The sequence below is a fragment of the Epinephelus fuscoguttatus genome, linkage group LG11, assembly GCF_011397635.1.
Source record: "Epinephelus fuscoguttatus linkage group LG11, E.fuscoguttatus.final_Chr_v1".
NCBI classification, from domain to species: Eukaryota; Metazoa; Chordata; class Actinopteri; order Perciformes; family Serranidae; genus Epinephelus; species Epinephelus fuscoguttatus.
This window is the reverse complement of record NC_064762.1, coordinates 16274267-16561435: the sequence shown is the minus strand read 5'-3', so window position 1 is coordinate 16561435 and position 287169 is coordinate 16274267. Positions and strand designations below refer to the sequence as shown.

Here is a 287169-nt window from a genome sequence, read left to right as displayed (position 1 = left end):
TAAAAGCATTTCATTGATGATATTTGTAGACTTCAGGTTCATTCTTGTTACAGTGACAATGACTAATCCACTGGTATGTTTCTGACAGGAAAATGGAATTTTGTGATGATATAAAACACATGTGAATCTGGCTCACTAGTCTGTAATACTCACAGATATTTTATTGCTAAATTAGTCAATCCCAGCTTTAAAGTGCCGACTGATAAATGTTAGAGTCATAGAGAGAAAAAATTACCCTTAATCACCTGATAAAAGAAGTTGTCAGATACCTCCTTGGTGTAAATTAGAGACATAATCTGGCTCCAGTCAATCCATTAGAACCAAGTGATGGAGATCTAGTCATAAAATCTATACTTTGCTATTTTGAGTAATGCTTTGCTGAGTCATGGTATGAAACACACAGGTCGTGGGAAAATCCTGGACCCAGACAGACTAAGACATTCATAACATGAGATTAGAGGGTGTTGTGTTGTACAGCATTCTTTCTGTACTGGGATGTGAGCTCGTGCCTTAACGTTTATGGAAAAATCTAACTGAGGAAGAGGCTCAGTGATTGTTGTGTGATGTTGATGTAGATTTAATGTATGCACAGAGACAGAGCTGTCAGCGGATGGTTAGAGAGAGAAACCAGACCAACACCCCTTTTAGGTTACAGTGTCGTAGTGCAGCTGCACCGGTCCCTCTGTTTGCTTCCTGTAACTAATTAACTCAGCACTCTTCTCAGCCAGTGATGGGGACTACTTGTTATCAGAACCAACATAGAAGAGATGGCAGCCAGTGTCATGATACAAAAGGTTCACTAAAGAATGTAAGCTCATTGAGCATGTACTGTCTGACATGCTGATTTAAAGCATAAAGTATTCAGTAAATTACTAGTTAACTTGCTGTTTGTTTTTCTTCAACCTGTGTTGCATGTGTTCTGTGTGTTGCAGAGATTTGAGAGTATGATTTTAGAAAGAATGAAGAAAAAAACAATGAGATGCAGATGATCGAAATGTTGGTCATTAAAAGGAAGTTACATACAAACATATTCTCTTTTTATTCTTTTACATTTTTCAACTTCATTGGCCAGTTTAAAACATTTGTTAGAAATAATAAAATGTAATCAAATTTCATAAGTTACATTAATAGCAATGTAACCTTCCCACACTGTCACAGTGTGGAAGCAGTGCTGATCTGGGTACTCTTCTGGCCTCTTGTGACACTGGGCAACTCCTATAGGAATGAATTGGGCCATGAACTTTGACCCTCTTACTTTTATATCCCTTACCTTGAAGATAAAACAAACACCAATCACCAAGTTCGCCAAAGATGAAGATCAACCTGTAGAGGTCAGAATAGCCAGAAAAGCATGCTGGTTTGCATACTGTCAAATTTGACCCTATGTAGTCGAACATCCTTGTATTTCTGGCATACTGCACTTGACTTACTACATATTGGGACATACTAAATCTTCTCGCGTACTATACAGTATGGTAGTATGGGTATTGGAACGCACAGTTTGTGTCCATGGTGGTGGGCATTCGAAAATGAGGAAGTACGATCTGTAGGTCTGGCAACAGCCTTAGGATGCATTCACACTGGCACTATTTGGTCCGCTTTAAACGAACCCTGGTCTGCTTCCATGGATAGTTCAGTTCGTTTGGAGTGTTGTGAACGCTCATTCGAATTCTGGTATGGACCAAACGAGAGAACCCTGGTCCACTTGAAAACTGGGGGTCTCGGTTCACTTGCAGGTGAACCCTGGTGCGGTTCGCTTACAGTGGGAAAGGCAAACGGACTATCCAGCCAACCAAAGAGAGCAAGTGACATAGATAGATTTTGAGTAGATAAAAAACACAAGCCAACAGTGTGACCCGTGAGAAGCAGAGGTAAAAAAAGAAAAAGTTGGATAATGTCTCATGGGCAAACGTAGAGTAGTGAGGAGGTGCAAGCGCTTACCCAAAAACTGCATAAATTTGGTGTTGCTCCATTGTTTTTGTGGTGACCAAGCCTGCTGAAGGGAATGGATTTCCATTTTCGGTCCTGGCCAATCAGTGAGCCGGGTTTTCTTCTTCCTCGAGCTTTTTTTCTTCCTGGCCAGTGGTTGTTTCGGGCAATACCACCCCCAGATGAGCAGCTATTGTAACTGCGTTATGTTGTCCAGGCGGTGTGGTCTGCATTAAAAAGTGCAGTGTGAAAGTGAACCAAATGAAGGTGTGAAATTTTTTGGCATTCCCCGCCCAATTGAAGAGAGTCCCCGGGACTGTCCTGGTGTGAATGCACCCTGAGAGCGAGCAAATGACGCAAAATGAATCATCTGGTGGATCTGAGCTGGGAGATGAGCAGAACAGTCAAAAAAAGACAAAAGAAAACTCCATTAAATCAGAATACTCTATTGTCTGTATTTGTTTTCTATAAACATGTTACCGAAAAGAAAACAACAATACTAAAGTAAGCTGAGCTGTTTTGCAAAGAATGGTTTCATTGTTTTTTATTGGCTGTCTGTCTGTTCTTAAAGAGTGCTTTAATAATGGAAAAATGTTTCAAATTGACTGACAAAACCAGGAAACAACAGTTTTCCATTACCGGCCATGACCACTCATTAGCAAGTCCAGATCCTCAAAAGCTTTGATGCACTTTGCACATCAGTTCTATGTGGGCAAAAACATGAATGTATTTCCTCGGAGTGAAACCAAGTGGAATGAGTTAACATGATCATCCATGCAAGCTTATTCTCTCACATAATCAGTCTCCACCTTTCCTGTGCACATCTGCAGCATGCTAAAAACATCTGCACGTCCTTTGCCAAACTGTTACATCTATGGTCAAAACCTCACATATGTAAAAACTTAAAGTGAAATTTGAGGTCTCCTCTTCTGTGTTAGGAAATATAAACTATACTGATACTCGCGCTGTACAATACAGTTGCAACAGCACCACAAACTACATCCCCCAGAATGATAATATAGAATCAGCACCTCTCTAAAACAATTGTAATAAACCTTCGTGAAGGTCACAGGACCAGATGGCATTAGTTTTAGCTAGATGTGCCTAACAGAGGTGGGGGACTCGAGTCACATGACTTGACTCATGTCCAATTCGAGTCGTAAATTTGAGGACTCAAGACGAACATTGCTGGACAAACATTGATGAAAGACACAGTTTTGAGACTTGACTTAGACTTGAGACTGATGACTTGAAAGGACTTGACTTTGGGTTGGGAAGTCATTGTCCAAAGTATTAAAACAACTATCAGAAATAATGAATAACTATTCAAATGATTATTAATTGTGTAATTTAATTTACATTTAATCACCTTGTGGGGCACCGTTCACAAAGAGGGGAAAATTACAAAATACGCTAAGCCCCTGGTAGGGTTGCCCAAGGCAAAGTGGTCCCAGGGGACGGGCCAGACTAAGAACGGTTCAAGACGACCTCGATGAAATGGCACATTTGGGGAATCAGTACCTTGCCCGGTATGGGGACACCAGGGCCCCACTCTGGAGCCAGACCTTAGGGCTGGCTCAGACTTGCCCTGTACCAGCCCCTAGTTAGGCTGACTTAGGCCTAGTCTGCCGGAGGACCCCCCTATAATACACCGGGCACCTTCTCTCTCTCTCTCTCTCTCTCTCTCTCTCTCTCTCTCTCGTATCCCATTACTGCATCTTGCTAACTCAGCCATTCTGGATGTCACTAACTCGGCTTCTTCTCCGGAGCCTTTGTGCTCCACTGTCTCTCAGATTAACTCATATCACAGCGGTGCCTGGACAGCGTGACATGTGTGGTTGTGCTGCTGCCGTGGTCCTGCCAGATGCCTCCTGATGCTGCTGCCATCATTAGTCATTAGTCATACTTCTACTGTTATTGTACACATATGATTATTGTCACACATGTATACTGCCAGATATTAATATATACTTTCAACATATTGTACCGCAGTAGCCAGAATTATAACTATAATATTATTACTTTCATTAATGTTGCTGTAAGCTACTGTCATTACCATCTGTCCTGCATCTCTCTCTGTCTCTCTCTGTCTCTCTTTCTGTCCCATTGTGTCATACAGATGACTGTTAATTTATTATGCTGATCTGTTCTGTACAACATCTATTGCACGTCTGTCCGTCGTGGAACAGGGATCCCTCCTCAGTTGCTCTTCCGGAGGTTTCTACTGTTTTTTTCCCCCGTTAAAGGGTTTTTTTGGGGAGTTTTTCCTTATCCACTGTGAGGGTCCAAAGGACAGAGGGATGTTGTATGCTGTAAAGCCCTGTGAGGCAAATTGTGATTTGTGATATTGGGCTTTATAAATAAAATTGATTGATTGATTGATTGATTGATTTATTGATTGATTGATTGACCTGGGGACACCGGGGCGAGGGCAGGTTGCTAGCGAGCATCTGGTAGTCATGACATGGAGCCGCCACCCACTGGCATCAGGGCCAGGTGCATTGTGTGCCGGCGGCAGGTAGCGTTTGAAAGTGTTCTAGGCACATCCCACTGGCAGGAGGCCCTGGGGCAGACCCAGAACACGCTGGAGGGATTACACATCTTGTCTAGCCTGGAAATGCTAGGAAGAGCTGGAAAGCATTGCTGGGGTGAGGGATGTCTGGAATACTTTGTTCAGCCTGCTTTGGATAAGTGGTTGAAAATGGATGGATATAACTGAGATAACAAAAGATAGAAGGATTCTGGAGTTCTTTATGTAGCAGGGGATGGCTACGTATTCACTCTTGTGCAATATTTCACAGACAGCCAGTATGATTGACAATAAAGCAAGCAAACCAAAACACAATATATCCTAACTAGTAACTATATACAAGTGTTTGTGTGTATGCATGCATGTGTGTTTACATGTGAGTGTGAACAGCATGGGTCGGGGTTGTCCACAGGAACAGTAGAAACATGTGAAGCAGGAACTCAGAGTTTCCTCTCTGAGTGTGGTTATGTTGAAAGTGAAATTCATTGTCATGTACCACTTAAGAGACTGTTGCTGCCTGAGCAGAATAGAGGAAGACCAAGCCAAGAAGCTGAGGTTTGTTGGCCTGGTGACATCACAAGGTCACATGCTATGGAGACCAATCATGTTTGAAGAATGGCTCCATCGGCAGCTGCTCACATATAGATGTAAAAGTCAAATAATGTTTTTTACATCTATGTAAAAAATAACATGAAGAAGTGGTACTCCTAAGGCCAGGACATGTGGTCTCAGACACCATTTCCAAAGGGCTGAACTTAGAGGAAAAGCCTTCACATGTCCAGTTTAAAGCTGTGCAAGTCCAGTTGTTGTGTGAGAAGTTGCATTTTGTGTAAGTTGTATGAGTCCAATGGCTGATATTCATGCCTGCTTTATGAGAGCACTGTCCTCCTATGCATCTCTCCTGGAAGGAATGACCATGGAAGAAGTATAGCATGGGCTTCACTGCAAATCCTTGAGTCTGGTCTCACCCTGAAGTCGTCGAAATCCGGTGCTTGGGCAGTGACTTGCAGTGTCAGAAACCAATGAAAAAAGGCGTCCTTTAACGTCTGCATGATACACAACCAGTTGCTGTTATAGTTTAATGGCACCCGACAGAGTCAGTGGGAAACGTGGCGGGACAAGGGCCAAAGTTAAAGGGAAATTTTGGTTTATTTCAACCTGTCTCTTATCGTCCTAAATTTGTTTCAAGTGACTAGTAACATAAAAATAATAGTTAGCATGTTAGCCGTTAGCCTAGATACAGTCGGGGCACATAGTAGTGTCAGACCTGTTAAAACGTAAGTGAACAGGCAACCTTCAAGTGCAAAGTTAGTCCATTAAACAAGCTTTTTTACCACAAAGACCGCCTCATATCGTTAGGATAAATGTCAGAGAACATATAGAAAACAACATGTAAACGTGTTGTTGCCCGTTCACTTAGGTTTTAACAGGTCTGATGCTACTATGCGCCCCAGCTGTATCTAGGCTAACGGCTAACATGCTAACTATTATTTTTATGCCACTAGTCACTTGAAACAAATTTAGGACGATAAGAGACAGGTAGAAATAAACCGAAATTTACCTTTAAGGCGACGAAAGTCCAACTGGGGCGGTTGGGAGTTGTGGTGGATGGGTCCAACAAACATTGATTTTCGCCTGAGAGAGGCGTGTTGGCATCCCGGAAGATTCTAAAGCCAAACCCTGTTCATTTTTTCCTAAACCCAACCATGTGTGTTTGTTGTTGAGGGAAAAAAAATGTCAATCTGGGTGTCGAATTGATGTAGTGCATTTATTTTGAAAGACACAGTATGTAAACGTTAAATTTCACATGAAAACGGAAGTGTATTTTCAAAGAAGACAATGCATGTAACAGGCAGTACTTGACACGGCGTCCCAGAACATCAACAACCAACGCACCCAGGGTACCTTTCATGTAGTATGTGGACATGGAAAGTCCATGACCAAACGTCGATATGTGACAAGGTTAGAGTGAAAATGTGTTGAATCCTTTTATTCGGTTCTATCTGCATGGTACATGTGAGTTTTCTGTATCTTATCCAATACTGACATGGACTTGGCAACCAGTGACTATCTGTCAGCTGTTGAGCACAGACAGTCTCTCACTCTCAACAAGAGCTGACTGTGCGTGAGTGTGTGTAAGTGCGCTTTCTGTGTGCACCTGTGCACCATGTGATATTTTCCTCCAGCACCACTGCAGCTCAGTGAGTTAAGTAAAAGTTTGTAAGTATGTAAAAGAAAAATGTTCCCTTTGAGTGTTTTAGTCTGGTATTATATGATATGATCTCAGATTATTATGACTCAGGCATTAATGTAAAAACAGAGCAGCCGCCACCACCACCACCACCACCAGTGTCAGGACTCCATGGGAGAGATTTATCCTGCTGCCACTCAGATGTCCCTCGATCACAAAACATCTCCCTCTGGTGTCCAAGTGCCAAAGACTTCTATTAGGTCTTAATAAGCACAAATCATCTGTCAGTCTTTACTCTCATACTCTGTTTTAAATATTATCTTTACTTCATTCTTCTGTCTGTTCTGATTGAACTAAAGCTGTCAGATAAATGTAGTGACGTAGACACAGAAAGAGGCATGAGAAGAAAAAACTTAGATTTGTACTGATAGTGCCTAAGTAAATGTATATAGTTACGTTCAACCACTGGGCGCACCTAACATTATTTTATCCATATGAGTTTGTGAGTATAACTTGACTTGTGACTTGCTTGACCTGAACACTTGACTCAGCTTGACTTCACGTAAGGACTCGTTTGCGTTTGCATTTCATCTGCTTAACATTATGATGCATTCAAGGGATGCACGTTACAGATGGTCTTCGACGAAAGCTTTCCATCTCCCTATGAGTGTACTATTTAATTTAATGTCACTTTATATTAACAGGGCTGTCAGGGAATCTGTGTCTGTCGCTAATGCTGGCATTTTTAACAGCAATGGTTCAGAAATGTTGTTGTCTTGTTTGTAACAAAAAGACATGAATCAGAATCAGAATCATTTGTTTCTTCTCATATGGCATTCATTACTTTTACAGCTTTGACCTGGCAATTTAAATTTACTGGTCCATTTCCATGATGTGTTACAGTTTTTCAAAGAGAGTCCCCTCTGTGTGACTGCTTGTTACTGTGGAACTGGTTTACATATGACGCACTAGGTAATCTCCTGCATCTGTTGTTGACATCAATTTATGCTTGTTATATGCTTTTCAAAATACACTTACGTTTTTCAGAGGAAATGTACAAATTTAAAAATAAGATGCATACAGTATTTTTCAAAATAAACTTGCAACATTGCTGAAACACCTCATTTATATAGTTATTTCCTCATGCAACAAAAGCACACAGTTAGGTTTAGAAAAAACATCATGGTTTGGCTCAACATTCACATAGAAAGCGCACAGCGGGCTCCTGGCTGAAAGTCCATCCACCTCCCCTCCCACCCTATAGAGATCTTTCAACTCCACATACTATGTTGTTACTAGGGATGTTTCAAATTGACGCTATCAGGCAGCATTACAAACTGTCCAGCAGTGCGTCATACAACAGCCAAAGGTGCCTTTTTGCATTGGCGTCTGACAAGTACACATATGCAAATGACTGCAGACAAGTGACGAGTAACCGCAGAGTGGGTGGATGAAAGGGGAGATAATTACATGTGGCAGCCTCTGTGGGTGAAAAATGAAGCCAATGCCTGAAACTGCTGTTTCTCAAATGGCCACTTGAGGCTGGCTCCAAAAGGAAGTCAGTCCCCATGGACCCCCATGTTAAAATGCCCAGTGCAGTCAGGAACATTTTTAGTCAAAGAAAACTTTATTTCCATTTGCCGTATATTTGGCGATACGGCTCTGTTCTGTGGCCTCTCTGCCACTTCTTCTCACACTTCTCTGCCCTTCCACGTACAAACGTAGAAAGCCTGAGTCAGAGAGAGCAAACCTCCCTGCCCTTCCATGCGCCTACATGGAAAGCCTTTATGCAGAAAGAGCACACTTTTCTGCCTTTCCACGTGCAAACGTAGAAAGCCTTAATGCAGAGAGAGCACACCTCTCTGCCCTTCCATGCGCCTACATGGAAAGCCTTAATGCAGAGAGAGCACACCTCTCTGCCCTTCCATGCGCCTACATGGAAAGCCTAAGACAGGGAGAGCAGCAGCAAAGACCCCTGGGAACAGAACAGAGCAGCATCAATGACAAACAGAGATGACATTGATAAATCAGACACAGCATGAAAAGGAGGAGCTGGGGTGGAGGCGGGTTGCAAAGCAGCTTGCAGAAGAAGCAGCAACAGTAGGCAGGTCAGAGCAGTTCAAATCGGGCGCCCTGAATGAGATTCAATAATTGGTTGCATAGAAAGGAATCATGTGATCTCCCTTCTATTAATCAGCTGCTCCATCAGTTGATTGGCTGAGCTTGACATCGTGTTCTGCCTGAACCAATGCTATGATCAATTTGTACAACAGAAATTAACACATTTACAGCCTGCTGCAAAAAAGGGTTTTGGTCTCTATAGCTAAGTGAACTTTTATATAACTTTAAATTTTAAGAAGGCTTAACTTTATGCATAATTAGGGGCGTGGTCACTTTAAGTGACAGGTCACCTCATGCTCTCAGTCAGATACACCCTCTTGTCTAAATATGGTTGACTCAGGTCCACAAACCAATGTGTGAAGTCACAGTAGCTACATTCATTATTTTCACACAGTCCATGATGCAAACACATCCTCTGATAACCTGACTGACATATTAAAAACCTTTTAAGCTGACATGATGAACCTGTTGAGTAACAGAGAACACCACTACTTCAGTCATGTTCCCGTCCAACTGGTGAATGTTAGTCCAATATTTTTTCTCACTTTTGCTCTGTCTGGGTCTCTACTAACTCATGAGGGAAATATTTGGCTCTTCAGCTGCTGCATTGTGTTCACCAGCTGGCCGCTAACTTTGTCTGTCTGCTGTTTCATTCTGGGCAGGTAGTGCGCAACAAGTTTTTCACAGCTTTCTTACCAAAAAAAAAAAAAAAAAAAAAAAAGCTTCCCGCTGCAGCCAAAAACCAAAACAATGAGCTGACATACGCCCAAAAGCTGAGTATAGCCAAGAGAAACTGCAGGGTAGTGTGATGTTTTTCACCACAGGCAACAGCTGACATTCATTTGATCTTTCTTAAATGGAAAAACTCATATGAGAAGAGCTATAAATTTCAGCAGCTTTGGATGTGTTTTCCGAGTCTGTGAATAAAATGTATTTTTCTCACCACGTTGGATGTAACTGGAGTTTGTAACTGTCCTCAGGCCAAATGGAAAATGTTAAATAAAAGGAAATTAAAACCACCAATGTACCATGAAAGAACATGGCAGCAGTAAACAGTTGTTTTCTGCAATACAGTAAGATGAGCTTGTGATAAATAGACACTGGCTAATTGAGTGGGAGGTGACTTCATATCGTGGTAATTAGCGCTGCATGCATAATTACCAATTATCACTTACTTTACATAACAGTCAAACAATAACTGCAAGCAAACGATGCCTGCAGCAATTACATCTCATAATTTGCGAGCCGTTTTTTAATTGAGTCAGCCAGTTTCATTCACGTCTCAAGGATGGATGGTAATTATTGTGAATGACTCAAGGAAAACACAATTAGCGGATGATGCAGTGTCACATTAACGTGCGGAATATGTTTTTCCAACAAGCGGCATAAGTTACGAATTCAATAAAAGTGAGAGGGCTCAGGGGAAAAGTGACTAATGGTGACAGTGTTCGTGTTTACTCAGCTCCCCTCCATGCCTCCCGGAGTCTGCTCCCTCTTTCTATTTCCCAATTAAGCAGAAACAGATTTCACCAATCGGTCAAATGACTTGCTAAATGATTGTAAACGGTGTCACTGCACTTAGTTTCAACTCTAACATTTCAAAAGATGTGACAAAGGAGTTTTTGAAGTCGTGTTTACTCCTGCACCCCTGTGCCAAAGGTCAGATAGGGAGGTGTGTGTGCATATATGTGTCTGTGTGTTTAACAGATATATTACATATAAAACTTTATTGCCTGTTAAAACCACGATATATTTGGTTTGCGCACAAACTCAATGCCAAGACGAACTGGTGATAATTATGTAACAGAGAGACACTTAATCCATTCATTATCTGTAACCGCTTGTCCTCTTAAAGGTCACAGGGGAGCTGGAGCCTATCCCAGCTGACAGTGGCTAAGAGGCAGGGTGCACCATGGGCAGGTCGTAAGACTATCATCAGGCTTAACATAGAGAAATAATCATTCACAGTCCCATCCACACCGACGGGCAATTTAGAGTCACCAGTTAACCTAACCGAACTGTGGGAGAACCCTGGGAATACCCAGAAAATGTCCAACTCCTCACATCCACTAAATTATCACTGCACCACCGTGCAGCCCCAGACAGACACTTATCTATGAGAATTGATATTTTCATAGCTTGTTTTTGGTTGCTCAATTTTATTAGTCACACAAGGGCATGGCTCCAAGGGATTTCTGTCAGCCAGTTCTTCAGTGAAATATCTCCACAACTACTTGATGGATTGCCAATAAATTTTATGCAGACATTTATGGTCCTCTCAGGATAAATTTTAAGTACTCGTGGTCATTCCTTACCTTCTCATCTGGTTCCATTATCAGGTTATTTGCCGCTGCTCTTCCTGCCTCAGGCTTTCCACGTAGGCGCATGAAATGGCAGGGAGGTGTGCTCTCCTCACCTTAGGCTTTCCCCGTAGGCGCATGGAAGGGCAGGGAGGTGTGCTCTCCTTGCCTTAGGCTTTCCACGTAGGCGCATGGAAGAGGCTTTCTGTGATGGCCCGAGGAAAGGCAGAGAGGCCCCAGAACAGAGCCATACTGCCAAATATAATACTGCAAACGGAAATACAGTTTTCTTTGACTGAAGAATTTCTGACTGAAATAAACTTTGTTAAACATCAGCATGTTAGCATTGTTGCTGCAAGCATGTTAGCATGCTGATGTTAGCATTTAGCTCAAAGCATGTAGCCCATGCAGCCTATAGCTGCAGCCACATTGCATGGTTCAGAGCCTACAAGACACTCCCCTAAAAACCGTGCTTACCACCAGTACAAGACAAACCCACCGATGCAATGTGAATAAAGTGAATAAATATACGTAACATAGTATTAGTAACATAATGTAACCTTTACCCTTACCCTAACATCAACCACCCCTATTTTGACATAACATTGCATAGCTAAATGCTAAATGCTAACATAGCAATTTTTTCCTTCCACTTCCAGACCCAAGGGGCAAGGAAGCGAATCGTGTAGGTATGGTGGGTGACCGCACCTACTCAGGTGATCCAGTTGTCAGTTGTAGTTCGGTAGAAAGAAAATAGTTCAGACATGAAACTGCTTACAACAAGGCCTGTGGATTATTATTTATTTATTTTTATTTTTTTAATTCATTTTTGGGCATTTTTGGCTTTAATTTATAAGACAGTGTAGTGTGAAGGGGCGGGGGAGAGAGAGGGGATGACACACAGCAAAGGGCTGCAGGCTGGAGTCGAACCCCAGCCGCTGCAGCAATGACAGACCGTTATATACATGGGGCGCCTGATCTAACCACACCGACACCCTGGCTGTGGATTATTTTGAGTAACCAGGTCATGATTTTTGCAAAGAGACATTGCTGTTGAGTTTTTCAAATGTATTTTTTTGGCGCTTTAAGCACCACAAGCCGAGTGCCATCCAGTTCCATAATATTGGAGATAAGGCAGACATCTCTATGGCCAATATCACCAACACTTGGCAACTCACACTAAAACAATCTTTAGCAGTACACATAAGAGGAAAAATATGTATTTTTGATTTTGGTGTGAACTGTCCCTTTTTAAGTTCCAAAACTCAAAATCTTAGAACTTAGCTATCTCACGGAGATCATGATTATTTTGAAGTCCAGGTCAAGGAAGGACAAAGTACAAATAAACAGTGCAGAATCCCCAAGTGAGCTGTTCAGTTTGATTTAAGGGAAGCCAATCAAAAGAAATCAAACAACCAAGTGAACACAATTACCATGAAAAACAGATGTGGTATGATAATTATCTATAAATATTGTAAAATATGAGTATGCCTCAGTGATTTAAGAGGAATCAATCAAAACGTCAGAAGTTCACTGGTTTCTGTTAGCGCTGTCTGTCTGCCCCGTTGAAATGAAAAGCAGAAAGACAGTGATGTTTGATAAATGTACTTGATATGAAGTTTTTTGGGTTTTTTTTTTTTTTTTAAAGGAGAGGAATGACTGATTCGGACACTCTTTGCCATTGTAAATGCAAGACTTTATTCTAATGGCTTTCAAACTATGAATTCACATGCTGCCCTCTGCCTTTTGAACAAATACACCTGGAGATCTGATATCTTCATGGTTGAATTTGTACACAGATGTTTCAGATTCTAGTTCAGTGAATGTTTTCAACAATACAAAGAGGCAGAGAACAGGGAGTCAGTTGTTACTTCCTATTTTTTTGCTGGGATTTGCAATTCAAACAATGGTCGTATGGCATTCATAAGCCAAAAGGATTTCAGCACTCTTTATAATATTCATTTCAAACTGTAGAAAAATCTCAAATGCAACACTGGTACAACAGTATTCAGCAAAACATATACATAACACATACATTATGCTGTCCAATATGCTGCTTTCTCCCATCTGTGCATCTCCTGTGACTGATACAGCCAGAACATATTTTAAACCCATTATGGGGGAAAGGGGGTGATGTAAATGCGACCTGACCAAATATTCACTGTCATTCATTCCTGTAACATTGGTCCAGTTTGTTTTCAGGAGCTGCATTGCATAAAGAGACCACAAATAAGGATCTATGTGCTTTGTGTTGTTTTGTTTTTCTGCTATAAACCCCCAGCTGAGCCTGTGGTAAAGCTGTGGAAAGTTGCCAAAATGTCGTCACTCACTCCCTCAGCAATACTTAGCGGCATGGATGGATTACGGAATGGACCTATCGGACACAGGTCCAGCGGCCCCTCTGGCCTTCACCTGCAGAATGTAACTGAAATTAACATGTATCAACCAGGAAGAGACCCAAAAAGACAATAAAGTGATGCAAAGGAACTGCAAAGAGCCACAAAATAACTACAGAAGGGACAAAATAACTACAAAGACACACAAAAAAACAAAAAAAACCCCACAAAATTACCTCAGAGACACATAAAAAGACAGAAAAGAACACAAAATTACCTGAAAGTTACACAAAATGACAACAGAGATGCAAAAAGAGACACGGAATAACTACAAAAAGGGGCAAAACAACCACATAGAGACACAAAGGACTACAAAGAGACACAGAACAACCAAAAAAGACACAAAATTGCCTGAAAAAGACACAAAACTACCATATAGACACACAAAATTGCCTGAAAGAGACACAAAATAACCACAAAAAGGGACATAACAACCACAAAGAGACACAAATAGACTACAAAGAGACACAAGACGAACAAAAAAGGCACTAAGTTACCTCAAAGATACACAAAAAGACAGAAAAGAACACAAAATTACCAGTAAGTTACACAAAATGACCACAAAGAAATGCAGAGGAACTGCAAAGAGGCACAAAATAGTGGGCAAAACAACCAAACATAAAGTCTTCAAAGAGACAAAAAACAACCAAATAAGACACAAAACTGCCTGAAAGAGACAAAAAAATGACCATACAGACACACAAAAGAATGCAAAGAGACACAAAACAACCAAATAAGACACAAAATTAGGGACAAAAAGGGACAAAACAACCACAAAGAGACACAAAATAACTACAAAAATGGAAAAAACAACCACAAAGACACAAAAAAAGAGCAAAAAAACACACAAAATTACCAGGAAGAGGGCAAAAAAGGGGCAAAACAACCACAAAGACATTTAAAAGAGACATAAAACAACCAAAAAAGACACAAAATTACTTTAAAGAGACACAGCATAACTACAAAAATAAGCAAAACAACCAAAAAGAGACATAATATGACTACAAAGAGACACAAAACAACAACAACAACAAAAGAGGCAAAACCAAGAGTTTTGCTCCTCAGTAGGAGAGGTGGCGGGGCCTCTTGCATGTCTTCCTGGCCCTTTGCCTCATAATCTGCCCATGCTTGTTGGAAAGTGTTTAAAAATGCTGTGTACAACTGAGGCGCACAGCGTTTCCTCTGTTGCTGCAACCTCTCATGATTGTCATCAGCTGCAACTCTTTCTTTACACACATGTTGCATGTCAGTGGGCTGTGCACATTTGTTTGATCGGCTGCTCCTGCTTTCCTTCAAAACACCACTATGTGAGTCCATGCAAGCAAATGTTTACCATGTTCACACACAATTAGACAGGTATGTTGCTGTTATCACCAGGGATTCCACTGTTTTAATAAACATTTATTTATTTATTTATTTATTCAGGTATTTATATGCACACATGAAAGAATGCCAGGGTAGTCTGGTTGTGCAGACCACCAGGGCATTAAGTGCAAGCAGAGGCAGAGTTATAAAGTACAGAACTGCCTTTTCTACCATTTATTCTTCTTCGTGGAGTCGTATTATTTTAACAAGCATGTGGGAGAGTAGGAATCTGTCAGGGCTTTTGTTTGACCCCAGTTAATACTGGTATTGCTTGGGCATAACATGCCAAAGTACTGCTGGATGATTACACAGTTGTCAAGTGTGTAACTTTTAGCAGTCAATAAAACCTCAAAGTAAAGTTAGTGTTACTTTGCACACGTTTCAAAGGACCGGTGAATTAAGATACAGTAACTGAGCAAGTACAAAACCAAAACCCTGAAGTAACCACAATGGCACTCAGAGAGCGAAGACTTCTGCCAAGTCTTCTATGATATGCACATCTGCAGGTGCAACCACTTTACTACATGTCGGGATATATTTCCAACAGTATTGGAAGGATGTCAGAATGTGGTTGTGTCTGGCTCGGCCTCATCGTCTCAGCTGTGCATTTATCATGTACTTCAAATCTGGAAATATTCCTTAATATCTCGGGTGGAGTTTATTGCAGACAGTTCACATTTGGATGTGAGTAAGGGTATTATTAGTTGCATTATATGTATGTATTTACATTTCCATAGCCATATGCAGACTTGTCTCCTAGAAATTGCATTTATTATAACAGCAAATACGTTTTTGAGGGAAATGTAATGCAGAGCAAATCACACTTTTCATTAACATGATGAGGAAAGGTTGCTAATTAGTGTACCTTGCAAATCGCAAAGGGCCCTGACTCACCAAGCTGATGGTCCATCATCACTAAATGTAGAGCTGTCCTTGAGCATCTGTCGCCTAGTTTTGTAGTGTGTCTTGCACCATTGGTACTAGTCGGCCTTTGTCGTATATTTGTTTGTTTTTTGGCTGTTTTCAGCATATTGAATTGGCCTTGGAGATATCGTAGTCCATTGGTGAATGAAATCACTCTGATTGGCAACACAACTTAGTGCATGAGAAGAGAAATGGAAGTGAGGAAAGCAAACAAATGGCTAAACTCACAGGGGTAAGATTATGTTTTTAATCATAAACTCTTTAGCAAAAATGGTTCGTAACTGTTTGTGTTACTGCTCACTAACACGATAAATATCATTTGCTCTTTCAACATCAGGTGGTGTTGCTCATGTGCTAACTGGCTAATTAGCATCTTGAATCTGCTCTGTTGGTCTTCCAGTTTCCCTTTTGTAATGACAAATGCAGACTACAGCCATCTGCTGGTATGGAGAGTTATTTCCTCTCATGCAGGCACAGAACATATGCGCTCGTTGGCCTTTAGCTGTAATCTGCGATTTGTTCAACTGCAACTTTTTGGCTGAGACACTGGTGATGTGAGGAAGAGCAACAGTCGGCCTTCATTGCCACTAGTCCTTTAATGTTGTTGTAATGTTGTTGTTAATCACAGGCCATCCCTAACTGTAAGCAAAGCGCTTTTGGTGCCTAAGCATAAGACCGGAGTCTGGGTGCAAACTAGAGATCCGCGGATGGTGTTTGAACGCACCTGAATCCTCATGCACTCATCAATCATCCACCCGCCACCCATCCGACGTAATTATCTTCTAAAATTTAGAGACCCGCACCTGCACCCAACCCGCGCCAAACATTAAGTTATTGTATTTACATTTAAATTATGTCCAGCCGTTCGTGCTCATTCGCTTTTCATATAGGCGCAGATTATAGGCTACTTTCAAATGTGGTCACATTTCTAATGTAAAAATTACTCTGTCCTAATACTGTTTGCTCTGTTGCAATAATAAAAGTCTTTGAAGTGAGTCATGTCCTCTTGTGCCCCGTTTTACGGAGTGTGCAGTCCCCTCCCATTTATATAAATAAAGGTCGTTAAATACGAATATAACTGACAAATCCACCCACAATCCACCCGAAATTAATTACAATATTAATTTTTATTGGCCCACCCACCCGCGGATGTCGCGGATATATCCGCAAGATCTGCATCTCTAGCGCAAACACAAGGTTCTGGTGTCAAGGTCCTGCACTTTGCACATCGCTGTCCTTGGGCCACATAGTACATACAGTAAACACTCTTAACATAATCCAGGCAGCAATTAAGTTGCCATAACAACATAATTAATAAAGCAGTTCAGCAACATACAAATGTAATTTCTAGGAGACAGGATTGCCACACCATAGGTTGAGGAAAAAGTGAAACCAATTTACCCTAAGTGCTCCATAACAGCTGCTTTCTGTTTGAAGTTTGAGCCACTACATGAACAGGCTACTCCAGAGGATTAATGGAACAAATCAACGCGCACTGTGATATTGAGTCATCGTATGTCTACAGTTGGCTGCTTGTCCTATCTCACGGTGTTTACCAGAGTTAAAATTACTCAGTTCTTCTTGGCACATGCTACACTCTTCCACCAAGTTTCATGAGAATTGTGTCAGTAGTTTTTCCATGATCCTGCTGATAACAAACAAACCAAACCAAAAACATTACCTTATCTTGGCGGAGGTAATAATAACCTGATTGTCTTTCCTCTGTGAGTCTTTAGAATTGCACAACACTGTTTTGATGGCACCGATGGCGTTGGCATCCTGTTAATGACTACAATCTGCCTGCCTACAGTCACAGTGGGCAACATCAAACACACTGCTCTTCAGTCAAGGATGAATAAGCTGGGGAAGCATTTATTGCACAATTATATTTGCATGGTAGTCTGCAATGAGCTTCCTTGATGAGTCAGAGTCAGGTACTGTAAATAAGTGGATAAACGGTAAGTGGAGAGTTCATTGTAAAGGTAGAAACCAGTTTAAGTCGAAGGGAATCGTGTCAGATTTTGTCCTGTATTGAGCAACAACCATAAAGGCCCACGTTTCTTCCAGGACAAGAGAAAAAAATCGCCAGCAGTGTCAGCTTTCAGTGTTCCCACTTGTGATGGTATCAGGTGTACTTTGAACAGGCTTGTGTTTGGTTAAAACTAGCAGGATGGGTGGGGTAATGTGATGTGGGTTTGTACAGACAAGGTGAAGGCTCCTGTTGTAATACATGCTCAGGCAGAGAACGGGCTTGAATGGAATCTGTTACCTCTAACACTGGACAGACTGTACCTTAAAGGATTAACTACTCTTTGGAAATAACTGTTTGAATGTTGATAAAACTACAATGGATGCGAGCAGCGATACCTCAAAAATCCTGGAGAAGGGTCCGGAGTACCTTCGAAAGCAAATGGAGCTGGAGAGTGAGACAAAAGGAGGCATGAGTGCTGTGGAGAGGCTCGCTGCAAGTAAACTGAAATATGTCAAAAGCCAACAGGTGGTCAACTCGACCCAGGAGCCAGCAATCAGTCTTGGATCGGCCTCTGTGAGCAGCATTGCGTCTTCTCACCAGAGCTCAAACCGTGGTGGGGATCTTGTCCCAGGGAGTGACTCAAAAGAGGCTGAATGTGGTGCACAAATCCCCAGATCGCCAGTAGAGGTACGTCGGTCCAGCTCCAAAAAACGACCAGACTCTCTTCTGCTCTACAGACAGAAATGTGATTTACTGCGAGTGTCAGCGAGTGACCGGAGACGCCATTTTAAACGTAAGCTGCTGTCCAGCTCTGTGAATAAAAATGTTTCGTTACCTGAGGCAACAGATAAGGAGTGTGAGAGCAGCGAGGAAAAAATCACCACACCTGAGGGAACGGCAAAGGAATGCAGCCCGTGTGTGGCGACCTCTCAGTCAGAGAGGAATGGAGTAGCAGAGCAGCACAGCAAAGAAAACAGGGATTCTGGGACAAAGGTGAAAGCTGGTGCTGGGAAGAAATCTGCTGGTCTCCTGACGGTCCCTGAGATTGAAAAACGGTCTGGCAAAGGGGTCAGCCGTTCCCACTCTGACATCAGCTCCAGGTACTCCAAAAACTTTGCAGACTTTGATGCTTTTTTCAGGTACTGTGGGCTGGAAGGTGAGGTTATCGAGTCTCTGGGGAGGGAGAACTTCTCCGCACGCTCAGATGACACTGCGATATTCATCAGGAGTGTCAGCATCTCTACATCAGACGACGGCTTCTCCAGGACCAGTGGTGACAGCGACGGACTGATGGAGGAGAAGTTGAATAAGAAGAAAAGTCAAGGGACATCAGTTATCGAGCGCAATGCGAGGATTATCAAATGGCTGTACAGCTGCAAAAATGCTACAGAGACTGGAAAAAAGCTACGAGACCTCGACTGAGATATGTTTTGTATAGACGATACCGACTCCTGGCTTTCGTTTGTGAAAAACCCCAACTTTTGGCCTCACTTTTTTACCGTATTGCGTCCAGTGTTTGTGTGTCTACATGCCCATCATCGTTTCTTTCAGTTTCTGCACATACTGCCTGTGTGTGCCAATTTCAGCTGATACTTCAGAGGACATGAAGATTTGGCGTGTTTGCTTCTGTTCAAACTTGCATAAAGATACATGTTGGGGCCACATGAAAAATTCCCCAGAAACACAAAAGCAGTTCTTTTACTAACATTTTTGCCTAAAAAAAAATTATATTTACTTGTAATTTTATTTGATTAAACTGTGCATGCTACATTTATCACACAGCTGCAATTTAGAATACAATCCTGTGTTAAAGGTCAAAACTATGTTTACAGTTGAAGACACACAAATCTAGAGGAGAACATAAGCACACATTTTGGGTTGCCAGGTTGTAAAAGAAATAATTTGGCTTGTGTTTTTACCCCACTATTTGGTGATAATGCTGTCACAAATGTTGTCAATCCATTAATTCATGCTTGTTACACAGCTCTGTTTAATACTTAATACAATGCTTCAAAAGCAGACTGCTGCTACTGATGCATTTTCAATCAAAGACACTTAGTGAAAGATATAAAATCAGTGTTAAGGTCCAGTGTGTAGGATTTAGGGGGATATATTGGCAGAAATGGAACATAATATAATATGTTTTCTTTGGTACATAATCACCTGAACATAAGAATGTTTTCATTACCTTAGTTTATAGCTACATAGGAAGCCGGACCTGGTTCACAAGGATCGCCATGTCGCACTGCTGTGTTTCTACAGTCGAATAGAACAGACAAACCAAACTCTGAACAAACACGTTTGTTTTGGAGAGGAGGAGACCTTTGGCTGTTTTGGAGAGGAGGAGACCTTTGGCTCCTGGTAAAAACCTCCTGAACTCCTGGATCTGAAGTTCGCAAGAGGTTGGCAACCCTTCTCCAACATACCAAACAGTGTAGAAGAAACACTGATTTGTAACGTGAAACTGCTTTATTCAGTTTTTTAATCAGCTTGTCTGGTTGTTTGAAGAGGAAGAGACCTCTGCAGATAATTCGGTAAGAACCTCCTGAACAGTGGGGGAGAAGTTTCATCTGCAATCCTCGCCACTAGATGCCACTAAGCGCCCCTAAATCTTACACACTGGACCTTTAAATCAATATTTTCTTACAAATGATTGATTAGTTTTGTAAGTAGCTGTGTAATAAGCAGGATAATGTACAGCGAGTGAATCTCTACTGCAAAATGAACTCCTTCAGGGTGTTTCAAGACCCCTCCGCTTGGTGCCAGGGTATTGCATCACCCTGACAGGGCTCCTTTCGCAATACTGACCTGCTTGCTGTACCCTTACAGCAACCCTTAGTTGAAAAATCCTTTACAAGGTGAGCACAGGTCATCGCTTAAAGACAATTACACTGTATATTACCCATTATAAAGACTGTTGGTTAAGTTATGGAGCATTTATAAACGGTATTAGAAAGTGGTACCAGCAATTTCACATAGAGCACATTTACTTTACCCTCTACTGGGTCATTGCTAGTTTGACCCAGTGCTGAGCGCCTTGTCTGACTTAAAATGGGTTAGAATTCATCCAGTATGTTTTAGTGTGTGACTGCGTATGAAACATGTAAGGGTGTCCACTACTTATTCACATAAACTGTGTTCCTCAGCAGGGTCTCTAGATCAGGACAGGCATGAAAGTGGTCTTAAATAATAATTTATGTAACCTGCTTCTTAAGGTCATAATCCAATGAGTGCATGCCATTTCCCTCCAGGTGGAAGGTGTACATTTCATTACACACACACACACACAGACACACACACACCAGTAAGAGAGATCTGCTTCTCACATTGTTGTGGTCTGGTCGAGTTTGCCTTGTTTACAGTAATAAAATTTAACGGCAGCCAGACAAAAAAGGCGTGTAGCATATGTAGGACGTGTTTATTTTCTAGCCGAAGAGTCTGTTTGTTGTTGAGAGCTGTGTGAGAAGAATGTAGCTGATAATCTGATAGGCTTAAGTCCAGTGACCCGATGTAACTGTATCTCCACTTCCCTCCCAATCTCTGCCTGCTGTTTCTCTTCACCACTTTGTCTCTCTTTCTGTCCTTGAGCCAACTTTCTGATCGGAGGCTGTAACATGAGAAAAAAGGAAAGGACACACTATTGTTGACTCAAACGGAATAACCACCCACTCTGTCTCTTTCTCACACACTCATAAAACAAACAATATTGATGTACAGTGTATGTGAGTAGATGCTTTATTATTATTATTATTGTTCAGCTGCGCCCATGTTGTAGACACGCCTTTCACTTTTACCAGAAGCCTGGCTGATAATTTTGTATCGACAAGTCATGTCATGCCCTCTCCTCTTGTTTACTGCCAGAACTTAAAGCTACATCTTAGAACTCAGTTGATGATTAAATGAGAAAAAGGGCCACTTAACGTTTCATATGTGGTTCAACCTGTATCAGTAATGTGATTATTGACCAAGTGTTTTCATTGTTGTGGGTTTGCAAATGTCTTCTTTATTGGGATTTTTATAGAGTGAAAGTGTTACTATTAGGAATTTACCACTCAAGACTTAAAGTTTCACCGCTGCCTGTTTGACATAGTTTTATACTGAAGTACAATAAATGTTTGTACACAAATAAAGTTATTATTTTTCTGATTTTTCTCATTTTCTTGCCAATGTAAATGTATTCATGGTAACGTATTGTGTGATAAAACGAGACGAGACGAGACAAAAAAAGATAAGATTAAAAAAATGCATTTTAATGTGTTTTGATTGGCTGCTACCTCGGCCAGGTCTCTCATATAAAAGAGATTTTCAATCTCAATGGGACTTCCAGGTTAAATGAAGGATAAATAAAATAAGATAAAATAAGATAAGGTAAGATTATAGCTGCTGCGCAGCAATAGTCGGGGCCAGGCAATTTTAGGCAATTTTAAGCAAATTTAGGCAATTCTGAGCAACAAGAGGCAGAATAGGAAGACAACAAGAATGTTGCCATTACAATATACATTTTGCATCAGTTGTGGCTTGACCCCTGACACCAAGGAGCACTTTCTATCTGACTGAGATACTTATCAAGGGATAAGTTTTAGCTGTGGTTTCACAAATTGACTAAGCCAGCCACCAGGATGACAGCAGCTGTCAAGGCAGATTTCAAACTGCCATCATAAATTCAGTTATCAAGACAAAAATCTGAAAATACACATGTTGCATCTAGACAGCATGGAGATGTTGTAATTTGTTTTGTAACAGTGATTGTTTTACTCTATAAGTGAAAAACTGATGTTTAAAAATGCCATTCTTGCACTGACTCCAGTTGTTCACATGAGAGCAAAATTCAAAATGCTGTCAAAAATGCAGTTTTTGATATAAAATTCTGATATATGCCAAACGTCATCTACCATGACTCCAAAATTCTGTAAATTTTTTTCATGAACTTTGAAAATTTATTTAGCAAGAATTTGCAAGTATATGTTTACAGTACTGTTTACAGTCAAACATCTTGATGCACTGTAGGCTCAATTTTTGACAAATCAAAAATCTGTGAGGACAATTTGTGGAGGACAGTATGAAGATGCTCTGTAGCATGTTTGGCGTCAATTGAGTAAAAATTGTGGGAGGAGATACGTTCAAGATGTTTTACAGTTTTTGAAAAAAACAGAGTGATGAACGTCATAATTTGCAATAGGTTTAAATGTACAAAAGTTTCTTCAGTATTGGGGCTACATTTTGGTAAAAGTTGCGAAGTTGTAGCACATACGGTCGATTTGTTGTATATTTCAAAGTTTTGAACTTTAGATGCTTGCTGTAGCGCCACCATCAGGACTATTGACTTGTCTTTGCAGCTGAGCACATCTGGCATAGGACTGGACCTTTGCGCAAAGTTTGGTGATTTTTCGCACACTGGAAGTATGATTTCCTCAGAAGAAGAAGAGGAAAGAATGAGCAGGAAAACTAGAGGGTCCTGGCAGGACTGCCTGCCCGGCCCCTGATAAGATAAGATAAGATAAGATAAAAAATTGAACAAGATAAAATACAAAACATGACAGAAATACAATAAAAATAGAATACATAAATTAATCTAAAGCTATATACACTATATACACCTTCCACTTATACAAATACAGATAGTTATAAGACTCACTTGCTCAAGGACACTTCGACATGCAGACTGGATTAGTGGATGCCACACATGTAATGTAGAATTATCTATACATAATATAATATACTATGTATAGTATATATGAAATGAATAAATATGAAAAAGTGGGCTACATATATAACCTGAGGTAAGAGGTACAAAATAGCTGTAAAGTTTTGAGTAGTGGGTGATGGAGACTGAGAAAACAGCAGTGTTGCATTGTGTTATGCAAATGCATGTGTGCACATCTCCTCCTACAATCCTATATGTTATTTAAATATGTACAGACTTGCCTGTATAGATATGTATCAACTATTGCACTGAATATATGTATCTGAATATATGTATATCAATAAGGCCCAGAGTGGGAATACAGTACACAGCATGCTGCATGCTGTGGTTGGAAACTGTTTGACTTTACTGTATGGGGCCTAAAGGGGGCAGTATCTAACAACATGACGGAACCTTATTACTTCCTTAACATCTCAAGAACTCTGTAAGCAGTCCACTCTGACTTTGATATGTTGATGCTTTATTATATTATTATTGCCATGCAACATAGTTGTTGGTAATTGTTTTGGTGCAGCGTGACAGCTCAGTTTCAGTGCAAAGTAAAAGAGGAGTGGAAAAGAATTAAGACTGGATTGTAATTACATAAAACAAGGCACAGAGGAAAAACAAGCACACATAAACCAGGCTGGATGGAAGCCTGATATGTCATTTTAAGTTCATCTGAAGAACACAATGAAACTGGTTCTGCATCAGTGTTTTGCCAACAAAGCATAATATTATTTAATGGCAGCAGCTATTCAGACCCTGCCCTCCTGTTTTTCAGATGAACATGCACAATAACCACAGCTGTAGACTTGAGCCTCTTTACTTAAATCGGACTTATGTTACAAGACATGTTATTGACTTACTTGAGACTTCAATCCCTGAAGACTTGATCTGCAACCTGAAAGCAGAAGTTTTTTTTAAAGTGTATTATTGTCTTACAGTAATATTGTACCCTACATACAGACCTTAACACACATATACACACACACGCGTTAAATAATGAAACACAATAACACATACACAACAATAATGATGTAAAATAACATGCAATATATAAATAAAAACTAGGAAAAGGTGGTAATATAGAAAAATAATATAAACTGGATTATAAAGTGACATAATAGTCTACTATTTTTGATATGCCATATATTCTGTCAAAAGCATATTCACTATAGATTTACATATGGAAAATGTGCCGTCTATATAATTTTCTATTCTAGTCTGAAAATCCATCCAACATTACAAAAGGCACATTGCGTTACAGGCTTTATAGTTGTGTGTAACAACCTTCATCTCCCTGAAAGCAGACGTTTTAACCATAAAATGCAGGAACAATAACAAGTACACAAGACGGTGCCAGGCAGGCCAAGCATTGCCTCAAACTCTGAATATTTAAAAATCCCCTCCACGTGTTAGATTTAGACTCTGTTTAAAGTAATGATTTGTGTCTGTTTTTTAAACCAAAAAAAAAGTTCAATAACCTCATTAAACTACCTTTTCTCCCTCATTACAGTACCCAGAATCAATGTCAAATATTTTTCCAATCAAAAGTTACCACAGGATTCAAGATGTCTCCTGCGTCACTGAAAGTTTCAGTCTTACAAGAGGTTTCAAGTTTCCAGTCACACTTGTGTAAGTTGTTATTGGATCATGCCTGACCTCTGAAGTATGTTGCTTGTACGTAGACGTCTTAAACTCAGATTTAAGTTGAGCATCTTTCCACGTTTAACAAAGGAACACAAAAACAGCCTCTAGTGTTCAGACTCTGACTTAATTATTAGGCTTAACACAGCTTTGAAAGAACAGTGTTCTTGTTCTGTATCATTGTGGCACTCAGACACCTGGAATACCTGCGTCATGACTTCAAGAGCATAGCTTTGCAAGCTTTCAATTACTTCACCCTGGAAGAAGTTGAACTACAGCAAAGCTACCCTAAGTAGAAATCTAGTTTGGTTAACTAAAGCTACTTAGAAGAAGTAGTTCTTAAACCAAGAAAAAAATACATTAAAAATACTAAAAGAAATTATAAATGAATAACAGTCAATTTTTTCACATTTATTATTGCTTTATTTATTGCTGCAGGCCAAACATGATCCTGACAATCTCCATTTGTAAATATGTGTCGCCTTTACACAGAATTTTTTTTTTAAAAACATTTTGTCAACTACAATGTGTGTCACACGTCACACGGCCTGGGGCTTTTCCTCTAAATTTTGCTGAACCTTAATAGCTGTGGTTAGTCTTGAGTCTTGATTCCAAATCCAAAAACAGAAACGTCTTGGAGGAAAATAGAGACATTAATAGGTCTTTGACAACTTTGTTTGCTGTCACGACCAACACTGCAAAGTTAAAGTACCAGATTATCAGAAATAGCCCACTGCAGAGCCACCATGTGGTAAAACATAGTGATGAATGTTCTTTAGTGACCTATCAGTAATGTTGACAGGCTCATTAAGACTTAATAGGCTGTACTGTCTTCATTATAAGGGTCAAATATGTTGCAGATTCAGACAGATTTATTAAAATTTGTATTTATTTACTTTTTTTTTTTGCCAAAAATGGCTCTTCTGATAGCGAAGGTTGCCGACCCCTGAACTATACAGTGTCCTTAAGTTAGATGGCTGCCTTCATTAACTGGAGTCCAGGTGGGGGGATTACACCAAGCAGGATTCTTAAACAGCATGCATCAACCTCCCTGAACATTTGTTAATACATACACTGACTCAACTTCAAAAAAAAAAAAAAAAAAAAAAAAAAAAAAGGGCATAATTTGCATGTGGGCGGCACGGTGGTGTGGTGGTTAGCACTCTCGCCTCACAGCAAGAGGGTTGCCGGTTCAATCCCAGGCATGGGAGCCCTTCTGTGCTGAGTTTGCATGTTCTCCCCGTGTCAGCGTGGGTTCTCTCCGGGCACTCCGGCTTCCTCCCACAGTCCAAAGACATGCAGATTGGGGACTAGGTTAATTGATAACTCTAAATTGTCCGTAAGTGTGAATGTGAGCATGAATGGTTGTCTGTCTCTATGTGTCAGCCCTGCGATAGTCTGGCGACCTGTCCAGGGTGTACCCTGCCTCTCGCCTGATGTCAGCTGGGATAGGCTCCAGCCCCCCCGCGACCCTCAAGAGGATGAAGCGGTTAGAAGATGAATGAATGAATGAATGAATGAATTTGCATGCATCTTTTTAAGTAATTCTAACTCTGAGTCAATCCTACGAGTTTTTGGTAATCTGACAAACTCAATTAGTTTAGTATAACCAACATGATTTGCTTTGACCTCGAAAAACATAATTAAGTTGCCAAACTATTTTATTTAAGATATTCTAACTTATTTGTTTGAATTCCATCCCACTCAAAAATGTAAAACATATTTTGGATTGTGACCAAACTCTTAAAATAGATTGTCGACTGACTACAACACGTTAATGAAACAAACATAACTTTTTAATACTGAAAAACTTCTTATCCGCTGACTCCAAGAATCCTTTTGTAGAGTGTAGCAATAATCAGGACTAAAAAGTACCATTAATTTACTAGTTGTTACCACTAATTTAGTAGTTGACCACACAAAAAATGGCAAGTAGTTAAAGTTAGTATACAAAATGTATAAATTTGCAGTAACTTGCTAGTAGTAAGCTACTGGTTTAATTACTTGCAGTTCACTACTCCCCAACTCTGTGAATTTGCATATGAAGACTTGTGACATGACTTAATCTGTCTCTAAAGGACTTTTGATTTTAATAAGACTTACTCTGAAAGGCTCGAGATATGACAAAAGACTGTGGTTGAAAAATGTGACAATAAAACATAAATATCCTCCTGAGACCTCGTGTCCTCATACTAGGACCCTACATTTTGCGTTACCTTGACCTTATACTTCATTCTGCTTAACTTGGGCCTGTTGTGCTCGTTCATGGACACTTCTGTGTGCCATCTAGTGGCAGTAAGAGCACTATACACATGTCCATGTAAAAACAAGATGGCAGCCATCTCTGCCAAGTCAGTCTGCAGCTGACCCCGACACAAATATGGACAAGATACAAAACCTGATCACATTTGATGGTTGAAACTTGTTATTTATGATTAATAACATTTGCAGTTTGATATGACAGCAGATTTAATCAATTTTAGCAACAGTAACAAACTAAGACACTGTTAATTAGAAAGTAGCCTACTTGTTTAAAGACACTAGGAATTTATCATCACCTCATTTAAGGACATTGGGACTTTCTGAGACTTCATTATTGCCATGTTTGAGCATATAGGGACTATTGTTGACACTGTTTCATTTTTATACTTATGAGGTCCTACTAATCCCAAACAAAAGTCATAGGTCACAATAAAGTAAACTATGACACTACCAACTATGCAACGTAAGAGTAGGAAGCTCCTTTAACAGTGTAAGAGTGACCTAGATAAAACACCTTTAACTACAAGGTCTGAACTTCAGGGTTGTGGTTGATTAAGTGATTTATTAAAACTTTATGATTCTATCTGTTTTAAAAATGTTCCTTATTAACCACATCATCATCATCATCATCATCATTACTCACACAGCTGTCCACTGCCCTGTCCCCATCCCCCATCTCAAAATCAAAACACAAGTACATGTGCGCAGTCCTCTGTCACGTGTAGAAGAAAGCCCCAACAAAACACAAGCGATAAAAAAAGAGAATGACTGACAGCCGCAGCCAGCCAATCAGCGGCGCGACTCTGGGTAGCAACAATATAAATACTGCCGTTTCGTCCAATCAGAGAGCGGCAGGGGGCGGGCGCGTATTCCAGTGTCCGCACTGTGTTTACTTCCGTCAATATCTCCAGCACGGGAGGCAGAGGAGGCAGGAGACAGAGGCAGAGACAGACGATACAAACAAAGGAGTCGCTTAAAGGTTTGTTTGGCCTTTTTATAGAAACCCTGAACTGTGTTATATCGCAGTTTAGATTCTTTACCTCCTTCCGGTCGTGACTAAATGCGTTGAAGCGACTGACAGCTTGTGTTATCTTTATTTTTGCCCGTTATATCGCCTGCTAACGCTTTTATATTTCTAAATGCTCAAATTAAATGCGTCATATTCGTTATTATATGTGTTATTAAAGCAATTTGGCTCCGTATGCCATTCTGCATCCCTGTGTTTACCTGTAATATCGCGACAGCATGCTTAATGTTAACAACGTTTACAAAGCTAATGGCCCTCTTGTGTATTTGGCAACTGTTGACAGACGAAATGAACATGTTAGCCGCAGACTACAGGCTGGATCAATGGCAGCAAGAAGGCCATATGATTTGATTGTTTTTTGCTAATTTACCCTGAGCTACTGGACTCTTATTGGTATTAATCTCACTGTATTTATGGCACTGAAATGTATTGAAAATCTGAATTTATGTGTTTGGATTCTTCTCTTTGAAATGCCCAGACAATCATTTCAACTGGAGCAGTTTTAAAAACTCAGACAAATGTGTCCCTGCTTATTTGAACTTCTCTGATCAAATGACTGAGACAATTTAACCTCATGGGCAGAGGTTTTTATCGATTGATTATCCTCAGTAATATTAGCTCAAATGTTCAAGTTTGAATCTTGAATTTGTACGTCTTAATATCACCAATCCAATTGCAGCAACCACATTTTCACTTCCCTTGAATTTAAAAATGGGAAAATGAATTTGAGCAACTTGAGTATAATATTTATAAGTACTGACAAACCTTCTCAGTCAGGTATTCACTTCCTCATCCTGCTTCCTGTCCTGTTCACCCACCAGGTGTCCTGTCTGCTCACAGTCCCCTCCCCCAGCTAACATGCCTTTCTTGGGCAAAGACTGGAGGTCGCCAGGGTGGAGCTGGAAGAAGACAGAGCATGGCTGGAAGAGGGTCATCTTCTATGGACATGAGTTGGAAGATAACAACAGAGAGCTAGACTTGAAAGAGTAAGATCATATCTTGTTCACCTTTAATAACACTCAGTACGTTCACATGCACAGTTTAATTCCACTTTTAATCGGAATGAAAGGCCATTCCAATTAAAAGTGGTCATGTAAACGGTCATTCCGATTGAAAAATGGTCATTCCGATTGAAAATTAAATCTGATTAAAGGGGGTGGTTTAATCCGTTTGTCATTCCGAACGAAAGAATTTTGCGTGCATGTATACACTCATTCCTCTTTAAATTCATTCCGGTCTTTCTGCGCATGCTCGTTTCCTTGCCCTTCTGGCGCGATGACGTATATAGCGCGCATAGCAACGGGCTGCATAGCACCAGGCTGAGATAGAGCAGTCGGACTTGTTGCACTCACCGGTTTCCATTCGCCACAGCACGGTCTTCTACCTCCCTTCTTCGACCTTCTACCTCCCTTCTCCTCCTCAACAGATGAAGCACTAGCAGAACAAGATTGTTGTCGTACTGCTGCTTTAAGAATATAAGCAAAACGCGCCCGAAAAACGCACTAAGAACGGCATCGTCAAACATCTTGTTATCCGGAGCGAGGACTACAGTGTTTTCTTCCGGTAAATGTAAACACGTAACATCCGCCCGACCCCCTATCCAATCAGAAACCTTCCCTGCCCCAAACCTTGCGCAGACCTGAATAAAGGCAATTGAACTGATCTCCCATGTAAACCCTCATTCGGAATGAATATTTCCCATGTAAACTACCTGGAAAAACTTTAATTCCGAATGATTTCATTCAGATTTATTTCATTGAGAAGCTATCATGTAACCGTAGCTACTGTGACACCAGTGTCAGACTTGATATGGTTAAAGAGTCGATGCGTTATCAGGCTTAACTTGCTGCACACACAAATTTAAAATGTGTAAGATCATCAGTGCACTATTGCCAAATGACATTAGAGGAATACTTCATCCATAAAATGATCATTTGTGTATGAGTAACCCCGTGTTACGAAGAATTCGTGAAGAAAGCTTGGTTTTTCTTGCCTGCCTCCGGTGAACGAAGAATCCAAAAACAAAAAAATATCGATGTATTGAAGTCATAGCAAACCTATATCCAAACATCTGTTTACAATCTCTCACACAACTCCAGCAGTTTAGCCAAATCCAAGTCTCACTTCCCTGTTTTTAACTTATCAATTCTCTTTTTAAAGCCAGACCTAGTTGTAGCTAGTCCTCAGTAGCTTGCTGTCTCATATACAGTGCAGCATAGTATAACCTGGGAACTACAATTTAATATCAAGATATATTGACTTCTAGTGCTGTTATATCTTGATTACATTACTTTAGTGTGACGTTTTCTGCTCTCCAAAGTAATGATTTTAAGTAAAAACGAATAACATGAGTTACTGGACATGTCTGTGAAGATTCTATTTCATCCGAGTCATTGTAATCCCAAGTGTTACATTGTAGGTAACTGGACTTGCTTGTTTTCTTGAAGACATTTCACCTCTTATCCAAGAGGCTTCTTCAACCGAACCGAACTGAACTGAACTGAACTGAACTGAAGAAGCCTCTTGGATGAGAGGTGAAACGTCTTCAAGAAACTCAAGCTAGTCCAGTTGCCTACGATATAGCACTTAAGATGAGTTAGTGGAGTTTTTGCATCACGCATAAAAGTTTTGTGTGATTCAGTTAAAAGTAGAACACAGGTAAATACACTGGAAACCAAGAGATATGTCTGATTAACTATATCGTCCAGCTCTCTACTTTACAGTCATATATATCGTGCCTTCACATTTGGCTTCATTGAATGAATGCAAGGACTACTATACTGTGAACAGAACTGACTTCTATTCAGAGCTCAGCACAAGATCAGTGAGCCCATCAGAAGCTGAGTTTGCCCAGACTCTAGCCAAGAGTAGATTAGATCTTATTAGCCCTGCAACTCATGTTTAAAATTGAACACTAATGATTGATTGCAGCTGCCAAGGCTCACTTGGAGAGTTGACTAGGTCTTCCAACTTCCACAAAACCCCTCGAAACTGTTTCAAAAGGAGGATTTTTCCGCTTATTAAACAGAGGATAGTGGAAAGCCAACAGGAAATGAAGCGAGAGAGTCGGGTTATGATGACATGCAGCAGAGGCAGTGTGTTGTGATTATATGGTCTGTGTCTTAAACCTCTAAACTATCAAGTCACCCGGACTGTTGTGTTTTAGCAGTGACTTGAAAAGGTGTTTCTTTACAATGGATGGTTGTTGTTTGCTATTGATGTATATATGTGAGCTGCAGTTTGTGTTAATGTCTGGCTGCAAACCAAATTTCCTTTTTGGCAGAAATGCTTCATAGATCAGAGGAAAATAAAAAGGGTGGCAGAAAGTCAGTAGATAATAACAGTAGTGTATGTGCACTGATAAGGCCATAGCTACTCAGCGGCAGAAAGAAAAATCATAGAGCCAACTCTTATCAAGGCTGTAGCAGAGAGTCTTTGATGAGGTGATTTGCATCCCACAATTGCAGCCTGTTATTGCCAAAGGGGCGTCATGGCAACAGACAGAGTTGAGCATAGGGTTCGGGTTTAGACACTCAGGAGGGTAATTTACACTAGACCAACTTGTCCGTGTTAGAGAAAAGCTAGGCATTCAAAATAATTGGATTGGAAGTTCACAGCATCACAGAGGAAGATGGCTTTAAGTTGATGTGTTTAACATGTCAGATTTTTTACCTGGTGTGGATCAGAATCTGAAGTATTGAGGTCGGGTTAATTTCTTCTGCAAACCATCCCCTCGAGGCAATACACACATTCATGTTGTTCATGAACACACTTTCAAAACAAGTCATGCAACTTTGTTGTTATATATAACCTGTGTAACATAATACTCGCTCAACCTCATTACTGGAAACCAAAGAGTCCCTGGTTTTGGTTAATTGTTCGTGTTTTGATTTTATGATTAATCAACTGACAAACCATGAGCGGTGTTACATTGTGCAGCCGGAACAAAATGTTTGCATTTAACACACTCCCAAATGATATCCTACGAATTAACGACCCATGAATGACGTTCTGTCCTTGATGTACAGTTATGTAATTAACGTAAAGTTACGTAGGTTAGGTTTAGGGAAAGAAACATGGTGAGGACACCCTTTATAATTACTCAACAGTAAAGTCCTGGGGGAAATTCTAGGTTTTTGTGACCTATCCACCACCCCAACCTACCTCCTTACAAGGCCGCTCAGGACTGCGTCCTTGTTTACTCCCGTCAGTGCACTGATCACATGATGGCAGCCTTTCAAAATACATGGGATATGTACGAATTTGGACTTTTCATTGGAAAACATATGAGCAGTTTCTGAGATCAGCCTCTGGCATTAGATGTAGGAGATGGTGGATGGCGTGACACCTAGGTGAGATGGCTGCTGAGCTGCAGGCCATTTTCGAGACGAACAAGTAACAAAACATTATTATTATTTTTTTAGCAAGACATCAGTGGCATTTCCAGCCGTTATTGTGCCACCAAAACTGGTGTATTTTATTGAGACATCAGTGGCATTTCCAGCTGTGATTATGCCATCAAAAGTAGGTGTTCGAGCGAAAACATGACCTTTTCTTACCCATAACCAAGTGTTTTCTGTGCCTAAACATAACTACACGTTAAGCACAACTATGTTAAAACATAAAGAAGCACGGAGTTTCAACATATTCCCAACATAACAACATACAAATGTTACGTATCTGTGGTTTGCAGAACATTCAGTGCTAACATTTAGGCTGGTATTGTTGTGATAGAGTAATTTGAACATCAATTTAGGCTTTAGTCAAGCCAAGTAAAGCCTCAAGAAACAGGATTACATCTGGTGTCTCACTTCTTCATTTACTCAATATCTAATGAACAAAATGCTCAGCTCTGTTGTTCATCAGTGGAGTAAGCCGTAAGATAAAACTAAATTTTTGGTGTATGAGGCATGTTTTCAGATGCCCTGAAATCCTTTATTGTGCTTGACCAGTGCAGAAAGTGAATACTGGACGTCTTGTTCAGTGTCCATCTCCTGGAGTTGCCTTCGAATGTTAGCAACTGGTGCAACATGTAAATCCTGTCACGGGGGTTTGTTGCTTGGAGTTGTGTGATGAATGTTAACGTACCAGTTCTCCTGACAGGAGCACACAAGAATAACCTAAAGATCAAACAATACCTGTTGCTTGCTCTTATAATACTATCCCTCCCAAAGGCGTTCTGTGGGTTGAGAGACTTTAAAGACCACTGTTTGTTGAAAAGCAGCTGAGCTAAAAGCAAGTTATTTCAGTCTTTCTGGTCTGTGTTACATGTGCCCCCGTGGGCAGTCTGGGTTGCCTCCCGGCAGGAGAGCTCACCTCGTTATCTGCAGGAAACATGTACTGTTTTGACGCATGTCAACTGGCAGTGAGTGGGTCACATAAAGGGAGCGAAAATGAGGTGGATCCCGCTCCTATTCATCCTTTTCATTGTATTTGTTTACTCCTGCTTTATATAGTATGTGTGTCAGGGGGTTGTGCAGTGCAGTGAGGGTTACTATTTTTATCATTAGTTTGTTTATACTGCACCTGGCTCAGCATTTCTTTGTGCTGCTTGCATTTATCTGATCCTCAAAGAATATTGCTCGCTAAAAATAAATATGTATTCCACATTTTCTTTGTTTCACCAGGGGTATTTGAAAATTAAAAAAAAAACTGATTTGAATAATTGCATTCAAATGTACAGTAGACATTATTTACTGTTCGCAGACTTTATGTTCAATGAGAACATTTCGATTACCAGATGCATTTTATTGGAATTCTGAATGTGTCTGATATGAAAGCTCATTACAGAACAGCAATCCAACATAATCACTGTAATCTCTGAGGTGAGACTGGCAGCAACTGTAGGGGCTTACAGTAGCATCATAACCCATAAACAAGATGGACAAATTTTAAAGAGCAATCACAAACATTTACTCAGAGTAGAGTCACAAACTGGCTCAGTGAACGTGACAAGTAGGCATCCACACAACTAAAATTAACTTAGATAACCAATGGAGTGTGTCAGTCAGCAAAGTCAGTAATGAAAGCCATGCATGGGCGTGTGTGTGTCAGGTGTGCTGTGGAGGTGTTGAAGGTACAAACCAAAAGCACTGATGGCCAGGTGGATTGCTGCTGAGCTTCATAAAGGTAACGGCTCTGCCATGTCAGCCAACTGCAGACAGCGGGAGGAGCATCACAGTAGTTTTTACTCTTGTTCTTACAAGTCACATCATGTCACTAACCTGTCTGACTTCATGGGAGTCAAAGGTCAAAACCTAGAATGTGAAGCGTTCAGTGAACTCCCTTCAGCCATTTCCCTGTGAAGGAGAATCACCAGAGGCTTCATGACACAATATTATTGCAATTTTAGATAGGTTGTGGTAAAATAAATTGCGTTATGTTGCGATTTATTACCAACTATATATTATGTCCCCAAATGAAAACGTGTTTGTAGTCGTCAAGTTTTTAGTCTGTTCATCTCACTTCCGCCATTTTTTGTGGCACCAAAATGCATCTAGTGGACTGAAAAAGCAACTGATTATATTATTATAGTAGACTACCTAAAGTTTGATTTATATTTGTCATATTAGGATTTTATAAAACAAAAAAACAACACTTGATACGATATATCCCCACACAAAAATATCACGATACTGTGGTGTATCGATTTTCTCCCGCACCCCTACCAGAGCCAAACATTGATGTTGCTCAGACTCAGTCGTAACATCATGTAAGCTGGGGTAACAATCAAAAATAACAGTTCATTTTGCTTGTATAAGAACAAGAGCAATTGATATGTTGACTGCAAGGTATGAGAAGAGATGAAACAATATGAAAATATCATACCACGATTATAGTGAGCAAAAACAGCAGTTATCAGTATTATGGCGGTGTTGTTAAAATGTGCTAAAAATTCTCAAAAAGTACTAAAACACACACTGAAATCAATTCACCAAGTTTTATTTTATGTTGGTGCATAAGCAGCCTGTCTTTGAAATATTTGCTCGAGTGTTTGTGTCACTGTAGATGAGGACAAAGGACTAGTAGCGTCACTGGGTTTGCCTGCTGCATGCCCTATCTGCAAACAATAAGGCTGACAAATCTCCAGAGCGCTGTCACTGCCTTCTGTCATGTTTTCATTGACACAGAAGGAACCCACGTTGCATGTTGTGCCTGCGTGTCGGAGACTGTGACTAATATTGGATGATGCTGGAAGAATTTTGATAATTAAAATAGAAGGAAAAAAATGGCAACAGGAATAGTGCCATTAGCAGCGGCGTATAATTCACAAGTTTGTGTTGAAGTATGTGTGCGACCTACGTATGTTAGCGTAAGGAGGGGGGTTGTCACATTTTTGTGTGAGTTGCAGTGTTCAGCAGAGTTAACATGACACACCAGTTCATGAGCACGTCTCAGATAAACAGTAAGTAGGACGCTGGTGTCCTGCTGGTGCTGATGGGGTTAAAGGTTGGAAGCTCAGCACCAGTTGGTGATGTCTCCCTCAGGCCACTGTGTCGCCTCTTCTGTTGATCAACTGACTAACAGTACCTCACAGTGCAACACTGGCTTGTCAGCAGTTTTTTTCATGGAAAAAAAAAGGCAGAGGACACAACATCAAACAATAACTAATGACATCATCTGTTCAAATTGGCCCCTGTCCAAATGCAGCCTGAGTCAGAAAGGCCAGTGACTTCATGCAGCAAGAGCACATTTGGCACACCAACACCAGAAAGAAAGAGGAGCATTATGATGACCACTGGCCTGGCACACTGTGTCACAGAAGTAGTTTAGATCAGATGTTTTATTAGCTGCAAACACTCAAATGCCACGTGGGGGCTAGAAAGTTGAGTGTCCACTAAGTATTTGACCCTCACTTACTTCACTGTCAGTCATGATGGATAATTTATCTGACAGTGTCTGAGTTGCCTCATCTTTCTCTAGACAAAGCATGTCATAAATGCTCCTTGAACGCATCTATCAGTGAGTAAGCAGCAGCTAAATGTCAGCCACATACTGCATTTGTCTTCCTCTTGTTCACGTTGACTTCCTACATAACTCTCGTCCTTTTAGCCCATGTATTTCAGGATATTGTTTAAATATCCTTCTGACCATTCCTGCGGCTGTGTGATGTCTTTTATTGGCTCTGTGGAGGCCGGTGCTCCGCATGCAACCTGTGTTAGAAAGCCAAGCTATTGCATTCCTCACTTGTAATTCACTGTGATAGATTACTGTGCTCGCATGTGTGTGTGCGTGTTTGTGTGTATGCCAGTGCAATTGGATAAATGGATAGAGACGAGGGATTACCGTAGAACCCATTCACCCTGATCTGTTGATTTCACAGTCAGACAAGCAAAGCTCATGCCTTCACTTATGCTGAAGGAAAAAGTAAATTGGTTTCATTTATCCAAAGGAAAGCATGTGTGTTATGTCGCCCAGATCCCCATCATTTTGGTGAAGTATATATTTCCTCCAGCTGCTCTGTTTGATCACAAACAGAGCGTAGCCCTTGTATTTTTCATCACTGTTGCATGCACTCTGTGGTCTGTGTTAGTGTTGCACGGTATACCGGTACTAAAATAGTACCGCGGTACTAGAGTATTCCAAACGGTACTATACTGCATTTGGAAAATACCGGTACTTTGAAACTGATTCAATTCATTAATTTAGTTAATTTATTTTACTCATTTATGCACACAAACACCTTTCTTGTTCCTATTGGAGCACAGATTGCGCAAGTGGTGTGTATGACAACACCTGTATCAACATCCGCAGCTGGCACACGTGAAAAAAGACAAGAGAAAGTCTGCCTCGCAAAGGGAGACAACACGAGACAACACAAACTTGGTGGAACATTTGAGTTACCAAACCATGACGTCCGTACCGAGGTACTTACCGAACCATGATTTTTTTTGGTACCGTTACACCCCTACTATTTATTGTTCTAAAGGTTTGTATCCAAAAGGACTTTTCCTTAGGAAAAGTACCAAAGAGTATCAGAAAGTATCGAAATTCATATTGGTATTGGTACCGAAAAAAAGATTTTGGTATCGTGACAACACTAGTCTGTGTTATGGGCCAGAACAATCCTATTTGGTGTTTCTTGCAACCATTTTAGTAGTTGTTCTCTAAAGCAACTTAAACCTTACAATAATATATTTTAAATTTAAATGGTATTAAACTATTTGAGATCCAGAGACTCTACCAGTCATGGTGACTGTATCATGGACCCTCTGCTTAAAGCAGGAATGTCGTGCAGTTTATCCAGCTCATTGTTGTGTATTAAAGGTAGGATTTGTGGAATGGGAGAGCAGGGGTGTCTTGACTTTGAGGCGGCAGTGGGTATAGTAAGAGTGCCGAATCAATGTCTGTATAAAAGGGACACCTGGCAGGATGGGACAGGTGGGATGTTTTATGCGACCCACCGCAGGGAGGTTTAAAAAGCAGCTAAAAGCAGTTAGCAGCTAACTCAAAGAAGAACAGCAACCAAAAATGTCTGTAAATTAGGGAGACAATGTGGTGTGGGAGCTCCTTAACCCTAACTCTAACCCTAGTAGTTGGTTGGGGCCCTTGTGTCGTTAGGGATTGGATGGCTCTATGACTTTAACTAATGTTTATCGATTTATCTCCCAAGTATGTTCTTGATTAATCTTGTCTGTAAAGTATCAAAAATAGTGATATGCCTATTATGTCAAAATTATTTTGGCCAAAAGTTTGGGTACTCAATTGCTTGTTTCCACTCCTAAACTGATTTTTTTTTTTGTTGTTTTTTTTTTTGTTTTTTTTCCCACCAAATTCTCACATTTGAGGAGCGGGAATGAGCAGATGTTTGCAATTTCTGCTTGGAAACTAAATCCTTCAAAGAATCACTGTATTACCAAAATTAATGCCAATGAATTTTTCTCAGACGAATTATAAGAGCTATCTGTCATCTGGTTAACACTCCTCACAGGATGTGGCTGTCTACACCCTTCCCTGGACAAATGATGGTTTATAATGAGGACCACAGTGCAGTAGGGATGTCCCGATCCGAATATCGGATCAGGACATCCCTACAGTGCAGGACAAAAGGTTAATTTGAATTTGCGGAGAAAGAAGACCGAAAGCTCTTATTTTGAAGGGTGTAAAATGAATCAGTGTAACATTGCATATTTATATTCTCAGATGGACATTGCCCAGCTCCAGCACCAGAACCACAAATAAAGACAAATAGTCTGCTTTGCTTCAACTAAATTAAATCAGACACTTCAGCACATCAACAGGAAATTATTCTCATATCAAAACATGTGAGGAAGTGGGAATCATTTTGATATCAGTCCCAATACTAAAAACATATTTTCACAGTATTATTTCCCAGTACAATCAGCTGACCCATATATTGTGCTCCCCGACTTGGTAGTGTTGCCAGTTGGGTGCTCAGCTTCAGCCAGTGGATTATTAATGCATGGAGAATCAATAACCAGTCCAGCCCTTTCATGTGTTAAAGGTCATTAGAGTATGTCAAGGTGCGGAGGAATGAATCACAGTTTCAGCTTTTCAGTTATTTTATGTAATTGATTTTATTTGCATTAAAAGAAAATATCCTATTGCAGCCGCATATCTTTTAGGCACCTATCAGGCTTGTTTATGACTGCTTCTGCATATAATTATATCACAAAAGGAACAGTAAGTGAAAGGTAGAAAGGACTACAGTCTTTGGCTTTGTAGTTGTAGCGCTGAGAGAACAAAGACATACAAACTGCAAACACAGGAGTTTGTATTCAGTTCAGTTCAATTCAATTTTATTTATAAAGCCCAATATCACAAATCACAATTTGCCTCAGAGGGCTTTACAGCATATGACATCCCTCTGTCCTTGGACCCTCGCAGCGGATAAGGAAAAACTTCCCCAAAAAACATACATACATACATACATAGTTATTGTGTGTAGAAGGACAGGACTATTATTTCATTTTTGAGACTTTTGAGAGCAAATGTGAAAAGAAAATTAAGTCATAGGGCTGCTGTGATACTGCACCTAATTAGGACAACAAAAAGGTTTGTCTTGGGTGCATCGGTACAATAAACAAATTAGAAAGGATGGCAGAGGAGATACACTCACACCAATGTAACTGGACTATAAGCCACGAAAAGGTCCACAGGCTGAGATCAGTGCAGAAATAGTCTATTTATTTAAGTCATCTGTGCACAAAAACGGTGCTCAAAGTACAAAAAAGATGTGAGTTAAAACAGCAGCAAACGTTTCAGTCCTTGACTAACATCATTTAACACTAAGAAAAATTAAGACATTTATAATACTCACATACATACAATGATTTCCTAAACTGACAGCTTCATTTTGTATGACTGGATAAATAGAGCTGAGAATGTATCCTGCACACTTATAAAGCATTTATATTAGGGGTGCATTCATTTTCCATAAACTCGTATCCTGTTGGGGGTCGCCCCAGGTTGCCAAACTATCACAGGGCTGACACATAGAGACAAACAACCATTCACGCTGTGGACTGTGGGAGGAAGCCGGAGTAGTCGGAGTTAGTACAAACTATATTTTAACTTTCAAAGCACACAAACATTTATCATCCTGGTGATCGGCACATCTGGGTGATGCTGTCAGATGTGCATTAGCACGTTGGATGTGTTTCTATTCACATACCCTACAAATGTGGACGCCTACACACCGTCCTCGTCTTCCACACAACATGCTTTGTTGCTGTTGTAGCTGATCGGGTAGCTTACTTGCCCAGCAATGCACTTGTTGTGCTAATGTCAGCACATGCTGCATTTCTAAACATTTGTTCCATGTAAAGTGCACCAGTCTTCATTCAATGTATTCTGCATTCAGCTGTCTGTGCCAAACTGTGACGTTTGATACTAATACATGAACTGTTACAGCCCTAAATTATATGCAGTATAAATGGCAAGAAATGTGCACAGACCCTCACAAACACACTCCCATGGATAATCTGTACCCAGTTTATGCTTTTATTTGGGTTTCACTTGGTGTTGCGCCAAATCAAGCCTCCCATTTCAACATATGTCAAGTCGAGGTCAGCTGCCAAAAATGTTAAGATCTATCTTATCAGTAATAACAAGGCCACTTATCAACCAAGAACACAGAGAACGGCTGCCAGAAATAACAGAGATCAGATGGAGATCTCAAAATGTTTTGCCTGTTCTCTGAGAAAAGACTGTCTGAGTCACATTTGTGATTCTGTCTCTCAGACTCTGATATGTGTCTGCCATCTGCAGTGTTTCCTCCAACATAACAGACACTGTGAATCATTAAAGCCACATCTTGACCCCTCTGACTCTTGCTACATCTGTCTTTGCCTGCTTATTATTCCAATTCATCCAAAATGAAGCAGCTAGATTTTTGATTAGATGAATTTATGGGCATTTGCTTTCTGTTTAGTTTCTTTTATGCTGGTAAGGAGGGATTATCATTCTTAACTTGCATATGTGCTGGCCCTTTGAACCCCAAAATACTGTAGCACTTAAACTGCCTTGGATCTGACATGCCATTACAACAAAGTTATACGGGACATCAATAAAAAGTCACTGACTTGCTACAGGCCTCTTTAGAGTGGCTTGCACATTGTATTTCAGGTGGTCACGCTCACATGCAATGCTGTTAACAAATTCCTCCTTTCTCTGTCTCAGCAGGCTCTGCAGTGACAACAAAGAGAATCTGTTTGTCGGGGATGTGTGTGAGCTCGCCACCACAAAGAGGAAAAAGGACCTCTACAACAATAACACCAAATCCCAATGTGAGTTTCAGCGACACATAATCACTATTTTGACGTTAACAAGAGTTTGTGGTATGAAAATTAAAGGCCCTTTGTGCAGAAAGAGCAGAACAGAAATACTGGGAAGCACAAGTCATAAATGCAGCGAAGTGGCCACCACCTGTTGGAAGCTTTGTAGCATTAAGATCATTCAGTTATCACTTGAGGTCGTCATATTGAAGCCAACTACTGCATGCCACTGCTTACTGTATAACACTGTATACAATGTAAACACTGGAGAGTCACCAATGACCAACTTGAAAATACTGACTGTTGGTGACGGGTGACTGTTGAAGACCATATATGCTGTGTAGCAGTCAAAAGTCACTCCTGTTTGTCAACAGGACCTAAACTTAGCTCGGCTTCAAACTAGTCTGACATGTTAAATTGCGTTTGACATTTCAGGTTGTTTGCTTTGTCCATTTCTTCCTCTCAGACTAAGGCTATTGTGTGCTGTCTCCTCTAAGTCTTCTCATCAAATTTACACCATCCAGTTCATGGCACGTTTATGTTTAAAGTCCCCCTCCACTCAAAATGTGTTTTTCCTCTGTATATGTCCCCAAAAATGTCTGTCCTTGACTATACTGACTTGTATCTGTGCAAAGTTTGTCACTAGAGAGGTGTTTTCAAATTTCCCTACTGAAGCGGCGATCAATGTGACCTCCCTTAAAGCTAGATTAGGTACGTCACTATTCCAAAAAGCCAGTCGCTGTTAAGGGGAACAGATTTCAACACAACATCGGCAAAGAAACCTGAAAATTCCAGCACAGAGCGGACTTGTCAATACACACAGTGAGACTTAGGATGTCAGCCGGCCCCTGGGGCTTCTTTCCACCATCTACAAAACCCCTTTGCAGCAGATATTATTGCATGTTTGTTTCACAACCACTGCTTGTTAAAAACTTTATTTGGACTCTCTTTTACAAGAACACCCTGATTGCAGTACATGTAAGACACAGAACAGGACATAAGGTCCGATATCAATTCACAGAACACACGTGCATTCAAATGAGTCAGACGGGATTTAAATTCATTAAAAGGGATTAGCTGCCTAATTTCACAAGCTTCTGCAGATTGTTCCTCTTGTGTGGTGCACGCTATTTGAGAGCCATTTTCCCAGCCTCAGTATTAACATGATGATAGTCGAGGACCAAATTGTCTTGGGGCCTAGTGCAGTGTGAATTCGATGTGTAAGATTCTCTATTGCTGTGTCAACCACTGCCAGTTACGAGCTAACAAACAACATAAACAAATGAAACACGATAACTACACTTACCATCCTGGTACATCTGCTAGTCGCCAATTTTGGTGCACAACAGACTCCTCATCTGAGTCTGACTGAGGCTCAAACATGTATGGCTGAATCTCTCTTATGTTTCCTGTTAATGCTAACAGTCGCCATCTTGATGCACAGTCAGACTTATCTTCACACTCAGAAGACTTTCTGCAATTTTTTTTAACGTTTAATTTAGGTAAATCATATTAAAGAAAACATTAATCATAAGTGCAGTATTTTTAACTTTAAAACATGTCTGGAGGGGGAGTTTAATATAGGCTGCATGTTGAGCAGCAAAACAAAAAGCAGCATAGTTTCTTATCTTATTTCTAATGTCACTGCTGTAGCTTGTTTTCAGGACTGATTTATACAGTAGAAGGCAGGTACAAAACAACAATGCTACCCACCTGGATGTCCTGAAGCTGAACCTCGTCATTCATATATTACTGTGACCAGTCATTATCCTATAACGTGGTTCCCAGTTGTTCATTTAAAAAGTTTGACCTTGCAACCACGTCCCAATTATTCGTGTTAACATCATGAATAGTTTTAGTGTCCTAAGATTACTGTCATCAAATCCAGTTGTTTTCTGCAATGCATGCCAAAAGCAAATACAGAGGATCATCACAATATTATTAACGGTCTTTTGCAATTTAATACCACACCCCTGCAGCACGTTCTTAATCTGGGGAGGTTATGATGTCCAGTGTTTGTTGAAACTGTTGCAGAGAGGTTATGAGTCAACTATGACTCTTTTTTTACTACACAGCTATTATTGTAGTGGATTGCATTAAATTAAACAGTTCCTCATCATGTTGTGTGGTGTACCTGACATATTGTATGTACATTTACAGCAAAACACTTAAACTCTAACGACTAGTGTGCATATTTTTTTTCTTGTCCAGTTGTTTTCACAGATAAATGGATCTACGTGCAGAAAGGGAGCACGAAAGAAGTGAGTTCTGCAGGTGTTACCAGAATTTTCACATTAAGTGTTTATTTGGAGTTGATTGAAACAGCACAGTGTATTTGTATTCACAGCGACACGGATACTGCACGCTTGGTGAAGCCCTCAACCGTCTAGACTTTTCCAGTGCCATTCAGGACTTGAGAAGATTCAACTATGTTGCGAAAGTGAGTGATAATGATGATTGCCCATTAAAAACTTTTGCACAAGCAGTTCTTCATCTAACAGTCTGACTCTGTCTCTCTCTCTCTCCCGTCATAGCTTTTCCAGCTAATAGCCCGGTCTCAGCTGACCTCTTTGAGTGGAGCTGCCCAGAAAAACTATTTCAATATACTGGAGAAGATTGTACGAAAGGGTAAGGAGACCTGAGGCGGAGATTTTGAGCGGGCAGACATTTCTCATTTCTCATTTTCTCTGTCTGGTGTCAGAGCTTGTTGTTGCACCCTGGACTCTAATTTAGGCTCTAATTTTGGTTGTAAAAGCAGCGACTGCTGTTTAGTCACGGCAGTGTTATTTTACTAAATGCCTAAAACCACAAAACCAGTAGGACCAGTGCGCTCCGTCATTACGGGGTTGTGTTGCCCTGTGGAGCAAAGAACAGTTCTAGTTTGCCACATGTATGTAGTCAATGGGGGAATGTAACTAAGTACATTTACTCAAGTGCTGTACTTAAAGGGTAACTGTAGTTTTGTTTTACACCTGGACACCTTTAAGATGAAAAAAAAATTTTTTTTGTTGTGTTGCGTTACATTTTGGCTGCTAATGTTTTCTTTTTCTCTTGTGTTTTTCATTTGTCTTTAAAATTTTGTCACTAGTTCTAGACGACCACTACAACCCGCGCCTTGTCAAGGACCTCCTGCAGGACCTGAGCTCGACACTACACAACTTGACCATCCATGTCGGCAGGTGTGTCCTCGTGGGCAACATCAACATCTGGCTGTGTCGACTAGAGATCATTCACAAATGGCAGCAGCAGGTCAACAACCTGCAGATCCCCAAGGTAACAAGAGTGCTGGTGTTTGTGTGTGTGGGTCTGTGTGTACGTATTTAATTCCAGCTTTCTTAAATATGCTCTGGGCCTCAACACGCCTCCAGGTCAAATCTGAGCCGCGTGTATGTAAATGTGACTTTTAAAAAGGGAGCAAGTGCAGTAGGTTTGTGTCTATTGACCTCTGTGCTGCTGAGGAGGCACCACTGCTCGCTTGTCATGCTACTGAATATAATGAGTGAGGAACATGAAATATGGAAGGAGAAGTACTGGCAGCTTCTCTGTCCAAACGGGTCATTTAACTCTTAATTGTTTATAAAATTGTAACACATTGTCTTCAAAAAAACAAGACAAGGTCCAAAACTAGTATATGACTTGACCATGTGTGTAATGCCCGAGGGGTTTTAATTTGAAACAGGAAGTGGCACCATTCACTCAGTCACTAACATTTGTTCTTACAGTCCTGCAATCCAACCAAAATTATCATGTAAACGCATCTTAAAATGAGGGGTGAAAGCAGATTAAAGTTCTTGCTGGCACTACTACCCCAAGCCTCACGACTTCATATAGTTCCCCTCCGGCCTGCATCTTCATGCCCCCCTAAACACACACATTTAATTTTGTAATACCCGAATGGTGTAGAAAGAGATCAGAAACACTTAACGTATAGCAAAAGATTGATTTAAATGGTGAAAGTGCCACTGAATAATTGTTTTAAAATTACAACTAAATTAATCGGCAACAGTTGAACAGTTTACAAGTCTCTGTTTTTGAATCTTCAGCACATTGGGCACATTAAAAAAAAAGATTTTCTAAGGGCTCATTTATGCTCAGTGTCAGACATGGAGAAGGATTGAGCCTTCTATCCGTACTCTGCATTCATTTTGTCTGTATTTGCTCTTATTGTCTCCCCAGCAAATGTGCAACGGCATGTCATTCAACGACTTGCCGCTACACATGCAGAACAAGATCCTCTGCAAGTTATCTGATGCCTATGACATCATTAACCTGGGACAGGCCACGCCCACTCTGCACTGCCTCAGTGAGAACAGGGTACTGTGGAAGAAACTCTGCCACTTTCACTTCGCGGACAAACAGGTGAGAGAACAACAGATTTTGCTTAATCAGACGTGGACAAGAGGAATTTGTAGCAGGCTAAATATGTGATGTTAGCAATTATTTTAAAAGGGATATTACAACAGTAGTTCATCGTCAAGCCTCCCAAGAGATAGTTGCTATGTAGTTCACCTGTTGACCACTAGAGGGCAGAATTGCCACATTTTCCTCACAATGATCTGTCTCACCCTCTTCCTCTGTTTCTCTCTCTTGTTTACAACCACACACACACACACACACTGTCTCACACACACCATATAAACATCCACCCACAGGATCGGTGTTAATGAGAACTTGTCCTCAATTATATCTAATTACACTTTGTTCCACTTTTAATTATGTTCCTGTCCCCTGTGTTTTTAAATGTTTTTTTGAATTCTGTGTTTTCCCCCCATCCACGTGCAGTTCTGTAGGAATCTGGTCCTATCCAAGAGTGATAACGTGGACTGGAAGCTGATGTACTTCACCCTGAAGAAACACTATCCAATGAGGGAGCAGTACGGCGACACCTTGCACTTCTGCAAACACTGTAGCATCCTCTTCTGGAAGGTAAATGAGAGAATAAACACACGCCTGCAACCACATTCATGTCATGTTTGGAAACACCATATGACTAACCAGCGCTGTTAAATGAAAGTAACAGTAAGTTAAACAGATTGGTCAAGCTTTCAGTTTTATTGCCTTTTAGTGTTGTGGACTGTAGCTTAGTAGAGGCAGAGTGTATGGACAGTAAATGTGAGACCTGCACTGTTCAAAGAGACCTGATATCTCTTAAAGTCTATGTAGATCAGACATGAGAGACTTTCAGATCAAGTATCGAGTTGTACCAAAGCACACTGTAGGAGACAAAACATTCACTATCGTTTGGTACACTCAGGAGAAGGTCACAGAGACCCTTTGGTCCAATTACACTGTCTGTCACACACTGATATCTGACTCTAGTATAACATGAGAAAGGTGTCTGATAGTAAGTAGTAATGAAATCCCATTTATTCAGTAAATATTTCTTTCTGAGGTTTATATTTATATATATGGCATTCTTGGGGGAAAAAAGTAAAAGCCCTGACATATGGTAATGCAAGGACATCTTTTTGTAGGCCAACCCAGAAGTTAGCATCGCCCTGGTTACCTCGACAAAACGCTGATGAGATTTTTTCGTTGGAGTTTGGATTCAAGCAGGAAATAAACTTTGTGGCAAAAACAAAAACTTTATGATACTTAAAGCCTGTGTCCACATTGCGTTTTTCTTTGGCAGAGAAGCTTCATCCCAGCGCTTAATAATAAAAGTGCTCCCAACACTTTTCATGATGCACTAGACGTGGGTTTGTTTCTATGACAACAATATCTTGACGCTGAGCTAATGTAACACTACATTAACGTAGGGTTACAAGGTTGATCTGCTCCTACAAATTGTTTTTTCTGTCTTTCTTGTGATAGTTTCCAACTGACATATCTCACACCTTGGGATAGACAGTAGCTAAAGGAGCGACACTAGTGTCTTTCCGAAAACTGCTTAAAGCAGTTGCACAAAAATGCCAAAGCACACTGAAAAAAGACACTGGGCGCGGCACCTTTACTCTAGGCCATTTACACTCTCTACTGGTTGGGAGTAGGGCTGCAATGATTAGTCGACTAATTGATGACTAATTGACTATTAATCTGTGACTATTTTAGTAGTCGACTAATCGGATCCAGTCATTTTTCATAGAAAAGTACTATAAAAGTACCCCAAAATACTCTAACTGCAGCTTCTTATGTTCAAATATTGGCAGCGTTACACACTCTCCCGTGACAGTGAACTAAAACCCTTTGGCGCGAGTACGAAACAAGACATTAGATGACACAATTTCAGGGTTTGGGAGAGACAGACCGACATTTTTCAACATTTTAACACATTTTTTGATGAAATGATTAGTCGACTAATCGAAGAAATAATCGACAGATTAGTCGACAATGAAAATAATCTTTAGTTGCAGCCCTAATTAGAGGTAAATATCTTACATTAGGCTATAAATGAACTGCAGCATGGGCGCGTGACTTCAACATCACCACCACATCAAGGCTGTAAAGTTGTATTTGGTGTGATGACGTGTATGTGCTCGACAACCTCTGTGTTATAAACCACCTTTATTGGGACACGTAAGATCATCATCTTTGTTATAAACCACCTTCATTGGGACACGTGAGATCATCAGAATTCACAAGAGGGGGGGCATCGGTAGCGTAGTGGGTAGTGCCGCCGCCCCATGTACAGAGGCATCGCCTCGCTGCAGCCGCTGCGGGTTCAAATCCGGCTCGCGGTCCTTTGCTGCATGTCAGTCTCCACTCTCTCTCTCTCTGTCTCCCCATTTCAATCTCTGTCCTGTCAATAAAGGCAATAAGCCCATAAAAATAATCTTTAAAAAAAAAAAAAAAAAAAAGATTTCACGAGAGGGGTAATTATTGACGTATTATGTCATAGAACAAAATGTGAAAATAGGTTAAGCTTTTGTTACCGCAGACCTTATTTCAGGCATTTAACCAAAAACCCATTGACTTAAAGACGAGGGAACCAGAAGTGTAAAAATGCTAACTCATTTCCAGGTTTCAGAACTCATGCACCCCTGTGTTGCATTTCTACTTTGACTAATTAGATAATTTACTGTTAAAACTTGAGGTCAGTGTAGAAAATTGCTTCACTCTCAGAACAACGCTCTGCTTATTCAACAGGAACACATGAGTAACACATACACGCACACATCATCACTCATATTAATGGTAATCCTTGTTGTCCACCAGTGTAATTGATTATGTAAACTCGTGCTCCTATGTGTCTACGTAGGAGTCAGAGGTCAAGTTGGGTGCAAACAAATGACTTCTTTGTGCTCAGCGACACATGATGTGTGACCTTAGACCATGCGTCAGACAAAAGTTGAGTCAGTGACTTTCCAGGGAATTTTTTATCGACACAAACTAACAGTGCTTGGATGAAAAGTGCAGCTTCTTCTAGTATCTGCTCACCCCTCTTGATTATTTCCTACCCACAGCCTTGTTATCTTCCATGACCGGGTCCTTGTACTTTTTAACCTGCCTCCTCTTTGCGTCCCTCTCCTTGCTTGTCTCCTTTCCTTCCCGCCTCCTCTCCTTGGTACCCCTTCTCCCTGATTCCTTAAGGATCGCCACCTGGCTTTGTTACTCAAGGTACTTCCTGTCCCTGTGCGCCTTTCTGTTCTTCGTCAGTTGCTAGTTTGTCTCGTGTTTTCCTGGTGACCTGATTTATAACATATCTTTTTTTGTCATGTGTGAAGTGTGTGTTGTGTGCTGTCCTCTGTTTAACTTGATGTCATCATGTTTTGCACAAGGCGTGTTTAGTAAACAGTGCCGCTCTTTCCGCTGACTTTTTCATGGCCTCTAGCCGCGTTCCTAAAGTTCATATATTCCTCTGAATGTTGAGTTCATGTGTCTGAAAGAAAACTGTCATTTAGTTTAGCATACATGTGTCTCTCTGTGTATACTAATGTACAGGGTCAGGTTGCACCAGTTAGTTGTAAATCCATCACTAAAGCTGTGTTGAAGTCCTTCCATGTTCTTAGTAACTACTGGTTGCTGTGTCTGAACTGTAAGCACAGCTACTCCATTAGTTTCCTAGTCTCCATTTTCTCTCTAACCATATGGTTGTTGACTGTGTTCCAGGACTGTGGCCATCCATGCACAGCCACCGATCCAGACAGCTGCCTCATGCCCATTTCTCCGCAGCACTTTATCGACCTCTTCAAGTTCTGAACCCTCCACGCTGTTCTTCAAGAGAAGCATCCGTTTACTCTCACTCCCGAACCGAGAGTGTGTACGAGACCTTGATGTCGTTACAAATACAAAGGGCTTCAACTGAAAGAGATGACTTTTTTTATGTCTCCATTCTTACGCACAAGTGTTTCCATAAGACATAGGAAAGATTAAAGGTATAGTATGCAGGATTGTTGTTTACTGTTTGTGAACACAGTGGAAGTAAAAGCCAACCGCAGATTTGCCCTTGTTTGATTCTTTGCCTCGCTGCTTTGGTGTCTTTTTCTGATCTGTGTCTCTTTGATACCTGCTGCTTATGGTCTTCTACCTGGTGGCTAACTTTTTATAAAGCCCAGACCTTACCTGAGTGCTGTGGGGTTACACCGCCATAATCACCAAGCACAGGAAATAAGAAGAAATAAGGAAATACAGGCATAGGGCAGAGTCTGCAGATAAATACACTGACTGTGGGTCATAAGTGATGATTGAGAGAAATGATTTCTGTATAAGTCTATACATTGTTTTAAATGAAAATCCTGCATAGTATACCTTCAAATGCCTATGTTTGGAGTTTAAAGTATTATTTAACCCTTTAATGATCACTTTTATGTCAATTACTCACCCATGTTACATCGAATTTGGAAAGAAAACTGTTTTTCTTGCATGCCTTCACAGTAGCACAGAGTTATCGATACATATCGATTCTGAATACATTTCAGTACTCATTCTCCACAGTATTAATACACCTTTTAGTATAACCTTTTTCCCTATGGTATTGAAAATGGCACCAAATATTGATGATTTTCAAGGTATTGTATTGAAGTTAGAAACTACAGTATTGTGACAATACTTCACACTGAACGAAGAACCAAAAAAAGAGGACGTTCTAGATGTATTTAAGTCATAGGGGTCTGTGTTTAAAACAGCAAAACTATATCAAAACATCTGTTTACTAACTTTCACACAATTCGCGCATTATAATCCAGTCCTTATTTTTCCAGTTGTATGTTCAGTTCTTCCCAAACACATGTATTTTTGCCAAAACTCCTTACGTCTCGTTTTCACTTGCGTATGTCTACAGAGACAAGGCATCCAGAAGCCCATTCATTCCTATGGGAATCTTTGTGATAGCCGATGTGCCTACGAAACTCCTCCCCTTGGTAATATTGCGGTCCGGAAATTGCCTTAGATACCTTAAAAAAAGATGGAATTTTGCGTTGGATTTCGGAGAGACGGTACGACAGTGTGCTAGCTTAGCTAACAGGCTGCTAACTGGCTAACGGACTATTTCCTTCAATTGAGCTGCCTGATGTTGGTTGTCCAGTGAGTTTGTTTGATTAAAAAGAAGTTGTTTATCTAGTTTTAACACATTGTGAATCTGAGTAATGTTTTTCTGCTAAAATATGGTTATACATTATATACAGTCAGATTGTCATTATGACTCGTTCAGCCATTCATTCGTCTTTTTAATTAAATATTTCACAAAACATGCTGTATACCTGGCAGGTCCTGTTTTTATCTCAGCGATGTTCCAAGCAAATATTCTAAACGACTGGATGGCGAAAAACTGACAAAATTAGCCTCTCCCCCACGGCTACAGGTAGTTTCTATCAGGTTTCTATCCATTCGTAAAGAAATGCACTTTCTTGCGTTGGACACTAGAGGTATCATACGTATATTAATGCATGTACGGACACCAGTCACGAACGTAAGTGAAAACGAGGCTTAGAGAATGTTTATGTTTAAGTGTTTTACACAGTAAGGTTTTAGCAGATATGGATGTGTTTGGGCAAACTGATAGGACTGAGACTTGGATTATACTGCACGTTGCATGTTGATATAGTGTTGTTAAATGCTGTCCCACTTTAACCTCAATTAATCAAGAATGTTTGCCTTTTTTGGAGTCTTCGTTCACTGTGGAGGCATGAAAGAAAAACAAAGATTTCGTCACATTGTCACAGGGTGAGTTATTGATACACAAGTGATCATTTTGGGGCTGAAGTATTCCGTTAAGAATGTCATGTGATGGGTAATTTATAAAGAACTTTTATGTTTTTCCCCGGCCGCACAAACGTTTGTCTTCTTGACAAAATATTCCTGACAGAGGAAAGACATAAATAATACGTAAATGTTATATGAATATGTGAAAAGATTTATATGTAGGAGTTGTAGCATGTTTATAGTAGGTAAGTGGTGATAGGTAATGTTTAAGAGGTGCAACACGTGCAGTGTGGCAGAATACGATGACTCGTGTTAACTGTTTATTTAATGGGGTTAAACTCTTCTCTGCTTTTTGCTCTGTTCCGTTTCGGTGGTATTTTTCTGCAATAACTGAATGCATGTCATGTTTGACTCTGTTTACATACTGTATGTTGTCCTATGTGAATTCTTGCTGTGCTCTGTGTACATCGGAAGCGTCAACACTAAGAGAAAATAATGTAAAGCTCCGTTAGCCGTACAAGTTTTTACAATCTGCTTTTGTCAGACAGGAAATGGTAAACGTTATTTAAAGGAGAAAAAAAAAGTTTTGTATCCTTTCTCTCGACTTTTGTAATATTCCTGTGCCGTCCCAGTACTCCTGATGATACTATCATGAATTTTATGGGACAGGAACTAGCTCTAAAGAATTAAATATTTCTAAAAACCTGTTTCTGTTCTTCATTTGAACTCAGAAATATTTGTATTTTGTTAACTGTTATCATATTTTACCAGATTTGGCACCAACGTCCCTTAGTGGTCAAAGGTCAAAGCCACTGTGACCTCACAAAACATGTTTTTGGCCATAACTCAAAAATTAATTCACCGATTATGACAAAATTTCACACACGTCTAACGGTTGTTGTTCTTCCAGTACACTTTTTTTTCTGGCTGTTATTTAACACCATAAGTCAGGAACAGAAGGGGAGACATTTGGTCAGATGCTGAATTGGTAACACTGATCTTGGGGTGTCAGTTTTAATTATTTATTTTTATTCTTCGCAGCAACATCCATATTCGAAGCATCGTCTACAGTCATGGCTACATATGAGTCTGGACAGACATGGATGTAGTCTGTATCTTGACTGGTTAGCAGAGGCATACAACCGCAAGACTGTAATTTTAGTTTGGACTTGACCTAATTGTAGTTTCCACACTTGGATTAACGTCTTCTCTTTGAAATGGCAAGGAAAAATAGTTTGTCAGTCATCACAGGAGCAGAGTTTCATGATTAATATTCCTTCTATCATGCCCCAGTCTCAGTTTATCTAAAGGCAGTTTAATTGGAAGCAACAAGAAATGGAGACTAACTACAGTATGCAAATTTAAAGGTTTGGAAATTGAGGCAAAGTGTTATTTTACAGAACAATTTCTATGGTTTCCCATTTTTTAAATTACTTTACAGTATGTTTATAGGCCTAGATTTGGGGGGATGGGGGTTGGGGGACGTCCCCTTCAATATGAAAGTAGCAAAGGACTTTTTTATTTTGACCATATTTAAGACATTTACGCCATAAACAATAATAAGCACTGATGCATTCAACTTTACCCGAATGCAGGAAATTAAGTAATTGATTCTCAAAATTTATTGGGGTAGGACCCCCAACCCCCCATTTAGTATTTGTCTCCCCCAGTGTTTAAACAAAACCTACACCCTTCAGTGTTTTTTACAAGTGTCTGACCAGACACTGGTGATAAAAATAAACTTGGGAAGAATGTTTCTGTTTTGACCACAGTATCATTGGAAACCATCTGGGTGGTGAAAGCAAAGCCCAGTAAATTAAGGCGTAGATTTACTCCAGACTGCAATGTGTTGAATAAACGTAGAGCCAGACAGTCAGACTAGATCTTTATTCCACTTAAGAAAATGTGACCCAGGCATTCAGTGAATAAATACAGGATACAGACATTCCTGAAAGTGGACCTGTGTCTGTGTACACTTCTGGCTGCAATGAAGCAGACTGCAGTATCAAACAAATTCAGTAAACAGATTAAAACAGAAGATAAGAGAGAAGCAAAGACAGATAGTGTGGAAAGAAAAATCATTAACAAACAGCATTAAAGAACTGAGCAGGTTTTTATAATGTAGCACAAACACTTCTGCTGTACCTGCTGGTGAAGTTAATGGCATCCAGGGATTATAACTGGAAACCAGTAAGTGTTTCAATGGCTGATGCTGGGCTGACCCACGTGCTCCTGCATAGATTATAATGAGCTCAGCAGATTTGTGCTCAGAGGATGGTGTCTTTCAAACTTATGGCAAACACATGATGTCACTCTATAGATAGAAGGCACTTCACAGGTGCAGGGAGTCGCTGCTTTTTTGTCACAGGTAAACACAGTCATCATTACAAATTTTATTAACTTCATTCAACGTCAGATTTAAGTGTGTATTAATCTATGATACTGTGGGGGCTGCTTAGATTCATTAGATTTAGTTTTAGCACAACAGATATTCAAGTCTCCGTAACAATGCCGACTGTGATTCACCACAAAAAATTGTGCATGCATGTCCATCTACAAACACACACACACAGATATTCCAGATCCAAAGTGTTTCATAAACTGTTTCATGATTACACAGATTTTGTAAGGAGTACTTCACGGCCCAAACAGTTATTTGTATATCAGTTCCTGGACCCTTGTTACGCTAAATTCATGAAGAAAACTAATTCAGTCACGTTTTAAATGTTTATTTCAACAGCAGAGCATAGAGTTTGGCGTCTAGACTCCGGCCTCATCACTCCCCGCAGATATGTTTACATATAATATTGGGGAATGATGATTAAATATGCCTCTCTAGCCGGAGCCTACAGGTGGATGCTGTGTTGGAGGTGGGGCTGAAAGGGCAAGAAGCAGCACTGATGAGGCAAAGGGAGAGCTGGGAAGATTTTGCAGCTTAAATAGGCCGCCAAATTGGGAGGGTGTGTGTTTGTAGATGTCATATGTAGAGTGACATATGACGTGTGTGTATCAATCAGTGCAGCTTGAGTTGACTCGCAGGTGTCACTCCATGAATCCAAAAATGGAGAAAATATATGCTCTCTCCAAACCAGACCCCATTGACAAAAACAGTCATTTTACTTCGCTATACACAGGAGCTGCTGGTCGACCGCTGCCTCGTTTAGTCAGTTTAATGGTGTCATTGTGTGACTTTGGCATTTAAGACCATTAGTTTGCAGTCAAAAAAGTAACGCAATTACACATCAAACTAACTGATTGAGGCAGCACTAGACCAGCAGCTCCTGTGTTCAGTGAGATAAAATAACTGTTTTTGTCAAAGGAGTCTGGCTTTGAGGAGAGTATAGGTAAGTTTCACTTTTAGTTCAGTTCCCTGTCAGAAAGGGCTGCCTGTTTGGGAAGTGTTGAGAATACGACTAGATAAATGAGACTTGGATTATACTGCACGAGTTGTGTGAAAGCTTGTCGGCAGGTTTTTTGATATAGTTTTGCTGTTGTGAGACGTGGACCCCTGTGAATTCATTAAGAACATTCTCTGCTTTTGGATTATTTGTTCACTAAGGTATGCAAGAGTTTCCTTCAAGAATTCAACACAACTTGGGGTAAGTAATTGATACACAAATGAAGTGGTGAAGTATTCTTTTAAGCCCAATTTTGATGTATAAGTTAAGGCTCCAGACTCAGATGCTGCATAGACAGAAAGGAAGTGAAAGCTAACAAGTCTTCAGTAGCAGATTTGCATATTCTTCATTGATTCTCTACCACTGACAGCGACAATAATTACATAAAAAAAATCACTCCTCTTATTTCTTGACAATATAAAATGTCTAAATGCCAGGCCAGTGGATCACAGTTAAAATGGTACAGTAGTTTAAGGCTTTTATTTGTTGTAATTTACAGTTTACGTCAGTGATTCAAAAGTGGCAAAAAGAGCCCAGTGATAAAACTGACTGATATTGTCTTTAAGGACTTTCAAAGCTAAAACAGTAAGGACAAACTTCATGTGTTATGGTCAGGGCTTTATAATAGCATCTCAAAACCAGTTAACACTGGTGTCGTCCAGAACTAGACTACAGAGACGAGCAGATATTTGGTTCAGGTCTTCATCCTCTTCATCGATGGTACACAAGTGAGGAGGGAGGGGTATCCAAGGTAACAATGGCTCCTATTTAAACCCCTCCCAAGCGCTCTCTGACACAATCCCTCTGCTCATCCTGCTGATGCCGGCCAGCTTGACTTTGGCGCGGGCTGTCCACCTGTCGGCAGCTGTTGAATCCTTGGAGTCCGAGAGATTAGCATAGCGGGAGGAGTCCTCCTCAAAACCACGGCCCGCCCAGGAGGCCAGCTCCAACGGGAGGCCGAAAGTGTCGGGGAGGGACACTGGCGAGTCCCCTTTCTGGCTCTTGTCCTCCGGGGCTTCGTCAGTCACAGTCTCAGGTAAGTTCTCCAGGTGAGGCGGCTCCCAGCCCTCCATCTTCTCCAGTTTTTTGGTGGGGGAGATCTGCCTCATCGTCATGGTGACGCTATCCCAGAAACAGTGGCCCTTCTCTGGCTTGTCCTTCTTTTCCTTCTCCTTCTCATCGTCCTTGATTTTCTTGTGAGACCTTGAGAGAAAGAAACAGGAAGCACTGTAGGTAAGATGAAAAATGTGTGTTTTGGATTTTGGGGTGCACTGTCCCTTTAAAAAGCAGCCATTGGACAACATTTTAGCACATAAAATAACCAGCTGACCGCTCACATCTTAACTATAAATAGGACTGACTGGATAAGGTATGAGATAAATTTACACTGGAGACTTTAACGTTCCCCCATACAGCAAACCATTATATAGGAATTCCCGGTTGTTTGTCCCAGAGGGGTGATTAACTCAGGTTTTCCTCTTCATACATGTTCCACTTCCTCAAAGGGTCTGAAAGTTAAAAAATGCTGGCAAACGAAGCTCTGAATTACATATAAACAAATACAAGTGCTTGGACCTGACTCCATTATTTCTAATCAAGTTTCTAAATACTTTTGCGACACACACTTGACCAGTAATGACCACTGTGTATATCCCATTTACACTGATGTGAACCAGGAACGATCTGGGTCTGACATACATTTAACATGTCCGAGTGACACCAGTATTTTTAGCCCAAAGTTACAAAACATATAGCTGGTATTGTTGAGGAGTAATTACCTAAACAATGCAATCTAGCACAACAGCCCTACCACAGATGCTTCCTTCTCACAGGACCCATCGATGGAATTTTGCAATCCTAAAAGCATTGTGCTCTTTTACAATGAGGGTTTGACTGACACCTTACCCCCCCTTCATTTGTGGGTTTGACCTATCTCTGTAAAATCTGACAAGTCGAAATCGTGTATTTGAATATTTACTGGTGCAGTGTTGGAAAGGTTACTTTTATGTAATAGGTTACAAATTACAAGTTACCCTCTTAAAAATTCAGTCAAAAAAAACTTAATGTCCATTTGCAGTATTATATTTGGTGATATGGCTCTGTTCTGGGGCCTCTCTGCCTTTCCTCAGGCCTATGCAGAAAGCCTAAGGTGGACAGAGCACACCTCTCTGCCCTTCCACGCGTATATGAGAGAGAGCAAACCTCCCTGCCCTTCTATGTGCCTACATGGAAAGCCTAAAGGGCCGTCCACACCAAGAACTATAACTATAAATATAACTATAAATATACAGTTTTAAAAATCGTTCTAAACTCAAGTGGAAGGCAGCGTCCACACTACAACTATAACGACAACGATAGCGGTGGACGATATCGTTCGGATCACTTTCAGAGCGATTTGACAAACGACAGAAACACTGACAGCCAATCAAAATCCATCCGAAATGACAGGTCGAGACTTTCATCACGTCACTATGTCACGCACAGACTCATTCAACATGGCGGACGACGTAGGAGAGAGGCTAATCACCGAGGTACAAAAAAATCCACCCCTCTATGATAAGAGTGAGCGACTTTATAAAGATGCGACCAAGAAGAGGGACATCTGGGACGCAATCGGGTGCACCTTTGGCATAAGTGGTGAGTGTTTTTGTTCACGGAGATAAGACGTTTTTGAATAGCCAACGCTAGCTGTTATGCTAACTAGCATTACCTCACGCAGCTAAACATGAATGACAACAACTGTCTCGCCTCCTTATGATTATTATCACCACCGTTCACGGACCAAAATTAGCACCATTTAACGTTACCAGCTGAATGCTGGTGAAATATGCAAGTGGCTGGTAGATTTGCTGCACTCATCCCTCCCCTGCCGACCGCACCGAGCAGTGTGTGTTTGGCGTAACCTAGCAACACAACGATATCGTTCATTGGTGTGGATGCTGCCATTGTTATCGTTATAGTTAACGTTACAGTTATCTTTCTTGGTGTGGACGGCCCTTAAGGCAGGGTGAGCAAACCTCTCTGCCCTTCCACGTGCAAATGAGGAAAGCCGCAGGCAGATAGAGTAAACCTCCCTGCCCTTCCATGTGCCTACATTCAAAGCCTAAGGCAGGGACAGCAGCAGCAAAGTCCCCCCCGGGAACAGAACAGAGCAGCATCGATGACAAACAGAAATGACACTGATAAGTCAACATGAAAAGGAGGAGCTGGGATGGAGGCAGGTTGCAGAGGAAGCAGCAACAGTAGGCAGGCCAAAGCAGTTTAAACAGAGTGTCCTGAATGAGATTTGCCAATTGGTTGCATAGAAAGGAATCATGTGATCTATCAGCTGACTCCCTTCCATCAGTTGATTGGGCTGTTTGAGATCAGCTGATGTAGCTGGGATGTGAGCTGAGCTTGACATTGAGTCCTGCCTGAACACTATGCTTAATTCATATTCTACAAATAAACTTTTTTATGAAAGTCATATAGTCGAATGAAACCCCTTTGTAATCACCAACATCTCGATTAGGAACTGTAATTTAATTACTCTAACTAGTTACATGTTAGACCCCAACATTGTACTGGGGTCCCTAAACAGTCTTGGAATTGCATAGAGTAACGCATCATAAACGCTGGATTTGGAAATGGTAATACATAAAAATTCATTTTTTTTATTCATTCATGATTTGATGTTGTGATTTAATGCCTTGCAATTATTTCTTCAATCAGTGTTTGATTTGACTTTCCTCTCTTCGTTTTCTTTTCGGGTTAACTGAGGAATATGTCTGTCCCACTTTTATATGCGAGAAAATCTTGTCTGTGTTTTGAAATGACTGACTGTTGTGTTGTATAATCATGTTGAGTATATGTACGCAAAACAAAGCTTGGTTGGGTCTATGACACTGGATTTGGAAATGGCTGTCGACACTCCATCTCTGTCACTACAAGGGCAATGACTAAGAGCTTATTTGAAACTGCCTGCATTGGCATTAGAGCAAAAGGTGGATGGTGGATTGTAATGCTGGCAATGCAGTGGGTGTAGATGAGGGTCCCTATTTGGATAATTTCATCCCCACTGTCCATACTTCCCAATGGCTGACATGGTGTAACCATATCTAAAAGGCTGATGTCAGTGTGAAGGGTGTGACATTTTGTACTTAAAGTAAGTTCGAAGACATACATTCTGATGGTTATTGTGTGTGTAACCTCACCCTCTGCGGTCAGCCAGCTTGACTCCGGTCAACAAGAAGTGCTCGTCATCTTTAGAGGAGAACATCTTCTTCTCCCTCCTCTCTTTCTTCAACATGATCTTCTTCACCTTGGGCTCCTGACAGAAAACAGCAGACAAGGGAGCATTTGATTCTTGAACTGCAGAGGCTGGAAAGATTATCCCCATCTGTTGCACGTTAGCTTCTTATCTCTGATGCCTTTTTGTGAGTGATTTATTCTCTACGAAAAGAGTTCGATTTCATAAAGTCAACAGGAATTCAGAAAAGCAGCCTCATACTCAGATTGATGGATGTGCATTTTTTGAAATTTTGTTTTGGGCTTCATTGGCTCTGAACTGATGAAATGTGCTCTCCATCAAACCTAAACTCATACACATCCATCATCCAAGTTTAGGCCCATCTTTTTAAGTTAATGTAATCACACAGGTAGATAGAAAAAGTATTCTGCAGCATCAATCATGCTTAGAGGAACAGCTGGGCATTTTGGGACATGTTTGCAGAAAGTTGGATGATAAAATCGACACCACTCTTAGGTTGGTAAACATAAAGTCACTACCAGGAGCTGATCGTCTTAGCTCAATATAAAATCTGCCAATCAGCACCTTACACTCATTAATCAACACGCTCTTCTCTTGCTTGTATAATCAGCAGAAAAAACAAAGTGTAAAAACATCACGTAATAGTTCAACACTGTGTTATGTGTTGGACTATTTCTTGTCCAGAAGTTACCCCACTAATAGGCAGATTCTGTTACCTGTGGCTAGAGCTAAGCTAGCGGTTTCCCCCATTTCCAGTCTTTGTGCTAAGCTAAGCTAACCAGCTGTAGCTTTTAATCTACTGTATAGACATAAAAGTGATATTGATCTTTCCATCTAATTCTCAGGAAGAAAGTGAATAAGTTTATTCGCCAATATGTTGAACAAGTCCTTTAAGGTAAACTTCAACCCAGTCGTCAGAATAAATATCGGCATTGTACTTTTCTGCAAACCACAGTTTAGTTACATTTGTATTTTCATATCTAGCGGATATGCTAAAACTTTATTTTTTTTTATATATTTCAGTTTCTAGTTTTATTTTGTGACAACACTATTGTTAATGTGTGGTTCGTTTTATGCACAAAAAACGCGTAGGTAAGGGTTAGGAGGACATGTTTTTGCTTAAAAAACCTGGTTTGGTCGCTACTAACACATCTGGACATGTCCCGAACTCTCATTGGAAAACACCTGCTTTTGTTTTGGTTGTCTGCTGCTCGGCTTTATACTTGAATAGGTGTCACAGCATCCACAGCTCATACACATGTAATCTGAGCCATATGTCATATCCCAGCCTATCCCAGCTGACTTTTGGCGAGAGGCGGGGTACACCCTGGACTGTGGGAGGAAGAAAAACTAGAATTACTGATATCTATAATTAGATTAAATATATTTGTAACATCTTAAATTAACATTTTAACTTGTCAAAATGACATTTAGACATGTTGAAATATCATTTCCATTACTGAAAACTAAATAGCTTCTTGGCAGCCCTACTGTTGATGTTAAAAACACTTATACCATACATTTTATATATATGACAAATGTAACATATCTGTGGTTTGCAGGAACATATGTCAACATTTTATTCTGGCGACTGGGCTGTAAACTTACTACCAACTTTACTAGACACCTTTATTTATTGCTGTTAGACAGGAACCTTACAACTACAGGTTCAGTGTCACTGATAGATAAATACGGAGAGAGGGAGCCTGTGTGGCATCGACTTGGCATTCACGCAAGACACATTCCAGTGGAAGACCCTCCACTCCCTCTGAAACTCCCCTGGTCTCCCCCGTCACATCAGAATCCCTCCCTGCCCTCCCTGCTTTCCACCCAGCGCAGATACCACTCTCCTCAGCGATCATGGAACAAACTTTTGGCTCCGTTTCTCTCCGTGCCTGGGAAGAATTCCCAATGTCAACTGTCAAGGCCATAACGTTCACTCCTACTCACATCCGTGCCTGCCCTCGCTCTACCGTTGTTAAAACATTCTCAGAGCTCACAACACTATTTGATGAATGCACCTGACCTTGGCGACCCCTCGACTGCTTCTTTTGTTCTGTGTTTTACCTATCCAGGAGGTCCTCATTTCAAAGTGCTGCATGCATACAGAACACAAACACACGCTACACATCTCTCCTGTGTCTCTCCTGGAGGATGTGGCAGCAGCTACAATAAGCAAACAACTAGCTGGATATGAAAGCTCTCAAACTAAACAGGAACATGTACAATAAGATCTGTCACCAAGTCTGAGATCAAGCATCACAATGTCACAGTTTAGATAACATAAACTAAATGAGAACGGTTTGTTCTACAGGCTACACAAGCTCTACTTCTCCTGTAACACACACACAGGAGAACACTCACGATCCCACTCTTCTCACTTTTAAAGCTATGTGATGGATTTGTAAACACTTTGCTCACTGTGTTATCTCATAAGGAGACCGGCACTGCTGCTGATAAATGAAAAGCCAAATCCTCCTCGTCTCACCTCTCACCATCACGAACGTGCCTGGAGGCAAGAACGCTGCCAGTTTCTTGGCGTTTATTATCATCAAGAAATATTTACAAAAATGTTATCTCAGCTATTTCAACACCCTGTCTCTACTTTCTCTGTCTCCCTCCTCACTCTGCTTCTTGTTTCCTGTGTGCCATCAAGTGTAAACCGTGGGTCAGATTTGCTGTAGTTCGAGCTTTGCAGATACAGAAACCAGAGATGCCAAAACAGATTGAGTGTATCACTGTGTATATATATGTGTGTGTGTGTGCAATGCATGAGCTGTAGCTGAATTCCAGCAGTGTATGTGTGCAAATACAGAGGCCTGCCTATTCGCCATTCTCTTCAGCATTAACCTCCAGGGCCTCTGGATCCAAAGCAGCTCAGCGCCCGGTAATCTCTCCGGCCAAAAACGTAGGTGAACCAAGCGGCTCACTGAGGCTCGCTGTGTGGGGGAGCTTTACCTACAGCTCCACGCCTGGCAGAACAATAGAGCTCTTATTGGACCGAATTCCTCCATCCATACCCCAGAGATGGAGGCTGGGAGATTAAAGTGGAATTTAGGAATATTGCTAATTGTGGTTATCAAACACAACACAGCTTTTTGATATTGCTTTTAGAGGTTAAAGGGAAAGCTCAAACATATTTTCCCACTTGCCTGTAGTGCTATTTATCAGTCTAGATTGTTTTGGTGTGAGCTGCCAAGTGTTGGAGTTATCAGCCGTAGAGATGTCTGCCTTCTCTCAAATATAATGAAACTTCATGGCGCTTGGCTTGTGGTGCTCAAAGCCCCAGTTATATGAGAATTGGTCAGAGGTGCATAAAGCCAAATAAGCTTGATTTGCGTTGTATGAAATCACCTGGATATTCCACATTATACAGCCCATAGAGCAAGTGCACTAGACTTATGGCGAGACATGGCAGGCAAAAACATTTTTCATGCAGTGGTCAATTTTGAGATTTCTTTCAAACTGCTATAAAGAAAACATTCAAATTATACATTTAGTATATTTTATTACATTTTGTGTACTTGCGGCAGTAAGTTTTTCCCGAATTTACCAAAAAGTTAGCATTGTGCAGTGTAGGCCAATATGTTCATTAGCTGGGTTACTACAGTTGTAGGCCTTATATGCCTGTCATGTTATTAAATAATCAATTTTCATGAGCTTGAAATATCTTACTATATAATGACAAAAACTCTGTGTGTCTGTGTGTCTGTTCCACGTTTTTCTCCTGACTGACTTGGTCAATCCATGTGAAATTTGGCACAGTGGTAGAGGGTCATGGGAGGATGTGAATGAAGCAATATTACATCAATTGGCCAAAGGGGGGCGCTATAGCAACCGATTGAAATGGCAAACTGAATGGACATATCTCATGCCCCGTATGTCGTAGAGACATGAAACTTTGCACATAGATGCCTCTCCTCATGAGGAACAAATTGGCCTCAAGAACCCATGACTTCCGGTTATAGAGATTTTCCGCCATTTTGAATTTTTTGAAAAACACTTAAAATCGATCTCTTCCTAGGAAGTTTGACCGATCTGCATGAAACTCGGCGAACATAATCTAGGGACCAATATCTAAAGTTCCCTCTTGGCAAAAGTTGGAAAACTTACTAAAACTGAGCTTCTACAAGGCAATGACTATTGCGGAGGGCGTGGCTCATCACATAAAGGTGTATAACATCTCAAGGGTTTCACCCATCACCACGCAACTTTGTAGGCATATGACCACACATAATCTGAGGGGACCCCTCCATTATTGACCCCATCAAACAAAATGGGGGCGCTAGAGAGCTAATTTCTTATCTAGGCCTAACCACCAAATCAATTTTTACTAGACATGGTAGATATGTAGAACAGGAAGCCTCAAGGTGACTGGAGAATTTTAACTCTAATTGGCAACTGGGTGGCGCTATAACAACAGAAAAATGCTTAAAAATGGCTAAAATGCGATCGATCGCTGTGGCTCGATCGCAGTCGTACTATCAAACTCACAAAAACTCTGTCTGAATACACTGCTCTTTTTAATGGGCTCAGTTGACTATTTAATCTGCAATTTCCTATGACCTGTATCCCAAACACACACCATGTGAAACTGTGTGTGAGCAACTGTGCACTCAATGGGTATGGACTAGTACTATATTATTATTACCTTGCCTGAACATTTATTCTGTTTATGAGCAATTGTTTCCAATAGAAATGTATTAAATTCCCCTATGTAAATCTTTGAATGCCATTTTCTCAAAATGAGTTTTTTGTCATACTCCAAGTCGAACATCTCAGCCTCTGTAGCACCTATGTACACCAAATTTTCCAGTTATACACCTAGCTATATTCTGAAGATATCTAAAGAGGGATTTGTTAATAAATCATACCTAGTCTGAATTATGTGACATTTTAAAAAAAAAAAAAAGATTTTTTTAAAGGCTATGGACAGTATATTTGATTTTCTAGGTAAATAAAGCAGATATCCTTAAATCCATCTTATATGTAAACAAAATGAAAAAAGAATTTTGCACCTGGCTTCATCAGATGTTCAGATTTATCTTCCTAAAATAAGTGCAAATTAGCGCATATGTAATGAGATAATGCATAATTTGCATAATTAAAAATGTTTAAAACTTGTAATACATTTTTTTCATACTACTGTAAGTAATCAGCTGAGGAAGTTTCATGATGATATCTATTATTCTAAAATTTTACCCTGTTCCCCTGTAGTGTCTCGAGCACGGGCTTCTCGCCTTTTGAAATGTTATCAGACAGAATGGATCAAATCCCGATAGAGAAGGGAGTCATTTCGCCGGGGTTGTGATGCTAAAAATTAAACTGTCAGACGTCTCTTTGTGTCTTTCATGTGATGGGGACCAAAAAGACTTTTTTCCCATAGACTTTGCCATGTAAGTCTATGGGAAAAAGTCTTTTTGGTCCCCATCACATGACAGACACAGATGGTAACAACTGGTGAACCCGGTGAGAGTGGACTCGAACAGAGATTTCCTCTGCTCATATTAAGCTATAAAAAAAAAAGAAAAGGACACAGGGAAACAAAATGCTGCAACACTAGACACACAAGGAGCTAAGACGAAGTGGCAGTGAGGGAAAACAAGACACACACTAAATACTCTGGTGAGGGGAAGGATAACAAGACACAGGTGAGGCTAATCAGGGCGGGACAGACAATCAGACACAGGTGAGGTCATCAACAGGTAGGGAAAACACACAGGGACAGGAAGTGAAGTGATCTGAAACCAGAGATGTGAGTTTTAAAGTAAATCAGGAAACAACATGAATGAATGAAATTGAAAACATAACCTAAGACACTTGAGCTGTGACACGGGTGTTGCTGATCTGCTTTCATGTTGGACAATGGTTATACAGCACTGTAGAATGAAAATGAACTACAGTGGACCTCCACTTCCAGGCCTACATGCCTACTTTGCGTGTCCTAATATGAGCATAAAACAGTGGACGGTGGAGGAATTGTAGCCTTCCACGGTGTCAGAGCAGTCTGTGGCTATTTTCAGCCTTGTTTTTCTTCCACAGCGATTGTTCCCGTCCAAAAGGCCCAGCTCCTCGAAAGAATGCTGCGTTTCCTTCCCTTCTCAAGCCCAGCTAGCCCTATCCTCACAAACAGGACAGGTCGTGAAATATGTCCTGTGAACTAAGTCATCTACAGTCGCTATACATACAGCAGGAAGGCAGGCGGAGTTCAGAGACAATACAGCGTGAGTGTTTGAGGTTTTACACGGTCAGTGGAGTTCAGACACGACCACACCTTCGAGTAAAGACTTGTTGTCAGTACAGATCAGGAGATGTGACATATCTCTCATGAACAAAGACACGGCGCATAATCTTGCTCACACACACACACACACTGTTTGGAGTGGGCACAGCTGCAGATAAAGTTTCCTGCACACAAACAGGCCACTTGACAAACCCGCATCATAGAACCAGTATTTACAAATTCTTACACAAAGACATTTTCTCCTTAAACTCACTTTGACCTTAAGTCTAATTCATAATGTTATAACTGTTCACCTAAAGTTTTACCTAACCTAAAAGATGTACTCCTTAGCTATTAAAATCTATACCTCCGTCAAATCGAGAGCAACCGACTATGTAAAGTGAAAGTCACTGCAGCATCATACAACATAAATGCCAAGGTGAGCAGGTTGGGAGCCAAATTACATATTAAACTAAAAGACTATGTTTGGTATTTTTCAACTTGGGCCCTATTTCCCCATGTTTTTATGTTTAAGTGACTAATGGGAACAGTTTTTACCAAACTTTTGATAGGTTCAGTATTGAGCTAAAGGGCTGTAACCAGCTGCCACAAAACAGGCTGCACTGTAAATATTCGAGGCATATGCACCCACACTGTAGCCTACATCTCTGAAAGTGTTTCTTTTTGCCACTGACAGGCTCAGATTGTTGCTCCAAGTGTCTGACATCATTATGTAAAGGACCCTACAGAGATAGACCTTTTTAGAGAGTAAGATCCTTTGTGTTTAAATCATTGCTTTCACATCTAACTGGGTGAACTAAGGGTTTATTACTTATAACAGTGCAAACACAAACCAAGATGTTTTATTTTGTTTCTCGCGGCTTGAGATGAAGTGTGTTTTACGATTTAAATATCTGATTATGTTAAGCTAACCACAGAGGCAGGGGTGTAAATATAGACAGTGCAGGCAGTGCAGTTTTACTGGGGCCTGTGAGGTGGGGGGCCCAAAGAGAAAGTGCCACCTTGGAAATATGCCTGTGTTCAACTCTCAGTGCCATTTGCTATATTTGCTATATATGCCCTTGAAAAGGCAAACTCATTTCCCTCATGTTATTTTTTCTTTTTTTTGTAAAATAGTCGGTGGAATCGATAACAAATTTATATGCTTATTCCAAATTAACTATAATAAACTATTAAAATTGTTAAACTGAACTAATAATTTCTCATTTTCTTTAGTAGTATTTTTTGTGATATACAGACATGCATTGATGATTGCTGGCTAATATGTATGTTAATGTTATCCAATGTCAAGTCATGGATCATGTGACAAGACGATATGTGCACGATAACATACACTATTGGGCCAGTCATAACTACTTTACACCACGGCACGGAGGTGAATGGTGGTCATAACCAGAGGTAGAATGTACAGTACATTTACTCAAGTACTGTACTTACAAATTTGAGATACTTGTAATTAGGGCTGCAGCTCCTCCCGTGACCCTAATTTTCATTGTCGACTAATCTGTCGATTATTTCTTCAATTAGTCGACTAATCATTTTATCGAAAAATGTGTTAAAATGTTTAAAAATGTCGGCCTGTCTCTCATAAAACCCCAAATTATGTCATCTAATGCCTTGTTTCGTACTCAAGCCAAAGGGTTTTATTTCACCGTCATGGGAGAGTGTGTAAAGCTGCCAATATCTGAACGTAAGAAGCTGCAATGACTCAAACCGATTAGTCGACTAATAAAAATGGTCACCGATTATTTTAATAGTCGATTAGTCATCGATTAGTCGACTAATCGATGCAGCCCTACTTGTAATTGAGAATTTTTTTTCAGGCCACTTTATACCTCTACTTCATTACATTTCATAAGGATATATTGTACTTTTTACTTCACTGCATGTATCAGAAAGACAGCATGAAGGTTTTTAAAATATGATGTCTGTTATAAATTAAACTACCTGACAGTTTATGTAAGACATGTAACACAGGAAACAATAAGTCTACTGACATAAAAAATTAATTGGCAACTATTTTAATAATCGTTCATGTAGCTTCACAAATGTGACGATTTGCTGCTTTTCCTTCAAAATCTTTAATGGTTTTGATTTATTTGTTTTGTTGGTTGGACAAAGCAAACTTTGTTAAATTATCCCCCTCGGCTCTCATTCTGACTATTTTTACTATTTTTCCCAAACCAAACAATCAATAAAATAATGAAAACAATCTTCAGTTCATAGCTCAAACCTAGCGTCCCCTCAAGCAACAACAGTTAAATCCTGCTTTTGCGTCAATGCATGAGTCAGTGGCATACGGTAGTTACGACGGGTCCTAGTGCACGCTTTCATGCAAATAACAACTCTCTCCATGGGCCCCCCACTTCATGGGCCCCAGTGCAACCACACTGCCTGTACTGTCTATATTTACACCCCTGGCATGAGTAATAAAACTGTAACGATACAATAAATAATAGTATAACAGTCACAGGGAACCTTTTTCTACACAAAGTAGTTCTACTTTTAATATTTTGAGTACATTTTACTGACTATACCTTCATACTTTTACTTATATAACATTTTAATGCAAGACTTTTACTTGTAACAGAGTAATTTCACAGTGTAGTATCAGTAGTTTTGTTTAAATAAAGGATCTGAACACTTCTTCCACCTCTGGTCAAAACAAATAAAGCCCCAAGCTGTAAAAACCTTTACCCTAAACTGCAGTGACCTCACTCCACAGTTCCAGACAGTGTGTTTTAGGATAAGGATAACTGTACAAGTACACACACACACACACACACACACACAACAACAACAAACAAGACAGTTTTCTAGTGATAAGGCTGAGGATAAAGCATGGGTTGACAGCTGTTTACAGATAAACACAGCAGTCCTCTGACCCTGTTGCTTCACCTCAGGTGCACCATGAAACACTTTGTGGTCATCTGACAAACACAAACCGTCTGTGCATGTGAGGGCGTTGAGGCCATTGAGTTTTTGGTGACATTAGATTCTTTTAGGGTTACACAAGTGTGATGTCAGAATGTGCAATATTGTGTGCTGGTGCCCGTGTGATAAGAGATAAGAGCGTGTCGAATGAGTACATATCTTTAGGGGGTGTCACTGTGTAAACTGAGTTTAAGTTAAGAAGCAAACTGTGTGTTTGTGTCTGTGTTACATCCAAATAGATGTAAAGTTGCGCTGTTTACCTTGGACACTGCAGTGACAGCTTCCTCCTCCTCTTCCTCTCCTTCTATGTCTTTGTCCTGCAACACACACACATACACAAGCGGTGAGTTAACACAAATAGCAACCCCCAAAACACAAACACACACACACACACCAGTGCTCCACACTTTGCAGCAGGGATGTGTGTGTGCAGAGTGTGTGCAGGCTCTTCCTGTAAAATCGAGGGCAACCTTTTTCAGAGGTATAACATAAACAGGCGAGATGGAGGGATGGGTGGATGGAGGACTGGAGAGGATGAGGGGAAGCCACCGAGTTCAGACGGCAGATTAAAACAAAAGGGAGAGAAAATAAATTCATGACCTGTTGACTCGACAGTACATGACTCTATTTGAGTGTTGAAGTGGAGCTATTTTGGCTCCATTGTGCATCAGTCTTCCATTTTCATATATCCTTTGTATAATATTTGTGTCAAGTTTCATAGTTTCATTGTTTTATGTGAAACACTTTGTGACTTAGTTTTAAGTGCTATAATCTAATAAAATAGTGATAATGACTAATGAATACAGACCTGTAGACATGTGAGCAAGACTTGCAGTTAGATCACAAAAATTGGGCTTTAACTTGACTTTGACTTAACTGCTGTGAGACTTAACTCGTACAGGAAGTTTACAGTGCAAACAATAGTTGTAATCATCCTGCCTTTTAAATGAACTTTCACTGTCATTTAGATACTTGTTATTACAACCACCTTCTTTTTTTCTTTAGTTTTGCACCAGTATGATGACAATAAAGTTGTACCTAATTGAATTATGGTGACTTGACTCCCTTAAGACACTTGAGAGCAAAAGAATCAACTCCCATATTTAGCCCTTATAAAATCCCTGAACAAAGAGAAAGTAAATATAACTTCAGTAGGCCTGTCATAGCCCAAACAGGAAGTGAACAGTCTTTACGCGCATAGTCACGTAAATATCAAAAACAAAATTAAAATAAAAACAAATCAGTATTGAACAATCTGTTATTTATTTTACAGATTATTTTTGGGGTATTTCTGTTTTTTTTTTTTGTTTGTTTGTTTGTTTTATAAGGGGAGGACAGAAAAGGAAAGGCACAGGAGAGAGAGGGGGCCGGGGCCAGACTCCAACCATCGACACTGTGGTAATCAGTGGCCTTAATGATACACGCTCTATTTGGTTATTAGCCGGGACGCTGCAGTCTTAAACAATTTATAACACTGAAAGTTATGACAACCCTAAACATGCCACTCCTGAAGATCCAGCAGATCCTTGAGTATTAAAATAAAAAAAAGATTTAAAATATCAGTAATACTACTACTACTACTACTACTACTACTACTAATAATAATAATAATAATAATGAATACAGTGAAAAAGGACTAAATGGAAGAGTAAAAGCTTAACTAATACAAGCTTAAATACCCAGTTTCATTGTAATAGGAGCAACTTCATCAGTAACACTGAAATAATGCCATTGGAGTTTAGATTATAAATAAAGAGAGAAAGATGAAGAAAACAAATACTGGTAAAATAAAATAAAATACAATAAAACAAAATAAAATAAAATAAAATAAAAAAAATAGATATTAAATTAAATTAAATTTAGGAGAGACTATCCTGATTCTCAGAGTCTATCGGAGCAGGATATCTAACCAATACCTTTATCCTACTCATATTCACACTAAAGGTCCAGACACGTCAAACAAACATCAAAGAACTGATAGCGATGAAGGCTGACTACTGTGTTGCCTCACTTCACCTGCGTCACCTGTTGCACCTGTTGCACTTAAACACACCACACAGCCAACAAGCATGTATGTTCTGCACCTGCTTGAGAGGGAACAGCTCTTCATACCAGCAGGTGGTGGTAGTCTGTATTTGTCAATCAAAAAAAAAACTTACTTTACTTACTTCATACAACAAGTTTGTTTTGATCTCACATCCTGTTGACTTTAGCAGTTCGTTTTCCTCCCTTCCGGTTCTCTTCTCATGCACTCAGCTTAAGTGCCAGCCTGTTGGTGATTTCATTACACCGCCATCTCCAACACTGATTAAACATGCTGAGTTGATTGAAAAAGAGCTGACAAAGACCCACAAGGGCCGCCATGGCCTGATGAGGGCCACCAGTGCAAGACTAGGGCAACCGACGCTAACCAACAGCCCAGCATTGACCAACAGCCAACCATGGGGTCTGTCAAGGCCTTAAGGGAAGCTCCTCTTCTATGTCAGAAAGGGTCACCGAATCTCACCTAATATAATATAACATGTCCCTGATCCATTGCACACGAGATCGAGGAATTGCGTCCTCACGTTTCAGTAGGATTAGAAAACGAGCAAGCAGAGTACAGAACGGCAAGAAGTCACATTGGAACTGGAGCTGAAAGATAGACATCAGAGGGTACTTGAAAAAGCACTATAACAGGGCAGGGGTCTGTCGTCTTTTCAAGGGCCTCTTAAACACAGACGTCCTTTTAAGAATGTTTTTAACCTTAGAAATCCATTTTGTCAGATATTTAACATTGTCATTGACATGTGTTTTGCCTGTTAAGACTTCGGACCTGACTTGGCCTGACTCCAAATGCATTAAAAACATTAAATCATGAGAAGAGGGCAGCAGCAAGAAGTCATCAGACACGCAGCTGAGCCTGAGATTAAGGAAGTGGAGCCAGAATTCCTGTAAAATGATCAAAGCTGTAAGAACTTCTAACATCTAACAACTCCACCAGAGAGAAAGAGAGAGGGGAGGAGAAACGGCGGTTGGACATGTCTGAGCAAAGTCTGCTGGGTCTCCGCCACCTGAGCCGATCAAAGACACACACTCACACACACACACACACACACACACACACACACTCACACATACTGATTGCTGACTACCGTTAGAGCGTAAAAGCATTAACAACTTGGAACAGAGGGAGAGAGTGAGGGGAGGGAAGAGAGAGTGGTGTTACGGGGGGAAAGAAACACTCCTAACAACAGAAAGCAAGAGCTCTGCCTCTGCACCTCAGGGGGCCATTTTTTCTGTTTGCCACTCTCCCCTCTCTGACTGAGTCTGTGTGCAAGTGTGTAAATTTTACCACAGTGTTGTGTCTAAAAAAGCCAGATTACTAGGCAATAAAGACGCACAGTGAATTTTAATACCAAAGTACAAACAGAAGTGCCCAACAGCCATTGCACACCAACAATAATACATTCTCCAAGCTCATGGACTCAAAACATGCTTTTTTCCCTGTAGCACTTGTATGTTTCACCAAACATTAGACCAAATATATTGAAAGGAACTGTACAGCATTTTGACAAATATGCTTTTTCGCTTTCTTTTAAAGAGTTAGGGCCTTTTCATAGTCGACGCAAAAGCACGCAGACGCGAATGTATCAGGACGCATCGAGACGCATTGGCCGCCATGATGCGTGCTTGCATCTCAAAATGTGCATGTAATACCATGCGCTGCCAGCGGGGGTGATAATGCAAGCAACGTACTTGAAATTAACCACTTTTTGTTATTCACAGAAGAAGCAGGTATGAAATATGGCGGGCGAAGAGGAAAAACTTTGCGAACTTGTACGGGCACCCCCATTTATATGACAGTTCTAGTGCCCTGCACTAATAAAATAGCAGTACTAGCTAGCCGTAATGTACCGGTGACTCTGCTACCCCCTACTGCATGAGCGATGTATTGCATTTCAAGTGTCGCCCGCGTCGCTTACATTTAATTTGTTGACTATGAAAGAAAGTGCGTCGCTTGTGCGCTTTCTCGCGTTGCGTACGTTGACTATGAAATGGCCCTTAGACGTAAAGATTGACACCACTCTCATATCTGTACGCTTAATATGAAGCTACGCAGCCATGAGGTGGTTAGCTCAGCTTAGCAAAAATACTGGAAATTAGGAAACAGCTAGCCTGCAGCATTCATGGCTGGGGGTCAGAGATAGAGCAGGTCATCCATCAATTGGAAGATTGGCGGATCAATCCCCAGCTCCTCCAGTCTGCATGTCTAAGTATCCTTGGGCAAGATGCTAAAACCCCAAACCGGCTGTTCCATCGGGGTGAGAGACTTTGTGAATAGATACTGAGTAGCAAGTGGCACCATGTATGGTAGCCTTGGCCACCAGTGTGTGAATGTGTGTGTGTGAATGAGACATGTAACGTAAAAGCACTTTGAGTGGTCAGAGGACTAAAATATACAAGTGAAGACATTTACCATTTTGACATTTTTATTATTCCAGGATGTTAGCCTCACACAGCCTCACTTATGTAGTCTTTTTTTTTTACTTTTATTTACTGTATTTTTGGAGTTCTTACAAGTGAAACCAGATATTAAAATCTGTGTCAATATCGACCCTTTACAGCCAGCGTCATCAAAAATATGCACACGTGTGTTGGCAACAGAAATGGCATCTTGCCTCAGCCATCTAGATAAATTAGCAAACTAACATTGAGATTAAATTGTTGTCTGTATCAAAATGGCTGTTGCTTATTCAGTTGTCAGAATTGATATTGCAACAGCCCACTCAAGTTCTACTGAATTCCATAACAATCACAACCAATTCCCAGGAACAGGTGTTTCTGTTTAACATGTTTCACTTAAGCATCTGTGGCTGCAAGCTATCAAAAGTGTTGACTACCACTGGACTGTGGACTTGATCAAAAATTCTCATGCTACAGTGAAACAGAAGCAGAATTTATGTTTGCATAACGACTACAGCCCATCATCGAGCTCTGGGCTCGCTAGCAAGTCGACGACACACCCTGACTGTTAGGATGTAGGTTTCTGGTTTGAGAATTATGACCGAACCCTCATACATAGTGGTCTTGTGTCCTTGTCCTTGGCTTGGGAGGATTCATTATTACAAGACACAAAACTCTGAATCTATGTTGTGATATCTGACATTCTCTACATGACCATAGATAACTTAGTCGTAACTTGTATGCTTAAAATTTCTCGCTGTTGTACATGCTAACATTAGGTTTCTCCACCAAACACATGTATATATCAGGCCACATGCTAAAGTCTTCTACACACTCATTGACTGCACACAGGTGTATGTCAGTCATCATTTGTCAATGTCAGTTTGTTACAGCAGCATTCACGATCTTTGGTGATTGATGCCCTCGTATAGCTTGAAAAGCTGTTGCACCCAGCCCTACTTTCGTTGCCAAACTGTGTGCGGACACTTGTGTCATCTCTAAGGCTCACAAATTAACTGTATTTCATTTATCGCTGTAAGAATTACAAATTGTGCTTTACATGAGGAGTCTCTGGACAGAGCCAGGCTCGCTGTTCATTGTGCAGATATGAGAGTCATATCAACCATCTGGTCTGACTCATGGTAAGAAAGCAAATAATCATATTTTTGCAGAGGGTTGGACTATTTCTTTAAATCTAAAGATGCTTCAAACGAGCCCTATTTTGGTTTGAACTTGTACAACAAAACTTACAGACGTTTGATATCCATAACTTTTAACCCTAACCCCTTCAACATATAATCCACCCAGCTTTACCTTTCTTCTCCTCACCACTAATGATTTAGATGTGAGGCCTTCTGAAGATTTTGCTCAGACCTGATCTGTCCTCTCATGATCCCACTTTACAAAGAGGGCTGGAATTAAAGTGGTGTTATTGAAGTATTCAGGTGTGTTAGCGCTTTAAGCCATAGACAAACAGGCACACGCACTGCCTGCAAGCCCACAGCTGCCTCTTATAGTCTGCTGAACTTCAATAGAGAGTGAGTGGTGAGAAAGCAAGCAACAGCACAGGGCCTACACTACAGTCACCCTCGAGCACTGTGGAGGGAGAGCAGATATTAATTTCCCCCTTTACACTCTCTGTCTTTTATTCCTCTGTGTGTTTGTGGATGTATTATCCCTTTGTCTGGCTCTGTCTGTCTGCCTGCTGGCCTCTGTCTGTCTGTCTGTCTGTCTGTCTGTCTGTATAAGTGACGCTACAGTTTCAACTCACTGAACTGGCGCCACATGGAAATCATCTGTTCTGTCATAAAACAAAAATAACAGAGCAAACAAATGCAGAGGAAAGATACCAACTGTATCTTGTTTATATTAACCAAGTAAGAAAACACTACTTTGTACAAGAGTCAGACATGTTAATAGACTTGTTTCCATCCCTTTAGGGAGGCCTCTGGACCCTGACTGCTGCTGCCCCACCAGTAAGTCCCAGTATAACCAGCAAATAAGTTGTCCTGAGCACTTTCCAGGTGAGACAGAGCCACTGAAACCTCTCTGGACAAATAAATGTTACTTAAAAAAGGCAGACCTTGTAGTTTATTTCATTGTCTTGCACCTTAAGTTTGCTCCTTAAGTATGACACTTTAGGCTTGCATAAAATACCTCACCAGTAACTGACAGGAAAGATCCTGTTGCATAAAACCGCAGAGCAATCATTAATTGTAAAGGGGCTGGGAGAGTGCAGCTTTGGAAAGTCACAATCATAAACCGACCTCTGGTCAAATTTTAAGTGCAAGATCAGTTACTCATCATTAAGCGTGTCCATCGGGTTCTCCACTCTTCTCGGGATGCCCTGATTTTTTTGATTTATCTCCATAAACTCAACCTTAAGCAATTCCTTAAGTATGACACCAAGATAAGGAGAAAAACATAAAGCCTTAAGTAAACATTTTAAGGAAAGCTTAGGGGAAAGACCTGAGGATGTTTTGTGTCTGACTTTTTTTCAAGGAAACCTTAACCTAGACTTTAAGGAAAATCTTAACTTAGGGTGCTTTGTGCAACTGGCCCCACATGTTACTGTTATTTTAATGATTACATGTATGCACATACATTATGCATTGGTGTCACATTGTTAAGTTGTTTTTGTCTTTCTTACTGTTTTTGCAGTCAACACTTGCTCTATCTTATTACAGTCCTCTGTGAAGCACTCTGAACTGCACTAGCAGCCATGAACATATACAAATAAAGTTTGATTGATTTATTGATGTACTGTTTCTATGTGACCAGTGGACTCGAGTGTTGTCTGCGTTGTGTTGATATGAAGAGGCCCAGACTGTGGATATCTTTGGAGGCGATATCCATTTATTCCTGACAACTGACAGCAAGAGGTAAAAACAAAATCCTCCGCCAATTACGACCATATAACTCAACCCCCTACACAAATGAAGTGACACAGGAATATGTTAACATAATATACAATAAGTTTAGGCTGAAAAATGAACTTATAAACATGCTTAAAAATTCTAAAGGTGGGAGACGCCCCTTCATAGGTGAACATAGGGGTACAGAAACAGAGACTCAAATATTTAATATTGCATATGTACATTTGACTTTGTTACACGTATTACTGCTGTATAACTGACTGTGTTACACACATGGTGTATTTCTCAGACAGCCTACCCATGGTGCTCTTGTACTTCCCAGAAGAAGAAAAGAGGCTTCATTTCAGTATTCCATAGATATTATGTCTGAATCTGTCTCAGTTCACACTTAAAAGACCACTTAATGTTATAACTGTAAATACTGGCATGTAAAATCTTAATTTAAAAGTGCCAAAAAAAACTTTTTGACTTAAAGTAAATGAAACAAATAGTTGATTAATTCATTAGTCAGCTGTCAGAAAGTTAATTGGTAACAATTTTAATCACTTAAAGGGATACTTTTCCAATTTTTAACCAGCTTTGTATCATATTAGTGAGTGCAGTATGTGTAAATGTTACCAGTGCCCAGATCTCCCTGTTCATCTCTCAGCTTATTTCCACTGGCTCTCAGGGCTGCTGCTCAAACTACAGATTGTATTTCTGCATTTTAGTGTGCCTGCCACCGTGAAAACAAAGAGTACAGGAGAAGATCAAGAGAGAGTCAACCCTCTTTCTCTTAAACTCCAACCAAACTCAGATTAAACAGTAAAACTAGGCAGTGCCGATCAAATATAAACCATGAGCCTGTTACTGTAGTGCCTATTTCTCGAGTAAAATGTTTTCAGAAATACATTTTAGTGCACTGTTTAGCTGTAATATGAGAATTTGTGAACAGGAAGTTGGCGCCATACTGTTGCCTGTATTGTAAAAAAGAGAAAAAGTTGCGATCAAACAGTAAACTCAGCAGCACTGATCAGATATGAACTGGAATTCTGCTACTGTTTTGCCTGTTCAAATGTTTCCAGGATCATATTTTAGCATACCATTTAACTGTAACTCAAGATCTTTTGTTACCAGACACAGTTACTTTCTGTGTCAAAATGGCCAAGCTCACATTACATCACCCACCAGCAGACATGTTAATTGGTCCGATGCAGTGCAGTGCATTCTTGCAGTTGTAGGTTTTCTACCTCTTGAGAAAAAGTGAAAGCCACAGCCCTTTTTCTCTATGTTTCTTTGGTCATGTCGCACCAATTTTAAAATAATTAATATCTTAATTAAGCCTAATTTTATGAAAAGACCATCTTTCAGCAGTGAAATATGTCTTTAAGTCATTCTTTAAACAAAAATGACGGCGTTACAGCTTCTCAAACGCTTCCAAGATTGTAAACTGCATATGGTTTTAAAATGTTGGTCAGACAAAGCAAATAATATGAATATGTCAGCTTGCCTTCTGGGATATTTGATTCTGTGCACTATATTCTGACATGTTACAGACATGGGTGGATTATCAAACAGGCCTACTGGGCCCAAAGGCTGAGAGGGCCCCTAAGCTAGAGCCTCTGCATGAAATGGCTGTTATTAACTTTGCATTTCTTGTTGCATAGTCAAAGGGTTTAGTCATATATTTCAATAACAGAGCCCCAAAAGAATTATGTTTTCATAAAGTCTGAGGGAATAGCCTGAATTCACTTTAGGGAAGTCATAAGAAAGAAACCAGCATTATACATTTTAAGTGAGTGTTTACCTCCTCAGTTAATCTATAGGACTTTAGAGGGGCCTTTCAACTATGTGGGGACAAAATACAATAAGCAGGTGCAGATAAGATGCAGGTGAATGCATGTCTGAGTTAATATGCAGCTGAGGTACAGGTAAAAGTTAGTATAGCTGCCCATTTGTTACAGATCAAAAGGTTAATCGATTAGTCAAGAAAATAATGGGAAAGTACTGAAGATAACTGCTATCAATAACCCTATTTTGAACCTTGTCTTTCCCCTATAATTCCCCTTTTTGTGGCTTTAAGGCTGATTAAACATTTTTCTAATTCAGTCTGACAGTCTGATTATCTTTGATGACTCTGAGGGAGTTTTTTTTAAGACAAATATTAATGCAATGTGATTATGACACTGAAACACTCCAGATATCTCTCAGCCTACCAGCTTCCCTCTCTCTGTGTGAGGTGGGTCACACAGTGGGTTGAATAAGGGGAAGGAAAAGCCTGCATGTCCAGACTGTGTTATCTTTATCCTCGCTCCATCCTGCATCACTGCTGGGCTGGAGCTGGCTCTTCACTGTGTTGACGACATTTTATGATCCGACCTCTGACCCCTGCATGTACTTAATCGCCATGGCGACTTGAGGAGACCTCCCTGATGACTTTCCCAGGAATTCTGAGGCAAAGTCGCTGCTCTGATCTCAGATCAGCTCTTATCGTCCAAAGTACATGGTGACCACTGGAGACAGAGTCGCAGACTGAAGTCAGAGCAGCTCTTCGGACATAAGGGCCACATACGTTGGTTCCCAGGATGGAAGTTAAGAGCAGCCAATAAAACCCAGCCAAGGGTCACACATCTTGACATTATCACAACAACAAATGAAAAATGCTGGGAAGTGGTGTTGGCTGATCTACCCAATTGCCCACTTAATGACACATTTATACATCCAGTGAATGCTGATGGTGAAATCTGACATTCACAAGTTTACAATGTTTTGAAATGAATTTTAAAAATGATTTTCTTCTTCACGTGTGTTAAAAATTATCCTTTTTTGTTCAGCTGCTCTGCGTCTCATCTTCTAATATCTGTCCTTATTATCTTATTTGTTATGTGTAGTTTTACTAATTCAAGCACTACAACACATGTCCAACTGATGCATTAGTGTGCCTCTGACAGCTTAAATATTCTCTCAATAAAAGCTCAAGTCGCTACACAGTTTAAAGAACTTTTTATCACGCGTACAGTAAGACAAGTAAATACCACAAACATGATGACAGCACATTATTTTGACTCCATCATGGTGATAATCTTTATGGAGGAAAAACATGGTATGTCTATCGAGAGATTCTGGCATCTTGCTGTATATCAACCAAATCATTCTTACGTCTCCTTTTACTAGAACTTTACGATTAAACTCGAAGTCAGCATCTAACTCGTCCCATATATACTCTACTGGAAACCTAATATATGTTCCACAGGTTGTAAAACACTCATTGGAGAGGGTTTCACTGCAAAATGCTGAAGAAATAAACATGTCAGCTTGCCACTTGTTATGAGACAGACTGCTAGATGCCTTTAGTCTTTTCTTGTGTGCATGTGTGTGTCTTATCATCTCCATTGCCCCCCAGCACTTTGACAGAGCCCAGCTGCTTGCAACTGCTGATACAGAGTCTCTTAAACCTCACACAACATAGCTCACCTGAGAAATGTGTGTGTGTGTAAGTGTGTGTATCAGGGGTGTCTGGACATACCAGTATTGTTTTCTTGTACTACTGACTACTGTCTGTATCTCAAATTGCCCCTTGGGTACATTAAAGTTTTACCTTACATTACCTTATTTTTTAAAGAATAATATAGTGATATCATGTTAGTAATACATGTGATAATATTGTGTAAATAATCCAACCGCTCTTAAATCATTTCCGTTTTTTTTGTTTTGTTCTTATTTTGTCTCCCTTTTCACCGCACTAAACTCATATTTTGAGTGCAATTCATTTCCCCAAAAAAGAGAGAAAATGCACAATAAACAAAGTTAAGGATGAACTTTACTGATAGCATTATTATTTTCAAATTTTCTTTAATATTGCGATGTTTCCAGCTCAAGCCAAACTGATCTTTCTGCTTTATAGGATACAAATAGATTCATATTTGAACACATTTAGTTTTAAGAGTCTTTCTACTCGACTTGAAAGTCTCTATACATACCTGTTTGTACCGATATTTATTTATGTTTAGAATTTTTTCTTTCTCCTGTTGCATCACAGTTATATTCATTTAATATCCCCATGAAGAGCACAGGGGTCTGGGGAGACAATGAGATACCTCTTTGACCTCTCAGCATTTTCTGTCACTGTCCTCCTCAGCTGACATGACAGGAGTTTAAGCACTTCTCCTCCTCCTCCTCCTCCTCCTCCTCCTTCTGCTCCACAATCTCACTTTAACAACATGAGGTGTATTTTGGTCACTTTTTGGGAGGTTTGGCAGCTTCAAATGAAATAAATGTGGTTGAAAACCAGTCAAATTATGATCAGTTGTGCTTTTAATGGATTTATTTTTCATTTACTTTATAATAATATGTGTGTTAAACCATTTCCAGCTACACAACTCATTTGAGGTGTTTTAGAAATAAAGCTCTTTAGTGTTCAGCCCTTCAGCCTCATATTGACACTTGTTTCCAAAACACTGTAGTTGTATATCATCATTTTGCCATCTGTAACCCTGTTGTTTGTGGAGAGAAACTGGGCATAAGTGACTGTCACTGTTTGCGGTGATGTGTTTGAGTTTCCATCGGTCTCTTTACCTTGTAGGAGTGATGATAGTGCCAGGACATGTCGTCTTCCTCTGACGCATAATCCACCAGCACTTTACTCTTGCTTTTTTTGAACATATCTCCACTTGTCGCTGAAACAAGCCGTCTTGCTCGCTGTTTAAAAAAAGTTGCCTTCTTTGGCCAAAAACCTAAAGTTCACCCTGAACAGTCTGATCCCGTTTTCTGTGCAGATCGCAGCGACGCACCACCACCCAGCGCGTTCCGCTCTTGAGGTTATTTCTCCAGCAGCAAATCCAGAAGGCTTTCTCTGAAAACAGCTTATTCATTCATACAAGTGCCAGGAGCTGCAAGGATCGAGCTGCTTTTTTTTATGACGCTCACTATTTCGTAAGAGTTTGGCGTGGGTTTGGTGCGTTTTTACGCAGGCTCGACCACCTGGACTTCAAAACGTCGCTCCTCCCATTGCCCCCCCTCCTTCTCCGGTTCCTTGAAGTTGCCATGGCAGAAGGAGGAAGGGGTCATACGTCTCATCTCTGGCCAATGCAAGCATCGGGCTACGCATTCATGCAAAATAATGTCACTTTTTTCATATTCTGAATGACTTAAGGCTGGGAAAACACGGAAACGGATATTTGGAAATTATTATGTGACACCAAGGAGTCAAATTTTATAAATAGATGGATTTGTTTTTTGTTTGAATTTCATACTGTGACCTGTTCCGTAGTGGTGGAGGAAGTACACGGATCCTTTACTTGAGAACAGGCACCAACTAAACAATGTAAACTAAAAATCTTATGTAAGCAGAGGCACTGTCAGCAAAATCTACTCAAAGTATCAAAAATAAAAGCACTTAAAATGCAGCAGAATGTCACCTGTCAATGTTATATTATTATATTGGATTATTATGACTGATGCCTAAACATGTCAGCAATATTTTAATGTACTGTTCAAGATGGAGCTAATTTTACCACTGTATGTTCTGATGTATGTATGTTCATCGTCAACAGTTCACTTGATTTTAAAAAATGTTTAAGAATATAATGTCAATCTTGCAAACTACAGCTGTCATATAAATGTAGTCCCACAAGATTATGGAAAGTACTCGAGCATTGAGGGTATGGAGATGAAACTAACAGTAGGGTCAGCGAGGCTAATGTAGGACTGACTACTGACAGTGGTATTGAGTTCGAGAGAAGATTTTGTCCTCAAATGCTATAGTCGATTAGACGTCAAAGCTGGTTCCTTCTTTCGTCGCAAAAGTGGCCAAGAGCGCTTAAAATCAAAAAGGCCACTGGTCTTGAAAGCATAGGTATTAGATTCCCTAAAAGATGCATCTGTCACAGTTGCTCAGTATATAAATCATGTTCTCAATCTTTCTCTGGATCACAGTGAACTGACTTCAAACTCACTTAGGTCTCTCCAATCTAGAAAAAGGAGAGTAAATCGGACCCATGTTTTAACAGGCCTGTCTTAGTTTTAAGCATAATATCTAAGGTTTTTGAGAAAATTTAATATTTTTAAATTTATGAACAACCATGAAACCACAATCTACTTTATTAGTTGCATAATTGTTGTGCCACAAATTATTGTGTTTTATATCCTGCAGATTTTATAAGGAGGGAAATAGATGTTGGCAAAATGCGTGGTCTTGTTCCTCTGGGCCTGCAAAAAGCCTTCGACACAGCCAATCATAGGACTTTTCTTGATGAGTTAAAGGCCCTTGGTATGGATGGCACAGTTCTAAGAGAGATGGCTTTATATTTACCAGGAAGGGATCAGCAGGTTGAGGCTGGTGGGCAGTTATTGGAGGCCATGTAAATGATTTATGGGGTGCCCCAAGGTAATGTGCTGGGTCCTCTGCTCTTTGTACTTTTTTTTTTTTTTAATGCTGTATGTAAATTCTCATCAAATTACTTAAGATAAACCCAAAAAAAATGCAGTGAAGTAAAAAGTACCACATTCACTCTGAAATGTTGTGGAATAGAAGCACTGTAGAGTAGCTAAAAATAGAAATACTACCAGTAAACTACTGGACACAGACCTTTAGGGACCCAAAGTGTCAGGTCCCCCTGGCCTTCACCTGCAAAATCTAATACAAACTAACACGCACTGAGCACAAAAAGACACAAAACACCATCAAGACATGCAAAAGAACTACAAAGAGACACAAATTAACTACAAAAAGAGGCAAAATAATTGCAAAGAGAAACAAAATGACTACAAAGAGACAGAAAGCCACAAGAAGATGTGCTGTATAACGATTACAAAAGATGCAAAACAAGAAAGAGATGCAAAATCACCACATAGTCTGTGTTTCTTGTTCCTATGCAAGAGAGGTGTTGGGGCCTTTTGCATGTCTGTACCCAGGGGCTTGTTCTCTCATTATCCGCCCATGCTTATTACCATCTATATATAATATAAAGTATATCATGTAGGCTGATAGTTATGTTGACTAATAACGTGGTTATTGGTTGTTGTTTTTTTAAAATCAATCATTAAAGTCAAACAATCAGTATAAGTATTAAGATAAGTTATTTGGTCAAAGGCCTTTACTCTTTGCTGTTATCTTTCAAATCCTTTTAGCTTGCAGTGACCAAATCAATTCATCACTCTTCTTGGAGTCCTTGACGTAAAAACAACTGGATGGTTTGTTTAAGTCTTTTTTAAAAGGCTGGTATTTACACACAGACACAGACTGTTTGTTGTATAAGATAAAACTCAGAGTTCTGCATTACAGTAAGGTCTGTGAGTCACAATGCTCTTTTCCTGTTTGTAGTAGAAATGTGAGCATAATGTAACAGACGACTTTTTAGAGTTAGTGGTTAATGTATTTCACTGAGAATGAAATCTCTCTCCCTTTCTGCCTCTCTCTGTAAGACCTCTGACGCCAGGGGAAACAAATGACACATTATGCTGGGGGGCTGACCTCTTAAAATAGCCACAGTTTAGCTCCAGTTAAGACCACTCACCTGATTCAGGGGTTCTTAAATTCCCATTTCAATGTCCACATTATACAGTAAAGTCAGCGGGGAATGTGGAGTGCTAGATGTGTAAAACTTTCAGGCAAAGGAAACACAGACACAGACGTTCTGCCCAGAAAAGGTTTAGAGAAAGTGATATTTTTTGAGTTATGCAATGTTGCACTTGATTTGTCAATAAAAGCCTATACTGAAAACTATTTTTTTTGAAGTCTTTATGATGCATTTTTGGGATGCTTTGAATGCTCCAAAAGTAATTAAAATTTGCACAATTGTCAGAAGTGCTGAAAATAGGTATCTGATATTGGTTTTAAGTTTGGGCGTGTCAAATTGGCTCAACAGCGCCCCCTAAGTGTTGTCAAAGTAAAAGCCCCCACCTTTAACTTTAACATACAGAAATGAATTTTGGTATGCCTATATAGCATACTAAGACGTACAAAAATGCCTCTGGGAGCCATTCTCTAAACCCAACAGGAAGTCCACCATTTTGAATTGATTGTGCAATTTTGGTGCATTTTTGGCCATTTCTAGGGGTCATACTTTGATGAACTCCTCCTAGAGATTTAATGTTTGTATGTAACTGTCTTTAATAATCATGTAGTCTTCATATATCACTTAGGTCATTCATATTTTTTTTTTCATGTGCTGTTATTATTTGGAAAAAAGAAGGTCCTTGTTCAGTACTGTTCATAATAAATCATTTGTTTATGGTTTGGTGTCAGCTCTTCATTAGCACCAGCTGACAAAAGCCATGACTGGCTGTTAAGACATGTCCATCATCCGTCAGCAGGCAGGTCAGTGACCTCTGACCTCTGTGGTCAGCAGTGGGTCAACTGTCTATTTGAGATCCCTTCTAGGACAAGTATTCCCGCGGTATCTCTACAGCGGTTATTTACAGTCTAAGTGGCCCTGGATGCCAAGACGTATGTCCCTAATCAATCCTCCTGATTGTTTCTGCCCTACAATGACACTGGAACTCATCTAACGTCCTTTATACTGCGTCAGGAGGATGAATTGTCCTCCAGGTTCACCGTATTTGTCTAATTGTTGGAGGCATAGCTACTGAAACACGTTTTGTTTTCAATGTACTTACAAGGACAAACAGCTTCACCCTATAATATTGTACAGAGAGCTGCCTTTGGAAACACATTTTGCCACCTTCATGTTGAGAACTGTGTGTAGACAACTCATAGACTCTGAATTTTGTTTCTTTTCTTATTTATTCGTGTATTTCTCTTTTCAGGATCCCCATTAGTTGTTACCGCAGTAGCGACTACTCTTCCTGGGGTCCACCTACTCGTCCTCGGGTTTAAAGCCTCTCTTAGGCCTTTATTGTTTCAATATAATATTGTGCTTATATAGTGAATTTTTACTGAATAATATTGTGTGTATTAGTTACCACAGAAACATTTTACTTTAACCCTACTGTTATACAAGCACCTATAAGCACAATATAATAACAGCACAATATATAACATTTATTAAATGGTTTCTAACACACTAAAATGTAATTATATGCCGATTTAAGTGATTATTAATGCACAGTATTTGTCACCAATTATAACTTCTCCTATATACAAAGACTGTTATGCGATTACAACAGCTTAGATATGTCTGTTACCACAAAGTACTGACTAATCACTCACTAAAGTTTCAGTAAAGGCCAATATCTCATTTCTGCCCTCTAGTGGGTTAACCCCGCCCTGTAGCGATTACAGCATGCCATGATGTACTGTACGTGCGTGAACATGTACTGTATGTGTACTGTTAAGGCACATGGCACTGACATCAGCTGCTCTGATCACTAGGACGCCAGGTCAGGTCTGACGGGGTCACGCAGGCACGGTGGGACACAGCTGGGATTATCCAACCTGCTTCAAATGTTTCACATGGACACAGATGTACTGTACAGCTTAGACTGGGCCTGAGCACTGTCTGGAGCAGTGTGCTTAATTGTGCTTCACCAAGATATTGGAACAACTGAGGAATATTGTTTGGCAGAAAATTCAGTGAAGGTCTAAAATTCCTGGAGATCACAGTTTGTTATGATTTTAAAGTGGTAATAATAAGTGTTTTTCATTTACTGTGGATCACAGAGAATTATTATCAGTCTGCAGCCTCTCTAAATAATTAAAGGTCCCATATCATGCTAATTTCAAATTTCATACTTGTATTTTGGATTTCCACAACAATCATGTTAAAAAAAGACATGATCTGGGCTTCCCTGCATGATCATTGCAGCTGGGGAATAACTGTAATGGCACTGTACCTGCACTTTCTCTTTTTACATAATATACTTGTGACATCACAACTTTGTGGAAGTCCTGATGGCTGTTTAAATTCACAGTTTCTGAATACGGACTGTGTGCATTTCTCTGTGAATTAAGTGTTTTGATACTTTGATCACAGTATTTAGATAGGACCTACACCTGCTACAAAACACCCATACTTGGAGCCTAAAAAGTCAATAGAAACACAAAGACGGGTCACTACAAAAAACCTATGACTGGAGCCTGAAAGCTGAAAGGAACACACAAATGGGTTGCTACAAAACACCTACCATTGGAGCCCGAAACAATACAACAACAACAAAACCCACAACTGGAGCCTAAAAAGTTGATGGAAACACACAGACAGGTTGCTACAAAACCCACAACTGGAGCCTAAAAAGCTGAAAGAAACACACCAACTGGTCACAACAAAACACCCACAACTGGAGCCTAAAAAGTCGATGGAAACACACAGACAGATTGCTACAAAACACCCACAATTGCAGCCTAAAAGGGTCAAAAGAAACACACAGACAGGTAGCTACAAAACACCCACAACTGCAGCCTAAAAAGCTGAAAGAAACACAACAATGGGTCACAACAAAACACACACAACTGGAGCCTAAAAAGTCCATGGAGACACACAGACAGGTCACTACAAAACACCAACAACTGCAGTCTAAAACATCAATGGAAACACACAGACAGGTAGCTACAAAAACACCCTACGACTGGAGTTTAGAATAAATAAAAGACCTGGATTTTTTTTTTAATGATATGGGACCTTTAAATGAAAGTACTTTAAAAACAAATAATCCAAAGTCTCTTAATTTTTATAATTAGGTTAGAGATTTCTTGATATTATTTGGCAAACCAAAACTGAAGGCGACAAAGAGGTCTTATCACATTACATTACACTTTACATATGTAGTTCATCAATATTTTAACTTATGAATATAAAGAATGGTTAAAAATAACCCTCACAGAGGTCTTCTTAAAACATTCAGTCTTGTCATGGTTACAAACGGAAGGAACCAGCTGAGTTAAACCCTGACTCAATAACTATCTGATGAGATTCACAGGTCACGGGGTTCTCCTGTACAAACCCACGGGACCACATCACAACTTGTTAGCCAGGAACGGAGATTAAAGCTTTAATTATGTTCACAGGCCAACTCTCAAAGATGTTCCTCGGAGACTCCGCTGGCTGTAGCTTTAATGAACAGTTGGTATCTGAAGAGCGACTTAATGCCGCTCTATAGAATTTAAATTACTGTCTACAATTCCGGTGTGCATGCACAGTTCCTTAAAGAGTTTGATGTGTGAGCATTGTAGCATATTTTGTATGTGTGAGTTTTAAATATACAAAATCTACAGTAAGATCAGGCAAGAGAGGTCAGAGTAACTCACTGAGGAGGTAGAACATTAGTAGGAGGAAGCTTGTTTCAACAGGAGATGTTGCCTGCAATTATAGATTGCCCTTAAACCTTTTAACATGTTTGCACATCATTTTAAGGAAACATTAAAGGTTGAAATACCAAACTTACAAGCCTATGAGTGCTTTTCTCCCTTCGAATATCTTGTTGTTTTAAAAAAACTACTTCTTTTTTATCATACTAAATTAAAATTAGTCCTGGGTAATTTTGAAATGGCTCATCTCTCTCTCTTTTCTTGCCAACAACAATGGCCTGTTTTTGGGGGGAGAATTATCACTGACCACCCCATTAAACCTCATCTCTCTGTCGGGAAAGGTACAGAGAGAAACAGAATGTGAGGCTAAGAGTCTTCGCCAGGAAATGTCAAAGGTCAGAGATAGAAACGGCGGGGGTGAGGCGGTGGGAACGTAAAACATCTTGGGGGGTCCTGAAGCTGCAGAGCAGGTAGTCTGAGTGTCGGACACCTGTGAAGTGGAAGTGCTGAGTCATTAGTGCGGCTTTAGGACAGGAACTAGAGGAAAGTACGTGCTCTTTTACCCGTGTAGTTGAGCTTTGAAGTAAATATAACTTTCTTTCCATTGTACCCTCAGGCAATTTACATAACAGTTAGTACTATATGTCTGTTGTACATTTGTTGACACATATCTCTGTATTTGTAATGAGCTCATCTTCAGGTTTATGCCTGGGAGAAGACATTTTTTCAAATCATTATCAAAGACTTGTAATTTGGGTCCTTGAGTTCATTTACACAAGGTAATTTTCACACCTCATCAGTTCTGCACAGCAGACCTAAAATAGATTGGATGTGTCTTGGCATACACGCCTCATGTGTTTGGTAACAAGCTGCCAGGTAACATCACGCATCCTGCAGCTGCTATTTCCTCTGACAGACCCTGAGTTAGCGAGAACACAATGTACACCTGATCACATACGTACAATAGCTAAAGCAGGTGGTTGTGCGGTTATATGCATGTATCTGCTAATATGTGTTTGCGTTTTTGTGTTTGTATTTGTGCATGACAGCACGGAAGGAGACAGAAAAAAATAATGAGCTCCTGAACACGAGAGGTGTTTTAATGAGCTCAAGGTAGAGAACACATTTAAACAAGGCTAAGCTTTTCCGCTGTTTAAGAAGAGCCATTTAAAAGGAGGAAGAATGTGCTGCTTCACAGAGGACACACACACACACACACACACACACACACAAGACAAATCCACCAGGCTAAAAAAGGAATTGTGCTTTATCATGCCAAAACATGTGTGCGCAAGTGTGTTTCTGTTTGTGTGTGAAAAAAGAGTGAAGAGACAAAATTTATACAGCTATGAAAATAAACACAAACCTATTAAAACTATTGTAAAATGATCTGAAATCCACTAATCAGATACTTACACCTGCAATAAGAGCTATGAAGCTCCTTACAGCTGAGAGGAACTGCAGATTCAGATGATATTCATCACTGCAAGCGACTCCTTTGTGACATTGTCTCCACATTGTCATTATAAAAATATCTGGCTTCAGTATTGTGACATATTTCCGAGTGAAACATAATGGGCAGGTGAGATATAACATTTGGGGGCAATTTTATATTATTGTTAAAAGCAAGCATAGTATCTGTCAGAGAGAAAGAGAGACGCCCATTATGTGCTCCATAGTTGCAGTCCACTGTAAAATACCTTGCTCATAATCTAGAACTGTCTCAGATGCCACTTTCCTCAAAGCGTGGCCTGTAACCATGGTATTTTGGTAAAATGGGACTTAAGGTGTGAGGTGGCAAGCACCTGACGACACCAACAATGCTGTTGTCAACTGTCAAACTGATGAATTTTAGCTCTGCGTGGCTAAAAGTTGCAGATTGATTAATGGGTGGATGTCATGATATATTATAGGTTGAAACTGGTTGGTAGTAGCGTATGTAAGCACACGTCATATTTTGTATTACAGTTACAGTGATTGGATTTTGATATAAAACTACTAAGAAATTGTTTTTTTGTAAGTTTTTTTGTCCAAAATAAATGCACAATATGACAAGGGATGTGATCTAAAGGGGTTAAAAAGCATTTATAATTTGATCCCAACTTCTCAGTAAAAAGAAGCACCTTTTTGAAGACACTGTAATACATTCTGCTGCTGATTAGCAGTAACTGTGACATATCAAGATGTGCTTTTTGACACAATTGAGAGAATCCCTCAGGGCCCATGGGGTCCCATGGAATTGGCCACTGGATCAGGATCCCTTCCATAAACTCATCACAAGCAGAGGCACTTCCAGAGGCTTTGTCTCTACCTTTTATGCCCTTCTATTAAAGTCATCTTACAAGGACCTCCCCCTGAACAGGATATGGAGGAGCAATGTGCCAGAACTGAACCAAGATGTGGACTGGGACTCAGTATGGTCCAACATCCTGCTGACCTCACATAACCCCAGTCACCAACAGATTCATTTGAACTATGTCCACCGGACCTATCTCTCACCCCAAGAAGGCTCCACGCGATGGGTCTTGTGACCGTCTTGCATTGTACACTTTGCTCTCAAGGTGCAGTACACATCATGGATGTTGTATGCTTTAACACCCTCTGAGGCTAATTGTGAGTCGTGGTATTGAAATTGAATTGCAATTACTATTTGTACAGTCCTTTGAGGCATGCTTTGTAATTGGGCTAGAATGAACTTTGACTTGCCTAATCTGTTAAGACTTTGCCTTTGGGTATGAAATGTATTATATAAATACATTTGCCTCACTTTGTCTTATCATTTTTACTTTATAAGAGAGCTCACAGATTGCTGTGCTCTGCGAGGGAAAGTGGTTGAAGGCAGATTTAAATAATTCCTCATTCATCATCATTACTGTCAACAGCTCTGTCATTCCTGCTAAATGTAGATGAACACAATACCCCATCAAAATACAAGGACTTAGAAATAAATCATTAAATGGGTGATGTGAAAAAGCTGCAAGCACCATCTCTGAGCTCTTAAAAGTGATCTGATATGATGACATGTTGACTGTGAGAATCCCCCTCTATAAGGAGGTCAGAGTTACGATCTGCAACAGAAGAGCCACCCTGCAGCTGATAGGGATTCAGTGTCTCGCTCAAGGACACTTCACTGAGGTGTTAACTTGATATTTACCAACACTGGGGCTTGAACTTGTGACTCCACTGCCATTAATTGAGTGCTCACTGACACATAGACACAATGCATGTTCTTCTGTGTTAGCAGAGTGGCCTGGAGCTGCTCTGCCACCCTTTGACTCTGGCCTTATGACCTCAACAGCTATGTGGAGTGAACTGAGGATAGTGTGATGGCCATTTTCTGATTCACCTGAGGCAACAGTGCAGGTGCAACTGTACATCATACATAAATATGTCAGGCTACTCTTGGTATTCGCTCTCATTTGATATAGGTATCATACTGTAAGAAATATAATAATAACAACTCCTGGAGGGATTCATACACTACATGAACACACACACACACACACACACACACACACACACACACACACACACACAAGTAGAATGGACCTTTTAAATATGTAAAAGTCCTTGTGGATATGTCCCTCACTCACTCTCATCCATCTCTTTGGTCGAAAAGACATTCAGCTCTTTGTTGTTGGACGTAAGAGACGGTAACAAGAGCCTCCTGAGGAGAAGCCACTGAAACAGACACACAATGGACCTCTGTGTGTGTGTGTGTGTGTTTGTGAACACAGGAGAGAGTGAGGGAAAGGAAAGAATTATGTCTGTCCCTGACTCCTCTCCTCCCCGAGGCCAGGAACCTGATAAAAAGTCCAGACAAGCAGGTGTGTTTTGCTGCTTTATAACAACCACGGTGTTGTCTGTAACGTTTCCAACCAGTGGTTAAACTTGTGTTAATCACTGTAGGTGTTGGGAGCTCCCAGTATATTTCCACACATTTTCTCCGTAAAGCTAAACTCTAAGCTCCTGTTAAATCCAGAATGGCACAACTGTAACCCTGACTGGCTCCTAATGGGATAGATTTGGGCCTGTTTCCAAAGCAGCTTAAATCTATAACTGGGTCAGAGCTCTGCGTCTTAGCCTTGAGCATGACTTGCTAGCAGCTAACTAGCGAAACCTGAGGTGACTCTGACAGGCGGGTCGGCTCGCCTGAGTTGAGAGAGGGTGAATCAGCAGGAAACTACTTATTGATTTCCAGGTGCAGAGTGACAAACAACAAATCTCACAAGTGAGACACACGTTTTAAAACCTGTTTGGGTATCAGTGGAGCATCTCTTAGAGCAATCTTGATGCATAAATTTCCCCAAAATGCTGCAGTTTTGAAAGGATTGTTGACAGACTAAGCAGGTTTGGAATAGACTTTTATAAAGAACGAGATATAATTAATTTGCTTCTCATATATCACCTCTTGTGTAGGGGTCATTCTTTTTATTTCCTCTGGTTACATACTGCACATTGCATGCATGTTTCTTCCTCCACCTTAAAGCCTGTCGACTCAGTGTATCACAGCTAAATACATTTCTTATGCACCATTGCATCTTGTTTAAAAAGGTGGGACGATCCTCCTTAACAAACAGAAGGGAGCAACGTTGTATGTTGTGTATTAATAAGGCTCTACTGCAAATACTGCCGAGTTACCTCTGCTCTCAGGCTGTATATGCAAAACAGTAAAGTTACAGTACTACAATGTCATGTGTCAGGACATCTTAACATTAGCTGTACCTCATTTTCACACCTGGAAAACATAGCGTCTAATAATATGCTGCAGACAAATGAAACTAGCTCCAAAAAATGTTTAAGTTGCATCCTCTTACTCTATGTGAATATTTTAAAAGTACTTACTTATCTACCTGCAATCACACTTGAAGTCGCTTTTCTTAAGGGTAAATATGTAGAATGATTGTGTGTCTGTCTTTGACCTGTCTATGTTATTTTTGTACACAGCTTTCTCTTGAAAAACAGATTCCGATCTCAACATGACTACATGGGCGGCTGTGGGTCGTCCACCACTTGGAAGATCAGTGGTGCGATCCCCGGCTCCTCCAGTCTGCATGTCGAAGTATCCTTGAGCAAGATATTGAACCCCAAATTGCTCCCGATGATGCTTCCATCGGTGTGTGAGTGTGTCAAAAACTGAGTAGCAGGTGGCACCTTGTATGGAAGCCTCGGCCACCAGTGTGTGAATGTGTGTGTGAATGGGTGAATGTGACTCGTGGTGTAAAAAGAGCTTTGATTGGTCAGATGACTAGAAAGGCACTATTCAAATGCAGGTCCATTTACAGGTTTAAATAATGGATTAGAAAAATAAAATGATGCCCATTTGCACACCCTAATGCAGAGATTCTCAACTCACGGTCTTAGGCCAAATCCGGCTCGCAATAGAGTACTGGGTCGCCCACAGACCATTTTCTAATTACAAAATAAAGTGATTCACACTGGGAATGTTGTACTTTGAATGTAAATAAGGTGCCAGAGAACATTAAATAGCTTTTTTTTTTATCAAAAAAGTGCCAGGGGAGATTCCCCCAGATCCTCAGAGGTCCGAGAAGCCACCAATATCTTCATAGCCTAGAGATGCCTCCACATACACATGAGGACAGCCCATGTCAAAAGGTTGAGAACAGGCAATGCGTTGGCTGATAAATATTATATATGTTTGTTTATTAACTGGCCCTCCTGTCATTTTGCAAAAGAGGCTCCAGGGCGAAGCCAGTTGCCCCCATGAATGAAGAAGTGAAGCTCACACACAGGTTGAAAATGGCTAAAAATAATCTATGCTGACATCTAGAGCATGAAGTTAGTACTTCTTCTTTTTCTTTTTAGACAGTCACAGGAGACACACACAAAATCTGACCACATCTTTACACTCTTTGTAATTTATTGTTGCATACAGAGTGGTTAGATAATAAAAAACAATGCAATTTTAAAGGTGCTCTGTTACGCATTTGTAATGTTTCACATCACTGTGGCAAATCTAGAGAATAACCACAAACAACTAGCCAATGCCACCACAAATGATTTAACCTGATTTATTACAAAATATACATAATACTGTATATACTGTATATATACACCAATGCAAATCCTCATCAAATTGTAATACAAACTCAGATAAGATCACACTTTTGAGTGATATTTGAGACATCTTATGCCTTTGTGCCACAGTGAGGACTAACTGTCAACAAAAAAATGACAAGAAAACACACAAATAAAACAAGCAAAACTGGCTATGCAGCAACATTAAGTGATAAACAACACCAAAACAACATCTATATGAAGCCCCGTGTTAAATTAGGAGCCTAAATGACATAAATAATACGTATATCCTCCTTTGTCACACTCTTACGTGTCTCCATTTCAGGGTTACTGACCCCTCTCATATGTAAGAATAAGCTGGTCTAAAAAAGACATGTATCGTAAGAGGATCTGCGAGGGATCATTGTATCACTGCACACACCTTGTGACCTGTTAACATGCTAATCTTTCCTCATATACTCAAACTATTAACATAACCTCTTTTCTGTTAAACCAGCGCAGGACACACAGTCATCTTTACAATCACATCATAGCGTCGGTGATACATTCATATGCTGTCAAGGTCATGTATTTTCCATTACAAAGCATTACACACAGCAGATATACAGCAAAAAAAAGTCTAGCTATGTTAAGAGACCGTAGCGGTCATTCATCTACATCTTGTCAGACAGTGGTGTGCAACTGGGAGAGATCCAGGTGGATTCACATGTTGGCTCAGGTGGTACACAGGGTGGCTGTCCTGGTTCCTCGGCCTGACAACAACACAGCAGTGTGTCAATCCAGCTAGATGTCGCCCAGTCCAGCTCACAACAGAGGCTGGTAGCACCCAGTGTCACGTTCTATTAATCTCATTCAGCACCCGAGCCATACATACATGATTATGTACAGGATATGTACACAAAAAGTGCAAAGTAGCATTGTTATACATCAAAGGGTCACACATTTCTGTTTATTTTCTCTGTGCATTTTCAGGAGCTGAGTGCAGCCAAACAAATTCAGATGCAATTCCTTACTTATTCCTCTGGTATTTTGTCAAAGGAGAGAGATCAGAAAAGACCAGAACTCATACTGTCAACTCCAGAATCAAGAGTGAACGCAGACTGAAATATAGGTGCCTTGATTCTCTGAGTAGAAGCTGCTTCTGATGTGATGTCTCCCAAGAAATCCAAACAAAGCAAACATGTCATGACGTCACAATACCGGCTATCCTCTGAAACAAGAGGGAGCTCTGTGTCACATTATAGAAATTGACAAAATACCAGAGGAAATGTATTAAAAGACTTTTGGACGCGATTTCTTTGGGATCTTTGGTATCAGAAATATTTTTTAAATGGTCAATTCAGACTGAATACTCCCATGATAAGGCACGGGACATGGGGAGGGACTGTGGACTGTTCAAATATAAGCCATGAGCCATGCTCATCAGACACATCTAAAACTGCCTTTCTGTTCCACTGCATATTAGTCACAAACTACTGCACAAACGGAGCCTTAAGGCAACAATCTTTTCATCTCTTACACACCAAAATCATAATGAAATTCAGAAGAAGAACGACGCTGAACATGAACCACACAGGGGGATTATTAGTAATGATGCACAGAAAAACACAAGAACAGAAATATAGAACCTGGCAGCATCGCATCGCTTAGTCTCGATGGTCTTTCCATGTTGCTCTCAAAGAAATAGTTTGACATTTTAGGAAATATGCTTATTTTGTTTCTTGATTAGATGGATAAAGTTCCAGCCCGCAGCTGATTATCTTAGCTTAGCTTCGTTTAGCTTAGCATAAAGACTGGAACAAGATAGAAACGGCTAGCCTGGCTCCGTCAAATGGTGATAAAATCCACCTGCAAGCACCTCGAAGTTCAGTAATTAACCCATTAATATCTTTTTTTTAATCCATGCAAAAACCAAATTGTAAAAACGGCAATTGGGGATTTAGGTGGCTAGCTTACTGAAATCTCCACTGGTTGCCTGGCAACTGCTTGGAGCCAAGAAACAGTCTAAATAGGCACGTTTTCCAAGATGTCAAACTTTAACTTTCAGTATAAGTGTGTGTGTGTGTGTGTGTGTGTGTGTGTGTGTGTGTGTCTTGTACTCACTACATAATGAGAACTAAAACATGCTTTTAACAAAGTGAGGACATTTTTGCCGATCCTCACTTCTTCAAAGGCCTGTTTGAGGATTAAGACTTTATCTTAAAGTTTCAGGTTTCAGTTAGGTTCAGGTACAGGTCAGGGTTGGGATTAGGCATTGAGTTGTGACGGTCAAGGTTAGGGTGGGGTGGGGGGCTTGGGAATGTTTTATGTCAATTAGAGTCCTCACAAAGACAGAAGTACAAGATTATGTGTGTATGTGTGGGTAATTATGCTCCCGTCCTTCATCCGGCTCATCTAAACAGGTGACTCGCCGGCTTGTAGTTCAGTGTCAGTTGGCGGGAGCTGTAGCCGGACATGCCGATCCCCATGAGTCCCAGCAGGACAGCCATGCGGGGCATCGCAGGGCCCTCTCGGCTCTGCAGCACGGCCTGGGTTGCCTGAGTCTGAAAGAGAGAGCAGGGGTCACCACCCACGTAGCCATGACTACCACCACCGGGTACGATCATCGCCAGGGACGATGGCGACCAAGGCAGCGTGTCAGCAATGTTCCTCCTTGCTCTGGCCGCAGTAGAGTCCTTAAAGAGGTGACCCTGGTCGCACACCTGCCTCATCCCAGCGATGGTCTTACCATAAGGGAAGAGCCGCACTAGGGTCTCCATTTTGTCACGTTTCAATACGTATTCAACCTCATACAGTCATTGTGTCAGTCCTGTGCAGGTTTGGAGACATCTCCAAAATTTGAGCCAATCCAAGACATGTCCTAAAGTCAGATATACATTCAGTTATTTTCTAAGCTCGTCACTATTATGTTTGTCACAGCGACAGAGTGGCGTCTTCTCAGTTATGAAAGTGCACAGCAGGTACTGATCACATAATCGTCATTTATGTAATTCTGTATTTCATCACCAAGTGAGAACAACCTAACACGAACTCTGATGAGCTGAGACACAGATAATGAGGTTCGACACTGTCATTTTTAAAAACAAACATGAACCACACTGTTGCTTCCTAAAACTAGTTGCAGGTCTCTGGACCACCCACTGGGATGACTGGGAACATGAGTCTCATGCCATTCCTCTGGAGATCCAATTAGAGGGCATTTACCTGCCCCCAGGGAGCTAAGGCATCTCTGATTCAAATCCATTTAAAAACAGGCTGCTGTAATCCTCTATTCTAAATCCTGCCATGACAAACACACACAAATGGACACTTTGGGTACAGTGATGAGTCAGTGGCATTGGTTTAAAATGAGTTTTCAGCAGAGCACTGAAGCGACAGTGTCATGTCTTTTTATGTTGACCTTTTCTTCAGATATGAATAAGATGGTTTAACTCCAGTGAACATGAAAGTAGCAATATTTTGACAAAATTAAAGACATTTCCACCATAAACTGAGGCAGAAAAGGCAAAATTTGACACAGAAAATCCACCAGAATGCAGGAAATTAAGTGTTTGATGCTCAAAGTTTCTCAGTGGAGGACCCCAAACTTCCAGGTTCATATGTGCCCCCCCAACTGGTGAAACAAAACCTACACAATTGCTGTTTGCTACAATGCAACACCAAGTGTAGGCAGGGAAACGTGCAGGGCTGTGGCTCTAGATCCCAACACTTGTTTGTTATTAGAGACTCTAATGGAATTTGCTCCACTGTTGTGCCACTGCAGATGCCCCTTGATGCCCAAGACTAATCATTAATCTAAGCAGAGAAGAAAATCGCCCCAAAGCATCTTACGCACCTGCAGGAATCTAATATATCCAGGGGTCAGTCGAGGGATGCGGAAAAACATTGTTGTTGTTCTCTCCAGCGCTGCACAGCTGAGACCACAGGAAACCCCTCTGCAACCGGCCCTCAGGACTCTCTGCTTGACAACTTTATCACTGTGAAGCCCTCAGTGTCTCTCTGGCCCCAGTCTCCTCCACTAAGCTGTCAGCAGCAGCAGCTCTCCCCTGTGTCCCAAGACACACTCCCCACTCCCTCGCTCAGATATGCACCTGCACTATGATGATCTCCCTTGAGGGACACCAGTCCCTGTAGGTTGCATATAAAGCCTTGGCTTCGTTGCGTAAGCCGGTCACATGGTGTTGGACTGTGTTTGTCTTCGTGTGTAAGTGCATTTGTGTCAGTGGAGGATTAGCCGAGCAAGTGGAGATGTGGTGGACTAATATACCTGTGAGAAATGTTCTTAGTCTGTTGGACACCAATTATGTGGGGGAGAAGCACACAGCCTCATCAACAGATGACAAAGCAACGCTATAATGACGTCTGCTGGGGTCACAGAGAGGCAGTTTAACAATTAGGAACAATTAAAAGGCAAATCGCATTGCAACAGTGGATACTGGGATGGTGTCTACAGGCACAACAAAAGCAAAAACATATGTTCTGTCTACATATAGGAACCAGGCTTCTACAGTGTCTCAGCCACAAAAAAATCCATACACCTTATTATTTCTCCTGAGGGGCTGCAGCCTATCCCAGCATGCGTTGGATAACAAAACATCCTATACAGACCACTACTCCATCACTTTGTCTGAGCATTTACACTCACATTCACATAATTTAGGGTCTCTAAATAACCTGACTTTGAATTTGAAAACAGCAATAATCTATAATTATGGAAATACAATACACAACAGACATACACCTTCAAAATGTACATGAAAATGAGCTAAAATGGGTACAGCTCTGAACTGTACAGCTATGCTTTAAGCCAGCACTTAACCTTTGTTGTAAAGTATTTTGTTTCTGGAATTAATTAGATTTCGGGTGATAATTGTTCCGGAGTTGACAGCCCTTTATGGAGAAAGGTGACGGACCAAATTTAGATCAACAATGTGGCATTTTACAGTTGCCATTTTCCATGCTTCATGCTGTTTTATTTTCATTATTCCCTATTTTATCTGTCTTTTGTATAGCCAGACGACTTTCATAAATATTTATCGATATATAGACTTTTATATAGTCATCTCTTTTTAATAAAAGACTGATCTTAAAGATGCATCGGAAACATAAACAGTTCAATTAAAAAACAGTTTACACAAAAGTATATTTAGCACAATCTTAGATGACCTCAAAGACAAAGCAAAGTGACTAACAGTTACTATCTGAAGGGTTGAAGCAGAATGAATAGGCGTGTGTGTGTTAAAATTTAAAAGGCATAAAAAAATGTGTCAATGAAGTACAGTATCCTGTTAAAGTCATCTGCACCTTCTAACATTATTTTTGTCCTATAGAAGAATTACTGTCAGGAAGTAGAGCTTCAGTGCCTCCTCTAGTTATCTGCCTTGTGTCACGAAAACAGGCCATTGACATTGTTTCTCCTAAGAAGGCTTTGACAGACTCATCAATGAAGGCATGCGATGCACTGACAGCTTCGCTTCAAGCTGCATCACGAAAGCAGGAGCGTTTACTTGAAACTTAATAACCCCACAGGATCTACTGTACCTGGCTCAGCGCTCACATTTTGAAAATACGCTGAAAAGATGATTGCTTTAGCCTGTGGGAGAAAAATTATTTTCGCTCAATATGCAGACAGGCCGGAGCCACACAGGTTACACTGACATGTTTCTGTGTGACTTTTTTTTGCTTACAGGAAAGCGTAGATGCCTGTTTTCACAACCCATTGTAAAGTAGCTACCACTGGAAATAGCCTAATCATTGTTTTGAAGGACAGCTCAGGATCCCTGAACTCACTTGCCAAGAACGGCTTAGCTTAATGTAACAGACATGCAAGACTGATTAAAGGAAAATCTAATCACGTAATCGCACACACAAAAAACAATGCAATTAAAGTTTTATGTAAATGAGTCCCAACTAGTGATATTCTTAGGCACAAGAAATTCAAAACAGTCTGCACCCATAAAAATGTGAAGGTGCCTTTTTCACCTGGCACTTCTGGTATTTATCCAGGCCAACATAAATGTAAAGACAGGCAGGTTTAATCTTAGTTTTCAGCAGGGTTGTTTTAATTTTCATAACCTTCTGGGGACTGCAGAGTAGAGAGAGTGCAGAGTACAGTACTGCAGAGTAAAAACTAGGCTGCTCACCTAAAAAAGCATGTGGGGTGCCAACCAGTGACAATCTAGCTGCAGTGGAGATCTTGTTTTTCTACTGAGTAGGTAATTACATCATTTCTGTAGTCAGTGCAAAGTTGCTTGTGTGCAACTGTGTCATATCATCAAGATGAAAAATGAAGTTTTATCTCTGTCATACGCATATTCTTCTTTATTTAAACATTTCTGTCAACAACATACAGGCATAACCTTTGTTTATAATAGACCTTTGCATGTCATAGTCATTATCGAAGATAACAAGAGGTAATCAAAGCAGGGTGTCACCAAAAAAATGAATACAATCAATGAAAATTAAAAATAAATAAATAAATGTTTAGTTACTTATGTATTTGTTTGATGTTGTTCTATGTGTCCTTATGACTCCATTTTTTTATTTCAATAAAAAGATTTAAAAATGAAACAAATAATCCAAATAAAATAAAATAATATCAACAAAAACAAACAGGCACTTGCATAGACAGCCATGACGTCACGCGCATCATGACTGCGTGTCGTCAGAAGCCGAAGGACCCCAGATTTCTGTGGAAACAGCGCGGGCTAATGTAAACTGCAAAAAACAAGTGTATTTGCAACAAAAGTTTCCACGCAATTAAATATCCGAGTGAGAGAGCTCGAAACATATGCGGAAATAACGCTTTGTCGCCGCTGTGTCGCCACAGAAGAGTGAAGTGTTTCTCCTGAGCTGGTAAAAAAAACTAGCTGGCTAACTGAGCTAGCTAAAAGCTAAACGCTGCTACAGCTGCGCAGTTTCGTTTCCCAGAAAACACCGATAACACCCACCAGTCAAGTCTGCTCACTTTAGCTGTGTTTGCCTGCTGTATTATATATTGGAGTGTGGCATGGGCCGACTTTACCAAACTTTGATAGCTGACTGCTGCTAACTGCAACACTCACACACACACAGAGGTAACGGCTCGTATTTGCAGGACGTTTATTTTCAGTTTGTAACATTATAATTATCAAGTTGTTGCAACGTGGAGGTTCAAGACATCGCTTGTGTTGTGTGTGATGTCGACTAGCTATGTTACTTTAATACACAAGGGACGTTAACCGGGGGTAGATGTCCCAAGATCAACAAGCGAGCTGTTTACATGATCGTTTATGTGTACACTTGGTAGTAGCATCCATTTTTAACCTACACTTGATACCACGACAGAAATACAGTCACCTAACACCTCAACATACATTCTTCGGATTGTGTTTGCATGGGAATTTCAAAATGTTCTCCAATTACCCTTTTCAGCCCCAGAGAACTAAAGTTTGCACCCTTTTTACCTTGCTCTGTGTAGGTCAGACATGTACAAGTTCAGAGTCATTGGTGGCAGGATTCACTGTTCACTGATTAACAGTTTTTCCTGTATTGTCTTCATACATAATTATATGTGTTGAGCATGCATTTGTTTGAAAACATGCAAGTCAGTGCATATGCATTGCTAACCATGCACCAGGCAGCTGTTACACCTGCAACTAACAGTTGTTTTTCATTTTATTTCTTTATTTTGTAAAGGTCAGATATGTTAAATGCCAATTGTCTATGAAACGTAGGTGTTGCATATAAATGGACAAAGACAAATGCATCTTGAAAATTGATAATGCTGCTCTCTTTATTTGAGTGGTTGACATTTTGCAGTTTAGTTGAACAGAGTGCTGTGTTAGGGATAAGTGCACATAGTTTTTCTACCGTGTGACTGTGTAATTAAAACTTCTTTAGTAATTGTTTTAAACTAGATTAAATCTCCTGGCATTCACACCAGACTGAAGTTAATGTGCCTACTGCTCATCAGTGGGTTATTTTGATATCTAGAAGGAATGCCATTACACTGATTATACAATAATAAAATTAAGAAAATTTTTTACTTAAATAATCAGCTCTGTATGCATGCGGTATCCATCAATCAATATATTGACTAATTATTCCAGCTTCAGCACCGTCTGCCACAAAGCTTTTGGCCACCTCTCATGAATGCATCACTGCCTTACTTGCTGTTTTGGTTTAGTCTGCCTGTGTTGTTTTCTTGACATGTACATGAAGTAAGATTCTGCTGCTCTGTTTCATTTATTTTGCTCCTCCATGGTTGGGTATTCCTGTCACAGTCCTTGGTCTTCTTTTATATCCTCTCTGTGTGCTGCTGCACCTCATCCATCAGACAGATTACGATATTCTTATTGTCCCCCTCTGCTCTGTTTCAGCCAGGATGAAGAGACGAGCTGAAGCAGTGCCGGCACCACCGCAGGGGACAAAGAGGCATCGAGATGACAGCAGCTCAGATGAAGAGTCGCAGTTATCCAGACAAGGTAGACAGATCTATTTTTCACCTCCAGACACGGTCTGCCATTATTTTAATTAATATTAAAAGCCATTTAGTATAAATCATTTAAATAAATGATGTGCTTCTTCAAGCTGTGATTTAGGCAGTGGTGGAAGAAGTACTCAGATCTTTTAGTTAACTAAAAGTAGCTATACTACTGTGTAAAAAACAAGTATGGAGTCCTGCAATCAAAATTCTACCCAAGAAAAAGTATAAAGTGTTAAAGCAAAAGTACTCATGATGTGGAATGGCCCATTTCTGAATCACATATTTTGCATTATTACATTATGTAAATGCATTAATGTGTACATTGCTTTATTAATGTTGCAGCTGGAAAAGATGTAACTAATTTTAATTACTGTTTATATGTATAAGTAGCTTAACCTATAATAATGTATCATAATTCATGAGTTGAATTATATTTAGTATTAATAATCTAGATCTGCAAAGTAACTATAAACTGAAGTTGTAATGACATGTCACGTAGTAATTTAATGGAGTGGGAGTGGTGTGTGTGTGTGTGTGTGTGGGGGGGGGGGGGGCGTTGGCTGTTATTATGGAACAGGAAGTGTTGTTTTTGTAGCGTAAACTGCGTTGTGAACGTGGCCGTCGCCAATGTTAAGATACAGACTTGTTTGTGTACACTTTATTATTGGGCTAAACATAACGTTTGTCTCTTTATTGAGTAACATTGGTAGCAGAGGATGGTTAGTAACTACATAGTACCGCCGGGCTTCGACAACGGGAAGCCGTACGAAAGCTGGAAGAATGAAGTCGCTATTTGGACCAGAGTTACAGAGCTTGAAAAGAAAAAGCAAGCGCTTGCCGTGGTTTTGGCGCTGTCCGGAAGAGCGAGAGACAAGGCGATGGAAATACCGGTAGATGACTTGAATAAAGACACTGGTATGACAACTTTACTTGAGAAACTAGACACTTTGTTTCTCAAAGAAGAAAAGTACCGTGCCTATGAAGTTTACACAAACTTCGACCGGATTATGAGAGACTGCAGTGTATCCATGGCGGACTACATCATTGATTTTGAACAGTGTTATTCTCGCGTGCGTAAGTACAACATGGAACTTCCTGATGCAGTTTTGGCTATCAAACTACTGGATACTGCATGCTTGGACACAAAAGATCGTCAGTTAGCTCTTACAGCATGCGCCGATTTGAAGTTTACGTCAGTGAAGTCAGCACTGAACCGGATATTTGGAGGGAAACCACAGACTGCTTCTAGTGTGGGAATTAAACACGAAACTGTATATGTCAGAGGGGCAAGTCATGGCCTCAAAAGGGTCAACAGAAGACACCTGTGCCCCGCACAGATCCCCTGGACAGGTATGGTCGCAGATCAAAGTGTGCCATTTGTCAGTCTACATTTCACTGGGTCAGAGACTGTCCACATAAAGGTGAGCAAGTTAAGCTAACTGAAGATTGTAAAACAGATAAGGTAGAAGAGTGCAACATCACTTTGTACACAAAAGAGTTACCCATCGAAGCTGAAATGGCTCTGTGAGCGGTGGGGGGTGTGTATAACAGGCCTTTGTTGAATAACTTCAGAAGTTCTCTTCTTGTTTAGTGACATTTGTCTGTGATTTTTTTCCTGTCTAGACTCGAGCCAAAATGATTCCCTCAGTGACCAAGATGATCACAGACCGAGATTCTCCATGCCCTCCATATCGTCCTTTGATGACCAAGACAATGACCCCTCTCAGGCCTCCTCCAACTTCTCCATGTACAACAGCGTGTCACAGAAACTCATGGTAATGTTCTGAAACCTGCACTACCTTTAGATATTTTACACGACAGTCTCAGAGTCTTTGTTGTAGAATTTTGGATTGTTCATAAGCTTAGATAGATGAGGACATTTTTAGTATATTTTGCAACATATTCAAAGGAGTTTTCCAGTGTCTTTTCTTAACTCCTTGATTCTCTCTTATGTCTCACACCTTTAGGCCAAGATGGGTTTCCGTGAGGGTGAAGGTCTGGGAAAGTTTGGACAGGGACGCAAAGAGATTGTGGAGGCCTCCACCCAGCGAGGGAGAAGAGGTCTCGGTCTCACACTGCAGGGCTTTCAGGGGGAGCTAAATGTGGACTGGCGCGATGAACCAGAGGTACACAGAAGTAAATAATAGTCATATAATGTTTTCTGTAAATTAATGTGTATTGTCTGTTACCGAACTGTTCTCTCTGTTTTCTGTTTTTCATTTGTAAACATGGTAATGACCTGTCGACATGAGCCGTTTCCATCCCTGTCTCTGTCTGTCTGTCCAGCCCAGTGCCGTAGAGAAGGTAGACTGGTTCCCAGAATGCACCACAGAGAACCCAGATGCAGATGAGTTGAGGGACTGGATGAAACTGGGAGAGGTGAATACAAACACTCAGACATATACTGTTGTATCGTCCACAGTGTTCACTCAGGCACACTCTTTCGCCTCATGTGTCCACATTTTGTTTTTAAAGTCATATTTTTTTGCTTATAGAGAAAACTCAAGATTGAGGATGAGACAGAGTTTTGCACGGAAGACCTCCTGCACACTCTTCTAAGGTGCAAGGTGAGTTATAACTTGTGTGTGTGTTCTTGTTATAAACTATTGGCATCCCTCGTTCTTCACTGTATTGTGCATAATACGTATATTTATGGATTTTTCCTTGTGTAAAGCTCCGTTCATTGCCCTCTACACTGAATATACCTAAATCATAATGTTGTTATATTCCTGAGTTTAACCACTTGGTCTGTGTGATGTTCAGACAGTGTTTGATAACCTGGAGGGTGAGGAGATGAGGAGAGCACGGACACGCTCCAACCCATACGAGACAATCAGAGGAGGTATCTTCCTCAACAGGTCAGTCTTTCAGCAGTTAACAACAGGGCTGGTGAATTGTCAATGACTGTGTTTCTGTGCACACTTAAGTTCAACTATTATTCTGAATATTTTAATATACTGACTTTGATACGGGTCATGTAAACAGTGTGTTTCGTTTGGATATTCTGAAGTAAGCCTTTTACCAAATGCAGGATTTTCTGATTAAAGAGTGGAGTGTGCGAAACGTTTAAGACAGTCACAAGTTGTATTGTGTTTTTTTCTGTGTTTAGAGCAGCTATGAAAATGGCCAACATGGACCACTGCCTCGACCACATGTTCACCAACCCAAAGGATTCACAAGGGGTGAGCTGGTCACACTAACAGCTGACGTGTGCTGCACTGAACCTTTGTTCATATAAACAGATGGTGAGCCAAACCTTTTTCGTTGTGTAGAAACCTCTGACGAAGGACCGCGAGGGCGAGCTCCTATACTTCGGTGACGTCTGTGCAGGGCCTGGAGGCTTTTCAGAGTACATACTTTGGAAGAGGCGTTGGCACGCCAAGGGGTTTGGCATGACTCTGAAAGGACCCTGTGATTTTAAACTGGAGGATTTCTTTGCAGCGCCGAGTGAGCTGTTTGAGCCTTACTACGGTATGCACACTTTTTTAAATTATTTTGGTCATTTTTAACTTTACGTTTTCAGTTTACATCCACTAAAAGTGCTTGTTTGTGTCACTAACAGGTTCAGATTATTATTCTAAGTGTCTGAAAACATTATGGAAAGGATCCCCACAGAGACTGACCTTTTTGTTATGGAGTTAAAGAGTTTTTGTTTAACTAGTAACAGCCCTGAAATTTCTATCGCCAAAACCACCAGACTCGTTTAAATTAACAGAAATTTTATTATCGTAAAACACACTTCATTCAAAGTCAAGAGAAACAAAGTAATACCAAAAGCTGTCTTAGTTTGTCTTTCCACTGTTCCAACAATCACACAAAACTCTGGTTTGATTAAAATAAACCCTTAATTCGCCCCGTTATATGTGAAAATGTGCTGGCTCCATACATGCTAAAATTACTGTAAATTTAAATGGAGTGCGATTCTGGTGGTGTTTCTGTTTAAACAAAAAGGATCTCACTCTTTGACAAAAAGGTCTGTCGCTGTAGGGATCCTTTCCATAAGTTGTCAGACACTTAGAATAACAATCTGAGCCTGTCAGTGATTACATTAAAGCCTGCTTCCTAGATGCTTTTTCCCCAAACCTTCACACAGTGGGTGATGTACAGAAACTGAAAAGGAGGGTACAATATATGTAATGATTTTTTTTATAGGATGCCCTTTGTTTTGTGTAACATTCTGTTGGACTTTAACATTTTTGTCTTGACATGATTTATATGTGGACACGTTCAGGGTAGAACAGAAACTGGTCACGTCTCAGGTGATGAATGATTCAGTGAAAGCTTGACCTCTGTGTGTCCCAGGTGAGGGAGGGGTGGATGGCGACGGAGACATCACTCGGCCAGAAAACATGACTGCCTTCCGAAACTTTGTCCTGGAGAATACAGAGAGAAGAGGGCTGCACGTCCTCATGGCAGATGGGGTGAGACTTTTTTAAACATCCTTACTTGCAGCATCTTCACTTTACATATCAAATAGAAGAGGAGGTTACAGATTTCTGCTCCCTGTGGGTTGAAGATTTTCAGCTTTTTGTTTACTGATTTCATCACTTTTGGTTTGATGATTGTCCCTGGTAGGGTTTCTCTGTGGAAGGCCAGGAAAACATCCAGGAGATCCTGAGCAAACAGCTGCTGCTCTGTCAGTTCCTCACTGCCCTCTCTACACTCAGGACAGGTATGTGTATACATGTGTATGAATGAATGACGAAGGAGTCACCTTGTTCATCTGCGTTCTGTCCAACAGTGGCTCCTGTCTTAATTTCTGCCAAAGTGGAAAGCTCCCGGTGTTTCTGACTTTCATAAAGAATTCTGTGAAAATAATGAAAACATCTTTCCATCTGCACGCCACTTCGTATCTCGGGGAGACACTGTCTGTATACTTTCTTCATATTTATGTTTTTATACTTGTCTGTGTGAGCACATGTGCTGTATGTTTGTTTCCATGGGTTCAGATTAACTGATAGTGGCACTTTTTATCTTCTCCAGGTGGTAACTTTGTCTGCAAGACATTTGACCTCTTCACGCCCTTCAGCGTGGGTCTGGTCTACCTGCTCTACCTCTGCTTCGACAGGATCTCACTCTTCAAACCCGTCACCAGCAGGCCTGCCAACTCTGAGAGGTGTGTGTAACCTATGCGCTGTATGTATGAGTTGGTTACTAAAGCAGTGTTAGAGGAAATGGGACAGTCTCACTGCTATTGATCCAATTTTTGATTTAGACTAAGAGGAGAGAGTGTGTTCAGACAATTTTTGTATCTGTTAAACTCTTTGCCCTCACTGCTATCTGCAGGTACATCGTGTGTCGTGGTCTTAAGCCTGGTTCAGACGCCGTCAGGGAATACATGTTCAGAGTCAACCTGAAGCTGAACCAGCTGAAGAACACAGACATGGACGTTACAGATGTGGTCCCTCTGGGCATCATCAAGGAAGACACAGACTTCTACCAGTTCATGGTCAACTCCAACGAAAGGTAGAGACACACAGTATTCACACAGGCCTTTCATTCTTTCAAACCAAGTGACTGACAAATGAACTCTCACTGTAGCCTCTGTGCAGTCCAGATCAAGGCCTTGGCTAAGATCCACGCCTTTGTCGTAGACCCGTGAGTCCCCTCTCTTGTTCTTGTCTATGTGACCCTTTTGCAGTACAGCCATGTGTGATGGTGTTTATGTATGCAGCTGACTGTGTGACATTTGTTTCTCTAGGACGCTCTCAGAGCCGAGGCAAGCAGATATCAGGAAGGAGTGTTTGAAACTTTGGGGGGTGAGTAGAGAAAATGTGATACATGCACTACATTGAAGTTGGACTATGTAGAACTAATGAAAACATTTCAATACTGCTCCACTCCTAAATACATGATATGTCCCTTTTCAGGTCCCAGACAAGGCCAGAGTCACACCTGCGTCCTCAGATCCAAAGTCAAAATTCTATGAACTAATTAAGGTCAGTTAATACATAAGTTGAGCATCTTTGCACACTTTGGTAAATCCTGAACAGTATTTACTCTTTACTTCTGTCACACCTCAGTCCTCAGATGTGGAGTCCTTCCAATGTAAGCTCACACCCCTCAACCCCGTAACTCTTGACAAGTTACGCCATATCCTGGACCACAGGTGCATTGTGGGAGGTGGAGAGCAGATCTTCCTCCTGGCACTGGGGGTGAGTCTTAAAAAGAGGAACAAAACTCAGGTCTTCAGCTCATGTTTGTCTCACTGCACTGTCCTCTTTTTGATCTTGGCAGATATAATGTGTCTATTTTAAGATTTTCAATATTTGATATCCAGTAAATGGTCCTATATGCATTATATATATGTGGGACAGCGTGGGCGGTGTCATCAAATTCAGCTATTTTCTGTGTAAGATTGATTCCTTTTCTTCTGGAAAAGATTAGAATACAGAGCTGAAACGCCAAATCCTTTCACCTCTAATGCTTTTATATTTTATTTAGATGGATAGTGGTGACCAGAGAGGCTTTACTGCTCATTTAAAAGCACAGTAGCCTGTCACTGAACCTGCTTTTTTTTTTATCTGTTCTCTATTTCCTTCCTTTTCCCCTTGGACTTTGCAGAAATCTCAGATATACACATGGGAGGGGAAGATGCCCGTGCGCTGGAGGAAACTTGAGAATTTCAAACTGGAGCTGCCAAGAGATACACTTCTGAGCGTGGAGATCGTCCAAGAGCTGAAGGGCGAGGTGAGAGAGGAGGGGCTGGAAACTTAAAACAGATGAGAGCCAGGATCCTAATCTCACGAAGCTTGGCTCCATTTCTGTTAATGCTGAAATAATAGTTCTGATGAGATGATGTGTACTTTTGTTGTGTTGTGCTTTCTTGATGATTTTTCTCTTGTTAGCAAACTAGTTATCTGCTGCTTGTGTGTATGGTTTTAAATGTATGAATACAGTGTGTTTGGTCCTCAGGGCAAAGCTCAGCGTAGGATCAATGCAGTTCATGTAATGGATGCACTAATACTGAATGGCACTGATGTAAGAGAACAGCACTTCAACCAAAGGTAGGAGAGCTTTAGCATTGATTCTTACGCTCTTACTAATTTATTCTCAAAATCATCTTTTTGTACAGCATTCATTGTTGCAAATAAATTGACATTTATCACAATACAGTGTACTTTCATACCAGTTTTCTATAGTTTACTAAGTAATGACCATCGTATGTCCAGGATCCAGATGGCTGAGAAGTTTGTGAAGGCAGTAGCCAAACCCAGCAGGCCAGACATGAACCCTATCAGGTATTGATTTATATGAATTTAACTGTTTCAAGTGCTAATTTGTAATTCATTCTCGGGGATCTTATCCTCAATGAAAGCACTGAAAGGATGAGCAGTATGAGTTGAGGAAAACTCACACTTTCATAATACTAAACACAGTATACCACGTAAAAAAAACCCCAAATCAAACACTTTTAACATTACTCTGGATGCAGACAAATATCGATGACGTACATCTGCGTTAAAGACTTGTACATACAAGCACGATTTTGTGATATCACAACTTTTTTGGAAGCAAAGCATGGCAGAGTATGCAGCTTAAACACGAGCGTTGGGGCAACTTGAAGCTTCAGTGCACATATAATAAGAAGGACATTTCAGTGAAGCAGGAGACATCTTCCGTCCAGTGGTGAAACTTTAAATTAAAAAGTTTGCGTACTTGTAGATTATATATTTTTCAACAAGGAAGAAGGATGAATAGAGAAGTTGGTATTTTTCAACCTGGAACCTATTTTACCATGTTTTTGTGTCTGAGTGACGAATGGGAGCAAGAGTATTTGAAATTTGTCCAGCATTGAGCACAAACGCTGCAGCAAGCAGCTGAGATTTAAAAGTGCTTGTTTTTGCCACTGACTCAGATTGTAGTTTTAGGTGTCTAACAACTTTATGGAAAGGATCCCTACAGAGCCAGACCTTTGTGTTAAAGAGTAAGATCCTTTTTATTTATCCAGAAACAGCCCTGAAATTGCTATCACCAAGCCCACACACTAAATAAAGAGTTATTTTCAACAGTCAACAGGAACAAAATAAAACCAACAAAAGCTGTCTTGGTTCTTCTGTCCACTGTTCTGACAGTCACACAGAACTCTGGTTTGGTTGAAATAAACCCCTAATTCACCCAGTTCAATGTGAAAATATGCTGGATCTATACATGCTGAAATTACTATGTATTTAAATAGTCTGGTGTGTTTGGTGTTGGTGATTTTGAGGGTGTTTTCAGTTAAACAAAAAGGATCTTACTCTTTAACAAAAAAAAGTCTCTTTGCAGGGTCCTATCAGACACTTAAGATATAAATCTGAGCCTGTCAGTGGCAAAAACAAGCACTTTTAGCGGACGTAAACTGACAGTGGGAACATGCCCCAAGCGGTTACGTTGCAGGCTGTTCTGGAGCTGCTGGCTACAGCACTCTCACTTAATCCTGGACCAATATCAAAAATTGTTGCAACTATTAGTCGCACAAAATCATGGGGCGATATGGTCCACTTTAGGGAAAACAATTTGATCAAATCATATCAAATTAATGTTCAAAGCAAAGTATACAGCTTAAAATGTGGATGGACCTGAAATGTCATTTCATGTCATGTCATGTCAATCTCATTTACCTCAACCAGAGTGAAGGAAGTTTACAGGCTGGAAGAAATGGAGAAAATCTTTGTCAGGTATGATCAGATGTTATTCAGGGCACAACATGATAACAAAATATCAGGCCAAGTTTAAATAATCATTCACTAAATGTGGAGGATCTTTTTTTTCTTCTTTTCCTCATCCAGACTAGAGATGAAGGTGACAAAGAGCTCAGGGGGAGTCCCACGTCTGTCCTACACTGGCAGAGATGACCGACACTTCCTTCCCACTGGCCTTTACATCATTAAGACTGTCAATGGTACGTGTTTGTGTTTGTGTTTTTGCTGTAGCTCCTTGTCAAAAGTGATACTTTAATTCTTTTGCAGCTTTAATTTGTTTTAAGCATGTCAAAGCCTCAATGATCCTGTGGCTAAAATACTTTGATTAATTACAATCCCTCTCTGTCCTTCAGAGCCGTGGACGATGGCATACAGCAAAAACTCAAAGATGAAGTTCTTCTATAACAAGACCACCAAGGAGTCCACCTATGAAATGCCTCCAAACTCCGCTGCCCCCTTCCAGTACGTAACATATTGTCCATCCACATATTAATTTCTGATTTAATCTGCCAGAAAATGTAAATGAGGAACCATCAGTTCTGTAGTGGCGGATGATAGGGGAAGTTAATGTGATGATGTCATGAATGAACATTATGCTTTATGTCTTCGTCCTCAGTGTCTGCCACTCTGAGCGTCTCTTCTGGGCCTGGGTGGACGGGGTGATAGTCCATGATTCTCAGACACGCGTGGACCCTGAGAAACTGTCCAAAGATGATGTTTTGTCCTTCGTCCACCAGAATCACCAGCCCTGAAGCGCTCGCAGGGCGCCAGAGCTTCAGCAGCTACAACCTAAAACAAAGAATGCACTAACTCGTGGAGGATATGGAGCCTTAGTGAAGGTTATCATACAATGCCTTAATTGATATTTATTTGTGACAGTAAAAGAGGGATTCATAAAATACTGCCAAATAGATTAACCCACCGATATATAGATTAAAACTATCTTAAAGTTAAAGAATTCTTCACTCGCAATTTGCCGCATTTGTATATCACATACTTCCCCATGTTATGTTCATGTAAATATTAATTAACACACTGTTTTATAATCATCAAGGCTCTCTTGATCCTCCATACAATGCCGCTTAGAGAAACTATTACCAGGTTGTAAGTGGAGTTCTGGAGCTCAAGTGATGAATTGTTTGCTGCTATTTCCAGCGGTGACATTTGGACTCTGTGTAAGCAACAGACATTTGACAAACCACTCTGTCTTTCTGCCTTTTTTCCACTGCCCTTGTCTCTGTGAAATGTAATGAATTGGACTCGCCTCATACGTCTCCTCATTGGATTGCATGACCCTGTAGATTACGTTTTTACAGTTCCATACAATGCTCGTGTGCGTGCGTGTGTGTGCATACATCACCTGAGCAATGACAAGAGAGATGCAACTGCAATATGGATAATGCTAGATAGAGTTACAGATGTTAAACTATGCATCCATGTCTGTAAACACAGTCTCGCTTGCCTTGCTCTACACCTGCTCATCTCCACGGAGACCCTGTGTCTTCACTTCTGCAAAACTGTAGCTGAAGTCTAAATACGACAAACATGTTATCCCGACCATCACATCGATGTTCAAATCAGTTTCAGATGTAGCAGCTTTCTCCCCGTTCATAACCAATCTGTCACGTGTGTGTGTGTGTGTTAAACGTTTGAAGATGTCCTGTTAGGTTTAAGGTTTTTATGCCGACTCCTCTCTGTGGTTGTGCCTCATATCGCCTGAACTGTGTGTTTCTTAAATACTGCAAATGACTTATTTTTTTCTTGTAAAGTTAGCTATCGACCCCGTGATGTAAATAATTCTAATGTAGTAAATAAATGGGAGATGATCTTCCCAGAAATAACTTTCAGTTGCTTGGTAAAAGTTGATTTAGACCAGGAGGTAGGCACCCTGCGGCTCCAGAGCTGCATGCGGCCCCTCTCCAGTGGCTCCCTGTGGCTTCGACAGAAAATTATATGGCAATTAGTGATTCTTGGATTCTTCAACTGTAAAAGTGCGTAGCCTATACACCGATTTAAAAGGTGTTTTAACATTTCATCAGCTAAAATGTGCATCATACATCTGGCTTGGTGCTATTTCCTCTAAAAACATCACAAATGATGGCTAAGGGAGTCTTGAGTCTCCTTAGCTGGGCTAGCTGTGGATTCCTAATCCAAAAAGTTATCAAAGTACCAAGTAATTAAAAAACAGTCCACTGCAGAATAGCCACTGTGTGCTAAAACATGTTAATGAATGCTCATTTAGATCTGTTAGTAATATTGATATGCTAAATTTGACTTAAAAGGCTGTGTTACCTTTATTAAGAGGCTCAAATATGTTTCAAATAGGTTTTATGGCTTTGCGGGTTTTGGCCAAAAATGGCTCTTTTGACAGTAAAGGTTGCTGACCCCTGATTTTGACTGTAGTCTAGTGATGATTGCCGTTGCTGGATGAAGCTGTTTGGAGGCACCTGTTGCCATTAGGTTCACTGCACACTATAGATAGCAACTTCAAACCAACCGGTCCTACAAAAGGAATACCACCCGCCCCAGGTTTTCTGTGTCAGTTTCTTTGTAGTAAATTAAAGAACAACTTTTATTTACTAAAATGCACCATGTCAACATAACACAATCTAAACAAATAAAGGTGTTAGAACTAGATTTTGACACAGGACCATGAGATTACTTAATAACGTAGGACCCAATTTATAATAGTGTACTTCAGTGGTTAAAATTCCCAGACAAATGTGTGAGTAATCAAATGACCAAAAAGTAACTGGCTGACACTAAATTTGTGACCTGCGGGTCAGTTTCCTGCTTTGGTATGATGACTCATTTGTACTAAAACTAAAGGGTAGACCAGTATTTTTTACCATATACACTACAACTACAAATATATACACATATTTAAATTAAGACCAAACTACTCCAGTTGTGAAGTGCTCTGTTACTGAAAGCAGTAACTTCCAGGAGTCTGCTAGTTGCATGAAAGACAGTCAGTCACACAACTAGGGATAGACCGATATGGATTTTTTAGGGCCGATGCCGATACCAGTTTTTTTTCCATCACCCTTAGCCGGTTTGATTATGGACTGCCGATTTTCTTAAGCTGATATTTGGGGCCGATACTGCTTTTGCTCCCTCAATTTACATAAAAAAAAAAAAAAATGACACAATGATAACAAATATTACAGGTGTCAAGTTTAAAATAAGAAACATTTATTGAACAGTAAAAAATAAAAAAAAAAATTGGAAAGTTGAGGTAGAACAGATAGAATATTATTATTATCATTATTATTATACATTCAAATAAAAAAAAGAGTTCAGTGCTCTTAAATCTTCCAGTAATGTCTTTATAAAATAAACAAATATTTAAGCTGAAGCATAAATAAAACAACAACTACTGTACACAGTAGGATTCAACAGCTTCGTTCAACTTAACCACATACTTTCAAATGAAAAAAAGTGCCAGGGAAAAATAAATCCGCGAACCCACCCGCGTATCGGCCGATGCCGATACAAGTAAAAAACTCAAATATCGGCCCGATATATCGGCCGGTCGATGTATCGGTCTATCCTTACACACAACCCCCACACAAATAGATAGTCTTTGAAGTTGGGTACTTGTACTAATCAAACAACCAAAAAATAACTTGTTACCCTTGATTAATCTAAGTGATCTTTAGAGGTGCTCCTAGACAGATAATGCATTTATACAGTGATTAAGGTGCTTGTCCAACCTTGCCGTACATGCAGTCGGCCAGTATATGTAAACCCTTCTATAATGCACAATCTCTGCTGCACTATCAAGTATTATATTTTGTATATATTTCACATCACGTCTAACGATCTTGGTGGATACTGAGAAGTTTAAACTTTCCTAGCAGAAACAATAGGTGCATATACATTCTTTCAGAGTGCATTTTCAACCTGACACTAGTTTCTGTGTACTTCAGATCACAGGGTTCACAAGAGTGTAGCTGCACCTTAAAAAGAACCCTCCTGTGTTAGTCTTCTCTGGTGTGGAGGACTCACACACCCAGGGCACAAGACATTCAGTCAGGAGTCTGGATTTTTAAATGTGTCTATTATATATGCCAGATTGGGGCTGTTGTTTATTAAATAGCGATGATGTGAAGGTGATGAAGGAGACTCCGCTGACACTGTCTTGCTTGTATAAAGAAAGGTTTATTACAAGAAGTCCAGCATCAAATCAAGCACCTAGGATTGCCTGAGAGAGGGTTTGAAGCCAATATGAGCTGCTCTGAATAACAGCTCCAACTACCCTGCGTATATAGGTTGGTTGTTTTTGTGAACTTTGAGACAAAATGAGACAGGTGACAGAGAGACGATCTAGATGGAATCCAACCTTTCAACCTAGCTTATCAATCCTTGACCTGGGCCATAATAAATTCTTGACCTGGGCCCCTAACTGACCATATCAGACCCAGGACATCAAATACCATGTAGAACTTCAGATACTACACTGTAAAGACAGTTGAAAACAATCTGCAGAAATGCAAACATTTCAGGCATGATGAGTCAGCCCATTTAAGGATCACTCTACAGGTGCACCCAGTCAGTCATCAGGGCTTGACTGACCACACATGACACCAGTTGCCAGCAGGTTAAGTCATTACAAACAGCACAGACATGTTCTCATACAAATTTGTCCATCCATCGTGTACACTGGGAATGGGACTCACTGGTACAGAGAGACAATAACACTTCAGATCATACCTAATAATGTTGGTGGGTATGAAGTTTAAATTTATATTTTATTAGCAAACATTATCAGGGGATTTACATTCTGTCAGACTGCATTTTCAACATATTCCTCCTGTATAATGCGCAATCTCTGCCCTGCTATTAAGTATTTTATTTTAGATACACCTCAGATCATGCCTTAGTGAATATAAAGTTTATTTTTTAAATGCATCCCCTCTCTTTTGTCTCGTTTTTAGTGTTTTAGATGTCACTTTCACTTATAAATGCTATAATTTAATTGCACCATTTGTAGCAGGAATGTTGGGGCACTCAAACACATCTAAATTTAGTCTAAATGGAGGCAAAGGTGAACTTTTCTGCCTCTTTATTCACTCAGTGGACTTTTATTTTGAAGGTCTCTCGCTCAGCCAATCAGGTGTCAGCTTTGTGTAACCGGAAGCGATGGCATGAAAACAAACGCGCCCCATCCCGCTACAGTTGCACCAGTCGCGTGACGTTACAGGTAATTACGCTTCTGTTTCTGAGAGTATTTAATTAATTTACAACTCACACGGTGATAACTTTGTTTTAACAGAAGCGTTAAGTGAGGCGGCGAAGAAATACTCAACCGGAAATGATTTATTTACTGAAAACAGAGTTGTTTTGTAAGCTAAGGTGTCGTCTCGTGACGTGATGTAACTGGTTATATACCAGGTTGTATAATGCTTAATTACACAGTATATGTTTGCCAGTTGTTGGAAAACGTCTGAGTGTGTCGATATTTTACTTTTGTTATCAGACAGTTTTGACCGCCCTCCTGCAGCCATGATGAAAGCTCTGGGACAAGTTTTGTTCTCAAGTGGACTGCAGAGCCCCAAATACTCAGAGGAGGAGAAGAAGGTAAATGTTTCCCAGGTGAACTTGCAAAACAGGACAGTAAACCTTTGGTCTGTTTGTCACACAGACATGTGACAGCAGATGTCAGTTAAGTTTGTGCTGAAATGTTAAATCAGCAGTTTACATAATCAGCAAAAGCCCAAGTTTAACTGGAATTTTCAGTTATTCCCTCTTCCCAAAAGTGGGGATTTGCTTCTGTTTTTATAGCATCATGACTGGAATATTTGGGGCCTTTGAGGTTTAATAATACGACTAAACAAGGCACTTGAACACTTGGGACTTATGATAGCTATTTTCAAAGTTCTCTGTAGAGCTAAAAAGATTAGCCCATCAAAAGAAAATTAATTGTTTCTGAAAATCAATTAACCACGTTCAAGTGCCAAATGATTGCTGACTCCAGCTCATTCATTTTAAATTGAGTGTGTTTGGACTGAGTGTCGAACAAAACAAGACGCTTTAATCTTTGAATATTGTGATTGGTGAAAATCTGTGACCAGTTAGACTCTGTTTTGCTGGAGTGATAGAATAATAAAAATAGTATTGATGTATTAAGCAAAGCGTGGGGTTGAATCATTTCTTATGTTTTTGACAGTGTCTTAAAAGAATACGTGACCATCCCCTCCTCAACACACTCGCACACAAATTATTATTTGTGCACTGTGTTTGTGACGAAAACAGTTTTTCTTCTATTCTTGATGAATGAAATTAAAGAGAGAAGCATTTAACAACAGCAAAACTATATTAAAACATCCGGTTACAAACTCTCACACAACTCGTGCAGTATTATCCAAGTCTCATTTATTATTTGAGCCTATCCCAGCTGACATTGGGCGAGAGGCCGGGTACACCCTGGACAGGTCGCCAGACTATTGCAGGGCTGACACATAGAGACAGACAACCATTCACACTCACATTCTTGAGACATAATTCTTGATCAGTTAGCAGGATATGGTGCAACATGAACATTTGAACACACCTGTATTTATATCTGTGTACAACAGGTTCTATAACATGTGTTATCACTCTTGTCATGACATAAGACAATAAAAGTAAGACAGGTAGCTTTCATGATACTGTCTACGGACATTTTTTTTTTTTTTGCTCTTTTCTTTTGGTGGTAGGTCGTCTTCACTGGTGCTTTGTTGTAATTTGCTCCGTCTATTAAAGTGATCCATTGTCCCGCTCATGGCTTTCTCCTTTTAAATGTTATCATCCCTCACACTGGCTGCCAATCAGGGCTTCTGATGTGTCATGCACAATTAGTTTTGAGTTTGCCTCTTTATTAAGAAACAGGTGCACACAACATACTGATATAGACAATTAAAAATTCATTCATAACTGATTGTGCAGGTCCAGTTGAATATCGCAGTAAAAATGTGTGGTTATCACAAAATCCCACAGCACACCTGGATTGGCATCACGGCACACCAGTGTGTTGCTACAATAATTGAGAACCACTGAATTAAATGATTCAGAGATTATTCTTAAAAAATGATCAACAGATTAATTTATTTATAGTAAGTATGTGCATATATGTGTGTGTTTTGCAGGGAGAAGACTATGAGATTCGTACCTACCATGCCACCAAATGGATGAGCACCACTCTGAGTGGGATGCAGTTGGATGCAGCCATGAACGCTGGCTTCCGCAGGCTCTTCAGCTACATTCAAGGCAACAATCACAACAGTGAGTGTCATCCATTTTGTTCTCCTCCTTTAAAAGATGGGAATTATTCATCTTCACTGTGTACCACCCTTGTTTTATATTGTGGTGCTGTATGACAAGACAGATATGGCTTCCATTTGTATGCCTTTCACTTTGCCAACCAGTAAAAAAACTTAACTCCCAGAAGGCAGAGCTTTTACCACTAGGGTTGCACACAGGTGTATTGCATACAGCCAGTGATTAGACTGAGATTGTCCATTGTTGCCTCATGTATGCTCTGATGAAGGTCAACGGCAGAAGCTCAGAAATAAAATGAGACACTGCAGACATGTAAGTGTGCGGACATCTTTTTCTACCAATCTTAAAGTGCCACATTGCTGTATGAAAGGTAAAAAGCAAAAGCAGGTCTGATGTAACTTAAGTTATAAAGGTCGTAATGTTATGTTTGTCAAGAGAGGTGTTGTGTTGCGAGGCTTTTATTTTGTGTTGTAATAAAGCCATGAACTTAACAAACCAAAATTAAACTTGATTAAACACAATCACTCAACTTAATAATGTTCAAATGCTGCAGAATAAAGTTATGGATAACGTTGGCGTGAAGACAAGGGAGCGGATGCATAAATGCAAGCGTGGATGAAAAAGTGCACTTTAGTTCTTGCTCAGCACTTTGTTACAGCGGCGCTGCCTTTTGTCTTACTCAGCAGTTCACAGCAGCATTATTTATGAGAATATATATTGTTTGTGCCGTTGACTACTGAGGTCTGCAGTGTGAGGAGAGTGTGATGTGTAAACCTGCTGTTTAATCTCCTACATCTGCCACGTATTGTGCGTATATGTCCGCCATCTGTTCAGGTGGCGTTACGGAGGGAGGCTCTGATCCACCAGCTGGAGAGTTTGTTTAGAGAGTTTAATATCTGTGTATCTTACAAAAGCTGATTACTCGGTCAGACATCATTCTTACATGATACATTTTATTTCACTTTTTTCAAGTGTTCTGCCTGTGGAAGAATGATGTTGTGTTACAGCCTTTAACCTCAGTCAGTCATGGAAATGGATGATAGTAAAAGAGGCATAGAGATCAGGCTGCTTGACCTTTGTCATGAACGCACTCCATCTTTGGTCTCCCAGTTGTGGTGGAGGGAGTACAGCTGCCCAGATAAGGGTGCCAAACTGGCTCCGTTGCCATGGCTGCCACGGTTAAAGGGAAAGGAGTCTGTCCTATGCTCCATGCTCAACAGACGAGGGTGTCTTTTAGATATGTGCATTTTGTTAGAGACAGTCGAGGGGATTGAGAGCGAGGGCTCTAGAACCCATGGTAATCAAGCGGGCAGGTGATGGGAGTTTGATTGCAGAAGAGGATCCAAGAGTACAGGAGAGTATATGATATGAAGGAGTTCAGACACGTAGGAAGGGACTTGATTATGAAGGGTCTTAAAGGTGAGAAGCAGGATTTTGAACAGGAAGCCAGTGAAGCTGTTGGAGAACAGGGGTGATATGATCTATGAAGTTTATGGAGACACTTGAGAGGGAGACCAAAGAGGACAGAACTGCATTAATCAATACGAGATGTAACCAAAGAGTGAACGAGGATAGCAGCGCTCTGAGGTGTAGGTGACGGGTGAAGATGATTAATATTTCGTAGATGACAGTATGCAGACCGAGTAACCTTATTGATGTGGGCCTCAAATGACAACGTACAGTCCAGGATGACACCCAGACTCTTTACCTGAGGGGATGGGCGGACTGTTGAGACGGAGATTGAGACAGAATAACCTTGTCTGGGAACGTGGAGTAACACGCAATACTGTTTGGGTTAAATGCAAAACACAACTTCAGAATCTCTGGATGATATTACGACATTAGTGTTCCACTGTATGTTGAGCTGGGATGCGTTGGCAGAAATAGACTATCACATAAGACGTAAGATAAGACAGACTCTGTTGTCCCGAGGGAAATTTGTCTAGGATACATGCGGTACCTGCCGTTCAAAGATATCCACACACTCAGTACGTACTGTGCATGTACACACTGCTGTCAAGGGGACAAAAGAGTTGTTAAAGTGGTTAAGCCTGCACCAGGGGAGAAGTTGGTACTCATGATGGAGGACATGGGTGGGGTCTGAGGTAATCTTCTGACCCTGTCTGATAATGGTTTGCTCAAAGAGAGACTGGAGTGTGGCGTGCTGCCTGACTCCCATGACTTTCATGGCTCTCTGCATCAGCTTGGCGATCTGGGCCTTCAGTTGTACACTGAAGTTGCCCAACCAGGCTGAGACGCCACACTGCAGGAAGCTCGCAACTATGGCATGATAGGAGAGGAGCAACACTTTGTGGTTGACTCCAAAGACCCTCAGCCTGCGGGGGGAGTGTAGGCGCTGTTGGACCCTAGTGCTGACCACTCCATGTTAGTTTATGGTTGGTGTGTATGTTTTGGTCATGGATAACCACTGGTGAGAGTTTTCGTGTTTCCGTCACCTTAAAATGAGCTGTTTATGTCTACAGAGTCTGACATGTTACATCGGCATGTTTCTACAGTAGCTCAGAGCGGGGCCTTCGAGCCAAACGGCAACAGAGAAACACTGATTTGTAACGCGAAACTACTTTATTCAGTCTGTTTACTGGTTAAAATCACCTGCTCCATTCATTTTGAAGAGGAAGAGACCTTTGCAGATAATTTGGCTCCTGGTATAAACCTCCTGAACAATGAACACTGAAGGAATTCTAACCAGGAGTTTGCGCTCGGCACACAGGAGAAGTTTCAGCTGGTTGCAATCTGCAGTCCTCACTGCTAGACGCCACTTAATCCCACACACTGTTCCTTTGAACTTAAGTATTTATTTCCTTGTTCCTCAGAGGTGAAAGTGGAGATGACGGCCCCTGTGACGTGCCGCGTGGACCCTGGAGCCGGCCCCACGTGTGAATCTCAGTTCACTGTGTCTTTCTACATCCCAGAGGAGCATCAGGAGAGTCCACCGGAGCCGAGCGACCCGGAGGTGTTTGTGGAGCACAGGAAAGAGTTCACAGCTTATGTCAGGTAGAGTGCAACCGAGGCATCCTTTGATAATATATTTAATTGCTACTTTAAGGTGACATTATGTAAAAGTGTCAAAATGCAACTTGGTCCTCTTATTACTGTACATGTCTGACTGTTTGCACACACCATAACAATCAAAAGAATAGTTAGAAGAAAGCTGATAAATGACTTTTAAATCCCAGATATGCAGAACTTAAACTGAGATTCTTCTTTGTCTTTCTTTCAGGACGTTCGGTGGGTTCGCCAACGAGAAAATGAAGCGCGAAGAGCTCCTGAAACTCATTGAAAGCCTGCAGAGGGACGGTCTCCAATATGTCGACAAGCCGTTCTACGCAGCTGGGTACGACAGTCCCTTCAAACTCACCAACCGAAGGAACGAGGTCTGGGTCCTGAAGAAGACACCAGAGTAGGAAGAGTAAAGGTCATGCAACACTCTGCGCACTCTGTCAAATAGGCACATGGTGAAAGAAAGAAATCTACATCATCATTTGATAACACTTAGCACAGCACTTCTTCTTAATGTCTAAAGGGAATATAAGTAATTGCTTTTGTAGAAACGTGATAAACAAAATGGAAGTTTTTAAAGGTCACACTGACATTTTTCCACATGTTTGACTGTGTGTTTACTTTGACTGAAAGTTACTGATTTAAACTCACTGAAGGTCTTCACCAAACAAATAATAACAGGAGCTATCAGAGGTCATTATAAACAAATAAACCTTAAGGGAAAACTGGATACAGTGGACCAATATGTCCAGCAGGTGGAGCCAAGTAGTTAAGAAACATATCTCTCATTTGGTGCATCCTGTCATGACAGAAACCACAAGTGCCTCTTTATGTTTTCATAACTGTTTTTTTTTAAATGCACTAATTTGCTGTTGCTTTTTATGCAGTAGCTCTTAAAGGGTAATTTCTGTATCTTTTTCAACCTGGACCCTATTTTCTTATGGCTTTGTGTCGAAATGACTAATGGGGACAGCAGTTTTTGAAACTGGTCCAGGACTGAGCGAGAGGGCTGCAGCAATATAACCACTCACTGTACATCCATTATAAGTGCTTGTTTTTGCCACTGACAGGCTCAGATTTTTATTCTAAGTGTCTGACAACATTATGGAGATGGACCTTTTTGTTGAAGAGTAAGATCATTTTGTTTTACCAGAAACTGACCCAGAATCACCAAACCCACGAGGCTCCATTTAAATAAACAGTCATTTTATCGCTGTTCCAACAATCACCATCTGGTTGAAATAAACCCTTAATGCATCCACTTAGATGACAAATATGCTGCCTCTATACACGCTAAAGTTAACCTTTATTTAAAGGGAGTCTGGTAGCTGTGGCGACGGCGATTTCAGGGCCGTTTCTGGTGAAACAAAACAGATCTTACCCCTTGTACTTAGAAGCCAGTTCAGCTTACCCAGGATATCTTTTCGTTATCTGGTTTGACTAACCTGTCACATTAGCTGTCTGGATAACCGGTACTACAAAGCTGGTTATCAACTAGTTCAGTCAACTCTGGGTTTTCCTATCCAGCTACGAGAAGAATGTTCATGTGAAAGAGGCGGGGGTGGTAATTACGAGTGACATCAGAACCATGAATGAAGTCGGCTGAAATGAAACGGTACCAAAAGTGTCTGCGACTATGAGACAGTAAAATGTCAGTTGTGTGGGATGTAAATGATTTTCTGTAATCTTATGACATAAAATGTAAAAATATTGAAAATACTATCTAAAAAATTCACCGTTGCCCGAGACTTAAATTACTTATTATTGCTGTGGGCCTACGTGACATTAGTACAGAGTATTTTTTGCTATGTAGTTGGATGATGATGAATCTACTCTGAATATGTCACATAAAACACTTAAACATAATGTCAGACTGTTTCTGCTACTGAAATAAAGGGTGGAAAAGTAGCCTAAAGTTAGTGACTGATGAAGTGTATCTGACCCAAATGTGGCATTTATAATAACAGGAGCCAGTTAACAGTGTGTGGATTATTGTTGTGTCCTAGTTCTCATCATGTAGGTATATAGCAATAAATGGGATATTCATTTTTTTGCCTGAGACTCTGGACTTTGGTCCTTGGATACTTTTTTCTTCAGTGATCTGATTGGTCAGAGGTCGTGGTGTTTATAGCCTGTGATCCGATACTCTGGAGCATGTTAGCTGTTAAGAATAAGTTACCTCCCTAACTTCAAATCCTGCTTCGAAGTACACGCCTAATGTCTGTCTCTGTAGGGATCCTTTCCATAATGTTGTCCGACATTTATAATAACAATGTGAGCCTGTCAGTAGCAAAAAAAGCACTTGTAGTGGACATACATTAAGGGTGTGAACATTCCTCGAGGGGTTACATCGTAGCCTGTTTCGCAGCTGCCGGCCGCAGCGCTCTCACTCAATACTGGACCCCTTTTTAAAAGTGGTTGTTCCCATTGGTTACTCAGACCCAAGATAGGGTAAAGGTTGAAAAATATCAACATTTTCCTTTAATTATTTGTGTCTTCAAGATCACATTTTTTTTTTTTTTTAGAAAAGTAAAACATACTCTCTTTTTGTTAGTGCAGCTCAGCAAGGAAACATTGTTCATGACAGAGGGGCTTTTATTTTACAAAAGGACTCATTTTAATATGGACATTCACTTTACATGTTGGACTCAGACTGTAGACTTTGTCCCCCCGTCACTGACACTGAGATCTCCTTTGGACAGGAGGAATCATTACAGCCACCGATCACGCTCTCAGTGTACAGATGGTGTTGAGATACGTGTTGAGATAAACTTGAAGGCAAAAAACGAAGCTGTCCGTTAACTCTGTAGGTCACCTGCAAACACTGACAGCAGGTTCTTCCTCCTGTCAGTCAGTGTTGCTGCTGTGAAGGTGACTCTGACGGCCTGCCTGACAAAATGTTGGTGGATCCCCCTTATCTGATCTCAGACCTTAATTCCTGTCACCGCTATCGCACTCGATACGGTGAGCAACTGAGCCATTGTAAATCTGGATCAGTCATACCTGCATTACTGCAGTCACAACAAAAAACCTTTCCCCTGGTAAACTGAGTGTGTAGTTACATGCCTGTGTGCTGTTAGGCAGAGATGTGGACTTGAGTTTCAGTGACACTGTCTTTGGATAGTCCACCTACAGATAGTTGAAATTCACCAATTCAGCCATGTCACTTTTTCCATGTGAGATTATTTTTTCAATTAATCGACCAGTTGTTTGATCTATAAAATGTCAGAGAATCGTGAATGATGCGATCAATGTTTCCCCAAGTCCTCAAATGTTTTGTTTTGTCCACAACCCAAAGACATTCAGTTTACTGTCATAGAGGAGCGATGAAACATAGACAACAACAGGAAATATTCACATTTGAGAAGCTGGAATCAGATTTGTCTTTTCCTAAATAATCACTCAAACTGATTGTTTTTTTTTAGTTTTGTTTTTTAAGATATTTTTTGGGGCATTTTTAGCCTATAATGGATAGGACAGACAAGTGTGAAAGAGGGAGAGAGAGAGAGAGGGAGTGACGTGCAGCAAAAGGTCACAGGCTGGAGTCGAACCCGGGCCGCTGCGGCAACAGCCTTGTACATGGGGCGTCTGCTCTACCACTAAGCCACCGACGCCCCACTCAAACTGATTGTTGATTACTAAATTAGTTGGGGATATATCAAACAGGTGACAACTAATCGAATTGTCATTGCAACTGTAGTCTCCAGATGTTTGATTGTAGAATATGTTAGATAATTGACTACATATTCCAGAGTAATCTAGATCAGTGGTTCCCAACTACTTGATTTGGCCATGTCTTTGAGCTAGTTTATTGTCTCTGTTCAGTAGCTGTCCATTAGTCACTCACTCCACAGCAGGAAACAGCACTATAAAATAAAAGCTCTGTGCTGGAAATTCACTGTACTTCAAATAAAGTGTGTTTTTTACAAACTTGACATGTTTGCAAGTCACTTGCAGTCCATTCAGAATGGACCTGCGACCCACTTTTGGACCGCGACCCACCAGTTGGGAACCACTGATCTAGTGGAATTTGTTTACTCAACCAATAGATCAAATTCAACTAAATAAATATAAGAACAGTTGGTGAATTGTCTCCATTTACTGTACAGATAATTTGTTAAACATCTACAGTAGAAAGTGAAACAGCTGAATTGTTGAATCTCATAAAATAAGCTTTTGAATACTCTAAATAAACTCTATAAACTATCTGTAGGTGGACTATCCAAATTAAGTGTCACCCAAGTCAGAAATTTGAAGACGTGAGACTTGACAAAATCACAACGACTTTTACCTCGACTTGGACTGTAACACCAGTAACTCGGGACTTCATTAAGACTCGAGCCATTTGACTTGAAAATACCTGACACATTCCTCTAAGCCCAAAGATTAAAGTGTGCCATAAAACGATTCATGTCCCGAATCACAATTCATCCCCACCAAGATGACTCTAAATTCTCCAGATTCACTTTGTTTGAACCAATCTGACAGCATCCAATCAAGTTGCAGGAGAGAACCATGAAGCATGTTACGTTACTGAGCGCCATTTGAAAAATGTAATAATAAAGATGATTTTGTTCGTGTACAGAAACTACGCTGTGGTCAACATAAAAAATTGCAGCATATAAAATGTGCAGGTTATAACAGGCCGAGACACAACAACTTATAATAAACTAATTTTAACAAGTACTCTGTTGTTAAAATGGCATTACATTTGATGAAGAGCATGTTATGACTCATTTAGGACTCCCAAAGTCAAAGTTTAGGACCTTGGACTTGAATGCAAAGACTTGAGACTTACTTGTGACTTGGCCCCACCTCTGTTGGTGGATGTTAGATGTTAACAAAGAGTGACACTTGTAAGCTAACATTAACACTGTGCCTTTTAAATCTGAGTTAACGTCCTTTTACACATTAAATCATATTATCATCTATCATGTTTACATTCAGAGCTCATGATAGACGTCGTGTGTTTTTAATGGTACTTAATGAGGGAATGATGACATAAGCACTGCACTGATGTATGAATCATGGGAGATATTACTTCCCTCCAAGTGATGTTTAAGAATGTAACATTTATTATCTCATCAATAATAAATACACCTATTAATTTATTACAAAATTATAAAATTATGTTTCAGTCGTCTTTATTTCCGAACAGGATTCCTTCATGTGGTGTGGATCACAAACAGCAGAGCGCCTCAGAGTGAGCTGTTTATCTGATCTGTAGTGGATACAGTTCAGTCCGTCCTCCACACTCTGATCACCGTGACCTTTTTATCCGCCGGGTGAAATCCTCGCCACAGTTCACTTCGCCCTTTATCCACTCTCACCTTGTCCTCTCATTCTCTCTCTCTCCCGCCGTCAGGTTCACATCTGCTGAGTCATTCTTTTTATTTGTGGCAGAATTGTTCCCAATATCATGTTCAGACGCTCAGCAGAAACAACTTCTTTTTTTATCCTCTGAACACACACACACTTCATCTGTTGTTCACCAGTCAGATTGATCTCATCGGCCGTGCTCAGTGAGGTGAAACATGGCAGTGGATAGGAAACCTATAATGAGGCTCACTGTTTAATTCCAGTCGTGTATTTTAATTTTATTTCCCCCTCCAGCCTGATGGAGAGATTTGGAGACCTTGAGTCAGGGTACATGTGAAAATACTTCAAAATATTTCTGCTGACACATGAGCTGGACTGGTTCAGTCAGTTTGTGGCAGTTTTAACAAGTCGTATGATTGTGATTTTTATGAAGGCCAGTATTTGTGTTAGTGGTTGTTTTCTTCGCATGTGTGTTAAATATACTTATATGTTTGTATAACCCTGCCCTTCCGTGCAGAGTTTGCATGTTCTCCCAGTGTCAGCGTGGGTTTTCTCCAGGTGCTCCGGCTTCCTCCCACAGTCCAAAGACATGCAGGTTAATTGGTGACTCTAAATTGTCCGTAGGTGTGAATGTGAGTGTGAATGGTTGTCTGTCTCTATGTGTCAGCCCTGTGATAGTCTGGTGACCTGTCCAGGGTGGTCTTTGAAGTGTCATAAAGTAGTGAAGAGCTGATACCTGAATGCAACATCTCACATCGGCTAACCCCCTTTTTATAACTGCTTTGTCGTGCAAAGATAAGATTTAAGTTTGACAAAACAAATGTGACTAAATATGTCTTGTGACAAAAATACTTATTTAGTCAGTGTTGAGTCTCTGGCACAAACGAAGGAAATAAGTATAAGATGCCTCAGAAATGGGTTATGATGAGTCATGTTAATTCACTCATCCAGTGTTAGGTTGGATTTGTGAAGAAAGCTTTGTTTTTCTCACATGCCTCCGGTGAATGAAGAGTCCAAAAGTAGAGGAATTTTTTGATGAATTGAAGTCATGGGGGTTTGTTTACAGCAAAACTATATCAAAACAATTGTTCACAAACTCTCACACAACTTGCGCAGTATAATCCAAGTCTCATTCATCCAGGCGTATGCTCAGTACTTCTCCAACAGACAGCCCTTTCCAACAGGGAATTGAACTGAAAGTGAAACTTATCTATGCTCTCTTCAAAGCCAGACTCCACTGCCAAAAACAGTAATTTTACCTCGCTGATTTTGTTTTAAATGTAGATGTTAACAATGCAGCTAAGTTGAATTAAAAGAAGTTCTTTTGTGAGAGATAAGATAATCCTTTATTTATCCCACAGTGGGGAAAGTTGCAGCATTACAGCAGTAAAGGGAGAGTGCAAACAGGAAGCAACAAAGCAGCATAATAAGTACGTATTGGTAAAAAGAAACAGATCTGTATGAGTAAACTCTAAACATAGAACAATTTAAGTAAGCAGCAACATTTTTCTTAGGGCCCCCATAAACAAATACAAACAGCCCTGCTAGCCTGTGTGTCTACTGGACAAGATGCAGCTGTCATTGAGAGGAGCAGCATGTTGCCAAGGACAAAATGTGATGTGTGTGTGTGTGTGTGTGTGTGTGTGTGTGTGTGTGTGTGTGTGTGTGTGTGTGTGTGTGTGTGCGCAGTCAGTTTCATTTTCAATTCTGTTCACTGTAACATTAGCAGGGTGTTTTTCTGTTACTCTCCAGGCTGCTGTAGCTTAAAAACATCTTAATAATACATTAAAAAAAATTCCCCAATGCTTAGAGCAGGCGGGCCGCCTGGCTTGCAGTGCAGTGCTGAAAACTGTGTAATAACAATCGATGCAGCGGTAGACCAGCAGCTCTCATGTTCAGCAAGGCAAAATTTAGGGATGCACGATGTTGGATTTTGATATGCAGTATAACAATTCATTTGGCCGATAAGAGATACTGATCCATATGTTACGGAAGATTAGGCAACCTCTGACTGAATATACCTCTTTATCTTGCTTGTAACCCAGATTATCTTTATTTTTTATATATATTTTCATTTATGTAGACTTACTTATGTAACACCCTGGTTTAAGACCATGTTTTTGTGTTTGCTTTGTGTAGTACTATTATTTCATTGTCTGATTTATAAGCATTTAGACAGAATGTTTCCTTTCAAAATTTGAAAAATTGGTGGTTTAAGAACTTTGTAAAACAGATGTATAAAGTCATTTTTAAGGCACAGTCGAAGACCTGCAGCGGTCGATACATGTTGGCTCCTTTAGTGATTTAGCCACCAACATTAACGCTTTTTCGTACTTCCTTCCTGGTTTTATATATATATATATATATATATTTCTATATATTTGTGGAGTGCTTTCCTGTGTATCCTGTTACCTGTTCTCTGTGAGCGCAAGGTTTTGATCTGCGCTTGATTATACAGAGCAACCAGTCGTCTCTTTATCTAAAAAATATATATATGTATATTTGGCTGTGTTCATTTTATAAAGCTTTGATACAGATGCTTCCACCCTGTATTTAATCCCTTTTAACTCTGACCTCACATAACCTCGGTACTTGCTCACAGGATAGCTCACACATCATTTTCTTACAGTGCACCTTTATAATCTGCAAAAGACCTTAACCCTGGACACTCTGCCACCCGTATGGCTGTTTAAATGCCTTATTTCAGATCTTGTTTTGAGGGTAAATGCTTTCTACTTTTAGCGATCATGTAGCTTATTGTTGTTTTGTATGGTTTGGTTTAATTTCTGTTTTAATTGATATGCATGATGGTTCTACGTGTGCTTACATGCCCGGCATCACTGAAAATGGGGGTCTCTCTCAATTGATTCCCTACGTCTTAAAGGTTTAAATGTATAAATGAATTTTAAAGCCAACATCGGCCGATACAGATGACGTTCTTATGTTAATTGTCTTTGTCAGTGGAGTCTGGCTTTGAAGAGAGTATAGTTACAGTAGGTGTCAATTTCAGTTCAGTTCAGGAGTTTGAGGACTGATGTTTTGATCGAGTTTTGCTGTTTTAAATGAGGTTATGGAAGACTTTGTTCAGTTTTTAGATTCTCCATTTACTGTCAAGACATGCGAGAAACATTTTTTAACAAATTAAATATAATTGATTACCACAGTTTATATACAAATTGTCATTTCGGTGGTGAAGTATTCCTTTTATGGCTGAGTAATTGCAGCAGAAGACTTGTGAACACCAAAAGCACAGGTGATAACTACCCCTGGACTTTTCACTGTGTTCAGTCAATACAGTCGTTCTGTCTCAATGGTCACATCCTACTGCACGGAGGGTCTTGGATATGAGAGGAGAAGGGAAGCATTGAGGTGTCAATAGTGTGATTATGGCTGGGAGGAGCTTGTATTGATCCCTGTCTGACAGCCAGATGGACACAGCGTCACGGAGCAGGTGACTCTGCTGAAGTGTTGGTGGAGGGAACATATTGTAAATACTGAGTGTTTCTGTACCCTTGAGGACGAGCACTCGACGTGCCGAGGCGTTGAAGAGGCAGCGAGGAGGTGCGGGTAATGTTGAGAGGTTTCAGTGGTGGGTTACGAAGTCTAAGTCAGACAGTCGAGGTGGTTCAACAGTGGAGAGGTCTATTGTGGGCTGAGCCTGTGATTCAGTGTGTGTCCTAATAGGATGTCCAGAAGGAGACATAACTGATGACCCTGCGGGTGGAGGGAGGGGTAAACGATGGTCTCTGGAGCTTTCCAGATGACAGACGAGTGTGGCTGCCATGGCAACGGCACTAATGAGGCTGTGATTTGGGGTGCTGGGTTGGCAGATGGCTGTGAATCACTCACGCACACACACATGCACACACAGAGATGACACAGAAACCCACTCTTTAAATATCACCTTGTTTTTATTACACAGACATACACAAGAGCGTTAGCAGCTCCACTCCCACTACGTCTTCTGTCCTCCCTCGTCTTTTCACACGCTCTCTGCGATTGAGACGTTTTCCTGTCATGACACAAGCCCGGACCCCAAGTGCTCGATCACGGCCGGGCGGGAGCTGGGAGACACACTTTGGTCACAGGTGATTAAACCACAGGGTGTTATGGCTGTTAGGAGGTTATCAAGTCTCACGCCTGTCGCCTCAGTTTATGACTCTTAAGAGACCACATTTACTCAGCTGCGAGCACCAGCGTGCGCTTTGCATGACTCGAGATTAAGGGCAGTAGAAGGCTTTAGCATAAATATTGACATTATTGCATTTCCGTTACTCTGAAGCACCTTTTAAAAAAGAAAGAGATGGCCTGGTGGGGTCAGCTCAGTAAATGTGGCCCTCCTAACCCTTCCCCGTGCCTCCATCACCTCACTGGTTGACTCCGATCGTGACACCTGTTGCAGCCCTGCTATGTGAAAATAAATAATCTACAAAAAAGGAAACCACTCCCTTCCAGCAAACACAGGGCTCTACACATGTACAGTCTGAAAATAAGTCCAAATGTTACTTAAAACTCCTTTTTCTCTATGTATTTACATACAGAATCATATAAAACTGCAAAAGGATAAACTTAGCAGAAAGGTCAACGGCGTTATAGAAATCATTTAAGCCCTAAAAGCTTCTAGCAGGTCTCGGCAAACTTAGTGACGACTGTGTGTCAGACACTCTCAGACTGTGTTCACTTCCAGATTAACGGCCAGCAGTTAATGTTCAAGCTCTTTGGTAACCAACATGTTCGCTAGTAGACCCGGACTGTAAATAAGCTCTTATTCTTTCTGTCTTTACATTTATAGATTCATACTTAACTCCCAAACACAAGTCATGACATCACCTGTTTATTAAAACAATCTTTAAAACATAGTTTTTAAGTCACAAACAAAGAAAAAGACCTATGCACAGTGCAAAATCTACAAACTAAAATTCAATTAATAAAGGTTTTATGAGCCTTTTTTATAGAGTAAATTTGCTGTTTTGGTTGAGTCTTTTTACACTCAGTTGTTTATTTCCTGCCCGTCACTAGGTGACAGCACTGAGCCCTCTGCACTTCCTGTGGACCATTGAACATACCAGCTCTGCAAACTAAACCTCTGACCAAAGAGCAGAAAGCAAAACCTGGCGGTAACCGTAGCTGAAGTTGTACCGTGGAGCTGTCTGTTGTACCACGTCTTCCTCGGGTTCTTTCCACAACGGTACAGGCTGTTTGAAGCCGACGCTTGCAAACCGTGGTGCTCTCGAACACTTTCCAGAGCCAACAGAAGAGAAGCCGAGAAGATTCACAAGGCGAGCGTCCGTCCGGCCAGCACGCCTCTACATTCCACTCTTTTCAACTGCCTAGCTACGTAGCACCACAGCAGCAAAGTTACAACTTGTGACTTTTCAAATCCTTCAATTCACCTTTAGTTTTCCACCTGAACGTTGTCCTTCAAAGAAACTAGAAGATTCCAGCGTGTTAAGGACGATAAAAGAAAACAGCAAAACAAATGGAAAACAAACTAAGAACACAAAGGGTGAGTCACCAAACGAAGGACAGAGTGAAAATCATGAAAAGCTGCAGCAGAACCAGTTCTCCACTTCAGACTAAGTCCAGCCCGGTCCATGACGGGGCGACCTCTGACTTCACAACAGGACCCGACATGTCCAGTCCCTCAGAGGCAGCACCGAGGGGGTGGGGCTCAGGAAGGTGTCTCTATCGGCTCCTTTTCCTGCCCCCTACCTGGTTATGACGAGTGAGTTCAGCTCCCTGTATCTAAGGGGCGGTCGTTGCTGTTTAACTTCTGCTCTCTTCAGATAAAGTGCCATTGGAGTTATTGAGTACAGGAAGAGTCTGAGCCGTGGGTCCGGTCGGACTCTCTGCAGTGTCCCCGTACTCGCTCTCAGCCAGCTCCCCCTCACGCTCACAGATTACAGTCATTGGGCTGCTGAGGATTCGGCTGCGTGCGTTGTACTTGCTGCTGGCAGCAGATGGTGGTGTACGTGAGCGCCCGTACTTAAACCCGCTCATTGAAAAGGAGGATGAAGTCGGCGAGGACAGAGCCAAGGCCTCGTAGCGGCTCCACTCATCTGTTGCCCTCTTACCACGGCCGGGGGAGGTGCAGGGGCTGTGTGGCGCCGACAGTGAGGAGGGTGAAGCAGCAGGGGAGTCCAACGCCGACTCGGAGTGCGTTCTCTGGAAGCGAGGGTCCGTGGAGCGAAGCATCTCAGTGGCCGACATCCTGAAGCTGGTCTCTGAGCGGCTGCCCTTCTTCAGGAGAAGGGCCTTGAAGGTGTCGCTGCTGGTGGAGGACTTGCGGAGGTTGCGCTGGATAGAGCCTGCCTGGCGGGGCAAGGAGGACACCGTTCCTGGGGAACCACCTGTGGGGGTGATGGGCGGAGAGTGTGGTTGGCTCGTAGCCCGGGACTTGTCCTCCTCAGACTCCTTGCGACCCAGGACCTTGCGCTTTGACCTAGGAAAGGATGTGGATAACTGGATTAATGACATGCTCGTGGTTATTCTGCAGAGTCAATGAAAGCAAGCAGGATTAATGAATTTGTAAAAAGTGGAATAATTTAAAGGCGATTAAATGCTGGAAGAGCAAGAAGAAGAAATGCAAGAGATGGGGGCAGTTTTGTCAGGAAACAATCCTCCAATCTAATCATTCAAATTGAGGCTGCAGCATGCAGGGTTTCATATAACTGAGCATGAAGCAGCCTTTGGTCGTCTGCCCGACCCAGCTCTGAGAGCGTTTCCATGTTGTTGTAGCTAAAAAAAAAAGAAAAAAAAAGACTGCACTTAAAATACTTGGCCTGCACGCCTCAAATCTTTGTCCCAAATTTGCCATATGTCAGCACTGCCCCCAGCAATCAAGCGTCACAGCACGCATCTTAAAAAAAGTAAAACAATGAGGAGCACTGAGTGGCATGGATGCTCAAAAAAAGGAAAAGGAAGGCAATTAGAAGGACAGTTACACATTTTCGTTAAGGAAATCCAATGAGTTTTTACAAGTAAAGCTGCAGACGCTGCAACTCTGCAGGAAAGCTCAGACGTGGCACAATGAAATTAATCAAAAACACAAACTGGGAAAAGTGCCCAAAGCAGTTTTAATCACACAAGGACGATTCAGCCTCCGCTCAGCAGGGGGTATTAGAGTGGTTGACTGCGCCACTCAGCCTACACTGTCTATAACTCCTGCACCAAAGCATAGCAATAAAGCTGCAACTGGCAGAATACAGGGGATTAGGGCTAGCAGGGAAACAGCCTTATTAATCTGTGGTCCGGGGGGTTGCACTGCGGGATTACTGTTGCTAATCCAAAGGTAGCATCACCGTGATGGCAGCAACAAGGCTTGCTAATTACAGGGAAGGGGCTACCTGCCACTTCGCACCTCTCTAGAAAGGATGCACCCACCCACTGCGTGCCCCCTCTGCACAAGGAGGGAGAGAGGAGGAGAGGGGAGACAGAGATGATTAAAGGCATGAGAAATACAGATTGTGTGATAAGGGGGAGCCATTTGATGCTAAAGGCAGCAGTGGAGGGCGCACTGAGACAAAATTCTTAATCCTCAGATTAGATCTACAGAAAGAAATTCCTCCAAAACAGATAAAATAACCTGTCTAGAATATACTTGTGAAGGTCAAATGAGAGGAGAGCTAGAGGGTGTGAATGGTTAAGGAGGGAATCTGCTGTCTGTTTCAGAACGATTGCAAAATATGTGTCTGTGCCCTAAATTCAACCTCCATCTAGCGTCGTCCCCCTGCGAGCTCCCTCGCCACATTAGCCCATCAGCATTACATAACACTTCCCTCACACACATTCACACGTGCGTACACTCACACACCTGAACTCAGTCAGCCAGGACGGCTCCACACTGAACTCACGGTTAGTTAAATTCACAAATATACGGCCGCACAGGAGAGCCAATCTCATTTATAGACGTAAACAAGGCTGCAATTTAAGAGGCATCTCGGAGCACAGGATCGATATTTTTTTTTCTTTTCTCTCTCTCTCTTGGCTGTATTACATTTGGTTTGGAGGTTCTCCCTCCAGACAGGTTGTATTTTATGCTGTGGCTGTAAAGGCATTTCATTCAGGGTTTTCATCACTTCTTTTGCAGTGAGAGAGGGAGAGAAGACAGTGAATTTGGAGGTGAAATGACAGAGTGGAAAACAAAGGTACTGGACAGGTGAGAAGGGGAAAGGAAATGTATCAGAGGGGTGAAGAAGGGACACTTAGCTAGACGATGAGACAGTCACCATCAAGAACACGAGGTATATATAATTTTTAAGGCGTACATTTTGAAGTACAACATATAAATTTATCTTGATGCTTTAAAATATAATCTTAAAATTTCTCAAATTGATTTTAATTTAATGATAGATATAATGTAAAACTTTTTGCATATTAAAGGAGCAGTGTGTAGGATTTAGTGGCATCTAGTAGTAAGATCCAGATGTTTAGGAGGGTTTTACCAGGAGCTGAATTATCCACAGAGGTCTCCTCCTCTCCAAACAAACGAATCTGATGATTTAAACTGGTAAAAGCGCTGACTAAAGCAGTTTTACATAAAAAAAACCCCCAAAAACAAACAGTTTTTCCCAAGCTGCTCTTCACGGAGGCTGACGTGAAAGCACGAATAGCCCCATCTAGAGCCAGTGTTTGAATGTCAATTCTCGGCTACTGTAGAAACATGGCGGTGCAACATGGCTGACTCCACAGACGAGAACCCACTTCCTATGTAGGTATAAACATCTAATTCTAACGAAAACATGCGATTCTTAGATTCAGGATATTACGATAATGAAAACACTTCCATTTCTACCAGTATGTCCCCCTAAATCCTACACACTGGACCTTTAACTTAATAAGTTGTTCATGTGATTGTGTGAGCTGAATTCATTATTCCCTGCGACTGTTGATTCCTCTCATTCTGACAGCACCGCCAGGAGTCTGTCATCACTTCCCACTTATCAAAAAAAATCTGTAAAACGTTTCTATATGCTCCATACTGAGGAGGTGCAACAGAGAAGCAGAGCAGTAAAGTGAGTGGTAAACAAACACAGTTCCAGTGTGAGGTTTGCGCATACATGCTTACACAATCCTCACGTCCAATTAAACTGCACAATAAATCGCACTTGCCCACGTGACGTGTGCGCCATAAATACATTGACAATCTGTCGCCGGCAGAAATAAAATCCCGTGAAATGAAATCCTGTGATGCTCAAGAGAACTCCAACTGCCGCTGCACGTGACCGTGAAACACAAACTGGCGGGCTGCATGAGAAATTTATGTGCGTGCTGCCTTTGAAGCACGTATGCAATCTATGTCAGAGCGGAGTGTGTACAAGAAAGAGGGGAAGATAGAAACAGAGAGAGGAAGAAAGACAAATCTCTCCGGTGGCCTCTAACCTAGATTAGGACCCGAGGGTGTCGAGTAGTTAAATAATGGATGAAGCAGACGCCTTTTTTCTCCTGCTGAGAATGAGCAACGCTAATGTGACTTCACTAGCACAGATGCCTCGACAAACATGTGACTACTGACTCATTTTGCTTCTTGAATCAGTCAGTGACCAGGAACAGAGAAAGCCACTCTGGGCTGAGAGACTCCAGAGACCTGCTATTTGACAGATGTGCACACTTGCAGATGGGACGGCGCTGGGTAAAGTTATGACTGAGAGGTGGAGGGCAGAGGAAGAGGAGGAGGAGGAGGAGGAGGAGGGGGATAGAAATGGAAAGAGAGAAATCATAGGTTGATGGGGGAGAGGGAGATCAGGGTGATGTGGTTTATGAAGGGATGAGAGAGAGGGGATGAGATGCTGACAGAAAGAGGGGGAAGGTAGAAACAAACAAAAACAGAGTGGGATAAATTATATATCAGGAGTAGAAGCAGGTCAGGAGAGAAGAAGTTGGAGTAGATGAAGAAGTGACAGGAGGCGTTGAAGAGAGAGATGCATTGTTGTACCTGTGAATGGCGGCAAAAAGGTCCTCAGTGGTTCGGGGCCGCGAAGGAGTTGGGGTCACCATTTTCTCCTCGGAGGCCCCGTTGGCTGACGGGGCCAGAGACGATTCAGCCGTACTGGAGTAGAACACCTCACCTGAGAAACATACACATGGTTACAACAGCGTTAATGCACATACTTGAGGTTTACTCAGCACAGCACACACTCATGAATCCACCATCCTGTCGCATTAACCTGGCTGCCTATGAAATCTGAAGTGGTACGGAGGAGGTGTCGGACTGTCTTCTTACATTCTCTTTCTGTCTCTGGATGTCTTCTCTTTTCTTCTCCTCTAGTTCAGCCTCTTGCCGCCTCCTCCTTCCCTCAACCTCCGTGCTCACGTCTGCGCTTCGACTGCCTGAGCCGCTGCAGGCAGTCTCACTTTACGCTCTCCCCATCCTCCCCAGATCTGTTCCCCTCCCCTCCGATACGATGGAGCCCCTCCCCCCTCTCCCTACAACCACGAAAAGCATCTCCCCTGGGACATTTGCCCCCTCCCTTACCTCACAGAGAGAAGAAGGGATAGATAGATAGGGAGCAGGACAGAAAGGGAGAGAAGGAGGGGGTGAGTAGGACAGAGAGAGGATGAGAGATTAACAGGAAAGAAGAGAGAGGCAAAAATGGATATTTGGAAATAAGGATGGATGGTAGAGAGAAGTCGAGTAGACAGTGGAGGCTGAGGTGTGTAGAGTTTTGGGGGGGGCAGAGAGAAAAAGAGCAATGCGGGAAAAACGAAGGGACAGTGGCCACAAGAGATCTCTGCATTGGAAATGTGGAAGAGAGAGAGAGAGGATGAAATTCAGGAGGCTGCAGCAGTGCTGTCCCAGTGATAAGCTGTCTATCCTGCGCTAGTTTCACAGTTTTCAAACCTTTAAAAGCTTTCGGTTTCAAGTTTGGATCCTTTGCTTTCGCGGGGCAAAGTGAATTTCACGGCTGCCTGAGGAGCTGGACGCACAGCCAGCAGGCAGCAGCATCACTGTTAACCATATAGGATGATGGTAATGAGCTTCACTAATCAGTAAATGACTGAAACCATTTTAAATTAGTCTTCTAACTTCTATTTGATGATTAAAAAACATGATTAAATAAAAATCAGACTCACCACTGTCCTCCTCCTTGGAGCTGATGGATCCAGTCGTGCTACTTGCTCCATCTCCCTCCTCATCTTCCTCGTCATGAGCCTCTCCATTGGTGCACACTCCATGGTGTGGACTTGTCTCCTGGCTGACAGACTCGTCCTGGGTCACCGTGGATGTTTCACAGCTCTCTTCCTCTTCCTCCTGTTGCTCACTTTTACTCTCTTTCTCTTCTTTCTTCACTTGTTTTAGCGGTGCATCTACTTGATCCTCTGCTTGTGACAGGCTGGTTGTATCATCCTGCTGAGGTGGAACCTGTTCACTGATTGGTTGAGGGCTAAATGGTGGGAGAAAAGAGATTTGGGGTTTCTTCGAGACTGCGGGGGGCTTCTGTTTGACAGGAGAGCTCTGGGAGCTCTGTGGGGGACTCGGGAATGACTCCTGCCCTTCAGCTATTTCTTTTCCATTTAAAAGAAAGTGATCTTCAGCTTTCCCGTTTATGACAGCACTATCTAGCTTGTCATCTGTGATACTGCAGTCGAAAGACAACTCTTCTAAGAGCTTTGACACAGGCGATGGTGAGGAGTTACGTGAATCTTCTTCTGGGGAGCAGTTTGACAGGTGCGTCACAGTGGGATGCTCCAGGCTCTGGGGCTTCAGACCCTGAAGGAGGTCTACCCCTGTGTCCTGAGCTTTGGTGTCGTTGTCTGATTGGCCGTTAATCTCCTTTTCTGGCCGTTTAACAGAGCGAAGCTGAACACTTTGCAGCGCAAACGGGGTGATGAGGGGTTTAGGTGATTTTGTGGGGCTGTTGGGAAGAGCTGGTTTGGGAGCATCTTTCACTGGCTTCACAAAAGATGGGGAGGAGGATGGTGGGACAAAAGCAGGCAGTGGAGGAGGTGGAGGTGGAGGGGGCCCCATAGAGGGGACGGGAGGGGGAGGTGGAGGGGGAGGACTGAAGCTCCCATTGAAGGATGAACTGGGGGGGATTAGCATTTCAGGGGATGGAGGAGGAGGGAATTCAGGGGAGGTGGAGCAAGCAGGGGGTGGGATGAGAGTTGGACCCTGTGGAGTGGTTGGTAACGGGGGAGCTGGTGGAGGAGTGCCTGCACTGGAGCATGGCAGCAGAGGGGGAGGGAAGGGTGGAGGTGGGCTGAGAGGGGTGGTAGGAGCTGAGGAGGAGAGGGGCAAGGGTGGGGGTGGTGGAGGAGGAGGCCCGGAGCTTTTAAGTGAGTCTGAGGTGTTGGAGGAAAGGGAGGTGGACGAGGAGGACATGGATACAGAGGAGAGGAGAGAGGACTTTCTCTCGGGCACTTTGGGCTTGGGCCGGCTGCCTGAGGGTGACATGGACCTGACGAATGAGGGCACTGGCGTTCCAGCTGTGGGGGTGTTGGACTGACTGGAGTATCCGCTGGATGGTGAGGTCAGCCTGTGCACCCTGTCCGGTGAGGAGGTGGACATTTTGGGCTTCACTGCCACCCCCTCCTCCTGACCTGGAGCTCCAGGGGCCTGGCTGTTGTTGAGAATCTCACTTCCATTCTGAAGCTCTCCTGGGTGAGCACCAGCCGACATGTTATCTGTGGCATGGACCGGAGGGGACTGTGCCCTCTGGTCTCCGTGGTTACGAGGGTAGTCCATATAGTAGCCCCAGGAATCAGCATAGTCCGAGCGCAAGCTGCTGGTGTCGCTGTGAGCGGGCGTCACATGACATAGCGAGTATACGTTAGACACACCGCCACAGTTGGCGTTAGCTGCTAGTGATGCTGCAGAACTACCTGCACTGACGCTACTCTGACTGCGTGGCCGTAGCACCCACGGGTCATCATAGTCGCTGCTTGGGCTGTGAGAGGGTGAAGAAGGTGAAGCTCCTTTTCCTTTCCCTCCTCTCAGCCCCATCTGTAGGCTTTGCTGCAAGCTGGCAATTAGAGTCTCATTAAGCATGGCTCCGTTTGGCTCATTAGCACCGCTGATGGCGCTAACGCCTCCAAGGGGCTTTTTTGGGCCAGACTTGCGTCTGAGAGAGTCTGTACGGGCTGGGGGCAGTGGCGGCTTCTTGGCCTTGCGGAGGGAAATGCTGCGGGACAGAGAGCGATCGCTGTACAAGCTTCCAGAGTCTTCCTGATTGGCCATCTCACGGCACTCGTACATGCTGTGCCTGGTGGCCCTTCCAGGTGCTGCGCCATGCCCGCTGCCATGGCTGCGAGAGCGCAGGCCTGAGTCCAGGTGCATGGAGGTGTAGTATCCATCGTTGTCCTGGGAATAGAGGGAGCTGGAGTCAGTAGTGGTCCTGGAGGAGAGGTCCAGGCTGCTATACAGCTGGTTTATAGGAGTGGAGCAGCTGGAGGTCAGAGTGCGGTGTGGAACCACCACATTTTCTGGCGTGTCGTAGACCCACTGCTCCTCTGGCAGACTGGATGGCGGCGTTGGGGCCAAGGTGCTGTGGCTGTGTATACTGCTGTCCGATTGCCCTGACTCGCTAGCAGGTGCTGTGATGACCAGACCGCCATCCTTTGGTGTATGAGTGGGGGTAGAAGTAGCCAAGGCTGGGCAGGTGGAGCTGTGGGAAAAGCCTGCTGGACTGGAGTCAGCGTTGATGGAGGAAGCCATACTGAGGGGTCGAGCTGTGGGGTAAGCTGAGGCTGGAGAGTGGGGGAGCTGACCCGAGGTGTTGAGGGTAATGACCTCAGTGGAGCAAGACAGGGTGGCGTTGGGGATGAGTGAGGTGGAATAGGCAGCATGTGGTGAGACCACACATGCCGGACCACCACCCCAATCACTGGCCTGTGTCCCCCTCACCTCCTGAGACTTGGGCCTTGGCAGGGTGCCTGTCCTTGGGGCGTTTCTCATGTGCACCACAGTGTCGTCAACCTGAAGCTTTCCAATCTGCCTCTGAGGTGTAGTTTGCTCCCCTGCCTTGATCGGGGTGCTGCTACAGATGGGGTCAGCACTGAGGGACACCCTGGCACCCTGTCGGGGCAGACTGTGAAAACGGGAAGGATCTCTATTGTACTGCGGCAGCATCAGGATCCCAGAGCTGTCGCTACTCGAGATGGATATACTTCCTGTTGAGGAGGAGGTGGAGAGGCCGGCCATTTGAGCCGCAATTCCCTGCCCTCTCTGAGCCCGGATTCTTCTCATGGACGGGGGAACAATTTTCACTTCTTCCGTCTGGCAGCCGGAGTCTCTAGTGTCTGAACGTCGGAGCGTTGAGTTAACACTCCCAACTCTGCCCAAGGTGGAGTACTGTCCTGGGATGAACATGGAATGCGGCCGGAGCTCTCCGCCGTGTCCTTTTGCTGCTGTCAAGGCAAGAAAGAAAATAAGACAAACATGATCAATCTCTCTTGTTTTTTTTCTGTCTCCACAACGCTTCTGTAACTACTTCAGCCACAATGCCGTCTGCTTTTCTGGCTTGACTGTTCGGTAAACTGTGGTCACATGGACGCTAATTAATTAGATTTGCTGTAACCCTCTCATGCGTTAATAACTTCTGGTTTTCTTCATTAAGGAGGAAAGGATATGAGGGGAAGACAGACAGAGAGATTCCCTACTATGCTTCCTCTCCTATTCTGGCTCTGGCTCAGTCCGACAGAAAAGCGAATAATACCCCAAGGTCCAGGACAGGCAGCTGGTCAGGTACGAGCCAGCCAACAACACATACATGGAGACAAACACACACAGTGTTGACACGGTCATGCACTGTCATACAGGACAGAACATACAGAATATGCAGGTAGACACAGAGACAAGGACACACAGAAACGCAGACATCACAAAGACACACACACACACACTGAACATACCAGCTAGTAAACAAACAAATTGAAGAATGAGTTGTAAAACGGGAGAGGATGTCTAGTGTGTCTCCCATCTGTGGTCCCTCTCCTGTTGATGCTCGTATCCCAAAACATACACACACTCTTGCGTCCTTTCTTCTCTCTCTCCCCCCCTCGTCTCGCTCTCTCTCTAAACCACACATACACTCTCTTCCTCCTTTGCTAAAAGCTGGAGTGACAGCTTGGCTGCTGCTGCTGCTGCGATAGATTAAGCTGCAGGTCTACTTCGCAGGCAGCTCTTGTGCAGGGGAGAGGGAGGGATGAAGCACTGGGACAATTACCCCGGCCCAGTAATCATGACATTCAGAGGCTGTCGTCAGCTGGTCACTAACCAGACTTTAAAACCCCCTTTCCTATCAGCCTCGGTGATCTTATCGCACAGAGAAATGAAATTCTCCTTAAACGCTGCTGCTGTCCCACAGCTCAGAGATGTGTAAATAAACATCAGCCATGCGGTGCCGTCAGCACAGCGTCAGCTTAGTAAGCTTAGTGCTCGCTTAACACCCAGCTCAGCTGAGTAACTAAGGGCAGAGGACCTCCAAACTTCATATTTGTTATTTATCCCTCATCTGTTTGGAGGGTTTGAGGATCATATGTTCTGAAAAGCACATTGTGGGGCCTTTTTAGGTGTCCCTGATCAGGGGCCCATTCTCTCATGATCAGTACATGTTGGTAAGTAAGACACACATGCTAAGATTATCAGTATGGATTAACGCACAGACACACAATTAACACACACAAGTCACAGAAAAGGGACCGCAGAAAGTTAAGCTGAAAGATTATGGCACAATGAGAATGGCAAACGCTGCACTTAGCTTCTCCTGTGTGACATGATGCTCCAACAGGCAGAGTATAAAATGAGATTATCTGAGTGCAAAAGTTTCAAGAGGAGGAAAAATGGCTAAATGAAAACCACAAAACTACTGAAAAAGGATTTCACAACTGGTTCCTGCTGGTGCAGAGAAACAGGGTGGAGGAGAGCAAATGAGGACACTTGGTATGAAGAACTGAAACAGGGACAGATTGAACATCTGCAGGGCCTTGATCCAACACTGTGGACTTGCATGTGTCTCAGTATGACAGAACAATACTGGTGAGTCCTAGTATTGTTAGTCCTTTTTCACTTCATGTACACAGTAATGGATTTATGCGTAACTCTATGAGAATGAAGTTATAGGATGTAGTGACAGCAGGAGGGATGCTCGTCCATAGTGTTGGATCAGGTCAGTGGACAGTAGAGAGCAACATATTGGCCCACAGCGTTCCATACCTAGCTCGTGGTTGAAGTTGTCAGGCAGCCCTGATATAGTCTTTCTGCGTTTGACCTTCTTGGGACGGCGGGACACGGTGTCAGTGTTAATGAGGGAGCGCCGGATGCTCGCCTGTCGGTCAAACACTGCCCCTGGTAGCCGGGAGGGCGAGAGCAAGGCAGGCGGACACACAGGCAAACAGCAGTTGGTTAGTTGTTAGGCACAAACTCAACAACATGCAGAAGGTTGTTTTTTCTTTTTAATTATTATCAAGTTGAACATGCAACATCAACAGGGCAAGAAACTGTAAGTGTCAGGTCAGCCAAATTATGAAAAACATTTCCTCGTCTCCCTTGGGTGGGATCTATTTTGCCATACAGATAGTTTTTGTTTTACTTGCCCAGGTGTTAAGATATCAGTCCTTTACTTGGCCCGACTCCACCCCAATAAAACGTAGGTGATTGGAAACCTGTTTGTGTTTGTTTGCCCAAAGTACTGAAAAAATCAGCAACATCTTTGACTGAAAAAGTAGCTCTGGTACAGGACATGCTGTGAATGGTTTTCCGAATGCAACAGTAGTTCACTGAGAATTAACTATAGGAAATTTATAGCTCAGTGATACCTGATTTACAGCCCTGCGCTCGGGTGCTGGGTGTTTCGCCAAGTATTTTAAATTCCAATGAAAATAAATTGATTTACACTGGGATTTTTTCTGCATTTTGAATGTAAATACGGTGCTAGAGTGTATGAAAAATGTCAAAATAGAGTTTGTATCTAGAAAAACAGTGCCAGGGTGGCTCCCCAGACCCCTGACAGAGGTCCGAGCTAAGCACCCCTGCGTACACCTGACCTGTGCTGGGCTGCTGCCATTGGATTTGCATCTGTGCAAAAATGAGTGAGGACAGCAAGTGTTGAAAGGTTAAAAGTAGTCCTTGGGCAAAGCATACTGGGTATCCCTACTAAAGACTAGGGATGCCCGCGATTAGTCGTCTGAGTTAAACATCAGTCCCCTCGCTAGTCGGCACCATATTAGTCGGTTAACCAATTAGTGTTTTATTCATGTACAAGGCTGCTTAACTGTCATGCGGCCGCCCGCCACTAGTGGGTGCTACAGAGCTGTCAGACAGCAGTCGCCCTCACTGCAGTAATGCTTGTCCTCTCGCAAAACCAGTGCGATTTGGCAGCACTTTGATCTAGAAAATGAAAACAAGGTAGCATGTAGGCTGTGCCAGAAAAAACTGAGCTCGACTGGAGCAATGTGCAACCACATTCAGCATGTGCATCTGGATGTTAACCTGCACAGAGCAACGGTTGCTGCTGCTAGCGGTGCTAGCCAAGTTGACATCGTTCACCCGGATACGCTGTGATCCCACCCGGTCTGAGAAGGTAACGCAGCTCATCACGACAATGACCTTGCAAGATATGCTCCCACTTAACTTTGTTGAAGGTAAAAGCTTCAGGAAGTTAATGGTATATGTTGAGCCTGAATACACCGTGACAGGACCTTCTTCTTCTTCTTTTTTTTTTTTTTTTAAGATTCATCGACTAGTCTTAATTAAAATTTTCATTAAGTCAACAGGGAAACTAGTCGCCAGGAACGTCCCTACTATAGACCAACCCACACATGTTTTTAAGGCAGTTCAATGCCATGCGCGTACAATAAAATTCCATTAACCTAAATTTATTGGAGTGGAGGTAGAAATCTAAATATCTGAATATGGGCAAATAAAAACAAAAGTATCTGTACTGCATTAAACCACTAGAGGAAAGCGACAAAATGTTTTTCTGTAATTTGGGCGAGCTGACCCTTTAACTTTATCATCCACCAGCCAAAGTCCCTAAAAATTCAGTCTTAATCAGCCATTTTCACACATTTACTCATTAAAAACAGAAAATAACTGAAGCAGTGGCTGACTAAACGAGAGCTGGCAAAGAAAACTTGAAATTTTTGGCTGATGGTTTTTTTTGTTTTTTTTTTGATGTATTAAATTCCAACCCTGAATATCAGTGACTCAGGTGTAAACATACATGTAAGATATGTGAGATATAGAGTGCATGCTCTTATCACGGAAACACACATGCACAGGACAGGTAAAAGGTGAAGCATGCACACACACATCTTTCATTCTTCTCAATATCCTTCTCACTCTCTGTCCAGCTTCCCTGAAGGAAGAGCAATATCTTACTAGGACCTGCCCTTCTTTCTGCTGTTTGGCTAGCTGGTGACAGCCTGCAGGCGTTAGGGAAATAGAAATTGATATGAGGGCAGATAGTGTCCATCATATCCCCCCTCAAAGTGACAGTAAAGTCCCTGATCTCTCTCTGTCTGTATGTGTCTGTATGTGTGTGTGTGTTTCCCCTCTCTTTCTCAGTAATGTAAAGCGACAGGAGATGCAGTCAACAGTGATTTGTGTCGAGTGGGACCACATTAAGCACTCATTAGTGTCTGAAAGACGGCAGGATCGCAGTTATATTGGCTGTGACAACAGCAAAAATCAGATGTTGACACTGAGGCATGATTTTTGAGTCTTTGTGCATCTCTTTTACGCCTCATAAAAATATCCAGCTGATGTGAGATGAGTGAAACATCATACAAACAATATACTATTAATCAGAACTGGCAGAATAAGATGTTATATATGTATGTGTGTGGCACTGAGAAATGTGACATGCTAACTAGGGAATTGTATCAACACGTTTTGCTGTGTTCATCTGTCAAATGCCCTGTGATCTGACACACAAAGTCGGTGAAAAGCCTTGACCCTCGGATAAGCTGTCAAACGATTGTCACACCCAGACGCTCGCTCACACACGCATAAAGGAAGGTGAAGGTCAGTCTGCAAGAAGCATGATGGGGGGGGGAATATACACAGAGGTACAGGAGGAGAGGCAAACATCCATGACTGACACATACAGTTTCTTCCTCTGTGGATGACTGGATACAGTAATTGATTAGTTTATATCCACTCAGCCACAGAGGGTTGATTAAAGAACAGTCTGACATTTGCTTTTTTTTTTTTGCTGCTTATGTAAGAGTTAGATGAGAAGACCAATAAAATTATATGACATGTTAATAAGGCAGTTTTTAAGGCTACTCCACTGGCTGCAAAAGGGCGTCTGATTGTGTGTAAGTCAAAGAGAAAATGACCCTATTTCTGACTTGATTTATTACCTCAGTAAAAATTTTCCTAATGAGTTTATGAGCTCAATCACTCATGTCAAGTCTTCCTCAAATGCAGATGTTAGTGAGTTTGTTCTGTTAAGTGGAAAGGGGGCTTTAGTTTAAAACAGACAATAAAGCAGGGTATGCTTTAGGGCGTGACTACCTCGTGATTGACAAGTTGCTACCACAGCAACCTGTCAGTCATGATAGCAGCTTAGCAATGCGTATTAATGGCACTGCGTATATTTAAACAGCCGTGAACTTGTTTTGGGTGTGTTGGAAGCAAACTTTGTTAGCCTTGCACAGTGTAGCCAAGAGCCAGAAGCAGTCAAGTTGCAGGTAGAGGTGGATAGCGTCCTTGGGTTCTCAGTCAGATCCACCCCTTGCTTCTCCACAGCTCCACCTTCTAGTCCCAATAGGGACTATTAAACTCACACATGAACTTGATATTGATCTTCTCATCTAACTCTGTAAAATAGTAGTCACGCTTAAATGTCAGAAAATTCCTTTGAGACAAACAAAATGTGATTGATGGTGAGAGTATAATGTTACAGACACCAGGGACGAATGAGACCAGATCAAACTCAAAGTGGTTTGATCGTGTGGAACTAGAGGACCAGGAGATTTGTTGTCCACTACCAACACCGATGGGAACAGGTCGCTACTCACTAGTGATTGAGAGATGGACTAAGTTGTTGAATGATGAAGGTTTGCTAAGACGTCCTACCTGTGACGTTGATGGGAACTATGGCTGTGGGCACGGCCTGAGCCGCCAGCCTCATCTTCTCCTCCGGGGTGGGGAGGGGTGTGTTCTTGTTCCATACAACCTGCCCATCCACCTCATACCCCTCCCCTCCCTGCGGGGTCTGGGGCCTCATGGAGAGCTGGGATTTCTCGTCCTCCGCTGATGAAGCCGTGGACTAGATGAGAAAAAGGAAAAGGGGGTTAACAGGATGAAGTGAGGAGAAAGGGAGTGACAGAGGTGAGGGAGATGAAACATGATGTGGGGTAATGAAAGGCAATGGAAAACAAATATTTGTGATGGAGTGATGGATGAAGAAAAATGTCAAGAGTGGGAATAGAATATTATAGAACAGAACAGAGCCTAATTGTCCCAAACTGTAACTGACAGACTGCACGGACTTTACTGGCACACACAAACAGACTTTAATATATTACATCACTGTGACCTTTAGAGGCTTGTGGTGCTGTAAACATGTTTCACGATCAATCAAACCCAAATGGAAACACACAAACACACACTCTTGCACACACTAACATCTATCAGTGTAAACCGACAGAGCGTTTTAAAAGATGTCAGGATAAAAGCAAGAGTGCAACGGCGAGGAGAAAGACAGAGAATCACTCATGCATTAAACTGTGTTGTTCACACACTAACAGTTCTCAATCCTGGGGTACGATTTACTGCGCAGAGGCAACAGACAGCAGCTCTTTACTGCAGCGGCCAGGCTTGAAATTGAGCTGTTAGTCAACAGAAAACCAGCTATTTTTTCCAGTTTGCTGTCGATGTCAGTGTCCACTGGAGATTTTGAAATTGTTGTTTTGAATCACGAGCAAACACAGGTAGAAATTCAAAGCAGTGAGCTCTTCTGATTATATCGACTCCAGGGACAAAAATCATTAGTCACCACTTTCACTGCACCACCCAAATTTTGCCTGGCTGCATCTGCAACAGTATAAGCCTTGCCACCATGGCAAAAAAAAAATCCTCTGTGTGGTTTTGTTGGTCAGAGATTGAAAATTGCAGGAATAAAGTTGTCCAGAATCTGCCACATACATCCAGCAATCATTTCCTGTGTCCATTATGGTTCCTCCTCTCTAACATCAGACTGGCTAGGAAAGATAGCTATTAGAGCTTTCACACAAACCCTGCATGGTCGGATGGATAAATGGGGGAGGCAACGGAGGGGAGGGAGTTTGGTGGCAGGCATGGCGTGGTACTTTGCATTGTGGCTCAACCTGCAGCTTCGTTTCTCCTTTAGAAGCTGCTGTCAGGCAAAGTTAGGCTCACTGGCCTCAGGACAACAGGAAGTGACGGCGGAGAGTAAAAAGACAGGTCACGAGAGATGGGAGAAAGACAACAGTGTGTTATGAAGGTCAAGGGTCGGGGCAGGCATGAAACGAGGGGCTCTGTGGGAGACAAAGGAGACCCTGATAATAACAGTTAAAGACCCTCTGGGGACCCCGCATATCATAGCGTGTGTGAGAAATAAAAATGCAGAGAGGAAAGCAGAGGCAGCAGATTAGACTGTCTAACCATTTACACTTCACTTCACACTAATGGTCTGTCAGCAAAAAGAGTGATAATAATAGTTTTTGTCTCTGTTTTTGTTTTGTTTTTATCTCTGTCTTCTCATCTCTGCCTCTTTATCTCCCTCCATCTATCACCCTTCTGTGAAATTACAATGGTGTGACATGAGACGAACGACAGCCCCACCAAGTGTAGAGGAAAAACAAGTGTAATGGGAAAACAACAAAAGCTTGTAAGTGTTTATTCTCTCCGTACATCTGGGTCTGACTGTGGTGTTATGACAGACCAGAGAAGGAGACACGATTAAAACAGGGAGTTGAACATTCAGTTTAACTTTTCATGATGCCTGCTGACAGTCATGATGAAACGTGAGTGTTAGCTTAGTGCTGGTTCTCTATGGCATCATTAATCCTGATAGACTACCACCAAATCTGATGTCACTGATTAGCACAATGAGGAAGTGCAGAACTTTTTTATTAAGCTAGACTTATGGCTACTTGTGTTTCAGGTTATTTCTGTGTAAGTCGAGTAAATTTAAAGATGTTAATTCTCTTTGTAGAAAATAAATTAGAAAGTTAAGTCAGGGAGGGAGGCAGAGAAGCAACTCCTGTTCACTGAGACAAACATGCATTCTCATTTCTGGCCACTAGAGGGCAGACTGACACTATTTAAATCACAAGAGGTGAGTTGCCATGCTCCACTTACAGCTCTTGCATGCACACATGTAACTGCACTTGTATGTACTCAACTTTGAGTGACCGTTACACTTAGTGTGTCTATTTGTGAGTGTGTGTACCTTCTTGTCATTGTCATCCTCCTCCTCATCCTGCAGGCTGCTGGTGGACTGTAAGGGGTCAGAAAAGGTGGGACCCTGAGAGTAGTACTGAGAGCTCCGGAAACCATCTTTCCTCAACTTGTCACATTCTGCAGGACAAATTGAAAAAGACAGACGTGTTATAGACACAAACAAATATATTTAGATATTGCATAAGAACAAGAAACGTTCTTGTACGCATGATAAAAGATCTTGCACCTATTAAAAAAACTAGAAATGCATGACTTTAGATCCTTTAAACATCCCATATTGGTTACACTGTTCCAACAGGAAGAGAGCAACTTCTAGCCGGTCAGACTGGACTTTCGGCCTGATCAGCATGAACAACCTGACATGGCTGCACAGTGCTGACATAAGCATATTAACACCATCCACATTAAATGTTCCCAGTGCCTCATATTGAGATGGAAGAGCAGGTTAAATGTTTCATTGTCTAATCTCGTAGCCTAGGTTAGCGACAACTGACGCTAGGATTTCTCATAACTTTGAAATCCTAGTCTCGTAATTATGAGATCTTGTAATCACGAGATTAGGTGTCTAATCTTTTCTTTTGTGAGTTTCTTTTGTGTCCCTCGGGAATTGTTTGAACTTTTTCTGTAGGAACCAGATACTAACGGTTATCACAAGTTTCTATTTGAGACCTCTCTCCCTTTTCTGAGTGTGATACAGGTCGCATCTTTTGCCAATGTTAGATACGTTTATGTACCACAAGTCTGACTTTTATCAATTTAACTTTGACTTACTACATATTGATCTATTGGGAATACTTTGTGTGTATTCTACAAGCTAATTTGTGCATACAGCATACAAATATGTCACACTATAGCAGGAGGGATGTGTGAAATATCTATAGGACACAAGCACACATGCGAAGCTGTGTAACACTCAAATGTGTCTGTGTGTCAGTCACATGACTGCAGTCCCTGTCGGACGCTGCCAAGCGTTGCTCACACCTCCTCTTGTCACCACCTGCTGCGACGGGGTTGTGATGTATGTGTGCGAGTGTGTGTGTACACCGATGTGTGATAGGCACAGAGTTTATAAATGAATGTGTGTGTGTTAGTAGAGGAGGGGGGTATCAGTTTCAGTCTGTCACACACAGATGGCAGAACTGTCCCCCTCTCTCCTCCATCCCCCCTCTTTCTCTGAGGGGGCGTTTAGCACGTCGTCTTCCTCCTTTTCCCTCTGCAAATATCTACCAGAGCATCCTTTGTCTGGTCTTGTAAGTATAGTTAGTTATATTTACGTAGTGCTGCTACAGCTAAAACACACACCCGAGGGTTTTGTGTTTGCTTGCCTGAAGGATAAAGAAATCCCAACTGTTTGATGGCACACTGTACACATTTGTGTTTCAATAACTTGATGTATCGTATCAAATGACAAGTACATGAGTCGTATTTGTCTTTTGTGCACGTTATCCCTGATCCATACAACTGTAAAAAACCTCACTGCTCTTTTATCTTGCATCTTTGGGAATTATTAAGTGTGTGATGCTCAATCAAAATCCCTTTTGGTGCCTGACACACATGTTCCAAAGCACATGCACATCACTCCCAGCCTGGCACCTCAGAGATGCTGCCTTTGATCCCTTTCATGTGTTGTCTATCTCCGTGGCTAATTACAGCCCGTCTCTGTGGAGAGACACGCTGGTGCATGTATAATACTGTCAGCTAATGGATCCTAATGGGGTTGGCAAAGGTAGCAACTGTAACAACACGCTGATGTGGTAGTGGTGTGGAAGAAGGGATTCAGAGAGCATGATGATAATGAGGATGATGACGGGGAGTGGAGCTGGGGCGATGATTGGTGTTGCGTGATTGGGGAAGGTTGATAAAATAAGTAAGTCTTGATGAGCTGCTTGTTGCTAGGCAGATTTGAAGGGAGGGGACTGGTAAGTGACAATAGAGAAGACAAGCACAATGACTGAAGGATACAGAGGACAAATACAATATAATAATATGAACAGGGTGTGTCTGTATATATTTTACGGTGGCATGTTAATCAAATTTGCAAATAGTAATCAACCTGAGCAGTGTTGTGCCGATTTAGGGCAACAGAAAGAGACCAAAAGACACATAAAGGACAGTCAGGCAGTGTAATGTAATACGTGGAAAACTACACGTATTCTGAGCCTGCGTAAGGTGCAATAATTATATTTTCAAATGTGATTTGACCCTGGTTAGATGTCTACCACTTAGGACCCGGTGACCTTCACTGTGACCTCTTTGGTGCTTCAAGCCAACATTGTATAGGTAGTTATGAACCTGCGATGACTGGTGTTTGTTGGCCATTTGAGGGCAGCAGAAACAAGTTGTGTCTGAGTTGAAATGGCAAATTTTCTGGCAAACAGTTGCTAATATATCTCTTAATTAAGACACAATATTATCAATCATTTGGAGTCATACTTTAAGACACCTGAATAATGTAAGTCCAATATTCTCTGTCTTTTGGCTCCGTTTAGCTATACGCTCCACTTTGTTCATCAGCTCGTTGCTAACTTTGTCTGCTCTTTGGTGTTAAGCTGGTAGTATACAGTTGGATTTTAGAGCTTGTAAGTTTTAAAACAGCTGTCTCCTGCTGCCAAAAACAACACTATGAGAGCAATAAGAGTTGACCAAAATAATAAGTTGCTGGCGGACAGCTGAAAGTTACTTTAAGCTCTGTAAAGCCAAGGGGAGCTGATTCAGAAAGATCCATCACTCCGAATGACTTTAAAGTTATTCAGGTTAATTGTCAACACAACATGTGAAGCTGATTATGATGATGATAAGAATGGATGATGATTATGGGCAACGTGGAGCTTGAAAGCAATATTTTTTTTTAATTAAATTGACCCGAGCTTTTACATAAACACTGTAAACAAACTAGGGCAGAAGACATGTCTTTGGTCAGCCTGTTAGAGGAGCAAGACTCAGGACATGGATCTGCCCTGAATGAGTTTTCTAACCGGTGTGACGCATCATATCTCAATCTGAATACACCCAATTCCAAAGAGCTGATCTTTAATTTTAGGTGTGACCCCTCTCCACCCACTCTAGCTAAGATCAGAGGGCATGAGATCGAGGTGGTGACAGAGTACCTGGCGCTTATTGTAGACCACAAGCTTTTCTTGGATCAATGTGCTGATGGGATTTTCAAAAAATGCCAATGCTGCATGTATTATCTTAGAAAACTCAACCTCTTTAATACTGATTATAAAGTAAAGTATTTCATTAAGAGCATCCTTTGTCAGTGTAACAAACTAGGAAAACATTTCAACAACTGTAGAAAGGGGGTGCAGCAGTCTGATGCTACCGTCTACTTTCAGTTGAATTCCAGTTTTAATTGTGTTTACATTATGTTTACTGTGCTGAACCACAAATTGCCCCTTGGAGGACATTAAAGTCTTCTAAGTCTCGTCCCCTTTGTTATCACTGAATGACATCATTCATGAAACTAATGCATAATTCTTGGGATATTATTGACAACAACACGACATATGACTTGTTACGTAACTACGACCTGTCTGCACGTTTTCTGCCTGCGAAAGCCTCTGCGCTAAACACAAGCTGAAACACACGTGAGTGTATGAAAGGAAAGAATAGATACACATGGCCACCTGATTGGTTATCGATTATTTGGCATTGCAGAGCAGAAAGCAGACTCGTGCAGCTTGTTGTGCTCACGCTGATGGCACTGGATTTAGTGACTGGCTGCATGTGCATGAGGGGTTGAGCCTGGTATTACGTCCTGATATAACCTCAAATACATAAAATACCTTGTAAAACATACAGTTAATACTATTACACATGTAAATTATGGGTGTTTAATTGCTACAGATTAGGTGAATTGTTGTATTTGGACACAATGCCTTAAAAAAACTGAAACTGATGACTGTAGTTACTTAAGGCTGGGCTGTAGCTGGGTGTGTAACCTCTGCTCTCAACTTCCCGGGGGTTGACAAAGTATTAAAGAGCTAAAACACACAAACAGGCAGCACAGGTGCTCTCACTGGACACCTGTTGTCTTTCAGTTAGGACCCCTGGGGCTGGGTGGTGATGACAGGACAGTGACAGGATAAAGGGGGGCTGAATTAATCCCACCTCCCATGTGGTGTCTGTGCATTCGCGTACCTAGCAACATCAATATTGCAGGAAGTAATGCGCAACAGCAACAGCACAAGGGTCAGACAATGGGGAAGACAAAAACAGCTTGCAGTGTGTGTGTGTGTGTGTGTGTGTGTGTTTTACAGCAGGTGACTAACGCTTGACACACCGTAAGCATCACGTTACAACCGGCCTCTCCCCCATTTATCTCTCTTTCTCCTTTTATCAGTGTCTTTTTTATCTGCGAGCACACAAGGCCGCCCTCATGTGTAAACAACAGGCCTTTACTGTAACACACCCACCCGTGTACACACACATACGCACACATGTACACACATCCAAGCCTTTTCTCACACCTCCCTCTCAAACTCTTATCTAAGAGAAATGAGTGGACAGCTTTCCCAGAAACTCTAAGCGAAACTGGGGCCAGCATTTACCGCTATGCCCACTTCCTGTTCGGGGAATGTTGTGAGAATATTAAGAAGTCGTCACTCTGTTGTGACTCCGCTCCCTGTGTTTGTTTGACAACAAGGATGTGTCTGATTTTATCTAAGTTTACTGGACAAACAGGAATGTGAGGATCTCACACTGACGTGTTGTTGGTTAAACTTTAGACTAAACACAAATTACAGGTTTGGACAATTTTACAATGTCGTTAACGAACACAGCTGATCTTTGCCTTGATGACAAATGTGATGACATCCAGCAACATTTCCTCCAGTGAGATTTGTGTGTATATTTTGCTAGACTTTGGTGATTTGGATGTAAATTATTTATTGGAGATAGTTAAAGGTATTAACTTAGAAATTTATTTGAACTATAATCATTTACATTAGAGCCAAAGAAATTAGTTGATTACTTTTTTTACAGTTATTTTCACAGAAAATTGATGTGCAACAGGTTTGTTAATCGCTTGATGGTTGTTGTGTCTTTTTGAGGAAAAATTACAAAAAAGTCTCTGGTTCCACCTTTCAAATGTGCAGATTGTTTTCTGTTTTAAACGATTCAGACAAAACAAGTCACCTCGACAGGTCAAGGAAGATGCAATGTTTCAACTGGTGGCTGTGGCACAAGAGGTACAGCGGTCGGCCACTAGTCAGAGGTTTGGTAGTTTGATCCCTGGCCCCCTGTAGTCTACATGTCAAAGTGTCCTTAGGCAAGATAATGAATCCAAAACTGCTCCCAGTTGCTGTACCATTGGTGTGTGTGAGATGTTTAAGTGTGGCACCTTCCATGGTAGCTTTGGCCATCAGTGTATGAATGGTGCTTGTGTTGAAAAGCACTTTGAATGGTCACTTGACCTAGCACTATATAAATGCAGTCCAATCCATGTATGATTTATTCATTGTCAAAGAATACTGCAACACTGGACTCCCTTACCATACCTGAGAATTTTCACAACACCCATCCTCCCTTGTTTCAGCAGGTTGAGACTAAAACATAGATTAAGATTCCTAAAATAACTGTTGCTTGAAGGTTGTTGTTTTTTAAACTATATGTGGCTTGTGACTTGTCAAATTGCTCAAGTGGCTCATGAATTTCAAACAGGATGACTGTGGAAGTTAAGTCTCCCTTCATAAGAAGTTAATTTTATCCATGTTTTAAAAATGTCAACATGAAACAACGGCGACAGGCGGTAATCAGGTTCTTTACATAAGCTGTAAATTGACTCCTCTAACCCTGGTCCTGCTTGTGATCACATTGGATTTCGTCAAACTCCCTAAAGTAGCCCAGTTTAAATGGTCCTTACCTCGCAGGGCGGTCTTGAGATTGACTTTGGCCTGACGGTGGAGGTCTTCTACGCAGGGCGGCCTGCTGCCTGGTAGGAAGACGTTCTCCTGCTGGTGCCACGGAGCTGTGTAATGAACCGTCCACTTGCTCTCCTCATCCAGATTAGACACCGCTGCAGAAATACACAGATAGGAGAAGAAAATTAAGTTTCTCTTCAGTTATATTTCCAGTGGTAATCACCCTAGTGGATCTCTGAGGAATCTTTTAAAACGCCCTCTTTACATTATAATTTTCAAGCCTTTGAAAACATTAAAATACAGACTAGATAATGTCCTGTACAAGCAGTAGCAGCTACTGGACGGATTTGTTTATATTTGGTGTAGAAAAGGAACGGGGAGGAAATGGAGGTGCTTTGCATCAAGGTGCCAGTCTCCACACGAACAACTTAACACCTATCTGAGACATCACACAGTAGGCCACACAAGTCAGAGGGGGGGAGGGATAAAGAGTAAGTTGGAGGGAACCCCGAACCAGATGATATCCAGCTTGGAAATTCAAACAGGCTACTGAAAACTTACGAAAGCTACAGTAAATTTTACCCTTATAGCAATGAAGCCATACAACAACACTGCATGCTTCAGCACCTAGCCACACTCATTCAGTCGGTTTAACATCTAGCTAGATCAACAGAAACAGCTGCCGTAGTCACCCAACTGTCTTTCTTTACAAGACAGGCAAACAGCCCTTTTTCCTTGTTTGCTGTATTTTATTTTATTTTCTAGAGCACCACTCTCAGTCAAACATCAAAGAAATACTAACACAGCATTATGAGGCATTTCCTTGTCTCTCTTGCAACTTGAAGCTTATTCCAATGCTGCAACTGTAAGCCACTCTAAATACAAGTGTCAGCAAACAACTGAGGTGTAAATATCAATATAACAAACACACATCCCAAAAGATAAGCTTACCAAGCGAGCGTATCCAAGCCAAAGTTGGTGATCGTGGATGCAGGACTATCTCCATTTAGACTGCTATCTGTTTGTCCCTGTGCTGACCATCACAACATGTCCATCTGACTGGGACTGATCTGATGAGTATGTTTGGAGGAACCAGGAGGAAGGGGACGGGTCATGAAAGGGGCCGGGAGTGTTTTCATTTGAGTGCTTTTTCACAGCTGCTAATGAGCCGTAGTAGGATGCATAGTGTGTGTGTTTGTGTGTGTCGGGGGAGGACAGAACGACTCCGAGGTGAAGGTATAGGGCGGAGTGCAAATTGGTCGTTGGAGAAAGTGAGACAACGTGTAACCGCTTTGATGTACAGATAATGCCTGGCCATCTTAAAGGCTCTTCTGTGGCCAGTCCAACTTTTCTTACATGTGACGATAAGAGCAGTGTGTGACTGATGAGAACAGCAGAGCAGAGTTTTATGGATTTATTTTTAAGGGACAGTGCAGTGTGCCAAGTCCTACTGCTGCCGGAGACTAATGGTACCTTAATGTCCCTATCCACAGCTTGTTGAGGAATGAACAGCTGTTAACGGCTCCTTAAAGGAATACTTTACCCCCCAAAAGATCATTTGTATATCAATTACTCTCCCTGTGTTATGTTGAGCTTGTGAACTTTGTTTGTCTCGCATGCCACTGGTGAACAAATAATCCCAAAACAGAGAGGGGGCTGCATTTAACCACAGCAACACTATCTATTATATCAGAACATCCATTTACAAAGTCATATACATACTCAGTACTTTCCAAACAGACAGTCCTTTCCAACGGGGAACTGAACAAAAGTCAAACTTGTCTATGCTTGTCAAAGCCAGACTCCATTGACAAAGACAGTATATTTACCTTGCTGTACACGGTAGCTGTTAGTCTCGTCTGGCTTCATCAAAGTTACACAATACACAAACAAACTACTGGTCCAGGGAGCAGTAGACCAGCAGCTCCCATCTTTAGCAAGGTAAAATTACTGTTTTTGTCAATGGAGTCTGGTTTTAAAGAAAGCAAAGACAAGCTTCACTTTCAGTTCAGCTTTAAATGCCAAGGTTTGAATGAAAATACATGTGTTTGGGAAGTACGGAGTGTACCAATGGATAAACGAGACTTGGATTTTACAGCACAAGTTGTGTGAGAGTTTGTAAACTGATGTTTTGCTGTAGTTTTGCAGTAGGGACACCTTTGACTTTAATTCATCAAGAATTTTCATTCGCAAATCTCTACCCCCTCTTCCCAGTTTTGCTGCTACATTCAAACCTAAAAGTCTGCTGCATGCCTGGTCATTTAAAAGTACCAATACCACATATGCACATCTGCGTATGTTTGAACCAAATGTGACAAGGGGAAAAGTCAGACAGTCGCACCACACGCCCGAGGGAGGGGGTCAAAACAAAACCTAACAACACCAACAGTTACATGTCAACACTATGTGACGGTTTGTGATGGGCGCAAACGTGAGATATTGTGTACATGTAAATGAGGTGTCACTGTGTTGTCTCCCCATGCTGTAACACATGCTGTCTCCCAGAGTGCCTGCACTGGTGAGATCAATCGATGAAATACATCACGAGGCAAAAGTCCCCTGACCACAAGTCCGGACTGGACTGTTAGACACACGCGCGCGCGCGCACACACACACACACACACACACACACACATCACAGTTCAGTGGAGTTTCAAAGGTGAAGGTCAGAGATGCCACCTAGAAGTTGGTGTTAAATCTCACAGCGCCACCCATTCTTAAATAACTGTCACTTCACACCTACGAGCAAGGCAGTGACGCCCCAGCTGTGAGAGGATGAGAGTACATCCTCAAATCAGCTCGCCTAGATAAATGACGATTTTACATCATCCATTCCCTGAGAAACCCTTTTCCTATATTTCGTGCTCTCTCTTGCACACACAGCACAGGTAGCCCTCCCCCACCCTCCTCTCTGACTGTGGGGTTTGAATAGACCTCAGTAAGGCTATAGGCAGACCAAGGACATGGGGGACTATGGACACAAAGCCTGTATTGTCCCTCTGCATCAGTCTCCACATCAGGCTTTTCAGTGCCACAATACGCCCTAGCCCCTCAACGCACACACACACAGTTTCACACACACTGGACTGTGGCGCGAAAGTCTTTCAGAAGTCTACTAATCCCTCTGTCCATTGACATCCCAGCTCTCCCTGCGTCCATTAACAACAGACTGGGAGCGAACTGGGAATCTCAGAAAGACAAACAGGCTGCAAGGTGCATCGACGCTAAAGATGCAGAGGCACCTGCACATAGTAATCCCTGGAGGATGCATTTGTATGCAAACACATGTGCACCAAAGTTATTGGCTGTTATGATCAATTATCTGTGTTAATCCTGAACTGGGTCCCGGATCACCCACCAGCCAATAGAGTATTGATTGTGTGCATGTAACAACTTTCTGTGCTTTGTAGGGGTCGTCATGGGGTTGGATCGGGTCAATTTTAGAGATTAGGAAAGGAATATATCTCCTAACAGGTCTTCTTCATAATGTAAAAAAACATTTTTTCTGGTAAAATGTCGAGGTATCCTCCATTGGAGTGTTTAACCTTTGACCCAAATTAATGTGCAGTTCTACTTTTTCCTCCTTTAGTGTCTTAAAAGTTTGTGCACTCTTGATATCATGAAAAATCTGAGGATATAAGCACTACTCAATTTGCAGCTCACTACCCTCAGGACTGCAGGGGAGGACCAATGTGCAGGCATTTGCAAGATGGCAAGATAAGACCTGCTGCGAAGTACAAAAACGCTGAGGTAATGATTAACAATATCACCTCAGCCTTGACTGTAACACAACCTATAAATACACCTGAGATTACAGTCGACACAAGCAGCTTGCCCTGCATCAACTGGGGTCTTTGTTAAACATCCTCACATGCTTAGTACGCAGCCATTAATAAAATAATAGCCTTGGAGCATGAACTAATCCTCCTATCCGTAATCTACTGTACATACATGGCACACAGACCTGGTTTCTTTTGATATCAGAATCAGATTCTGCGAAACGTTTAGGACTAAATGAACATTGAAAACTTCTAAATTGTTCCAGGATGAAGGTAAAAAGAGTAGCTGTGATTCTAAGTGCTCCCAGCTGCCACCTTTACAAACGCTGTTGGGTCATTTAGTGCTAATAGTTGTCGGCTCTGTGAAGTCTTGGCCCAGTGGTTACCTGGTAACAGGGTGCAACAGAAGGCTGTCTCCGGGCTCAGCAGAGGCAGCAGTGAGGCAATATGCCCACCAGAAACCACTAGGTTGTGATAAAATGATTTAAAAATCATTAAAGCTGGCGTGCATCCACTTTTGATACAGCACTAGACAGAACTTTTAATAGAAGGAATTTGAAATGGCTATTCAAATTAGTATTAAAAATGGACAAAATTCAGACATGTAAATAAAATTCCTGTCAAAATTATGCAAAACTGTTCTTCTGTTCCAGTTGTCGTGTGAAGTCCAAAACTACTTATATGACACATTAATAATCAAAATAGAACAGAGGAACATGTCTTACCCTTCCTTTTAAAGTATTTAATCACAGATTTTAACGAGGTCCCGATGAACACCATTATTCCAGTTGATTGTGTCTCTTCGTTAAGAAAAAAAAAAAAAAAAAAAAAAAACCTGTCCCTGTAAGGCACAAAAAAATCCAAATCCAAGGAGGGACAGAAGACGGGACGAAGGACCGCTGGTGTCAGCTCACATTCTCACAACACGGCGGCTAAGAGTGTGTGTGAGCATCTACTACGCCGACAATGAGCGTCTACCCCTATCTCCCTCTCTCTCTAACACACACTGGGTCCGACACTCCCCCCATCACCATCACCACCACCACCACTCCCCCCTCAGGCAGTCCAGTCCTCGGAGACACACACAGACACAAACACACACACAGCGGGAGGGGTGTAGGACCGGCCCCTCTGCTCCTCTGTGCTTTGGTTACCAAGGAGTTCTTGGCTGCCTCTCCCTTTATTTCTCATCATCAGTCGTTCTCTCGCGCTGTCTTTCTCTCTCTACGCTCTCTTTCTTCTTTACTCTGCGGGACTCAGGATATAGCCGAAAGTTAAATATGCCTTATTAGAACCAACAGGCACACTCGTGCTATTCTGGTGTGAATGTCAATTCTAATTTCAGTCTGTCTTTTCCCCTACTTTCTACTCTGCTCAACTCTCGCAAAAGTAATCCATGTGTTGCCGGTTTCACCGCTACGACAGACTAATCTGGGGAATATTCGTGCATCTCATTAAACTATCAGCCACCTCTACAGGAGAACCTTGTACATCCTTGAGAAACAAAACATGTTGAGCTTTTAACAAGGTATTCTCAGGAGGATGTAGCTCCCACCTGCATGCAAAGTGAAATGCAAAAAGGAAACACTATCACATGCAGTAAAACACACTAAGCCACTGACATTTATCCCATTTGATCTCATTTTATGGTATATATAACAACATAACAGCATTACTGAGAGGATTTAACAGATCATGTCCCTGTTTTCAGAGATCAAATGTGTCTAAAACCATAAAAAATCTATAATTTTCTCTCATTTTTCTCCTCTCTGGATGTTCTTCTATCAGCCCCTCTCCCTCTGTCTGATTCCTCCCAGCCTGCTGTGTGCACACATGGCCACTGAATCTGTGCCACATGAATATAGATCACATACAATCCTCCCATTGTCCAATCAGCTCACAATCTATCACACACACACATGCTCCGGCAGCCCACACATTCAAATACATGCAAACGTGTACCTACGCACACACACATACACACCCATGAGGGCAGGGCTGCCCCTCCTTCTGCGACCGCATTTCTTTTCAGCCCAAATGGCTGAAGCGGGGGGGGGGGGGTGTAAGGGAGGGAGGGATGGGGTTGCAACAAGAGCTTCAATGGGACTGCAAATGATCCTTGAATTTGTGGGTAGAAAGGTTTCCCCTCTCCTCCCTCCCCCTCTTCCCCCCCTCGACCTTGCTCATCTGAACCTTTCAGCCTGACTCTGAAGTGCTGTAGACAGCAGTTTGGATTCGTGTGTGTATATTTACACGTTTAGTAACACTGGTCGTTTCTGCATTGTCTGCTGTGCGCTGCTAAGTGTCTATTCACAGTATTTGCAGCTCCTCTTGTCCTTCAGCTTTAAAACTCTAAATGTGGGTAATATATCTTTGTAAATGTCATATTCTCTCTTTGAGAGTTCAACCTGTGTTTGACCTTTTCATAAAATACCACTGAGATGGGTGATGAGCTTATCATCAGCGTCCACACAGACAAAGAGAATATTATTTGCAGTGTATAAATAAATCTGCTACAGAGAGTTGTCAACTTAAAGTATATCAAAAGTGGCTGCTGAAGCTCCTTTTACACAGACATCGCACTATTTTATTTACACTGCCTTTGCATTTTAAGCCAAAACCAAACTTCGGCGACATCATGCTGCTCCCGTGTGTGATTTTAGAAAGCATGCCGGCATCCTGGAAGCAAAAGAGGCACGATGGGTGTGCATATAACACAACAAGAAATACATACTCGTCGGCAGCACTTTGTAATCAATTCCACTGGCATGACTGGCGATAATAATCATTTACTGTCCCTGTTATATGGCAGCTGATCTTGTCCTCTGCTCTGTGGGTAAGGAGCTCCAAGACTTCATTGTCTCCCCAGTTTGCAGATATTTTCGGCTGCTGTTCTTTTTTTCTTTTTTTTTTTTTGAGTTAGCTGCTAACTGGTACTAGCTGCTATTTAAACCTCCCAGCAGTGGGTCACACACGTTATCAGACATCACACTCATCCTGTCCTGCAGGTAGTCCTTTTTACAAAGACATTGATTCGGTGTTGTTGTTACCTCCGCAGCTGACTTAAAAGCAAGAAAACTCTGTCCCCCAATTCTGTGATCGCAGTTTAAGAATAATGGTGCAATATTCCCATCTTGAACTGGTGGGAAAAGGGGCTAGAAACACAGCAGGTGCCATGAAGAGTTGTAATTGTATAGGATTTCTTTATCTATAGGAGCAGTAGCTCAGTCTGTGGGGACTTGTCTTGGGAACCAGAGGGTCGATGGTTCGAGTCCCAGTTCATGCTACTGGGTGCTGCTGAGGTAACCTTGAGCAAGGTACCGAATCCCAGCTGCTGGGGGGTGCTTGTCAATAGGCAGCCCCCTCACTCTCTAATGCTTTCTTCTTTTTTTTTTAGAAATGTAATGTGGACCAACAATCTACATTAATGTTCTAGTCTGTCTTATCAATGTTTGGTTGAAAAGCCTACCATAAAGTTACAATAATCCTACACTAATAGCCGTATATAAACCATATATAACTATGATTCTACGGTAATATAGAAACCAGTGTTTGAGTGTTTCATATTAAAGCTGAGGAGTGTCTGGTGAACTTTAAGTAAGTGTCGAAACAACTAACCAACTAATTACTGTATCATAGGGCTGCAATGATTAGTTGACAAATCGATGGCTAATCGACTATTAAAATAATCAGTGACTATTTTAGTAGTCGACTAATCTGTTTCTAGTCATTTTTCATAGAAAAGTACTATAAAAGTACCCCAAAATACTCTTACTGCAGATTCTTACGTTCAAATATTGGCAGCTTTACACACTCTCCCATTACGGTGAACTAAAACCCTTTGGCGTGAGGACGAAACAAGACATTAGATGGCACAGTTATGGGGTTTGGGAGAGACAGACCGACATTTTTCAACATTTTAACACATTTTTCAATAAAATGATTAGTCGACTAATCGAAGAAATAATCGACAGATTAGTTGACAATGAAAATAATCGTTAGTTCCAGCCCTACTGTATCAGCATAGATTCTTTGGACTGTCAAACAGGAAGCAATAAGAAGGCTTTGAGTAATTCTGAGTCAAGTTTATCTCAGTCATAAACTGGGTCTGCATCATTGCAAGTCAAGCTAGATTGATAAAGACAGAGAACTGATGAATGTCATGTCTTACTTAAAATCATATTGTGAACATCACTGTCCACGCAGGCAATTATCTCTCAACTAGGAAAGCTATTTCTTGTAGGCCGATGGTTTAAACAGAGTCTTTCACCACGTGTCAAACTTTTTTACGCTAAACCTTTGTGAGTCCTCGTGTTCTGTCAGTAGCCTCTGTTTGGCTTGTGTCTCACACTGTTTGGCACGCGTACAGTATTAGGATCATTTATGCAGACGCGAGCCCAAGCGGCATCACTCATTAAAGGGCCTATTGTTCTCAGGACCATGTCCACACACACACACACACACACACACACACACACACACACACACACACACACACACAGTGGGACAGACAGGTCAACAACTCTATCCGCTGAAGGAGGGCTTCAAATCTAGGCCACCTCTAGGATTAGGGCTATCCATCCATTCAGCCATACGTCCATACATCCTTCCGCACATTCCCAGTGATGAATGGAAGCCCCCACCCAAACCACATCAATGTTTCATCTGTTCATACTCTAAGCAGTATATGAAGGAAGCGTGAAGGACTCAGTGGATGAAGCTTGGACCTCAGAGGAAGAGCTTATTCAGTGTGACAAACATCATCATCAGGGATTAAAATGAACGTGATTAAACAGCAATCCTACTACTACCAATTAATAAATCATGATAACCTAAGCTGAGGCAATATTTGCTTCTGTCTTTCTTCCTTATTATCCATTATTAACTAATCCTCAAAGCTAATTCTGAATGAATCGATTATTCATTTGGTAAGATGTTGCTTTGTATAACTAATCAAAAAACAGTTTTTTGAGATTGTACAACTGGTTTTCTACCCATTTCATTATTTTAATTGCTGATAGAACAAATGACACTATCGAGCAATTATTAGCATTTTAACACAAGATCTCAACACATGTTCATTAGTGTGAGGCCCCGTGGCAAGGCAATGATTATCTCTTCTTGTTAAACAACCAGCAGTGTGTTCACGTGAAAAGGTGGTGACCCTAGGAGGGAAAAAAAAAAAGAGAAACTGGGCGATGTGAATAATTAACAAGTCTTGTCGAGATGTTATAAAGATTCATGGGTGAACGTGGCAGAGTGATCATAATAAAGGAGAGATTTTAGTGATGCTCTTCTCCTTTCTTTGTCTTCACACACCATTTGGATCTCCCCGTCAACCTGGCAGAGGCAACTACAGCTACACAACTCTCTCCCGTACACACCCTAGTTTGTTTTTTAACCCAGACTGTTGAGTTTAATTCCCTCCGGCCCAAACTCTATCATTCGATCAATCCCCAAAACACACACCCCTTTCGTTCAATATCGTAGTCTATCAAGCATCCGTTCAAATTCCCAAAGAGCCTGAACCCGGCATCCAACACACAAGCTTCCCCCTTCATCTGACAGGTCTCAGCTTTTATTTTTCTAATTGGACTTAAGAAGGGAGAGCTAAGCTGGCTCCCTAAAACCCCTCAACTCTACCTGATCCGCCTAATGTCAAATCTCTCTCCCTCTTTTCTCTCCATCCCCAGGTTTCTTTCCTCTTCTTCTTCTCTCATCTCTTTCTTCCAGACATGAGTGCTTTCATGACTGCTAATGTAATCTAGCCTGTATTGATTTTACTCTCCCCTCTTACCCCCCCCATCCCTCTTTCTTTCCTTGCGCTCTCTTGTTCAGGCTCTGACCTTGCACACCTTCCCATTAGTCAGTAGAAAACCTGCGAGGTGGAGATAAGCAGGAAAATGTGAGGTGCAGAAAACTGGGCCAAGTTTTTTCCTGCACACGTGAGTGCACAGCAGCGCTTTGCATCTGTACGCGTGCGGCATCGTGGAACGCATTTCTCAGCGGAGTTGTTACAGAGTCACTAGAACTGAACATGTGAATGGATTTAGACAGAGGCAGGCTTGTCGCTGGGAGGTCACCAGTTTGAATCCATTAAGTCAAGTGAGACAAAAGCTCTCATTTTCCTTTAACAATTATGGGTGAAATGCCTAGTCTAAAAACAGCAACAAAAAAAAAACATCAAACATTTGGTTTACAGCAATTTGAAAAAGGGAAAAGAAGCAGCTCTTCAAATTTGTAAACTTGTCTGCAACAAATGGCTGTTTGGACTTGGATGACTCGAACAGGAAATGTACCAAAAGCCCTAAAAATTTAATGAATAAAAGCACTACATCATACTTCTCTTTTTCTGTGAATGAAAATCCATAATTTATGGCATGTAGAGCAACATACTCACTCTCTAATCCCTTCCCCCTTTCTTTCATCCCTACATCTCTGTGAATGAAAGCATAGCACCAGGGGTCAATGGGAACCCGATCGCTTTGGTCTCTCGGAGATATAGAGCAAGGCATGAATTATCTATCAGCGAAGAGAGCAGGGGAGGAAGTATAGCATGATGAAAATTGTTGTTCTTTACAAACTGTATCATTATTGCCATTTACCTTTCTTATATCGCATTAGTGGTTGTCAGTTTACACAAGGAATTAAACTTCTGGCATTGGTTGGTGTGTCTGAGATGTGTAATTAACTGCACATACAAAGTATTCATGGTCTGATACAGTAGTGTTTTGACGATGGCGATAAAACCCTTAAGATGGGTCAGGAAAAGGTAAACACAGATAAGAGGGAAACAACTCTCTACGGCACTCGTAAAAAGGCAGTTAAGCAAAGTTAAACTTCAAACTCACTCCTGAATAAACACAACTCTCTCTCACACATAACACACACATGCACACACAACACACACACTGAAACAAAGGTGACAGAGCAGCTAAGCTGAGTAAACAAGCTGTGATCAGTGTTTTTCTGGCACTGATGATTTTAGCATGGGGTAAAGTTCCCGCGCATGGCACACCCACACACAAACACATTAAAGGAACAGTTCACCTCAAAATCAAAAGAAAGAAAGATAGATAGATAGGTAGTTATGGTGTGAGTTGCAACTCAACAGCAATGTGTCTTTTCAGAAATCATGATCCGGTTAGTCAGGATAATCCACAGACCTCATTGTGAGCAGTTTCATGTGGGAACTATTTTCTTTCTACTGGGTTAAAAGCATGCCTTGATTCATGGATGCAAGGATCGTGCTTGTGACAGCACAAAATGCAGTCTTCTCAGCTGAGCTGTAAGGTTAGCTAGCTTAGAGGTGCTAACTGACCTTTTAATGACACCAAACTCTTGCTGTCTCCCTCTCAGCCCTGTCTGTCTCTCGCGCTCTTTTCTTTCCTCGGTTGCACTTGTGTCTGTTAAGCAGACAGAGGTTACTGGGTAACGCCAATTCCCCCCCCCCCCCCCTTGTGGTGTTTCCGTCTGACCTACTCCATTGAAGCAGCTGGGATTCCATCACACACACAAACACACACACACACAAACACACACTCTATACATTCGCACAAACAATCTCACCATCCTGTAACTGCTTTCAGTTGCTGACTGTGTGTGCATATACATGTTTAGACGGAACAGACACACACAGCTCATGCAATAAAACGCAGACAGCAGACTGCTCTATGTCCACCATCAGAAAATCAACATCGCATCAGCAGTTTATTTGCATGATTACATTCATAATATGGCGGGGGTTAAAAGAGGTCCGACTTGAGGGGACTTCAAGACTCACTTCAAGCTACTCAAGTGGCTCACAACAACATATAAATTTCGTGAGAAAGTTGTGTGTGCAGTGGTGACTTAGCATGGCACAATTCTTTATCTGTTGCTTCAGTAAATAGAGTGTGTAATTTAAATCCAGTCAAAGCTCACTATGTTTTACTTTAGTTTTACTTAAGCATAAACAGGGGAGATTTGATGTACGTTCAAGTCAGCAATGAAAACCTCTGCATTTTGTGAGTGCGTCTGTGTGTACGCTGGGTTATTCTTCTGAATGAAAGGCAGTGGGGCCTCCCTCTATAGGCTGCTCCTCCTTTGTGATCCATGAGAAAACCCTCCAAGTCCGGTTGACACCCTGCAAACTAAGCCCTGAGCGTGCACACACACCATCACTTACATATTCAGGCTCTATTCTTTGTGTGTGTTTTCTGCATCACAAGCATATGTATGTGCATATCATCGCCTTGATGTGGCGACACACGTATGTTTTCTGTTCAAACACCGTGTAGCTGTTCTCACACAGTTTGATGTGTGTGCATCAGAGAAATGTCTTTCAAAGGGGGCAGCACAATACTAATGTGGGAGATGGTATCAAAAGCAAAACTTTGCACAAAGACTTTAAAAAAAGAGGAAGAGACGGGAAGCAAAGTTAGCATCCACAAACTGTTAAAGGATTGTTTGATGTGGTGGAAGCAGAGCCATTCCGCTGAGTAGAGATGCGAGGCAGGATAGGAAGGGCAGTGTTTAGGGAGACAAAGGAAACAAGGAAGACGAGATAAAGACAGCCGGGAGAGAAAAGTCACGGATGAAGGGCAGGGAATACAGATGAAGTGAGAAGAGAGATAGATGGAGTGTGAACGCAAAACATCCAAAGGTAAAGACTCCATATAAACAGTTATTATACACACAAACATATACAAAAGCCCAGCAGGCTTGGCGGTCATGCCTAATTTTCCCTCCCCTGGCATCTGACCCTGCCGACCCCCTTTGAAATTTAAGCCAGGATAAAAGAGAAAGAAACACGGGGAGAACAGAGAATAAATGCACCTCTGTTGGAGCAAGTGGACAGATAAGACTGTGCTAAAAAACAACGTCAACATGACATTTTCTGCCTCAGCATGGTAGTGAAACAAGAAAAGCCTAAAAACAAAGGCAAGCACAAACTGACAAGGAGGCATGCAAGTGTTAAATAAGTCCTTCCTATATATTCATTCAACAGGCAAACTTTTATAGCCTAATGTTAGCACCACACAATAAAGGGCGGGTCACTCTTAAAATGTACACGCCTGTTGAGCAGGGCGTTAAAACGCTGTTCTTTTACGAGCAGGCTGATTTGTACGCCTGAGCTTTTGGTGCCTTTAGGGAGGGTGGCAGTTTTGTTGCTAACTTGAGGTGTTTTATGTCCCCGTCAGGATGGATTTGCAGCTAACCGTCCGTTCCCCCCCAGCAACACAGTTTGTAAATCTAATGCAATCCAACCCCACCGGCCTGTCACCCCCCCTGAAGTTGGCAAGACAATGAGATGAAACTGAAACAGGACCATTTGTAAGTTGTAAAGACAACATTCTGTGCATGTTTTTCCTAGTATTTGGATGGACTAAAGAATTTTAAATCAAGTTTTTGGCAAATAAAAAAAAATCATCTATTGGATGGATTGCCATGAAATTTGGTACAGATATCCGTAGTGCCCGGAGGATAAATCCTAATGGCTTTGCTAATCCCTCGAGTACTCCTCTAGTGCTACCATGAGATTAAGTTTTATAGTTGATTTTTTTTTTTTTTTTTCTTTAGAGAAATGTCTTCAACTTTTGGATGGATTGGAACTGGATTGTAATTCATGCATTTATGTTTCCCTCAGCATGAACTGTGATAAGTTCGGTGATCTCCAGTGTCTTCAGGGCCATCATCGGATCAAAATTTTAACTGGTCCAATTCTTGGTTTTATGACCAAATACTTTGCAAAACTAACGACATTCCCACTGTTTGTGTTTAGTGCTTAACCAAATATTAGCATGTCAACATCATTGTGAGTACGTTAGCTGACTTTAGCATTTCGCTCGAACTCTGCTGTTTGGAAGTACAGTTGGCAAGCATGTCCATTGACTCTTTTAGACCATGTGTTTTTACCTGGCATTAACCTGCGTCTCAGGCGATCAGATCAACTCTAAGTACAGGTGTGAATGCACCCAATGTGTCCTTAAAGGGCCAGTGTGTAAAATGGGTTGAAAACAGTGACATCAGTGGTTAAATTATTCAGTTTTTCAGGAGTAGGTCTATCTAGCGACGAGGTGAATGTTTATTTAGAAATCTAAACCATGTTACAATATTGTAATGGATCCCTCACGAGCAGGAGACCAGAGGAGCGTTCGGGAAAAAGGCCCATTTATTTGAGCACTCCAAAAACTCCGGTAACACTCCAGGTGGTAAAAGACTCCGTCCCAAACTCTGACTCTTTTAGCGTAACACACACACTTCATACACACATACTTGTTTACCATACCGAGTGGGGACCCCCTCCCCTCTCTGCTCCACCAATCTCCAGCCTGCACACTGACTGACAGCGTAGCCTGTAAACAGAGCTCAGCTGTTTATTTAGCCTAGCAATATCTCCGGACTATAGTAGCTGCAATGGATGACTTTGAACGCGATTTTGAAGAGTTTCTTGAAGCGGACACAGACCCAGAGCCATACCTGTTTGAGCCAGAGCATACAGATGAGAGCCGGAGTACACTGAGCAGGCGAGAAGAGAGGCTGAATCCTCTGCTCCCATTTTGTTGCACAGAATGGGATTCGGTGCTACCATCATTGGGGAGATATATCATCAGGAGGAAAAGCGCCGCAGAGAGTGCATCACAAGGAGTGAAGTTGCGTCTTCTTTTCCTTGCAGATGACGGTTCGGGTTCATTCTCTCCTGTTGCGTGATAAGTGTGGTCCATTCGCAAACTTTATAACTAAAAAAAATTTCACTACTCTCCACTGACGAACTACTAACACTCTCTGCTGTTTCCTCCTCCTTCTTCCTTCCTCCCGCTGTCTTCGTTGGTTTATTTATACACGCGAAACACGTTCTCTGGCTGGCTGGATTGTCCGCTCGGTCTGCCGTACATACATGGTGGCGCAAGATGGCAACCTCTCTAAAGCAAGGCCCTTACTATATATATATATATATATATATATATATACAAAAGCATAATTATAAGGCTACGAAAACCAAACAAATTTTATTTTATAGCGATTATACACTTATATAAACATATTAATGGATAGAATATTCAGATTCAGATTTGACAATAAACCATGCCAAATATTACACACTGGCCATTTAATACATCTTAAGATGCGACTGCTCAGACCACATTTGGAGGTGGTCTGGGTTCCATATGGCCACATCGTTGTAGCAATGTGTACGCATGTGTGTCCTGGGCCACACTATAGGAGTAACTACTTGGTCGAAGTTTTCTGCACAATGACATTGTTGTATTGTTGTAAAGTGCAAAAGAAGACGAAGAAACCACAAGAAGAAGAAGAAGAAGAAGAAGAAGAAGCCACAACAGGTAAAATGGATTTTTTGTGGGTGGAGGACAGCAAAACACATTGTATGATTTCTATTTGGACACAAAGAGCCAGTACAATAGAAACTGGATGCAACCTGATGATTCATGAAGGCAATTCAAAGAAGCAACACTATGCCTGCTGAAATCCAGGGCAACGACAGCAATGTTGACAGTATGCACCTAGTTTGAGAAATTAATGTAAATGGTATTAAAAGCAACAAATTTGGTCTTTGCAAAGAGAAATGATGTATGAGTTTATTTGCATGTAGAGCGAGAAACAAGATCCCATCACAAGTGATAACTCGAGACGCGTCCTAATGCCAGGTGTGAACACACAAAGAGCTGCCCGTTTGGAGCAGCAGTAGCTCAGTCTGTGAGGACTTGTCTTGTGAACCGGACGGTCACTGGTCTGGCCTCGTGCGGACAATACACTGAGTGTGCCGCCACCTCACTCTGATATCTCTCCTTCAATGCATATGTATAAGTCCTGTTTGTGTATGTGTCTGAATTTCCATTTCTTTCTTGTCCAGTCACCCAATACACGTTACTACCAGGTGTAAACAGGGCCTTAACCTTGCTTTTTCTATATGACTTTGATTAATTCTGGTCATCTTCATGTGTAACACTCCATGTTTGTTTAGTGCCACAGTTGGGCAGGTAAGTCATTCAGTGCTGTCCTTGGTTTAAGCATCACAAAACATTTTATTTCTGTCAGTTCAGCAGCATTCAATTATTCAATAAAGCTATTCCTGCTCAGAATCCTGACGATGCAACACATGTCTGACACGCTATTATAAAATAATTTCCCAGTGGAAAGATCCATTCAGCCACTGGTAGTGTAACATAAAGACGGACCCCTGGCAGCCCCCGGACTACATTAAGAGCCATTACCATCCAGTCACGCTGTCTCCACTTATATTGACTCCTGGCCCTTCTCACTCCCTGGTGGACCCTTCGAGGACCCGCCACATCAATAACCACAAGGCCTGAGTGTGTTCATGTGTCTCACTGGCGTAGGCTGACATCATTCTGCATGCTTCTATATGTATGGGTGTTCAGGTTATTGTGCATGTGTGCCTGCAGCTGTAAATACAATCTAGTGCGTTTAAACAACAGACCTGGTCACACATTACAGTCCTTTATGATTTTGGTGTCTTTGTTGCTGCTGTTGACACACATGGTCTTGCACATATAGGTTATAGGACAATACATGTGCCTATAGTCAACATGCATACAAGCATGTAACCACACTCAACTTAATATGCACACGCACGTACGCACATCCACGCAGGGACACCACATTATGGTGGTTGCCACGCTTATTTCCTGACCTACATTTCAATACCAGGGCTGTCTGCTCTTCCCTCCTGAGGGCCTGTTTGTGTGCATGTATCATTAATCCAATTTTATAATTAACTTCACACAAAAAAAATTGCCATAAATCTGACGCAAACACACAGACGGGATACACTGTGGAATGCCTGTGCAGCACCAGACGTACACATAACACACATAAACTTCAAGACCGTTGATTAAAAGTGTGATGTGAATAATGTCCAAGCTGGATGACGACAGGAATCAATAGGTAGCAGGTGGAATATTACTTTGTTTGCTTCGTCAATATGATTCATTAGCATCAATACTACACTGCACACTTTACTCTGATGGCATTTTAGCTGACGCTGCAATCAAGACACTTTCCAATCACCTGCACGACATCAGCATGGTGACAAAAACTGAGAGCAGAGGTAATAAATATTGCTTATTTATTGTATGTTGCACACATGAGCTTAGGTATACAGCAGTGTGTCGCTTCTGCTGTTACCGTGACCCTCATTCTTAGCTCATGCTGCTGACGAGAGGGTCTTGGTTTAGACACAGAGGCACAGAGACAGACTGAGCTAATTTAGGTTAAGTGCCTCCAGTAGCTCAAGGGCACCAAGCAACAAGCCACCTGGGGCTGGCCTGCATCACAGGGAGGGAAGCCGAATGTGTGCACGCATGTGTGTGTGTGTGTGTGTGTGTGTGCTGTATCGAGCAGCGGTACCAGTGGGAAGTGGGTTAAAGCCATATCAACTACAATGTGTGCATGTGTGTTTATCTACAGTTCCTCCACCGCTGGAGCAAAATTGACACTTTGCCGTTTGACCCACTTCCCACATTGCACCTCACTTCTCATCAGCAGCATCAGTAGGTCATTTGGGGAGGGGAAGGTGGGGGTTGCAACACCAAACCATCCAATCAAGAATCAGAAATATAGCCAATTGACCAATGACCACAAATTTAGGAAGTGAGCAAGACAATAAGCCTCAAGGCTGTGGGACAATCGGGGAGTTGGATGTGAATTCTGGTGGCTGGCATTGATTAATGTTATTAACCAATTCATTTACAGGGCATGATTGGATTTGGCTGTTCACCAGGGCCATAATATCGATCCAATTTAAATCTCCTCTCTGTTAGTTGGTTAGAGGATGTTCTGCACATTCTACACTGCTTTAACAAGGCACGGACACTGTGGATAAACTAAACTCTTGATTTTTGCCACAGTATAGCTCTGCAATGTCACGCTGTAGTCATATTTTTCAGGTCCCCTGATACCACAACTGACTGCTAATTTTGTTAAGTTACTGTCTGGTGATTTCAAACAGTAGGACTGTTCTTTTACTCTTTGGTAAAAGTTTTGTGAATAAAACCTGCCTACAAATCTAGCAGAAAAGGAAGCCTTAAAAAGGACTTTGGTAACGCTGATTATAGTAATAATCAAATGAGCATCTACCAAGTAGCAACCTGAGAAGCTTTAAAAATGAACTGCAGTTCCTTTAATGGCCACTTGAGGCTAGCTCCAAGGGCGAGTCAATTATCATAGACCCCCATGCTGGAATGCCCAACTTTACAACCGATATAAAAGCAGCAGAAGCAGAGAACGGGGGTGATTTTTTATATATATATATAACTCACCGATTTAACTGTTAGTAAGGCTTAAAGTTTTGCATAATCAAGGGTGTAGTCAATTAGAGTGACAGATTGGTGCCATCATTTGAAAAGTCACTAACACAATGACAACACTGATTAGGTAACATAACCATGGCCCCGGAAGTGTAGGTGTAGCCGAAGCTGTCACTATTTTTGTGTGTTTTCAGTTCATGACAGTTAATTGTAACTTTTAGGGCACCTAAAACAAAATCTTCCTCAGCATTTGGTTGTACTGAAAGACCCTTTAAGGCATCAGTTTTTCCAGAAAGTTCATTTCGTTTTATGTGTTTTAAGCCTGTTTTTTGCTAGCGAAAATTACCATTGGCTTTATCCAATTTAACCATAGCTGTACATGAACCTTCCTAACCAGGCTAGCAGCTAGCCTAAGGGTTAGCTCCACCCTCTTGTCCAAATATGGTCGCATGTGGCTCCAAAAATCCAAGATGGCAATGGCCATAATGCCAAACTCACGTTTCAAAATGGGAATCCCCAAACCAGTGGTTGACATCACGTTGGCTACGTCTATCATTTTTAAAGTCTGTGGCACCTACTCACGAACCCTTAGTATTCATTGAGTAAAATCAAGTATGATTTTTTTTTTTTTTTTTTAAATCAAGTCAAACTAAGAGGAATTATGATAAATATACAAAAACATGTAAAACCCATATCATACATTGCCACTGCATCATACATTCTGGATGCTACTGACCCATTGTTAACAAAACAGATCAGACAACAGTATAACAATCATCATTATCACCATGTGATTAAGTCAGAGGTCATGGTGAGCTACAGGTACTGCTCAGACTAAAACTATTATCTTTATGTGTACAATTTTCCCAAATATGGTTTTATAATTTCCAACAGAAGTACTATACATAAATGTCACACTGTAGTCATGCTGCCCTGTGAGTGTGTTGTAATCCAGTGGTGAGACTGAGAGGGTTAAATATGTCTCAGTACAGGCTTAAAAAAAAGTGTAAAAGACACACATGTGTACACACGGACAGACTGACACACTGTGATTGGTGGTTTCATCTGACTTATCAACCAGACTCAGGGATGCACACAGGTGTGTATGTGTGTGCACATGCATGAGCAAAGCCTAGGTTCCTCTACTGGTAATCCTACGTTGAGACCTCGTCTGGGAGAAAATGCAGGACCCAAAATCCACTTAACCCCTCCCTCCCTCTCTCTCTCCTCCTCCTCCCTCTTTCCTTCTTTATAAACCACCCCTCCCTCTCCGCCCCTCCCCCTTCTGTCCCATCTGAGCAATAATGGAGGGATGGAGGCATTAATAGAGAGAGCAGACCTCTCTTGGATGAAATGAGTGCGCCCTCCTAATGGGCCCCGGGGGAAATGAGACTAGCTCCCTGATCAAATACACCCAAAATTTAAGACCGCCGTGATTCCAAATTAAATTCCTCGTGACACCTCATGTGTCTCTTTTTGGGGTGGATAAATGGGAGCCTTCTGTCTGATGGGCAATTAATCCAACTGTAATTGTATCTGGTAATTACTACAATCCAATCAATTCAGTCTCACACAACAAAGCGTTTTTATGTGTGTGCTGTACAGTTATGTCTATATTGGTTAAAACTGATGATTCACAGATGATCAGCTCTGAAACTGGGGACTCAGAGCGCTGCAGTTTCAGCCACTGGATGAGTCCCTGTGCTTGTTTGTATTATACCGCCACCTTGTGGGGAAGAGTAGCCTCTGACACAACTGTACTTAGTTTTCCAGTAACATCCTGCATAGTTCTCTTAGGTTAACAACAGTGTAGGAATGTAGCTTCTGCTATAAACAAACAAAATTAGAGTCCAACTGTCACCAGCGCACGCTCCCCTGCAGTTTTACAAGCAAAGAAGATGGCTGTCGCTTCTCTACATTTTTTCCCCTCTTTTTTTTTGTCTTTAACTCTAATCCATCTACGCATGTGGAGTGGAAAACCCTCGAAAAAAGGGACGTTGCTATGGTGAGGACAACTCATTAACGAGACAGATTTAAAGAGGCTCTTAAAATCACTTTCTCTCCCCACCCTCCCGTCTCTCCGTCCTTTTATAATCAGCCTCTATGGGGGGACATGAGCTTTTCAGAGGCTTGGCTTTGCTTTCTGAGGCTTAATGGAACCTCCAGCTGATTGGGACATAAAGAGGCCTGTGGCTGAGGGGAAGGCTGAAAGAGTGAGACCGGTGCTGGGGTACATGGTGGAGTCGTGAGGGGGTCTGTGGTTGATGAGAGCTGAGAGTGGAAAAAAGAGAAGGGTTACAGAGAGGAACAAAGTGTACTGACCAGAGCAATCAGGTTATTCTTTCGTGGTTATTAGTGTTTGAACATTTTTAAATGTTGTGTGTTCAACCAGTTGAACAAATTTGCTTTACTGACATTTTGGATTACTTAGAAATTAGATTGTTTACTTTGGTTTTCTATTTGAATTGTTGAGTTTTATGATCATGCCAATAAAACCACCTGAGCCACTGTGCATGTTAAGTGTTTACAGGTCATTACTGGTGCCCAAATAAATGAAAGCTACCTTTTCTTTCTGCGGTTTGTGTAGTTTTCCTTGGGTTAAAGAAGACAGTGTGCACTCTATGTGAACCCGTACTGTAGAAGTAAAGAATGTAACCATGTGTGCAGACGGTGAGCAGACTGGTCAGTAGGGCAAACGGGGCCAGAAACCTCGGAGGGCCAGACTCGAAGCAGCATGAGGTGGAAAAAAGCTCCTTGTAATTGCAGCGCTCATTAAAGAAATGAGCTGTGACTGAGGTAGGCACAGCTGAGGAGTGCTTAAACACACTTATCCTGCACTACGGCACAATTAGATTTTTCAATTACTCACAACAAGACCACAGTTGAACTGACTGAGGGTAAAGAGAAGGGCAAACGCTGATGTTGGCGCAAACACGGGGTGAGATTAAATCTTGAAATCGCATTTGTTTTTCACAGCCTGTTGGCATTGTGAGAGTGTTAAAACAAACTCTTGCTTTCATAATGTGATTGTTTTTCCAGCACAGATGAGTTTCAGCTTATCATGACTTATTTTGTACGGTGGATAAAGAAACCACTTTTGCTGATGTGCATGAAAAAATGAACTTTATATTGCTGCAGGATGTTTGTGATTTGACTGCAGGCATACAGAACATACAAGAAAGCACACACAAACCTAAGTATACCTCACCATCAGTTATACACATGGTCACCCATTTAACTGTTTGTATTAAACCCTAATTATGCACATAAATACCACAAATACCCAGGAACCAGAAAGAGGAGATGAGAGACCAGGAGTGGGAGATCCTAGAGACACCCTAGCTAAAGATCTGCATGTGCCACCTTGTCAAGAGTCCTTTTTGTCTTGTTCCTCCACAATCTGGGTGACATATGGTGCAATACAGTGACCTGACCTCTAGGAGGCTCCCTTTGTCAACAGGGAGCAGGCAGCAGCAGGGTTGGAACAGCTCAATGAACACACTACAGTTCATCTAAGTTCATTGAGTGAACGAAGAAACAAGATCTGCACAACACAAAAAAGAAACAAGATCTGCCCCAAAAGAAAACAGAAGCACAATGAACAGTTGCATTATTCAGTATTATGTACTATTTATATTATTATAAAAACCAACCAATGCCCTGCTGTTTGAAAGCTCCCTAAATGTCCCTCCTGACACATTTGGTCAATGTAAAGATAAATGTCTCTGCAGATTCCAGTGATTATCCGTCCTGATGTGATAATCAAGCCATTAAGTTAAGTTAACTCAGTTGTTCACATATGGGGCCGTGAGGGTCTCTTACACCTGATCCCTCTTGAATTAAACACTGTTCTCCCTGACTCACTCCTCTCCTCTCCTCTCTCCTCCTCCATCGCTCCCAGTCTTCCAAATGAAAAGCCAGCTGAGCTCAGACTTGCACTATTAATCTCAACAGATTATCTCATTACAACAATTTGTCAGGCAAACGACACGCACACCGAAAGACAAAACCGCCTCCCTGGAAAATCCATATGCACGCTATCTTGTGTGACATTAGATCCCATTTAAATAAATAAAAAATGGGATTTGACAAATTACATGATATAAAAGGGTCAAAATAAAACCCGCAAATCTTCGATTTTTTAAAATACTTTAAAAGAAACTTACATTGCTTCGAGTTAAATGTCATCAGTGGATGGTTAAGACATCCTTAAGATATAAGCAGGAATTTACTTTTCCAAACATGTCATTTGCTTCACTTCATGAGCAGAAGGACGGAGGAAGGACAAGTTTGCTAGCTGAGCTAAAATAATAAGTTGATTGACAGAAATTTAACCTGCAACTATGTGTTTAATTGATTAATCGTTTCAGTTATTTTTTTAAGCAAAGATGCCAAACTTTCAGCTTCTAAAATATGAGAATTTGCTGTTCAGTAAACTTAAAGGGTTACTTCAGTATTTTTCAACCTGGACCCTATTCCCCCTGTTTGTTTGTTTTTGGGTCTCAATGATTAATGGGAACTGCAACTTTTGAAACTGGTCCCATATTAAGCAAGAGCACTGCAGCAGATAGCCATGATGCAATGTGCATCGTCAATTTTTGTCCACTAAAAGTTCTTGTTTTTGCCACTGACAGGCTCAGGTTGTTATTTTAAGTGTCTGACAACTTCTAGAAAGGATCCCTACAGTGATAAACCATCTGGAAAGGAGTACGATCCTTTTTGTTTAATCAGAAACAGCCCTGAAATCGTTAGCCGAACCCACCAAAATCCATTAAAATAAATAGTTATAAAAAGTCAACAGAAACAAAATAAAACTCACAAAGACCGTCTTGGTTCGTCTATCTACTGTTCCAACAATCACCAACTCTGGTTTGGTTGAAATAAACACCTAATTCACCCAGTTAGATGTCAAAATATGCTGGTTCTATTCACGCTAAAATTGCTGTTTATTCAAATACAGTCTGATGGGTTTGGTGATGGCAATGTCAAGGCTGTTTTGGGCAAAAAAAAGTCTATCTCTGTAAGATCGTTTCTATAATGTTTTCAGACACTTAAGATAAAATCTGAGCCTGTCAGTGGCATAAACAAACACTTTAAGTGGACATAAATTGACTGTGCACAAATGCCCTGAGTGGTTATACTGCAGCCTGTTTTACCATTGCTAGCTTGCTCAATACTGAATCAATTTGAAACAATGTTGTCTCCATTTGTCACTTAGATACAAAAACATGGGAAAATAGGGTCAAGGTTGAAAAATACATACATTACCCTTTAATACATTTGGGTTCTGGACTGTTTGACGTACAGAACTAGCAATTTTGCCTTGAGATCTGTGAAATTTAAAAGGTATTTTTCACTATTTCTGACAATTTTTTTTTTTAAAAAGTAATAATTAATCGACCATGCAGCCATTGACAAAGAAAAAAGTACAACCAATACAAACTCAGGCGGAGTCAATGGAGAAAACAATGTATGTGAAGCACAAAAAAATAAAACATGCTGCCTGTGTTCTATGGATGAATAAATACAAAGACACCAAGATGCGCACACACACAGACAGAACTCCACCAAACCCAATTACCTCCTAATATTTGTCAGCGATGACTTCATTAGCCCTTGGTCACACATGATTGAAGAGCACCTGTTTAGCCAATCACTAGCCAGCCATTACCTATTAGGCCTTTAACAAGCTGAGAGGTCTCCATCTGTTAGATACACAGCTAGCAATTACCCACCGATTACCCTTCACCTCCTTTATCTTCCAACCAAATGAATGTCTAAAAAGATGGTGAAGACGGTGAGGACGTGGATTTGACTGTTGTAGCTATAACATTCAGTCGATAAATGGAAAAAGACGAACAGACATGCACTCATTCATGCAGACACAAACGGGGTTAAAGACGTTATCAATGAAAGAGATGAAGAGAGAGCGGGAGAGATGGTGGCAGACAGTCTCTTTGAAGGAAAACAGAGCCTGAACCCATTTTACAGTTGAGTGACCCCAAGCAACCCCTGACCTCCGATTCCCGACAGTGTGTGAGTGTGTGTGTATGTGTGTGCGAGTGTGAAATCCCCTTCTTTTCATCATCTCATTAAGCCGTGTGTCATGCCCTCCACTCCATTGTTCTGCAACATTCAACCTGCTATTGGGGGGTTTTCATGCACATTCAGGACTAAGTGTGTGCTTATCATTACTCATCTATATTTGAGTGTGCATGAGTGCGGGTGTAAACCAAACTAACAAATGTCATTGTGTTGTTATGAATGGCGTTTCACCTCAAGCCCTAAAATCCCTGAGTAAGAGGAACGACAAGCTGCTTTTGCCTGGATGTTTTTCTGCACAGGGAGAGAAAATGTCTAATAAGCTTTCGTTGACAGTCAGTCAGCAAAACAACTTAACCTCAACCTCAAACCAGAGTTTAGGGCACTGGGTTAGAATAACTAAACTGGTTTATGAGAGGGGAAAGAAAGCATAAAGAGAGGGGAATTAAGGGCAACCATAAACAGATAGTTTGGATTTTTTTAAGGGACGTTGTACAAAGTGTTTATCCAGTGTGTTACCTACAGTAGATGCCAGTCGGCTTGCCTCCAGTTTGAAGAAGCAGACAGGAGTACCGCCACAGAAGCTAAGCAATGTACTGCTGTGGTTGGGGGCAGTAGCAAAATGTGTTTTAGCCACTTAAACAAACCACAATCAGTTTAAGTGTATGCTATACTTCAAATATTTTCACGGTTTTATCTTGCTGTCAGACAGCCCTCTCCGACGGGGAACTAAAACTGTTATATCTCTCCCTTCAAAGCCACCAGACGCCTTTGACAAAAATGGTAATTTTACCTCACAGAGGTCTAACGCTACCTCCATCTGTTAGTTTATATTACTGTGTGACTTTAGTGAGTCCAAACTAACCTTTTAAAACACCAAAGTCACACAATAACATACCTGCTTCTCCAAACTAGGAGCATACCGACCGCCGTATACTGTGGGTATAACACTGACTATGTATAAGTACCTCATACAACCCCATTGCTTTTGTTTCCCGTCTCATAATCTTTGGAGGATGAGTGTAATAGAGGCTCTTTTTCCTCCGCTTTTACTACATCCAACGTTCATTACCATGACTTCATTTTTAAATCAGGGTGGCTCTAATGGAAATTGAACCTGCAACTTTGAGCCTCAATCGACTGCCCCTGTTTTTATCATCTTGAAAACATGCTCATGTTTTTGTGAATGAATCAGTGAAGGGGAGACAATGACAAAGAGCTGAGGCCAACACCAAATCTCTCCTGATTCCTCACTAACACAATTATATTATCCTAACTGATTTTCAGCAGCGCTTCCCCCCATAAATGAAGCCAATCCATTTCATTTGGCCTCATCTTGTTACTCTACGAGCCTGGTCTCCCTCAGGTGCTCTTCCCTCGGGAGCTGTTGGCAACGATTGGTCGATAGCTGAACCTGCCTTCCCACCAAGGGATTACGGGGGATCCGGTGGAACACCTGCTCCACCACTAAACTGATATAAAATAAGAGGAGGATAAGGGGAGAGGCCGATGGAGAGAGAAGTGTTGCCGTGTCTGATCTACTGTGAGAAAATAAAGATGTATGTTAAGAACTGGGGAGTCATCACAGGCATTTTGTTATGCTCTATTTGCTGCACTGATTTTTCCAGGTCTGCTGAAAAGTTAATAAAAAGATGTGGAAAAAAGAATTGGGAAATCAGGTAGAAAAAAGATTGAGTGTGACAGCACAAGGCATGCAAGGAAGATGGGCAGAATAAGATGCATGCATATTGGAAAACAGAAACAAACGCACACAAAGGACGTATTAGTAGAACTCCCAATTTGAGCGTGTTGTGCTTATAAGGGTCGTCTGTTCAGCGGTGCATGAACACAGAGCGACTGGGAGGTTGATTGAACCTACAGAGCCCAGACAATACTGTACCCATGGCAGCGACATCTTGAGCTGTCACGGCGTGTTAGCCAAAGCAGGCGTGAGGACGGGCTGCACTCGTCTGGCGGCATATTGTTACCCTAAACACACAGGGGTAAGGGATTCGGTTTAAGATAAATATACATGCAGATTAGCATTAGAGGGTAGTTATTAAAGTGGATGGATAGGCAAAGACTTGATCTAGGATAAAAACAAAAACAGGAAACAAGTTGCAAAAGTTGCACTTAGTCCTGCTTTTGCCTTTTTGGTCGGCCACTGGCATTGGAAGCACTATCAAGTACAGTAACGTCATATCCTTGAGTAGTCTCGCTAATAAATAATGATCAAGTGACAGATCTCGTGCCATCCTTCAGCACTCTCTCGCATCTCCCTGATGGCTCCTTTATGTAGTGGCGGAGGTGAAAGTGGGTCACCTCTGTAACCCCAGCAGTGTCAGCTTCATCACCCCTTTGCTGTCAGCTCTGTTACACTTCCCTGCAGGCCTGGCCCATCACCTCCAGCTGCTAGCCATTGTGTCTGGCTCCCAGGGGTGGCCACCCAGGGGAGTTATGATGTCCTACTGTCCCACAAGAGAGTGGACGCAAGCATGCACATGGCCATACATTCATTAAGACGGACATGCACACACAACGTGACTGATGTGAATAAATGCACGACGAAACCCATGTCCAAGCACAGTAGGGAAGTCTTTAAATATGCATATAATAAACCAGATATTAATAATTCTTACACCAACACAGATTTAAGACAAATTCGAGCATGCAATATGGCAGGTCATGTATTTAAGCATTAGCAACAGTGTTCATCAAAACCGTTCTCTGATTGTCATCCAGTTATTTCCTAAAAGAGCCTGGACACCACACCAAAGGCCAAAGGTCTCCGAGGTCACAAAGCCACAATCTGTGTAGATGCCATACGGGACGCCCAGCATAACACACACACTTGCACACACACACACAGACGGCACAGATCACTCAGTTACAAGGGGATAGAAATCACCTAATAAGAAGCGACAAAGCCCAGCTTGGGAAAAGCTTCCGCCGCATGTGTCGTGACATTTTGGCACTGTGACAAACAGCGTGTAATTATTGCTCACAAACAATTGAGGTGATTTAAGTTCTCTTTGAAGCAGGAGCTGAGAAAAACACACCACAATCATTACTGTAGCAACACAGCAATGTGGTGTCACATTAAGTCTGCTAAGTCTCACTAAGAGGCTCAAAGAGACTGCTACCTGGGTAGTCCCGCTCTGAAGTTGAAGACAACAACCCCTATAATCACGGTGTGTTTGAGTTCAAATGAGAGAGGACAGAGCTACAGCCAAATTTAGATAACAGTCCGACGCATTGACAACACTTAAAATCTCTAGCAAAGTAACACCTTTACAACTTCAACCTGACAAACTCCAAATATCTTCTTCTATCTTGTCTGTACCTTTGTCATCCGGGAAGGTTAGCGTTTTCCCTGGCGAGCCTTTGACGTCTGGTCCCAGCAATGGTTTAGGTGTCCAGAGAGAGTCCGCCTTCTGATGCACCTTTGACACCGAAAGCAGGCGTTTGCGCAGGCAGCCCTCTGGCCTGGCGGGCCTGGGGCTTGGAAACGCCTGGGGCTGGAGGCTGTTCCCCATCTTGTTGGCGGGCAAGAAGGAGCACAGAGTTCGCTTCTCGCCAGAGGGGTCCTCATAGCAGGCCCTGTGCCAGCAGCTGACCACCGGCTCTGAGGAGAGGCAGCGCACGTATGTGATCATCCCCTGCTAAGACCTAAACCCCCCCAACGCCCACCCTCCCCTGTGCTATCCAGGACCAAAGCCCCCCCAACTCCTCCTCCTTCTTGCACGACACAGTCTCTCCCTGGACAAGCACTTGAGGTGGTGGGATGGAGGGGTGACTGTGGGAGACCTCCCCTCTTACTCCCAAACCCTCAATAGGCCTCCCCCTCTCTTTCTGGGAAGATAGGACGGGGGTTTGGAGGTTTCTGCAACCCACAGGGGACCAAATCCCCCCTCTGTCTCCTCCTACTGTTTTTGTCCTTCCTCTCCCTCTCAGCGGATCCTATTGACTTGCATTGATTTGCCTGACAAAGAAAGGCTGTGCACAGTGTTAGATTACAAGATTTAACTCCAGAACAAATATTTCACAGACGTATTGCAGCATAAAGCTATTAAAAATCCTGCATGATTGTCAGTCAGGCGTCTGGCAGCTTGCAAAAACAAGACTTCCGACCCTCAAAAATGACCACAAGAACTTTTCAAAACACTCCAAAGATGCAAAAATAAGAGCAGGGCAGTGCCTAATTGGAAATACCTGTGGTTAAAGCACAATTTTCTTCTAAATGCTGTGCTGTCCTTTGCAATGACTGAAAAGCATCACCACAAATTGGGTGAAAGAAGATCCACAAAAAGTCAAGAAACCAGTTTGTGACCAGAGATGGTGAGTGCCTCATTTGGCGAATTAGAGATGAGGTTACATCTTCCAACAGAGTGTACGAACAAGTTTGCAGTGTCGAGCATCCCCTGTCCTCTTTCTCCAGTCTGAGACAGAGCACCAGCATTGCTCAGCGGTGTCCACATGGCCTCTCCTCTCCGCTCCTCCTCCCTGTTTCATCTGCTCCTCAGCGCTGCTGTTCTAATCTGTAAACCCAGATTATCCAGCCTCCAGCCCGCAGCCTCCAATTGTGACCAACACACACATAAAACACAGATGGACACCAGGCTGTAGATAATTACCCACATCACCTCCAGTGCTCAAATGTGTGGAAGTTCAAGAGGACTTGGCGTGATATGTGTCAGCTGGTCAGCTTGGATGACGCAAACTCAAGTGTGATGAAAGCTGCATACGGAGCAGATATCAACCTACTGCCTCGGGTTCACCCTTATCTACCTGCTCTTAACAAGCTCAGAGATCCAGCTAAAAATATATACAACCTAGTGATTTCAAGTGGACAAAACACACACACAAGACGACGAGTTTCACAGCTTTAACAGAGTGAGGCACATATGGGTGGAGAGGTATTACCTGACAGCCTAACACAGACAGATGTAAGCACAGCAAGATAAAAAGATAAGCAGCAAACAAAGAGACACACTCAGATTAAAACACACAGGGTGAGAGCAGTCACAAGGGGTAAAACTTCAGAATAACCTGCCAGGTGAGGGTGTGTATGTGTGCGCACGATCCTTAATCAGCTTGGCTGCGAGGTTGGCTAAGCTTACTGATATGATCAGATTAATAGGCTGAAAAGCAGCAGAGGATAGGGCTGGACAAAACTGAAACCTGGATACTACAATGATGGTTCATTAACCAATGAATGGCCAGCTATCAGACACATATGCAGGCTTTCAAATGGATAAAAACAAGAGAAAAAGAAGAGAAAAATAAAAAGGGGTGCAAGATCTACTTGAGAATATTAAAGCAGATGTCTCCCTCTAGTGGTCGCTAATACCTGTGCCAAAGAGTACTGACAGAGACTAGTGTGAGTATTCACTGAGTACTTAGCAGTATCTTTTCGGTCATTTTTCAAGTTAAAAAAAAGCCAAAAAAATCTCCAACAATTTGCTCTTGCACTCTATTTCATGTAAATTGAATATACAGGGCTGTTATTTGAGCAAGACATTTATACATGTAACCTTAACTCTGGGAAACTGAAGTGGACAATTTGTGCAATTTTCTTTACATTTCATCTACTAAACAATTCATCAAAAAAACTATTTCCATTACTCAGTAACGGAAACAATCATCTGACACAGCCCAGGGTTTCCAACACATTCACTTATTTGTGGCGGCCTGTCAGGACAGCAGCATTTGCCACTGCATATTGATTTTCTGGACCGTTTATTCAGCGCACCGTCGGATCTACATACCGTTCGGTTATTCAGCCCACCACATTCTTGGAGTGCAGAGGATACTCTGTGCACAGACAAAGCAGCAGAATGTCAGGTGCAGGTTAAACGTAACCAGAACGCTCTATTTCTGAGAACAACAGCACTCTCATTTTAGTGTTGTCCATCATTTTTTCTAACCTACTTGAGATGAAACCAGCTGTGTTCTCATGGAAACTGCACACTCCCCCCAGTCCAGCGCTGAGTCTAAAAGTTTGCTTTTACTCGCCTCTGCAGCAGCTTCTCCTGTAATCCATCGATCTGATCAGCTCGGATTGATCCTACCACAAACTAAGTGACTGATCAAATCTCCAGACAAACTGCTGGTGGAGTAAAAAGAAAAAAAACTTGTGAAGACTTCTGCCTGCACTGCTTTCACAAACCTGCAATCAGAGATGGGATACAGCTACCGCCACACAGAGATTGTAATTCTGTGGGAAACTCTGCAGCCCTAGTACTCTCATAAACCTATTACAACTTTGGGGGAATAGGGAGCGACTGTGTGTGCGTATGTGTGTTTGTGCGGTTGTTTTATTGCCAAAGACTCAGCAGATAGCCAGAGGCTAAAACAGCCATTACCGATAGTTATCATTTCCACAGCATGGTGAGTCAGCCAACACACAAGCTGATTACAAAACCAAAACCACTGCACTCACACACATTGAACATAATGCACAAACCACTATACGCACGCACACATCCACACATATAAAACACTGAACGGACACACGAAGCCCACAGGGCGCGCCAAAAGATTCAGACTGTGGCCTAAATTGTAGTTAACAGTGTTGTTGCCCCAAATCCACAAACACATTGACACAGTGGGTCACACGGTTCACACAGAGAACAACATCAGGGGGTGTATAGTCGTGCAGACCTGCACGCATAATAGCATCATAATAACACCACAACAGGGGGTGTTTTTACTGTGACACACACAAACAAACATTAGTGACACTTTACAAGCAGGTACATGCATGTTTGTGGTGGTGACAAACACACACACACACACACACACACAGACACACACACATGGAGAATGAATGTCATGTGTGTCACGTTGGCTGTGAATGCTCAGGTCTTGCCCAGACCCAGCATGCACGGCGGTCAGACTCTCACAGCTCACTGCCCATGAATGGGGATTAATACTAGTCAGGACATTTGTGTGTATGTGTAAGTGTGTGCACCTAATTCTGAAAACAGTGCAACATCCACTTCTATTTAGGACAGTATATATTGATTATGTATCAGTGTGAGTGTTTACACGCTTGTGCAAATATAAACTGTTCTATGTGCCTATGAATACTCACGTGCACACACAGACTACATGTGTGTGTGTGTGTGTGTGTGTGTGTGTGTGTGTGTGTGTGTGTGTGTGTGTGAGTGGGGGAAGCCAAAGCGGAAGGCTTTAGTGAGTGGACAATGGTAACCATGGCTACACATAGGCCTGAATGGAGTGAGGAGCACCTGCACGCTGAGTTAGTCCCCTGTCTGGGGAAGTCATACACTCATCCACAGGGGGTCGGCCATTGTCTTGTCAAACTTCACCCACAACAAAACTTTTCCAGCATTGTCCCTGGAAACATCACGGCTTAACTCTCTCCCACTAAGAAAGTTTGTGGTAAACTAAAAATACACCCAATGGTGCCTCTTACTGACTACAACAGCTTTCCAAACTTCTAAACTTTCCAGAAGGCCATTGTTTCACAAACTCTTTTCAGAGGACAAAAGGTTCACTGGAGTCCTGACAGCGTCCATTCACAGGTGACTGGAAGTTCACCATCTATTGTTTCCCTATCAAGACCAGAAATCTCATCCTCTTGGGGAAGACTGTGACTTCTTTACAGAGGTCAACATCTCGTTCTGAGTTTCCTCTCAAAGTCCCATGTCAATTTAAAAGTTTGCATAATTTGCTAATGCAAACAATGTACGATACAAGGGCAACGTGATTTAATTTCCGTGGAGACTACTTTGAATAATTGATATGTGAAGATAAAGTGAAGTGATGGTGTCCTGAGCAGAGGGTAAAGTCATGCTACCTCTGCGCTGTAATCAGAGCTTCTCTGTTCTTTGTTGTAGTAGCTTGTCCGGCCACGCATGAATGTTTGAGTCAGTGCGTGTATCCCACTGGCTAGCTTATCTTGGCTGCTTTGCACCGCGTTTACCTCTGATAACACTGTCCCAACCCAAGGTAGTGAAAGGAGTTGCTTGCACTGTTACCGCTGTTAGCTGCTAGCCGCCAGCTGAGCCACTTCCATGTTGAGAGCCATATCCTCGGACTGTCAATCATAAATTCCCTCTGAATGTTGCATACAGCTCCTTTAAAGTTAAATTAGCAATCCCAAGAAAAACTACTTAAACTTAGCAGGGAAGTTAGCCAAATATGAAGTTGATTAGCTACTAATAAGCTACCGCTAATTACTTTAATATTCACCAGTTAGTTGGACTGTAGTAGCTAGCATAAGCGGGCTAAATGAATTTCCTTAAACTACGGACTTACAGTATATCTGTCCAAATCATGACATCCAAATTTCATTTTCAGAGGTAAATTTTTCACAGCTCACATTTGGTCCACAACATTAACACACAACTGCACTTGACCCTTTAGATTTAATTCAAATTAGCCATATCTGACTTTGTCTTGTCAGTCTGAGGACTCATTCACTTAGATCAAGATGTGCAAACATACTAATATCGCAATATGAATACAAGTGAAGTAAACTAAGTTCAATTACTTCTAATGCAAAGCTACAGGACCAATATTTACCCATGCTGTGGTATTTATTTCACATCAACATCATTTTAAGTGGCTTTAGAAGCAGCTACGTCACACTGGAAACACTTATTTTGCTGTCTACATTTCAACACCTCTCTCCTGTCCTCCCTGCTCCTCTCCTCCCCTGCACTGACTGGAGATTAGCAGCCTGCCACATCGAGTGTGAGAACATCCATCAACACCACTACCCACAAGGCCAGAGGGCAGGTAGTGGGTCAGCCACGGGTCAAGGGGTCAGAGTCTCTCCAGACACTCAGCACAGGTGCGGTTGAAGGAACTTTAACGAGGCTGCTAAAAAAGGTTGTCAACAACTTTGTTAGTGAAGCATGACTCCTAAAAGTCAAAAGTATCTTTGATTTTTGCAACTTCCTCCAACAGGATGAATGTTATCGAGGTGCACAGGGTGATCTTATTTAATATAAATAATGCATGCAAATGTTCTACTTGACGTAGTAAATGTAGACTGTAAGGCTGCACTTCGAAGAATAAATAATGCCAGCACTGATGAGGTAGTGCGTGTGCAAATATGGAAACAATGAAATTAACTTTGAATTATTAACTAGAACCAGCTGAAAACTGTCAAGGTTTTGAAATGAGGCGAAACAGGGCAATGATCTAATGTTTCTGCCTTAATAATAATTAAAAACAATGATTATAAGTACTCTAATTTTTGTCAATAACTGCTGCACAATCCAGAGGCAAGCTGTACCCCTCGCATCAACACAGCGTGACAGGGACAAACCCAGTGCCTCAGTAGGCTACATTAACCACATCAGGCTCGGGTCAGGTTCCAGTATTGTATAGGTGGCTAGAAAACGAAGTGAAATGCCACGAAGGATTTGAGGTTAAATATAGTTTTACACATATAGCTATGTGGGTCACTGCCCTGTGGGCCGAAATTAACGCGGCTGCCCAGGAGAAAAACCACACCAAGCTGCTGCTGCCTTCCCAAGAGTGTATGAGACACACACACATTCCTGGAGTTCACTTCACACACATGTGTAGGTCACACATACAGATGCTTGCAAGCATCTCCTTCAATTATAGACGCCTCTATAAAAGATATATTTTTAAAACATGATCCAGCACATGCCAGTGACACACAGACACACATTCATGCCATCACATAAGGCTGGAATTAGAGATGCTGTGTTCTGGACAATCGGGCAACAGCTTCTTATTTTTAGCCGGAGTAGACCGTCACTTTTAACGCTTGAAATGTCAAACATCACCGACAGCAGATTATATCAGCTGTCACTAGTAAAGACTGTTAATTCTGTTTGAGCTATAATAAAAGTGACGGCTGGTTATTGTGCTCTCTGCAAGCCAGTCTGTACTCAGCAAAGATTCATTTTTTTAAAGTTATTTATAACTTTTGTTGCTTACAAATGTTAAACGCCGGGCCTAATTAGATACAGAACTGGATACTTGGATTTGGTAAAATGCTAACATGCTGTGTTCTAGCGCCGCAACAAACAGATGTTTTCATTAGTCATTAATCTATTGAGTATTCTTTGATTAAGCAGTTAATAGTTTGGTCTATAAAATGTCAGAAAAGTTCTTAAGGTCTGCGGCAATGTTTTAAAACGTCTTGTTTTATCTCAGCAACAGTCCAAAACCCAAAGATCTTTTACATAAAATAGAAAAAAGCAGCAAAACTTCACATATGAGCAAATGGAACCAGCAATTGTATCACTTAAATGAACTTACAATTTACAGATACTGATCTATCTAAAGATCTATCTAAATCAAAATCTCAAAGATGCACCCCTCAGTCGACAACTCTTGTAACAGATGTAAAAGTTCCCCCTGCATCACTAGCTCATACATTCTGGTCTTGCCTGGGTCTCTCAGTTCACCGGTTCTCCATTTTTGAAGCCCTTTCCAAAATACTTGAAAGAACAATTGATCCAATCCTCTTCCAGCAATTTTTTGGTATTCAGTGTGAAGACAATCGTCTCCCTAAGGTACAGTCAAATTGCATTGCTTATGTCACCCTTTAGGCCAGAAGACTTATATTGCTTAAGTGGAAGCAAATGACCCCACCCTCTTTTAAACACTGGGTCAGTGTTAAAATTTTGAGAATCTGAGAATCAACTTATCAATTAATTGTTAGGTTTCCTGCGTTCAAAGTTTCAGTAGGATTAATTGTATTCAACAAAAGGTATTCAAAGTGACTTGAAAATCTGCTGTACATCATGGACCACATGATGGACGATAGAGAGTTCATCTATCACGAACAAACAAAGAATTCAGTCATTAAATGAGCCTTTGAATACCTCACATCATGACCCAATTATGACCTAAACCTACTTAAACTAAACTGCACACTTCATCAACAAAGCATCTGCGTAGGGCTGAAAGTGCATTCGGCACATCTGCACTTCCCCCTCAACTGCTGTCCGCAACCAAAACATCTGAAGCTGCTATAATGCTCACACATCCCAGTGAGCTGCAAGAGTGGTTGTGAACAAACCATGGAACACTGGACCCACTTCCACTCAGCCAGAGACATGTTCTCCCAGATTGAACATGGCCCGAGGTGCCCTTAGCCGACCTCGCGACGAGGAGGTCGGATGATTTCTCCGCAATATGTTTGCTTGACATGGCTTACATTCACTTACATGGACAGAAATGTTGCGTTTCTATACCCGCCACACTGCAGGAAACCTCCAATTTGAGCGACAACGAGGTTTCCAAAATCACTCCACTAATCCCTACTCAGTCCCATCTAATGTCTCCTTTCTGGGCTAACATATTCGACTGAAGTGGAGCTCAAGTGCAGAAATAACTTATGTAACATACCAAAAGCCACACCAAGTGGTCTGGCAGGCAGGCAGAAGGGCTTACACTAAAATGCAAGGCTTTACCACGGGAGAGGGGGGGGAGTGAGTGTGTCGTCAAAACAGATGAGAATCCACTCTGGCCACAGCTGGATGTGGAGAAACATGGACTGAAAATGTGTCACATCTGCCTCGGAGTTGGCAACCCCTACTGAGGGGACTTGTTTGAATCATAACATAAGCAGACATTCTGTAACTGGCAACCAACGTGGAGTAATCTACTGGTTGGATCAGTGTTTAACGTAATGCACGGTATTAAGGCCAGTTTGTCATATCTTTGAAAGTTGGAGAGTGGTAGCAGTGGTTTTGTCTTTGTCTGTAGCTGATGGAGGAAATGTAAACCCTGATTTGAGTGTGACAACTTTCACACATTTTACATAGTAAAGTATTAATCCTGCAGGACGATCTGAACTTGCATGAAGAAAAAGAGCTTCCTGCTACCATACAACTGGTTCGTTGGTCAGGATCAAGCACACAAAGCCAAACACACAAAGTTAAACCAGGAAATCTAGTTTAAAAATGATATATTACTTCATCTAACAAAACTGTCTTTCTTCTCTACAACACAAGTCCCACATCTGTTTCTCTCCATACACTGAATCTGACCAGAGTCACATATTGTGGAAACAGTGTAACTGACAACATAAATTACTGCGTACAGCTGATGAGCTGGGGTACTGCCACAAATAGTTGCAGTGTTCAGTTTATATTACTTCATTTCTGGAAGACATAAATCTTCAAGTCTACAGGGAGAGAAAATACTGTGGTTTCATAAGAGGGATGATCTCCTCGTGTCTGAGATAAGAGCAGTTTGGACCTTTTAGTCAGACGCTGCTGAGCACCACAGTGTGCTTCGATTTATTGCATCTGCACGCCTGGAGTTCCAACATATTTGTCAACTTAGATATTCACATGTTGTCCAAATCATGTGCTATTTCCTGCATTTGAAGACTTTGTTTTGTGCAATACAGTGTAGGCTGACTGTTGCTGGGTAACACATGTGCAAACTAGGCCAAATTACACTATCAGAGGTTCTTCTTCACAAGAACTACTACCTGAACGTGTAGAATGACAGCTGGTCAACAACTTTATTAAGTGCTGACTTATGGAAATGATCAAAGTTCGGTTTTTTCCAAGTATTTTCCAACACTTTTGTGCATTTTCTTTACATCTAAAAGGTGCAGTTGGTAACTTTTAAATATAAAGAAAATGTACTTTTGCCATTTGTTGATACGGTCACTACAATTCCCCACACTAAAAGAGACAATCTGCAAAAAAAAAGAAGAAAAAAATCATATTGCCTTGAAGCACTTCTAACGGCTTTACTGTACGTGAATGAAAACACCGAATCAGAGCAGAGGAGTCAGCTGTCAATCATGTTAATCACAGATCTTAACAGCAACTGTCAAACTAGGTAGTGCTGATCAAATATAAATCAAGATTCTGTAACTACATTGCCTATTTCTCACCTTAAATGTTTTCAGAAACACATTGTTGTGTACTGTTCAGCCGTAAAAAAAGAAAGTTGGTGACCTTGCGACCACGAAGAAAACAGTCGAACCAAGACAAAAGCAAACTTTCTCATTTTGCAGCTAAACAGTACACAAAAATATGTATCCAAAAACATCTGAGGTTAGAAACAGGGAGTACAGTAACAGAATTTTGGTTCATAATTGATCAGTGCTGCCTAGTTTGACAGTTTGACCGCAGTTCATGAGCATGACTGACACAGATGTTGAACTGCAATGAAACTAGGCAGTGCTGATGAAACATAAATCAAGATTCTGTAACTGCATCGCCTATTTCTTGACTCAAAGGTTTTCAGAAACGTATTTTAGTGTACTGTTCAGCTGTGAAATGAGAAAGCTGGTGACCTGGTGGCCATGAAGAAAACAGTCGAACCAAGACAAAAGCAAATCTTCTCATTTTACAGCTAAATAGTACACAAAAATGTGTATCCTTCAGGTGAGAAACAGGCAGTACAGTAACAAATCTGAGGTCTTATTTGATTAGCGCTGCCTAGTTTGACCCCAGTGATCAACATGACTGACAGCTGCTTTAGAGACTCTTCAGCTCTGATTGGTTGCTGTTGGTGTGCTGCAGGAGATCCTTGTGAGTGCCATTAGAAGCAATAGGCAAAGGAGGAGGGACATGCTTTTTTCATGGATAATCTGTCTCATGTACTTCTTTGAGAATGTAGTGACAGTTTCAACAAATATGGAAAAAAAAAAGTTACCAACTGCAGCTTTATATTGAAAACCACAGAAGTGACTAAGCATGCACAGATATCCATGATGTGAGACACAATGTTCTCAAATCTATGCATCAACATGCTTTTCCCAACAAAGGAGACCAACAGCACTTTAAGCAAAACTCCTGACACCCACATCAGAGCTGCTGTCACCAGCATCATATCATCTATCAAACTAATCCATGCCTTCATTACTAATACATGGCTGACAATGAAGTCAGTGTTGGTGCAAAACAAAGAGGGGAAAGAAGGAGACATTACAGACTCATGCAGTCAGAGCATATTGTAACACAGCCAAGCAATGAATCAGAGTGTGAGAGGAGACAAAAAAGCAGAACGAGGAATCAGTTTACCCCTTATCTCACTTTAACTGGTCAAGTAATAGCCAACACATGGCCGCACTCTGCAGGACAGCAGCCCAGCAACTGCTGCTTCGCCAGCTGTTACTGCCGACAACACACACTCAGACACACAAAACACACACACGCCTCTGCTAAAACACACTCCTAAGCTTGATCAAGCAAATCAAAAGCTCATATAGTGAGCCGCATATAGAGGTTTCAATACTGGGACCTCTTTATGTTTCCCTAAAGTCAAGAATAAATCAGAGAGTGACTGAGAAGAAGAGCGATCAAACAGCAAACAGACAGAGGAAAAAAAAGAAAAGGTAGGATTAAAGTCAGTGAACCTGAAAGAGTCAGAGACAGAAAAAAAGAACAAAGGAAGAAATGATTAAAGAGAGAGAAAAGGAGGGTTTCCTTCACTAAAGAAAAACACATGAGGAAGGATATTGTGTAGGAGGTAGCCGCTGTGACAGAGATTACTTTCCACACGGAGGAGAGAGATGGAGTTCAACTTTTCTTTGTCTCAGAAAGTCTGCGGGAAAAGTCCCGCACACTCAAACCGGGCAGATGCAAACATGTAACGTGCACACACACAAACACTTACCTTTCAGACAGAACATGGCTCTTCATTTATATCTCCATATATCCACGAGACACAAATACCGGTTTCTTTCCTCTTTCTTGCCCTCCTTTTCTTTCCTCTCCCCCTCTCCCTCTTCCTCTACACCGCTCGGTTAAAGCGCTCACACACAGACGCACAGATCCCGACACATACACTCCTCTCTCCCGGTGCCTCTCTCGCCATCTCCCTCCCTCTCTGTCTCCCCTCACACACACATGCATGCACACACACGCTCTGAGTGGCAGCTAGCCAACTTCTACACCGCAGGAAACTGCTTCACGACCCCCTCACTCTGCTTCCCCTCTCGCCCTCCCTGCATCTGTGAATGTCTCTGTACCACGCTGACAATCCCCCCATCTCTCCGCCCCATCAGTGTTGAGAGGTAGTGAAGCCCAGCCTTGATCTAAAACTCCTGAAGCTGCTGTCCACCCCATTATTAGTGTCCTTAACACACAAGCATACATTTAGTATGATAATAACTATAAGAAGGATCTATGCTCTTATTAGGGCAGGTAAAAATAAAAACAAAATTACACAAACACACACACAGCGCGAGTCTCGTCGTGGATTGTGATTGTAGAGAATCTGGGCAGTCAGCAGTTCAGAGTGAGGCAGGGGGCCCCGGCTTGAGGCCAAACCATTGTGCGCTGATCAAATATAATCTCTTTAATCCCCACAATTCAACTGTTTGTTATCAGGAGCAGCTACAACCTCGGTGCATCCCAAACCCTCAGGCTGGTCTCTCTGAATTACAGGCAGCGCCACACGGATTGAGAGACTGAAACACTGACTCGCTCAGAGACGGTGGAAACTTTATCAAGTTAAAAGACCATTTTGCCTTTGGGTGTTTGGTTCCTACTTCTACCTTGTTCAGCTTTAACAGTAGCAGTTCTTACTTTAGATCACCTCAACTGAGAAAAGAGTGCCAAGAGTTGACAAAAAATGATTATTTATAAAAGATGCAGAGGTCAAAAGGCACACAGGCGCTAAGAGGAACTTTCAGAAGGCAAGAAAGTTTTCTTTTTCAAACCTTAAAAGGGCAGGAAATGAGTAACCTCATCAAAAATACAGCCTATCAGCTGACATACATGGTGCACAGATGTGCAATGTGTTTGGCAGAGTGTCCGCAGTAGAGCAGGTCAATTATAATCAACATAAGCTGCTACACTGACAACAACAGCCTCTATTTTTACGTAAATGGTCTTTTATTTTTTCTCTGCCCACTGCTCTGCGGCCCTCCAGCAGGTACCCACGCTCCGCCCCTCCTATGTGACAAGTCGTATCCATGCCCCATGTATTTCTGCTGTAAGTGTCCTTCAATGGGGGCTGGGGCGTGCCAAAATCCGAACACAGTGACGATGATACAGAGTGAATGTGTCGATGTAAAGTTTGGCTAACTCCAGACTGGACAGCTGCATACAAAATGTCATTGATTTCCAATGAGGCTCTGTAATGGCTTTCTCTGACACTGCAAAAACACAGTTGGTTACTGCTTAAAGGCCTGGGGAGGCTTAAAAAGGTAAAAACCACTCAAGCTCCACTTAACAAGCTATAATGGACCAATAAACTGAGCTGGGAAACAGTTTAGCTTATTATGAGCGAGCAGGTTCCTTTCATTAATCAAACACAACATCCACTGATTACACTGATTAGTTAGTCTTAATCAGAGGGACTAACTCGGCCTGCCAGAGCACCTGGTGAGATCCTTTAATTGCAACTAATTAAGGGTAAGTGATGTAATACTTAACTTTTATCTGCATTCAACTCTGTTGTGAAACCAGTATTCATCATATATTATAGATTCCTGCATAACAAAGGCAACATGCAGAGTATATTGTGTATCAGCTGTTTTAAACTACATCTGTTATGTTTCAGCACCATCATGTTCACAACACTTGAACTTTTCATCTAAAATGATGGAGTAATTATAGCAATCATGACCAAAATTATTACATCATGTCATCATACAGCACTATAAAGGCTTACAGTGACATTTAAACTACTGTAAACATCAGGTTACACTCCTTTATATGGGTAATTATCAAATGTCATAGTCAGGGGTTTGTTAGGAAGTCTCTTAATCAGGTCTGTTAGTCAGACACTGAAACATATTGCACTGGTTGGTACAGCAAGCAGCTATTTTTGATGGGATATGGCATGTTACAACAGAACAACAAAATGAAATCCAAATATCATGTTACAAGTGCAATAAAAGCAAAGAGGCAGCAGTAAAGTATGAGTGTTGTTGTGTGCATGTCTGTGTGTGTGTGTTATGAACATGTTAATCCCACCCCAATACGGCTCACATGTTATGACACGTCTGCCTCGACCAGATGTCACCAATTACGGCCTGACTGGTGTGTGTGTGTGTGTGTGTGTGTGTGTGTGTGTGTGTGTGTGTGTGTGTGTGTGTGTGTGTTTGTTTAAGTGTGTAAGTGTGAGTGACACGGAGCCCCTCTGTAAGGCTGAGTGCATATAATGAGAAATGCCACAAAAACACAACCCTGGAAATAATCACCAATTAACTTACACACATCCCTTAACAGACCCACCTAACCCGACAATAAAACCTGACTTCATCAAACCTCCACCTTAATTGGATGCTGCATCGCCCAAATTGGCTTTTACGTTATAACCTTCACCACAATACCGTTGACTGTGAAGAAAACACTTGAGGTCTGTCTAATCACTGCTCTCACACAGCTTAAGTTGTAAAGTAAGAGAGGTGGAATTCCTTCTCTATTCTTAACAAATCACGTTGAGAACTTATTTATCATATTTGTGCAATTTTAAAAATCCCCTTTTAGCCCCCTTTTATATGAAGGCCAAGGCCGGCTACTGAATTGTGGAGTACTAATGTCTTTGGGCAATTTAGATTACAGTATATAACTAAGTGCATTTCCTTCCACTTACTTTTATGTGCGTTTTCAATTTTGGCATAAAAATACCCAAGTGGAAAAAGCGTAAATTAAGAGAAAAATAGTTTTATGCTTCACTGAGGCTGAAAAACAGATGCATCAAAGCAAAATGCAACAAAGTGCGATAATGCTGTTAAGTCTGATGTCTTAGCGATGTACACTGCTGTACAATGATCCAAAAAAGAAGCTGTCAGGAACATTTCCGCACTAGACTGCGAAGCAACTAGCGCTGACACCCTCTGGTCAGTTGGTCGATTGGCTGCTCTTGTCCAACCAAATTCTCGTTGGTTGAACAATCGCTGGTGTTATTTTCATGAGGCCATGTGTCCACAAAAGTATTTTTTTCCTGGCTGAAAACATCAGGTGCTTATCTGAAAATGCTTAGGTGCTTTGGAGGCGCAGCGTTTCTTTAGCTGAGAAACTTTGGTCTGGTTGCTATGATACAGAACATCCACGAAAGTAAAAATGTCGGCACAAGGTAGTGCCCTAGCTAATGCCCTTTCCCTGGATGACGGAAAGGCCGATCTGTGTGGCCAGCAGCATTTATTTCCCTTCCATTGCTGTTGTTAACGGTGCGTCTTTGTGTTATTCTTCTGCCCCTCCTTAACTTTGATTTGACAGCTGGATAAAAAGAGACAGTGACGGGTGCAGCGTTTTATCCAAAGCTGAACATTTTCTTAACTCTTCGCAACCAGGAAAAAAAAAAGCACCAAACGTGCACGTTCGACTGCAGAATAGACGCCCAGCGCCTCATCATGCTGCTGGCATTTATAGCATAGCATCATAACGTTGTGCTCCCATTGCAATTTAAGAAATAGGCTGGCCCTAAGCAAAAACGTGCAAGAGGACCCAATGCTACCAGGTAAGAGAACCGGGGCTGAAAAATGAGGACAATGAGGAAGTGCCAAAAACTGCAGTTCCTCAAATGGCCATTTGAAACTGGCTCCAAATGAGAGTCAATCCCCATAGACTCTCATGTTAAAATGCCCAACTTCACATAAAATTCAACTGTTTATATTGAAATATAAATATTATATACATACGGACTGTCTGCTAGGTATCACCACAGCCTATGAATCAGATCCACCCCTTGCTCCTCCACAGCGCCACCCTCTCATCCAAATACGGTCATTTCTTGCTCCAATAACCCAAGATGGCGACGCATTTATTGCTGAAGTCAAGGCTTCAAAACTGTAGTCCACAAAGCAATGGGTGACATCATGGTGGTCTCATCCATAATTTTGCTATAACCACGGTCTAGTGATAACATGAAAACTAATACAATGGTTAAAGAGAAATTAGAATTTCTGTCAACCAAGATTTTCTTTGGCTGACTCCAGCCCTAGTGGCAGCAGGTCTTCTGGGTAAATGGCAGTCTTGTACTGTAACTACAGGATATAAAGACTGCATTCAGAGACATTCCAGCTGACCACTGTTGTCTTTCTCCAGAATACAGTCTTTGTCCACGAATAAACACTATGATAAGGCCTGGACTGGGTCAGAGGCCCCGAATCAGACAATATCTTGTCTTAAACATCAGTCTGTGACTCAGTGTGCTGCACATCTTCTATCATAAAACACAACATGTTGTTACTGTCTGCCATGAGCTCTACGTTAGTGCAAGATAAAACAAAAATGACATATGCAGATAGGACCTAAGCTTGTTATAGCAAATATAATACTTATGGCAGCACGATCAGATAGACATAATGAGAGGGTACCTGGAATTTGAAAAATCTGAGCCAACCAGACCTCTCAGTTGAAACAGATTTATCAGTTATCAGTGGTAATAAAGAGTAAATCTACGTATGAGAAAAAGGACATGATTGGATTTGTACTAAAGGTGACTGAAAGAGATCATCTGCTTTCATGACATCACTACAGCTCCCGTATATGTGGATTATAATCCCTCACCTCTGGACTGCACTGAGACAACATCAGTGCATCCTATCAACGTAAGCCCTCGACCTCTATCCCCTTACAAACAGAAATCATGTTCACAACATAATCACTTGTTTTTCCTCTAACTCCCCTTCTCATCGTTGAGACAGGGCATTCCTGGATTAGATCCCATGATACAAAAGGTAATAGGATATATTCAATAGGATACAAAAAAAGGTGGGTGATGACGTGAGCCAGAGATTTGGTTTTTAGTGGGAAATAGAAGTTAATGCGATTTAACAGGCTAAAACTCGACTGCGAGATGCAGCAGGCTTTGTCGGGGTTTTCAGCATACAGTAGGTATGATCTGGGATCAGCTAACAGAGACGTAAAAAGGAGGTTATGTGGGTCAGATAAAAAAAACCCAACTATGACTTACCTGAAAATTGCCGTATCATTGTCAGCACATAGGAGAGAAAGACAAAGAAAAAGTGATTAGAAACAGTTTAAAGTTTAATTCATTTGGCACATCTGTCCTTTGAGTTTGTGTGCATGTGTGGTGTGTGTAAACGTATATTTCTGTGTACAGCAGGAGTGTGTATACGCCCTGGGCCATGAGCCACATCACCAGATTTCCATGTCTGTCTTTTAATGAGGCCTTGCTGGTTTATACATCACATCACCCCCCTAGAGCGAATTATCATCTGCTAATCTGGATTTACACATGGACTACATAATCGTGATGAGTGTGTATCGTCTGTGTGTGTATCCATCCCTTAGCTAGTTCAAACCCCTTTAAAAAAAGACTGTCTAAAGAGTTTGGTCTCTTCTGAACTCTTAAAGTCCAATACACATCTCACACAGACAGATAACACCTAATAGGTCTTTTCATGCCATTTAAATTCATCAACAGCTCATTAATGCCACTTTATAACGCGAGACCCAATTCTGGTTGTGGCCGACACACCGCTGTTGTGCCAAGGTGTGGTAAATATTTAGGTTAATATCTCCTTGCCCTACATGTGTAAATGAAGATCAAAAACCACAGTGACATAGTGTAGATATATAAAAACACATCACACACAAAATTCTGCTAAATCCCTCAATCTCCCTGCATGTTAACACGGAGCACTCCAACATGCCAACAACGGATCTCTAAATGAATCAGTCAGAGTCATCAGGTTCATTTCATATGGCGGCTTCCTGTACGCAACACATAAACAGGATACCCTGCAAGACGCAGTGAAGTAATCATGTAAAGCTCAGATCCTCAGCTGCCAGACAAGGATTCAGGCTCCCATCTATTCCATCTATTTCTTGGCATGGCCTTCCAGAGCAGCCACCACGCCTGCCCGTCGATTGATTAAGCCACACACAGCCACATAGGGGAGATCGATAGGTTTGATCAAGGAGATTGATCGAGTGTTTATCTGTGTGACAGCGCAAGAAAGACACAGAGGGAAGGAAACAGTGGGAGGAGGCTGAGATAAAGCAGCAGTGATAATACAATCACCTCTTTTTCGCCGTTACTTATCTGTTGCCACCTACAGGCTTCTGGCCTCAAGGCCCAAACACAACAAACCAACATCAAAGAACGTGCAGCAACAAAGGCTGACTGTTGCGTTGCCTTTGTCTGGTCCAAAAAGTTGCACTTAAACAAACCAGAAATACTACAGCCAACTGCCAATGAGCACGTACGTTCTACACCTGCGTGACAGGAAATAACTCTCCATACCAGCAGGTGATAGCAGGCTGTATTCGTCATTCAAAAAGGGAGACTGAAAGAGCAAAGACAGCTGATGACAACTCGCAGTTGTGTAACGTACATGAATAAAGGAGCGTTTTTCACACCACTCTTGCTCACCACTTGCTTCAGTTGCTTCATTGTAGACGGCCATGTCATTGTTAAAATATTTGTGTATTGAATGATCAGAAGAGATGAAGATGACCAATTCGAAGAGCCTTCTGTGTGTGCCCTCTTGACTTCATTTGTTTGCTTGCTTTCCTTGCTTCAGTTTCTCTTCTCGTGCACTCATTTACTTAAACAGCTGATCAGAGTGATTACTCTCGCCCTGCCAGTGATTCTACATGCTCAATCAGCTGAACAGCCGCCGACAATGGCCAACTACGTGCCAATGGTACGGGACACACCGCAAAAACTAGAGCCACAGACGTCCACCGACGGCCCGACATTGACCGACTGTTGATCTGGTGTAAGATCATGGTTTTTTTCTCTGCCTTGCATCAGAGAAGAGATGAGTCCCAGTTCTACCATACATATTTACGTAAGCAGGTTTTGAGAATGCAGTATATATTTTTGTGGGAGCTCCTGATAGGCACCGTTGTCCTACAGCTCATTGCACAAACAAAACTGAGGAGGTGCTCACAGCAGGTAAAAGTAAAATGTATGATGGGTGGTGGTGGAACAGTTCCAGGAACATCTCATAAAACAAAAAAGTGTTTAACTGTTGGAGCATCTTGATGGTCTAGAGGTTCAAAATACACGCCATATAGCTGTAACGTCCCTGGGTTACTTTGGTACATGTCACACCCCTCCCTGCCTCTCCACCCATGTTGCTAATGTAATAACGTAATAAAGGCTTACTAAGATTTATTGCTTGGAAAACAATTTGCAAATCATCATTTTCCACAAGTATAGATTGGATTTTGCATACTAACTGCACAAACAATTGACTATGAAAAACGGTTTATAGTACATACTGCAATTTTCTTACTTGAAGAATAAAAAAGTAAGTCACATAATACACCAGATATTTGGCTCTATGAAATGCTACGCAAAACAAGACAAATACATTTCGTTACTTTTGTTGTCCTGTTCATAATTTCTCTGCTCCCTTTCACAACCCAGTGTTTTTAATCCACCTTAGGTCAGGACAGCCAATAGCAGCTTGTGTACCAGACGGCTCTCTTACACATGATTGGTTCAGCCTTGTCCCAATAGCAAAGTCAAACTGAACCACACCGGGAAGCACTCAATCGCACACCCGTTCCCTTGGCAACTGAGGCAAACACCCAACCATTCAAGCTGGAGGCTGCGTCAAAATTGCAGGTTCTGGAGCCACAGGCGCTCATTTTAGGGCTATATTTACACACAGGCACGGTGCGCGGCTGCCCATGTGCCTTGTAATGGGCGCTGGCAGTCGTGAGGAAGCAAGATCCAGAGGTTATAAATATCTATGTTTCAAACTAGAGAGGTATTCTTATGAGACGTTTCCGCTGTGTGGTGTGCAGCGTGCACACGTACAGCATGTGTGTATATCTGTGTGTGAGCTATGGATGGAATAGTTTTATATTGACCTGTCTCTGACACTGTCCCTGGTCTAGAATTATCTATAAAAAGATATAGTCTGTGTATGACAGAGAGAGAGAGGAAAAAGAGGGCGTGTGAGGTAGAAAAAAAGCTCAGTAGGTAAAAGCAAGGCTCTGAAAAACAAATCCTCTGGTGCATTCACTTCCACTACAATCCCTGCTGATAGCTAATACAACAAAATCAATAAACACTCCCCTTTCCTTTCCTCTAAGACTTAACAAGTATACGGTCAATTACCATGGATTGGAATTGACCAATCTGAATCTGCTTCCTGACTCTAACAAATAATTGTTTGAGAAAATCAAATCTATCAGACTAGTAAAGTAACAATGATCACCACTGAAGAACGACACAATGAGATGTGTCAAACAATTCATGTTAGATAGAAGTGCTTTCCTAAGCACTAGAGCTAATCACCACCCCTGATTTTAAGTGTTGGGGCCTAAGTCATCTCAAGCTTGTATTTATTCAATCTCCATGGTGTTCTGTTTTTGAAGCTTTAAAAGTTTAACAACATATAAACCGGCCTGAAGAACTGAGACACGGAAAATATTTTCAAAAGATTTAAAAACATCAACGCCTATTTCACTCCAACTCTTATAATGTGGTAAACATCTAAAGCCTTGGTTTTAATGATGACATTCCAAAATGGTGAACGCAGCTTCTCCCCTTTGACTTTGAGAAAAAATGCGAGGACCTCAAACCATCCCAGCCATGTGCCGCCCTGAGCTGTTTTAGGATGGGGCAGGTTCAGAGGTGATTGAGTGACCAGCGAGGATTGAGACATGCAGTGAACGGCAACAACAGCAACGAGCTCCACATTCCTGTGAGGCTACAAAATGGCAACCTTTGCTTAAAAGGGAGAGTCCACCCCAAAATCAAAAATATACATTTCCCTCTTACCTTCAGTGAGATTTATCAGTGTAGATTATTTTGGTGTGAGTTGCTGAGTGTTTGAGATATCAGCTGTAGAGATGTCTGCCTTCTCTCTAATAAATAGAAGTAGATGGCACTCTGCTTGTGGTGCTAAGAAAGACATTTGGAAAACTCAACAGCAATGTCTCTTTCCAGAAACCAAGACTCGCTTACTCAAGATAATCCACAGACCTTGCTGTGAGCAGTTTCATGTAGGGAACAATTTTCTTCCTACTGAACTACATCCACCAAACCGCATCTCCACGCAGAAGAAAGCATACAGCTAATCATGGACGAGAGGCTTGTAACTCCTCGACTGAGCAGTGATGTTCAATTATCAGTCAATCAAGCTAGCTTAGTGGCAGCAGTAGTAGACGCTTCCGTCTGTGCGGTGATACAGTTGACTGGTGTAGTTTGGTAAAAGACAATAATTCCTGCATGAGACTGTTCACAACAAGGTCTGTGGATTATCTTGAGTAACTGGCTTATGATTTCTGAAAAGAGACATTGCTGTTGGTCTTCTGGGCACGTTAAACACCACAAGCCGAGTGCCATTTAGCTCTATAGGCCCGTTTCCACCGCAGGAACTTCGGGGTAATTTTACGGGGCTGGGGCTGTTGGTGCGTGTCTCCACCGCAGGAACCACCCCCGAAGGACAGAGTTCCGGAACTTTTACGAGGGCTAAACAAGTCCCTGCCTCGGGGTAGGTACTCAGAACGGCCCCGAAAGACTCCTGGCTGGGGCTTGGGGGTTACTTGGTGCTGATTGGATATACTCAAGGAGGGATGTGACGTCAACAGAAAGCAACAAAATAGCCGGCATTTTTAAAACTCAGCAGACGAGGGTTTGCTCGTTCATATAGCTTTCGGCGCCATGTAAAAAAAAAAAAAACTCACTAAATGGCCTGTGAAACAAATATTCTTTCCAGTGGATATCTTAGTTACAACATGGTTGAGCTAGCAAAGCAGTTTTGTGTTGATATGTGTGGTATTTGTTCAGTTTTGGGAAATCACGATGTCTAGAAAGCATCAGCTAACAGCAGCAGCAAAGCTAACATCAGGATGTCATCTGTTAAAAGCCTCCCGTTGTTGGATACGACATGAAACTACTACAGTTAGCTCAATCATGTTGTAACTAAGACATCCACTGGAAAAAATATTTTTTTCACAGGCCATTTAGTGAGTTATTACAGACACCGCTATTAGCTAACGGCATCCCTACGTCGCCCCGGTCAAAATGGTCGCACAACGATTATGTCACATCCAGAGGCAGCCTGTAACTTTACAGGAACCTTCCTCGTACTCCACTCAGTGGAGACATGGCGGTTGAGAGGGCCGAACGAGAGGACGTTCCTGTAGTAGTTCCTGTCCCCCAAATAGTACCAGGAACTTCTTCAGTGGAAACGGGCCTTATAATACCGGAGAGAAGGCAGACATCTCTATGGTTGATATCTCCAATGCTCAACAACTCTTACCAAAATAATCTAGAGTGATAAACAGCACTACAGGTAAGAGGAAAAATATGTGTGATGCACTGTGCATTGTGCATATGGACATGGACACTAGGGATGTAACGCTACACTGATCTGGATCAATATATTGATTCAATTATCAGCAATCCAATATCATTGATGCAAAGTGAAAACATCAATATATATCATCATGTTTAAGATCTGTCTTTGTTCTAAAATTGCCATGGCAAGTCTGCATCACCATTTTCGTCCAAGCAAACCTCCTTCGTAAACATTCAAACAGCGCTAGCAGCCTAGTGCCAGTCAGACAATGGTAGGCAACCAAGAAAAAGACAATGAAGATATTTACTGATATCTTTGCATATTGATTGCAGGCGCCTGCATTGAAGTGAACTGAATCAAAATAGTATGACCTTGTGATGTGAGCAAATATCTTAAAATTGTCCACGGAATTGATAAAGTATCGATGATGAAACTTGTGATTTACACCTCTTAATGGACACATGTTAACATGTAGGAGGCCATGTTATGTACCATAAGAAAACTGCTATTTAATGTGCTTTTTTTGCTCTTTTTTAATTTATCATCAGTATACTATTGTCACTTATTTCCTTATATTGTATATGCCTTTGTTTGATTATGTTCAATGCATGTATATGTATTTTTTTTTATTACTTTTTTGGGGTCTCTACATATGTTAAATAATCCTCAAAAATGCAAAAAACAATTTAAAAAAAACAAACTTTTTTGCCAGTGTCCACACGTCAATGTCTGATTTTTTTGCATTAAAAAGCAGACACCTCCTGCAGTAATTTTAAGTATGATTACAGTGACTGATGATTATGGATGTCAAACTAGCCCTCGCTGTCTTTGCTGATTTGAGTCCAGCTGAAACAGACCCGTCACTGCAGCTGGAGGTGACAGCAGTATGGGTCACAGTTAATGAATAAAGTCGTGAGACTAAAGTGCAGCATCGGTGTCTTTTTCCATTTTCAGGTAGAGGTACGGCTCCAGTTACAACTGTTGTCCCCAAAGTCTTACTGACACCACTGACTAAATACACACATACACACACACAACTAATGAACTGATAAATAAGTAATGAGCCTAATCAGGAAACATAATATCCCAGAGGTACTGAGAGAAAGACAAATGGCATTCTTACCTCAGTCAAGACAATATCCAGATATAAACTAGTGATGAAGAAAATGCATTATTCTACATAATCATCACTCAGTCCGAGTGATGAGCTCTGCAAGCCTCCACACACACACACTCCCTGGCACCGAACCCTGCACTCACATCGCCACCAGCCTGTGACATCACCCTGCCCGTGACATCACCTGCATCCGGCCAGACGCATTATTGTTTACCTATCGTGCACACAAAGTGCCCTTTGACCTCCTAACAGTCCCAGTGATCGTAGACAACTCCTGCTCGCTCTCTATAGTAACCAGGAAGTGCCAGGGAAGTGGAGACGGAGATCAAGGGGCCATAAAAAGACAGTGACCCACTTCTTGCTATGCTTGTGCAAGTAAACAAGTCATTCACTCGCTTCCTGGTTGAGTGTGAGAACAACAATCCATTCGAATGAGCTCCGAGCATTGTGACAAGCTGTGATGCAGCCAAGACAAACATACCATGTGTTTTTTTGCATCTACTGAAAGACGCACGACAAACAAACACAATATCCAACGACAAAGTTTGTGTTGTCATTGCTTTCACCTCTCTCACCTATTTTGTGTTGAGGCTGATACACCCAGTTATCATCGTCATCATCCTCGTCTCCATCCGCTGCATGCAGGTGAGTGTGCGAGTATGATTGGCGGTTGTGGACGGAGTGGAGCTCATTCTGGCTGTGGAAGATGCGTCTGCTCTGGCGCGAGAGGGTGGACACACTCAGCCAGCTGAGAGCGCGGGACAGGCCCGCAGGTTTCTCCTTGCGAAAGGAAGCTGACCTCCTTTCCCCCCTCATCCTCAATTTCGATAAAGCAAGTCCGAGATGCAAGGGTGTGTGTCTTTAAAACCACCTGGGGAAATAATCCTCAGATGTTGCGTTGGATGGCAGATATTCACTCTTAGTCCTGATCATGAGATTCCAAACATTTCTGAATGCAGCATCCAGGTCTGCACACGAAAATACTTCAAACTATTCGGATTCCATGTCAAGTATTAAATTAGTTCCAGGAGGACGTTCAGCTATAACCCAGTTTTCCTCCACTTTGGTTGCACAGTTCCACATCGTGGCTCTGACCCGGACAGCCTCAACTTCCAGCCCCTTTCTCCTTCAATTAATCTCTGTGTCATAAGCCAAAAGCCAGACTTAAATCATCTCTTTTCCTTTCTTCTTGTCCTTTGTGTTTAAAAGACTCCGGGCGTGATTCCCAAACCCAAAAGGGATAATTAGGCAATCCAGCAATCTGGAAAATCACCGCCCCTCTACAGCACACACTCAGATACACACACTTGGCTGTAATATTCCTCTGTGGTGCATGACGGGGTGGAGAGAGGTTTCCAAATTACATTTAGATACTTTTCAATCACAGCGAGTCAGCGGTTGTTGTTTACAACCGTGTGTGTCCTTGAGTATCTCCAGTTGTTAGCGCACACACCAGCTGACTCGCACCGTCTTCAGCGCCAGGTCAGACCAGGAGGTTAAGAGCTGTCAGCGTCCCTGGGTCTATTCCAAGCCTGATGAAGTTACAGGCACACACTCGCATATGAAATCCTCCCGCCACAAGTTCCAAAAGCGGATCCTCTATTATGTGTGTGTGTGTTTAGATGCCAGGGGGTAAAGACGATGCCGCCTCGGAGGGTTGCCAGAGAATTTCATGAAAACTTGTCAACACCTTCTTCTTCCTCTTCTTCTCTCTTCTGTTTTGACTGCATTCCCTGATGTATTGTCGACACTGGAGGGAGAGGCATGCTAAGAACGTTGATGTCGTTTACAAAAACAAACAAACAAAAAAAAAAGTCCAGGTGTTCAAAGTCGCCGTCTGGATCTGAATCTCAAGTCAGCTGATCGGTGATAAAGCATGAATCAGGAGGGGAAATCCACACCTGCTGAGCATGCAGCGTGACGCACAGGCAGGCTAATAAGTAGTGTGTGCTGATGAGGATTCCCCGAACTTCATTCTTGGTCAGTGTGTGACTGACTGTGAGAGTTGACTATGTGTGTTGTGAGTGTAGAGTTAGGATTACACCCAACCCTAGTAGCCACGGAGCTGAAATACGAGTCAGCCCGTCCCTTCTTCCTTTCCTTCCCTCCCTCTTTCTTTCTGTTTTCTGTGATCCCTGATCTCTGCCCCTCCCATCCGTTCATTTGCTGGCATGGCAACCACTCCTTCCTCCCTCCCCTCGCACCTTTCTTTCTCCACTTATCCTCCTGTTTATGTTCTTCGCTATCCTAGTTGGCTCTAGTCCCTCAGGTGCTTCCTTATTGGAGACAAAGACGGAGCGTTTAATCCCTCTCAGGTGCTGGTGGTGATAATTGCGAGTCGTGTTTCATCTGTGCGACATTTTAACTGCCAGTAAGAGTTAAATAAGCGACCTGAGCAGCTACAGACTACGAGAGAACGCACTGTAGATCTGCAAAGTCGGACTGATTCCTTTCTTGACGCACACTGCATGTGGAAACCTACACATTTTTAGACTGTTAAGGCACTGCGCTCTATATTCAAAGACTTTTTAAAGACATTCTTAGAGCATGAGAGTAACTAGCATTCTGCCTGAGGTCCTGGAAGCAACTGGTTACACAACAAATTTAGAGAATTCATGTTGTCAAAGATCTAAGAGAAATATGCAATTGGTGTTTTTTCTTTCGTAAAGCATAATACACACAACTCATATTTAGTTGCCCAACATATAGTTGAGGTAGGCTAAAAAAGCACACAGAGGCCCTCAGGGACAAAAACAAACTTTTTATGGGGCGCTACAAGTGTGTGAGGGAGGTGGAACGTTCCCACCCAAGTGTAACCGCAGAGGGAGTGTGACCACCAAGGTGTGACAACAAACCAGCGTTCTGCGTGTGTGTCTGCACGTTTGTGTTCAAGTGTGTGGTGCACACAGTAACCATGTACAACCCTAATCAATCCCTTTCACTTCCTTGTTCCTTCATTAAACCTGAAGACAGAAATTTACAGGAAGTAACTTATGTCTGATTTGAAGCTATAACTCCTATTTGTGGATCTCCTTCAGAGGATTCATTACACTGCTGAAAGCTGAGCCCAGATTTGTGGCTAGGATGTGGTGTAAACCTAGACTTAAACACCCATCGCTCTGTCAGGTCCCCAACCTCATTTTCTTTTTCCCTTTTGAGGGGAAATCTATCTCAGCACTTGCTGTTTACACAAAGGGACAACTGCCTGCTACTGATGCCCCAGCTTGACTTAAAACATGTAACACACACACACACACACACACACATATTTTAAGACCTTTGTCCGCATTGATGACACATAAGGCCACAGTCCTTTAATAATTAACCTGCAATGCTCTCTCCTGTGCAGCGATAAAGGGACTGTTTAAGTATGAAATGAAAACAAGTGATTAAAAAAGCAAAGAGCAAGATGTTAACTGACTTGGTGAGGAAAATACTTACACTCATAGAAGCCAAAAATGAAAGACAATCTACCATAAATACCGAGCAAAAAACAGACCAGTTCAGTGTATTGATTTCCTCTTTTCAGGAAGAAAAGCTCTTTTAGTACCGTAACCCCCCCAAAGGGAATTGGAAAGTCAAAGGTCATCATATTAGGTCAGCATCCTGGTTCACCCCCACCTCACTTCCTTTTCATAAATCATCCTGTTTTCATGCCCTTAAAGCTGCACACAGCAGTGACAGTAATCAATATGTTCAACCTGATGTCTGATGTCATTTAACAGCTTTGGTTTGGCCGCTTCTCGTCAGAAATTCATCAGATTTCTATTGCCTAATTGTGAAACTTAACAAATATGTGGACTTTAAAGGAGCAATCAGTAATTTTGGGACCTTGTAAATTAGCAGTTTGTTGTCCGTTTCTCACTGATTATGAGCCAAATTATGGACCTGTATTACTCCAAAGTTTACCATCACCACTGATTAAGTGACAGTATCAGAAAACCTTTTAATGATATATAATTTTTGCGTGGTGTTTATACTAACAGACCCTCCAATAAATTTGAGAGGGTTCAAAATTTGCTGTAAAATTTGCATTAAATCAAGCATATCTACCAATATCAGCTTTAGTCCAGTAATAAATAAATTATCCACTCATCAAAATGAGACAATAATAAAATTAGGGACTTGAGAGTGAGATGAGATAACATTAAAATAAAGAAGTATGAATTTGACGGTAGTGGATTTAGACACTAAATGTCTTCAAGAAATTCCAATATCAAGTCTGTATCAACATGATCGTACAAGTGTGTACATATATACATACAGATATATGTGTATATATATATATATATATATATATATATATATATATATATATATATATATAAACAGTATATCCGCAGATGTACTGCATCACATACTAGTCATTTTCTTCCCTAGTGATGTTACTGAGCACAAAATGCCTACACTGGTGGAAACAATCTCAGTTTACAGTTAATTTAGCAATAATTTAAATAGCATCATTTCAGCACCAGATACTGTCAGTCCCAGGCAAGATACAGTATCAAGGAAGCGATATGTAACATAAACATGCCGATACCATTAGAGGCATGTTGCAGTCATTAGCAGTGAAACGTTACAGACCCTACATAAGCTGCTGTTTAAAACAGCCTGTACAGGTCAAAGAGTCAGTTTGGGACATTCCTCTCACACATGATAAGAAAGGAGTCGGGAGACAGAGTAAACATACGACCAGACACTGACAGACTAAAGTTAAGCTACTGGCGTAATTAAAGCTAAATTACATAAAATCATAAGATTAAAGGTTATTAGATGACAAACTGGATTCACACTCTTGCATCAAAAGACACAGTGAGATATCTCAAAGAAAGCAAGTTAAAAGAAAAACGAAGAAACAGATGACAACGTGGACGGAGTGAATGAGACGGTCCTTTGAAACCGCTGATTATGAAAATGAAACATCTGAGTCCGAAAACTAAATCCTGCAATTTAACTCCAAATAAGAACGTGCTGAGCCAACCAAATTATACATCCTGCTAAATAAACAGCAGGAAAGGTGAAAAGCATACATTTCACCTTAGCGCACACACACTCGACACACTGTCACCAATAACGTGACACAGACAGGAGATGGTGACATGCGACCTGGTTGCCAAGTAACTCAATCAGACATCAGAGGCTTGACATCGATACACACTGACCAGACACTGACACACAAAGGGTAAATATAGCAGATAAGCAAGCCTACCTGGATGCAACACATGCGAGCGCACACAGCCAACACACAAACATAGCATTTAGTGAATCCATGAGTCTACAATTGTCTCCCTCTCCCCCCCTAAAAAACACAAAAGCCTTGGCTGAGTGCGTCTGCCAAATCCCAAATCCCAGTAAGTACAGTTTCGCAGAGTGTGTCTCTCAGCGGTAACACATTCACAGAGCCAGTTAAACACAGGGGTTCAGCTACACCGCAGCGGAAGGCTTTTATTACCAGACAGCACCCCACATTTACTGGGACAGTTATATGGGAGTTTATGTTTGTGTGTACGTGTGTGGGGGTGTGTTTGACAAAGGCCAGATTGGGAAACAAATATCAAGTCATTCCTGTTGAATCAGGACAGCTTGTCTCTTTGGGACACTGGTTTCCCCAAATTAGCTTCACTCCCTTCAGATCAATGGAACATTAATTAAAGTTGGTCTTCGGCGATGGTTTAAGGGTCAGAGTTAGACGTATATCACTTCTGGTTTAAATTAGAGTAAACCTCCAGGGAAGTAACAGAAGTCAAGGAAACTATGCTCAAGCAGCGGGTGTGCATGTGTGTGTGTGTGTGTGTGTGTATTGTACGTTCTATATTAGGTGCCTACAGGAGTTGTTGGAATTTTCACCCAAGGGTAAGGAGGGCCTCTTCTCCCTACTTTGACACACACACTTGTGAGATGCACCACTGCATTTGTGTAGCGTATACCAGCAAATGCTTACACACTGTACCTTTTCCACTGCATTTGCGCAGAACTGTGCTTTCATGGTACACAGAGTGTTTATAGGGTTGGTCAGACACCCACATCCTTCATTAATACATCACAATAAAACAACAGAATAAAAGCTCATTAATATAAGCTGTTAACGAACAGCTGTTAAATACGTTTCAATAGATAACAAAAATCCGTCTTTACTGAAAGATGGAGTCCTGTTATGGCTTTATTAATGCAATGAGGTTTATCATCCAGTAGGGCTCTGCCAAATCTTTACTTTTCTCCCTATGCACACATCACATATATACATTATATGTCATTGTCTGGGGAACATATTTTGCACCTATACTTCATCTGTGTGATTATAATGTGGAGTGGACAATTACTATTATTTTCTGTGTTTTTCTATTTAAGAATTGCTTCTTTTAACCAATGGGTTAAGATGTCAGAGTGGATTTCTACGCCATTTGCTTTTTATGTTTAAGTAATTTCTGAATATGTATAAATGTGCTGGGGAAAAAAGGAAATGTATACACTACCTTTTTGTTCATGAAAAACAAAATAAAAGTTCTAAATAACTGATATCTACAAGCTGTTTTTTCTTGGAAAGATGCCAAGATTCCATAGTAGTTCACACTGCATGACTTTAGCCCTGACTCACTGTTTTTGGAGCTCCCTGACAAAAGCCCGACAGAAATCGGCGCTGGCTTGGCACTTAGAATTGCCGTTTGAGCGCTGTGTTAACTGTTTGAAGAAGACACCAGCTGAGAGAACTCACCAAGATATCTAGCATGCTAAATATCTGGACCTGTGTGGGGCTTTGTCAGCAAGATACAGCCAGTAAGAGCACAAGACAAGGGTTGAGGACAGAGACATGCAGTGCTGTGGCACTTTCCAAGGTGTGTGTAGGTTTGAGAGGGAGAGAGAGGAAGTAACAGAGAGAAGGAAATGAAGGTGGAAGGTGGACTATTGCACACAATGTTTCTATGAGTTATTATCCGAATAACATATGCCAAACGTTGCTTTGTCACCTTTTTACTTTGATATATTCTAGTGAGCAACCCACTGACCCCAGATTCTAGTTAGGTTCGCACATCACATGACATACTCTTTGGGGATTCCTCCTGATGTAAGGTCTTGTAGTGTGGGACATCCTGTCGCCGGTAAGGCATGTAGTGTGAAAACCATAACAACTTCAAGACTCCCGATACAAGACAGCAAGTTCTGTGGTGTGAACAGTGATCAGCGATTTAACAAATTTGAAAGTCATATAGTGTGAACTTAGCTTAACGTAGTAGTATATACAAGCTGCGTATGTCTGGTTTCAACATTTGGACACACACACACACACATGAAACAGGGGGTATAGGGGTCCTCCGCTAGAAAATGTCAAGCGTTAGACACCCAATTTCCTGCATTCAGGAAATTCTATGCACATATTTTTGCTTTTTCTGCATTAATTTATGGTGTAAAAGTCTTTAATTTTGTCAAAATACAAGTCATCTGCTACTGTCATGTTATTATTAGAGAGAAAAAAGGCAGATGATCTAAAAATTAAGGTGTCCCCTGCATTACCCCCCAACATCTATGCCTGTGAGTGTATACTGTATGGAAATGCAGACAGTATCAAGAACTGAGGGCAGTGAGGTTAACAAACAAAGACAAAAGTGATTCTGACTTTCATTGTTTTGTTTTCATTGATTAGATGTAATATCACATCCTTAAACTTCCTTCCTTCCTGAGTGTGTGCCCTGCATCCTATTCTTATCTTCACACAACACTGAAGACACAATTATCTGCCGTCACGTCCTGACTACTGTTTGACCTGTAAGGCTGCAAACTCTGAACCCTGACCTCTCTTTGAACCTAAGAGCTCAGCCTTCACCTCCACTGGCAGCAAGTCTGACTGCCTCATTCATCTTTCTTTATCTTAATCTCTTTGACATGCTGTTGCCTAAAGTATCTTTAATGATTACTTAATCCTCCATGTTTATCATCTGTTTTTATCACCACCTTTTGTGTTTTTAAAAACACACATTATGCTTGTGAGATAAAAATGCTACAGATAAACATGGAAAAGTAAAGTGATGTTGAGTTTTACTGAATGTTTTTCATTCCAAACTGCTTTCAAGCAGGAAATCTGAAACCTTACATTTTCTCTGAAGTTGTCCTACAGTCGTCCTTCACTGTCAGCCCTTCAGCAGACACATTCATTAACAGGATTAATAAAGAGCACCGGTGCTGACCTGTGACCAAAAAGCAACATTAAATTGTGTTTTGGTATCTTGAGTGCATGTAGCAAGAGAGTGTAGAGCAGGCAACCTCTTCAGACTCCCATGAGGCTTTGCAAAGAGGTGATGCGTCATTCACACTGACAGTAATACACAGGAGACTGTGTTTATGTGGTGTGTCATAGAAACCGCATGATTTGTGTGTGGGGGGATGAGATTAATGTATAGTGCTTGCATATGTTGTGTGGTGTGTGTGGCCAGAGAGGGGAAAATTTACCACAAATATCCATATGCATATACTGTGGTGTGACTGTGTGTGTGTGTGTGTGTGTGTGTGTGTGTGTGTGTGTGGGACAACTCACTCAGTTAGCCATCTGCGCCCCAAAAGGGTCACCAGAGTCCATAGACTAACCTCATATGGTGGTATGATGCACTTAAGGTGCCACTAAGAGTGATGGGAGGTTAGGTGTCAGTATAGATTGTATGAAAGAGCAGACGCACATTCATAAGCAAGATACACATCTCCACACACACAAGCTATCAGTACAAAAAGCCTTTTTTTAATGTAACTCAACCTTGACTAAACCACAGTGTGGGGAGGAAGGAGATGACAGAGAATAACAGTGACTAATCCACATGATAATAGATCAGAGGATGAGGAAACTGTGAGTCAGACTGTATGAAATGTCCCTCTATCAGGTTAGCTGCCTAGCAACTTCAGACCTCCAGGGGGGCGAAGGGTGGACCAGGGCAGGGCTGGTGGCCCAGCAACAGCCCTCTGGTGGTGGGGGATAGTGCTCCTGATGGCCCTTCATTCCCTCTGGAGCTCTGCAAACTGTTGAGTCTGAGTCATTTGTAGATACTTCTAAACACAAGATAAGTGTTGCCACAGGAAATAATCTAGAATTGATTCTATCATCCCTTCAAATTATTTATATTCCAATATTTATCTCTTTGTCTATAATATGTATAATGTTTTGGATCAGGGTTACAAATTCAATTGGGCCAGATTTTACAACTAGGATATTTTAGCAGCCAATTTCAAAGCTTTTAGCAATGCTGAATTTTAAACAAATGCAAATGGATGGAGCAAAAACAAATATCAGTATTTATTGTTCCACTTTTGCAATAAAGAATATACTATCTATTCATTCATTTTCTAGAACTGCTTATCCTGTTGAGGTTTGTGGGGGGCTGGAGCCTATCCCAGCTGACATTAGGTGAGAGGCAGGGTACACCCTGGACAGGTCACCAGACTATCGCAGCGCTGACACATAGAGACAGACAACCATTCACACTCACATTCACACCTACGGACAATTTAGAGTCACCAGTTAACCTGCATGTCCTTGGACTGTGGGAGCTAGCAGCTGACACGGGGAGAACATGCAAACTCTGCACAAAGGGGCTCCCCCACCTCAGGGTTCAAACTAGGGACCCTCTTGCTGTGATATATTGTAGATATTTTTGGTCACATCACAGACCCAGGCACATCACGAAGTACAGAAACAGAATAAAAAAGAGCTATGGATGCAAGGAACCACAACAAGTGGCAAGTAACCAAGTAACCAATAACACACCATCTCTCTCTCTACCAGTATCTCCCTCCTTCTCTCCCCATCTCCCACACACTCAAACCCACCTCACCTCATGAAACGTACACTGAGGTCAAGGAAAGGTGTTTAGGAAAAGCCACAGGAGGTCATTTTTTGACTATCTGACCACAGCGCAGATTGTTTGACAAGCTACTTAGCATGGTCAGAACTGTGTCATATGAGAAAAACGTTGATTTGTGAAAAATACAATGGGTGGTGACATTACCTGATCCGTACAACCTGCCTGAACCACGAAGCGCGAAAGCAATTCTCAACAGAAGTGAGAAGGAGACTAGGGGGCTCACTCGTTAGTTATTTCCATACTCTGTATATGTATGTATATTTTGTCATATATCAGATTTATACATGCTGGGCCACTTGGAGGTTGCCTCTGGGCCGAATGTGGCCTGCCAGCTGCCAACAGAATAGGTAGGTTTTAGAGGACGAATGATCAGTCAATGAATATATCCACAAAAACGTATTAAACAACCATTTGATTATGATTTTGGGACATTATAAACGCCATTTTTCAACATTTTCTACTTTAACTGAGAAAAAAAAAAAAATCAACAGATTAATCAACATTAAAGTCATCGACAGCTGCAGTACTAATATGTTTCTTTGAAACTGTTGTGCTCTTTATCTTCTTTTCCTAATCTTTACTTTATTTGTCACATTTTGCAAACAAGATGGTGATGAGACATAATTGGTTTTAATGTTTTTTAAAGGCAACTCTTTAAAAAGATATGCAACTAGTGCTCCACATTTTTAACAATTTGAAAATGATGTTCAGTACTGCAATAAATATACATTTTCCACATGCTTGTTGAAGTGCAATTACTACTTCTGACCACATGGGGTCACCATCAGACTGAAATTCCTTTCATGAGTAAAGTCCTGTCTCCTCTGCTGGTCAGTGTCGCCTTAGGTCTTCATTGAAAGGTTAAATCGGCCAGAAAATTGGGCGTCCATGTGTCTGTATGTTTGTACGCATATGCCTAACACTTAACTGTCAGACTAGAATCAGTAAACAACATTATCTCATGGCCTGAAGGGAATAAAGCATATTTGTGTATTTATGGGTGTGTGTGTGAATCAAGATAGCAATCTCTAGTCAGGGATAACACTGCTATTTCAAACACTCAAGGCCAATATTTGGCCTCTCTGGGACAGCCCTTTGGAGGACGCACACTCAGGGTCCTGTGTGGAGTTGTTAGACAGCGGCTAAGCTGGTCCAAACCCCTGGAGTCAACTCTTGTCAATTCACTCTGGTTTGAAGACAAATCTCCTCATTCCTGTGGCCACGTGCTCCATTATTCCAACATCTATTATTCTACTGTGTGTGTGTGTGTGTGTGTGTGTGTGTGTGTGTGTGTGTGTCACTTCTATTATTCTCTAGTAAAAGCTGCCGGCTTAGCTGGGAACACCACTCTCAGACACCCCTTCCTGCGTGTATGCAATTAAAAGTATGTGTGTGAATGTGTGTGTGTGCATGTGTGTGTCCAAGAGTCATGTGTGAGTGCGGTTTATCCACAGAGACAAAGGGAAAAAGTGAAGCAGGTATTGACCTTTGACCCCTCACCTCTCACCCCAAAGCAGCAGCTGACTCAAGCTTAAGTATGGCTCTAAGTCAGCCACATTTGTTCGTTTGTATTTCAGCACCAAAGCAGAGAACATCGGGTTTATTTCCTACACACACACTTTATATAGCTTTTCTACTGACACTTTTGGCGGTGCCGAATAGAGATGTTCCTCATGTCTAACTTCCCTGACACTTAAACAGAAGTTTAAACTTAACTAGTCAACTTGTCCGAGAATAAGAGAACACTCAACAAACTGTCAAAACCGAGCACAAACTAATCTATACAGTTAAACAATGTCTGAAAAAAATATTGCATACATCACAGGAGCCATTAGAAATTGTTAACCACCTTTTCCCACTACTCTCTCATGCAAGAGTGTGCATGCAAATTGACACACACATACATCCAGGCTTGTAGGGATCTACTGTGCACCCAAGTACCTCTCTCAGCACAGCAAGAAGACGTCTTGCCAGTGTGAGTGTACGTGTGGCTCAGACATACTTTTCCCAATGAACGTCTGCAAACAGCTGCAGACTTGTGCCAGTCGCATGCATGCAGTTCCAGCCATCGAATCTGAGAGCACATGTGCGTTTGTGTGTGTTAAAGACAGACAGGGGGAGCCGTTGATGATCAAAGCGACTGCTTAGTCTTGCATGCCAATCCACTTCCCTAACACACTTGTAGCGCCCCATAAAAACTGAGCAGCAATGGTAGCAACGCTTAATAAATCTTAGTCGACTACTCGTGCACATCCCTAGTGCCAAGTCAAACCATGCTGCATTGATTTGCATTTCCATTGCGAGTTTAAAGGCAACAATGCATCCCAAGCCGTGCCAAGTCATGCCCGGGATCTCCAGGTATGAGCCGAAGCACACTGACCACCTCCAAGCTGAGTTGCGGTGATGTAAGATGGGCTTTGTCATCATTATACATGACGCAAATAGAGGAACAGAAGGCCGATGCATAAAGTAAACTTATTCAATGTGAGGCTCAAAGGCTACCAGACACTTTTAAGACTCACTCAATGCATGAGTTGACGTCATGAATCAGTCAATACACCTTAATGTGACAACTTTGACCATATTATTTGCTTTTATTGCATGACTTTGGCTACACTTTATTGATTATTAGATCTTTAGGGACTTAAAAAATGTATTTGAATTTCAACCAGATTATGCAGACTACAAATATTCTACTTCTTCACGTGGCAGAACGCTCCATTGCCCTCTGGCAGAACTACACCTTCTAAGTCACTGCAAGCATACTGGAGGAAATGGGCTTCAGGCATACTCACGCAGTGTAGACAGAAACTTAGAAAAGTCTGACAACTGCACAAGAGAGCTGTGACAACAATGACACCAGCCGGGCGGACAGAAACACCCTCTCTAGGATCACAAGCACGTCATTAGTTAAAGACACACCCTCAAGCAGGTAGCACTGTTGTATGGATACGCAAATCCCTGCTGTACCGGACTGACTTGCTAAGTCAAACATAATCAAGCCAAGCCAGCACATGTGCACAGAAAAGGCCTATATGAATAAGTGCAGCATCGAGACAAAGAACAAGAAGGCGGCACAGACTGGGAATGCGTTTGAGCCACATCTGTTAAACAGCCGAGTCCAGCATTAGGGCTGGAGACTGTGATTCTTCCAGTATGTGAATGATCATACCGTACGTGTAGCGTTCACATGTTCATGCTGTGGATTTATGAGGTGAGAGGCCTTGTCTCTGTTAGTCTGTGACCGAGGGAGAAGGAGACAGGAGGAACGGAGCAACGAGGTGATAGCGTAGCATGAGAAGAGGGAAAGGTTTGACAAAGGAGTGGCACTATGGCTTATAAGACAAATGAGCTCCGGTAATCTGAGCAGGGCATTCACACACACAAACATACACACGCACGCCCAAGAGGCCTGCGTCCAGTGGTTGAAGGGGAGAAAGGGTGCGGTCGACTCTGTGCATTCCTGATCAGTCATGCCTGAGTGGAGGAGCGTTTCCAGCAGACCTGAGCCCAGATGTGGTTTGCATATGCATTGAAGTTTTCACACAGACTATGGTATTTATAAAATCATATACAGATGGTGGATTTCAAAATACAAGAGCAGCACCGAGGGCGAAGTGTGAAGACTCATATTTAAGCTTACCTATCCCCCTCGAACGCAACTTTTCCTTTGTTCTCTTTAGCCTCTCTATACAGCTCGATACTGAACACATATGACTTGTAGAAAATCATTTTGTCACGCACGTTATGAAATCTGAAACCTGGCACAATAATGAGGTAAGTACTTTACCCTGAGTGAACCAGCAAACTTGCCAATTAATTTAAATACACTGTGCCAATAGATAAAAAGCATCCACTAGGCAACTCAAAATTAAAAAGCGAGTCAGAGTTGGTAATCAACATTTAAAGTATTTAGTGTCTGATGATTGATGATAAGCTTTGAGAGTCCGGTTCTACAGTGCAGAAGGTGTTCCTGAGTGTATTCATGAACGGCCAGGCAGCATGTTTGTCATAGCAACAATGTTTAAACTGAGCTTGTGTAATTCTGACATGTGGCCGGACCTGTTTTTTAAAGCTCACAGGTTGGACTGTGCCTGGCAGAAAGAGTATGTGTGTCAGAGTTTTTGGGTGGCGACAGGTTTGTTACTTCGTTTTACAAGCAGCTGTTTCAGGGGAAGCACCGCTCAGGACACAAGAATGTTCAGTTTCACCGTTTATGCTTATACAGGAACACAAAGTCAATACCGTAAACATGCCGGTGTGGACATATGGCGGGTCTGTGCACATATTTACATGCTCAACAATACGTGCACACACAGACACCATACATTCTTTGAACTTTACTTTCAGATGTCTTTCAGATGACTCTGCTTTGAGAGCCCACTTCTGGCAGTGTGTTTGTCTTCCCTGCACACACATGACTGCAAGTGTGCATGTGTGTATTGACAGGCATGCCTTTAAACTGGATGCTGTGACACATGCGCGTGCAGCGTTGTGGAAACAGCAAGCTCCACGCTGACAAAACACACGTGCGTCTATTCAACAGCCAGCGACCTCCCACAGTGATTTTCCAGCAGATAATTTCTCAAAAGCTCCTCAGCTGTCACAGCCATTTATAAGACCTGCTGCCTAAATATTCAGTGTTTAATATCCAATTATACCAGTCACTTCTAGTGTCTGAATAAAGTATAAATAAATGCCTTATGGTGTGTGCTGTGAATACATGAATGGGAAGTGTATACATTCCAGATCTGGTGTGTATTTATGTATTCCACATGTTTTTAATTGCTTCATCACTGCTGGGGCTAAGGCTGCAACTACCTATTATTTTCAATGTCGAGAAATCTGTTGATTATTTTCTCGATTAATTGATTAGGTATTAGTAGGGATGTTCCTGGCGACTAATTTCCCTGTCGACTAAACGAAAATTTTACTGAAGACTAGTTGACTGGTCTAAAAACAAAAAGAAATGAGTCAAAATTTAGCACAATTTATCGTTAAGTATTTGAAACAATGTGGTTAGAAACATTGCTCCAGTCTACTCGAGCATTACCGTGGGGAGAGGGATTGCTGTCTGACGGCTCTGTAGCCCCCACTAGTGGCGTGCAGCTGTATGACAGTTAAGGGACCTTGTACGTGAATAAAACACTGTTAACCGACTAATATTTCAGGTGCTGACTAGGGAGCCACAAAGTGTCTCGTACTTCAGCGGCATTTAAAATCTGACATGGTTGTTGAAGATTGTTATTTAAGACTTCAAAAGGGCTCTTAATGCACACAATATTTTGTTGAAAAAGGTTTCAAATACTTGACAATAAATTGTGTGAAGTTTTGACTGTTTTCTGAGTGTTTTCCTTTTATAGACTAGTCGATTAGTCTTAATTCAAATTTTCGTTTAGTCGACAGGGAAATTAGTCGCTAGGAACATCCCTAGTGCCAACTAGCGAGGAGGTGGACATTGAATCGTTGAGACAACTAATCGCGCCCATCCCTAGTTATCAGGGCTATAAAATGTCAGAAAATGGTGAAAAATGTCAATCAGTGTCAAGACATCATCCTCAAATGTCTTGTTTTGTCTTGACATTCAGTTTACTGTCATGGAGGAGCAAAGAAATAAGAAAATATTCACATTTTAAGAGAATGAAAACAGATTTTTGACTCTTTTTTTTTTCTCTTTAAAAAAAAACTCATTAAACTGATGAATCAATTATCTATTTAGTTTGCATGACTTAATAGTGGACATCTAATTGATTAACTGTTGCAGCTCCATCTGGGACTGGTGCTGTTTTAGATAAAGGACCATCTCTTTCCTCAATTTTTATTGGTTAGGCCATTAATTAAACAAATATGGCCACTTTGTCGGTACTGTTAAAGAAATACAAACTATACTTTTTTGCTGGAAAGCCAGAAAGACCTGTGATCAGAGCAGTGCTTCCCTACTTCAGGTCTAGAGCCATGAGAGGCTCCAGTGTCCAAGTGGATACGGACAATGAAAGAAAACACACAGGCAACCTCCATTTTCAAAAAAACAATAATAACAAATCAGCCACTCCAGGCCATTGTTTATTGTTTTCAATGGTTTCAGATTCACTTCTTCGAACAAACTTCAAGCTGGACTCCCCAGGGAGAGACCTGAGGAATCCAGTGGGGGGAGGGGGGGTTGGACGGTCAGACAGAAGTGAAGACAAAGTTCAGCTCATGCGCTGACAGCCAATCTGGCAACCCACCAGGAGTCCAATCTGGCAGCACGCCAACCAAAACCCCACTGGGGCCTACGTACTACAGGTGCCACGGTCCTCTGCTACAACAGCTTTCTTTGTGTGAGAGTGTGTGTGTATCAGAGGGAGTGTGAGGCAGAAACAAAGCTGGACAAACAAATAAAAAAATTTTAAAAAAAATAAAAATGAGCAGGAATCTAAAAATAAAAAAGCAAAGGTGGTATTTCAATCAGCATGTGCAAGTTTACAGCCTGCTCAGAGGTGTGAGTATTATTTGCCATGTGTTTACATATATAAAGCCTTTTAACAAGCACACAAGAGAGAGGAAAACTCTAATAAAAACCAGGAAGTGTGAAATAACAGTAGCAGCAGCCTTGCAGGACAGACTGGAAATGTGTGTGGCCCTCACTCATTGTGCCTGTGTGTAAGTGTAGGCTTGTGCTCCAGCAGAAACATATTTTGTATCTTAAAAGCACTCAGCACTGGCGTAAACACTAATTTCGAGAGGAGGGCAGTGTGGAGGACATGAAAGTGGAAAGTGATTAGATAGAAAAGTGAAATGGTGAGTCAGAAAAGAAAAGGGGGGACAAACAAAAGGAAAAAAGAGTGAAAGTGATTGAGACACAAAAAAGACAGAAAGACAGCGAGAGCGGGAGACAGTGTAGATTATGCTGATTGAGCAGACGGCAGGCTGACCGTTACCGTGACAATAGAGGCTGACTTAGGGTCTGGCATTTTGCCCTCTACAGCTGTGAGCTGTCTGCTGACACAAACACACACACACACAGACACACACACACCACACAAAAATGTCCGTTATTCGGGGCTCATCCCTCTTATCCCAGCTGATAGCACTACATCAACCAAGCACAAGCCTCCTTTAAATGCTGGACTGAGACCAGCTTTAATTCACCAACACACACACACACACACACACACACACAGATTCTTGTCTGCAACCTCTTTCCGCCCCGCTGGCTTACTTTCCTTACTCCTGATCCAAGAACAGCTCCCAGAGCAAGTCATCCCGTTAGTGGGGGATTTAAGAGCAGAATCCAGATCAGCAGTTGCTGGCCAGACCAGCTGGCAGCGCTGACTTCCAGCCGTTACACACTGGGGTTTCAAGGCACATTACAGGCAAACCATGGGTGTAATGGGGAGTGCACACACACACACGCACACTCGCACAATAGATCAACCCAAAATAGAGCGTCTGAGTGGAACACACCCACAGAGTAATATAAACAAAGAGGGAGTTCATATTCGTTATGCTATGATTAACCATATAACGCAACAAGACTGTCAAAACACGCCCGTATCCAAACACACACACACCAATCAGAAATAGAGTTCCCCAAAGATATTCCTCCCACGAGCTGTCAAAAGTCTGAGAGCGGAGTTCCATCTGGCCACCCTCCATTTCTCTCCCTCTTTTCCTTCTCCCCATCTGTCCTCCTCCATCTCCACATCCCTTTGTCTCATCTATCTCCATCTTTAATCTTCCCTCCTCAACTTGCTTCTCTCTGTTTGTCCATCTCAAATCTCACTGTTCCAACATTTCTCTGTCTTTTTCCCCTTTTTCTGGACCTCTCTCGTCCTCGTCTAATCGTGCCGTCTCTCTTTTCTCAAACACAGCCGGTCTTTGTGTGTCTGCGTTGAGGGGGTGGAACACAAACTCTCAGCCCACCTTGGACTCCAAGCCAAAGGCCACTGGTCGTGGCCACCCACCCACGGTGCACCAACACAGTAGGGACTTTCCCTCTGTGTGTGCATGTGTGTGTCTGCCTATAGCTGGTCTTCATGCCTGTCTGTCTGCATGCATGTGTCTGTGAGGCTGCTCACAGGTGTGTGTGTCTGTATATAGGCGTCCAAGTGTCTGGGTGTGCATTTCACACTGTGATTTCCGTACATGTGTTAGCATATACTTGTCTTTGCATGTATGCACTTGCATGTGTGTCCATCTGTGCACACATTCTATCCAGTGAAGAGACCACCTCCCGTTGCAGGCAGACAAGAAAGGACTACAAGATCTGCTCTGACCTGTGAAGTCACCCTCCAGTGCTCAAACTGCACACCTTACACCCATCATAATAGCACATGTATTCAGTTGCTAGCCAAAGAAGAATATTGTTTTTCCAACAAAAACAAAATGAAAACATGAAACGCAACCCCATCCAAGACAGGTATTGTGTATTTTTCATTGTATCTCAGGTTCCACTCGTACCTCCTCCTCCTGCAGGGCCTCTGACTGCGTTCAGATCAGCTTAGGTTTCTCAGGTACTTGGGAAGAAAACCTCCATTATAGCTGGACTCTGATTTCATTTGTTCAAGTGTCACCTTTGCACTTAACAGTGTTTTACATTCTTCTTTCTCAGACTGTTGTTTGCAGCACATTAATGTTTTAGCAAGAATCTTAACAGTTGGAGGTCATGCTGAGGTTCACCCAGCCAAAGTTGGGCGATTTCTTTTGCTAACACACTGTTCTAGATGCGTGACACACTGTAAGTTTTCTAGAGGTACTCCAGAGATTTTGCATTGGACCTTCATTAAGTTGCGAGAAAAAGTAAAGTAAAATAAACTGATCTTCATGTGCAACACTGGTGGAGTTGTCCTTGAAGGATGTAGGAGTGGGGGATATGAATAAAAGCCTCTATCAAGGTAGATACAATTTCATACTGTGATAGCAATAGATTAGGGCTGCCCACTGAAAGACGGAGATTCGAATCTTCAGTTGGAGAGCCCTCAGGCAACTGAGATTGAATCAAAGTGAGCAGTTTTTTTTATTATTATTTTTGCCAGTCAGTGTGCTGTGTACTTTTGCTGCAAATCGAGTGTTCTTCACTCCCATGGTGCTCTTTGGTACAGGCAGCTGCGGACACAGGCAGCTGCCTGGAGGAGGAAAGTCTTGCCAATGTAAGATTCTGAAATAACATTATTTTCTGCCTTCTGCTTAGAGGTGGTGAATTTAGAGCTCAACTCAATGCAATACAGTCTCTGGCTTTTGTTTGATACCTAGTGTTGGCAAATCGTTGCTCATTTCAAATTTGTGCAAATAGCTTGTTTACTATATGTACTTTGTACGCCAATGTCACTCTTAAGCCCAGTTCAGACCAATGATTCACAACGAGACAAACCGTTTTAGAACGTTGCAGAGAAAAGTTGCAGCGGTGTGAACTGACCGTCAGAGCCCGACTCTAGCCAGCTGATGGTGTCACCTGCAACTCAGCTGGCCAAATCGCCTGCATCTGGTTTTAAAACAAAGGCTGTCACCTGTTTCTACAGCCAGTCGGCTTGTAGTGAAGTCCGCTGGTCATGTCAAAATGACTGCAGTCGGAGTGTTTGCTTGCTGCAGCAGGTGCTCCATCCCTGCCAATCCCTCTGTTTATCTTCACTGGATATCAAAGCTGGATGTCAGAACGGAGGTACAGACAGTTGTTGCAGAGATGATACACTGTCTCATCTAGTTGCACTGGTGGGAACTGGCACATTTTTAGAACATTGCAGAGTGGCACATTGGAAGTAACTGCCTGTTTCAACTCGTCTTTTCGTGAATCATTGGTCTAAACTGGGCTTTAACGTCCCACTGAACCCCCTTTAAACTTGACAGTATATATCAAAATAAATTAAATGTTTTGGAGAATCAAGCAAGACACTGTTTACAGATAAAACAGTTGGCTTATCTGCCTAAATGATGATAATGAGGATACTTCATCACACTGATGTACAAGTGTTGCCCAGCTGACCAAATACATCCGAAAGTATTTAAGTGACACCATGGCATGAACAAGTACAGAAACATTCCTAACACTATAAAAGTATCAAACATTTTTGGTCCCCAAACATTTATGGTTTAACACTGTAGTCAGTTGCTGGCAGCAGCAATCACCATCATGTTGGAGAAGCGGGCCAAAACAACAGAAGAAATGTCCAAACGGCTATAAACTGCACTGAAAATGCTTTACGGATTAAGCTTGATGATGGAACTGTTGAGACTTCTGAGTCTAATCTCATGAAAAATCCACCACCCTGAGGTTACAGTTCAGGTTTTCTGAAAGCCAGGGAAAACCCTTCAGGATTAAGTCCTGGCTGCATGTGACACATTGGTGACTGCCAACAACAATTTGGAGAAGAGAGGATGAACCACGAGTCCAATGTAGGAAGCACAGAGAAATCCGTGTTTCTACTGGCAACACAAGGAAACAACAGCATACGAACCAAAATCTCTCAAAGCTAAGACAAGACATGGCTAAGCAGAAGGTAGCCTCATCTATATTCTTTGGCAAACTGTGTACTTTTGGGGGGGCAACTCCTTCATTAGTGGAGTGAGACAACTGATATTTTGACTACTCTAGTATGATACAGCACCCAATAGACTCCACAGTCTCCAAACCCTTAATAAAAGTCCAGTCATAAAGTTGGCAGACCATAATATTAACACTGTCTCATAGTTAAGTGATGGGTACAGCCTTGGTTCAGCCAAAATGTAAATATAGTTATCTGTGGGTGACATGCTGTCTGTCAGTCTGTTTCTAGGGGTAATCTGTGCACCTCCCACTCGTCTAGACGACACAGTCACTCCATTATTAAAGGACACAACGCCATAGCAGCAGATTTCCCCAGATCAAAGACTGCAGCCTCTCAACCAGCATTGCTTCGTTGTCACATAATTGCACGGACTAATTACTTTTTCAGTGTCGCACTTTGTCACTGACCTTTTGAGAAACTGAATCTGAGTCAGTCAGTTTAAAGGGATACTGGGGATAATAAGTTTAAGGGCAAATGAGTCACTGTTCAAGGCTGTGAAAACCTTTTGGCTCCAACAGCAACTTAATCATGAGCAATTGGGTCCTACATGATCACACATTTTTCTGCCAAAGTTAAAACTATTTTTGTGATTTCGCTTGAGAGATTTCTGTATTTATGTTTTCTGTCAATGCTCTCCTCACTGGTTTGAAGTGGGCGGGGCTCATTTTGAAACACAAGACGTCACATTCTTCCATGAACCGATCAGGATTACGCAATATTTCAATAAAGAATGATGACACTTGGGTGGTGTCTAATATTGCCAGGGCAAAACCAAACTAACCGTCCTAAAGGTGCAAATTAAAGGCATAGTGCACCCAAAAATGAAAATTCAGCAATTATCTACTCACCCATATGCTGAGGGAGGCCCTGGTGAAGTTTTAGAGTCCTCTTGGGGAGATCGGCGGGTGGAGCGGATAGCACACCTAATGGCAGACGGTGCCCCAGACTAACATCCAAGAACACAAAATTGAATCCACATAGTATCTCCATACTGCTCATCCGTAGTGATCCAAGTGTGCTGCAGCCGCGACATAAAAAGTTGTTTGGAAAAACATCATATGAACTCTGTTTTTAGCCTCACTGTAGCCTGTAGCTCTGACTGCTTCTCTGTGCTCCGCGTTCACTTGTGCGCGCCTGTGCGAGACCAGCAAAAGCATGAGCTTTGCTTACCCATGTTTACATCACGTGACACATGCACCGCAGGGAGAGACAACGGTAGCCACAGTCGCTAAGAGATAATTTGCACTACGGTCTTTTAGCAAAGGACAGCCCAACATGTCTGAAGACTTTGAAACTGAGGAGGAACAGCATTTCTTTGTTGAGCTGTGTTTGTTTGAGCCCGAGTATACGGACGGAACTCAGGCTACTGGACGAAGCAGCCGCCGCAGCTCATGAGCCTAACCCTCAGCCAGCCACAGAATACCGGAGTCGAGCACTGGAAACCTGGTGGTGTAGTTGTTTCAAATGCAAAGCAATGGCAATGGCTAAGGAAAGTCTTTGCTGCTCAGACTGGGAATTGGCGATGCCTGCACTTGAGAATCTGGACATCAGTACTGACGAGACTGCTGCTCTTCAGAGACCGTGCATCACCGATCACCCTGAGATTGCACACGTGAACGCGGAGCACAGAGAATCAGTCAGAGCTACAGGCTACAGTGAGGCTAAAAACAGAGTTCATATGACGTTTTTCGAAACAACTTTTTATGTCGCGGCTGCAGCACACTTGGATCACTACAGATCAACAGTATGGAGATACTTTGTGGATTCAATTTTGTGTTCTTGGACGTTAGTCTGGAGCGCCGTATGCCATTAGGTGTGCTGGCCGCTCCCCCCGCCGATCTCCGCAAGTGATGTGGGGACTGTAAAACTTCACCAGGGCCTCCATCGGCATATGGGTGAGTAGATAATGGCTGAATTTTCATTTTTGGGTGCACTATCCCTTTAAACTCTTAATAAATAATAACTTTGGATGTTTGTGCCAAAATTTAACTGTGAGTCTTGCTTATTTAACCGTATATATTTGTTTTGTAAAAAGACACTTTGGAGCTGCTAGATCATTTGGTTTCTACTGTTTTTTTTGTTTTAAGAAATGTCAGAACTGTCTCATTTCATCTTCTTAAATGTGAATATTTTCTGGTTTCTTTACTCTTCTGTGACAGTAAACTGAATATCAAGACAAAACAAGACATTTTGAGGACGATGTCTTGGGCTTTGGGAAACACTGATCGACATTTTTCACTATTTCCTGACATAATTTTCTACTTTGATGTTTGTCAATTAATAAAACTACACAGTAGGGCTGGGCTATATTGCGAAAAATGTTATCACGATAACAACGTTCATATCAGTCAACATCGATAATTATCAGGATTAATGTAAAATCATTATTTATTTCGTTTAAAAGCTGATTTTTGCACCTAAGTGAAAGTTAAAGGAACCATATTATAAATTGTGATTAAACTGCTATTTATTGTCAGAACATGACAACATTTGCCAAACAGCAGCACATTCAACAAGTCTGAGGTGCATTCAAAATAATTCTAATTGAAATAATGTCAATAAATAAAATAAATAATACTAAATAAATAAATACAGAACAAAGAAATCATGATTCTGGCCAGCAGCATGTCAAACTCTTTGCAGAGTGTATTAGCTGATAATATAACATGAATAAACAAAAGAAAAACTCAACTGTCATCAGTTTTACATCTAAAGTATGTCATTTCTGCCGTTTCTCAATTAAAACAATTACAAAGACGGACTTTGATGATATCGTGAAATAGTGTGGGATCAGTCATTGACAATGAAAATCTATCTGACGTGACCAAGGCAGAAATCACTAGTACATGTATTAAAGGTTGATTCACGTTACAATAAATCACCGTATGTCATTTTATTCTAATGATAGCCACAAATCTAGAGCTACTATAGCTAACGAAATGTGGTGAATCCAATCATGGGGTAGCACAGTGCTGTTATCCGTGGTCAAAACAATCATACTTAAAATAAAACTTAACGAGCATGTAAATGGTGTTCGAACATTATACCATTACTGTATGCATTAGCTTGGTGGCTGGTCTCGTCTTTTTCTTCTTCTGTTTGATGGCAGATAGAAACTAGCGCTCACGCCTAACCAACAAAGCAGAGTGCGTTGCCTGTGTCGAGCCAAACTAAAAGTTGGGGATAGTTTAACTAGTCAGAGAATACCTGCAGCCAATCAGTAATCAGAGTCCCGCGACTCCTGTGACATGTTGATCTACATTACAAAGAATTTCTTAATGCCTGGAAAACATAAACATGCCTCTCTGCCACAGAAAAATGTAATTATTGTGGCGAGCCATACTTAAATGTTGCTTGGTGTGTTTTCAGTGTTGAGGTACATTAGCAGCCTCCTCTCCCAGTGTATGGGTGTTTTGATATAATTATCAAACATTTAATATATTTCTATTGAGGAAAATTATATCAAGATAATTATCGTCTATCGTTTTATCGCCCTGCCCTCCTGCACCATCAAACACTTTCATACCTACAAGAAAGGAAAAAAGGGAGAGAGAACAGAGAGTTCATCTGCTTCTTGCCCAAAGGCTCACATAATGAGTTGAAAATAGGAGACTTAATAACTCGTGGAGACACAGATGAGTCTGACTGTAGCCCACAGCACTACAGTACACACACACATCATTAATACACACACACTTAACCTCATTTCAAAGGCAGAGAGCCCAGGAGAGTCTGTGCAACACACACCTATGCCTGAGTACACACATGCATGTCTGCATGCACAGATATAAAACAGATATAAATCTCTGATCTAATCGCTTCCCTTTCCACTGGAAAACAAAGGGGAGAAATATATTTGTCACCCAGGTGGCGCCCTGACAGATGAAATACACACCGTTGACTCCAGCTGAATGTTTTTCGACTGCCATTTTTCCAGAGGTCTTTCAAAATGATTGCTTACTGATCAACTTTATAGGCATCGTCCAAATACTTCACTGAGCCAGACTGAACTGAAATGGAGTGAATGAGTTTAAACTGAGCTGAACTGAGGAGCTTGAAACACAATTCATCTTCAGACGATTGAAAACCAATTGAGTCTTTACCCATTTTCAACATCACAATGTTTTAACAGCAACCACATGCTGGTAAATACAGATCCTACTTTCCATTTCTAAAGGCCACATGTTTTCCAGATTTAAAAAAACATTTAGACAGATTTTTAAAAGACTTTGTTCAGTGTGATAAAGTACATGATGATCATTTCTGGTTGTTGTTTTAATGGCTAAATCAACATTTGGCCAGGGGTTGACTAACAATGGCACATTTACAGTGATGACAATCAACGTGCATTATCCCAGGAAGAAATAAAGTTGATAAGGTTGCACAAATTCATAAGACTAACGTCTGTATTGGCTGATATTTGCCTTGTTGACTGCCATCGGCCTATTGGCAAATAAGATGATAGTGGCCAATGTTTTTCTGTTATGTCACATCAATTTTGCGCAGGCTAGTAGCAGGGCTTGAGACTAATGGTGTCCCATCGTCCCAGGGACAATAAAGCGTGTCTGGTAAGAACAGAGATCTTCCCCAGGACTCCTTCAAATGAAAGGAGGCAGGAAACCCACTATCACGTCAGAGGACTTGCCCTTTTATTTCCCTGATAATACTACATTTTCAACAATGAAATCTGTGTTGAAATCAGCAGGAATAGAACTATTTAACGTTAGCCTTAAGCCGCTGATGAACGAACAGCTAATGGATGTTGCATTGAGATACATTATGATGCGTTCAAGTTCTATTCAGTAAAAATGAGTACTGGGCAAAAGTAAAGGATGCAGTTATGATGCGATGGAATGTTATATTGCAAGTTTAGTTTTTGGCGAGAAAAAATACAGTTATTTGCAGGAGAAATTTGTTGTTTTCATAGCAATATAAAAGAAATTAGAGAGGGAATTATGATATATAGTAAAAAGGCTTTTGAAGCATTTTTTAAAGCTGTTTTTCACAAGAAAGGTTATATTAAAGGTTGTGTCATAAATGTGTATGACTGACTTGGGCTCATTCAAAGGCAGTGAAATGAAGAGCTAAATGACTTTAAAAACTTGAGTTCTTTGTTTCCCTGGCACAAAAAAAGGAATAAATAACAACAACTGCATCAGCTATCAGCCTAATTGTTACTTTAAACATCATTATCGGCCCAGAATTTCATCGGTGCATTCCCAAAAATAAAACAGAGTGCCTTTAACAACAATAAATTACATGGAATCACACAGGATGAAAACTCTCAACACGTTCTCGACCTCTGTGCACTTCCCAAACCCTTACAAGACCCCAAAGTGGAGGTTCCCCTTCCTTTCAAAAACATTTTTTTTCCTGTTAAAATAATAAAAATGGCTCGTAAATCCTGAGATCTAAGTGGCTGGTTAGACTGGTTGGATAAGTCAGCTGTAGCCGCAGGCTGTTGGCTTGAGAGAAAGAGGACCAGTGTGAGGAGAAGTGATATGGGTCATCGGGGTGTGAGAGCAGGTCAGTGCGCTACAGTGAGAAAACACTTTATGGCTGAGCTGAAGGTACTGGAGTCTCCGTGGGTGGTTACCAAAGGCGCTGTGAAGTGTGGTGGATTCATGTGTGTGTGAGAGTTATACAAAGACAGAGAGAGGAAAACAGAACGGCGCCTGTGGGCTCTGCATGGTACAGCATTGACAAAACACCGAGGTTAATGATCTCACACGTACACCAGGCAGTATTTCATTCCCTGTTCCCACGTCAGGAGGACAACCCCTGGGCCATTTCCAACACCTGAGAAGCATACATTTGCATACACACAAAATCCACCTGCTCCAAACACAGAGTCGACCTAATTCAACCACATTCCTGAAAAGGGGAATCTTCCAGCTCAACAGGTATCATCATCAAACAAATCTATAAATCATCAGCGCTTTGGAGTCATGTTCAAGAAATTAGGTTGCGTCCTGGTCCAACAGCCACTGTGAGTCTATGGGAGGGGCTTTGTGATTTCAGGGACGCGGAAAACTTGGAACAGATTCGTGGAATTTAAAGATACAAATGTTATTAGCTGTAAAACACGGAATATCATGAAATTTGCCAAAATGCGAATGTGCTTTTTAACTAAAAATTAGGGTTTCCCTGCCACTGGAAGTGTTTTTTCACAGCGCCTAAGCTGAATGAACATAAAAACCTACACTACTATGGTTTGGTGTCATTTCGGGACAGGCTGCTTCTGTATTCTGCTCTCTGTGTTTGTGTTTTACGGAGGGCGGGGCTCAGCTGCTCAACACACCAGGTGTAAAAAGTTACGTCAGGGCAGTAAATACAATCCGCCAGCAGATCAGGCTCGTCTTTCCCTCTCTGCTCTCTGAGACGTCGCTCTGCTCTGCCCGTGTTTGTCTCCAACTTAAATATCGTCTGCTGGTTTAACCACACTGATGCGACTGACAGCTAGCTTGACCGCCATCATCTCGGTCAGCCAAGCTAGCCCAGAGGTAGCATCCGATATTTCTGTAGCAAGCATCTCCGTGGTCAAACTATCTGTAAATGCATTGAAATGACCCAGGATACACATATGACTATGTTCGCTTCTAAAAACAAAGTGTTAACACAGTAAAAATACACACATTAAAATTAGAATAATTGGATTATATTCATGGGAAGTTTAAACGTCTTACCTGCGTCCCTTAAAAACTAAGAAATCCCACTACGTTATGCAGGAAATACTTTATTCTTTGATGTTGGGTCTACAGTAAGCGTTACTGTTGGACCTGACATCCAAAAAAGTGAGGAGTTTGACACTAAAAGCTAAATTCAGAGCAGAGCAAGCGGTGAGGAGTGCTTTATTTTACAAAAGGAACGAATGTTTTGTAGTATAACTGTATTGAAGCACTTTTTGTGAAAATAGTGCAATGTTGTGTTACATCAAACTGCCTTGAGCTGTTTTATTCATCCACTACACAATGAGACACTCTTTTTGATGACCAACTGTGCTTAAATCGTAACTGTATTTAGAAAAATTCAAATGGAAAACACAGACTTGGGGAAAAATAAAACAGAAGCTGGGAAAAAAAACGTATTTCATTGGGCCCTATATGGAAAGTTCAAATTGTAAATTACAGCACTCAGTGGGGAGACAAGGATTGAGGTGGTGATGACAAAAAAAGAGAGCAGGTGAAGTGACTAGTATTGCAGAAACATCTGGACCTTTGAAAGAAAACTGCTCTGTGTTGTAAATCAGTGGAAAAGTTTGTCAAACGTCAGTGTGTCAAATAAAAGCACTTACCTGTAGAGTTGTGCAGGCAGAGTCGCGGAGGGTTCAGGTCCCAGAAGAAAATCATGTGGAGAGAAGAGGAAAGAGAAATTACAGAACATTAGTTTCATCTGGCAGATACTTTCGTCCAAAGAGACTTATATAAAGTGCATTCAAACTTGGTAGGAAGGGAAAGAAGTTTCAACTGTGCATTCATAATGAGAAGTGACGCCAGCTGCTTGCAAATTTTGTCCGTTTCTCCTGAAGTTAGGGTTAGTTAGGGTTCCATTTTCGCAAAATCATCCTCAGAAAACATCATCAATCCAAACATTTTGTTGCCTCACTTAAGCTAATTTGGGGGTCTCTGTTAAGGTATCCCAAAGCCATTTTAAATGTTTTGTTTTCAGCATGGACGTGTGAATCAAATTCCTCAAAGTCTAACCATCATTTCATGATTATTAACAGAACCAGCCTGTCAGGAATTCTGTGGATTCAGTTTAATTTACTGACCACAATGGCATGTCTGCAACAGCTCTCTGCTCTGATCAGCAGCCAGGAAACCATGATCAGAACCAGTTTTTATCACGTGTTGCGCAACAATAAAACCCTAACAGATCATAACAAGCACAAATACCCCCCAGAGAGTTTTGTTGTGTGCAGTTTGGGGCTGTAACGGTATGTGTAGTTGTGCCAAACCGTCACAGTATGATGATCACAGTTAGGTGCACGCAGCCACACAGAGAATATGCGGTTTGTGGACAGATGCACATGATACCGAATCAGAGTTCACAAACACAAGTTCAGGCTTGAAACTTTTAGCTGTACATCGTTAGCAAAATGGGCTGAGATCGGTGTGCCAGTCAGTCAATCTATGGCGAGCGCATATGAAAAGCTGGAGCTGGAACACCGTCCTGTGGGTTTCGAATCAGCTACACGGTAATGCAGATAGCATTGCTCCATCATTGCAGGGTATGTGAATGGAAGCACAGCCAACATGCTAATGCATGTTTAATGGCATCACCCAGATGTGCTGATCACCAGGATGAGGAAAAACCAAGCAAGAGCCCAACTCCTCAGTCACCAAGCAGCCTTTAGACATGAAAACAGAACGGGATAAAACAACTACTAAAGCAAATGACATTTAAACATAGCCAAAAAATAACAAATGATAAGGCTGGTGATGTACTTGCTTTTTATCCACGGGTTTCCATGAGCAACCAGCTACATCCTGACAGAAACTACATGTATCACTAGAGGATTCCACTTTCACCTTCCAGATTTGCACGATGTAAACAATAAACATGGCAACAGTCGAGGTTATTATAATGTTAATTCTGAGATCACAGCAGAAAAAGCGTCAACAGCGCCATCATAGATGCTACATAAGGCCCCTAAATCAAGCACATTGTGACAAGGGCGAGTACGTTTCTCTTGTTCCACCAATGCACTACGCTACACTGCCCCTACTGTTTAGGAGCATACTGCATCTTGTGGACACATAGCATTAAATTCTGAGGACGTGCACAACCAACACTCCAAACAGAGGCAGGATATAGAGGGGCTGCCATTCTGCAAATGTGTAGTTAAAGGCAAGAATCTTCCGCTTTACACTCCTCCTAATCAACAAGTTTAATTCTTTATTACTACTTATTTTCAACTTCATAGCATAAGAAACGCTCTTCAGTTTTTTTAGACTGTTTTGACCTGTTGCCTTTTGGGAAAGTGTCTGTTCAGTTTGTTCAACAATGTTCCTTATTTCTATAATGAAAATAGTTTACCAAAGTTGTTAGTGCGCAAAACACTCCCTCAGTCCCCAGATAGAAGATTATGTCTGTCTTTGACACTTGCGCTACTGTCTGTTAAAAATAAATTCAAAAAACGGTGCCGGACTTGCACCAAACTGTGACTCCTAAAGCAGGGAATGAACCAAACCATGACCTGTGTGTGTTGTTACACCCCTAGTGCATATCAATGCTTATACGCCTAAAGGTGATGTTACATGTCTACTTATTCCATCGTTTGATAAGATGCTTTGAATATATCTTTGAAAATGTATGATGGAAACTTATCGAGAGCTGTCAAGGCGTTTAAAGAAGTGACACCCAAGCACTTAAATATCCAGTGAGTAATGTCTTTGGAGAAAGAGGAAATGTTGGTTTACTGGCAGTGAGACACAAGATGCTTCTGTGCCAGTCACGGTACATGATCTGGGTGTGTTTGTGTGAGTGTGTTCTCGCTGTGGTCTTTGCAATGTGCAGTGATTTCTGACAATTTTCAAAAAGCAGCATCCAAAAATACCTGTAGCTTTCAGAATGAAGAAAAGGAAGGCAATCTGAACACCTTAACTCTGACTAAGCATGTCAGAATGCTAAAGAAACAGAGAGAGGAGGACAAGGTGCTGTGGATTTCTGACAAAAACCTTCTGTTCACGACTGCAGTGTATGAGTCAGTGCTCAGCAAGGTCATTAAGATATGAGGAGGAGGAAGTGAAAGAGAGGCTGAGGGAGGCAAGAGAGCTTCAGACACAAGATGACTGATAGGGATACTTAAAAGACAGTCTGTGGGACTGATCACGAATTCGTTTGACTGTTGAAAATGAATTTTCTTTTCTTAAGGAATCCAACTTCTTCAAAGGACAACAAAACAAACAGTTCAGTACACAGTTCCAGTCTTTGATATGCTCTCTAGATTACTGACTGAACACATTCTTAATAAAGTGCAGAAGCAAAGAAGGAAATCTAATATTATCTGTAACAACACATTGGGGGAGAGAGAATTCAAGGTTCATTATCATATATTGGATGTCAAGCTATTGCAGCTCATTTCAAATTGTGCCTTAAAAATCCAATTTTCATTCATACATCACATCATGTGCAAATTCCAGTACTATCTTTGCTCACATTTATCTTTCAATAAGGTAGAAAAGGAGCAGAAAACAGAACTGAGCCCAGAAAATGAGATAACAGAAGAAGGTTAGAAGGAACTGCACATAAGAACGGTTACATAAAACGACATGAAATTAAGCATCATGTGTGACAAAACAAAACCACATTAGGAGAAGGGGATATGGTAGTAAATGCAAAGCAAATGTTAATGTAGGTTTAAAGAGACAAACCGGAGTGTGATGCTGTGTGTGAGAGAGAAACGTGTAAATGAATACTACAGCAGCACTGCTAATAAGCAAAGTCACACCTTGGATATGTAGTTAGTAGGGTGGTGAAAGGTGGTGTGACATTAGTGGTTGGTGTGTGTGTGTGTGTGTGTGTGTGTGTGTTAAAGGGAGAGAGAACCTGCTGCTTACTCTCCTCCTGCTACACAAAGGATGACTGGGCAGGTGTTAAAACTGCTATCAAACTGCCCATTAAAATCACCATGTTTTCCACCATGTCAAGTTCTTATAATATTCGTAAAGGAACATTTCATTTTTTACATATATAATGTGTTTGTGAGGTCATGAATTTCTATATTCTACACAGTTAAAGCAGAATTTTACACACGAAATACAGAGTTGTTGAATCTTATCCAATCCAAGACAACAGCCTTGCAATAAATCTGACTTTTCTTAGGGCGTATTGCATAATTTTTTTGACTTATCATAGTGTTTTTGTTGCAGGTGGACCAATAATTAAATCTAATCAAATATAAAACAACAGTAGCCCAAATGACAGCCTCCAAAACAGCAAGTTTTCACACCTCTCTGACACGTTGTAAGCAAAAACTCAACATATAGATGTTAAATTTATGCTGGACTATTGTGTTGAATTGCAGAAAATGAGCAGATAATGGGTCCAATGCATGTGGATTTCATGCATAAATAAAATACACATTTAAGTCCTTTGAATTCTTGCTGTTTAGACTCACAAAATATCTTAAGCTCACCATCAGTTGTGTATTAACCACTTGTTCTGTTGGAGGGAGGTGTAGGGTGTCATGTGTTTCCCAATATGAACCCTCTAATTAATAATACAATAACACAGGTTCAATTATTTAAATGGTGGATGGTAAATAGTCACAGTGGGTTGCTGTAATAGTATCGTCTAACCACGCCTGTCCTGCCTGGATTAAAGGCTCCACCTTCTGACCTGCTACAGACCATAAAGCTGGACAAAGAAACAACATGTCACCTGGTTGTCACTCAGTATCACTACAGTCTGAACATGCAAGCCCAAGATTATTAATAGCACTTTAAAACAATGCAGACTCTTCTTACAGTGCAATGACACATAATGACAAATAGCCAGCAACACCAGTTTTTCATGACTCGGTCAATGCCAAATAAAAATAGTTTGAAGTCATTGCACCTGTCACCACACACTTTCCATAACCATTGACACAATACAAATCAAAGAGATTAAAAAAACATCACCTGCAGTGACAGGTACGACTATCTCTCCATCAGTTTCCATTAACTCTTCTTCAGTTCAGGACCATAATCCACTCCTGCTGCTCTTCACCATTTCATCCCAGTGAACCCACAGCCTGAACAAAGCAAGCCATCTTACTGCTCTATCTGCTGATTAACACAAGCTTTGTATCTCTGTCTCTCCCACCTCTCTTTTTCCAATTCACACTACTCACACATTTCTCTTTCTATTTTAGCTCCCCTTCTCCCCCTCGGCTGTTGTATTCTTCCAATGAGCTACTTGTGAACATGTGTGAGTGTGTACAAGTAATTTGCATAAACACATATTCACACACAGAAACACACACACATATACAAACACGCCTACCTGCATAGGGGTTCCTCCTTTGCTTCCGACTCCAGATCCTAATTCCTTTAACAGGCATGATGTTAACTGATTAATGCACTGCTACAAACGTGGTGCAAAGTTTGGCCCCTACGCAACACCAAAAGCACCATGGCACCCCTAACATCAGTTTAAAGACGACACACACTGACACACACACCCACTCATGATCACACTCTGCAACCTCTGCACTGCCTCGCTGCACGCGTGCAGAGCCCACACACACGTTGGCCAATCAAAAACCTGTCACAAAGAAAGAGGGGTGTGTGAGAGGAGGGAGTGGTGAATTCAAGGGGGCCCCTAACTGGTAACCTCTCAACCCTGAGGTTGCTACGGTGATGCAGATGCTATCTGCCAGTGGCAGTTGTTGCCAGGGCGATGCGGCATGGCCTGTACTCTCTTCCAACGGGTGCTCGGGCCCCTTTCAGTTATCAAGTTGGGGGTCACTGGCACATGCACAGGCAAGCACACACTTGTGAAATGGGTTCTTTGTGGGGCTAAGCTGCTGAGCAATCATGCCTAAAGAATGGTCAGGTTTAATTCGATGTGAGTCAGTTTGGTGAAGGAGAACGTGGCCTGCAGAGGGCTCGTATTAAAACACGGGAACAAAAAAAAGTTGCAAACACAGAAAATGAAACGTGTACAAGTTAAATATCCACTTTGAATCCTGATTGATATATACATGTTTCAGTCTTTGGGTAGGTATGTTCAGGGAGCATGTGCAGCTCTAACAGTCCGGTGAAACTTGTCATCAGCTAGAGCTTTGAGTCTCTGCTGGAGCCCAACTGGGTTATTTTTACAGCTAAAATTTGGGTTTTTAATCAGGCTTAGGCCCACAACTGCTACCGTGGTCCATGCTCAGGTTGGGCTTGGACAGAAACTGTGTGGGTTCATGAAAGGTCAGGCTTGATTTTTCTTTTTTTTTTTCGAACATCGCTCGAACATCAACACCTCAAATGCAACATGTTTACCATGGTGCCTCTGCTACAACCTTCTCATCATCCTTTCACCATCTTCTTTCTTTGCATCTTGGCTTTTTGCAGCCCTCTAGCTTTCTTCTATCCTCTCGTCTCCAACCACTCCTCTCCAGTCCTCAAGCAGACAAAGAGCTTTCTCTATTTAATGTGATTATGGAGGGCTTTCACCAACATCAATCACACTCCTGAAGCACACAGTGTTCAACTGAACCAGAAAAGATGGGAGCAACAGGTCCGATCAGTGAGACAGACTACAATTGTGATGTCGCCTAAAACCACGTCTTCTTCGTGTCATTTGAAGTTTGTCTGTATAAAATCAACTCTGACCTACAGTATGTTTAAAGGCTGTGAAAAGCGTAATTATGTGTGTGAAAAACTCTCAGCACCGGTGCTTACATTGTTTGCCTTAATCATAACTTGCAAAGCATCCGGAAACCTTTTGACTATCCCTTTCCGCAGGCCAATTCATCACTGCTGTTCTACTTTTCCAATCCAGCAGGAAGCAGCGGTGAGAGACGTGTCACATCCTGTGGCTGGTGACGCTGCCCTGGTCGAGGGAACAATCAGAGGGAACAATCTGAGGGAAGGTATTGGTCGAGGCAGCTGTTCGATGAAGAGCAATTTTCCACTGAGGTCTGAGTGTATGGTCAGGGGTCTGGGGTGTGGAGAGGACGGTGACGGGGACAGGAAATGGAACAGGATATAGTTGACAGCGCATCTCCCACAGGATGCTGGGAAATGCATCTCTGACAAAGGGTTAGTTCACGGTTCATGGCGTAAAGTGTGGACAGGAAAGGAGGTTAACATAAGACTGACCGAAGGAACTTTCCCCAGAGACTAGGAGCCTACTGAGGAACTTAATGCGCTTCAACCACACGGACCAGAGTCTGAATTCAGGTCCAGCGACACCATTTAACCCCCCAAAAAGTCACTGATCGAGAAGTAGTACTTACTAAAAATACAGGAACTTTCAGGGTGTGGTTTGCAGGGATGACTATTGCTGATTTCATCAAACACACAGCACTGCTGCTTTATCTTGTGTGCCACTTCCTTCAAAAATCAATGTACTCTAGCATCGATTTAGGAATATTTTATGACAAGGGGAGAACATTCCTCTTTGTTAAATAATGTTACAAGTAAAGCTAGGCTTTGCTGCCGGCCTCCAAATTCATTTTAAAAAACGCAGAGAGAAAAAGAGAAAGAGATCGCACCAGCGAGCTGAAAGAGAGACAGGCTGCAGTGCTGTGAGAAAGCAAGTGAATAAAGGAAAAAAATATTATTTTCTGACTGTTTCATGGCAGTTATGTTCTATTATTTTTTTTTATTTTTTATTTTTTTTAAGTGTTTATTCACATGAAACAGGCAGGTAAACTGAACTGCAGGAAAACATAGATAAGAGTGAGATGAAGCAACCTTTCAGTTCCTTGACAAGTTGTCCCTGGAACTAAAAGTCCCAGAAACTTTGGGCCAAAACCAAATACCAAGACAAGGTACCGCTAAGACAGGAAGGAAAATGAGGTGGGCTAAAAAGAACAGAAGTACTGTCTGACAAGAAGACTTTATGATTTCCCTTTAAAATCACATTAACATGCTCCCTTTCTGTCACCTTTTCCTCCCAACCAGATGACCAACAACCTAGTTCAACCTGTTTGAAAAGGGTTTTAATGTAACACAAACCTGTTTTTCACCTTTTCCACAGAGCCCTGCTTTATAAAAGTTGTGCACATATACACCTGGGAAAATCCCAGCACACCTACATTCTTTAAAGTGGGCTTTACTGCTTAGAGCCTTTATATTTCTCTATGTTTCCCCTTCATTCATACATTCACAGTGGACAACCCCATTTTCTAACCCCATTCATCTTTGAATGCGTCACACTCCTCCTGTTCTCACATCGTCACAACTTTTTTCCTATCTGCGTCTGAGTCTACATGACAACAATCCGGTACGTGTGAAAAATCAGAGTGGCACCAGCATTCACACACAGAAACGAGCCTGTGCACACAGCGCACAATCCCACAAAGTAAGGATTTCCTCCTTCTCCTCATTCTTTATGCATTTCCTCTCCTCCTTCCTCTCGTCGTTTCCTATGTCTCTTTACTTTCCCCTACCCAAAAGAATCTCTAGTGGAAAAAAAAAAAAAAACAATCGCACTGAGGTACACGTATACCACAATAGAAACACGACAATGAACAGAGAGGAGGAACACAGCCGACAGCTAAATGAAAAAACAAAGTCAAACTGTAAACAACTGAAAAACCTCAAAAAACCCTTTAAAAATGCTGACGAGGCCGACTACTGTTAAGGTCAGATGTGTTTTGAATATGAACAAGTACACGCTAACATGCCAAAACACACACACACACACAGAGTGAAGCTGTGCTGCTGTGGTTGAATGGGTTTGGTCTGAACTGACACGCGGGAGTAAAAACACTGCCACATGGGCTGCCTTGCATTTTGACTCTGCCTTCACACTTATTGGTGTGTGTGTGTGTGTGTGTGTGTGTGTGTGTGAGACAGAGAGACAGAGAGAGAGAGAGAGAGAGAGAGAGACCAGACCTTTTCTCACACTCCCCAGTATTTGATGACAAATTCACACTCATTAGCACCATGAGAAAAGTCGACAAGGCCTTCAATCACACACATAAACACATTTGGGACACAGTGGGGCACACACATAGATCTGCATAGAGACAGAATAACACACACACACACACACACACACACACACACACACACACACACACAGCTAGAGGACGAGGGTGGCTGTCTGGCACCAGTCAGACCACAGAGTGAAGCAATCAAGATGTTTGATTGAGCTTAGAAACATTCGATCATGCGTGTTTCCCATGATTCCCAAGTCAAACAAAGGGACAGACGAGGGAGTGAACGCAGACAGATGCAGACATGTCGTCAAAACAAGTATCAATTTGTCCAATATCCGACACTGGTTCTGGGAGTAATGAGACTTGCTGCACCATGAGGCAGCAGTATGTGCCTGTGAACTTGGGGATGTGTGTCTGGACTGTGTCAGCAGAGGGCTGCAGCAGGGAAAAGACAGCCACAGAGTGCTATCAGTAAATGTCACCACCACACAGTAGCAGGGCACACTGACCACGCACATAAGGGCAGCAGGAACTGTGCCTGTGTTGTCTCTCAGGGGTTCAGCTCTTGTCAAATGTGACATTCAAGTCTTGGAGGCACAAGTGAGAACAGTGACTGGAGTGGGCATCAATGAATCGGATTCGACATTTTATTTCAAATGCTGCCCATTGTTGATAGAGATGTCCAACGCTGATACACTGCATCAATATATATCATAAAAGTAAGTGTCTTTGAAGATGAAGCTGCAGCAGTTCCTGTTACAAAGACTGATTTTGCTCTGTCATCTCCCACCAGTTGAGATGATTTCCTCATGAATTTGTTTTGCTGTTCACTTTGTTCAATATGACAGAAATCTGAGGAGTCATTATTCCATCAGGCTTTCACTTATTTGCTCTGTCATCTGCCTTTGTGAGAAAATTCAGCTTGAGCTAAGCTTTGCCAGAGGAACAGTACGCTCTTCCTGTTTGGTGCCATAAAGCAATCAATCACGCAGGATGCATTATTGCCGTGAGCCTCACTAATGGAAAATGCTGCCCATCTTCTTAGTGATTCACTGTTAATCAGCTCCATTTAATGCATTTACAATGTTGACACAATATACAAACAGCACAACGCACTAATTAAATGGGCTGAGATTAAACACTGTGCTTCTTAAAGGGACAGTTCACCCCGAAATCAGACATACATATTTTCAATTCTATTTATCAATCTAGATCATTCTGCTTTAAGTTGCTGAGTGTTGAAGAGATCGGCCATAGAGACGTCTGCCTAGATCTTTCCAGAAATCATCAGAATAATCATTTTGGTGAGCAGTTTCCTGTAGGAGCTATTCTCATCTTACCGAAGTCCACAGCAGCTTGTATCACAGAGCAGAAGGAAGTGTGCATCTACTCATAGACGAAAGGCTCATGCTTGTGACAATGCAAGATGTAGACATTAATGGTGGCCCCCCCAGCTGAGCTGTAAAGTTAGCTAGCTCAGTGGTGCTAGGTGAGCTAGCAGTAGATGCACTGTTCTTTCTGCGTGGTGATCTGATTTGCGGTTGTAGATCTGTAGAGAGAAATGAGTTCCTACATGAAACTGCTCACAACAAGGTCTGTGGATTATCATGAGTAACCAGGTCATGATTTCTGGAAAGAGACATTGCTGTTGAGTAGTTAATGTATTTATTCTATTTGTTTATTTTGGCGTTCTAAGCACCACAAGCTGAGTGTCATCTAGTTCCCTTATACTGGAGAAAGGCAGACATCTATAGGGCCGATATCCCCAACATTCGGCAACTCACAACAAACTAATTTAGACTGATAAACAGCACTACAGGTAAGAGGAAAGAAAGTGTTTTTGATTCTGGCGTAAATTGTCCCTTTTTTCCTCTCTATCAGTTTATGAACAAACTCATACACTGAACTGGAGAGAGCAGCCAGATTTAATGGAGGGTAACACAAGATACAGAGAGAAAAGGTTTCACAAAAACACACAGAAACTTGAGGGAAGGAATATGATCCCCGTGCATGACATTCATACTAAGCCAAGTATGTGTGCATTCATGTGCAAAAGAGGAATGCAAACTTTGGAAACCTGACACCACATCTGCTGCAATGATACTCAAGTCAACATTCATCTCTCTTCACCGGTGTATGAAAATGTGACCTGATTCCGTTTACAGTGTCCCAGTGACCCACAAGGAAAACCCAGTCACGGAAAGCAAACTGGATGTGAGTGTGCGCGTGACTTATGGTGTTACTACGTTCCAAGCTGTCTGGGCCACGCTACGAGTGGCCGGTAGACGTGAGCTCATACAATGGGCTTCTGTGTGAGGCTGAAGAGATTAAAGGAGGAGAGAGAGAGAGGCTGAAATGGGAAGGGCAGCACACATCTATGTAAGATTGGACTTTGTAGTTTAACACATGGTTTAAAATACTGTAGGTGAGCCTGGAAGTGTAAAAGGAGAATGAGTTAGAGCTAACGCCTCGTTTCCACACAGTGTTTCTTATGTCAATGTTTCCGTGTAGTATACGGAGTACGCCCTAGTGCTCAATGCAAGCAAATTCATCTCTTTTGTCACAGTCCAAAATGGTGGAATATGCGATGTATACACTCGGTATGCTACACAGCTAGCATGATACCAATGTTAGCTGATGAACTTTTCACGCAGAAAAGTGAAAAATGTATATATAGAGCTGTGTTAGATTGATCTGTATTTTTGTGCTAACTTCCTGCAGCACAGTGTGTACAGTTTGTCAGAAATCTGCCCCCAAAGCTCGATTATTTCAACACATTCAAGGAAATTACGGATAAAACAATAGGCAAGTTTTGAAAATGGCATTTCGTAAACACATCGGACATCATGGAAGTTCTCACGGGGATAAATGGACTTCTAGCTGACTCACTTACATACACAAGACTTATGTTGAAATGAGGCGTTACTCTGCAAAAGCCAGTTTTCCTGTGCTGTGCAGCAGTTACATGATTAATTACAGTACAAGCCAATGCCTATCCAACTGTAACACATCATTGTTTCAAGTGAGTGGTCAGAAAGCCTTTCGCAAACTATTGGGGTTCGACCTTTAATTGCTTAAGCGCACATGTGGCAAAACTCAACTACACCCAGAGCACTACGCCCAAACTCTGGCAGAGTATGGGAAACTATTGGGGTTGAACCCAAACCACAAACCGCTGTGTTGCTTCACATCCCTGAAATAATATGTACCCCGACTTGTGCAAGCCTCGAGCAGAAACAAAAGGATGGAACGAGGAGGAGCGGAAGAGGAAAACTGCTCAGACCTCGTGTGTCACCTCCCTGCTTCTGAAATTGCCTCCCCTCCCATCCCTTCCCCAGCCCGCAACCACATGAAAGGCCCACTGGGTTGGGTTCCCATATGGTAAGGAGACAAGAGGGCGTATGTGTGTGTGTGTGTTTAGACGGCTAAGCTGGTTAAAGGGGGCTCCCTCCGACCTAGTGCCCCCAGTCTTCCTTAAGAAGCCATGCAGACAGCTGTTTTCTTGAAGAGCCTCTCACTCTCTCTCTCTGACACACAAACACTCACACACTCCTCCCTGCCCAATTAGGACACCCAGTTATGTTGTTAGCGACTGTTTACCATAAACTCCCCTCGCCTTTCTTCCCCCTCTCCCTTCATCCTGCCCCTTCCTCTCCTGACTGCTCCACTTTTCTTTTCTTCCTCTGTCCCTGCTCTTCAAACACTAACTCATTTGCAATGTCACATCCCTGAATAGATGATTATTTTATACCACAAAGAGCATAATGTGCAACAACAGAGGGGCTAAAATGATGCAAATGTAGTAACGGGACACATTTGGTGTTTTTCCAATAACTGTAAATCACAAACTTGACGAGAAAATTACAGTGTTTCAGATACATTTCCAGACTTTTCAGAGTTGTGTGGGAACCGTAATATTCAGGGCACCCTCTTCTTATTTATATTCACAGTTTAAATATATAGTAAAGATGCAGCGACTGCATCCAATGTACAGCTATCCCAGTCTGACACAGGCATGTCACGATACCAGATATTTTGTAGTCGATCCCAAAACAAGTGAAATTCCATATGAAATCTAATTCAGATTTTATTGATCCCCATTTGCCTATGCAGGTTTTTTTGCCATATGAATGGTCAACCCTATGATTTTATGATATTGGTCTGTTCTGTATACAGGGCATCAATTGCACCTCTGTCCGTCCTGGGAGAGGAATCCCTCCTTCATCGTCCTTTCTGAGGTTTCTTCCAATTTTTCCTCCAATGAATGGGTTTATTTTGGGGAGTTTTTCCTTATCCGCTGTGATGGTCCAAGGACAGAGGGTTGTATATTGCAAAGCTCTCTGAGGCAAATTGTGATTGTGATATTGGACTATATGAATAAAATTTTAATTAACTGAAATGGTGGGTGAGGAAATATTTAAATCCTCGCACGCAGCAGCATACATGTAAGATGTGACAACTGATCTATTTCTCTGTAGTCTTGCTCACCAGACCTTTCTCAAGAAAAGAAAGGTCTGGCTGGGCCGACTCTCACTTTAAGATTGGAGAAAAAAAACACCCCGGCTTTTTTTTTATTTCTTTCAACCAATCACAATTGTTCTTGGCGGTGCCAGCAAAGGTGCGCTTGCAAAAATATTGCCAGGAGGAAACAGGTTTTGGTGTAACACGCCCACAAAAATATCGCCTACAGGACGCGAACCATGGCAGAAAAATGGCTACATCCCTGCAAGATCAAACACCTCAAAAGTTAGTAAAGGACGTGTTGAAAACTGAAGCCGGAGGTGGTAGGGCGGGACTTCAGCGGGTGGCTTGTTCCGCCCAATGAGAGGCTGATCTATGCAGCGAACTTCCGCCCACTCAGACTAATTTCTCTGGCTATTTGTCCTGCCTCTCCTCCACTGTGATTGGACGGCTGGGTAAAAAGTGACAGTGACGAGTCCAGCACTTTACCCCTTTTTGGTGACCAGAAAAAGAAAAAAAAAAAAAAAAAAGGTCAAACATGCAGCCCTATTGCCGTTTGTAGCTTGTTATAAATCCACAGCGATCCAACTGCATAGCGTTCAAAAAATACAGTAGCCTCAGGCAAACACGCTTTCCCTTTTGACGAGTCAAAGCAAAGCTGTTGATGCAGTTGCACTTTTTCCCGTCTGCCATATGTTGTTGTTCTTCCATCCTGATAGTTGTTCCCCTTTATGCTTTAGCATTTAATGGCAGACTTCAACACTTGTAGGCGTATATGCTGCCCCTTGAGGTCCCGTTTTCAGAACTTTGGCATTGACTTGTAGCTGAAGTATCGGTTCTCATGACCTCTGACATGCTTGTTCGTCCTGATAGAGTGCATCTTAGAAAACTGAAACAAATACACACCTACACCTAATGGCGTCTATAGATTTTGTAACAAGTACTATCCATAAGTAAAGAAATGCAACCGATATACTGTTTTAATTCAACTTTAGCTTTATAAATCTAAAAATTTTCTGACATGTATGCACTGAAATGTGGGTGTATTTAATCCATCTTCTTGTTATTCCAGCCGTCTCCAACACTTCTATTCTTACTTTATACGCCCTCTCACCTTCTCAGCACCTCCACCTTATCCCCTCATCCCCGCTCCCTCTCTTTCTATTGAGCCACTGAATTGTGACTGTAGAATGGTCAGCTTCCTGGGAGGGCTCAAGACCGGCCAAGAATCTGTGTGTGTTTGTGTGTGTGTGAGAGAGATTTTAAGTGTGTAACTGTGCTGGTCTGCCAAAGGGAATTAGCCTCTATTTTGCTCTCTCTGTTGTGTATAGGCCTGTCTGACTCGTCAGCCTGAACGGCACACAGATCCGTCCAAAAAGCGCTTTCAGAATAGATGCATAAAAAGACAGAAAAAGGGAGAGGACAGGGGAGTAATAAAGGGGAGTTTGAAGAGAGAAGAGGGAGGAGAGGGAGGGTTTGGAGGAAATGCAATGAGCTAAATACCACAGTGAGACTGAAGTTAGGTCAGAGAATAGAGGCAAACAAAAAGAACATTTCAGTGAACTGTGCCTCCATGGATTCTGTACGAAAACCACGAAAAAAACTCGAGCAATACCCGGATCATAAAGTGATTAAAGAGGCACGATTCTTTTTTGTTTGTTTCTTAATGCACACATTTTTAAAAAGATACAGTACATAATTTGCAAAGGTATGTCAAGGAGAGTTGCCTAAAAACCCTCCAGGGTCTTGAAAAGTGGCATTCTGCAGGCAGCATATTACTGGTAGCAATTACAGCAATGTAATATACCCAACCTGTACATATCTTTCAATAACTTTATACATAATAAAAAAAGAATGATGACAAAGCTTGGCATAGTATTTGACAACTTGTTTCTTCGCTGACGAGTAATCTTTGTTCAGCGCAAACACCAGCTTACAGAGAGTACATCAAGCAGCCAGCTGACACAACAGCTAAGTTTCGTTTTAGCCAATGCTGCTATATGCCACCAATGATGTTTGTCCATTGAAACAAAATGAACAGAAAGGACATTTAAGTGGTTGTTGTTAATTGCCTTTTTAACTCATCGTAAAACACACTTAATTCAAACTTGACAGAAACAAAGCACACCAATCCATCTTAGTTAATGTTAGTCTGATAAATAAATCCTTAATTCATCAAGTTAGACATGATGATATGCTGGATCTACATGCAGTTTGTCCCCACAGTCTCTCTCAGCAGCTCTCACTTGTTCTTCAGAGGCAGCTATAGTACAACATGTGTCAACAAACGTGCAATTACTGGCGATAATAGTACTACTCTACTGCTTGTTTGGTCGTTACTGCAGTGAGTTCATGACTTGCTGCTGGTTGGTTTGTTTATATAGAAGTTTATACAGAAGTTAGCCTGCTACAATGGTTGCATGGTTGCAATGACAATGATACACATATAAATGGCCACTGCTCCGACCATCCATCTACACTGATTTCTTTTCTCATTTATTTCTATGTGTTTGTCATTTTAATCAGTAAAAGCATTCAATAGCGCTGAATAAAAATGAAAAACCTGCTACCTGAATCTTTTATTGTTCTTTGCTGAAAAAAAGAATAAGATAAAAAGTTTGATAAGAAATTAATTAGCATCAGAAGTTAGTGAATTTGGTTATTTTGCCAACTGGAAACAGGATCCAAAATCCTAGTTGGTGGTTCCAAAAATTCTCTGACAGGACTGTTAACTGTATCTTAAGATGTAAGAGCAGACCGTATACATTTTCTGCATTGGTGAAAGTTTGCGCTCTCAAGTTTCCATATGAACTATTTTTCAGTCAAATTGAAAAACTTCAGTAACGACTGCATTACTCATAAGTTCAGTTCCACAGCTGTATGTAGGAGTCAAGATGGTCTATGGAGGAAGGAGGTCACTGACAGGTTTGTTCTGTTGCATTACTGTTGAATCTCTGTGCTTTGTTTCCTCATCTTTACTTTATGTATATGAGAGTTGAAGAGGAAGAGGGAAAAATAAAGACAGAAAGAGTGTGAGAGGAGATAACATAAAAGACTAAATGGCAAAACTAGTGAGAAGATAGCAGGGTATGGCACAAAGACCAGACTTATTCATAAATGATTGATAAAAGAGAAAGATTGATGGATTTCGCTTTTCCTCTCAGCCCTAGGGGATCTGACATTTCCATCCAGACCACTCATCACCGCCTCAGTCTTTCCACAACAAAGACTTCAGTCTCATCTCCAGACCTCCAGGGGCCCGGGGGCCCAGAGGACCTCTGCTCCCCCAAGGCCAAGAGCCCTTACTGGGCTTATTAACCTGCTTTCCAACCCCATCTTCGTCCAGGACCTTTGGGCCTCTAGAAGTTTTTTTCAACAGTCCCAGGAGGTTGGAGGTTGGGGGTGGAGTGGAGGTGAGGCCCTAACAGTAGGAGACGCAGCTGATGGGGCGAGCTCAGCTTGATTCTAGCAGACAGTAGGGGCGCATTGTTGGAGTAGTTGAAAGGGGGGGGGGGGGCTTTCTTTAATGTGGCGCTGCCGTGTTTGCTGCTGTGGGCCTCATTGCAGTTAACAGATCAAACGAAGGAGTAATACTGGGAGACAGTTAAAGATGACATGACTTAAAGGAAGATAACAGCTCTTTTTAAAGTTTAGATCATTTGATATCCAGGAATACAGATTCAAATATCTGTACATATACACACGAACAACAGACGCTCAAACTCATCTGATATAATAGAGACAACCCATCTTGTGCTGGCACCGTACCTTGGATAAAGTGAAGCAAAACAAGTGAGGAGCTGGACTAAAATTACACCCTCAGCCCCTGAATACAGACAAAATGTCTATCGCTCTGAGGTATGAACTTGATCCTTTACAGTGGATCCAACAGGAGCGAAACTCGGCCTAAATGACATCACTGACAGGTGCACAATAATAGTTACCTGATACACAAGCATCACTGCACAAGACTGTTTATATCCTACAGGTGGAACCGATGCTCTCAGGTTCAATCAACAACCTGAATAACAAGTTTTTTTTGTTTTCAACTAACAGATAACTAAAGGTATCAGTAAACACGCAACAGATTTGTAATTTCTGGCATGAAAACAAGCTTTAAAGCCTGAATAAAGGGATGCTGGTTAATCTGCTGAACGTAGGTATTGCCCGTTGCCAATGAAGATGCCATTCACCAGTGGCAGGGGCCGATGTTTTTCTCATGCATCACATTACTTACTCATCGACACTACAGAGTCCCATCATACCAGGGACAATAGAAAAAACAATATTGGGACGAACAGAAATCCTCACAGGACACCTTGGGGACAAAAGGATGCAGTAAACTCACTACTGAACCATAAACTAACGCTGAAACAGGAGGAAAAAAGCTCATTAACGCTAAGTGTTAACAGCTAACAGCTAACAGAGGTTGTCCTGAGTTACATTATGATGCTTTGAAGCTCTACTCAGTAAAAATGAGTATTGGGCAATGGTTAATTCTAACATAATCATGAAGTGTTCAAATGTAATCTTGTAAAATCTAGTTTTTGGCAAGACACCTTAATAAATATAGTTTTTTAAAGGAGAAATTTGTTGATGTTTTCACAGCAATATAAAATTAGCGAGGGAGTTATAATATATCACGTGTTAAAAAGGCTTTTGAGGCTGTTTTGAAAAATAATATTTTTCATGCAAAAGAAGGTTATATTACAGGTTGTTAAATAAATTAATGTGGTAAAAATTTGTAATCATTCAAAGACAGTATAATGGAGGGCTGAGTGACTAAAACTGTTCAGGTCTTTTTAAAATGAAGATTTTTTTGGTTTTCCTAGCACAAAAAGGGGGATTAGTAATAACATAAATAACAAACAACAACAACAAAAAATCCCTAGGTCTAGCTTCTCAATCATCGGGATTTACAGTTTTATTTTTTCTTATGTGATGTGATTTTTTTTAGGTATTAATCAGACTGTAATATAAGACATCAGATGTACAAAATTGTAACAGGAAATTTTCATCCATTTTCCGTCTAATTTTTTAAGGCCAAACAATTTATTGATTAATAAAGAAAATAAGCAGCAATGTAATTAATGGCAAAAACAATTATTGGTTGCAGCCTCAGGTTATGAAGTTTATATCTTTATTTTACAACTCAGTTTTACCAAATCTGACTTCATCTTTCGCAATTATGTGTTCTGACACTTACAGAATCTCAATACTTTCCCACAGGTTCTCTATATCAGACAAGAAAGTTATGAAATGATAACAGGGATTAAACTTCCCCCATTAAAAAAATAAATGTATACGTGGGTAATTCGTGCCCACACATAGAAAGTGTTGTTGAACCATCATCTCTGGGCATCTGAAAGCTTTTGTGAGAATCACCTGGGGCGAGGGAACACACCTAATCAACTAATAGCTTGCTTCACCCACTCAGGCACATACACAAACACAGACACAGAGAGAGAAGGTCAGAAGCACAGCTGAGTCAATATACAAAGATACAAGCTGTCGTTAGCCTCATGACTCGATATGCAGCTTTGTGACCAAAAAGTTTGACCATTAAAACCCAACACAATCACCCACTAAATCATTACTGAAGTATCTTGAGAAAGGCACTTTTGGGAGCAGTTACATTTGTCTGGGGAAAGTTTTAGGAAGGAAAAAGACATGTTTATAGTTATAATCTAAAATCTGAATCCGCACACCAGCACAAACCTAAACGCCTGCAACAGAAGAAAACTCAGGCCAACAACAGCAGCAGCTAATCGCCAGTGAGGCCATTATAACTGAGCAGCACTCACTCAAAGCACTTTACTGGAACTTGGATTAAATGACTCATTCTGATATTTCACAAAAAAAGTGAAATGTCAACATTCATGTAACAAGTAATTACTGATATCCATAATTACACGTCTCTAGTCCACACCCATCTTACGTGAAAACCAACAGGTAAGACACATGTACAAACACACACACAGGTTGTTTCCCATCATTGTCTGTTTAGCTACACACACTCTCTTTGCCTCCATTACTGGGCAGTAACAGGAACGGGCACGCAGACTCCAGCAGGGTTTAAGGAGATTAACCATTCTGTAGCCGTATGAAATCATATTCCTCATAATCCCCATCACTGACTCCGAAAATCCCCTCTCACTGTGTGGCATGGGAGGGCCTCTCTAAATGTGCTCTCTTGTTCTTTTTGAACCAAACAGCTGGATGTCTAGAAGAACACTCTAACGTACAGATGTTTAGGATTACAGAGTGAGTGTGTGTGTGTGTTTTAGGCAGGCATTTACACTGTTCTGCACAAATAAAGGTGGGACAAATGTATCAGTAAATTGTGATGCATTCTTTTGCAATATGTTATTAATACAGTGATGTTGCAACATGTTTGTTTGCAGCACTGAGGCACAGCACCTCTCTTCTTCTGTCATTATTATAACAGCTGCTCTAAAGTGAGGAGTTTATTAGTCCTTACATTTGGATGACAGCACATCTGTACATGCTGCTGTGTGTGTTATAACATGCTGAGACTATATGTATGTTTATCTAATGGCTTTAATCACTTCTTTTCTCCTAAATATACTCTGGCATACAATTCACTCCCCTTTAATCACCCAGCTATTAGTCTGTATCAGGGCTATTCAACTGTATTGTTCAGGGGACCACATTGTCAGGAAGCCAGGGCCCAGGGCCAGACATTTCCCCGAGCTATTATTCCCACTGTATGTACACTTGACACAACACACCACAACATTTTCAAATGTTTTTTGTCGCTACACTGCAATTTGCATTTACTATTTACATTTTTAAAACGTCTGCTGTCTGCTCTGTGTAAACAGCCTGCAGTTCTGTCCAAGATTCACTGAATTTTTGTCATGTGACTGTTTGGCTCAGCTGAATCATTCATGGCTTCCCAGTTGCACCGAGGAGTGAAGAATTTAATGTTTTTAACAGGATGTGCTTTTTGCACACGGTTTGTTTTTGGCTAAATTTTAAATAAGACATGTAGAACAAAATGATTTTAAAAGCTTAGATGGTTGGTTACACACGACATGTTCAAGGTGCATCGGAAATTTGAAAAACTAACAATTACTTCTCTTTATAAAACTTCTGGCTATGGTACAAGGTGCAATTTGGCAATTTGTGGAAGAAAACATGCCTCTAAAACACACTGGCGAGATGTGGGGTTCAGAGCAGGCCCCAAGGAAGTGGGCCGGGCTTTGAAGTCAATTTTCGTAGAGGTGCCATTGGGCCCAAAATATTTCATTACATAGACATACATTGTAAAAAAAGATATCTGTAAATAAGTGTTTTAATTTTTTGTGAGCGTTGCAACGCCTACAAAACGACTTGTTTCACCATCAGGATTTGATCCTTGGAAAGTCTAAAAGAGCCACATGATTACATCATTTAATTCGCCTCCTCTATGGGCCTAATGATGCAGCAGTAGCTCTGATCATCCTGGTAATTTTATACGTGACAGTTGAATGTTTCTGGCTTCATGCACCACAGAGCAACATTCATATGACTGAATAGGGTCCTGCCCCCAATGCTGTATCCAGGTCTCGTTATACCTCCATGGTTCAGAGGCAATTAGGCCGAGTGCGTAGGAGCACTCAGCTGGTTTGCGGGTTTATTGTGACAAAATGTCTGTTATTCACGTAATTTTTTTTCCTTGTTCTGGTTTAAAAGTTTCTTTATTTGTAAACAGAACTGACCAATGGGTTGGCGTTGGCTCGCAGGCCACCAGTTGCCCTACAACTAGGATGACTAGCTTGCACATTGCATGGCTTGGATTTACCTCTATTAACATACTGTGACAGTGTTGTGTAGTGGGCTGGTATCCACACCTACATGATTTTCCTCACTTTGCCACGAGTATGATTTGTGTTATTAAAACATTTATCTTACTGCACTTTGTATTACTGTCACAACATCCCATCTGTTTATCTATAAGTGGAAATAAAAGGTAATTGTCAGTTCGTGACTGGTGTATAACGCCTGTCTACAAACAAAATTTTGTTTGTTTGCCTGCAGGTTGGAGACGCTTCCATCAGACAAAATTCTATCATTAGTTATGCTACTGACTTCTGTGTGTTAATGCAAATTATTATTCTGTTTGATGTGTGTTTCATGTCTCGCTCTCTGTGTACAAGTTACAACAGGTCCTTGAACCTCTCTTTTTCCTTCAGGCAACTTCCATGTTCAACAGACTGCATCAAAATCATAAAAACACTCCACTACCTTTGCAGGATTCTGTGTGAGTGTGTGTCACTGTACATCTGTGCTCAGCGTGGTGCAGGGGAGATACAGATGACACAACAAGTGATTTAGATTTGGTCTGCACTCCACACACAGAGGAGTCGGCAGAGACAGGCATATTTTAAAAATCGTCAGTGATTTATAGGGTTGTAGAAGGAAAATGACATTGTGCACATATGGTGATGGGAGAGTGAAAAAAGCAAGAGATTAGATGGTGGAGTGAAGTGAAGGAGAAAATAAAATGGGTAAAAATGTGAGAGGATTAAGACATTGGAAACAGGTCAGGAAAAGCAAAGTAAGGAGGAAACATTATACTGTTGTTATACAAGGAGGATACACACCTGTTTTTCTCATATGCAACTCCTGAAAACGTAATGTGGGCTGATAGCAGATCTCAGGCCAAACATATGCAGGCATCACTCAACACTACAACTCACACAGACCGGAACAGGCCGTGTAAATAGTACTTGAGTAGTCTGTGCATCACAGGAAATACTGATGGATGGAAGCTTTAAAGGGGACAACTGAGTTTAAGTGCACACATGTGCGTGCATGAACACACAAAAACATGCACACAATGAGGTCTCTGTGGACGAGGCAGACGGCTAAAGCTGCTACAGAGGAAGATTCAGTAGTCAGTGGGGATTCCTGTGCAGAGTATGTCATACTTCACAATGACAGAGACTTTCTCACACACACACACACACACACACACACACACACACACACACACACACAGACACACACACATGGCATGCAGTGATCTGGGGAGACAGAGTAAGACAGATGATGAGCCAAGAATCTGCTTCAGGCGAGAGAGGGAGAGACAAAACGTCAGATTAGGGCCTATTTGTTTTGAGTAATTAATAGACAAATTAGCAAAGTCAATAAATTGTGTCAAGATGTCTGTATGGGTGTGTGTGTTTGTTGGACTCGAAAAGGTGCTGTATTTCGTAGTGTTCAGCTGCAGGAAAAGATGTCCAAACCAAACACAACCAGTATGAGAACAGAAAGAGAGAATTCAACAAAGAAACTATATCATATCGATATATGATATGGGACTATATATATTGTCCTAGACTGTGGCTATCATAATAACGTAAGTGTTGTCTTTTCCTGGTTTCACAGGCTGCATTACAATAAAGTGATTCAATTTTCTGAACTCAGCAGACTGTTGTAGCTATTCTATTATTTGCCTTTACTCACTTAGTCATTATATCCACGCATTATCGACATTGAGGTATTTATTTCCATATCACCCAGCCCTACTTAAAGGTAACCTTTAACATGCATTAAGCGTTTACTGTCAAGTGGCAAACAGGTTGTTACGTAATTTAAAAAGTGTCCCGACTCTCTCAGTTGCCTGTAACAGCCTGGGGATTGACTTTATGAAAGGACTCGGGATGAGTTTTCCAGGAAAAATCCAAAGAATGTGACGTCATGCATGTTCCATGTTTCAGTTAAAAAATTTTGCAGCGGTGGACCAGCGGCGACAGACACCTTCCCTTGGCACCCTGGAGAAACTCAAATCAGATCAGAGCAAGACTTTTCACCTGAGCGTCAGGATCTGGTCCCAAGCCACCCTCTCAACCACCCTGAGTCCCCCGCCAGATTAGCAAACTTTTTAAGGCTGTTACACATTAGACCTAGCACCGCCAATGGTCTCCAGGCAGCTATGAACTAGGGATCAACTGATATGGTTTCTTCAGAGCCGATGCTGACACAGATTATTATGAAACAGAGATACCGATAGCCGATATTTACAACCGATATATGTCTGCTGTAAAAATCATAGTTGACACAGAATTAAGGAAACACCAGAGGCAGAATAAAAACACAGAATAAAGAATGAAATTTTAGATCTTTCAATAAATAGGAAAATAAATAAGTTAAAAAATAAATAAATACACAATAATCATAAATACAAAATTTAAAAAATAAAATGAAAAAAAAAATACAATAAAATAAAATAAAATAAAAAAGGAGAGCTCAATTAAAAGCCAGGCAAAAAAGGTAGGTCTCGAGTTTGCTTTTAAGAGCCTAGAGTGATATGTGCAAGCAGTGAGAAGCATGCCAGGGGCAAAACAGCGCAGCGAAGGAAAACCAAACTGTATATCGGCATATCGGTGGAAAAAAAATCACTGATACAGATAACCCTAAAAATTCATAATATCGGCCCTGATAATCAGCTGTCGACCTGTAATATGAACACCAGGTTTGTCTGAATTTGAGTTGCTACAGCACTAAGATCCGAGCTGCTTTCTACTCCTCTTCTGGACAGATAGTGTCCTTTAGGCAAGGAGTAAGGTGGTGGGACCGCAGGCTGCGCTAGGTAACAAATTCTTGTCTCGTGTTGTCTGATAAACAGTAAATTCACCAAATTCAGTGTTCCCCACTGCTAAAAAAAATCCTTAGAGGAATCACTGACATGTGAAATACTTTGTGATATTGTGGTTTTAGCTGGCTAATGTTGAAACAAGGATAACACAGCAAGAGAGAGGGAGAGCAAGACAGGGAGGGATAGAGTAGGAGGAAACACTGGACTAAAACAACACAGCTGACAGAGCCTTTTATTTTTAGTCTCATAAATCTTAGTGACTCTGCAGAGAGTAGATAGAAAGACAGATGCAGTGACTGGCAGGTCCCATGAATGAGTTGGTTGTTAAAATAAAGACAGACTAAGCCATTGATTCTAAAGCCGGCAGGTAACCCTGCATATTTGCAATTCACTATTTTATTCATGCAATGCAAATTCATTTTAGATAAAGATATGCCGACTCAATCAGTACTGACCAGCACAGCCTCCAAAAGACCAAGGCCTGATGAAACGAGGATGTTTGGCACATATTCTACTAAACTATTTTTCTTGTAATATAATCTAAAATAAAAGACATATTTTAATAAAGTGCAGCTCAGCAAAATGTAGGAATGTAAGTCATGTGTCTGATAAAATTTTTAGAAAGCAGTTACTTGTTAGATAAATATAAGGTGGCACACAGCTATGCAGACGTTTCCAACTGCAAGAAAAACTGAAACAACCCAACCACATATTTATACTGTATGCATGCATGTGTATTATATGCGTGTATGGGAGTTATGCAGTAGGAGGCGGGGTATGTACACACAGTATATTTAATAACCTAGGTCAACATGTTGACAATGGGCCCTTTGACCGTTGGCAGGAATTGAGGACAACAGATGTGTTGCCGTTCTCGGACACATACACACAGAGGGCAGGGCGGTGACCACTACAGAAAGTAAAGCCTTTTGAAACTGAAACAAGTGCCTGATTATTTCAGAATTCTCAAGAGCTTCACATTTTTATCATTATAAATAATTGTGATATACTTCAACACTATCACACCAAATACTGGATTACTGATTTACTGCATTTGTATGGTGCTGTTGGTGATTATCGACCCACTAGGTCTCAGGCCCTACCTACAAATACGCAGATATTTTTGAAAAAGTATATTTTCCTGTATGTTTTGGCCTCTCTTTCACACACAAACAAAGCTTTAGGTCACTAAAACCTTGATTTAAATAAAAAAGCCTTCTAAGGCGCAGGCAAGTTAAATGGTTTGGGTAACATTGACGTAATCTCCTTCATTTGTGAATGCCCTCTGTGTGAATAGCATGCGCCAGAACAAATAATAACAATGGCGGACTACCAGTTTCTTTATGTTTTGTTGGCACTGCTTGATCTGATGTCTTGCTGCACCACTTAACAGACAAACTGAGGCTTCTGCTGTGCCCACTGTTTTTGCTCCACCTCAGAATCCATGGTTTAAAGTCCACTACAAACAACGGTTTTGGATTAGGTGCAGTCGAACTAGCAGATGTTGGGACACTTGGAGGGGTGGAGGAAAAACGTCTCTTCAAGTGAGCTCCTCCACCCTTAAATCGAAGGGGAATCAACTGTGATAAGATCTCAGGTAGGTGATTTGAAAAAGATAATGTTACCTGTATACTTTCCTAAACAGCCAGCAAGCGTTTAGAGTCGTTTTTGCAGTCTAGCGTGGACAGAGATGATTTGTAAAATGAAGGTTGTACAGACAGAATTCCTTTTTTAAAACAGAGGGGTATATACAAGTTTTCAAAAATATTCTGTATACATGTAGACAGGGCTTTAGGAGACTCGCTGGGGAAACAATAAACAACTCTCACACAACAGTGACAAACACCCTGCACCACACCACCACCATCTCTACCAACATTGCTGACAGTTGACACACATGTTCAACCAACTCAAATCTGGGACTTTTCCATCACAGCGGGGAAACCTATCCGCCTAAATCCCAACTAAATTAACCTACTTTTTTTCATTTACTGAACATTTAAATATTCATCTGATGTTCTTTGACGGAGCGACTTGAGAAGGAGTCTATTGCTACACGGCAAATATCACAAGCAACCGAATAGGAGATCAGCTGGTGGAGTCAGAAGTTGCACAATGCACATGAAAGAATAAACAAACTCTGAGATGAATCTCAAATATTAAACATTACGTCTGCTTGCCAAAGACAAAACCTTAATCACTCTTGTTGCTAAGCTTGTTTATTCAGCTGAGGAAATTCCAGTTGTCTTCTGTTGCCAGTGTTTACAAGACTAAAAATATGCTTGAAAAGAGTCAAGGAACAGCTGTTTCAAAGGAATTATCTGCCAGTACAAATATAGCCACAGCTCCACCCCGACTTGTCATCTTCCCATGACCAGTTTTAAGTGCAAATATTCAGTTTAATCCCAAATTCAACTTTTGCATGTTTCATTTTGACTGCACAACAGACCCAGTGGCTCACTGTTGTTCATATTCTGCACATCTATATTGATATTTCAAGTATGATTCGCTGCCTGTTGGGATAAACTCACCATATTTCTACAGCTTCTAATCATGAGTATGGCTACAGGACGTACCGCTCAATACATACGTGTGCATGGGCCTGTGTGTTTCCGTGTGTGTGCTGGTTTAAGTGGCACAAGTGACAGATGTGGCAGAAAATCCCTGTTTATTTTTCCTGAGGCGGTCATAGACTCGGAGTGTATCTGTGTGTGTGTCTGTCCAGTGTGTTTCCAGGCCCTGAGTGCAGTAAAGTGCAGATGCGGGACAACAATAGCCTTTATGTTCCTGTAAGATGAGCTCCCACCTGCTGCAGCATGTCATTATGTACAGTATGGATGAATGTTTGCCTGCCAGTCTGTCTGTCTGTCTGTCTGTCTGTCTGTCTGCCCGTCACACATCACTGCTTAACCGTAATATTATACAGGACGTATTAAATCCTAACTGTCGCTGCCATCAGAGGTAGTTGTTGTGTAGCTTTACAGGATGTCTTTTGTTAAGTCTGTCAGCTTATGCAAAGTTATGAAACAGGTTCACTTTAGTGCAGCTACTGTACACTGTAGTTACTATAACTACCCATGCTGCACACCTGTGACATTTACGCTAACAGCAAACAAGGGCTTTCTCCAAGATGTTGCTTCGTCTGGGAAGTAGCCACCGTACACTTGCTGTCATTGTGCCACAAAAAGCCCGGACATACAATGCCCAGGCTAGAGGGAAAATCTGACTCTGAAAATGCAGCTTTACAAGTTTAAAAAAGCAAGTTTTAATTGGAGGTCAGTGAAGTGCATCAGATGGGAATTTGGCTGACAAAACAAAAAACAAGGCACGAGGCTCTGTGTGACCGTGATGTATCACATCCATACAGCTGCTAACAATCTCTATTGTAGAGACCGCAGAACAAAGAAACAGCTGGCAAGATGAACAGTTGAATATCTCACTGATGGTGTGACCTAAATTTAACATTTCATCTCAAACTGGCTGTAAAGATAAAGCTGTGTGGAAATTAGCATTCAGTTCAGCTCCATAATGAGTAAAGAACCGAGACCACAGTGACACACAAAGACATAAATCCTGTAGGATTCGTAAAGGTAATCTGTGATAAAATTGTTATTTGGCACTGTCTGTGTACGTTTCTGTGGATTTAAACTGACATAAAGTACATCATTCATGTCTATTGTCTCTTAGTCTTACAACATGTTCACACTGGATGCAGAAGTGCCCCGATATGTCAAATGTCACTAGCAGCTGTTTGTGCCCCTTTGTGGGCTGTTGACACTAGAAGCCAATTTTCTCTGCACCAGTCAGCTGCTTCTCTGCTCATTTCTAATCACATTAGAGCACATTTTCCTGACCAAACCCGACCCGAGTCCCAGACAATTATAACCAAACCCGGCCCGCACCGTCAGCCTTTCTGATTTTTAAGTCCGAACCCAACCCAAGCCTGGCGCAGTTTGTTACCTGACAAAGTTGTTACGGACAGTGTGTAAATGACCATCAAAAGGCTGCTGTTACGCAGCACACACACTCAGTTGGAGCAGAGCCTGTGTTGCGTTCAGGCGTGTTTAACGTAAATAACTTGAAAAGGCACAACACAGCAGCATGTCAAGTGGGCCGAACCTGAACCAAACTAGAGCAAAATGTCTGATTTGTTATCCGAACCCAGTCCGACCAGTCACGTTCCGACGGGTCCCGTTGGGCTCAGGTTGGGGATCCACACTCTGAATCACACATAGAGCTCTGTCCCTGTTTGCTTGTGTCCAAGTGTGTGTCTGCTCGTCACTGTCGTTCTCTGTTTAGACACAACTGACAAATATATGAAGTAAGTAAGTGCGGGATGCATATTCTGTTACTTAAAATATGTCCTTTATATCAGTCATGATAGTTTATCACTGTATTTCCTTGCCTGATTCACTCACAACACACAGAGAAAATAGACCAGAGGCCGGAACTATTGCTGCAGATGGCGAGGCAGCACCATGGCGCGCTCAGTGTGAACAGCCCAATTGGTTAACATGTGCACCAAAAGGAAGCAGGCGGCACTCCACAGAAAATCGGCACTACTCTGGCACTACGACATCCAGTGTAAACCAAGCATTACACCACACCACTTTATCTACAAGCAGTTGCAGCTGCCCCACTCAGCCATCCTGGCTTCCCTGTAATTCAGACAATGACATCAGGAACATCCCTGAAGCTTCCTTCATGTACTGAGTGGCCCGGATCGGATAACTGTAAGCTAGCACATATCATTCCAGACATTAACAAAATTTTACTTTGCAAACTAGGCTACTGTGAACCATGATAATACAGTCATTGGAGCACCTCCTTGGAGCAAACATGATTATAAAACTGCATAGATGGAGGAGTAGAAAAAAGATACACAAAGATACACAAGAAAAATGTATAGAGCGGGACAAAAACAGATTATAAGAGAGACAAAGAGCAAGAGAAAGATAAAGGGCGACCCGGGACCTTGTCTTTGTTGTGGCCAGTGTGGCGGCGTGAGGGCGGACATCAAAGTGCAGAGGATGGACGGAGATGAGAGGAAAGGTCTGGAAGCCATATGAAACAACAGGAAGAGAGAAAGGGAAAGAAATATAGGACAGGGAGTAGGAGAGAGGGGCGAGAGGAAGAGACTCTAAAACAGAGGAAGGAGGGAGGAAAGGCTGAGGCGAAAAGGGAGAGTGACTGACAATGGAATATGCTGAAACATCATGTCACATCTGTGCAAAGCCACATACACCCAACTCGAGCTGTGAAAATGTTTTGTCAGATGTTGTATGAGAATATACAATCCTCTGAAGGCATATTTGGTCATTTTTAATTTGCATGGTCAGAAGTTTGGGGAGAAAACCCAGGCACAGACTCATCTGTTGTTAACAGATTTCACATACACTCTGCCGTCAGTTTAGCTCTTGGGGGGGAACACAATTGGACCTGGACATCTGGCAAATTGTGATACCTTTTCTCCAAAACAATAGCTGTGTAAAATCTGGACCAGAACCTTAATTTGAACTTTCTGAGTGCACTTTTCAACTGCAAATTCTTCAGTGTGTACAGTAATGGAATAAAGCAGTTGTAATACAAATCAAATCAATTGTAAAGAGGTAAAAAATAGTATGTGTTTGTTCTACATCCACAAATGAAACCATCCAGGAGACAGAGGGGTATCCCACTCCATCTGTGGATCCTCCTCCGAGCAGGGGTCACCACAGTGGGAGTTAAATCTTGCTCATCTCCCTGGTGGCTGCTTAAACCCTGGATTACCTTGCACCGCCCACCCCTGCCAACTTGCCAATGTGCTGCCTCTGGCTCGTCTGACTGTGTGAACACAGGCACGTGTGTGTTTGTGGACATCAGTAATTAAATCCTCAGAGACTTTATTCTTTGTACGGCATGCAACACTTTCACATTTAAGATCTAAACTAGTTCAGTCAGAGGACTATGTGCAAAATTAGCCACAAAATAGAGCCATAAACTAACGATGAAATGCAGAAAAACAACCGAGTGTCATCATCTAAAGCTGTCATGAAATAAATTGCTAGAGTACACGAGCATAGAGTGATCTGATATTCACTGACTTCCAGGCAGTCTGCACAAGCTTAAGACCACAGCTCCAACCAGGGCTTACACACACTCACACACACTCAACTCTAAATTTAGAGAATCTTATTAACTTTACTGTCTCATATCATCAAGAGCAAATCAGTCTCTGACAGATTTAGTTTTATGGAGGCGGAGGAACTGTAGGACAGCGCTAAGCAGAAGCAGCTGGAGTCTGGACATTACATGTGATGATCAACAAGCAATTATGGTAACACTGACGGGCTGCTGAAGGCAAAGCATGTGTGTGTATATATACACAAAGACAATACGCAAGAGAGTTTTAGGAACAGCTCTTGCATTCATCAGTCATCCCCCTCTTCCTCCCTTGCATTTTCACTCCCTGACACTCCTTTATGAGATGGCCAGGGCTGCGTCTACATCCTGGGCAGTCTGCTCAGAGGCGTGAGAGAGGGTGGCTGCATGTACACACACACACACAAACGCACACACAGTCCAAGTCAGACGCAGTTCAATACCAGTATCCTTCCACTTCTTGGAATGGTAAAGCCCTTTCCCACCCTTTTTCCCTATTTTCCTCTCGCTTTTTCCTCTTTCCCCGTCCCTCTCGACCCGTCTCTTTTGTTCCTCATGGGACCAGGTCGACCCCTAGAACCAGGCCAGGCTACCCTCGCTGGAACGAGCCCTGTGGGAACTGACTTGAAGATTCTGGCTGCGTAATGACTGCTCTCTATACATGAATGAAAGGGACCATGGCGGGTTTGAGTGAATAGTGACTAGGGGGAATTGAGGTGGGATAAACAGAGTGTGTGTGTGTGTGTGTGTGTGTGTGTGTGTGTGTGTGTGTGTGTGTGAGGCAAACAGGAAAAGATGATGGTTAAAAAAAAAGATAAACAGCAATTAGTTTATTTAGGCATGACTGTGCATTGTTATTCTTTGTCATGTGATAAGATGCACCACTTGGATCTCATTCAAGTAGTTTAGTTTCACTGTCGTTATTGTCATGACTGAGCAACCTTGTTTATGCACAAACACTCACGGCCAGCGCGGTGCCAGCGTGAGCCAAAAAATGTCCATCAACGGTCAAGCCAAGTGTGTGCCAATGCACAAGTGCACATACACACAGGTCCTTGAAAAGCACTTTAACACAGCAACTCTAAAGATGATGGCACGCTACTGATGAAGATAATCGTGCAAAGACATGCATCTAAAAATAACTGAGGGATGTGGGGAGAAATTCACAGGCTGTTTGTCTATGGGCAAAAGATTGACTGTGGACATTAGCAGGTCAGCTGGAAGCATGTGTCCAATCCAGTCCTTTTTTTTCGTGCTCAGTGTGTGTGTGTGTGTGTGTGTGTGTGTGTGTGTGTGTTTCAGAGCCCCACAGCAGCAGGTAGCTAGTGAGCTTCAAAGATGTTTGACAGGGAGGCCCTTAGTCTCTTGTAACTCCAATTAACCTTCACTAGTTCGACCTACTTTCAACATTAAAATAGCGTACTCCCTATTCAACCCAGTGCTATATCTGGCAGAGGAGACTTAGTGTTAAATATTTAGTTAAAGGCAGTCTTCACTTAAAAGCCAAAGTTGTGACATGTCAGTGGGCGAAGCTACAAAGTCTTCTGTTAAAGGCCTTTTACATGGTGCAACTTTGGCATAGTGGGGATAGTTCCTCAAACTCACTTTCGAAAATGTGTTGCTGTCTTTTCCCCGGCTGCGACCAGGTCTATCTTCTCCTACTTCTTCAGCTCCTCGTTTGAGGTTTTGCAATCCACACTGCTGTCAACACTATGGTCAAAGCTTGGTTATTGTTTTGCTATTTTTAAAACATGAGAGCATGACCAGTGGAAGACTTAAACTGATGTTTGTTTGGGTATTTTTCGATTTACATTCTAGCTCTATGATTCATCTGAAAACCTCAAAACTTGGAACGTGCATTCTGGTTTAGATTAGGGACCAAGACTTGATTAAACTCACCTGGCAGTGATTTTGTAAGACTTTTACTGAAGCCATAAACTAGGACTGGGCAAGGTCAACCAAATTGGCATATGATGACAGCCCATCCTCACCTACTCACCCAGTCTTTCCTTACTTTTTCTACCATATAGCCTATTAGCTACCTCATTAAGCACATCATATCATTATAAAAACATTTTAAATACCCGTCATAGTGATGTAACTATTTATCTGCAGAATACACCAGTGAATTAAAAAAGGCAGTCAGCCCAGTGAATGTGAGTGGATATTGACCAGTGACAGCATCTAGTGGTAAATATTTTGATTAGGGCCATGTTAACACGAAAACATCCGCTGAAAACTGAATCGTTTCTCATTTTCATTTTGAAAAAAAGTTCCACGTTCAGATGACGTTTTGATAACAATCGCCTTGCACATGGATCCGCAAAAATGACTAAAAACGCTGTAGTTTAAGTGTCAGGCCAGTAGTTGGTGGTGTGACTTTGTAATAAAAAAACAACACGCGCCTACGCACATGTGCTTCCCTCTACAGAGCGGTAATGTATAAACAAAATGGCAACCGCACAAACATTTGTCTGGGCAGATGACGAGGTGGAGTTGCTACAGTAAATCTACACTTTGCTGGAGAAACGTTGATAAATTCAATACATTCAATAAAGTGAGCAGCACATACAGAGTCCTTGGGAGTCCACCATTGTTGTTGTGATGTCGACTTTCTCGCGCATGCCTAGTGACTGGAATCATAATGCACATGTGCGAAAAGTCATTTTCAGAGGAACTGCATATTACAAGTTTGCAAGACAATGGAGACGGTGCTGTTTCCAAAAAAACTCTGGAACCCATTTTCAAAATGTTGCCTTTTCAGGCACCCAAAATGCCACTGTCATGTAAAGGATCAGCCAAAACCATTTACCGTTTTGGGTTGAAATCATATAAATAGGACCTCAATAGTAAGTTAGGCACAAGGAGCTATTATAATAATTAGAATAAACCCATTTGTCATCTTGCACTCTTTAGCTGACCCTCCTTCAAATGAGGGATGGGCAAACGATCAAAATTCATTATTCGATCATCAAAAAAAATTAACGATCAATTATCGATTAATTGATAAGCGAGTATTTCAAAAGAGAGAAAACAAAAGACTGCAGTGCAGACTGTCGCCGCAAGAGAGCGCAGCTGCCCCAGTTTTGAGCTTCAACCCCCCAGGCCAAAGAGCAGTTCACCCCTAAGTGTTTACAACTGTTGCCAGCCAGAGTTACAGGCTTCAGTTTTCAGCAAAACCTCCATCTTTCAATGGCGTAGTGTTTTCAGAGGCCTCAAGGGAAGCCGCCGAGGCTTTGGAGAGCGATGAGAGCCTCCGTCTGTTTCTGATTTTTTGCCTGGCATAGGTCCGGTGGGGGTCTCGTAGGCCCATCGAGCCATCGTGCTCGCCGGGCAGGGGTCTTGTTGGCACGGTGGCTCGCCGGACCTATGCCAGGCATTGTAGGGGAAACACTGCGACTATCGGTTAAAATTATTTGTGATCGATCAAAAGCCTTAACAATCAATCATCGATAATCGAAAATTGATGCCCATCCCTTCTTCAAATACATATTCATCAGTTCTGAGGAGTTAATGTTTTTACCCTGGTATCCACCTTCAGTTGCACTCGCAAAATCAATCTGCACAGCACTGATAACTCAGAATTGTACCTTTAAGCACACAATGGATGCCATTAGCACCTCGCAAACCAAGCTTTTACATCACAATGCTGGGCCCAACCCTACCATACACCATTCAGGCTCTGAGAGAGTAATGTAATACTGCTTCATTTCACTACTATGGACACAATGCCGGGGTCAACCAGAGATGGCCTGAAAACTGTTTATCTTGATATGAGTCAGAGTACTTGATAACATTTTCTACAAGCCAAACCTGTTCTTAAGCACAAGAGTAATTCTAAATCTTCTCCTCTTAGCTGCAAATGTTCATTAACTCCTACAATCGTCTTCTCATGTTCACAAACAGCATGATGTTGTTGCCATGGATGCACCTCGGAACTGTACACAGTCTTCTCTTGTTTTTACTTCCAGCGTCGGTGGCTGAGTATAATTATCCTGCCACTGTCTCTCTGGTCTTAATGTCATTAATACACTGGGGTGTGGCAGTAACGATCTATTAGTCAGACATAGCTGTGCTGACCCTTGTTGGCCTGCAGCAGAGGAAAAAACCCAAACCAGCCACACTAGACTTTATTTAAACTCTTGACTCTGGGGTGTCAGGTGTTCCCCTCTGAGGCTGGAGAGAATGACCTCCGACCTGCTGACCGGTACTTCAGCACAAATGGATTAACAGCGGCATGACACAAAACACACAAAGAGAGGAAGATCCCATTTGCCTATCATGTGCCTGTTCAAACTGCCCCTGATAATTACTCCGGCTGCGAAGGAGAACAAACATCAAGAAGAGACACTGCACACACGCACACACACACACACACACTACGCCCTTCCCTCAATGTCAGCCTCACAGCATATAGGGGCCCCTCTTTTTGCCCCTCACCAGTAATATGATCCATCTTCGACCTAAGGTTAGAGCAGGAATCCTAACCCACAGTAGCTGAAGACAACAGAAATGTTTACATGCAAACTACATGGTGATATGATTACGTAATATAGTCCTTTGGGCCTGGGTAAATACTGCAAATGTGTCATGAGCTCTTAATGCTACAAGAAGCACTAAACTGTGTTGATTACTACTGTGTAAACTGGAATTGTTCAGATACAGATACTAGTATAGGAAATGTCGAAATGCCTACAATACTGCCTAACAATGCCTAATCAGGTATCATCGAGTCTATGCACCAATCCAATACCAGCAAATTTAACAAACTTTAAAGTAGCTTCAAACCCACACGAACAGCAGTTTTCCTGGAAATCAATTCGCCGTCACTGCCATGAAGGAGAACTGATATCCAGTAACTAACGTAACATCAGTCATCAAAAATAGGTTGGCGATTTGGCAATATTTAACACAGGAAAGTCCCCCCCAGCAAAAAGACAATGTGTACAGTATGGTTTCCAGGGGTGGTACAAGCGTTGTCAACACCAGCAATCTTATAAAGCATTTAAAAACACATCACATTAACACGGTCACCAAAGCAAAGGAGAAAAAACAGGAAGAACTGCAATAGCAAACACTGGAAACTGCATTCCAACACTGCAAAAATTCCAGAAGTCACAAAGATATATAGCTGCTCAGTGGATTGGATCGGTATTTAGTATCGATTGATACACAAGTTCAGGTGTCAGAATCAGTATAGGAAAAGGAAAAATGGTATTGAACTGTCTCTAATTTGCTGCATGTCTGTGGATGCTTTGTTTCTGCCTCACACATTATCTTTCATTCAAATACCCATTCAAAACTACTCCACCAGCTGTTCTGTATTACGACACAGCCAAATCCTGGAGTAGTGCTGGGGGCAATTCAAAGGGCATTTTTTAAAAGACAGGTGTTTGTGCGGAAAAAGTTAGGAGTCGAGCAAACACGTCTGTGTTGTTATGTATCTGAAGTCAGGGCTTCTGTGCGTGCAGCGATGGCCTTGGGGCTGTGTAGGAGCTGGCAACTACAGATCGCTGAGAACCACACAGTGCATTCCAGTCTACTCTCTCACACCTTGTCCTCAGCTGCTAGCCTGACGTGCACTGAGTGATTGGATGGATGACTTAAATGAGGCAAAGCTTTAAAAAGGAACTCCCGATGCCACCTAGGACTGCATCAAAACTTCAACGAGTACAGATAAAACAAGCAGATAGAAGCAGTCTAGTCATGCCATGCCATTAACGAGGAGATGTGTTAAATGTCTGGTAGCTCCCCTAAACACAGCAGGGTGGAGTATCAGTCTGTGCGTGTGTTCAATCCATTGCTCATCATACATCACATTTGCTTATGTCTGGAAACTGTCTGCTCTTCTTATCATTTCCCTGCAACAGGTTTTTAAATCTGCGCGTGTGTGTGAGAGAGACAAAGAGAGTGAGTCACAGTCAGACCAAAGGTAGGGTGAATAGATACGAAGGACAGTAAAAAAAAGGAACAAAAACCCATGACTCAGGACTTAAATCCTCTTCCGTCACCGCCATTCAGAGGAATTTGGGCTCGTCTGTTGAGTCCTACTTTGCAACATATTTCAGAGGCAAATTAGATAAACAAAAGAGCCATGCCAGGAATCAATGGGAAACACAATCCCTTAACTACTGCGTTCATCAACAGGACCACATAACAACCCATCGGACAGGCAGCAGTGGTATAAAGAAGCATGTGTACTCTACTACAGGTCTGTATCAGAGCAGACCCACCTCTCAGTTTTTGCGTGGCTGTCTGGCACAGTGACCGCAGTCTGAGTTAATATATAACCACTGTGTGTGCGCTACTACAGGAGGTAGCTTTACAAGGGCAGCAAAACAAATCACAAACCAACAAAAGTCAGCACATGCTGCAGCAACGGGGATTGATTTTCCATTAATCTTTAGGCTGATCAACTTTGTGTACATGCATGAAACAGCAAGAAGTGGGGGGGGGGGGGGGTTGCGAGGCCTCCTGTGATCTCCGTGTCCTTTGAAGACCTGAACACAGATGGTGAGTCCGTTGAGAGGGAATCCATCATTTCTGACGGGACTCAACACCCCGATTAACATAAGTCTGAACCAAGGCAAACACAGTCGTGTATCACCAGTCACTCCTCCCTGGTTCTTTGAGTGGACAAAATGTGACAGTCACCTTAGACCCGACCAGCCGCTCTCCACGCCAGTGACTATATTATGACACAGCAGCTAGAGTCCAAATGACAAACACAACTGCTGATAGAGATAAGTTCAGTTCATAAGTCAGACATCTCAAATGAAACCTAACTTCATATTTATGTCATTAATATCAGTGTGTGGTGACAAATAATGTCACACAAGCACCATGATGCCATATGTGTGCATTCATAACATACATAATGCATGCATGTGACTCAATTATAAGTTTATGGTGAAACCTTTGGATTAACTACACGACTACTAGCTTACAGTATTGCTTTGGGGACAGAAAATTATAGATATACCCAAGGTCACACGCTGCAGACCACCAAGTAGTCACCAGCACTACAAACTTACGGATTTTGATCTTCTTGGGGTCACACTTGCGGACTTCACCCTGCAGCTTCTGCAGCCGCCCCTGAATCCTGCAGGATCTCCTGAACACCATCCCTGCCTCCATCTCGATGCCCAGGAAGATGTCGCTGGCATGACGAGAAAGGTCGGAAAGTTGGTGAATTATGTTGGTCAGTGTGTGACAGCCGACCTCATCCAGTGACGAGAACAAAACGGGTTTTCGCAGTTTGCGTCTCCCGGGTTCTTCCCGTGGTATCCAGCCATCCCTCGCCGATAACCTACTAACACGCCGCGGCTCAATGGTCCTCTGGTGAAAGGGCATATTTATTTCACACCAATAACTCCAAGCGAGAGCGAAAACTGTTCACGCACAGAAAAAAAAACTTATAGCTTTAAAACAAATCCAAGACGCATCGCCGTGCTGTGGCTGCTATCATTTGCGAAGCTGTATAATCCTTAAATCCCGCCATATTTTTGTTTTTCAAAGCATGGGACTTTGTGCTGCCTGCCTGCTGTACACTGGAGACGTTGCCTCGCAAAGTCTATTCAAATTCAACCAGACAGAGAGCAGGCTGGAGAGGGGAGAAAAAAACACAAGGAAAAGTAGGAAAAAGTACAAATAAAAACCCGGAAAATACTACAACCACCTGTAGCGACTGGAACCGGAGCCAGATACACAGAGGGGACTTTACCTGCCTCCCATCGAAGAGTCAGCGGCGGTCTGATGGAAAACCTGGACCGGATTCCCCCAAACTGGACTGGGGCACAAACTGAGAAGTCAGAAGAAAAACAATACTAAAGTCACTATTTTATTCATGCTTTATGAACCATTATGTCTAATAATCATTCACGTTTAATCCCTCATTTATGGCAACCCATATAATTTGGAGTAATAACTGATCAATTAATTCCTTACCTTTCATTTATTTAATTCAGTTTTACACATAAATTAAAGTTCCTTGCCAAACTGAGTAGAATAACAGGTAAGATAAGACACCTTTATTGATCACACAATTGAGAAATTCCAGTGTTACAGCAGTCAAGGGGAAAGAGTCAGATTACAGATTTCAAAATTTAAAAACTTCAGAAACTAGGCACGCAAAAAAAGTACAAAAAATACAAGAAACAGCAATAAATAATAATTATAATAATGAGCAGTGCATCAAAAGTGAGCAAAAAAAATCAATGGACTTTGTATGAATTTATTAGGTAATTCCACATTAAATACACATTAAATGTGGAAATACCACATTAAATAAATGTTAAATAACCTAACAATACAAATGCTGACTGAACCCATAAAACCTGAGCTAATAACATTTAATTATACAAATCTATAACTATATAAAAACTAAAACTATATTTTTGCATTGTAAAGTATACCAAAAAGATATTTTGACAGATATATAGATGAGGACAGGTTGTGTTAGGGGAGTGCATGTTTATTTTGTAACACTAGGTGGTACTTGGACTGTAAATAAATTGGACCTATTACTTGTTTATTCATTTAAATGGGTAGTAAATAGACTGGGGATAGTTACATTAGTTGTAAATAAATTTGGGAATTTGTTCAAATAATATATGAGTTAAAAGAAGAAATGTTAGACAGGGGATAGGGACATAAAAGTTTTACTTCAACCTACACTTATCTTTGTCTTGTTTTAATCTTTTTTTATTTTTTGGTTCAAAATTAAGTCATTCATTCATTTTTTTAGTTTTTAATAAATAAACCAATTAAACTCAGAAATAAGGACATAAAAATTACCTGCTTGTGTCATGTGTGACACAATAGCTCATTTCCATAGTTAGCTAACCTAGAGTTAGCATAGCCAAGTGACAGTGTAGTTTCAGTAATTTATGCTATAGCTAACTAGTCAGACTGTAAGCTAGATAGGTTTAAAATGTAAGTTAACTTGCAGAGTTTAGTTTTTAATAAATAAACCGAATAACATGGGAAAATATGAGCATTAAAATGATCTGTTAGTGTAATCATGTGACGCAATAGCCATTTTCCACAGTTCGCTAACCTAGCGTTAGCATAGCCAAATTACAGTGTAGTTTGAATTATTTATACTATAGCTAAATAATAAAGGTATTTAGTAAGATAAGTTAAGATTTAAGTTAACGTATACTTGCAACTAACAGCAAGATTTCCTGAGGGTTTGGCGTTTTTAATAAATAAACCTAATAACATGGAAAAATATTAAAATTACCTGCTCATGTAATCACGTGACACAATAGTTCAGTGTTAATGTAGCTAAGTGTTGTTTATGCTAACGTTATAGCTAACTACATAGTCATATAACGTTACACAGCCAGTTAAGAGTTGATATATATTTATAACTAAGAGGAAGAAATACTGAGGGGTTGGAGCTTTTGATTAAAAAAAACTAACTAAATGAATAAATGTTGATATTAAAATAACATTTCGTGTAATTGTCACAGTAGCTAGTTTCTATATTTAGCTAACCTAGCGTTAGCATAGCTTAGGTAAAGTATTGTTTAACGTTACATTATGCAAACGTTATAGATAACTACATAGTCAAGTTATTTAACTAGCTAAGAGTTAACATATATTTATATCTAATAACAAATATTGAGGAGTTGGAGTTTTAAATAAATAAACCTAATTAAACGAAGAAATGCTGACATTAAATTTACCTTATGTGTAAGTAACGTTATGTGCATAGATAGCTAACCTAGCGTTAGCATAGCCAAATGAAATTGTTGTGTAGGTTATTCATACTAACGTTATAGCTAACTAGTCTGGTCATGGAGTTTTTAATAAATAAACCTCATTAAACGCAGGAATACGGATATTAAAATTACCTGAACGCTATAGCTAGCTAGTTCCCGTAGTAAGATAACCTAGCTTAGTTCAAGTGTAGTTTGAGTTGTTCATGCTTAGCTAACTAGTAAGGATATTTAGCTAGTTAACAATAGATGTCAGTTTACAGCTGACAGCCAGAAATCTTGAGGGCACTGGCATTATTGTTATTATCTGGTAACTCCTGAACTGCTTGTGAAATTTGTCTGATATTTTAGCAATGGCCCAGAAACTCCCAAATGGCTTCTGACAAGTTAAGCAAACGTTAGCTTTAAAAAGGGCACATAGCGTTAGCCTACAATATTTCATCTTATACAAAGGATATATTCGTTGTGTGCTCATACCTTTTAAAATAACTCGTGCACAACACATTCTCTGAACACTTGTCTCTGATTTATCTCCTATCTCTGTGTACAAAGCATGTTTGTCCAGGCCCTGTGTTCAGCCCACCGCCTGGCATTCCCACCATTACTCTTTAAATTCCAGAGAGCAAACTGTCATCATTGATAGCATACCTTTTACCCAGCTCTGCTTTAAACTTGAAAACTTGTGGCCGTGGGTTCCTTTGAAAGTCTGGTAAACAATATCCAGTTGGTAACACGTGCCTCTGTAATTAATTGTGCCACCTGGTGTCTTAAAGTGAACACAGCAGCTTCAAAGGTGTGTCTGTGGGGAATGTATGTCCACTGTCAGTGTTTTTCTTATTACTCAACTGACTGGAAATCGTCTCATTCCTGTCCTGTGGTGCAAACTGTGGCAACAGTTGAACATTACTCAATATCAAGAGCGTAAAACACTGACACAGCTGTCCTCTGAACACATGGACACCCCATGTCAATGTGGAAAACAGTGAAGGCAAGGTAGTTTGTCCTGTTATCCTGTTCCACATTGAGTAACATCCGCATTTGTCCTTCCCTCAGCACAAAATGTGTTGGACAGGAGAGCAGCAGGATGATGACACATTCACCACTGGTGTGGAAAAAGGAACCAGTTAATACAGCTGTTGTTCCAAGGCCATTTTCAGTGTCCTTTCATTCCCAACATTGCTTTCTTTTAAATGTAATCCTCTGACACTGATAGAGGTCTTCCACTTTGTAGCTGATTTAAAACACAGCAAGAAGACTAAAATACCTTTTTCACTGCAGCCATTTTGACTTGTCTTAGAAGGGGAAAGCACAGGTGGATCTAATGACAGTAACGGATGCAGCATTAATCAGTGTCATTGATTACACCTGTGTTTATTCTGCCTTCACAAGTCAAAGTATGTGATATAGGAGCAACATCTGTAGTACGTTTTATCTGTTTAAAGGTCAAGTATGCAGGATTTAGGGGGATATATTGGCAGAAAATAAGAGCCACACCTCACACAGGGAGTGGGTACTTGTCAACTGAGATTCCCGTGTTGCATCACCATGTTTCTAAAGTAGGAAACACTGGCTCTAGACAGGGGAATTCAAGTTTTCACATCAGCTATCATAGTTAGCAGCCCCTCCACAAGAGCGTCAGAAAAATATTTTTTTAACGTGAAACTGATTTATTCAGTGTATTTACTGGTTTAAATTAACAGGGTCTGTTTGTTTTGGATAGGAGGAGACATTTGCAGATGATTCAGCTCCCAGTAAAACCCTCATAAATGTCTGGATCTTAAGTTATCAGAGAAAAAACAACAAATATTAGCAGGTGCTGGGCAAGCAGCCTCTCTGATGTGCCAAACATCATTGGAGAAATACTGATTTGTAAAGTGAAACTGCTTTATTCAGCATTTTACTGGTTTAAATCACTAAGTCTGTTTGTTGTGGAGGGGAGAAGACCTCTGTGGGTAATTCATCTTTCAGTAAAAACCTCCTGAACGTCTGGATCAGAAATAAAGTGAAAACACATTAACAGAAAAAAATGCTAGTAGCTTGTTTGATTGTTTTGGAAAGTAAGAGACCTCTGTGGATAATCCAGCTCCCAATTACAGCCTTCTGAATGAACGAGTACTGAAGGAATTCTTATCAGAAGTTTCAGCAGGTTGAAATCTGCAATCCTCACCACTAGATGTTGCTAAATTCCCCTAAATCTTACACACTGCTCCTTTAAGGCAGTAAATGAAAAGGTTTGAAAGCATTAAAGCCTCATCGTACAAAATTAAAATTCTGAATAGAAAGTAAACAAACTCCCCCGTTTTAGAGATGAACATAAGTTTAATCAAGATTAAATATATGCCCAAAAAAGATCTTGCAACTCATAAGAGATCCAAACAAGTCAAAACAATACAAAAAGATGAGCTTTTCTGTCTGTCATGTCGATAGAGTCTTACAATTTTATACTTCCTACGAGTTTTGGACTTTCATTCGGGGTAAAATGTATACATATCTGTCATTCACCATATTATACAGTGCATTGATTCTCAAAACCATTGCCTTCTTCCACATCTAAAACCCCCATACATAAACTCATTTATAGAATTATTTACATACAAGGCTTGAACAAGTCAACTCGAACCAAATTTGGTGAGCGATAATAAGAAAAAACAAACATCACACATCAGAACATATGGGAACTTTCTTAAACTTCACGACTCGGTTGAGCCATCGTGACATTTTGATACACAAATCACCAAATGGAAAGAGGAGGCAGGAGTGGCCTCAAATTAAATAATGTGATGAGCGAACACTCAGCGAGGGCATTGGAGGATTACTCAGCTTGCAAGTCAGTCCGCCTCTGTGTCTTTAAAGTTTGGTTGCATACACACACACAGAAAAAATGTACAAATACAGCTCTGATGCCTCCTGCACACATTGCTCATAATGCACCGAGGTGGGAGGTACACAAAGCAGGCGTGTAATGAGAAACTGAACAGAGTGAATCTAAAATATGGCAACAAATTAATTTAGAGAAGAAAAAAAAAGAAGCTGAATACACTCGGATGTCACAACTGAGTTAGTAAGCAACCACGTCACCAAAGACACAAAAATAAGTCTACATCATCTCAGTTTATTCACGATACCTTATTCGAGATGACACTTTGAGTTAAGTCATACCAGGAAGAGAAAGAAAAAAACAGAACAGCAACACTGGATTCTGTGTAATGTTTTTCTGAGCGCTGCAAAGATGTAACAGTGTCATGACCTCCGAAACATGGCAGAACTTTTACTGTTGGGTGTATCTGTGTGTCAGAACTGAGTACAGCATCTCCAGACAAACAGAATGATAATTAATATAACTTCTGTTGTAATACTAGCTCCTTTTTTCTTGATTCTGTCATGAAGAATTGATGAGAAAAGGACAGTTGATGGTATAATGTAATCAGTTATGTGGAAACAAGACACACAGATAGAAAAAAATATGTGGGATAAAGGGAGAACAAATGTTTATTTAGTAATTTTTAAACTTGTTCTGTATCACACACTGAGATGTTTGCACATATAAAGCCAGAGAGCCACATTTCCATGTGCATCCTGTGTTTTAACTCACTCATTAAACACCCATGAGCTCACTCTCAACCATGGAATGATATGGAAGCAAAAAAGAGTATGCGTAGAATATTGAAATTTAAACTCTAAATTCACAGCATTGAAATATTTTACTTTGAAAACTATATGTCTGAATTTATTTGTTTGGAATTCTCCTCTTTGAAAATTAAAATGTGAAATTTCTTGATTTGCAATTTCAATTAATTTGACCACATATGTTTTTTTTTAAATGTTCAAAAATTCAGATCTAAAAATTCACGGTGAAGCTAGGACATTACAGGCAATTGAGCCTGAATGTTTTGACTAATCTGTCTGACATTTAAACTTTTTAGAATTTTTAGATCTGGACATGAGCAATGAAATTTTAGCTCCCCCCTTTTTTTTTTCAAATCTTGAATCTTTTTTTTTTTTTTCAAATTCTGAAACTTAAATTTTGGGATCTGAATTTGTGAACACTGGGGGAAAAACAGCAATTAAAAAAAAATATCTATATTTGTCTGATGTTTAAATTTTTTCAACTAGGATTTTTAGATCTGAATATGACCAATTAAATTTGAGCTATTTTTTTTTTTGGATCTGAATTTGTGAACACTGGGAAAAAAACACAGCAATTTTAATTTTTTTTTTTTTTTTCAAATTTTGAAACTTAAAATTTTGGATCTGAATTTGTGAACACCAAAAAAATTCCAATTCAGCTTTTAAAACTGCAAAAAAAAAACAAACAAAAAAAAAACATCAGATTTTAATTTCAACAAGGTAAAAAAACAAACGCTTTTCCAAAGTAAAGCATTTCAATATTATGAATTCAATGGTGATTAAATTTCAGCATCAAGTCTTCAGTGGCTTTTAAAATTCAAATACTTATGTCTTTTTTTTGCCTCCACAGTATGACTTCTTGCCTGTTCTTCATTAATTTTGCCACTCGTCTCCATTGAAAAAAATCTACTCCTGGTGCACTCTGTCTATCAGATTGTAAGGTGAGAGACAGCCTGTTCTGGGGCAGGCACAAGCCAGAAAGAGCACTGCTTCCACTGAACATCCTCCCAGATCTTCATATATGCACGGTGACGAGGGCAGAGAATAATGGACTACTGTTATACAACAAAAAAAAATGATTAACTTTGTGTACAATGGTGTTTTTAATGTGTGTGAGAGACTTGGCAAAGACCAGGAGCTCTCTGTGGAACAGAGGCATAGTGTTATGAAGTCCATTTGCAATAACGTTAGATCTTCAACATTGTCTGTGTTCTTGTGGGATAAACGACCACTATTACCACCAAACAGGAAACTCACAGGCCGCTGCACTCGCCGGGTTTCTGTTCATGGTTATGAAAGCGTCACTCGGGGCAGAAGCAGCCACAAGGCCACGCTGGACAGTGTTGGGCTGGGGGGGGGTTCAGTGACAGAAGAGGAGCCCAGGGTGAAAAGTGGTAAAATACAATGTGAGAGCAAAGTCCTACAGCTTGGTCTATGTGAGCGCAGCGAGGACAGGTGGTGGATATACGACAGGGCTCCAAGGGCTTGATGAGAAGGTCTAGCATGGGTGTATCTTGGGACACGCATACACGTACAGTACATACATATTAGTCCAATCTTCAAACTAGGGCTCCAGATGTCTCTTTGTCACCCTCTGGTGGTTTTGTCCAGAAATAGATCTGGCATCACTTTCTCTTCCTCACACACACACACATACAGGCTGCCATCGCACAAATCTCCTCCTACATACACACACACAAACACACACATACATATATGAACAAACACACTCCTTGGCTCCCCTGTGTCTGTGTTCAGGCTTATCTGGTGTAGTAGACTCTGTAGTAAACACTCTTGGAGCGCCAGAGTGAATAGGAGTTGTCAAACTTGAGCAGGTAGACTCCGCGGCCGGGGTACTGGTGGCTGCCGGCGTACACCTCCTCATGACAGTCCCGCCGGTACACCGGCACAATCTCATCCACCTGGGGCTTCCCCGCCTCCTTCTTCGCCTTCTCCTCCTCAGTGGGAGGATCACCTGAGGACACAGGAACAATAAATCAAACTGGGATAGAAAGCAGGAGGGAATCAGCGACGAGTCTCATCTTTATAAATGGCACACACACAAAGCTCCTTTTAACAGCGTCATTATAATTATGCAATATCATTAACCTTAATATTAGAGTTATGTTTGTGCCTTAATCCTAAAAATATGATGGGTCATTTTGAGCACTGAAAAAAGATTTTTAACAAGCACATAAATTATAATTTTTGCAGTTATAATCACCAGAGCTGAAATGCTTAATTGTTGAACCGATTAGTTTTTATCAAATTAAATGTCAACTAATTTTATAATTGATTAATCAGGTGAGTAATTTAAAAAAAGAAAAAAAAAACATCTCTGATTCCAGCTTCTTAAATGTGCATATTTTCCGGTTTCTTTACTCCTCGATGACCGTCAACCAAATATCTTTATTTTTATTTTTTTATTTTTTCTATTTTTGGCTCTTTGCCTTTATTAGACAGGAGAGTCCAAACGTGTAATGGGGTGAGAGAGGGGATGACATGCAGTAGAAGGCCACCGACTGTACTCAAAGCCACCCTCACACATGGGACTCACGTGCTACTCACTAAGCCACCAGGTGCACCAAAAACTGAACTTTGAGTTGTGGGCAAAATACGACATTTGAGGACACCATCCTGGGCTTTGGGAAACACTGATCGACATTTTTCACCATTTCTGGCACTTTTATAAACCAAACAACTTATCGATTAATCCAGGAAATAATCAACAGATTACTCGTCACTGAAAATAGCTGTTAGCTGCAACTCTAATAATCATGAATAATTTAATTTAAGCAATCAAGAATCTATTCTGAGCTCCAAACAGTTTTTTTTCTTTGTGTGCACATTACACACTAAGGCGCAAATGTAATGCCATATGATGTGGCCTGACATTACACCATCCTACACCCCTTTAGGTATCAGTCTCTTACTTAAAGGATCAATTTTGAACAAAACTTGTGAGTTCATGACAAAAAGTGACAAAAACACACAGTTTTGTTACATTAAACATAACTACACAACCTCTACTTTAGCTGACATTCAGGTCTGAAGATTAAAAGAACTGACATGACTGTGAAAGGCTAATATGTACAGTTAATTTAACTAACAAAACCATGCCAATCCCACAGCACATTATTGCCTTTATCTTATCAACATATTGCCACAGTTGCATTTCTATTCACACCACTGCACAAGCAGGCCTTCCTCTGCCTCAGTAAGAACTATGAGATGTTTACCTATGGCGTAGGCAAGTTCTGAACTTCACATAAGAACATATTGTTTGAAAAACTAGTTATTCATTTCTCCATTGACCAATGAGCAAAACAACCCAATTTAATCAATGAAACAGACAGTCCTTTTCAAAGTAACTGCTTCTGAGGTAATGATGGAACTAAATAACCACCATGACATGTTCATTTTCCATAACTGCTTATTTTGTTAGGTGTCGCGGGGGTGCTGGAGCCTATCCCAGCTGGCATTGGGCAAGAGGCGGGGTACACCCTGGACAGGTCACCAGACTATCACAGGGCTGACACATTGAGACAGACAACCATTCACACTCACATTCACCCCTACGGACAATTTAGAGTCACCATGTCTTTGGACTGTGGGAGGAAGCTGGAGCACCCGGGGAAAACCCACGCTGACACCAAGAGAACATGCAAACTCCACACAGAAGGGCTCCCCCACCCTGGGTTTGGACCAGGAACCCTCTTACTGTGAGGCTGCACCACCGCGTTGGCACCATGACATGTTATTAAATAGCAGAGTATGTCATAGATGGTATCCACAGCAAATGGCTGTGTAGCTAAAACCAGGAGGGCAATAATGACCCATCTATTCCATTTTCTATCCAATAGTGACACAAAGGGAACGGCCAGTAAAATTAAATTTTCAATTCCTGGAAAAACATTACATAATAATGAACACATTATTGAATACGAGCCAACACCCAGCCACAACATCACAGTAAGTAAAGCTGACTCTTTAAGCAGATATTCTCAACACACTGCAGGCTTATTCACACAGCCTCCCCACCCACGCCTCACCTTCTTCATCCTCGTCCTCGTCGCTGGACTCCGACACATGCACGCTGACCGAGGCGGAGGCAGCGTCCGTCCACTCGAAGAAGACCCCGAAGCCGATGTCGTAATAGTCCGTGGCAAACTCCCAGAACAGGTAAGAGCCTTCCTCGTGGGTGGGCACACGCACTGTCACCACCTCGCCACGCCCCACTGTGATCACGCTGTCTGCGTCCTGCCGGATTTTCTCCTTGAAGTCCTTGATCTGCGGTCGTGTCCACATGGAGGGAGCGGCTATGACTGGTGGGGAGTCTGCTGTGATCGAGAGACAAGAGGCTTCTTACAATCTGTTGTAAAAATCTGCTCGTACAAGTTTCTTAGTAGAGAATAAATATTACATTTTTATTTGCTAACAAGTGATTTCCTCCCAGCAAACACAGACCGAATGCCAAACTAGCTCACCTAACAGGCCAGGTATGATTCACAAAGAGAAAAAGAGAGACAGAGAGCATGTGTGCATGTGGCCAGTGCTTTGCATACCCGCCTATCCATCCATCTTTCTTCAAAACAATATTTTGAGAGTGAATAGCCAGCCACAGTGGATTAATTTGGCTCAGGATGTATGTGTTGGAATGAGACCAGTGCCTTGTTCACTTCTCGTGTGAGTGCTTACCTTCCTGTAAGCAGAATGTGTGCTTGGATAATACCTAAACCAGCAGCCTATCATGTATCACTTGTTCCAGCTCTTCTCCTCCCTGCCCTCCAGGTCACATCAACAAGGACACAGCAAATAAGAATCAGGTTTCAAGTTTGGTATAAAGCTTTGTTTGTTTGACGGAGAACTCCTCCCCCTCTCTGCCTTGTAGCCATAAGCTATCCAATAAAGGAAACGTAGATTCTTTCTGCATGAAGTCAACTCCAGTGGTTCCTGTTTTTTGAGGAGATAAACATCTACGGCCCACTAACCTAATAAAGGCCCGTTCTCTGAGACCTCTTCCGCCGGCTCAGGTTCCGGCTCCCGGTCCATGCTCTCCGAGTACGAGTCCGACTGGCCTCCATTGACTGTTGGGGTTTCTTCGCCAGCAGGTGGTGAAGCTGCGCACAATGGTCCCGCTGCTGAGGCAGGGATGGGTTCGCCACTGTTGAAGCCGCTCGATTCGAGGGTGCCCTGCACCATGGAATCAGCCTGCATTTGCTGCTTCTGTAAGGCCGCCTGAAATGAAAGGTAGACAACACTGAATCAAGATACTGAACCCCAAACTAGAGACATAAACCAAAAGTGTTATATTTGTACACTGCTGCTGGGACGATTATAAAATCCTGCTTTTATGTGAATTACACTTATATTCACTTTACATTTATACTTTTAACTTACTTTTATATACTTTTACTTAAGGCACAGACACACCAAACTGACATCAAATAACTAGTGGCAATTCACTGTTGCCTCATGACGCCCATGTCTCGGCAAAAAAGTTGCCCCTGAACACAAAGGGCCTTTCCCAAACCTCCCCCTGCACCCTCTCCCTAGTCACTTCCACTCCCTTTCTGCATTCACGAGTGTCTGCCACGTGAGTTAAGTACCATCCAAACCAACTAGTGAGGCGTGGGAGTGGGTTACAATGACCATGTGCAATAAAGAACTGTGCTAGTCATGGAAGAAACTCGGTACATATTAAGTTCTGTGCGACTACCCTAAGGAATGTTAACTATTCAAATTACAGATGTTAACTTCTTAAATGCTACATCGTATTTAGAGTCAAATACACACCTCTCTAGTCTCTATAAAACAACAGTCATGTTTATTTTGTAACAGGAACTGTTACAAAAACAAGTAGTTTAGAAACATTAGAATGAAAAATGAGAAGATGTTTACAAGAGTAAAAGATGAGAAATGTCACCAATGAATCTCAGGGATGTGTTTTATTCCCTTTTATGTATTATTTACTTATTTATTGATCTGTTCGTTGATTTTAATGGCAAAAGGATAATACACGCTACAAAAATTTTGGTAAACATCAGCACAAATCGAATAAAAGTGATACACATACATATAGACAACATTAAAAGGGGAATAATTTAAGTTTTCACCATGGTTACCAAATATAACAACAGCTCCTGTCTCAGCTACAGAGGGGGAAATGTGTTCCAAAGCTTCCCACTGTGTTTACACCCTACACCTTGATGTAGGATGCTTCACTTAGCTGTGGAGGTGACTACAAATGGAGTGGGTAGGTTCCAGTTTTGGAAAAGGCAAAAAGACTACAGCCAGTAATCAACTAGCAAGCAGTCGGGAGACGTTTTCCTAGAGGGCCTTTTACCAGAAGGAGACTTCTTAGTTAAGATTAGGAAAAAGTCTTAGTTTGGGTTATAAAGAATAGATTTCCATCAGAAAAGGCTTTCTGGGAAAAAGCCTACAAGGAAAACTTCTACCATGTGCAACTAGCACGTGCTGCCTGTGCCTGTGTGAGAGGAAATACCTCCACAGCAGCAGGCGGCGGTACACTGTATTCGTCATTAAATAAGGAAAAACAGAGGACCAACACAAGGGGTTCAAGATGCTAGTTAGCACTGTAACTAGAGTTGTATCGACACCGATACCAGTATCGGAAATGCCTCCAATACTGCCTAAAATGTGGTATCGGCGAGTACAGCCTATGACCAATCCGATACCACGTAATGCCTCATGTCATTACGCATACACACGCAACAGGCAAACGAAATGGAAATGGAGCGGAGTTTAAAAAGCATTCTACTGTAGTCTTTAAAATGTCTTTTTTACCAAATTGTGTGGCCGCAATTTAACCTGTGTCTTGATCTGTGTCAACACTGGATAATAATAATAAAAAAGTTTTATGGCATTCATTCTACTATTATATATTTATTTCTCAATATTTTGAGTTTAGGAATTGAGACATACAACAATTCATATCCCATCCATTTTTTATTTTACGCCCTGGTATTGGATCAGATTGGTACTCGGTATCGGCAGATACCTAAGGTTCAGGGATCGGAATCGGTATCGGGAAGGAAAAAGTGGTATCAGTACATCTCTAAATTTAACAATCATGCACTAGCGAACATAATCTTGCTTAATACAACATGTTTATTTTGATCTCACACCCTCTTGACTGTAGCTCGTTGTTTACTTTCCTCACTTCCGTTTCTTTTATTGTGCACTAAGCTGAACTACCTAAACTAGAGTGATTTCATTCACCCACGGCTCCGCCAGGTCTGAGGCAGATTCAACATGCTGCATCTGCTAAAAGAAAAAAAAAAAAAAGCCAAAAAGGGGTCAACTAGGGCCACAATGAGGGACACAACACAAAAACTAGTCTAACTTTGACCAACTGCTGACTGCCGGCTTGGTGTGTCAGGGCCCTTAGTGTTTTACTCCTTTTAACATCCCTGTATATATTTATTACCTCTCATTACCCGTATATACATTTGCTACATTCCTGTTTACATTACAACAAAAACATATATTATTTTAAATATATTTTTTTATTTTATGTCTTAGATTCCCAATTTCTACTTGCGTAAATTTTCTTTTCATATGTAATGATCAATGTTAGAGGGAGCCTGAGATCTTACATTTTCATCACCAATTACTGCTTCACTGTAACTGTTGCGCATATGACTATAAATGACTTGAAACTTTATCCATGTAAGACTGCACCATTATGGCTAAAACTGTCATTCTGATGAGTTTGCCTAATACTGCCTTCATCACAGTGCTTGATTATGTGGGGAGCTTAACAATCTCAATTATTTTTCGATCTTTTGTCAACATGCTGAACAGTCTCTAAAATGGCGGTTTCCTAAATAACCTGTTCTGACTTAGATTTTGATCACAGCAATTGAAGGCACTTGTGGCTGGCGCATAACTATTTTCAATTTACAGTGGATCTTTAAAAGAAATGTTGCCAAAACCTTAATACTTCCCTAAAATCAATCGATGAAAGTCCATCTCTCTGTTAGTGATTACACAATACCTGTTGCTGGGCCAGCTGGACCTGGTAGAGCTGCTGCATGTACTGCTGGTAGTGCTGCTCCTGAAGCTGACGGATGAGGCCCAGTTGTTGCTCGGGGCTGTTGGGGTATTGCTGAGCAGCGTACTGTTGGAACTGCACTGCCGTCTGCGCATTCAACGCTGCCATTATCTGTTGTCTGGGAAAAATAACAGGGGCAAAGTCGGTGAGGAAGGAAATACAGGAAACAGAGAGAAGACAATAGGGGACAGTGGAAAGTTGCAAGGTTTTAACATGGAGAGATGAGTGGCAGGGAGTAAGCACTGTCCTCTGTGGACCTGGTTTCAGCTGAGCACTGACGCTGCTAAAGTGCCTTGCTTGACAATGAATCTGTCACAGCTCTGGGGCTGAAAAGACAATATCCCTGACGATATCAGTGTCGGGGAAGTGTGACGATCATGTAGAAGTCATGCTGGAGTCAAATTGATATTTTGCAAACACACACAAGGTGACAGAGACACATACTTCTGCTGCTCAATCCGTAGCCTCTCCTCTTCTGCCTGTCGCCTTTCCTCCTCCTCTCTCCTCAGCCGTTCCTCCTCCTCGAGCCTCCGTCTCTCCTCCTCCTGCCTTTGTCGCTCCCTCTCCTCCTCCTCCAGCCGCTGACGCTCCTCTTCTTCTTTCCTGTCGGAGAGCAAAGTAACGAAGGATATTATAAATCATGCAAATGGTCAAATTTATTTGCTGCTTCAACGTTTTGATGCCTGCATATAGGACACGCTGAACCTGAGTCTGAATTTAGACGCTGAAGCAGAGGGACCTCCCTCATGGGGAGTGAAGTCGAGCACCTTACCTTTTCCTCTCCTGCTCCTCCCTTTCGATCTTGTGTGAGGTGACGTAGGGAGCAAAGAGGTTACAGCACTTGTTCAGCAGTTTGACAAACTCCACCATCGCCTCCTCCTTCTCCATGTTACCCAGGGAGGCCCACTCTTTCCTGCACAGAGCGACAATGGGTGTGAGGACAAATAATAGAGGCAGGTGGGTAAATTGAGCTCAAGACATTTTTTTGACTTCTTTTCAGATGACATAAGATAAAACAAAAATTGTATCTGTGGCATTTGTAACCGTTGTGTCTTTACAACATCCACAACCACAGGATGTGAGCAATTATTCATCCATTCAATCAATAAATAAATTTGAAATACCAACTGTGTGTCAGTAAAACAGGTTTACTTCACACGTTTTCATACCTCTCTAATACATAAAGAAATTATGATCTCACCACGGGGGTTCAATAGACAATTAACACACCAAAGTGCTGGAATGTATGTCATATTTCAAAGGTTACACCCACTGGCGCATACACACAGACGTCTGCCAGGTTTACCTGCGGTCGTTACCCAGGACATCAAAGAAGCCAACCTCCGGTGAAGCATCAGGATTATAAGGGCCCAGTAACACCTGTTTGTGCAGAGCGACCAGCCGCAGCTTCTCCTCGTATGTTGGGTGGAAGGCTTTTCCATCTTTATCTGAGAGCAGAAACGTGAACGCAATGAGTTCGCTTTCATTTCTTTTTATGTCCAGTGGTTTAAATGCTTGTGAATGCCACAACACACCTTTGTTTCTTATTACAACATGGTGGCAGCAGCAGCAGAAGCATTTAGAGTTAGTTATTCTTTAAACACTCTATAACTTAATAACATCCTCCTGGCAAGATTATTAAAATCACAGTCAAAATTTATTTAATCCAATGTGAGGCAAGGATCAGATTTACGCATATGAGTTATGCAACTAGACCTAACCCTAACTGACTTGAAATACGTGACTACAAATACAGAGCACAGATTACCATTGCGCAGTGGCAACTGGGCCCAAACCTGTTTGTGCAGTCATCACAAGCACTTTGCTCTAATGAAAACAGTGCAAATCCCTAGAGTTCAAAATTGAAAACGTGCTCAAAGTATTTGCAAAGTAACACATTTAACCACAATTTGCCTTAAAGCCACAGAGAGAGGGACACACTGCATATTCATTTACATTTTTCGGACATGCTGTGCTGCTTTGACTCACTACTACTTGACAAATAGGCTGTTGCATAATGAACTGAAATGAGGCGTTGATTTTGAAACTTAAAACAGATGTTATAGCTGGTTATATATTGCTACAATATATTTTGCAAGCTGTCTTTTGAGCACAAGACATACACTGGATAGCTAGTGATGACACAGGGACGGTGATGGGGTATATGTTGCATGTTGCACCGCCTTGTTTCTACAGTAGCCCAGAAGATACAAACCAAACACTGGCTCTAGCTAGGGCCATTTGCAGTTTTGCATTGTTAGCAGCCCCTTCTGCAACAAGAGTGTCAGAAAAACACTGATTCTTTTAACGTGAAACTGCTTCATTCAATGTTTTTACTAGTTTAAATCACTGGGTCCATTTGATTTGGACAGGCGGAGACTTCTATGGATAGTTCAGCTCCCTTCTAAGAACTTCCTGAGCAATAAACACTGAAGGAATTCTATCCAGGAGGCTGGATGCTATCTGCAATCCTCACCTCTAGCTGCCTCTAGCACCCCCCTTAATATAACACACTGTTCCTTTTAAGGTGATGCTATTAATTCAGATAGCCTGACCAATTGTATGTATGGAAAAACAACTACAAGTGCAAGTAATCCACCACTTGCGCCTTTTATTGGATTTCCTGCTGGAGTAGTAGTAGTAGCAGGGAGTGGTATATGGATATGAGGAGGCAGTTAGGCTGTAAAACAAGCCAGTGGACACACAACACCGTGAGCAATGAAAACGTGGTGCACTGTGAACTGGTTTTAGAGATGTCAAATGGAGACAATGGGTCGGAGGGTCTAACCGGACTAATTGACTCCTTCAGCACAGCAGGAATCTGTCAGCGTCTGATTCATCAGTGTAAGCAGCTGACATACAGGCTGCATCAGTGGCAGGGCAGGGCGTGTTTAAAGCTCCCAAACAAATCACTATGAGCCACCACTCAGCTAGGATGGATAGCTTCTTACGTTACAGCTCTTACATTAGTTAATGGAGCGGTCGCATAACAAGTCTGATTGTTCTTCTTAAAGGTACACAGAAGACAGACAACACCAGATAACAGCCGGGTGAAAATGCTCTGAGGCCACAACCAGACACAAATGGACTTCTCGGAAGTGAAGTGCTTATTTTACCCTTTAACAACCGGCTAGCAGCTTGTTAGCAGCGTCAGCTACTCGTTAGCTTTGAAGCTAATGTAGTGTTGCGGCTGACAGCAGCAGCCCCGGCGGTGACAGCTAACAGCTAGCATTAGCGAACGGCTAACCGCTGCCAGCGCGAGCGCTTCGTGTCTTAATTTAACGGTCGTTTCGGACGTTAGCTGCTCCTGCGCGTTAAAGCTGTGACATTATAACAACCGTAAAATACCTTTGAAGAATTTAAGGCTCATTCCGTACAGCTCCAGCAAAGGAAAGCCCCATTTCCTCTCTATGGCAGATTTGGCTGTCTCTCCATCTTCGCCACCCGCGGCACCCGGCGTGTCGGTCTCGGGTTCCGCGGGTCTGGGGTCCGGCTCCTCGACCTGGATCTGCTCGCCCTCCGGGTCGGGACTGAGGGTGAGGCCATCGATGGAAACTTCGAGCCGGCTGGAAGTAGCACTGTCGAGGTCGCCGCTCTGAACCTCTGTCGCCATCATGTAGACTGTCAGCTGAAGCGGCCACGTACCTACTTCCGTTTAGTGTTGGCGGAAGTTCCGGGAGTTTTTTTTTCTTCTTCGATGTAAATAATGACGACGCTTTAACTTTAACCGATAAAAGAAACATTTAAAGAAATTATTTATTCATTTTTTATTCTTTTTTATTTCCTACAGTTTTTCCTTATATATTGCTGTAATTTTAAAACAACATGATAGATACAGAAATGTTATCTGCAATTCTCTTGTTTACTTAGGACAGGGGTGTCCAAAGTTTTTTTAAAATTGGGGGCCATTTAAGACTGTGTGAAAATACCTTTTCAATTCAATTCAATTTTATTTATAAAGCCCAATATCACAAATCACAATTTGCCTCACAGGGCTTTACAGCATACATTCCTCTGTCCTTTGCACCCTCACAGCGGATAAGGAAAAACTCCCCAAAAAAACACTTTAACGGGGAAAAAAAAACGGTAGAAACCTCAGAAAGAGCAACTGAGGAGGGATCCCTCTTCCAGGATGGACAGACGTGCAATAGATGTCGTACAGAACAGATCAGCATAATAAATTAACAGTAATCCACATGACACAATGAGACAGAGAGAGAGAGAGAGACAGAGAGAGAGAGAGAGAGAGAGAGATGCAGGTAATGACAGTAGCTTACAACAACATTATTGAAAGTAATAATATTATAGTTATAGTTCTGGCTACTGCGGTACAATATGATGAAAGTATGTATTAATACCTGGCAGTATACATGTGTGACAATAGTCATATGTGTATAATAACAGTAGAAGTATGACTAATGACTAATGATGGCAGCAGCAGCAGGAGGCATCTGGCAGGACCACGGCAGCAGCACAACCACACATGTCACGCTGTCCAGGCACCGCTGCGATACGAGTTAATCTGAGAGACAGTGGAGCACAAAGGCTCCGGAGAAGAAGCTGAGTTAGTGACATCCAGAATGGCTGAGTTAGCAAGATGCAGAAATAGAATACGAGAGCGAGAGAGAGAGAGAGAGAGAGAGAGAGAGAGAGAAGGAGAGA

The 287169-nt window shown here is 41.6% G+C and overlaps 8 protein-coding genes across 22 annotated transcripts; 4 read left to right on the top strand and 4 right to left on the bottom strand.

Annotated features, from left to right (window-relative positions):
- The first annotated feature begins 15185 nt into the window (after window positions 1–15185).
- Window positions 15186–21874, top strand: fam110c (family with sequence similarity 110 member C). The gene has a single exon (XM_049589416.1). It carries the CDS (start codon window positions 18104–18106, stop codon window positions 19148–19150), a length of 1047 nt encoding a protein of 348 aa, XP_049445373.1. The 5' UTR covers window positions 15186–18103; the 3' UTR covers window positions 19151–21874.
- A 6307-nt stretch (window positions 21875–28181) lies between these two features.
- On the top strand, window positions 28182–51863 carry fbxo25 (F-box protein 25). 2 transcript variants are annotated; one of them, XM_049590555.1, is made up of 11 exons: window positions 28182–28302; window positions 29172–29336; window positions 40996–41099; window positions 43299–43348; window positions 43435–43527; window positions 43622–43715; window positions 44176–44360; window positions 45264–45446; window positions 45870–46013; window positions 48618–48644; window positions 49137–51863. In XM_049590555.1, the coding sequence occupies exons 2-11, from the start codon at window positions 29209–29211 to the stop codon at window positions 49224–49226; spliced, it is 1098 nt and encodes a 365-aa protein (XP_049446512.1). In that variant the 5' UTR covers window positions 28182–28302; window positions 29172–29208; the 3' UTR covers window positions 49227–51863. The 2 variants fall into 2 exon arrangements, with proteins under 2 accessions (XP_049446512.1, XP_049446513.1); XM_049590556.1 differs by lacking the exon at window positions 48618–48644 and having other exon boundaries at window positions 49137–51862.
- A 1182-nt stretch (window positions 51864–53045) lies between these two features.
- On the bottom strand, window positions 53046–80282 carry si:ch211-225h24.2 (uncharacterized protein LOC564539 homolog). The gene is made up of 4 exons (XM_049590325.1): window positions 79869–80282; window positions 68253–68309; window positions 58759–58874; window positions 53046–55768 (listed from the first exon to the last, which is right to left on the bottom strand). Exons 1-4 carry the CDS (start codon window positions 79953–79955, stop codon window positions 55330–55332), a joined length of 699 nt encoding a protein of 232 aa, XP_049446282.1. The 5' UTR covers window positions 79956–80282; the 3' UTR covers window positions 53046–55329.
- Window positions 80283–94925: 14643 nt separating this feature from the next.
- On the bottom strand, window positions 94926–96596 carry zgc:193593 (uncharacterized protein LOC564090 homolog). Its single transcript, XM_049590970.1, has 2 exons — window positions 96371–96596; window positions 94926–95078 (listed from the first exon to the last, which is right to left on the bottom strand). The coding sequence occupies exons 1-2, from the start codon at window positions 96419–96421 to the stop codon at window positions 94926–94928; spliced, it is 204 nt and encodes a 67-aa protein (XP_049446927.1). The 5' UTR covers window positions 96422–96596.
- Window positions 96597–99204: 2608 nt separating this feature from the next.
- On the top strand, window positions 99205–110950 carry cmtr1 (cap methyltransferase 1). 3 transcript variants are annotated; one of them, XM_049590220.1, is made up of 24 exons: window positions 99205–99390; window positions 100896–101000; window positions 102626–102777; window positions 102970–103128; window positions 103289–103381; window positions 103498–103569; window positions 103766–103860; window positions 104112–104184; window positions 104275–104473; window positions 105305–105423; window positions 105578–105674; window positions 105986–106118; window positions 106289–106468; window positions 106544–106600; window positions 106704–106761; window positions 106873–106941; window positions 107026–107157; window positions 107567–107692; window positions 107918–108009; window positions 108175–108243; window positions 109615–109662; window positions 109774–109886; window positions 110040–110148; window positions 110303–110950. In XM_049590220.1, exons 2-24 carry the CDS (start codon window positions 100901–100903, stop codon window positions 110436–110438), a joined length of 2481 nt encoding a protein of 826 aa, XP_049446177.1. In that variant the 5' UTR covers window positions 99205–99390; window positions 100896–100900; the 3' UTR covers window positions 110439–110950. The 3 variants fall into 3 exon arrangements, with proteins under 3 accessions (XP_049446177.1, XP_049446179.1, XP_049446178.1); XM_049590222.1 differs by lacking the exon at window positions 99205–99390 and adding an exon at window positions 99397–99611 and having other exon boundaries at window positions 100900–101000; XM_049590221.1 differs by lacking the exon at window positions 99205–99390 and adding an exon at window positions 99397–99611.
- Window positions 110951–114823: 3873 nt separating this feature from the next.
- hebp2 (heme binding protein 2) lies at window positions 114824–124361 on the top strand. Its single transcript, XM_049590911.1, has 5 exons — window positions 114824–114892; window positions 115169–115269; window positions 116817–116952; window positions 119784–119964; window positions 120191–124361. The coding sequence occupies exons 2-5, from the start codon at window positions 115195–115197 to the stop codon at window positions 120372–120374; spliced, it is 576 nt and encodes a 191-aa protein (XP_049446868.1). The 5' UTR covers window positions 114824–114892; window positions 115169–115194; the 3' UTR covers window positions 120375–124361.
- Window positions 124362–128471: 4110 nt separating this feature from the next.
- On the bottom strand, window positions 128472–268676 carry nhsl1b (NHS-like 1b). 11 transcript variants are annotated; one of them, XM_049590899.1, is made up of 9 exons: window positions 268113–268676; window positions 153528–153680; window positions 147654–147781; window positions 145313–145505; window positions 141443–141574; window positions 136363–139635; window positions 135224–135356; window positions 132650–132688; window positions 128472–131731 (listed from the first exon to the last, which is right to left on the bottom strand). In XM_049590899.1, the coding sequence occupies exons 1-9, from the start codon at window positions 268429–268431 to the stop codon at window positions 131056–131058; spliced, it is 5046 nt and encodes a 1681-aa protein (XP_049446856.1). In that variant the 5' UTR covers window positions 268432–268676; the 3' UTR covers window positions 128472–131055. The 11 variants fall into 11 exon arrangements, with proteins under 11 accessions (XP_049446856.1, XP_049446857.1, XP_049446859.1 ...); XM_049590900.1 differs by having other exon boundaries at window positions 136363–139632; XM_049590902.1 differs by lacking the exon at window positions 268113–268676 and adding an exon at window positions 204489–205915.
- A 6073-nt stretch (window positions 268677–274749) lies between these two features.
- acbd3 (acyl-Coenzyme A binding domain containing 3) lies at window positions 274750–286161 on the bottom strand. Of its 2 annotated transcripts, none has more exons than XM_049590897.1 (8): window positions 285856–286161; window positions 283814–283955; window positions 283280–283420; window positions 282952–283110; window positions 282451–282625; window positions 279422–279668; window positions 278483–278770; window positions 274750–276405 (listed from the first exon to the last, which is right to left on the bottom strand). In XM_049590897.1, exons 1-8 carry the CDS (start codon window positions 286121–286123, stop codon window positions 276191–276193), a joined length of 1635 nt encoding a protein of 544 aa, XP_049446854.1. In that variant the 5' UTR covers window positions 286124–286161; the 3' UTR covers window positions 274750–276190. The 2 variants fall into 2 exon arrangements, with proteins under 2 accessions (XP_049446854.1, XP_049446855.1); XM_049590898.1 differs by having other exon boundaries at window positions 278483–278767.
- Window positions 286162–287169: the final 1008 nt, after the last annotated feature.

Coding starts and splice junctions, on each gene's coding strand:
- fam110c (XM_049589416.1), top strand. CDS start 18,104: ATGGATGCGAGCAGCGATACCTCAAAAATCCTGGAGAAGGGTCCGGAG.
- fbxo25 (XM_049590555.1), top strand. CDS start 29,209: ATGCCTTTCTTGGGCAAAGACTGGAGGTCGCCAGGGTGGAGCTGGAAG. Junction 44,361..45,263: donor ACAACCTGCAGATCCCCAAG/GTAACAAGAGTG, acceptor TTGTCTCCCCAG/CAAATGTGCAACGGCATGTC. Junction 45,447..45,869: donor TTCACTTCGCGGACAAACAG/GTGAGAGAACAA, acceptor ATCCACGTGCAG/TTCTGTAGGAATCTGGTCCT.
- si:ch211-225h24.2 (XM_049590325.1), bottom strand. CDS start 79,955: ATGTTCAAAAAAAGCAAGAGTAAAGTGCTGGTGGATTATGCGTCAGAG. Junction 68,310..79,868: donor ACTATCATCACTCCTACAAG/GTAAAGAGACCG, acceptor TGTGTGTTGCAG/GACAAAGACATAGAAGGAGA. Junction 58,875..68,252: donor CTGTCACTGCAGTGTCCAAG/GTAAACAGCGCA, acceptor GTTTTCTGTCAG/GAGCCCAAGGTGAAGAAGAT.
- zgc:193593 (XM_049590970.1), bottom strand. CDS start 96,421: ATGTTTTTCCGCATCCCTCGACTGACCCCTGGATATATTAGATTCCTG. Junction 95,079..96,370: donor GATATATTAGATTCCTGCAG/GTGCGTAAGATG, acceptor TCTCTCTTTCAG/ACTCAGGCAACCCAGGCCGT.
- cmtr1 (XM_049590220.1), top strand. CDS start 100,901: ATGAAGAGACGAGCTGAAGCAGTGCCGGCACCACCGCAGGGGACAAAG. Junction 103,129..103,288: donor ACTGGCGCGATGAACCAGAG/GTACACAGAAGT, acceptor CTGTCTGTCCAG/CCCAGTGCCGTAGAGAAGGT. Junction 106,762..106,872: donor AGTGTTTGAAACTTTGGGGG/GTGAGTAGAGAA, acceptor GTCCCTTTTCAG/GTCCCAGACAAGGCCAGAGT.
- hebp2 (XM_049590911.1), top strand. CDS start 115,195: ATGATGAAAGCTCTGGGACAAGTTTTGTTCTCAAGTGGACTGCAGAGC. Junction 115,270..116,816: donor ACTCAGAGGAGGAGAAGAAG/GTAAATGTTTCC, acceptor TGTGTTTTGCAG/GGAGAAGACTATGAGATTCG. Junction 119,965..120,190: donor GAGTTCACAGCTTATGTCAG/GTAGAGTGCAAC, acceptor TCTTTCTTTCAG/GACGTTCGGTGGGTTCGCCA.
- nhsl1b (XM_049590899.1), bottom strand. CDS start 268,431: ATGCCCTTTCACCAGAGGACCATTGAGCCGCGGCGTGTTAGTAGGTTA. Junction 147,782..153,527: donor TCTCAAGACCGCCCTGCGAG/GTAAGGACCATT, acceptor TTTGTCCTGCAG/AATGTGACAAGTTGAGGAAA. Junction 139,636..141,442: donor CAACTTCAACCACGAGCTAG/GTATGGAACGCT, acceptor TTGCCTTGACAG/CAGCAAAAGGACACGGCGGA.
- acbd3 (XM_049590897.1), bottom strand. CDS start 286,123: ATGATGGCGACAGAGGTTCAGAGCGGCGACCTCGACAGTGCTACTTCC. Junction 279,669..282,450: donor TCCAGCTGGCCCAGCAACAG/GTATTGTGTAAT, acceptor CTTTCATTTCAG/GCGGCCTTACAGAAGCAGCA. Junction 278,771..279,421: donor AGAGAACGGGCCTTTATTAG/GTTAGTGGGCCG, acceptor TCTCGATCACAG/CAGACTCCCCACCAGTCATA.